Genomic DNA, 288,358 nt, shown 5'->3' on the forward strand with positions numbered 1-288,358 from the left:
CGCAATTTGTTGTTTAACTGGCTGCACTGCCCAACTCTTGTTTTGTTGTTGGTATAATTTTGCTCAATTGACCATTGTTTTCAGAGGTTCATGGTTTTACATTTTTCTTCAAAATTTTACAAGATTACATTTCAACAAGGCAGCCTAGGAAATTACCTCCCTTGCTAAACCCATTTCCGCGGGAACCAGCAATCTTCCTTGCTTATTGTCACCTGTAACAGCTGCCGGGACCTGCTCCCATTTAAATGAATGAGAAAAGTCATCATAAAAGATTTATTTCTCCATTTTTTCTTATTTACTCCTAACATTTGGCTCAGGATTTCACACATTTCAGAAAACAGCTAGTCTTCCTGGAGAACAAAGTGTGCTGTTTAGTTCTGACCTCCAAAGAAACAAATAGTTTAGTAGCTGAAATATCCATAACCATGAGGAGAATGGAAGAAATGTATCCTTGCTAAACAATTTCCAAGAGAAATCAGGACATCTCAAGGAACTCAACACAGGCTCCCTGGTTCCTCCTCCACCTGCTTTTGGAAAGACTAATTGTGATTTGAAAAGCAGTAGAACCTGTTCAGACAACTAAATCACCTTTGGATAAGCTCTCTCACCCTGGGGTGGTTTGGAGATTTTGTATCCAGGAATGTGGGAAATTGTCTCTTTTCTGCCCATGTTAATTTTGCATAGTTTAAACATCCATTTTCAGAATTCATCTTTGCTATTCTTTTTTTTTTTTTTTTTTTAAAAACCCTCTCAAAATACATATTTAAACATATTCAAATTTGTATTTTGTCTCTAAACATGTATTTAATTGTAGGCTTTACCTCAGAGTCATGTTTTAAACATTCACATTTTTGTAAGTTTAAACGGCCCAAAATTGAATTGAAATATTTGGATGAATGCAAATTCCGGTAACGGAACTCACACTGAACACCTCCCTCCTTCTCTTAGAATGGCAATGGCGCCGACCTGAGAGGTGTCAGAAATGAGTTCCAGTGAGTTCCAGCTGGGGAAAAAAGCCATGATTATGATTAATTTCATATATTCTCTCTCATTCTCTCTCTCTCTCTCTCTCTCTCTCTCTCTCTCTCTCTCTATATATATATATATATATATGATATGGGGGAGATTGCAAAGCGGTTTACAGCACATTAAAATATTAACTAAACCAAGCCAAAATAAGACATTACTGAAGAAAGTTCAATAAAAAAGTATACATTCAAAGCAGTATAATAAAAAGGCGTTCTGCACGGGGGTCTCCTGGGGTTGGGGGGACTCGCGTGTCCACGCAAAATACACATCTCAGGAGAGGAACATCTTCAGCATTCCCTGAAAATTGTATTTTGAAGTTGCCAGATGAACCTCTGTGGGGAGGGACTTCCACAAGACAATGTACTATGGGATTAAAATTGGCCACAACTTTATTATGTTTCAGAAGTAGGGAGACCTTGGCTTGGGCACTGGGCGTTTTTCCTTCCCAGTCCCCAGCCGTGGATGTGGAATGAACATCAGGGTTATCCAGGCTGGAACATATTTTCAAGCAGAGAGCTCTCCCCCCCCCTTTGCTGCCGTCGCAGAGGAGAGCAATGACAACATCTCATCGTATGGCCAATGCCTCCCCCCTCAAGACCCCTTTAACGGGGAACCCTGGGGTCACCACCGCAAGGGGGGCATGGGGCATCGCTTCAACCCCCCCCAAATTTAGGAAGATAGACTAAAGGATTCCGCCCAAGGCCTGAAACCGCCAAAGCTGTGACGTTTTGCTACAGGAAAGGAAAAACCTACCAATGCAGGAAAATTCCTTTCCGGCCCCTCAACAGCGACCCTGACATAGCAGCGCCCGCGTACCTGTGGAGAAGAGGTAAACCTGCAAAAGAAAACTTAACTGAGGGAGGGTAAGGTGGGAGAAGCTCTGGAGCCAACTGCCACTTTGCAGGTAAGATTCACCTTCTGTTGTGTGGGCAGGGCAGGCCTGTGACGAATATAGGACTCCTTTGAGTTATTTATGGCTCAATTAGGAGCCACTAAAAACCGCCCGGCACGCTTTCTCTAGCGTCTCTGCTCCGTAGACCCGGGCTGGCAGTGAAACATACAGCAGAGTCTTCTTCTTCTTCTCACACACAGCGGAAACTTGTATAGCCATTGGATAAAAAGCCTCTTAAGAACACACAGAGTCCAAGGTGTTCTAATAACTACTGAAGTTTATTTTACAGAGAAAACAACAAACAACCTGGTGAGAGCGCCGACATCTTGCGACCGTCTCTCAGGCAAAAACGAAACCAACTGATACACAAAGAAAACACTTCCAGTACATTCTGTAACATGATATCTTCCTCAGTGGTCAGGTGGACAGTACACAGTTAACCCTTTGGTTACTTGTTACTCCTCACAAGGCCCTCCCCTTACCTGGCTGATCCCCTGGCAAAGCCTCCCCAGGCGGGATTGGGCGATTGGCTGAGGTAGACAGAAACCTCCAGGTATCCAGCCTGGGGAGGATGAAGCCAGCCCTAACTACCAGGAGCCGCACTGGGATCCCGGGGGCTGCGCGCGACCATGCAAAAGGTGCCCCCCATTTGATGTGGGGAGCGATCATTTTAGGATCCACCCTGTTTCTGAATGCTCTGTTTTAAATTGCTGAAATTCCTGCTGGGACCTTGGAGTGAAGGGTGGGAAATAGGACAACAGTTCGGCTCTGGGGATGGAACAGCATCCACCATATTACACCTGAGAGCAATAGGTTAGCTCAGGGAGTGGATGGCAGGCTGTATTACACACACACCTCACTGCTGCCGCCTGCTCCTCATGATAATCTGTCTGAGGCTGATGCCTCACTCTGTCTAATAGTAGGACTGGCCTTGATTACCAGATGACAGCTATCGGCAATTTTACCTAGAGAATCTGCTGCTGAATACTCTAAATTTCTGAATTTTTTATGTTGTTATTGCCCCTGCACGTTATGTATAAAGGACCCCTCTGGCATGGAATCGCTTTCCTTTTCCTTCTCTCTGTTTCCCTTCACTGTGCATTTGGTTCATGGCAAATAGAAGTTAACATCATAATTATGTGTTTGCATTATTTTCTTCTTCCTTAAGAAATCCTATCAAGATATAATTATATTTTCTCATTATCTGATTTCCCTCAGTAATCGCATTTTTGCACCCATAGGATCTGCTGTGCTGTTGCCTTTCAGCCTCGGACGAAGTAATCTGGAGCCTATTGTTTCAACCATAGAAATCCCATCAAAAATTATTCACACTTTGCCATCAAATATGATATCATCGTGCTTTCCCACAAAATGCTTTGCTCCTGTTGCTTTTTTATAATATCTACAACTGGGTTAATTAAATTATGTCAGGAGGATATCCTCGTTGCTTGGCATTTGGTTATTGCAGCTGTTTCTTTTGGGCATGGCAGAATGGTGGAGCACATACTTTGCATTATTTTATTTAAATCACTGCTGAAAAAATACCTAAAGGTGATTTCACAATAAAGAAGACATTTGAAGGCAGCCCTGCTTAGGGAAGTTTTTAATGTTTGATGTTTTATTCTGTTTTAATATTCTGTTGGGAGCCGCCCAGAGTGGCTGGGGAAACCCAGCCAGACGGGTGGGGTATAAATAATTAATTATTATTATTATTATAAATTATTATATTATTATAAAACAAACTGCTCTCTGATGCGGACCCACCCAACTTTTGATTTCTTTGGGGTTTTTTATTGTACCTGCCTTTTGACAGTCTTTTCCGCACTTTTATTACAAAATAACAAATCTGCCAAAATGCAGTGTTGACAGGACAACTATGAAGCAGCAGAAAATGGTGGGGTCGGGGGTCGGGTGGGGACAAAGAAAGAAAGAAACATGCACGATTTGGTTCCTGCACTGTATTGCTGCCATAGGTGACAGAGGATCACAACGTTTCTTTTAATAGAAGTATATACTGTGCCTACATATATTGGGTCTGTTCTCCTGAAAAGGCTCTTTCTTTAAAATCCTTCCTGTCTCCTTGGGCAAAACGATCAAATCCATTTACTCTTTCATAATCAGTTGTAAAGAAGGTAGGCATGGAAAGATGTCAGCATTTCTGATAACAACCTACCGGTGTATTTCCAGGGATTTATAATACCCATGAAAGACATACGCTGGCATTTGGCCTTACAGCTTTCTATTCAACCATCGTAGGCTTTTCTATTGATTCGGAGAAGAATAAATGTTGGGGCATAATCCAGTTCTGTGAAATACAATATATTCTGAAGATTTCTCACTCTCCTCAATGCACAGAGAACACTTCCTTTTTTATATTTTAAAATGCTAGACCTTTTTCATCTTTCTTTATAAGAAGAATTCTTAAGAGGTACTCAAGAAGAGGAATAAATATAACTTAAGAGCTAGGTTAGATGGCCATTTTGAGGGAAAACCTTTGCTATGTTTCCAGGAAACAAAAGCTGGTTGCCATTGTGTTGAGGTGCTTGGCTGCTCTTTCCGCAGTCCTACTCTGATGAGCAGTTGATGCACCATTTGTGCTTCAGGTTTGTGTTCACTTCCAGCTTCCTGGCTGTGATTAATGGCATTCTCTGGATCTGGAAGAGCAAGGAAGCAGGTGGTTTGTTATATTGCGTTTGAGATTCTCTCCCTTACAGCATTCTCATTTCAACCTCATTTGCAGAACAACCTTACTCAGAAACACTATTGTGCTCAATGGAGCTGACTCACAGGTCAGATTTCAGCCTTCGTATTTTCTGACTGGAAATTTGAAACCCCAACAAAATCAGTTTGGTGGAAGAATGCCTAGCATTTTCCACCATTGGATCCTAAGAGAAATTAATTCAATGAAGCTTGTTGAAGTTTTTATTACTTTTTTTAGGATCCAAAGCATTGCTGGGCTTTCAGTCTAGCAGTACAATACAAAACACAGAAATTCAGGAATTTGACTTAAGCCACATTTTTACAAGCTAACTTTCATAGCTGCCAAGTTTTCCCTTTTCTCGCGAGGAAGCCTATTCAGCATAAGGGAAAATCCCTTTAAAAAGGGGATAACTTGGCAGCTATGCTAACTTTGGCTAGGTTGCGGAAAGGGATTTGAAATAGGTGCAAGTCTCTCCCAGCCCCTACTAAACCCCCATTATGCCCCTTTTTGGGGACTCATAGCTTATTTAACTTATATGCAGAATTCATCATGCGAAAGGCTGGACTAGATGAATCCCAAACCGGAATTAAGATTGCCGGAAGAAATATCAACAACCTCAGATATGCAAATGACACAACCTTGATGGCAGAAAGCGAGGAGGAATTAAAGAACCTTTTAATGAGGGTGAAAGAGGAGAGCGCAAAATATGGTCTGAAGCTCAACATCAAAAAAAACCAAGATCATGGCCACTGGTCCCATCACCTCCTGGCAAATAGAAGGGGAAGAAATGGAGGCAGTGAGAGATTTTACCTTCTTGGGCTCCTTGATCACTGCAGATGGTGACAGCAGTCATGAAATTAAAAGACGCCTGCTTCTTGGGAGAAAAGCAATGACAAACCTAGACAGCATCTTAAAAAGCAGAGACATCACCTTGCCGACAAAGGTCTGTATAGTTAAAGCTATGGTTTTCCCAGTAGTGATGTATGGAAGTGAGAGCTGGACCATAAAGAAGGCTGATTGCCAAAGAATTGATGCTTTTGAATTATGGTGCTGGAGGAGACTCTTGAGAATCCCATGGACTGCAAGAAGATCAAACCTATCCATTCTGAAGGAAATCAGCCCTGAGTGCTCACTGGAAGGACAGATCGTGAAGCTGAGGCTCCAATACTTTGGCCAACTCATGAGAAGAGAAGAATCCTTGGAAAAGACCTTGATGTTGGGAAAGATGGAGGGCACTAGGAGAAGGGGACGACAGAGGACGAGATGGTTGGACAGTGTTCTCGAAGCTACGAACATGAGTTTGACCAAACTGCGGGAGGCAGTGGAAGACAGGAGTGCCTGGCGTGCTATGGTCCATGGGGTCACGAAGAGTCGGACACGACTAAACGACTAAACAACAACAACAGCTGTGTAAATTACATTGGCTTAGCTTCCTCTAGCTGAGGTGATGCTCTTATGCCAGATTAGCCAGAGTGAGAGCCTTAAACTCAGCCTCGGAACAGCCAGGAATGCCCAAGATCCATTGCATCCAAATTATCCCATCCCAGTGGGTCTTGGATTTGAATTGCACTATTAGATTCCAGTTCTAAACACTGTTTGCAGGGAAGTGGGTCAAATTTCTGAACTTAAGCATGAAGAACCTGCTACACAAATATAAGATAAGGGACACCTGGCTTGGAAGTAATACATTTGAAAAGAATCTAAGGCCAAGCTTAACAGTGTGATGCAGCATCAAAAAAAGTAATGCTATTCTAGACTACATCAACAGAAGTAATAGTGCCCACATGAAGGGTAGTAATAATATCACTCTATTCTGCCTTGGTCAGACCACATCCGGAGTATTGTGTCCAATTCTGGGCACCACAATTTAAGAAGGTTGTTGACAAGCTGGAACATGTGCAGAGGAGGGCAACCAAGATGATCAGGGGTCTGGAAACCAAACCTCATGAGAAATGGTTGAAGGATCTGGGTATGTTTAGTCTGGGAAAGAGGGGACTGAGAGGAGATAGATAGCCACCTTCAAATATCTTAAGAGCTGTCTCATGGAAGATGGAGCCAACTTGTTTTCTCATGCTCTAGAGCAGGCATGTCAAACCTGCGGCCCTCCAGATGTTTTGGACTACAATTCCCATCTTCCCCAACCACTGGTCCTGCTAGCTAGGGATCATGGGAGTTGTAGGCCAAAACATCTGGAGGGCCGCAGGTTTGACATGCCTGCTCTAGAGGGTAGGACTCTAACCAATGGCTTCAAGTTACAAGAAAGGAGATTCTAACTTCTATATGACATCCTTTTATATAGCCATGTTCAAATATATAAAAGGATGTCATATAGAAGAGGGTGAAAGGTTGTTTTCTGCTGCTCCAGAGAAGTGGACATGGAGCAATGGATTCAAGCTACAAGAAAGATGATTCTAACTAAACATCAGGAGGAACTTTATGGCAGTAAGAGCTGTTCGACAGTGCAATGGTGGTCTTCAGGAGGTTGTGGACTCCCTTGGAGGTTTTTAAGCAGAGGTTGGATGGCCAACACTCAGGGATGCTTTAGTTGAGATTCCTGCATTGCAGGAGGTTGGACTAGATAACCCTTGGTGTCCCTTCCAACTCTACAATTCTATGATTCATTGATTGCAATAGAACTTATTTTCAGTTGAAAACTAATGCATAAGATTGTGCCTGGCTTGTATCTTCCATATTGATTTCTGCAGTTTGTGGATTAATGCATAGACCAAATAAGGCCATACTCCATGGTAAATAGATCATCAGTGGCACAAAAGGATTTGAGAAACTCAAATATGTCTTTGAAGAATGCAGCCTAATATTTCTGTGAGTCAATATTTTCGAAATACTCGTTGAAAGCTACAGGTAGGTAACCGTGTTGGTCTGAGTCGAAACAAAATAATAAAAAAAATTCCTTCAGTAGCACCTTAAAGACGAACTAAGTTTTTATTTTGGTATGAGCTTTTGTGTGCATGCACACTTCATCAGATACCGTTGAAAGCTGTTTTTTAAAGAAAATAAAATGCATACAAGAAAATCACTGGCTATCCATTTCAACTGGTGTGGGTGTTCTTTAAAAAGAGAAAGTTCTAATGTGTTCACCTCCTTGAACTTGTTTCTGTAAAGCTCCCATTCACAGTGGATGTGCCATTATCTCTCCATCTAAGTCCCAGTTCTGTCACTGAAAGCTTCTTGAGTCATGTAGGGGCACCGTTCTTTTTTTATTAGCTTTAACTTATAAGGGTTCATTTTCCCTTTGACAAAATACAGTCTTTGAGGATGTGAGCTCTCCATAATATCAAGAAGGATCTCCTTAAAATGAGAAGTTAAGTGCCAGTTGCTTTGATGGTAGGTATTTCAGGTTTGTGACATTCAGTTTATTTTTTATATATATATTTTTCCTCCTCTCACTTTGAATTTATTTCCTGGGGATTTATCTACAAGTGAATATCATTTCCCCACTATTTCTGCACAATAATAATTCTGAAAGCAAAGGACTGAGGACAGTGTGGAATAGAAGCTATCCACAACAACAGTTCAGCAGCTTTATCATATCCCATAGTTCAGTGATGGATCTTGAGTAGGTTTTGTAGTGGCTTCTTTGAATGGTCCTGTAAAATGTACACCACCTGCAATGGTTCTCTGCAGCACATGCTTCTATAGATTGTGTTATAGCTGGAGCCATTTCGATTTAACACTGGGGGTAGTAAGAGAGTGGATAAATGATGTTCCTCAAATCTTGCCCAAGATTGATCTTAGCCAATTGGTCTTGATGTTCCTCATTAGGAGTTGTGCGAGATGAATTCTGATGGTGTAGGAAAACCACAGCAAACCAGAAGCCCAAGTCAAATGAGATTCTTGTTTCCTGCACTCATTGTTAAATCCAAGAGAAGCCCCTGAAATCCATGGAAGGGAGCAGTAATGAAAGGGCTGCTATATCTATCTTTCCTCTTAAATTAAATGAAGGAAACTAAATCAAAAAGATTTAAAAAATGATAATAATGAACAACTGACTTTTAAAAATATACATGCAAGACCTGGAGCATCTCATTCATTATACAAATCACATGCATCTGCCCCATCCTTCACAGGAACTACTGAAACCATTTGACAGGAGTGGTTGACAAGAGACATATGTCCTAACATCATTTAGCAGGCACATGTTAATATTTAGTTGCTACTCCTCTTGTGCATCCAGCAAACAAGGATGCCTCATTTTCTGGGTGCTTTGCAGGTGAGGACCTTCTGCAGGTACCATGTTATCAGGATGCCCGTTTCACACAGTACAGGGATTGGGCCTTTAGTGCTTCAGCAGCTTCTCTTTCGAATTCTATCCCAATAAATATTTGACAGGTACTGTCAGGGGTGTTGCTGGCTACCCTCGAGCAACGACACTCCAAACCATCTAGTCTTTAAGACTTTTATTGTGGATATTATTTACAGTGCAAGAGCTTCATGAAAATATGTCTACTCAGTATCATCAGATTCTCGCAATGGCGCTTTTCGGCTCCTCCCCCAGCAGAGTAGTTTGGGGACTCCAAATCTCTGCCCCCTGCGTTTGCGAGCTGCTGATCGCCTCAGTTCCGGGGTGAATTTGAAAGGACGGGCTGTAGGTAGTGCTCCTGGGTGCTGCCTGAGCCCTGCAGTACTGTGCTCATTTCCTGCTTCCTGTCTCCTGCCCCTCTGCTGTTGTCAGAGCCGTTCAAAGAACTGGATTTGATGAGGGTTGGCTGTTCCCTATAAGCCCACCCCCTTACAGGTACCTTCCTTGTTGCTTTCTTGGTGCTTACTGAAGACCTTCCTCTTCCTTTATCTGTGAAAGTTTTTTTAAAACACCCCCCCCCCCAGTAATATCTGATCAATACTACTATTAAGCAATCTATAACAAAGTATCCCTGTCTATCTGGTGAAAAGCTAAGGATGGGTCTATGGGAGCAAGATAAAAATGTTGAGCCTTTCTTGATGCACATTTAGTATTCAAGAAAGGCCTGTACCTTGGGGCACCGATGCTCTGGATCCCATGGGGCTCAGCCTCTGATTATGTGAAGGGACCCTTTGTGAGGATGTTCCCAGATGCCCCCTGTGTTTTCTCACCATACTATCTCACTGACACAGCCTTGTCCTCTGTAACATTTGCTTTGGGGAGTATCAGGTGGTATTCTGAAGAGAATTCCTCCAGCAGGGACATGATACTGTAGTTACATCTTAATAGGTATCCAAAACAGTACAGTTCTGGAAATTTCAGTCCACCACCATGCTTCAAAATGGCACCCTGTTATAGACTGAGACCTACTCCTTGATCTCAGGAACCATCATGCCAAATTTGATGAAGATATCTTAAGAAGTGTCCAAATGCCTAAAGAACAGATGGACGTACAAACAGCTTTCTAAAATATACTGTAGATGCAGAAGAAAGAAGAATGTAAGTGGAAACTAGTGAGGGTCCTGGTTGTTTATTATTATTATTATTATTATTAGTCTCCTTAGTGAGGACCTTCCAAATTGAGCATTTTGATTCTTGGCCCACCTGCTTTTCCCAAACACACACACATACATTTTTCCATGTCGAAATCTGAATTACCCACTACATTGCTTTTATTTAGAACTACTTCTAGTGTGAGACTGTTTGCTTCCCATGGTGTGAGTTCGGAAGGGGGCCTACCATGCTTTAAAAAAGGAAAAGGGAAATAGAGTGGCCTCCAGTTAAACTCACTCAAGAGTTCAGAACCTTGTTCTGCAGGAAACTGATGATGAAAAGGGCAACATCCTGCCCTGATGGGACATCCTGCTGTTCAGTAACTGCTGGTTAATTTTTGCTAGCTTATTTCACATCTTTTAACTTGAATTATCCTTTTAAACTTGAATTGGAAGGCAGTAATTGCACAATCAGTCACCTGGTGGGAAGAATGTGTTCCCCCACCCACTCTTTCTGTTGTTAGAGGAAGCAGGCAGTGCTGAAGTACATACCATGTATATTTCCTTTGTGGGTGAAACATGCTCTCGTTTTCATTTCATTTCTTATATCTCTTAGGCGACTTTCCATTCAAACAAATCACAAAGCAGTTCATGAGCAATAAATAACAGTACATCACAATTACAACATAAACCATATAGAATAATTATTATATAATCATATAGAATCAGCAAAACAATTACAAATCATCAGTAAAACAACCACATTCTATGAAAAACTATTAACAAAGTGACTAAAATAATAAGCTAAACAGCGCAACCATGACAAAAGTCATTTTACAGTGGTACCTTGGTTCTCAAACTTCTCTGGAAGTCCGTTCTAAAACCAAAGTGTTCCAAAACCAAGGCTTGCTTTCCCATATAAAGAAATGCAAAAAGGATTAATCTGTTCCAGACTTTTAAAAACAACCCCTAAAACAGCAATCTAACGAGACCATTGATCCATAAAATGAAAGCAATAATCAATGTACTGTACTATAACATAAATAAGACAGTATTGTACATTATAAAAATTAAAATTATTATTTTTTCTTACTTGCACTGATGATAGTCATTGTTTGGATGGGGGGGGGGCTTTTATCCATTTTCCCAGTCACACAATCAATCAGTAGCTGAACTGGGTTCCACACAGTCACAAAAACAAACTAACCGAAAAAGCCTCAAAAACAAAAAACTCAAAATGAATAGCAAAACAAAAGCGCCAAATTTATTCCATTCCAGAAGTCCATTTGACTTCTGAAATGTTTGAAAACCAAGGCACAGCTTCTGATTGGTGCAGGCGCCCTGGAAACAATAGCTGAGAGCCACATCGGATGTTCGGCTTCCGAAAAACGTTTGAAAACTGGAACACTTACTTCCAGGTTTTCAGCGTTTGAGAACCAAGGCACCACTGTATAACATTCGTAACACTGCAGCACTCATAATCCACAAAACATTAACCACATGAACGAACTAGCATATGAACGAAAACAAACTAAGCACTGTTGAATTCACACACACACACTCTCCCCACTCCATGACTCATAAGCTTCCACTGAGTTCATCAAATGGCGAATACACATAATGTCGATGACAGCAACTCGGTTCTGCAGGCTCCTAGGGCTGGAGGGTGAGGCAAGGCAGGTGGGGAAAGCCTTTACCTGATGGTCAGCACATAGTCTTACTCCTCTTACGGTTCTTCCTCTGGAAACTTGAGCTGGAGTCTCTCTCCCCCTCGGATCATAATGCACTGAAACTGAGTAATACATATGTCACTGGGTAACGTCAGGTAAAGATGTATAAGGTGACCTAGGTTTCTGAAACACTCTTCTAGGACGTTGTTGTATTTTTAATTTCATTGCCTATTATGGTAATTTTGATGCTTATTTTCAAAATGGATAGATAGATAGATAGATAGATAGATAGATAGATAGATAGATAGAGGGTGGGGGTGTTAAATAGACATTTAATAAATTGGGTTGTGGATTTGCTTCTCTCTCAAACTATTTCATTATTTCAACCTTGTTTTATGTCCTTGTGTTCCCATTGCCGTTCCTTTGTACTCACTGACCCTGGCGTCATCTGTCTTCACTTTAATCGTATTAAATAAAGTGTCTCTCATTGTATTAATTGTCATTTAATTCTTTTGGCTATGACAACCCATATGACTTAAAACAAAGCAAAACTTTCAGACATGTTCCTGTTGGGGAATGCTGATGACAAAAGCAAGTCAACTTGAGTTTCGGATGACAGAAATGAATTCCTACAAAAAGAGGAAAATTTTAGACACTGACTTGGAGCTAGGCTAAGGTAGCTGTATTACCTTCCTATTGAAATCAATGAGACTTAAGCTAAGTCATGACCCTCTTAGCCTATTGATTCCCTAAGTTCAATCTGAGTGCAACAAACATAGTCTGGACTCAACCAATCATATTTTCTTTCAAAGTGGGCAAAGAAGACATTCCCATTTTCAAAGGGCAATTTATACTGCAGCGTTTTGCTTGGAAAGAAACATCACTTTTAATTTGTGTAAGCATGCATGACAGAAACAAGAGGAGATTTTTCTTTTTAAGATATGTCATATGGTTCAGTGGCATTCTAAATGCAAATGTGGACCCAAACGGAAGACGCTCACCAGTCCATAAATGAAACAGATGTTTCTGGGTTTCAGACCTTTATTCTCATTATTTTCTTAAAACAGTGTGAAGAATATAAACCATTGGTTACAAAATTCATGTTGTCAAAAAGTTTTGAGTAGTCAACAGACTGCTGCCTATTCCCTTCTTCAGTCTGATTTTTAAAAAAAACAACAACAACCTTGCAAACATTTGATACAGAGTTCTAAATTAGACTGCTGGTGTCACAATTAATATTTTAAGATAGGGCTGGGGATCAAATGCAGCCCTCCATGCTTCTCTATCTGGTTCTCAGGATATCTCCACATCATGCCACACTCCAAACTATCCCCCTTTCCACATAATCCCTGAATGCTTTTGTCTGATTAGATTGTGTCTTTGATCTGTAATGATGCCTCTTCCATGCATATATATATATATATATATATATATATATATATATATATATATGTAAAGGTAAAGGGACCCCTGACCATTAGGTCCAGTCGTGACCGACTCTGGGGTTGCGTGCTCATCTCGCATTATTGGCCGAGGGAGCCGGCGTATAGCTTCCAGGTCATGTGGCCAGCATGACAAAGCCGCTTCTGGCAAACCAGAGCAGCACATGGAAACGCCGTTTACCTTCCCGCTGTAGCGGTTCCTATTTATCTACTTGCACTTTGAGGTGCTTTCGAACTGCTAGGTTGGGAGGAGCTGGGACCAAGCAACGGGAGCTCACCCCGTCACAGGGATTCGAACCGCCGACCTTCTGATCAGCAAGCCCTAGGCTCAGTGGTTTAACCACAGCGCCACCTGGGTCCCATATATATATATATATATATATATATATATATATATATATATATATATATATATAGTCAAAATAAAAATAAAAAATCCTTCCAGTAGCACCTTAGAGACCAACTATGTTTGTCATATATATATATATATATATATATATATATATATATATATATGTGTGTGTGTGTGTGTGTGTGTGTGTGTGTGTGTGTGTGTGTGTGTATACACACACACACACACACACACACACACACACACACACACTGTATATAGGATAGAGAGCAGTATCTCTCCCTTTGTATTTTTAGAAACCTCTGGCTTTCCCCCCAGCCCTGTCAACCACAACCTGCACTAGCATGTGGGGCAGGCTATGAGACAAAACGGCCCCTTCCTAGAATCACAGAATTGTAGAGTTTGAAGGGACACTGAGGGTTATCTAGCCCAACACACATAACATACGTTTCCGAGCACAATTCAAAGTGTTGGTGCTGACCTTTAAAGCCCTAAACGGCCTTGATCCAGTATACCTGAAGGAGCGTCCCCTCCCCCATCGTTCTGCCCGGACACTGAGGTCCAGTGCCGAGGGCCTTCTGGCGGTTCCCTCGCTATGAGAAGCTAAGTTACAGGGAACCAGGCAGAGGGCCTTCTCGGTAGTGGCACCCACCCTGTGGAATGCCCTCCCACCAGAGGTCAAAGAGAACAACAATTACTAGACCTTTAGAAGACATCTTAAGGCAGCTCTGTTTAGGGAAGCTTTTAATGTATGATGGATTTCTGTGTTTTGATGTTTTGTTGGAAGCCGCCCAGAGTGGCTGGGGGAACCCGGCCAGATGGGCGGGGTATAAATAATAAATTATTATTATTATAATATTATAATGCAGGAATTTCAGCTAAAGCATCTGTGACAGATGGCCATCCAACCTCTGCTTTAAAAATCCCATGAAGAAGAGTCCACTGCCATCTGAGAGAGTCCATTCCGTTATTGAACAGCTCTTATCGTCAGAAAGTTCTTCCTGGTGTTTAGTGGGAATCTCCCAGAGTAGGAGAAAACAAGCCTGCTCCATATTCCATATGATATTTCAAGGTGGCTACCCTATTTCCTCTCAATCTCCTCTTTTCCAGGCTAAACATAGGTCATGGGTCGGGACAGGGTGGGGGGAATCACAGGGATGAACCGAGGGGGAGGGAGGAGGCAGAATAGGTCATTGGTCAGGACAGGATGGGGGAAATCATAGGGATGAGCTGGGGGGTGGGGGGAGATGGGATACGCCATGGATCGGGACAGGGTGGGGGGAAACACAGGGATGAGCCACAGCAACGCATGGTCGGGCCAGCCAGTAAGAAATAAATGTAATGGGTTGGAATCAGACTTCACTTTTACAGGTGAGTCAAATTCTGCCTAAGGGATTCTCTCACTGGTAGACGGAGGGGGGGTGATTTTCCCCAGCTCTCTACCCTTGCAGCCCCTGGGACTATTTCCATACTGTTCCATGGAGCCCTCCAGCAGGGGAACTGGAAATTACAGGTAAAAAGTCCGCCCTCCAATTTTGCCAGTGGGATCTCTCTACTGGATCAAAAGCCTTCTTTGAATTGAAGGCATTGGTGGGAGGTGATGGCTGCCTCTATCCCAGTGTATGCAATCATAGACAGACAGACAGATGGATGGATAATCTTTACTCTTATATTTCATTTCTATACCACTTCATATTTTAAAGAAAAACTATTCTAAAAGCAGTTTACAACCTACATTAAGACATTGGATAAAACAATCCAACAAATTAACAGGAATCTAAAAATGTTAAATTAAAGATTTCAAAATGAAACATTACAAAGGAGGTCAAGTAAAGAATGCACTTTTAATGCATCAAAGTTAACACAAAAATTACCTTAAGCATTTCAAAATAGAACATTAGTAAAAGAAGCCAAATGTAAAATGCACATTGGAAACAGTGTGCTTATCAAGAGAATAACATGTTAGCTTGAAAATAGAATATATCAGCTTCTGTTGCTGCCAGTCCTGCCGATAGTGGTACATGGCAGGTGGTGGCTGTGGAAGCTCAGGCTCAATGACCTGGGGTCTGCTCTAAGACAGCGTTTCTAAACCGCTGTTCCGTGGCACACTAGTGTGCCGCGAGACGCTGGCTGGTGTGCCGCGACGTGCGGCGACGAGAAGGGCGATTTGCATTGTCATGTGCCTGGCGGCCGCCAATAGTTACACTGACCAGGCAGAAAGCAATATTTCTTCTCCTCTTTCCCAAAGCTCAGTGCAAACGAGCCTGGCGGCCGCCAATACACATCACTGACCCGCCGGAAAGCAATATTTGGCAAGTGTTTCTTACAGTCATAATTATAATATAGGGTGGCACAGAGTTAAATTTTTTAACTTTTGTAATGGTGGTGTGCCTCGTGATTTTTTTCATGGAACAAGTGTGCCGTGGCCCAAAAAAGGTTGAGAAACACTGCTCTAAGAGACCGGATGAAAATGCAGAGGATTGCAGAGCCTCAGATTGATGCCAATCCCCTGGAGTGCAGCCGTTCCCTTCTTCCAGTCAACAAACACACAATCATCAACATACACCCAGCACATCTGTCTTTTAAAGCTGTTGATATCTTCAAGAGTTGTTTGCTTTCAAAGAGGTGCCACTCTGGTGCTGAAGATCAAAATAAATGCTTAATCAAAAGTAATACATAGGCTACTTTTCTCTCTCCAAATAATGCCTAGGCTGCATGGGGGGGCAGTATGTTATCTACTATGTAATATAATAATCATCTTTTCTTGATGTGTTGTCTTCCCAAGTTGTCATTAGCAGAAGAGAAAGTGTCATCTCCCCCCCCCCCCTTCCCCACTCTGCATCTTTATTTCCAGGACCAGATCTTTTGTCTTCCATCTCTTGTCAAAATGTCAGCCGCAGAGGGCATTCGTCTTTTTTCCTCCCTTTTGTGCTGGGAAATATTCTTGAAAGATGCTGTAAACTTCACTATCCTTGTGTTGCTTTAAAGTGGAAGCTTTGAAGCGATGTTGTTATATTTGAAAGTTGACTCTGGGGTAGCTGATATCCATCCCTGTTATCATTGCACTTTTGTTCCTTTAAACTAAAAAAAGAAATAATCTGGTTTGGACATAAAAAAAGTCATTGCTGTACTAGTACCTTCTAGCGTTCTCATTTGCCATTCCATTTTATTCATTGTTGTCACTCCATTTGAATCAAGCTTGCAAGAAAACATGTATACATTGTTTAGACAAGGACTAGCTTTAATTGTGTTGGAGGGCCAAATGCACTAACTTCTATTTGCAGTCAAACTGGTAAAAGCTTGAATATTCTTTGGTCCTGAGATCCTGAGATTGCAATATAGTTATTTGCCCTGAATTGGACAAATACAAATCAGAGCAAAGCAAAACCTACTCAGCCATGGAGGGTGAGCATGTCAGTTCAGGGAATAAGGGAATCTGCTTCTAAAAAAAAAAAAAAGAAATCCCATTATTATATAACACATTTTCTTTTTATCTCTGCAGAGGGATTCCTGCAAATTGCATCAGGGCCATCTCCTGTGCAATCAGTCTCAAGTGTTTAATTTTGCTCAACATTCCTGGTATTTAATGGCAGTAATTATTAATGTATGGTGAACACATTCGATTTAAATGTGCATTGTAATTCCTCGGTGGAAGGTTCTAAGTAAACAATGGAAGGTCCTTTTTGGAGTGTGTTTGTGTGGAGAGAGAGAATATTTTTCTTAAAGCAATACAATACAAATTCTGTTATGCTGGCACAGACTAAACAGCCTTTGTGTGTGGATACCTTTTAGCCAGCCCTAGGAGTAAATTCAGACAGGACTCAATTTTTTGGTTTGGTTTTTGGCAGGATTTAGGCCACAACTTTATTGATTACAAATCAAGTGAGTGGTTGCATAGGCTCTGGTTCGACTAGCTACCTGCAGCCCCGCAGGCAGCGCTGACTCTGGGCACCAACCACAAGTCTGCCTTGGGTAAACACCTGGGACAGAGACAAGCGAGGGGGGGGGTCCGCTAGGCCTCCACCCAGATGGGCCCTGGTCTCAGGCTCAGGGCACAATCCATGAGTCCATGGATTCCTTCTTAAAGGAATACCCAACGTATAGGGATGGCTAGGCACTCTGCCACTCCTATCCACCTGAACCAGAGCCTATCCGCAACCTTACAAGTTGTGATAGTTTGCTACATGGCAGGTGAAACCCAAATGGCACCAGCCAATCAGCCAAGTAGGGAAAATTCCTGCCGTGCCCCTGTCCCAATGACAGGTGACACACGACGGCATAGCAAGGTCAAGCGCAAGCCCTAAATATAGGGAGAGGTGGGCGGGTGTTTTGATGCACTGAGCCCAAAAGAAAGCTCAGGGCACATGCATCAGCTTAAGTAGTGGCCCTTCGATCGCTTTGACTGGCCTCCCTCTAGCCCAATTGCTCCCAAGCTTGAGGGACCACCAATAGGGTGTTGTGGCCGCTCCAGTGTTCCCACCCACAACACACGGACTGATTGCCAGGTCCCACCGCAACACATGCCCTCTTGTTAGGGAGGACCCGATTTACCAGAGGTGGAAAACCTCAAGTCCACCAGACCTCTCTACCCGACCTTTGGGACCCAGCTGCACCCCATTCCCAGTCACCGACTTTGCTGAATCTGCTCTATACTCTCCTAGAGTGATTTTGCCTGACTTGAATATGTCCTTGAACTCTAATAATATTGTTTGCTTGCTTGCTTGGGGGAGGAAGAGATTTTTGAATGGCTGGAATGTAGTCTTCCTACTGCACAGAGACAAGAGGGACATCCTTTGCTGAAGAAGGTTTCCCACCTGCCAGGGACCATGCTGAGGAGGGCTACATTGAGGAGGCATGGTGGGAGCTGCCTCCTCCCCCTGACCCTGAATCTCCCCAGGAGCAGGAGAACAGTATAGATTTAGAGCAGTGGTTTGCAGAGGGGCATAGTTCAGAAGGGAAAAGCTGGCAAATACTGGATGAAGAGCAGCTTGGAGAAGAAACACTGGTAGAGAGAGGGTTAACAGATTCACAGTCGTTGCTTAGCTTCTCCCTTCTTTCCCTCCCCACATTCTAGGAGAACTGAGAAAGTTGCCAAACAGAAAGTGCAGCAACTACAAGTTCAGATTACCAGGCGTAGGGGTGATGTGGATGGAGATGGCCAGGGGGTGGAGCCTTAATTGAAAGCACTACCATTATTAGAGGGAGACGTTCCATTATCCCTCAGTGCAATTATTAAAGGATTCTAAATGGTAAGAAGACTCCATTCACTTTGTTCTGCTTATCTACTGCCAAGGGGGGAGGAAGCCGATTCCTTGAAGCCTGGCAACACCCCTGCTCCAAATATATATTTATATAGTTATTTGAAAATTCTTGCTACCTGCATTCACAATGTCTTCTCAAAACACTTCCTTTTAGAACCCATTTAATCTCATGGGAATAGTTTAGTTTTCCAGGTCCTGGTCCAACACTCTATAACTATAACCATTACACCTCCACTGTCTAGCATATTTTATTTGAAATAATGTTTTGTTTTGTTTTTGTTAGTAATCAGAGGTCCAGCAATCATTAGCAAAACATGGTGCCTTGGATGGAGTAAAAAGGTAAAAGGTAAAGGTAAAGGACCCCTGGATGGTGAAGTCCAGTCAAAGGCAACTAGGGGGGGGGGGGCGGTGACACTCATCTCGCTTTTCAGGCCAAGGGAGCCGGCGTTTGTCCACAGACAGCTTTCTGGGTCATGTCGCCAGCATGACTAAACCTCTGGTACCTATTTAACTACTTGCATGGGTATGCTTTTGAACATTCTTCAGGTTGGCAGAAGCTGGAGCAGAGCAACAGGAGCTCACTGTCACATGGATTCGAACCACCAACCTTCTGATCAGCAACTTCAAGAGGCTCAGTGGTTTAGACCACAGGGCCACCTGCGTCACTCCTTGGCAATGCAAAGAAAGAGGAAGAGAAGAAGAATGTTTAAAGACATTGTGCACTTAAAACTACCCAATGAACTAAAAGTCCCAGGTAAAGTTACTGAATCTTGGAAATGATTTATCACAGAGCTTTGAGATATAGATGCAAGCAAAAGTCTATGCAAGAAAGGGAGATGAGCCTCAAACAGTCAGATTGCTTAACATAAATGGAAAGGAGGCTATGGATATACTGAATCGCATTCAGCTAAACCAGGGCAAGCAATAAAGTTAAGCGGAGTTTGCAGACCAATGCTCAACCAAAACAAGTGAGACATCTGAGAGAGATCTGGAAAAAAGAAGGCAGATCTTTTGAAGAATTCTTAACAGACCTTAACAGACCTTAACAGAAGTTAATGAGTATCAGAATCAGAAGAATGCTTTATTTGCATCAGTCACTAGCCATAGCAATAAAAGACAATGTACTGAATATAGAGGCAAAAACGTAACAATACAAGATACATTCTGGAGGTTTGCATCAATAATCAAATAATAGATCTTATTCTAATTGCCCATGCTTAAATTTTTGCAGTTTTTGCTGTCACCTTGTTATTTTGATTTGCTAGGAGAAAGGACACAGCAGCAACGGTTGAGACCTGAAGTTGATGAGTCAGTATTGTAGATGAGATATACAACAAAATAAATAAATAAATTAAATAAATAAAAGCAGGCAATGATAATATGGATTGGCAAAGTTATTTTCTTTTAATGCAACCTTTGGGAGGCATTGTTTTGGCAGGTTTTCCCCGTCATGGACTGCCTTGCTTTTGATGATGGGGCAGGGGCCTCTGCAGTGGATGTCAATGCACAGTGGGGTTTAGGTGAGGAGAGAGTACATTTTCTCTTCCAGACACAGTCCCGAAGTATAAAGTCTTCTGGTGTTATTGTTGATCCACTTCACTACCACCTTTGACTCAAAAAAAAAAAAAATCAAAAATCATTCTGCTAGGAATGAAAGGAAACAAATAGTTCTTGTGTTCTTAGTCTGTGGCTAACGGATATATATACTGGAGAAAGCGTAAGTCTCTTGTTTAAGTTTATTTCTCGTCCTGTAAATAACTATTCCTTCTCAGAACTATTTCTACAAAGCAAATGTCGGAAAGTAGTGAAGAGAAATTGCATCATACTGAAAAGGGGGAAGTATATCCAGCTTCTCCAGAGATTACTCCAGATAATTTTGATGAATGCTCCTCTCATCAAATTGCTTACAGGCTCTTTCGAACTGATTTCTTTCTGAAACGTGATTGTGCTGCTAGAGGTAATATGAGCGCAGTTTGTCTGGCTTCATGGTTGTTCAGCTTGGGAAAAAGCTACAGAGGCAGAGATATGAACACAGCAGCAAGGAAAGTTATACTTCTTTTGCCATGGTGGGAAATGAATATAAGAAAAGGAAAACCATGCATTCTCTCTTAGCATCTTAGGAGCAAGTTTGTAGTTGTTGCAGTAGAAGCAGGACAGGGTTCTGGAAGGAAGAGTCAGCTAGATGCAAGCAGAGCAGGGACGTTATTTGGGGCAGGGGAGGCGAGGGGAGCCCAAGCCTCAAATCTTTTATGGCTGCTCCTGATTTCCTGCTCCTGGGGTCTTAAAATTGAGACCCCTGAGGCATTTCCAGAGGCATCTATACATGATGTTTCAAATGACTGGAGTCTTTGAAATGCATTGCAAGATGCTCCTGGCTCCTGCAGCTTTCACAATAGCACAAAAAGGAGAACACTGGCCAGGAATGTGTTGTCACGCATGAATCAGAAAAGTTTCACCCACTGAAATTACCGTTGGGCATCCCCACTAAAGATACAAGTGCCCTGTCTTAGGAGGTGGTGTCATAGATTAGCATTGTCATGCAGATGACAAGAAACCCTCCCTACAGCTGGGGCCCGGTACTGTTGATCCCCACAATGTTCTGGTCCTGGTCCTCTTCTTCCTTACTGTTTTCCTGCCCCTGTCAAGACTCCACTTGCCGTACCCCCTTTCTGAACAGTGGTATGGATTTGGACTGGAGGAGGAACGCAGTGGAATGGGAAACTATGACATTGGCAAGGAGACCAATCCACTCAGGAGGGTGTCCCATAGACGGCACCTTTCCAAAGATGCCTATCCCAAAAAAATATGGAGCAACTACTGCCTGTTCTCCTATATATCAGATTACCTTTGCTCTAAGCAAACATTGAGCCACATGGAACACTTAAAACTAGCCAACGAACTGAAAGTCTCAGGTAAAGGAACTGAATCAAGGAAACGATTTATCACAGAGCTTTGAGATACAGATACAAGCAAAAGGCTATGCAAGAAAGGAAGATGAGTCTCAAACAGCTAGATTGATTAACATAAATGGAAATGAGGCTCTGGATATACTGAATAGCATTCAGCTAAACCAGGGTGCCCCTTCATGGATCAATGCCTTGTCGTGGCGAAGGGGCTTGAATAACTCAGAGAAGCTATGAGCTATGCCATGCAGGGCCACCCAAGATGGACAGGTCATAGTGGAGAGTTTTGACTGAATGTGATCCACCTGGAAAAGGAACTGGCAAGCCACTCCAGTATCCCTGCCAAGAAAACTCCATGGACAAAGACAACAGGCATATAAAAGTTATGACGCTGGAAGATGAGCCCCTCAGGTCGGAAGGCGTCCAACATGCTACTGAGGAAGAGCGGAGGACAAGTACAAGTAGATTCAGAGCTGATGAAGCGGCTGGGCCAAAGCCGAAAGGACGCTCAGTTGCGGATATGCCTGGAAGCGAAAGGAAAGTCCAATGCTGTAAAGAAAAATATTGCATAGGAACCTGGAATGTAAGAACCATGAGTGGAGGTAAGCTGGATGTGGTCAAAAATGAGATGACAAGAATAAATATCGACATCCTGGGCATCAGTGAACTAAAATGGAAGGGAATGGGCGAATTCAGTTCGGATGACTATCATATCTACTACTGTGGGCAAGAATCCTGTAGCAGAAATGGAGTGGCCCTCATAGTCAACAAAAGAGTGGCAAAAGCTGTAATGGGATGCAATCTCAAAAATGACAGAATGATCTCGATACAAATCCAAGGCAGACCTTTTAACATCACAGTAATCCAAGTTTATGCACCAACTACCGGTGCTGAAGAAAGTGAAATTGACCAATTCTATGAAGACCTACAACACCTTCTAGAAATGACACCAAAGAAGGATGTTCTTCTCATTACAGGGGACTGGAATGCTAAAGTAGGGAATCAAGAGATAAAAGGAACAACTGGCAAGTTTGGCCTTGGAGTTCAAAATGAAGCAGGGCAAAGGCTAATAGAGTTCTGTCAAGAGAACAAGCTGGTCATCACAAACACTCTATTCCAACAACACAAGAGACGACTCTACACATGGATATCACCAAATGGACAGCATCGAAATCAGATTGATTATATTCTCTGCAGCCAAAGATGGAGAAGCTCTATACAGTCAGCAAAAACAAGACCTGGAGCGGACTGTAACTCAGATCATCAGCTTCTTATAGCAAAATTCCAGCTTAAACTGAAGAAAGTAGGAAAAACCACTGGGCCAGTAAGATACAATCTGAATCAAATCCCTTATGAATACACAGTGGAAGTGAGGAACAGGTTTAAGGATTTAGATTTGGTGGACAGAGTGCCTGAAGAACTATGGATGGAGGCTCGTAACATTATACAGGAGGCAGCAATGAAAACCATCCCAAGGAAAAGGAAATGCAAGAAAGCAAAATGGCTGTCCAACGAGGCCTTACAAATAGCGGAGGAGAGGAGGCAAGCAAAATGCAAGGGAGATAGGGAAAGATACAGGAAACTGAAAGCAGATTTCCAAAAAACAGCAAGGAGAGACAAGAGGGTCTTCTTAAATGAGCAATGCAAAGAAATAGAGGAAAACAATAGAATGGGGAAAACCAGAGATCTGTTCAAGAAAATTGGAGATATGAAAGGAACATTTCGTACAAAGATTACCATAATCAAGGACAAAAGTGGTAAGGACCTAACAGAAGCAGAAGACATCAAGAAGAGGTGGCAAGAATACACAGAGGAATTATACCAGAAAGATATGGAGGTCTCGTACACCTCAGGTAGTGTGGTTGCTGACCTTGAGCCAGACATCTTGGAGAGTGAAGTCAAATGGGCCTTAGAAAGCATTGCTAATAACAAGGCCAGTGGAAGTGATGATATTCCAGCTGAACTGTTTAAAATTTTAAAAGATGATGCTGTTAAGGTGCTACACCCAATATGCCAGCAAGTTTGGAAAACTCAGCAATGGCCAGAGGATTGGAGAAGATCAGTCTACATCCCAATTCCAAAGAAGGGCAGTGCCAAAGAATGCTGCAACTACCGCACAATTGCGCTCATTTCACACGCTAGCAAGGTTATGCTTAAAATTCTACAAGGCAGGCTTAGGCAGTATGTGGACCGAGAACTCCCAGAAGTGCAAGCTGGATTTCGAAAGGGCAGAGGAACCAGAGACCAAATAGCAAACATGCGCTGGATTATGGAGAAAGCTAGAGAGTTCCAGAAAAACGTCTACTTCTGCTTCATTGACTATGCAAAAGCCTTTGACTGTGTCGACCACAGCAAACTATGGCAAGTTCTTAAAGAAATGGGAGTGCCTGATCACCTCATCTGTCTCCTGAGAAATCTCTATGTGGGACAAGAAGCTACAGTTAGAACTGGATATGGAACAACTGATTGGTTCAAAATTGGGAAAGGAGTATGACAAGGTTGTATATTGTCTCCCTGCTTATTTAACTTATATGCAGAATTCATCATGCGAAAGGCTGGACTAGATGAATCCCAAGCCGGAATTAAGATTGCTGGAAGAAATATCAACAACCTCAGATATGCAGATGACACAACCTTGATGGCAGAAAGCGAGGAGGAATTAAAGAACCTTTTAATGAGGGTGAAAGAGGAGAGCGCAAAATATGGTCTGAAGCTCAACATCAAAAAAACCAAGATCATGGCCACTGGTCCCATCACCTCCTGGCAAATAGAAGGGGAAGAAATGGAGGCAGTGAGAGATTTTACTTTCTTGGGCTCCTTGATCACTGCAGATGGTGACAGCAGTCACGAAATTAAAAGACGCCTGCTTCTTGGGAGAAAAGCAATGACAAACCTAGACAGCATCTTAAAAAGCAGAGACATCACCTTGCCGACAAAGGTCCGTATAGTTAAAGCTATGGTTTTCCCAGTAGTGATGTATGGAAGTGAGAGTTGGACCATAAAGAAGGCTGATCGCCGAAGAATTGATGCTTTTGAATTATGGTGCTGGAGGAGACTCTTGAGAGTCCCATGGACTGCAAGAAGATCAAACCTATCCATTCTTAAGGAAATCAGCCCTGAGTGCTCCCTGGAAGGACAGATCGTGAAGCTGAGGCTCCAATACTTTGGCCACCTCATGAGAAGAGAAGAATCCTTGGAAAAGACCCTGATGTTGGGAAAGATTGAGGGCACTAGGACAAGGGGACGACAGAGGACAAGATGGTTGGACAGTGTTCTCGAGGCTACGAACATGGGTTTGACCAAACTGCGGGAGGCAGTGCAGGACAGGAGTGCCTGGCGTGCTCTGGTCCATGGGGTCACGAAGAGTCGGACACGACTAAACGACTAAACAACAACAAACCCGGGTGAGCAATACAGTTAAGAGGAGTTTGCAGACCAATGCTCAACCAAAACAGGTGAGACATCTGAGAGAGAGAGATCTGAAAAGGAAGGCAGATCTTTTAAAGATTTCTTAACAGACCTGAAGTTGATGAGTATCAGAACCAGAAGGATCTTTATTTGTATCAGCAACTAGCTGTAGCAATGAAATAAAATACAGGTAAAAACTTAACAGTACAAAATACATTCTGGAGGTTTACATCAATAATCACATTGAAAACACATTGAAGATGGCTAAGGGTGAGCTGCAAGTTTTTTTTTCTGATAGAGAAGGAACCGAAACCCTTGTGCACTAACTTTCCTGAGCTCAAACAAGTGACTCCCATTTGCATTTTAAAGCAGATACTGCAAAGTACTCATCATAATGTGACACAGTTGGCACTGTGGTCTGAACCACTGAGCCTAGGGCTTGCCGATCAGAAGGTCAGCGGTTTGAATCCCAACTAAGGGGTGAGCTCCCATTGCTCGGTCCCAGCTCCTGCCAACCTAGCAGTTCGAAAGCATGTCTAAGGGCAAGTAGATAAATAAGTACCGCTCCAGCGGGAAGGTAAATGGTGTTTCCATGTGCTGCTCTGGTTCGCCAGAAGCAGCTTATTCATGTTGGCCGCATGACCTGGAAGCTGTCTGTGGACAAACGCCGGCTCCCTCATCCAGTAAAGTGAGATGAGTGCCGCAACCCCAGAGTCGTCCGCAACTGGACCTAACCATCAGGGGTCCCTTTACTCATCAAAATAAGAGCCATTAATGATGTAGCATGCAAAACATTTTTTTTAACTTTTGTATGCTTTAAAGTAGGGTTGTAATTTTTTCTTGATTTTACTGTTTAATCCTTTGTTAGTTACTTTGAGGGTTGTTGTTTTTTTGCAATCAAGCAGTATAGAAATTTTATGAAATGAATAGAATAAAGTTAATCGAATATGGAACTAGGACTGGGTTTAAACATGTCAGCTGGGGTATGAACTGGGTCCCTTGGTGTAATAGGTAGATAGGTACATACCCTCCAACATGTCACAGCCAAAAACCGGACTGTGCTTCCAGGTGAATCATGTGACCCCCATGAGGGCATGGAGCCCTAAAACGGGATGTCCCATTTTAATCAGGACAGTTGAGGGGTATGTAGCCATAGGTAGATAGTATGTAGGATAGAACCACAAATGCAATAGGCAAGTAAAACATAGGTAGGTGTTAGTTAGTAGTTAGTTAGTTAGTTAGTTAGTTAGTTAGTTAGTTAGTTAGTTAGATGACAGACAGACGGACAGACAGACAGACAGACAGACAGATGATAGGAACTCCAGTGTTCACAGGAAGATAAATAAATAAGCTGTTGAGTTTCCCGATCATCCAGGTCTCCAGGATTCCTGTTCTACAGTTTTGAAAGATAGTTCTCCCTGCATGCTTAGTTTCTGCAGTACCCTTGTGAAAGTCAATGTGATCTGTTAGAACCATCTGCGAGGCTGTAATAAGAGTTCATCCATGCAAGCAACGTCCACTGTGTTACAATTACCCGCTGAGTTGTCTGTGGCAAGCTACAGCTGCAGCACAGCGCTTGCCAGGTTTTGCTGCCACGTGCTTCAGACAAAAGCCGCCCGTACGGAAGGATGCTGCAGATTTGCTTATCAACATGCTCACCCTGTCGTGTTTCAAAGTGAGAAGAAATAGCATCAAATATCCTCCTTTGAATTGTTTTTTTTAAGGGGGGCTGTTTTGAAATGTAGGTTTTATTTTCTTTGAGAAGCACTAGGGATGTGATGCGTAGCTCCCAAAGAAGATGTACTTAAATTAGTAGAACTTGTCAGGGCTGATTTGGAGCAGGGAAGCAACCCCAGGACATTTTCTTTTTTTACCTAACAATGGAATGTTAGAGCAGAAAAATAGGTTTCCACCAAACCACACATACTCAGCAGCCTTCCCCAGACTTGGTGTTTCCTAGATATTTTGGAGCACAACTCCCACCACTCCTTCTGCCTGAGGGCTGATGGGAATTGTGGACCAGAACATCTAGAGTGTACTATATTGGTGAGGGCAGGTCTGTACCCATCTATTGCTGAGTTGGTAGAGCAAGGTATTCTTAATCTGAGGGATGTGGGTTTGAGCCCCACGTTGGGAGAAATATTCCTGCATTGCAGGGCTATAAGATCCTCATGATCCCTTCCAACCTCAAAATTCTATGATTCTATGGTTTAAGTGGACACTTAGTGCACATTTTATGTAGTGCTTTGTCAGATTTAAGTTGGGACTTAACTGAGGAATTGAAGATCTCCAGCTATTTCTGGAAAGTGGGGCAAGTCAAGTATTGGAAAATGAATATTACTTATATTTAGATACAGCGGAACCTCGGTTTTCGAACATAATCCATTCGACTTCCGAAATGTTAAAAAAATGAGGATCACTTCCGGGTTATCCTAAACATTTGGCAGCCAAGATGTTTGAAAACCCAGATGTGATTGTACAATACAGTGGTACCTCAGGTTACAGATGCTTCAGGTTACGCATTTTCAGGTTACGGACCGCGGGAAACGTACCGGAAAGGGTTACTTCTGGGTTTTGCCCCCCACGCATGCATAGAAGCATTAAATCGTGCTTTGCACATGCGCAGAAGCACCAAATTGCATCATGCATGTGCGCAGATGCAACGCTGCAGGTTACGAATGCTGCGGGTTGCGGACATGCCTCCATCACGGATTATGTCCGCAACCTGAGGTTCCACTGTACTGCCTTTATGCCAGAGCTGTCAAGGCAGATATCAGTTACACAGTATCATTCCAGGATACAGCTCTGGTCCCTGCAAGGGATAGCTCTGTTGTCAGGACAGAAGCTGTTTATACTGAGGAAACTGGTCCATCTAAGTCAGTAATGTTTACACAAGACTAGCAATGGCACTCCAGGGTTTCAGTGAGGGATCTTTATTCACCTTACCTGAAGATGCCTAGGGCTGTATTTGGGGCCTTCTGCATAAAAAGCATTTCTTCTTCTTCTGAGTTGTGGTCCCAGCCAGGTCCCTGGGTGGAGCCTCCTCATGTCACCGCTTGTTTGATGCAGCCAGGTTGAATGGAGGCAGAGGACCAGAGTGAAGCCTTGCTCCCTCTGGTCTGCCGCTGAAGCCCTGCCACCTTAGAAGACCATGACTGGACCTTGGTTAATCAAAAGTGATAATCAAATTGACATGAGGGCAGAAAATTAAGATTGCGGCCAGTTGGGGTTTTTTTTAATGTCCACTTTCTTTTATCTAACCACAATCACTCACGGCAAGTGTTTTAATCTCCCTCAGTTCTGTAGTCATCTTTCCCTTTGGTTTTACTAGCAGCCTTGGAGAAATCTCTTTATTCATCTCTTTCGATACAGTTGTCTGGCCAACCTTCTTTCTCACTTGCCCATATTTTGTAAGTTATATTGTCTTTTAAAATAATCTTCTCGACTCTGAAGTCTGACAGTGCAATTGTTTGGGCATTAATAATAATCTCTTTGAGAAATGCCTTTAATGATAACATAATATCTCCATAATTGCCCATTGCTCTTTGAAATTTATATCTCAAGTGAAATCTTGTGAAAGTATCTCTCTCAAAGCATTTTCTGTCTGAACTAGTTACTCTCTGTTTAGAATTTCTTTTGGGGGGGGGTGTTATGGCTGTTTTCTACACTAGTCTGCCACATTTTAGAGAGGCACACCTCTACCTTGAGATATGGTGGCTGATGGAAGGCAGAGATAAAGCAAGAATTTGCCTTGTGATCCATCCAAGGTGTGCATTAAAAAACTGAGGGGGGGGGAGTCGGGAGAACCCCACCGCTGTTGATCACATGCATTCTATGCTTTGCTATGCAGGAATAAGAGTGTTCTACTAAGGCTAATTGCACACCATAGATTTATAGTGCAGTGCACCCCTCCAAAAGATTAATGGGAGCTGTAGTTTGCTAAGGGTGTGGGAAATGTAGCTCTGTGAGGGGTAAATTACAGTGCCCAGGCTTCCTGGGTGGGTGGGTGCTTTAAATGCAGGGTGTGTATGCAGATTGGGGAGACCAAGGTTCAGATTCCCCATGCAGTCATAGAGGTCATTGGCTGCAGCCGGTGTCTTGAGGGACCACCCTGACATCCTTTGGTGCCCTTAGAAACAGGTCCACACTTTACATTGTCATGTCTTTTCCCTTTTGGCCCCAATGCTTTCCCTGGAAAAACCTGCTCTTTAATGCTGAATTGGAACAGATAGCAATTCAGCTTTTCTTCATACTGCCATTTGCTCCAATTAAGCAGTAACAAGTGTGTTTTCACGGGGGAAGCACCGGGGCAAAAGTGTGTGTGTGTGGGGGGGGGGTCATGCCTGGAGCTTTAAATCACAAAATGAAGTCTGAGGTGTGCTTTGAGCTCTAGAATCAGAAGTAAATATCAAACCACTTATTTTCCCCTTTTCATTTTTGGAGAGTGGGAGTGTCCTTTATTCCCTTCAGTTACCAAGACTTTGATCCCTTTAGCGATGCAAGTTTTTGCATTTATTTATTTTTAAATTGATGAAATCTACCCTGAGCCAACAGGAAATCAATTCAAACAAATCTATACACATTCTATTATTTTTTTAAGTGAGCACAAGACCCATTTCATTAGTAGTGATTCAATGTTAGGGGTGCAGCAGATGCTCTAAGAAGTTCGTAGAAAAATGGAACTCCAGAGTTGGAAGAAACCAAACGGTCATCTAGAGGCAATGCAGGAATTACATCTAAAGAACCTCTGGCAGATCCAAGCACAAAAGCAGCATTCCTCATTGAGAACCACACACTTGATCATGAACCATGCATGCAGGTCAGCCAAAAAAAGATCTCCATCCACATTGTGCAATGTTGATGAGGCTGTGTAATGAAACTACATTTCCCAAGAACTTCTGATGACCTGGTGCTGAACAGTGAGGCAAAGAAATACTTCCCTGCTATGTCTTGCCACTATTTCAACACAAGTGTAGGTGGGTGGGTTGGGAGAAGACCTGTCTCCTATTCTGCCCCCAATTGTCAGAGAACCACCATTGTACCAGTCCCATAAGTGAGGTGGGAGCATGTGGTTAGAAGTTGCTGGATAGGTGAGAAGAGATCTAAGGACTGGGAGGAAGGGCGAATAATCCATAGCTGTGATTAAAAACAGCTTCAGAAGTATCTTTGGCCATCACTCATAGCCGAGTAAGATTGTCTTCCATAAATACGGTTTTAACGATGAGTCCACAAGTGACTGTGGAGGCCAATTCTGGATCCACACGTCCTTCCACAGTGGGGACGTTGGTTTCCGGGCAGGAGTTGATCACGGTGTGGATTTGCCAAGCGTGCCTTCCTCTTAGCACGCTTCTCCCTTGCGTCCTGAGTTTGAGCGTCTTCAAAGCCCATGACACCTTTGGTAAAGGCTGTTCTCCAACTTCAAGCTTCAGAAGTATATGAAGCTTGAAAGTGAGGTGAGTATTATCCGCCGGAAATTCCAAGTCTTAGTGACACTACTAAAGTCTACATACACAAACACACACACACACACACACACACACACACACACAAACAAACAAACACACACAATCTACACGTGCAACTACGTACATTGTCAGTGGAGTTTTATTGTCACATTAGTATAATTTACATAATAATAATAATGCTCTGTTGCATTTTATCACACACTCTTGCAGAGATATTTATAAACATCATAATAAACTACAATTGTATAGTTCATCATGTTAGGCATCATACTGGCATTTTAATTCCTTTGCAAAACAGACCAAAAATGTGATTCCTGACATACAGATTGTACTGCTATAATTGATATATATATTAAATACATTCAACTGCCTATTTTACAAATTTATCCCCTACCACTGCATTTCAGTGGAATAAACATCCCTTCTCATTTTAAAGGCAGAAAGCAATATTCTAGAGTTGTCAGATACAACAAAAATGGTTTGTTTGCCTTTAAAAAATGAAAATGCCTTATTACATTTTAACTACAGTTCAGTCCCACCCGTTCCTTCATTTGTTTACTGCTAACATAACAAAACACATTTTTTAAAAAATACACATTCATTAGAGCCATGGCAAGGTTCTCATGGAGCATGTTTTCTGCAGACAGTTAAGTGCTTGTCACCCATCTGACCTGGGCTAATTTATGAATGAGGTAATCTTTGCTGGTGAGATCCACTTTTAGTATCTGTATAGGAGAGATTAAAAGGGGGGGTTAAATCTGTGCTATTTTGGGAAATTCTTACAACCACAGATGCCTGATTTGTGAAAGCAATACCTGTCTCTCAGACGGATTTTGAAACACATTTGCAAAATGACACTCACTCTGAGATGACTAACAGACTACAAATACATGCAGATATTATTATAAAATGCAACACACAATATTTCAGGCTTGTCGGAAAGCACATTCTTTCTACTTTGCACTAGATGTCCTTAAGATGGGGGATAATTTTGATATTGTTTGTATTTGAATGAGAAAACTACCTAATTCACACTTCACAATATGCAAATGAAAACACAGCCGCCTTCAAAATGTGCACTTCTCCAAAGTTTGCAATGCACATATCCAGAAAAAGTAGTGTGTACATAAATGAATCTACTAGCACAAAATGTATGAAAACAATATGCAAAGATTCATTCTATTCGTCAAAACTCTGTTCCAAAAACTGCATATTTGAAACCTCATACAAAATAATGTTTAAGAAATTAGCACTACAACCCTGGCAAATTTTTGTGAATGGGAGAAAGGGAACTTGGCTGCTTTCATTGTAAATTTGGGGGGGGGGGAACTGTTGTGTTCCCCATCTTTCATTCCCCCATCAGTGATCAGCCACATAGGGGAGGCTTTTAAAAATGATGATGACAAATCATAGCTGAATTGTGAGAAACATAGCTTGGGCTCAAAATATGTGCCCCCCCCCAAACAATTCCCCTGATAATCATCACCTAAAACTAATAGGTCTGTACAGCAGAGCACTGCTCTATGTTAGAAAAAATGATGCAAAGAAAAGCTAGGGGGGGGGGACATCCTGACTGATTTGGGAAGAATTCTATTCTATAAGGTAAATTTATGCAAGTGTGAAGGGAGAAATGGGACAAAGATAATAACGAATGAGTAGTCATCTAAAAGTTCAAAGGTAGGCAGATGATCAAAGGTTAAACGAAGGAGAAGAAATGGTTCTATTCAAGTTGAAAACAGGACATTGTAACCCAAATAAATGTTTAGCTTTAATTAAACCTCTTGGAAACAGACTTTTGAGTGCCAGAAAAGAAGTTCTCAGAGTCAGAACTTAGGATCTCTCCCCAATTCCAAATGTGAGATGTGAAAAGAGAGAGATTTAGCTATCACTATAGTATGGTGGATAATCTCAATTTCATTTAAAAACATCTCTTGTTGTAGAAAAAAGAAGAGGGCAGGGAAAGATAAGATACCTTTTAAATTACTGCATGGACATGTAGCCTGAAAATATTTTAGCCTTGTAAAGCTGGTGGGAAAGAGATGGAGGAAGCAGAAACTTGAAAGCATTTTCTCCAAACTGATAGCGGCAGAAGGTCAGCAGAAGGAAGGAAGGAGGCTGGCAGTGAAAATGAGAAAAGGAAGAGCAGGGAGAGATTAGCCCAATGTGAGATGCATTTTATTAGAGGCAGAAAATGAGAGCTGCAAGAAGAAGGAGCTGGCTTACAGAGATGACTAATGCACTTTTCCTGGGAAGTTCTGTTGCACTGAGCAGCAATTAGCTCAGTGATAATATTGGGATATGCAGGACATGAAAGGAAAGCAAACAAAAATGCAAAATGGAAGTAAAGCAGGAGGATATAAATGCAGGATTTTGACGAATTTTCTTGCTGGAGAACCGGCAATTAGGCCTATTGCTTGGAATGATGCCGACCATTTTTTACACTGGGACATCGGTGGAAGGCAGAACTAATGTGGCAGCAGGAGATGAAGAAGATTCACCTAACCAGCGGAAGCTCTGCACAAGGACTTCTGCGTACAGAGCAGGACTTTCCCCCTCTCCTCCCTCAAAACTGGCTTTGAGGGGGTCCCAACTGCGGAGGGAGGTAGCAAGGCAGATGGAACAACTGAAAGAGTGTGACATTGAATTCTATGTTTACCGGGCTGGATGGGAGGGGACAAAGCAAAGTTGCTGCAATGATGATTGAAGAAGGAAAGGATGGTTCTCAGTCCACAGCATCAGAGGGTATCTTTCCTATTTGTCCCCTGATTACGCTGTGGTACCAAAGCAAGGATCTATAGAATCTAATGACAGGAGAATCTGCACGTCGTAGATGCACAAGATGTGCTTGCCGGTGGTTTCGGACTGTTTTGCAAATCTACACTATTGTCAGAGATGTGGAAATGATACAATTTCTGCCATCTCCTTTGTGTTCCATATTGTATTCCACCTTTTCCCTCAAGGATCTCCCCCCCCCCTAAAAAAAAAAATTCTATCAAGTTTTATGCTACAGTGCCAACACCAGGAGAGCAGGTTATTCATAGACCCTGTATATAAGCCGCTTCATGAAAGGTGCCAAGTTGGATTAAGCACGCTAATATTCTGTATAGCAGCGGGAGGGAACCTCAAGTTTGGAGGCCAGGACCACATCTCCCCTCAGGAGTCTTCATAGACTTATGTCATCACACCAGGCCACACTCCTCCTCATCGCTCCCAAATCAAGGAATGTGGTCCTCAAGCTGGGGGGAAATACTCCCCACCCCTCCTGCATAGGTCGCCAGCATACCAGCGCATGCCTTCACCTTCAATAAGCATGTGCCCACTATGCACCGAAAGATATAGACAATTTCTTAGGCACAGTGGTGCCGTTTGTGTCAGGTATTAGCATCTCTTCTAGCTTGGATTTAGATTTGAAATCTTTATTATGAGGCCGTATGCATATTTTGCTCTCATACCGAGTGAAAAGAAAAACTTAGAAGAGAAAATGGAAAGGAATACTGTGTTGACTTTAGAGTACTGGAAATGTAAGCAACATGAATAGGGAAAAAATGTTTTCACTAATGAGCACTCACACTTTAATTGTGGGTGCCCTTTGCGAGATCACGCGTGGTGCTACAGTTCCCTGGGAGCTTACTGGCAAGCAGGGGCTGGCTTGCCTCTCGGTGTTCATTTTTGGAGGTTCACGCCCAGCCTCAGGAATCAAGTTTCTTGCTGGGAGGTGGGGCCAGCCCCATTTATAAATAGGGGGTGGAGCCGACAATAGCCAGGCAGTTGGCTCTGGAGATTCACCCTCCCTACCCTCCCTTTGTTTAATGTTTTCTGCTTTACAGGTTAACTTTTTCTTCCTGTTTAGCAGGCACTGCCACAGTCTTTGACTGGTTGCTGTTGAAGGACCAGGAAGAAATTTCCCTGCATTGGCAGGTTTTGTCTTCCCTGTAGCAATTCGTCACAACTTTTGCGGTTTATTGGCAATAAATTATTGCCTTGGTTGGAATCCTTTAGTCTTTTCTTCCCTATATGGGGGAGGGGGCATAAAGTGCTGACTCACCCCCCCTGCAGCAGCGATTCCAGGGTCCCCTGTTAAAGGGGTTATATATATGGGTGTCACTGGCCATACACCGAAAGGTCGTCAGTGAACTACCCTGTGTATGGGGATATGGGCTGGGGTGCCTGCTACACTTATGTCTTGCATAGCACCCCCATGTCCCATTTACCCTGATGAGCCCCAGTTTCCTCCACCTGGGGGGGGGGGCTGGGAGGGATACACACCCAAGGCCTAAGCCAAGGTCTTCCTACATTTGGAAATTTAATAAAGTTGTGGCCTAATTTTAATTCCATATAATGTTGTCAGAGTCTTCCTTCCTTCCTTACGATCCCTGGAGGTTGGGGCTGTAGCCGCCTGGCCACACAATAATTCCAATATTTTTGGACTTACCTGGTTTGCAGAATCATATTGTAGGGTAGCTGGTTCTGTTTTCCCATCATAAGTGACAGTAACACTTGTAACTGAGGATGTGACTCCCCAGACGTGCAGATAACCCATCCTTAAGACAAGGGCATCAGGTAGATTGTTGTGGACCACAGTGACATTCAATGTATTCTGAAAAATTGAGAAAAAAGAGGCTGTATTTTTAATAAATGGACCCTAAATGCTCCAGACAGATTCCATCAGCACTCTCCAACTTCTAACTCAACCACCTGCACATGTGCAAGTAGCCCGAAGTTCACACATTTATCTTCAGCTTGCAAAGGCTGCACATCGGGTGATGACATTTATGCATGAAACCTATCAAGCACTACAGACAAATCTTTCACATCATCTCTGAGTGATGGCTGAGGTCCAAAGAGCTGTTTTTGGCATGCTCAAATAAAATGTGTGACATGAGTCTCTGTTAAATCTCCTCCGCTTGTATAGAGTCAGCTTGGGAATCTCTGAATCCAAGCCAATATTCTACAATGGAGAGATGCATTGTAGAGATATATTTTATGTGCATGTTTGAATTACCGGTATATAGAAATTGTTTTATAAGGAAAGGAATGAAAAACTTGAGTGCAAAAATGTATTTGTTGTTACAAGGAATATGCATCTTTTCTTAAATTATTAGTATGGATAGGTTAATAAGCCTACCTGTGTTACTTGAAATGTTGAAAAGTAGTAGTTGGCAGTTTCATATGCATCTGCAAAATAAATATATGTGGATATATATTACTATAGTTTCTCAGAATAGTAACTAAGTTCGAGAGTTTGCACATTGATGGACAAAGCAGGCTGATGGGTGAACAACAGACAGAGTGGGAAGTAACATATTGGAACAGGTTCATAACCCAATTTGACACAAATCTCATTGGATAATTTGGGCTAGTCACTTTCTTTCACTAAATTTTTGTCCTGTGAGAATAAAATGAGATAGCAGCACCCAAAATCTAATGAGGAAGAGCGGTGTGAGGGATAAGAGCTACCGAGAGCCCCCTCCCATCTTGAATACCAGCTCCTCCCCCAGCGGGGAGGGGGAGACTTTGAGTGGTGATTCAGGAAATGGAAACAGGAGCTTGAGTACCCTAGCGGAGCCCAGGCACCGCCGGGGAAAGGAACAGGGAAGCAGGGAGGCGGTGGGAAAGAGGCCGATCCCAGCTACCCCGGAATTGCGTAAGAAGCGCCGGGGGAGGAGATTCAGTATGCCAAGATTACTTTGCTGGAGGAAAACGTGCGAACCGCCATTCGGAGGTTCTGTGCAAGACTGACAACATGTACTGACCATCTGTAAATAGCACTATTTTCAGCACTGTAAATACACAGCACCAATAAAGGGATAAAATGCAGAGCTGTGTGGAGTCGTTACTCTGAAGTAGCCCATCCAGGCCACTGTGACAGGCGGGGTACCAACTTCATACATAATAAATTACAGTGGTACCTCTGGTTGCAAACTTAATCCATTCCGGAGGTCCGTTCATAACCGGAAACCCCTCGTAACATGAGGCACGCTTTCACTAATGGCACCTCCCGCTGCTACCGCGCCGCTGGAGCGCGATTTCCGCTCGCATCCTGGGGCAAAGTTTCAACAAGGGGCATCTACTTCCGGGTTAGCGGAGCGCATAACCCGAAGAATCCATAGGGGTGACAGTTTGCAACACAAGGTACCACTGTATTCACCAAATTTGGGGCCTTTCCTGTCTAGCAAGGCACTTACCAATTGTAATTCCATCATCCCAGTAAAGTTCTCCTCGGGAATTGCCATTATCATCCAAAGCAACAGTGAGCCCCAGAGGGTTCTTCCGGCTAGAAAAAGCACAGGAAAAGAAGTTGAAAACATTCCTTAGGAAATGCCTATTGATTTGATTTGATCTGATTTGTAGCTGCAAAGGGCAAGGGCCACAGTTCAATGGTAGAACATCTGCCTTGCGTTCAAAAGGTCCCTGGTTCAATCCCCAGTCACTCCAGGTAGGAAAAGACTGCCTGAAGCCAGGGACAGCCACAGACAGTGTAGACAGCACTGGACTGGATGGACCAATGGTTTGACTTGATATAAGGCAGCTTCCTATGTTGTTCCTAGGCATTATGGAGCAGGGGTTTGGAAGGACCTCCAGGGTCCTTCTCAACTCAGTAATTCTATGAGAATTCTGAAGACTGTCCAAGAAACCTCTTTGGCGGGTGTTGGGCTCCTGTGTGCCCATGAACCTCCCCACCTAACTTAAGGAAATTCCCATTTACTGTGAAAGCAAGAAAGATCTGCAGGCACATGCTGAAGGTCCATTTCTGACAGGTAGACTTGCTTGACCAGTAGCTGAATGGCTGATCACCTGAGATCAACCATTCAGCTACTGCTAAAGCGGAGTCAAGTCTCCATAAAATTCAAGTTCATTCCATGAGAAAGTGTACTCACCTAGCATTGGTAGTAATATCAGGCTCTTGCCAGGGGATGATGTAGCCACCCCGAATATGAAGATTTATATGCTCCAAAGGTGCATCCAAGTCCTGGAATTGTCTTCGCACTCCGATATATTTCCCCTACAACCATAAAAGCAGAACTTTGAAACGGTGCTGTCGAACCTGCTAGAATTTCTCCTTCTCCACAAATTTTACAAACAGGGAAATGCTGTTCCCTATTTAAGCTGGAAAATATTCCCCACGGGCATCTGGTTGGCCACTGTGAGAACAGGATGCTGGATTAGATGAAGCACTCACTAGAACCAGCAGGCACTTCCTATGTCTTCCTGTCCTTCACCATGCTTCCAATCAAAACCAAATCCTCTATTCCCCACTTTGTAAAGGATGGGCACTAGTTGAGCATTAAAGCTATGGTTTGGAAGAGGAATGTGCAATTATATTCCTCAAGATATTGAACTTTGGCTGTGTGATCTATACAGGTTTTTTTTGGGGGGCGGGAAGCAGGGGGATGCAAACCCCTAAACATTTTGTCAATCTAATGGGAGAAGAAACTTTCCCCCCCAGTTAATTAGTTCCATTGCTACCCCCAATGGCGGCCTCATTTCCTTTTCCAGTGTTTCCTGGGACTCAGACGGAAGCGAGCGTTTAATGTGTGAAGCAGTGTGAAATGTGGATGTGTGGTGTTTTACTGATGAAAGTTTGGCTTCATTGTGGGACAGTATTTCAATATGAGCAGGAAGATGTTAGTGCCCACAACCTCATGCCCATGTGGAAGTGACTGTGGGCTGTCAGCTGTGTAACATGAGGTAATGTTCTTTGTACTTTTGTCCATTTACTGTATCTATTTTCCATGATTTGAACTATAAAATGGTGATTTTCTCGAGTCAAAATGAGAGTACCCCTAAACATTCTTTTTAAAAAACCACTGTACCTATGTATCCTTGAAATGATCTGTAGAAATTCAACATAGTACTAAGGAGATTGTTCCATCAGCACAACCATTTTTCTTTGCTGACAAAACAATCTTGCCTCTCCCTTCTGGCAGTTCTCCCAAGCACCCACCCTAACTCAGAGCTAACTTGGAGGAGGTGCAGGGGCTGCCTTGGGGAGGGGGGAGAGAGGGGGGAAATCCCTCTTGAGTAATTGCAAATATTGAGCGAACTTCTGCTAGTGGAACAGATTAGTTGATATCTGGCCCAGTGCCTGGAAGGAGCAAACCTAATTGGACATTTTAAACTTGCACCTAACTTGCAAGTATCACCTGATTTGAGGTTCCTCTTGACAAGAATAATTAAGCCGCTTACCGTGTGATAATCATACCACCGGGCATCTGGTATATAAGCATGTACTGTCACAGCACCCTAGAATTTAAAGAGATGAATGTAAAATGAAGACAAAACAGAAAATAGTATGCACACACATGTTCCATTTATAAGTGAGAGTGTTATTTAATGGCTTACTTGGTCAAGTACTGGGCTGATGAGAAATGCTGGGCCCCATAAAAATTGTTTGTAGATGTCCCATGTTGTTTTGTCACTCACAAACCTGAAGAAACACGGTAAACCATCTTTACTTCATCTTATCAGACTTGCAGTCTCAGGACATTATGAATCAATTCCAGTTCTAAAACATTGCCCAATTTTGTTGTTATTATTATTATTATTATTATTATTATTATTATTATTATTTAAAAAAATGGACTTCTCAATGTAACGAGACATCCAACTGGGATGCAGAGAAGCTATTTCAGCTGATTTTCAAAAATAAAGAGTCAAGTCTTGGTACCAGTCCTCAGTCAAGTTTAGTTCCCAAACCTATTCATTTCACTGAAGGCTGGCAAGCTCACTAGATGGATGCCACAAGTTATTGTACATGACTTCTAAAAATGCCAACAGCCTAATTCTAGGGCGGGGGGGGGGCAGGTCTGCTCAGGGATATGGGAGAGAAAGTGAGTTTCTTAATTTCACTTTTTAAAAAAGTAGTAATTTGCATCCATCTACAAGGGGAATGTTTTTTCATAAAAAAACAGCTCACTTTTCTTCCAAAGATAGGAAGAAGCCTTGCTGCGTTGCCAGATGTTACCATCAAGCTGTTTAGTTCCAGCACTGAAATACTTTATTAAGCACCTGAGTGAACTTCTTTTTGTTCAACCCAGCAATGCTTCTGCCAACAAAACATAGAACTCTTGTTGGTTGATTGAGTATTTGGTAGTGATGGTGAAATAGTTTGGGCTGGCCGTAGGTTGATGGGGGCAGCAAGGTAGTATCTTTATATCCCTTTTGCCTCCACAGATTTTGGAGGAACCTCTCAATACTGGAAGAGTCTCATAAAGTGCAAATTAGATGTGATCACTGTTAAATGTGAATTGAATCGTAATGCTTCAGGATGCTTCTGGGGATGTTTGGGGATATGGAAGAGGGCAATATGTAGGTTTAAAGCAGGGGTCAGCAAACATTTTCAGCAGGTCCGCTCTCCCTCAGACCTTGTAGGGGGCCAGACTATATTTTTTGGGGGGGGGGGGACATGTACGAATTCCTATGCCCCACAAATAACGCAGAGATGCATTTTAAATAAAAGGACACATTCTACTCATGTAAAAACACGCTGATTCCCAGACCGTCCGTGGGTCGGATTTAGAAGGCGATTGGGCCGAAACCAGCCCCCGGGCCTTAGTTTGCCTACCCATGGTTTAAAGGCTTGTAGCAATGAGTCCAAAGTGATAATTATGCTAAAACATAACCTGAGATATTTTCTGACTTGGTGGGGAAGACGTATTGGTTTGTTGGGCCCATGACAAATTTTCACAACAGTATCCCCCACAGTGTTTTGTCACTTAACACTTACTCATGCAGCAAAGGACGGGCAACAGTGTCTCCATTAACATGGGCGTTATGCATCAATGTGTAGAGATAGGGTAGCAATCTGTAGCGTATGCTGAGCACATCCCTTGATATATTTACAAATCTTTCATCAAAGGAGACAGGATCTTGCCTCTGTAAAAGAGATAAGAAATTCATTCAGGCTGCAGAATATCTTGCCCGGTTCTCCCCCCCCCCCCCCGGAAAAAAAATCCCGGTAAGCATCAATCAAAAGGCGTTCAGATTTCCATAGAAAACTCACATCACTACATATAAGAGAATACAGGGCAGGCAACATATGTTGAGGCAAAGAGAATAGCATAATAACCTGGCTGCATTTTGTAAATTTAGTCTGAGTCTGGCTGCAGCCTGGGGGGAGGGGGCGGTGGCAGGAAAGATATTCTGGATGCTAATCTCTACCTGGATGAAACCTCTAGTAAAGAAATCCTGCTACCAATTGCCTTAGGAACAAAATACAAGGTAAATGAAATATTAAATGGAACATCATTTGGGGATTAATTAATATAGATGGTGCTTCTATATTTCAGCCTTTGAAACAACTCCACTTTCTGAAACCTGTTCTGAGTAAGCCTTCAAAGTGATGCACCCATCACTGGCCCAGGGTCATTACTGACTCCAAATTACCCATAGGATGTGTTTGTGTAAACCACTAGGGAAACCTGTGCTTCTAGCATAGCTGCCAAGTTATCCCTTTTTTTGCAGGGATTTTCCCTTATGCTGAATAGGCTTCCTCGCGAGAAAAGGGAAAACTTGGCAGCTATGGCTTCTAGACACATGTGTGTGCTCCCCTGACTGCTGGCAGTGAGTGGGGACAGGTTTGTTGTGCCTCCTGTGGCATATCAGACATGTACAGATGCATGTTATATCAGTGCTGGGAGCAGGGGCAGAGCCAAGGAAGTTACGCAAGTCTACAACACTGTCACACCAAAACTTTTCACATTTTGCAATGGCCTACAACTCTCCCGCTTTGGGCATAACTCAGAGCAGGGCTTTTAGTGTGGCTGCCTCATTCTGTGGAACAGCATTCCTAATAAGACATGGCAGGCACCAGATAGCTGCAATTTTTTTGGAAACAGTTAGGGATACACACAGAACCACAGCCAATAAGTAATGTTGGAGAGTGAGTAGCAAGGAGGCAGGGAATCAGTCTGGTTTTTATTGCAAAGTTGAGCCTCTTTCTTCCCTACATGTGTCCACTCATCATTGCAGGGTTGAGAAATTTCAGGGCTGAGAATTCATGGCTATGCAGCATCCAGAACAGCTCACTGCTCTATTTTCATCAGGGAGAAATGAAAATTGGAGTAGGAAATCGGAAGAGGAGTGAGTGTCTAAACCAGCAACTAACCATACATTCTTAAATACTATCAGTATTGCAATCGCTTTACTGCTGCATGCAACACACTGCCAAAACAGGTAAACACACCCTATTTTGCATCTCATTATGATTTCTTGAGAAGGTGTAGAAGGCTCCAAGTTCCATCCATCGGGCACACATTTCATAGGTTGTGTCATTGAAGAAGCCACAGATGTCAGCACCAGTCTGGAAGCATGGAAAGGGGAATGAGGTTAGAATGATCTCCTCCACACTAGGTTACTCAAAAGTGTTTCAAAGACTTCGATACAGGAGCAGAACTTACATAGGAGATTCCAAAGAGGCTGAACTCCATGATACCTGTCAAAATGAAGCACAATAGGATTTTATTAAGCAACCTATGTCTTTAAAAGAAGTGACCAACGCTCTCAGGATCCTTTTTGAATGCTAATATAATGTCTCCAGTTTCTGCTGCAAGTACAATGGTTTGTGGTGCCAGATGGAAATCGTGGAAACTATGTTACATTGCTACACATGCTCCTGCCATAGTGAATAGTTCAAATCATCCCCATTGGCTCAGGAAACTGGAGGAAAGGGGTGGCATTGTAGATAGCTTGCACTGGACACACTGGCGGGACACCAAAACACATCCCGGTATGGTTGAGTCCGATAAAATGATACGGGGGGAGATGATGGGAGCCACCACTCCAATTAAGATGCCATCCCCTTACTAAAAAGAAAAGCAGAGCAGACACTTTTGTGGCTGTAAGGGTGAAACATTGGATAATGTCGAAGATTCCCCTTACCAATCACAGATTTTGTAAGCTGATCCCATCTTGCATAGTTATCACCAAGCCAATGTCCTGCCCATCGTCCACTGGAGGGATAGGTTGAACGGGTAATAATGATCCCACGCTCCTTCGTGGCGTTGCGCATACCACTAATATGAAGGTATAAAAAGACACGCGTGAATATAGCGTTGCATGCTGAATTATTATGCTACTTAAAGATTCCACTCGGTTTGGAATTCAAAGTGGCTGCTGCAACTTCCCCTGCTCCACCCCACAACAACCTGTAGCAATCGATAAGGTGAGTTGTGGCATCAATGCACAAACATCAATTTCACATGGACTACCATTTTGCCACTGCAAGAGTGCAAGGGATAATGTCGGTGAAAAAATCCCTAGTAAAAAATTGCAGAACGTGGGGTGTGGCACACCTTTACTGTTACAACATCATACTGTGCAAAGAAAGAAGCATTTCCAGAATGTGAAACAGGGAAAACATCTTACTAGTAAGTTGGTTCTGCTTGAGACCATCCGTACAGGTTATGCACATCATAGTGCCTCACAGGTGTTCCGTCGGACAGGTGTTGTTCAGTATCCATGCACAGCGTCACAAGATCCAGTCCTCGTTCTCTTAAAACCAAGGCTAACGAGGAGACAGTGTAAGATCACACAATGAGGTGGGCATTTTCAAAGGGAATGGAACATGTTAATTTTCTCTTAGAACTAAGGCTGCAGCAACAAAAATGTCTAGGGCAACGTTTCCACATATATTTACATTAGTTTTCTATATTGTATTGTATTACAGAAAACACACAGAGAGAATACCTATCACACTGACAGGGATTCCAGATAAGGACCACTGGCAAATTATAAATAATACCTACAGGGATCTCAACTGTATGTCAAGGCAACCAGTAAGGGAGTCTGCAGTTGTATGGAAGAATTATTATATACCATTTATTTAGATGTTTAATGGGGCGTATTGTAAAGGTTCAGAATAGATAACCTTACGAGGAGGAATTTATTTTTGAAATGAAATATTAGAACAAATGTAAAATTTCTGGTGCTGTTTGAAGGGAAGCACACAGAGGTGAAAAATCAACAAATATGTTAAGTGAAACTAGGTGTAAAGCAGCTGAGCATTTTTGGGTGCTTGAATAACACAAGTCTAAGTTAGCCAGATGTAGTCTCAAATCCTGTAAAGTGAGTAATAAATGAATAAATACATTTTATAATAATACCAAGGTTATTATTCCTAATTTAAGTCTCACTGATCCAAGGGAACCTGTGTGTCTTAGGAACTACTCTTACCTGGCATATAGGGAGGTTTGTTTAAGTCTTGATCCCTGCAGCCACCAACATCTCCGTCAATGAAGTTGGATGGTTCATTCATGTCCTAAAATATAGTTTGAAATTCCGAAATATAAAAAAATGAATGAGCATATTCTGATGTGCATACCCAAACTACAGCTCAAAGCAAAAATTCAGTAGTTCATAAACATTCACCTCAAACACCATTCTATAAATCATTTGGTAAATGCTGGTGAGCATCTCCAAGCTTCAGCTCAGAGCAGAAATTCACAAATGCTCACCTCAAACACCTTCCTCCCAGTTTGCATTCTCTAAACCATTCCTCCCCCAGTTAGCTTCAATTTTCCATCCAGTGGGAAGAATACTAGTTGCAGGTTGGTGGACAAACCAAACCAACTCTTTCCTTCTCCCTCTTCCTTGCTGTGCAATAGTGTGCTGAGTAACCTTGTGATGTTTTTTCTTCTTCCCAATGGCTACTCATACTACTCTGGGATGTGCCAGGTCAATTGAAAAGGAGAGTGGAAGAGCTACACCCTCCTCTCTGTCTTCATGATGCCACTACCTGGGTTGGAAGGAGGGTATATTTCTAATGGGCGTGGCAATCACTTTCCAAGCTTTGTGCATGCTAGGGGAAAAGACCTACATCTTCTGGCACCCTTAACAAACTACAGATCCTAGGATTCTCCACGAGTGATGAAGATCATATAAGAATGCTTTCAATTTATGGCATGGCTGTGCTACTTAGGAGCAATGCTAACCCCATCTGGGACTGGCAGGACCAAATGGAGCAACAGACTCAACCATTTCTGAATGGGGATATCGAGACCTTGGACTGAGAGGCAGCAGAGAAAACTCACAGCATGTGATACTTACAGTCCATAGCCCATCATATTTGAGTACATTGGCATGATAGTCCACTAGCTCTCTTTGCCACCACTGCGATGTAGAATTGCGCAAGAAATCTGGGAAAGCGACATAAGCCCGGTACAGCTGATAAAAAAAAAAACACAGAGCAAGGAAGAAAATTAAAATAATTCCATACCACCCCTTTCACAAAGGTTCCAAGGGGCTTTGCAAAACAAAATAGAATACACATATAAAAATAAAGCAATCGGCAGCATGTTCAAATATTGCGTGAGAAAGCTGGGAGAAAACAGCATTGAAAACTGGTGCCCAACAGGCAACTCTATGCAGTGAAATTCACAGAATGGACCCACACACCCCCTCTCAACACACACACCACAGCAAACACCTCACCGAAGATGACTGGGAGGAAGCCTGGAAAATTAAGTAACTCCAGTTAGTGCACTGCACTTCTCTGCTTTGACAAACTATATACTTTAAACACTAAAGAATAAATTCAACCAAAGAACTCTGTTGTGGACATACACCATTACTGCCATCGGCCATAGGAGTTTTTTTAAAAAAAGAAATGATCAGGACTGAGATTTTCCGTAACCACTGAGAGATAATTGAGGAAACTTGTTGTGCTTTTTTTTTAAAGTACCTGCAGTTGAACTTCCAAACTTGCATTTTCATCAATGGTTACATTGGGATAATCTGGCCACACCTTGTGGGAAAGGAAGAAGTGTAGAGTTAGATACACTGAATTCTTGTATGCATCTGGAAACAATCTATGCTTTTATTTAATGACGGGCTGGGTAGGAGGGTGCATAGGGGCAAACTATGCTTTTCATCAAACTGAATTTTGGTTGCAACAAGTAAGGCAATGACATTTTGCAACAATACCTTCGCCCATGCGATGTCTGAACTGTTGATCCACTTGATAAAAACATCCTCCTGAACGCCACTTGTGAAGGTGTTATATGGTTCAGTTTCATTGCCTGATATGGCTGGATCCTAAGGGAAAATTGAAAATACTTTTACTGTTAACATTAAATGAGCAGTGCTAATGCTTCCCACTCATTCATTCATTCATTCTGCTCTGTACATGACATCACTTCTTCCACCCACCCACCCCAACCTTCTTGGAGGATGCAGGTTTTCAGCCTCAGTTTCCGAAAGAATCCAGTGAGTGATGCTAATGAAGCTCTTTGTGGTAGAGAATCACAAAAAGAATAAGGACAGCAGCATGACCTCTGATGGAAGGGAAACCCAGAGCAAGTCCTCATCCAGTTATTTCAAGGGATTATATAGAAGGAGTTCCTTATTCAACTTTTGCATAGTTTATAAATTTCACTGTGATAGGTTTTGGGGGGAATTGCCTCTCTGTTTATCAGATCCTGGGGAACAATGAGTAGGTGAAAGTTGTTGCCTTGATGACTCCTGGAGGTATCTGACCGTCCATGGTTGGAAATGAGATACTGGTGCAAACGGAGCCTTGGTCTGATCCAGAACCATGGTTATTATATTGCCAGGACTGGTAATGCAAGCTATCCAAGAGTGCATAATGAAAACTACATATTATCCAAAGTGCATAATGATAGCTCAAGAAAGCTTGAAGAGCTAAGCATCGTGGCAATGATCCTTGAACATTCTGATTTTATTAGATAAAGCAGACAAAAGCTGGTTAGGACTGGGCAGAACACACTGGCACAGCACTGGATTGGCTCCACCTGTATACCATGTAGGCTCAATCCTCCTGCCCCCACAGCCCCCCACAACCACAAATGGGGGGGCATTCAACTCTACCAAACCCCATGGGCTGCTACTGATCAGCAGAGATTGTGCAGAAGTTGGATTGGTGTCTTGAGGCAATGATGGGCTTCATGAGAACCAATAAACTGAAACTGAATCATGTTGAGACAGAGGTCCTGTGAAGAGACAGTTCCCAGGGTCAAATAATTTAGCAGACTGCCTGTTGTAGATGGGGTTGCACTTCCCCTAAAGGAACAGGTACATTTGTGTGTGCATTGAGGTACTGGACCGATAATGCATGCTACCAGCAGTCCGCAATGGTATCTCAAGAATGATTAAAAATTACTAACCAAGATGATGATGAACCTTGAACCTTCCGATTGTATTCGTTCAACAAAAGCTGGAAGGTCAGAGAAGTTTTTGCCAAGTGTGAAGTCTAGCTTCCGGTCCATGTAATCGATGTCTGTATATTGGACATCCTGTGTTAAAAATAAAACAGCAAAGACGTGTGTGAAAAATAAACTGAAGACCTGGAAATGATTAATTTAAAATAAACTCAACATGTTCAAGATGCAAAATAAACTCAACATGTTCAAGATGCAAAATGCAGAAAGCATGGACATTCAATATCAAATATGCCTCAATACAGTTAAGACTGTTCAAGTTCAAATCCACATCTTGGGGTCTCCAGAAGCATACTTTATTCTGTGAACCGCCCTGAGACCTTTAGGTATAGGGCAATATTTAAATTTAATATATAAATACCCAAGATTCTTTCAGTGTGCATCTACAGCATGCATAGTGTGAATGGGGCAAACAGATGCATCACAGATCATATTTTAGATAAGATTATCATATATTCTAGGGTTGGCCCAACCAATTAAGCCCCCATTTTTGTTGTTGTTTTTATTAACTATTAAAATTCAAAACTATAAGGCAAAAAGCAAAGGCATCGGGTTCAATTTCAAGCATGTCTAAGTGGCATTAGGAAAGTTGAAGGGCCACTTCACAAACTAACCATAGCTAAGACACATACACCTAAATATGTAAACCTTCTTCTTAAATTTGCTGAGAATGTTTTGTTGCTTTTTTTTAGATTTTTAAAACAGTTTTCACTTTGAGATACCACTAGGATAGAGAAGGGCAAAGCTGTTTCTTTGCTGAACAGAAGAAGAAGAAGAAGAAGAAGAAGAAGAAGAAGAAGAAGAAGAAGAAGAAGAAGAAGAAGAAGAAGAAGAAGAAGAAGAAGAGTTTGGATTTGATATCCTGCTTTATCACTACCCGAAGGAGTCTCAAAGCGGCTAAACAATCTCTTTTCCCCTCCTCCCCCACAACAAACACTCTGTGAGGTGAGTGGAGCTGAGAGACTTCAGAGAAGTGTGACTAGCCCAAGGTCACCCAGCAGCTGCATGTGGAGGAGCGGAGACGCGAACCCGGTTCCCCAGATTATGAGTCTACCACTCTTAACCAATACACCACACTGGCTCTCATACAAATTAGGTCTGTGCCTCTTTCCTCCACTCTTTCTTCTTCCCTTGGTTTTGTCTGCATAGAACTTTGGGTAATGTTTTATGCAGAACTCGGTTGGGATTTATATATTCCTGATTTTCTAAGTCATTTTGAAATCTTCTTCCAACAAAATAATTATCGATTGGAATCTGAAGAGCACCGGATCACAGCTGCAAGACACTTACGTAGGGTATTCTAGCTGCCCTCATTGCATCGTACACTTCGGCAACCTCGGAGGTGTTTTTGTACCCGTAGCGGCAAAGCTGGAATCCCAAGGCCCAATAGGGTGGCATGACAGGCCGTCCAATTAGCTACAAATGAATAACAAATCATAGAATTGAAACAAAACGAAACATTGAAATGGGGAAAGGGGGTACAAAAGAAATGTAAAATGCTGTGGTCTCTAACCAGCTGTGGTAGCACACAAGCAGTCCCACAAAACAAATTAAGAACTGACACATCCGTTCTGTACAGATGGCCTTCATGATGCAAAGATCCATCCATAATGGATGGACATATAGAGAAACTGGTAAAAAATAAATCAATCTCCATTGATAGACTGGGATGTTATAACAGTAGATGTCTTACTGCAGTGTACTCCTGAACTACTTCTTCTGGCGTCGGCCCTAAAACCATGTAAAAGTCCAGAACTCCTCCAATCGTGCGATATGTCAGGGCAGGTGTTGGCTGGAAGGTGACATCTAAAAAATCCAGAAGGAATAGGAAATTAATAATCGATTGCTATAAATGTTATGAACAAAAAATGAAATTATGTTTAGATTTTTTTTTGTGGTTGTTCCTTTACCCATAGCATTGCTGTTCAGCAAAAGAACTCCATGAGCACTTCCATCATTTTCTAGTCCCATGTAGAAGGGGTGAAAGCCATAGGAGTTCAGCTTGTACTGTAAAAAGTAAAGGAAGGAGGATTTCATTTCTTCTGCATTTAAGTCCACATGTCTCTTCTGCAGATATACACATGTCTGGATGAAGCCCGGGGTGTGTGCCATCTCAAACTGAGTCCTGAACAATTCTTACTGCTCCACCACCCCAGTTCTTTGAGCAGAGGTACATTTGATGTCTCTGCTTTTTAAGATGTTGTCTAGGTTTGTCATTGCTTTTCTCCCAAGAAGCAGGCGTCTTTTAATTTCGTGACTGCTGTCACCATCTGCAGTGATCAAGGAGCCCAGGAAAGTAAAATCTCTCACTGCCTCCATTTCTTCCCCTTCTATTTGCCAGGAGGTGATGGGACAAGTGGCCATGATCTTGGTTTTTTTGATGTTGAGCTTCAGACCATATTTTGTGCTCTCCTCTTTCACCCTCATTAAAAGGTTCTTTAATTCCTCCTCACTTTCTGCCATCAAGGTTGTGTCATCTGCATATCTGAGGTTGTTGATATTTCTTCCGGCAATCTTAGCAACCTTGATACACACTCTCCATTGTACTTTTTTCCGACTACCACTCTAACTTCCACAGAAATACATTAACAGAGCATTAAAGGCTGTCAACAGGTTTATCTCAAGTCCAAGACTCTGGCCAACTGTTGGCCCAAAGAAACCCATATTGACCGCCTAATAACAGAAATCTGGTAGGAAACTCCTAACATTATCCCTTCCCCCAACCATTTTTATACTCCAAATTACCATATTATAAATTTACAGCACTCATTCTTTTCCTTTTAAAAGATGTTCATTGCTTTCTAAAAAATTCAAAATTATTTTTGCTGTTTAGGAAAGGAGGCAAGTCCAAAGTAGGAAAACTGAGACAGTGACACAAACTGAGAAAGAAGCAGAAGAGTGAGCAAGAACTCGGCTTACACCAGGTGGTTGATCTTTTGTGAACATTCCCCAGGTCTGCCAGTTCATATCCCTCCGGAACTGAGTGTGCTCAGTTTCTCCAAATCCGTACACATACTGTGACGGTAGGCGAGTAGTAATCTGAATGAACATGTCACTGAAGGTGAAGCCCGGCACCTGAGAATTCCAGCTGCAAAAGAAGGATGGTTAGTCTATATCAGGCATGTCCAACAGGTTGATCGTGATCTACTGGTCAATCGCGGGATGTCCCTGGTTTATCTTTGGACCCCCTGAGACATTTTCTAAAAATAATAAAATAAAAATTAAAAGCTCAACAACTTAGCCTTCCTTAAAAAAAATAAAAACCTCAATAACTCCAGTGACAATGGGTAGATCACTGCCAGTTCTTTTATACTGTGAGTAGACTGCAGTCTCTTTGGAGTTGGATGTGTGTGGTCTATGTCATATGGTACAACTCATGCAAACCAGAAAAGTGGTCATTTCTCATGGGAGATAGCCAAGAAACAATCAATGCTTCTGAAATCAAGAAAAAACACGTGGCCACATTTTCAAGATAAGAGCCAGGGTATTGGCTCCAGTTGAACTTAGGTGGCAACTTCACATTAAGTTATTTTCCAAATGTGTATTTCTGAAGTAGGCCTATCTACCATACATTCTCTCTCTCTCTCTCTCTCTCTCTCTCTCTCTCTCTCTCTCTCTCTCTCTCTCTCACACACACACACACACACACACACACACACACACACACGTGTGTACCTTTTGGCCGGACGACAGAGAAACCCAACTTACTCTAACCTTATATTTTCTCCCACCCCCAAAGAAGAGTAGGGGCATAATTGTTGGCTGTTTGCCACCCCACATGTCCTCATCCCTGCAGCCCCCCCCCCCTCCCCCATGTTGGAGGCAGAATGTCTGCAGTGGGGTATCTGCTCCATTCCAATAGACTCTCACACAGATCGTATAAACCTTCTCTTTCAGGGTGCTTAATTATACAGGGAGCCTACTAAAGTAGAGCAGCTTCCATGCTCTAGATAGCTAGCCCTCAAAACACAGAGGAGAAATGCAAGAATAGTGGTGGATTGACATGTGAATGAGTAAGGTGAGGGGCCACTGAGCTCATTCCCACCCATCTCCTTCCACAATCAGGGGTGGTGGTGAAAAATAAAAAGAATATAGTTTATTTTATTTGTTGAACTTATATACCACCCTATACCTGAAGGTCTCAGTTTCTGGGATGTGGGTACCACATACTACCGGTCACTGCTCTGTATTTCTCAACTTTTCTCTTAGTATGATATAGGCACATCTTTAACCTCTTTGGTGTTTAAGTGCATAGAAATGTTCTGAGTCATTGCTAATTTTATTACAGAATCAGTGAGATTCAAACCGAGGACACTTTTCTTCTGGAAAAGAATATGTAAGTAATTGGCCAGTTGTCATCAGAACAAAAATATTTGTCCTAAACCTACAGATTATTCCAAAAATCTCCACACCCACACCCCAGATTTTTAGAGTTATGACACACTTGTCCTAGCTTCCAAGCTTCCTAGCTTTGATATTTTCAAATTTTGTTCAGAACTTTAATTTCCCTCCAGTACATCTCTCTCTGCGTCACTACATTGATAATACAATGCCCTCTTGATGTGAACATACATGTTAGATTAAATTCATAATCTATTTGTTTTAGCAAAGTAAACGTGCACTTGCCTGCAGTGATTTTTTTTTTAACCCAGCAAATATTTGAGCATAGTTTACATGCTCCACACTTCAGTGAGTGGGTGAGATGTTCCAGGGGCAATGTTTACCAGGATATGTCTTCATTTGGGGGGGGGGAATTACTCACTGCATTTTTGTAGTATTTTTTATTAATTTCTAAAAAGAACAAGCAGCGTATAGGTGGAGGTAGACAGCACAAACCCTCTCCAGCAACCTCACATCAAATCCTCATAATGATCTCAGTTATTATAGATGTCATGATGGAATGACATCCATGAGAGACATATTTAGATCTGGCAGCCCTCTAGTGCTATGCTAAGCATTTACCCTTTTCAAAACAAATGAACAAGCATGCATTCCCCTTCAATTAATGAGGAAAAAACATACACATTAAAATTATCAACTGGGAGAGAAAAGTTCAAGAAAATTCACACACACACACACACACACACACCACATTAACAAAAGGGGTGTTAGACCACTGGTCAGGCAATAAGTATCGTGAAACAGTTTTTCCTGAGGCCTACATTTCAACATCCATTTAGAGCAGAAATAATCCCGGGTACTGTAGTTTAGCCCTCGCAGAGCTACGACTCCTAGCACCCTTCAGAAACTACAGTTCTCAGGATTCTCTGGGAGAAACCATGCACTTTAAGTGTGTTTTATCTGCATGGTGGTAACACCTTCTATGGGGCTTTTTGAGACCAAGAAGAGTGGTTGGCCAGGGAGACTCCAGGATGCTTGATAAATCTTTAGTGGAAATAACAAGACACACACACACACACACACACACACACACACACACACACACAGACAGACACCTTCCTTGTCTGAATGTGTGTGAATGATACCATAGCATCATAGGCAAATTAAGACCTTGGTTCAAGGGTGTTTTCCCGCTGATCCTTGTTGAAATAAATCTATCAATAAAATCCAAGGTTCCACTTACATAATAGTTCCTGTACTTTTGCGTCGGATCTGAAGGCCAAATGGATTGTTCACAATGTCCACTTGATACAGCCGACTAGCTTCTGTACTTTGAGAGCTGCTTGGCGTGAAGAGCGGGACTGGAACTTCGTATCTCTTGTGGTTGGGATCATAGATCTACGGAGAAGGGAGCATTCTTCAAGCATGCATAAGATATGCAATAAAACCAAACATCACAAGGACCTGTTTGTCTATAAGAGTCAATGTGAAAGGACAGTTCAACTACTGTTTATTACCCATTTTATTTACATGAGAATCTCTACCCCACCCTTCCAATGCCCATGCACAGCTCACGCCAATTTAAAATCACCGTTTAATACGTTGCACACTCAATGAGTAAAAGGTGCTTTAAAATATATATATTCAAAAGCATCCATGGTAGAAGTCACAATCAAAAATGACTTCAGCTGGCAAGAGCTTCATAGAATAAAATTGTGTTGGCCAGCTGGCAAAGGGCAGCCAGAGAGAGAAAAAGGGCCCTAATAGTGCCCCATTGTAAAAGTGCTCCACTGGTTGGCATTGACCTTTCAAAGCTTCCTTATCATGCACATTCTAATGGGTTGTCTGCAATGTTTGTTCCACTCCAAGGAGACCCTTTGAAATTAATGAGCATGACTAACCTTCATCTATTAATTTCAATGGGTCTTCTCTGGGTAGAATGCACTTGGATACATTTCAGGGCTTATCCACACTTCCTTTTCCTCCACTCTTTCCAGATATACGGTAGTCTGCTCTTAAATGCTTCGTGTCCAAGTGCTCCCCCCACTCTTTTTTTTTGCTCTGGAACTTTCCACTATTTATAACTCAATTGGAGCAAATGGCAATCTGCAGAAAACCTGAATTGCTGTTTGCTCCAATTAAGCACTAAAGAACAGGTTTTTGTGGAGAAAGCTCTGGGGAAAAAAACAAACAAACCAAACCCAAAAAACAACACTCAGACACAGAGCTCTTAAGTACGAACCTGTGCCTGGAAAGAACAGAACAAAATGTAAGTGTGGATAAGCCTTTGATGTCTGCATACTGAAAGTACTTTTCTCCAGGAACAGCTGCAATGATGAGATTATCATGTCATGGAACTGAGATGATGCACCAAAAGGGTTTATTAAGAGCGCCATCCTTGGGAAAGGTTTGATAGCTGTAGCATCTTAAGGGGGGGGGTCTACTCCAGGAGATTACAGTTTACCTTAAACTGCAGCATGTTGTTGTAATGGTAGGTCACTACCAAGCGAAGCTGGTCAACAGCTGGAGAACGAGACCCATATGGATTAGGATAGATTGCGTTCCTCTGCAGATTAGCTGTCACGCCCTCAGCACTGTGTTGAATGTTACTGGCAGTGTAGCCATAATTCTTGGGATAAAAGCAGTGTGGCACACCAGGAGTAGAGACAACCTGAAATAAAATACCATATTAAGTAAGTCAACACTATGAGAGAGGCTTCAGTGATAAACAGTAAATAGGATTGATAATGGGCAATGGTCGGACTAATGAGGGCTAAGGCATACAAAGAGCTTAAAGAAAAATTTAAGGGTATCTATCACAAGTAAAATAATGGTCAAAGCAACTTTAAAAACAAAACAAACTCAGCTAAAACTGCCCATAAGAAGCCAATATTGGCGTAGAACTGCAAATCTGAAAGAAAGAAAAAAAGAAAGAAAGAAAGAAAGAAAGAAAGAAAGAAAGAAAGAAAGAAAGAAAGTCTTTCATTCCCATAGTTTCAGATCAAAATTAAAATTCATCATCACAAAACGAAATGGTATCAGATGAGATTCAGAAACTGGGTAATTTTTTCAGAAAGGTGTGCCTGCGTATTAGCACATCAAATGGTTCCATTTCACCAATTCCCAGTTGCTTACCTCCCAGAAACAGCCACGTTCTTCACAAGTGCTTTGTGTTGGTTCTGGGTATGGATAACAATTAAATTTTTCTGTATCTTCAGTAGGCTGCCCCCATTTCAAGGTATACTTTTGCCCCAGTGCAAGCTGGAGACCTTCAATGCGCAAGAGCTTTGGAAATACAACAACAGCAACAGATGACAAAAATCATTTCACAGTTCTGTGTACATTAAACAGCAGCCTCGTTTTTGTTTTTTAAAAAATGAAATGTAGTTTTATTTAATTAGTTTATATGAAGTAGGGTTGGCTCTTTGCAGCATACAAACATATCTATAACTGTATATGACAGCAGGTGATAGCAAAAGGAAATGGAACATTGGGAAGAAGCCACTTTCTCAGTTCATCTATAATAACCCGAGATGCCATGGAGAAATTTCCCCAGGGACGGCAGCCAAGTGGAACTCAGAGGTTCCATGTCAAGACAGGCAATTTCAATAGGTCAAATAGTGGGAACTGGGTTTGAAGTCTAGGGGTAGAGATCATCAACAAGCAAAGGAGAAAACTGTCTAGGATGCGGAAGACAAGCAAGTTAGATTAAATATGGTAGCAAAGACCTGAATTATTAGCTACTGATGAAGGCAGAATATTGAGGATGCTGGATGATGCAGTTTGAAAGAGGTGACACTCTTGAGAGCTAATTGGGACCCGAGACATACTGTAACCACCAAATGAAGCTTACTGCAGGGCACAGAGCCTGAATGGTTTCATTTGCAGCTTCACAAGGGCTCATACCTGGCTGGAGACATTATTTTCCCAGCAAGTCATCACAAAGCAAACAATGCTTTGTGCACCCCTGCACCCTGTTACCTGCCTCCAAGACCCAAGCAGCGTGGAACTGAATACAACCACAATTTTTATTCCCCCTCCCCCTTCAATTAGAAAAAAAAATACGTGGGATTTAATGGTGCACAAGAAGAACTTTTTACTAAAGTAAGTATTCTGGTGTCTCTGTAAGCATGAGAATAGTACCAAAATGAATGTACACCTAATGCATAGATTTGGAGAAATTCTCTTAAGTAATGAAAGTGGTTCATAGTGTTAATATTTTTTCCTTACCTGAGTTGAAGGATCATAGGTCTCATTATGACTGGATGAGATTGGTGCACCATTTTGAAACACGATAACATTAACAGGTTTGCTTGACAGTCCTAAAATTTTAATTTCACTGAATTTTAAGTTGTTTGGGTCAAAATATCCCTCGTGGGCGAGGCTGATGTCCAAAGCATTCTGAAAGAAAGGGTGGGATTTTTTTCATACTGTTATTTATGATTTCACAATTGCTTGTCACAGCCTCTCTCTTGCTCCACAGTCCGATTTCACCATACAAACTTTTGCTTGAGAAATAGCATCAAGATGGCGGACATTGCACAAATGTATTAGCAAAGCATTTATGATACCAAATTCTACAAATCTATTTGCATGTACAACTGCTCAACACACTTGGATTGTTAGCCAGATTTTGACTTCTAAAACTGCCAGAGATGGCTATTAAACATCTATTTTGAACAATTTAATTAGAACATTACTAATTACTGTGGGACAACCCAACTAAAATAGAAACTAATTGCACACTCTAAGGTTTCTTGACCAAATTTGTGTGTTTGTGTGTGTGTGTGTGTTTATTTCTTTTTTCATTGTTTGTTTTTGTAGATCTACTGCAAATGTTCTGAAACCTGTTGCTACGTGCAGGACAATTATATGCAGGTGCAAATGTACCGATTCATCACATCAGGGGTTTGCTATTTTAATTCAATAGAAGAAACATATAAGGGCAGTGCCTGTCTGTCAGTCAATCAATTTGTAAATAGTTGCAGAGATCAATAGGCTCAAAAAGACCTAATTCTACAGCGAAACTAGGCATCATATAGGAGCAGAAGCAAATATGTAAGATTAGATATTATACACACCTGACTGACATTAAATGTGTGCAAGAGGTAAAGGCCATTCTCATATGCATCTGTAATAAGAAAGCAGCAACAGAATGATTAAAGGGGAAGACTGCTAAGAGGACAAAGAAGCAGTTTTTATTGGTGCATGGGAATGCAAGAAGCAATGACAGCAAGCTTTAGAAGCACCAGTTTAATGTTACGAAAAGCTTAACAGCAACAATAGGTACCCCATCCTACAGCTCTCCTAGCAATACAGTATCATGAATTTTTATTTCTGGAGACAGGTTCTACTTTGATTAGGGACATTATAGTTTGGGGGTTTCCTTCTTCAGACCTGGGCATGAGTCAGGCAAATATAAGCACTCTTAAGTGGGGTAAATAGATGAAATTAATGGAAGTGGACTTTAGTTCAAAACCACCGAAGGCCTATTTACATTATATACTTAGGTATATGCACCAATCTAATTTGGATGTTATCCAAGGGGCTGGAAGACACTGTAGTGCAGTTCCTATGAACACCACTGGGGCAACATCAGAACTCCAGGCCACGTGGAGAAGTGCAACACACCTTTCTTTTCCATGTTTGTGTTACCCCATTGGGAGGATGCAGCTGTTGGAGTGAGAATAATCAGGATAGGGGCTCCTTTTATATTGTCTTGAACTACTTACTGATAACACATCAGTGATGCGAGGAGGACCTGAAGTATAGCTGAACCCATGGTACTGGTAATTTTCGAAAGGAACGTAGGTTTATGTAGTTAATCATCATCATATTATATATATATATATATACACATACACATACACTGTATATTCCTGTGTATAAGACTACTTTTTAACCCAGGAAAATCTTCTCAAAAGTCGGGGGTCGTCTTATACACCAGGTCGTATTTCTTATACGGAAAGTATATCCCAAACTCTATATTTTAACGGGGAAAGTTGGGAGTCGTCTTATACGCCCCGTCGTCTTATACGCTGGAATATACGGTGTGTGTGTGTGTGTGTGTGTGTGTATGTATATATATATGGTTATTTGTATTCAGTACAACTTCTGCTATTAAAATACTTATTAGCGACTTTTCTATGTTCATGTGGCAGTGTTCTTCAAAATCTGATAAAACAATATTGTTCACATTCCAGCTGTTTCTCCTGTTTCAAGAGGATGATGCCGACACAGAGGAGGTTCTTACCAGGTGGTCCGGAACTTATTTAGCATCTAACTTGAATTTCACATATTCTTAATAAGCTGTACAACAGTCTTACAAAGAAGTGGAGGCCTGTAGCTCAGTGACAGAGCACATGCTCTGCATGAAGATGCCCTGGTTTCAGTCCCTGGCAGGTAGGGCTGGGAAGGACTCCTGCCTGAAACCCCAGGAAGCCCTTGCCATTCATTGCCAACAGTGCTGATCTAGATCGGACTAATTATCAGACTCTGTAGATGGCAGCTTTAAACTTACCAATACTTGTTCCATCGTCCCAATAAAGAAGCCCTTGAGCAGCACCATTATCATCCAGAGCAATTGTAAGACCCATTGGTTGTGCTCGACTAAAAACAAAAGGAAAAATTTAAGAGACAAATAATTTAGAGTCATCACTCTTATGAATTAAACTGGGAAACTCTTGTCCTCTGTCATCTGCTCATACTGAGACATATGAAATGCCATGCATTCCTGCCTATACTGTGCCCCAGTTTGTGCCCTGTATGGGTGCAGGGAGTAGGGAACAAGCCTGATTTGAAAGGGCGTGTGGCAGTGGTGGGTGCTCTGCCGCTCACCTAGACCATTCTCAGAGAAAGTACCACCTCTGGGAGTCCAGCAGCAGCTGGAGAGCTGACCTAAAAGAGAACTTGCTTCCTGTGCTCTGTCCCTGGGACTTAAATTGAGATCGGACCTCATGACACCCAAAGCGTTGTCCCTGTCTTCATGCTCCCCCTTGTTAGTGAGGGTGCTGGTTGCTATGGATGGAGTTTAGCTACCAGATGACTTGGCACTGTTGAGGTCTTTGCAATCCTCATAGCAACATTTGGGGTTTTGGAGGGCGTGGTTATTAGTATTAGTACACTAATACTTGTTGCAAATTTTCACAGTAGGGGTTGAAGTCATTGGGATCCATAGTCAGATGCAATGATCTCTGGCAGGTAAACAAGCCACCATAAGAAGTAATGACTCTCCGGCAGTTTTATGTATGTTTATTATAAAGAAACACATCCAGAGCATGGCTTCTCGCCTGCTCACATTGACGATAGTTGGTCAGCCTGAAACTTCACCCCTCCCACAGCAGGAAGAACACCAAACTCCCGCCTTGCCCCTCTTGCCCTTCTGTTGCCCTCTGATATTATCCAAACGCCTAGAGCGGGGACTGAGAGGCTCCCTCCTCCTCACTTTCACTCGGTCTTATACCTCTGCTTATCTGGTGATTGCCTAGCAATGCTCTGACTGCCTTCCAACTCTCCCTCTTCTAGAGAGCTAACAGAGTCTTCCCTGGGAGGCAGGTTCAAACAGCCCTCTCTTGACTCTTGACTCTGTCAGCCAGCTCTCATCTGCAGAATCGGTCCCTCGTTCATCGGTCCCTCAGTTTCTGAGTTTAACTCTTCCCCTCCACTCGGGGGGGGGGGCATGTTCCTGACACCAGGAGGTTGGCTCTTCCCTTCTCTCTTAAAATAGCCCCTCAGAGGTCTTAGGCTGTCACTTCAAGGCCTTAGTCCCACCTCTGGGGACCAGCATGGCCACTACACTTGCATGAGTGGTCTGCCAGTAGCACTTCAGGCTATGGAAGGGACCCAAGGATCTCCCTATAATGTTACCGCAACATCTGGGTGGGATGGAGTACTGGCTGCTGATCACTGGAGCCCCCACCCTATGCCACACCAAAGGTGTGCAGTAACTAATAAAAGTTGTGGTTATCTGACACCAACTTGACCATTTGCCAAGTTATTAACCTCCACACAACACAGCCTTGATAAGCCCTGTGGACAGAAACAGGCAATCGATTGTAGCTCCTGGTACTTCAGTTAATTGAATATCTCTGTATTGTTTGATTTGATCTACCTATATAAAGAATGTGTAAAAATAAAATAAAAAATCCCACATATCTGACTGTACCTGGCCTTGGTAGTCAGATCAGGTAGTTGCCATGGGATAATGTAGCCACCTCTGAGATGAAGGTTGATGTGTTCAAGATCAGCTTGTAAAACAGAAAAATTTCCTCGGACTCCAACGTCCTTGCTCTGTTCATGAAAAAGGGGAACTTTCATTCTTATTTCCAAATGCTAAAATCTGTGCACCCCACCCCCCACCCAAGCAGCCAATTGTTAATTACAAGCACAAGAAGTAAAATCTCTCCCCAAGTCTCACTGTTTTGGAGGTGGCAGAACAGTTCATTAAATCAAGACATTTTACAAATTTGTGTGCCAACATTACATTTCAGGTAATTTAAAATGGGGGATGCGGGTGGCGCTGTGGGTTAAACCACTGAGCCTAGGGCTTGCCGATCAGAAGGTCGGTGGTTCGAATCCCCACGACTGGGTGAGCTCCCGTTGCTGGGTCCCAGCTCCTGCCAACCTAGCAGTTTGAAAGCACGTCAAAATGCAAGTAGATAAATAGGTACTGCTCCAGCAGGAAGGTAAACGGTGTTTCCGTGTGCTGCTGCGGTTCACCAGAAGCGGCTTTGTCATGCTGGCCACATGACCTGGAAGCTGTACTTTGGCTCCCTCAGCCAATAACGCGAGATGAGCGCCGCAACCCCAGAGTCGGTCACAACTGGACCTAATGGTCAGGGGTCCCTTTACCTTTTAAATTTAAAATGGCAGCCAGCCACTGTGGATGGAGGTTGAGCTTGGCTCCCATTCAGCAGCAGCATTGTTGCCTGCTGTGGTGACACATTTAGTGAGCCTAGTGGGGTGGGTGATGAATGGTTGCACAACTGGGCAGGCTGGTGAGGGGTCCTTGGCCCATGACCTATCTTTCTGCTGGTGCCAGGCCTGTTCCTTAGGACTGGGGGACCCACTGGAACAGAATGGGCTATGGTACGGAGAGCTGAATAGATGGGGAGGGGATATTGCACAAGGCAAAAGTGCTTTACCAGGCAAAGCTACCAGTGGATACAGCTTGTAGAATCTTGCTTGCCTATCCTGAAAGACCTACATTGGCTCCCAGTACATTTCAGAGCACAACTCAAAGTGTTGGTGCTGACCTTTAAAGCCCTAAACAGCCTCGGCCCAGTATACCTGAAGGAGCATCTCCACCCCCATTGTTCTGCCCAGACACTGAGGTCCAGCTCTGAGGGCCTTCTGGCAGTTCCCTCACTGTGGGAAGCGAAGTTACAGGGAACCAGGCAGAGAGCCTTCTCGGTTGTGGCGCCCACTTTGTGGAACGCCCTCCCACCAGATGTCATGTCTAGTGCAGCAAACAAACTAATATGGAACTTAGTTGCTCTCCTCTGCCAATGGCAGCCATTTAAGTGTCAATGAAATAGTGAAACTGAAATTAAACCCAGGATAGGCTGCCATACAACATGAATATTGGCTATGTAACATGTGCATTAAAGGCATGACCCTCAGCAGTTGTGATTCCCTGGAATTTTGGAAAGCCCTTAACACAACATATTACATTTTTTTCTTAATTGAATCTGTTTTCACATTTGGAAGTTGGTTCAAAGGAATTTCACTTACTGTGTAATAATCATACCAGCGGGCATCAGGAAAGTAAGCATTCACTGTTGTTTGATTCTGCAATTTAAATACATACATTAATGTTGTGGGAAAATCTTTATTATTCTCATTCTTAAACTTTGCCTTTCCATATGCACTTACTTCATCCAGCACAGGGCTGATGAGCAATGCCGGTCCCCAGAGAAACTGTCTGTCTATGTCCCATGTTGTTCTATCATCTGTAAATCTGAAAGCAACACAATAAATTATTAAGTGTGATAATGCTACTGGGAAATAAAAACATTCTCACAATATATTAAAAATGGATATAGATTTGGATCTGGAATATCTTAGCACAGTGATCCAAATATTGAAGGATATTGAAGCAGTTTAATTTATATGTCTAATCAATAATGGGTGGGGGAATGACAAAAAAGGAGATAGTTTTTTTCCAGTATCGTTAAAAAAGAAAAGAAAAAAGCCCCTAAAATCTCTACATAGACTTTCCATTTCTGGCAATAAATTGGGCTCAGAGCACACATATTTATTTATTTATTTATTTATTTATTTATTTATTATATTTATCAGTTGCTTTGCCTAAAAAAATGCTGCTAAACTGATGTACTCACACAAATACAAAGCACAGTTAAGCTATCATCAGGTGTTTGCCAAAATACACAAGATTTAAAACATATAAATCCTGGCCCCAAGATCCCTGGACATATTTGTGCTGCTTGCTCACTTCATGACTTTCCGGTGTTTACAGGCACCTCATCAAGGAATTATCTACATGAGTGAGGAAGTCTTCAAAAGCAGTTAATAATAAGAATAAGAATAATGAATAATAAATTTTTATTTATACCCCGCCCTCCCCAGTAAGAGCCGGGCTCAGGGAGGCTGACATCAATAAAATTACAATAAAACATAAAAGAAAGAAAAACAATTGATTAAAATGCAGATTAAAATACAATTTAGATTTAAAATACAATTTAGATTTAAAATACAATTTAGATTTAAAAATTGTTTTAAAATGCAGCCCCACTCTAAAATGGCCCAAATCAAAACCCAAAGGCCAGGCGGAACAGCTCTGTCTTGCAGGCCCTGTGGAAAGATGTCAAATCCTGCAGGGCCCTGGTCTCCTGTGAGAGAGCGTTCCACCAAGACGGGGCCAATACTGAAAAGGCCCTGGCCCTAGTTGAGTTATGAGATCCTATCCTTAGTGACTTCATTTACATATTTCATTTTTTATTCTGTGCCTTCTCCAAGGAGCTGTGGGAAGCTGCGATACTCCCCCCCCCAACACACTACCTTCCTAACAATCCCTACCCACAAACTGACTATGGGGATGTTGGGAGGAGAACCCCAAAATGGTGCCCAACAGTGGGAGGAGAGGAGAGATTATTCTATCAGGCAAGTGATTCTCATAGAACTATGTTAAACTCACCTCCCAATGTCTTTAATAAACACACAGAACTGAAATATCAGTCAGTGCCGCAGGCCATGCTACAACTCACGCTACAAGTCTGTACATATATTTTAGTCTTTAAAATAAGAGCAAACCTTTTAGCATTGATGACCAGGACTGTTTTGTCCAACAAGCTTACATTTCAAATGAACTTGGTAGAACATTTAATACTTACTCGTGGAGTAAAGGGCGCACGACTGTGCTTCCATGATCATGAGCCTCATACAACAGTGTGTAGAGATAGGGGAGCAAAGTGTATCTGGTATTGAGCACATTCCTGGACATATCTTCGAAAGCCTGATCAAAGGATACAGGATCTTGCCTCTAAAAACACAAAGCAGCCTAGTCATTAGACCTACTGAAGCTCTCTCCAGTACAGTATTTATACATATCATACCTAGAGCCACATATATTGTGCATATGTTAGGGAGACTATTTATGTAATATACTGTTATCTTCCAGCTATCTGAGTTCTTTTTACTCTATTTTAGGTCAGCATAAGCTGGGCATGCTCTCAGCTTTATTTGCCCCCCACAGCTATGGTATCCAACGACTGCCACCAGAGGGCTGATTTACTCAATGTATGACTAGAATTTGATTATTCTTCAATTGATTATTTGTAGCTGAATCCGTGACTTGGCCTCGTTGAAAAACACTGCACTTCATGTAAGCATTATGTCAACAGTGTTAGATCTGTGATGGATCATTCGCAAAGGCAAGTCATGAAGTGAGAGCTTTCAGCATGTGTGAGAACCAGTGTGGTACAGTGGTTAGCATGTTGGACAAAGAGAGACAACGGTTCAAATTCCAACACGGCCATGAAGTTCACTCAGTGAATTTGGGCCAGTCACCACATCTCAGTCTAAACTATTTCACAGGGTTGCTGTGAGGATAGCATGGGGCTTCCCCCCCCCCCCAAGCCGGAGCTTAGCTCCAGCACCTCTCAGGTGGGTACCATTGCCATTCTAAGGGAACAATGGAGAAGAAGAACATGGTGAGATCCAGTAGCTCTTTTACTAGAGAAATAGCACTGGGGAGAACCTTGAACTCTGTGGGGAAAAGGTGGGTATAAACATAATAGCATTAAAATAAATTAATATGAAAATCAGAACAAGAATGCAAATGTGCTTTTCTTGTTAAATCGTGTTTAGAGTTTTGTTAGGAGGTGATACAGAAATGGAATTAAATACATTAATAAATAAGTGAACCAGACACTTCTGAAACAATAGGGAAAACCTTAGGTCAAACCTGCTCTCCTTTTTCATATAATGTCTTACAAAACCCTAATGGTCTGCTACAGGCATCCCCAAACTGCGGCCCTCCAGATGTTTTGGCCTACAACTCCCATGATAACAGGACCAGTGGTCGGGGAAGATGGGAACTATAGTCCAAAACATCTGGAGGGCCAAAGTTTGGGGATGCCTGGTCTGCTCCTTTGAACCAATTCTACTTTTTATTTGCCCCAGCTTCAACATTTATATCAGCCATGTTTAAGCTCTTTAAAGTAGTGCTGGGCCAGATACTTTGCACACTAATTCACAGGGTGGTTCATTCCCAACAACACAATTGTGGATGGGAGAATGCAAGCACCCCTCTTAAATGCCTTGGGAATTTCTGTCCCAAATTAGAAAGCGAAGCAGCTACACTGCTGAGAGTCCCTCTGCCATAGATTGAGGCAGCAACAAAGATTTCTGGGGTGGTGGGGTGGGGAATCTCTCTGCCACTTCATCTTGAATTCCCTTTCCCACATTCCTACAATTCACCAATCTTGCCACCCATCCCAAAGCAGAATACTTGGGGCCAGCATTATTTTAAACAACAAATGATAGAACTTGATCCAAAGTGATATTCTGCAGAATGGAAAAGGAGATAAGGAGGAATGAGTTGTGCCCCCGAATCACAGTAGCACCACTCACTTTTTAAAACGTTTCACAAATTTCAAGTGTGTGATGGAGAAGGGAAGAAAAATTCCCAGTCCGGTCTACAGAATCTGTGACACATTCTGCTACATTCACCTTCTTTCCTGCAGGGCACCACTCAGGGGGCGGGGGAGGAGTGCTAATGAGTGATGTCAAGCAGCCCTTTCAATCTTTATTAAACGAAAGGAACAATACCTTGGCAAATTGGGTTAGACTGGAGGCAACATGATAACCCTGAATCTACATTTTTAAAGGCTTTTTAAAAGACCTATTGAAAGGTGTGCTGCTGCAAGATAAAACACTGCCTTTTTAAAAAGGAAATGGCAATTCTTTAGAAATGTGCAATAAAAATAGATCTTGCTACTCCAGAATAGTCCTGTGGTTTTTTTGTATTTAACTTATCCCCACTTTTTAACCCATTTTCTACAATACCCATTTCCTAAGCATGATCTGTTTTTCTGTGCTTTTAGGTACCGTGTTTCCTTTAAAAGAAGGGACGCGGGTGGCGCTGTGGTCTAAACCACTGAGCCTAGGGCTTGCTGATCGGAAGGTCGGCAGATCGAATCCCTGCGACGCCAAAAAGTGCAAGTAGATGAATAGGGAAGGTAAATGGCGTTTCCGTGAGCTGCTCTGGTTTCACCAGAAGCGGCTTAGTCATGCTGGCCACAAGACCTGGAAAAACTGTCTGTGGACAAACGTCGGCTCCCTCGGCCAGTAAAGCAAGATGAGCACTGCAACCCCAGAGTCGTTCGAGACTGGACTAAACTATCAGGGGTCTTTTACCTTTAACACTGTGGTTGCTAAGATACTAAAGCACAGTAACCTTTGTCTGGAGTGCCTCAGGCGGCTGAAGTGCTTGAGGTAGGGCTCCACCTGCCCCACCACTGCTGAGAGGGAGGTGTTGCATTGTGCTGAGTTGCCACTCGCCTTCCCTACTCCTGAGCAGAGAAGCTGAGCAAGCAGCAACACTCTTTGAGTAGCCCTCCAACTCCTGCCAAGTTCAGTGAGAAATGGGGCACACAGGTCCATCTTAAGCGGGTCGGGCGCCCGGGCGCCGTGGTGCGCAGATCGCTCCGGCGCCCCCGCCCTGCCCTGTTTCTTCCCGCGGCTGGTGGGCAGGTGCAGCGGGCAGCATGGTATCCGCACGGCTTTGCCGTGCTGCGCCCCCTGCTGACTCGGCGCCCCACGCCACCCAGCCTACCCCTAGAGCCGGCCCTGGGGGCACAGCAGCAGGAGCAGCAGCAGTGGGGGGTGTCAGGAGACATGGGGTGCCCCAAGGTGGGCCAGGATGCGGCAATTCCCATTTCGCCTCAGGTGGAGAAACGGGATGGGCTGCCCCTGTGTGATGCAAAAGGGGATAGCAATCTTTTTTTTTACATTTTCCATGCTTTATTGTCCGTAATTACATCTGTACCACAGAAACGTATCTTCATTGTTATCTATAAACCAAATTCATAAGAAATCAAACAAAAGCATACAAATCTTCTAACAACAATTTTTTCTACATAAACTTTGACTTTCCGTCCTCTCCATATTCTTTTCATTTTAATAAACCTATTGCATAAATTTATTAATGTATTTAATAATAAAGTATTAATACTCATATAATTTTTCTTTCTTTTAACATAGATTATTCACAGTGATTACTCAAAGGGCTGCAACCGAGTTTGCAGTTAAATTTCTACAATTATTCTTTAAATATCTCTTAAGAAATTCCCGATTTGAAATGAACTCCTGCTTAGACTTATCTTTAATCTGTTCCCAGATATTATCTAGCTCAGCATCTTCTACCAGTTTCAATAACCATCCTGATCTAGTGGGGATAGCAATCTAGTGTCATTATCTGAGAAGAGACATCATGTGGACTGGATAGGGAATGCTTTGGCAGCAAAGATCTGCTCAGAGGTGGTGACCAGGTACTGTGGAATGCACTCCTTATTGACATACTGTATGAGATGTCCCCATCTATATTGACTTTCTGCAGGATTTTGAAGACACACCTGTTTACCATGGCATTCCCTTCTTCTCTGAACTGGAGACTCCTGTTTTCATTGCTGTCTTGTTTCAATTAGACTGTTTTGTTTTAAATCACGGTAGATTATATTTTAATGTTTTAATAGGATTGTTTTAGTGTACATTTTAATTATTGCACGTTCTATTATTAATTATCTGTGTTTTAACAATGTTGTCTAATTGGTGTTTTGCAAACTGCTTAGACGCCATCTTGGCATTAAGTAGTATATTAATTTCAATATAATAAAAATAATAATCATAATGGAAGATGATGCGGCAAGGGAATGCTCAGGAGGAGGAGACTGCAGTAATGAGGTAAGGATTTGACCATAGCAGTTTTAGATGAGGGCGCAATGGAAAAGTAGCAGATTTTCACAATGCAAGTAAAACAAGTAATTAAACAATGCATAGCAAAGCTTACCATATAGCCTATGCCATTGTGATTCCTGGCAAATGGATAAAAGGCTCCCAGCTGCATCCAACGGGCACACATTTCGTAGTTTGAATGTTCATTGAAACCACAGATATCTGCTCCAGTCTGAACATATTAAAATAACTGAATATTAATGCCACATATTATTTCAAATGTAGGATAATAGGTTAAATTGTTGGGTGATGACTCAGACTTACGTAGGATATTCCGAAAAGGCTGAACTCCATCATACCTGTAAGAGAAATAGTCCAAGTTTATCAAATGCATCTCCTTTCACTGTAATAGTCACTTATCTAACATTTTGTTTGGGTCTTATTCAGTCACATACCGTGTTTCCCCTTTTTTAAGACACCGTCTTATAACTTTTTTTCTGAAAAAAAAACACACGGTGTCTTATTTTCAGGGGATGTCTTATTTTTTTATTACCGATAGCCTACTGGAGGAAGGCAAACATTACAGTATATCCTGCTCTGCTCGCAAGAATTCCTAGAGGATCACACTTTCCTGTTATTTATATAGCACTTTTATTTACATATTTAAAATTTCCAAGCTTGCTTGTTTCAGTTCTATACCACCTTTGCAGGTGGTTAATCAAGCTATTAACATGACAAATTAAAGCGAAAGAATATTAAAATGGACTTATCAATCAGCACAAAAAAAGCAACCTAAAAGCCAGCATAAACACAAGCAGCATAAAGTACATGCAGGTCCTGCTGTCCACCTGCTCACTATCTACCTGTTCACTTATCCAAACAGAAATAATCATGAAAACCTGGCTACACACTCCACAGATTCAGATATCCAAAGAGCCGAAGATTGTCCACTTCTTTACTTGTTGTGCTTGGCTGGTCAGTGGCAGCCATTTTTGGACAGAAACCATGGCAGGAGGGGACAGAGATAACCGATTCCCAAAGGCATCAATGGAAATTGTGGGTTTGTTTGCAAACATTTGCCTAACGAATGATTTCCAGGAAATGTATTGTGGATGGCTAGCAGGATCTGCTGGTAACAAAGCATTGATGGTGACTGTTGAAGGGCCTTGAGTTTACGATGTTTATTCCCCAAGCCTTCTCATTTTGCAGTCTCCCATTGCCCTCACAACAGCCAACAATAACAGTATACAGTTACAGTATACTCTGCCCGGTGCTGCTGGGCGCTCCTGAGCGCTCGGCGCTGCAGCAGCTGGTTCCGGGCGGCGGGGCGGCATTCCAGGAAGAGGCGCTCCGCCCAGCGCTGCCGTGTGCTCTGCGCAGCAGCAGCCGGTTCTGGGTGGCGGGGCGGCAGGCCTCCTTCTCCTGGCTCAGGCACTCCGCTCCGTGCGGCGCTGCTAGGCGCTTTGCACGCTCACAGCTGCAGCAGCAGACCCCGAGCTGGCTCGGGCGTTCCACGCGGCGCTGCTGAGCACTCCTGGCCTGGGCGCTCTGTGGGAAGGTGCCGCCTGAGGGAAAAGAAGGCGAAGTTCGAGGGCGGCGGCGGCTCCTCAGGGGCTGCCAGATGGGGGGCAATTCTGGGCTCGCTCTTTCCTGGATACGGAGCCCAAACTCCGAGGATGCGGAGAAAGCGACCCACCCACCCCCAGCCGCCTGTTCCTCCGCCGCGGCTCCTTGCGCCTCCCCGGGGCCAAGGCACCCAGCGGTTCGCTAACAAAGTTGTCCTTTAAGGGAGGGAGAGAGGAGGCGGGGCGGCTGGGGGTGACTGAGGGGAGAGAGCCCAGGTTTGGGCAGGACGGTGGCTGGCGCGGGGCGCCTTTCCCTCGCGTGGTGGGCACTTGGAGAAAGGGGCTCTTTCTCTACCGTACCTGCCACGGAGGGCGGGGCGGCAGGCTGAAATCACATCAAATGGCATTTTTAAACGCCATTTTCCCTCCTCAGGGCTGACTTAGCTGCGTTCCTCCTAGGCGCGCGCTACAGCTGATCTGCAGCTCTGCTCTCTGCTTCCTTGCTTAGCCAGCGTCTGGGCACTCTGAGCGCTCGCCACTGCTGAGCGCTCCGCGCTGCAGCAGTCAGTTCCAGGCCCCAAGCTGGCAGGCATGGGGGTATGTCTTATTTTCGGGGTATGTCTTATATTTCTCAACTGCTTAAAATTGCTGCCCTGGCTTACTTTATGACTACGTATTAAAAAGGGGGAAACACGGTACATACAAGCCGTTAAGCTGAATGTTAGTTATCTGGCAGGCCCAAATGGAAGCATGGGACAGAGTATATGTCAAAAGGGCTTTGGTTTGACTTTAGGGGTCCTCCTCGTTTGCCTGTCATTGAGATCACAGGACACGGGGCTAGGGATGAAGATATAATCCAGTCGCATTTATACACAGAATTTGGCAGTTCTGACTCAAACAAGCTTGGCATGCATTGGACCTCCATGCTGCATTACATTTCTGCCACATAATTGTATACGTGAGATTGCTGCATGTGCATTTTGATATTGTTATGAGCATTTTTAATGTGCTGGAAGCCTGGAATGTGTGTGTGTGTGCATATAATGTACAAAACTTGTTTGTATTTTTAGCAGAATGGGGGAGAGAGCTTGCTTGTCACTGAGAATAATAAGGAGGTGAAAGTTAGACACAAATCAGAGGAGGTAAGTTCTGCATCGAGATTTTCAGATGATTCCGTCAGTAGACAAGGCCTTTTCAGTGGTGACCACTAGCCTTTGGAACTCTCGCCCAAGGACATGAAATCAGTCACATTAGTACCAGCTCTCAAAGAAACCTTGAAGACCCACTTAGGGTTTGCACATGCTTTGTAAATACTGCTGAATACAGTCATCACCTTATTAGGAGTGCAACATGAATCTTCCATTGTTGTCAGTAAAAATACTTATTGTGCAGAAACAACAATGCCTAAGTACAACATTAATATTGTTATATGTCTTTTCTTTCTGAACACTCTGCCATTCTGCCTGTTTGTGGGGGGGGGGGGACAGATGCCTTTTCTATGGCCATCAGTTTTTATTTATGCACTCTTGTTGCAAAAATGGGATACCAATTCTCATCAGGCAACAACTTTGTAATATCAATATTAAGAAAATCTTGCTCATTAAAAAACAAGTACAACTTCCACAAAATATACTACTCATCATAAAACGTATCAACAATGTATAATTTGACTCACCAATTATAGATTTCAAAAGCTGATCCCACCGCGAGAAGTTATCACCAAGCCAATGCCCTGCCCATTTGCCACTCGATGGATATGTTGAACGAGGAATGACAATGCCACGTTCTCCGGTGACACTTTGTAAAGCACTAGGATTGGAAATTAAAATAGAGACCAAATGAGTCAGAAATAAAATCCACGGAATATTTAGAACCAATATATATTGAATTAACAGGTTTGTAATTAATTTTTTAAAAGCATCTATTCAGATTCTACTACATGGAGGCTAGGTTGGAACATTTACTCCAAAGCAGTGCAATTGCAATCCTATAGGAAAATCTGCCAGGATAAGTAGATCTCCAGCTGTGTCAGGATATGACAGCTTAACTCCCATATCCTTGATTCATCCGGAGATATACCAGCATATTCCAGCTAAGCCAAGATCTACCCAGTTGACTCAAGCCAAGTTGATCTTAAATTGCCATAAAACGTGAAAAGGGGGCATAGCGGAAGCATGGTGTGGCAGGAACAGAGGGGGTGGTACTTAGGCTGTATCCTAAGCCCACTCAGCTCGGTCAAATGACCTGGCATCTCAGCATAAATTAAACCAGAAAAAAAGGTGGCGTAAGCAAAACTTTAAAATACCTACCTCTTGCCAGGCTTAAATCTGCACATTTAAAGTTAATGTTAATGCCTTTGCACTTACCAAATGTTTTGATGCAGTTCTTGGTTCAAAAGACATGACCAAATTTAATACTAAATGCAAGCGCATTTGGAATATATTATTTTGAGAGAGAAAATGTGCTAAAAGAGATTTCTTAAAACTGTTTTAAATGTGGCTTCATTTTCAGCTTTGTTTGTTTAAAAAGCGCTGTTGATTGTGGAGATGGGGCAGAGTTCTCACATGCAAAAGCGACAAGGACTGGATATAGACAAAGTCACACATCCCTCCGCAAAATATGGACTTTTAATTCTTTATTTAATATCTTATTTCTAGTTGGATGTGTTTTTCTTTCATAAAAAAATACATATTTCGATCCATATGTTCTGTCAAAATAACACTGAACTGTGAATTTTCAATCATAATATGCATCGTGATACGGTGTAGTTGCAAACAAAGTGCAGTCACATTCAGAGACGTGTGAGCATAAGAACCGCCGTATTAGATCACACCAAAGGACCGTTTAGGCTAGCATTATGTTCTCACAGTGACCAACCAGTTGCCTATGGAAGCTCGCAAGCAGAGCACAAGGGCAACAGCAGCACTCTGCCCAACTGCATCCCCCAGCAACTGGTGTTCAGAGTGTGACAGGCCTAAGGTCCCCCGGTGAGTTTTGTGGCTGAGTGGGCATCAGCTGACCCTCTGCTACATGGACTGGCAAGGATGGTTTCCAAAGATATTTGGTCAGTTGCAGGGAGGGGAGCTTTCAAGATCTTAGTCCAAGAGGCTTAGGAATGGGAAAGCTTCCTGGCTTCCACTGACTGTATTCTGAGGGCTAACTCAGAGGATGACACAGTTCCCAGGACCCTTACGCATCAGTTTTGAAAGTCTTTTAACACTGCCCTTGATTTGCTAATAGTGCATAGCTGCCAAGTTATCCCTTTTTTAAAGGGATTTTCCCTTATGCTGAATAGGCTTCCTCGCGAGAAAAGGGAAAACTTGGCAGCTATGATAGTGTGGAGCAGCTGGAGGAAAAACAGATTGATCCCCCCCCCCTGTTCACACTGAAAAAAGGGAGCGGCAATTTCATTATACGAATAATAAACCAGGTTGTCTTGGCAAAGCCACATTTAGTGGATAGAGGAGGAGGAGGAGGAGGAGGAGGAGGAGGAGGAGGAGGAGGAGGAGGAGGAGGAGGAGGAGGAGGAGGAGGAGGAGGAGGAGTTTGGATCTGATATCCTGTTTCATCACTACCCGAAGGAGTCTCAAAGCGGCTAGCATTCTCCTTTCCCTTCCTCCCCCACAACAAACACTCTGTGAGGTGAGTGAGGCTGAGAGACCTCAGAGAAGTGTGACTAGCCCAAGGTCACCCAGCAGCTGCATGTGGAGGAGCGGAGATGTGAACCCGGTTCACCAGATTACGAGTCTACCACTCCTAGCCACTATATCACACTGGCTATTAATAAGTTTGTATATTTTGAATGAAACCGGTAAACAGTTTCAAAGCAATGCTTGGCTTAGCAGGGCCTTCTCTATAGAAGAAAGCAATTTTTAATGCATTATTTACAATTTTAAAGATACCATAATCCAGAGTGCTGAATTATGGCCTGCTGATAATGTTTCAAATCATACTTTAGTCTACCTGAAACTAGAGAATGTGAATCCATTCGCCCATGTCCATTCAGCAGTTTTGCAAGTGAAATGACTGACAGCAAAATGCCAAGATCCTGCCACGTATAACCTGTACTCAGGGTTTTGTTTTTGTTTTTTCTAAAGGTGACCTCCTGGCCTCTACTCCCCCTACCCCACTGTCTCCATAGAAATATCAAACTTATCAAGGGCTCCAAGGTCATTACAGTCCACAGAGTGTTTAAGGGGAGGGGATGTTGTTCTTTGCTTGCTCATTGAATTGGAAAGGAAACAACCTAGAAATATTACCATTAGATCGGAGATTATCTAAAAGAGAATATAACTCAATAAGGAATTACCATGTAATAAAGTTGCCTTGGAGCTGGAGAAATAAATTGTTGAAGAGCAAATCTTGCCCATTTTCTTTACATAATATGCACCCTCTTGCCCCTCTTTAACATTTACTTTTTAAAAAGTGAATTGTTAAGGTTATTAATTTAAGAATGGGTATACAGAACACTTAATTTGAAATAATCATTCAGTGTAGCCTACGTGGAATCCTAGCCAAACAAATACAGGCTTTTTAATTAAAGTAGTCCATCACATACGAGGCTTGGAGCAAGGGGTTATTTTCAACTTTAATTTCTTATGCTAGTCTTAATGGCCTATCAGAAATGCTGAAAACGGCTTGGTGACATCAGTGAATGGCAGAGCAGTCTTTATTACAGCTGGCAGAACTTTCTGCATCTGCATCACATAGGAATATCTCTCATAAGAGGAATCCCATTTATATGTTCCCTATGTTGTATCTGAATGCACGGAAACAAGAGTGTCTAGCGGGATGTAATTAAACATCCATATTAAAACCACTAAGCTGGCCATTTGGTTTTACAAACCAGGTCAACAATTAAGTTTGCACAACATAATATGGTTATTAGAATATGTGTACAAATAATTTGCTCCCAGCTAAGTGAAAAATCAGGTCTCTTAATATCGTGCCCCACTGTACTTGCAGTCTTAGAAACTAGACAATGAAACTTGATGCTTAAAAGGCTACTCAAGCTGGAAAGCTAAATGTTCCCATGACACTCAGCATCTACAGATAATTAATAATAATAATAATAATAATAATAATAATAATAATAATACAAATAATAATAGTCTCCCCAGCCACTCTGGGCTGCTTCCAACAAAATATTAAAATACAATAGTCTGCCAAACATTAAAAGCTTCCCTAAACAGGGCTGCCTTCAGATGTCTTCTAAAAGTCTGGTAGTTGTTTTTCTCTTTGACATCTGGTGGGAGGGTGTTCCATAGGGTGGGTGCCACTACCAAGAAGGCCCTCTGCCTGGTTCCCTGTAACTTGGCTTCTTGCAGCGAGGGAACCGCCAGAAGGCCCTCGGCACTGGACCTCAGCCAGATGGGTGGGGTATAAATATATTATTATTATTATTATTATTATTATTATTATTATTATTATTATTTACAGTGGTGGTACCTTGGAAGTCGAACAGATTCCGTTCCGGAAGTCCGTTCGACTTCCAAAACGTTTGAGAACCAAGGCATGGATTCTGATTGGCTGCAGAAAGCTCCTGCAGCCAATTGGAAACCACGGAAGCCGTGTTGGATGTTCGGGTTCCAAAGAACATTAAAAAACCAGAACAATCACTTACCGTTTTTGATCATTTGGGAGCCAAAACGTTCAACACCCAAAGCGTTTGAAAACCAAGGTATGACTGTACCCTATAAACTACTTAAGAACCGAATTATTTTGCTGGGTTGTTTTCTTGTTCAAACAAGTACAAATAAAGGAAAGAGCAAGATTTAAATATGTTAGCATCTTTATATATATTTTAAAAGAGATAAAATAAGCCATGTATAACTTTGTAAACTATTTGTACAAATTGTTTCTAGTAAACAGAGAACTGAATTGCTTAAAAGGTGAGATGAGCTCCAGCGAAACAATGTACCAAAAAAAGGGGGGGGGGACATGTAACTTACTCATATGTAGGCTTTGTTTGTGACCAGCCATATAGATTGTGGACATCATAGTGTCGAACTGGGGTTCCATCCGCCAGAAATTGTTGACTCTGCATGCACAAGGTTTTACTACTCAGCCCAACATCTCTTCCTAATAAGTCTAATGAAGAACAAAACATTAAAAGAGGTTAAACAAAATCTTACCCATCTTCTGCTTTCAGCACATATATAAAAATCAAATTATAAAGTCATGTCGGAGTATCAAAATTAAAATTTCTGGTTTGGAGTAGAATCCAGAGGTATGATATTTGAAGGGCATATACAAAATATTAATTCAACTCTTCTGAATTTGAGTTGTGCCTACTGAAAAAAGAAGTCCATGACTATGTATGCATGTGGGGGTGGTGAAGGTATGATTGTGGCCCCTTCATGATTACATTGGCTTAAGAGTGAACTTTCCAGAATGCACATGCCTAAAATGGAAGTGGATAGAGGCACCATATTGGGGGTAACATAGTATTCCATATCCAAGATTTAACATCAGAAAACTGTGGGCAGTTGGTGATCTGATTGGCTTCAAAAACACCCTGTTTGAAAAACATTAATGTTGTTGTTGTTGTTGTTGTTGTTGTTGTTGTTGTTGTTGTTGTTGTTGTTGTTGTTGTTGTTTATTGAGTTTATATACCGCCCTGTACCCGGAGGTCTCAGGGCGGTTCACCGAAAAGATCACAACATATATAATCAGAATAAAAACAACAACCCAATAACACGAGAGAGAGAGAGAGGGAGAGAGGGAGAGAGGGAGAGAGAGAGGGGAGAGAGAGAGAGAGAGAGAGAGAGAGAGAGAGAGAGAGAGAGAGAGAGAGAGAGAGAGAGAGAAGAGCCACATTGGTAAAATTTGGTACTGGTGAATTTGGTGTTGGGAAAATTTGGTGAGTTTCCTAGACTTCTGCTTTTTTGAGAGAGACCCAGTTTATTTATATTCATATTCTCAGCTAGCTTGCTAAGAAGCCTCTTGATGAGAAAAAAAATCTGCAAATGACTAGGGGCACTGGCTTGTCCCCACATTGAGGGGGCCTGGATTCACGTGACATGCTCTGCTCCTGCCCAAGGGGCCAGTGCTCTCCCGGCGGTGGGGGGTGGGGAGGATGATTTTCACCCTCCACACATCCTGACTCCAACTGGTGCATGAGTGCTCACCCCGCAGCAGCAGGGGATGGCAGCCCCCTCAATATTGGGGGGGGGACTCAGTCCCCAGCCCACAAATATTGAGGGGGCTGAAGCCCCTTCCACCCCCTGCTGCTGGTGCCCCTGCAAATGACGTTTACACAAAAAGCAAACCATGTCTATGTTTTTCAGGTATTGGAAATAACAGTGCATAGTACCCAAGTTAGGAACCTGGAAGGAACAGCAGTAATTTCAATAATTAAAAGAGGGAAACATAATATAGGATTCCAGACTTAATGGGGTAGGGAGTCAATCTGCATTAAGTCTATACACTGCATTACAGGAAGTGTATGGGAACTTTCCTTAAGTGGGATTGGGGCTTCAAACCGAGTTTGATGCCACAACTGTTCCATATCCTTCTTCTAAACTTTATTTTGCTACTAACTGGCCCGGCCATGCATTGCTGTGACTCATCCCTGTAATTGGCTCCACCCTATCCCGACCCATGACCTTTCCCGCCCCCTCCTCCCCATCCCCCATCCAGGAGAGCCCCCACCTCTACTCGGCCTAGTCTGCAAAGTCGAGCTGAGATGTTGTGAAGAGAGAAACTTTCCTACCTGCAGTACCAGTGTAGCCACCGCTAGAGGCCGCTGTTGTGCAACCTCTCCTGTACTCCCAGCATCCCTGGCTGTCTGAGTTTTGTGTTTGGAAACAGTGGGTTTTAGCTGCTTTGCCTGTTGTAGGCGTGACATCTGTCTACACAGATGGTATGCAAACCCTCAGATATTTGCACGTGACATTGTGTCCAAATTTCAACGCAATCGGTCAAGCGGTTGCGGAGAAAGGTCATAAAACACCAACACGGACCTTTTACATTTATATATATATAGATTACCAGGGACACCAGCAGCCATGGAACTCATCTTGCTTCCCCTTCTCCAAATGTTAGAAAACATTGCTCCCAAACTCAGCACACACCTAGTATATAACAACATTACAAGTGATCTAAAAGTAGGCATAGTTCTTACACTTACTTGGTATATATACAGGAAAATTTAGTTCGGAGTTCCCACAGCCACCAACTGCACCATTGACAAAATTTGCTGGTTCATTCATATCCTTACATTGAAAACAAAACAAAACACATAAGCAATATGGATCATCCTTTGTGTTTCTAATAGCCTTTGATTATGCTATGAAAATATCTGAGGAGGCATCATGTCTCTCCATTCAAGGTGTCCAAGAATACTGGAGGTGTGCCAAGATGAAATGATGAATGAGCCAAGTATATGCTAGGTATGTGTGACTATTCTTTTTTTAAAAAAAAAACTATTTATTCTTTCTCTCTTTTTCCCTGTACCTGCCTGTTGTTATTAGAACTCCAGAAATATAGGGGGGGGGGTGTATCCCATCCTTCATCTAAATAAATACAGGCTACATTCATCCACCTCCCAAACATTTCTTGTACTGTGTTGAGGAGCAAATTCAGTGTCAATATATTTCCCCATAACAAAAACCTTGGGCATCTGTGCTCTGAGGAATGCTAATATACATTTATTTGCATCTTGCAGTGAAATGATGGGCAATACTCACAGGGTCAAAATAACAAAGCAGATGAAATGCAGATGAATGCAGAAATAGGATAGCAATGATTTATGGGTAGACACACATGTTTGATATGGTCCAGACAGCCCTTTAGTAACAAGGACTCACCTCTTTGCCATGACCTTTGACACCTGAAGTGTATATTTTTAGGAGGCAGAGTGAAATTGTTCTCAAAAATGTATAATTTTTTGTTAGAATGGTACACTAAGGACGAAATGACTAAAGAAGTGATGATAAAATGGGCAAAAGATTTTGGGCACAATATTGAGTATGACGCGTGGTTGAAATTATGGAATGAAACAATGAAATTTACCGCATGTAACCACATTGAAAGAAAATGTTATGAAAATGATGTATAGATGGTATTTAACACCAGTAAAATTATCTAAGATGTACAGGACAAGTAGTAGAGTATGCTGGAAATATAAAGAGAAAGATGGACAATTTTATCTTATGTGGTGGTCATGTGAGATAGTGAAAAGATTTTGGGAAAATTTATATAATGAGTTGGGGAAAAAAAGTTTAAATACACTTTCACCAAAAAACCCGAAGCATTTTTGTTGGGACTAATGGGAGATGAGTTTGCTAAGGGGGATCAGAGACTTTTAATGTATGCCACAACCGCGGCGAGAACGTTACTAGCCCAAAAATGGAAAATACAAGAGGTTCCAACTATCGAGGAGTGGCAGACAAAAATGATGGACTATGCTGAACTGGCAAAGTTGACCTGTGCGATCCGGAATCAGGGAGAGACAAAGTTCCAGAGAGAGTGGAGTAAATTTATTGACTATATGGATAAAAACTGTACAAGTATAAAGACACTTGCAGGACTAAAATAAATCCTACGAACTGAGATAGAATACGTAAAAGGAACTGCGAGATAGGATTAAAACAACAAAGCTGTGTGAAGGGAGGTAGGTAGGTCTCAGCTCGTGAGAACAAAAAGAGATGAGATGAAAAGGTTACGAGGAAAATAATTGGTTTAATTGTTGTGTGTGTTTGTGTTTGTGCATGGTGTTTTGTTTTGTTTTGTTTTTGTAATGTGTAATTGGAAAATGAATAAAAATTATTTTTTTAAAAAATAAAGTGTATATTTTTAGGATCCAACTTATTTCTATCATTGTAAATTGCTTTAAATATTGTATTGGAATGTTGTGTTTAAAGGTTTGCAACCCACCCTGGGACCTTAGGGTGAAGGGTGGTTAATAAATTAAATCATCATAATCATAACATACCCATTAATGTAGATGTATCCTATTACTAGCACATTTCAAGATAATTTGGATAGATGTCTCTGCATAAAAGCATTATAACTGTTAGTGTGAAAAAACTAAAATGAGATTAATCCAGTGAAAATATGGGTTGCTTTTTTCCAGTATCTGTTTTCTGCATCCATAGCTGTAGAAAACAACATAGACAATACTAAAATAGGTGCAGAACTTACAATCCATAGGCCATCAAATTTAATGCTGTTTGCTGGATTGGTAGGGTTGGTGTGGAACTCCTGAATTTCTCTTTTCCACCACTGCACTGTAGAGTTGCGGAAGAAGTCTGGGAATGCAACGTAAGCTCTGTATAACTGGAGTAATAGAGAATGTGAAGAAAACAATATATTACTTAGATACAATCAACGTAGGCAAGAAGTGTGCATGATCCATCGCTAGAAAAGGTTGACACCATTGTGAATCACAGAACTTTCAAAAGCGGAGATAGGCTGGCAAGTCTTGAGAGATCTGACTCCTCATGGTCTATGAATGCATTTTCAGAGTATTTTCAGGTTCTCTTAACAGTTTAGGCAGAACTAGTCCACATTAGGGAAAAAATTAATGACTGATGTTTTAATGTATTTTTAATCTTTGTTGGAAGCCACCCAGAGTGGCTGGGGAAACCCAGCCAGGTGGGTGGGGTATAAATAATATTTATCATCATTATTACCATTATTATTATTATTATTATTATTATTATTATTATTATTATATCATGGCTCTGCATACTTCCTTAAGAACAGAAGATCTTTTCAACAGGGATCTACCTGTAGAACATGGACGACCGGTTGGACATGTCTGCTATACACACTTAACTGGGAGCAATTCCTATTAAACTCAGTGGGATTTACTTCTGAGTAGAAAAGTACAGGATTGCATTGTTGGGACTTTGGCACAGGAATTGTTTTTCCCCCGAAAAATGAAGGAATTCATTTCTCAAACATGACTAACAGTTGCTTGCATCACTCTCTGTAGTGCCAAATACACTTTGCATTATAGCACAAATAGACTGCTTTTTTAGGGGAAGGGGCATCTCAACTACCTTGGGCGTACCAAATTCTTCCCCAGCTAGCCTTGCTGTCATTGGCACATATATGGTTAATTCATTATTATGTGGGGAGGAGGGTTACTGGTTTGTGGGTGTTTTTGTATTTTTACATTGTATTTTTAGGAACGCGGGTGGCGCTGTGGATTAAACCACAGAGCCTAGAGCTTGCTGATCAGAAGGTCGGCGGTTCAAATCCCCGCAGCAGGGTGAGCTCCTGTTGTTCGGTCCCAGCTCCTGCCAACCTAGCAGTTCGAAAGCATGTCAAAGTCCCAAGTAGATAAATAGGTACTGATACAGTGGGAAGGTAAACAGCGTTTCCGTGTGCTGCTCTGGTGCACCGGAAACGGCTTTGTCATGCTGGCCACATGACCTGGAAGCTGTACGCCGGCTCCCTTGGCCAATAACGCGAGATGAGCACTGCAACCCCAGAGTCGGTCACGACTGGACCTAATGGTCAGGGGTCCCTTTACCTTTACATTGTATTTTTATGTTGTGAACTGACCTGAGATCCATGGGTGAAGGGTAGTATACAAATTTAATAAATAATAATAATAATAATAAATATTATTACTATGATTATTACCACCACTGCATTGTTTTCACAATTACTGGGGCTTTTTAAAGGAGAGACACAAGTGCAAACTTACCTCTGTTTGCTCGTCCCAGGGTATTGATGTATTCACAACTACACCAGGGTAATCAGGCCATACCTATGATAGCAAAGTTATTTGAAAATGGTTAGCGTAATGAAATAATGAAATGACAGGGTTTGGGGAACTTTTCTTTACAAATGAGCCATTGCAATTCACTCAGAAAGGTGGAGTGGGAATCTATCAAGTGATAACAATCAAATAACCTTCTTTTTAAAACAATATACAGGGTTACATGATCCTGTTCGAAAACTGAGACGGTGGAGAGATAAATACAAGGATGTAACACTCCTCACTTTCATTATTCCTTTCTTAAAATGTCAACATATGGCTGCTTTGAGCATGCACTCCTCTTCACTAGACCATAATTATACTTATACTGCTAGCAGCAATTATTATCTGAAATTAGATGACTTCTAATAGTCTTTTCAAGAAGAAATTCTATTTTTTTTAATTTTATTTTTTTACATAAACTAAACAGTTTCTCAGCTGGTAGACTATGGTTGTCACAACCTGGCAACCATAGGGAAGACAAGCCACCTTTACTAAGAGGCCCAATTTTACCCAAAAAAGAACATTTAAGGCATTTTAAGGCACTTGTACATGGAATTAATGCCAATGATACTATGCAAAAAAATATTACCTTCCCCCACACAATATCGCTGCTATTGGGCCATTTAATGAAGACGTCATCCTCAACTCCTCTTGTGAATGGTGGATAAGGCTTGGTTTCGTTCCCAGAAATGGCTGGATCCTGAAATGAAGAACTTTGGCTTAAGAACTCAAGGCATAATAGTTATTAAAGGAGCAATCCTGTTCTCAAAATATGCCAGCTTTTAGGATATGGCAGAAACTTTGGTGCAGAAGTCTCTACCAGTGCAGCCATTCCACTAGGGAAAATGCAACATAGGCGCAGCAAAAAACAGGTCAGAGTTCAGGGTGGCACAGTGGAGAAGCCCACTTATGCCAACATTGAAGTCATTAGCTCAAACAGGTGCAGAATATATGTACTGACCAAAATGATGATAAATCGCATTCCATCCTGTTTCATTCTGTCAACCAGAGCTGGAAGGTTTGAAAATTCTGGACCGATAGTGAAGTCCAGCTGCCGTTCCATGTAATCAATATCTGCATATTGTACATCCTATGGAGAACAGTGCAGGTTGTGAATGGGGGTATGCATTATTATGAAGGATCAAACGAACTTAATCTACAGTTTTAAATGACTAATTTACAGACAAAGGTCAGGAGCCAAAGTGTCACATAGGCCAAAGCAAGGTGGCTCTGCAACATCCTGTGAAATTCTGACCTCTCTTCCTTCCTTTTTGTTGTTTAAACAGCAGCTCCAATACTACACCATACCACCAAAGCATGTTTAATTTCTCTTCATTTTAATACAGTTTTCAAGGTGACATGTTCGCCAATACTTTGAAAGTGTGCTTTTATATCTTTTTCAATTCCCTTTTAACTACTCCGCTCATTTTTGAGATCTTTCCTGTTTTGAAATCGGTTGTGACCATCTTGGTCCCTCTGGAAAACTTCTCACTTAAATATATACAAGCTGTGACTGGAAAGTTCAGTGAATGGTCACAAAAATCGGACAGCGAGAAATATTTGAACATACAATCAGCATCGGAAACAGGGCTGTCTCGAGCAGGTCGGGCACCCTGGCGCTGAGGTGCGGAGATCATTCCGGCGCCCCCGCCCTTGCAGCACGCAGCATGGCTTCTGCACTGCTTTGCCGCGCAGCGCCCCGCCTGCCGGCCCAGCGCCCTGGCGCCCTGCGCCACCGGGACTATACCTAGAGCTGGCCCTGATTGGAAACCCACAAAATGCTCCCAATTGTGTATGGAGATGAAGCCCTAACTCAAAAAACAGGGTATGAGTGGTTTAAATGTTTCCATGAAGGGCAGCAAACCATTGAAGATGACCTTCGGTCTGGCAGACTGTCGATGAGCAGAATGGCGGAAAATGTCAACAGAGTTTGTGAGTTATTCATGTGGGATTGGTGTTTGTCCATCCGAATGATGGCGGAAGAATTGCATATTCCGTGTGAAATCATTACTGAGGTTACTGAGCTGTCCCACCCTCCATTTTCTCTCGATCCAGGCCCACCAGATTTCTTTCTTTTTCCAAAACTGAAATCTGCACTGAAAGGGCACAGATTTTCCAACATTTCACATGTCCAAGCTGCTGTGACAAGGGAACTGAAAGCAGTATGAAAAGAGGACTTCTCCAGAAGTTTCCGACATTTCTACGAACGTTGTCAATGGTGCATTGTATCAGAGGGGGCCTACTTTGAAGGCCTGTATGTTTGAATATTTCTCACTGTCAAATTTCTGCAACCATTCGCTGAACTTTCCGGTCACACCTTGTAGAACTGGACAGCCATTGTTCTCAAGTAGTTCTTTGACACTTAATCTCACACCAGGCCCTGCCTTGACTCAGGAGTGAATCCAGGGTAGTCCTCAATTTTGTCAGCTTCATTGCTAACTATTCTAAGGCACCTTAATTTTTTTCATATATAGAAATGTTGACTCTTTCTTAAGAGTCACAACCTAAATGTACATTTTCCCAATTCCTGTGATTGTTCAAATAAATATTCTATGGACTATCACCACTGACACTCACCATGAAGATAAAATTATCACACTATGAGTCCCAGTTTACATACCAGCTCATCATGCAGTTTGCTGGATAGCTTTAACATAGCCATTATCTCTCAGCTTAACCCAATTCATATGGTTGCTGAGGGGACAACATGTACGGGAAGGAACCTATTGCCCTGAGCAAAAGGGCAGGATTAAAACAGAACGAATGAATGGTCATGTCTACACACAACTTACATAGGGGATCTTAGCTGCTCTCATTGCATCATAAAGATCGGAGATTTCTGTGTCATTCCCATATCCATAGCGGGACAATTGGAATCCCAGACTCCAATACGGTGGCATGACAGGACGTCCAATGAGCTAGAAATAAGAAAATTAAATACTTGATATTTGCGTTACCTTACGGTGGCAAAAAAAACAAAATAAAACAAAATGATAGTATTTTTAGTATGTGCTTTGTAAGATAGTTTCAGGTGTATTACTGAACCACTTACTGCAGTGTATTCCTGAACCACTTGTTCTGGAGTTGGTCCCAAAACTACATAGAAGTCCAAGATCCCTCCAATAGTACGGTAAGTCAAAGCAGGTGTTGGCTGGAGCTTTACCTCTGGAAATTCATAAACAATAAATGAAACGATCATATAGACCAGTAATTGCCAAAATAACCCTCTTCCCCACCTGCTCCTGCAGGCTGGCTAAAAATAACTCGGGCCCCAAGGGCATTCCCATTGATAAATGAGAACTCTTCCTAGAATTCTCAGGGAATGAGCCAACCTCTCATTTCTTAAGATAGGGGCACCTGCCCAGTAGTGTAGGAAGATGGGGCAGTGGGGGCACACCGCCCCAGGCAGCGCGATCCCAGGGGTGTCATCACGGCTGCCTGTCCCACCCCCCAAACACGTGCCACGCCCCTGCGTGTGGCGCGCCCCACCCCAAAATGTGCGCCCTGCCCCTGCGCACGGCACTCCCGCCCCCAAAATGTGTGTGGCGCCCCACCCCCAGAACGCACGCCACGTCCCTGGGGGCAGTGCGCCTGCTCTCCGCCATTGCACCTGCCAGGTAAGAATTAGCCTGGGACTTCCACAATTAACCTTTGTGTTCGCTAATCCTGTTTCCTGACCATGTCCCAGGAGACTGACTTAACTTGAAATAGGGATGTTGCACCAACCTTTGTGCTGTTGGTGCCCTTGTTTTCTGAAACAGAAAGGCTGAGCTCTCTATAACCAATATCAAGGAGTTCAGTGCAGCGTGGGCACAGTGGATGGTGTTTCAGATCGGCTCTGCCACTGTCTCCACCACCCCTGCTGCCAATATGTAAACAGGCAGGGCACTTGCCAAATAAGAAGCACCCATGGGGGAAAGGGACTGTAAAAGTCAAGCTGGGGACTGGCATGGCTCACAGGCCACACACCTGTCAACCTGAGAGAAACTGTAATTCAGAAATGAAAAGTTTTCAGAAAAAATGAAGGGTGACTTACCCATTCCATTGCTGTTTAGCAAGAGAACACCGTGAGCATTTCCATCATTTTCTAGGCCCATGTAAAAGGGGTGAACTCCATAAGTATTAAGCTTGTACTGTAATCATGGAGGAAAAACAAGGTGCTGTGAGCAAACGCCTTCTTTGGCCAATTGATTTTCTCCCCAGCATGCTTCTACACATGTCAGAAAGGGTTATACACTTCAAGATTACAACAAGGTAAATATAAATTTCCCAGTTTTATCTCGTATTCTGCCTTCAGATTGCCATGAGCTGAGACCATTCAAGCAGAAAACCATCAAAAAAAAACATATAAAATGAAAGTTTCTTAAAACATTTAATTTTTAGGGGCCAGGGGAGGGGGGATAAAGTGTGGGTGTACATCTGTGTGCACGATGTATACTAAGATTGAGCTGTAGTGATCTCTAACATTCATACAGCTCATGTATGCACACACCCAAGGTTCGGGGGGGGGGGGGCTCTCGGTGCATTCTAAGCACCTGGGACTGATGAAAACTTCTGTTGGTGCTAGATTTCTTGTGAATTACTGCCAGAGCCATGTGTCTCTCCAGATTAACCACTGGCAGCAGAAATTGTGAGGGGTGGACCTCACCATTAGCAGTGGCTGTAACATCTATATGGCACAGGCACCCCCAAACTGCAGCCCTCCAGATGTTTTGGCCTACAACTCCCATGATCCCTAGCTAACAGGACCAGTGGTCAGGGGTGATAGGAATTGTAGTCCAAAACATCTGGAGGGCCGAAGTTTGGGGATGCCTGATATGGCAGGTATACAATAATAATAATAATAATAATAATAATAATAATAATAATAATAATAACCATAATAATTTCCCTTTGGTATTATTTTTATAGAAAATAATGTTGCCTTTCTCTGGGAGTACACCAGCACAGTGATTGGGCCCAAACTGGACCGATGTCAGGTGGCACCAGTTTAAAGTGTGGCTTGGGATCCAGCCAATCCCAGGGCACCACCTCAACCCCACCTTCCTCCTCAGAATGCCCTGGTTTGAGACTCTGTGCATGTTTGACAACTGAGCTGGCAAAAGCAAGCGGAAGAATGCTTCCAATCCATCCACTGCCTTGCATCCCAGCGTGGTGTAAGGGGCTGGTGGACTGCAGCCTAATTATTTTGATGGGACACAAGTGCAACTAATTTAGTCCACATCGAAGAAGAAGAAGAGGAAGAGGAAGAGGAAGAGGAAGAAGAAGAAGAAGAAGAGGAGGAGGAGGAGGAGGAGGAGGAGGAGGAGGAGGAGGAGGAGGAGGAGAGTTTGGATTTGATATCCCGCTTTATCACTACCCGAAGGAGTCTCAAAGCGGCTAACATTCTCCTTTCCCTTCCTCCCCCACAACAAACACTCTGTGAGGTGAGTGGGGCTGAGAGACTTCAGAGAAGTGTGACTAGCCCAAGGTCACCCAGCAGCTGCATGTGAAGGAGCAGGGACACGAACCCGCTTCCCCATATTACGAGTCTACTGCTCTTAACCACTACACCACACTTAGCTGAACGTTGTAATGAAGATGGTTAAAGAATGAACTCACCCCAGGAGACTGATCCCTTGCAAACATCCCCCAAGTATGCCAGTTCATCTCATGTCGGAAGTGAGCATGCTCTGTTTCACCAAACCCATACACGTACTGTGAAGGGAGGCGAGTTGAAATCTGAATGAACATGTCGCTGAAGATGAAGCCAGGTACTTGAGAATCCCAACTGCAATCAAAATATTTAGCAGTTTTCATTAGAAAGAAGTAGACAGCAGGCGGGATTGTATTTTATATATGAGGATGACAAAGTTTCAAAACATTTGCAGGGAGAAGGGGTGTGTGCCATTGCTTATCATCTGATATTGCGGCACTCAATATTATAGCGATGGAAAAACCTTTGTGATTATATCATAATGGGCATTTATTAGCTATGATTGATCGGTTCATTCCACGAGGCCTCTATAACACACTATCAATGGTAAAGAGGGCCAAGCCTATCCTGTTATGCTTATATTTTTCCCTCCCTGCTAATTAATATTAGGTTCTAGATTTGCGTTGATACAACTTTCTCTGAGGGTTCCACTGTGCCTTCAGGATGAGGCAGAGTTTGCCTTCAGTCTTTCTCTCATGGCCATGTCACCCCACTTCTGTTTCACATAATGAGACTATATCAAATATTGTATAGTAGCTGACATGTGGTGCGTGTGGGTGTTGAGCTTCACACCTCTACTGCTTTAGGTAGTTGTGGTTTGAGAAGAACTTCAGTGAAGTCCTGGAGTATTATGATGATGTGTCATTTCCCAATGATTCATGGTGAGCAATGTGTGAAATTCAACCCTTGGCGGGGCTAGCCAACATGTTGCCCTCTAGATGCCCCTCCAGATTCCCATCAGTCCCTCCAAGCATGGTCAGTGGTCATATTACATCAACTTCTGGAGGACCCCATTTTAGCCATGTTCCTTTACAACAAACCTCTTTAAAATGCTATGCTTAGGCACATACCCTAGGGTCCTAGGTTCTCAGAACATAATTAGCATCAACCATGCTATTTCTGGTAAAAAGAAGAAGAAGAGGTACTGGTTCTCATATCTTGCTGAATTTGCTATGGGTGCCACCACAAAATGGCTACCATGGCTAGCAAAAATAATTTCCTCCCTCCCAGAGCACAGCCCTGCAACATATTGTATCCATATTGTATCCTGCATCATATTGTATCCAGGCCTGCACCTAGTTGAGCCTTGCCACACTGCAGACCAGGACATACTGAACGTCAAGAACCCAGGAAGATGTAGGTAGTGTTCCTAGGCTTAGTATTAAAAACATGGAAACTGGAGATACATCAATAGCCTTTAGGCCTGTGATGTCACACTCACTCACTGTCAGGGGACCTCCGTACCGGGAGCCTCCACCTCTCCTCCTGACCAGCACATCGCCCAGTGAGAGCAGCAGCAGCCGGTCAGGTGGGGGGGGGAGGAAGTTAGGAGGATGGAGGAAAAAGAGCTCAGCGATGCTACAGAGCCCTTGCAATGCCCCGGCCAACAGGCTGAGGGGGCGGGGCAGCCACTTCCGTCGCCCCAGTTAAGGCGCGGTATGAAGCGTAAGGAGGGGAGGTGGTGTTTTGGGGTGCCCAAGCTATTGTGCTCTTATGGCTAAATATTTTAGCCGTACTTCTAATTTTAGCAATTCTCAAAACAGTGGGTTGAGATGGGACTGGGGAAGGATATACATCAACATTCCTTCTTTTAAAATTTAAAATGATGAGCTGTTGTGGCAGAGATGGGAGGAACAATCAGAAATCATTTAGAACCTGTGAGGGAGATATTTTAAGCACCAATGGTGCTGAAAAGGGTTATGATGATCTATAACATATCTGGTTACAGGTAGGTAGCCGTGTTGGTCTGGATCGAAGTAAAATAAAAAAAAATTCCTTCAGTAGCACCTTAAAGACCAACTAAGTTTTTATTTTGGTATGAGCTTTCGTGTGCATGCACACTTCTTCAGATACAGTGAAATGGAAGTTTCCAGGCACTTATGTAGAGAAGGGGTGGGGAGGGGTGGGGATGGGGAGGGGGGACCACTCAGAAGGGTGGTGGAAATGGGTGATTGACTGACTGATAGCTGTTGATGACCGCAAACGACTGCAAATGGTTTTGCATGAAAAAGCAAGGGTTGAGATGGCTGAAGATCGCTTATCATGTATAATGAGATAAGAATCCGATATCTCTGTTCAAACCAGGTCCCTCCATGGTTTTGAGCTTGGTGATAAGTTGCAATTCAGCTTGGTGATAAGTTGCAATACACCATTACTGGCCCCAACAACATCCAACATACCATCTCAGGACTATTTAATTGCTCATCCTCTAACATTGTGTATGCCATCAAATGCCAACAGTGCCCTTCAGCTCTCTATATTGGACAAACAGGCCAAACCCTACGCCAAAGGATAAATGGACATAAATCTGACATCAGGAACCAGAAGACAGAAAAACCAGTAGGAGAACACTTCAATCTCCCAGGACATTCTATACAAGATCTCAAAGTAGCTGTCTTACTACAAAAGAATTTCAGAAATAGACTGGAAAGAGAAGTTGCTGAATTGCAACTTATCACCAAGCTCAAAACCATGGAGGGACCTGGTTTGAACAGAGATATCGGATTCTTATCTCATTATACATGATAAGCGATCTTCAGCCATCTCAACCCTTGCTTTTTCATGCAAAACCATTTGCAGTCGTTTGCGGTCATCAACAGCTATCAGTCAGTCAATCACCCATTTCCACCACCCTTCTGAGTGATCCCCCCTCCCCATCCCCACCCGTCCCCACCCCTTCTCTACATAAGTGCCTGGAAACTTCCATTTCACTGTATCTGAAGAAGTGTGCATGCACACGAAAGCTCATACCAAAATAAAAACTTAGTTGGTCTTTAAGGTGCTACTGAAGGAATTTTTTTAAAAAAAATTTTTATAACATATCTGTGATACTCCTGTCTGCTTAATGGTGTGCTTGTCTCTCTGTGCTATCTGATCATTTGAGATGACAGGTATGGAGAGGAAAAACTAAACTAAGCTTAGTCTGTTTCCTGCTGATCCTAAAAGAAACAGAGTGAATACTGCAGTTCAGAAAGTATTTACCCAAAGGCTTACAGAACACTTCTAGTGGTTTTAACCATGAAACAGTAATATTTTCTCACTTCACCCATTCTTTAAAAACTAGCATACGTATACTGAAATCTATTATGTGATCCATGCATACTTTTCCAACTTTATCTATACCCTCATCTCTATTCTCCACCAAACCCCATGGACCCCATGACCAATCACCATTTTAAATTTCCCAAATTTCCCCCATATTCTGCCTACAGCAGTGACATGGGCCTAAAGTTAGACTTTAAAATGGTGTGGCAAGCATTAAGTCACAGCCTAACAAATATGCATAGCGGTCTTCCTCTGGCCTGGGGATTGACAAATCTGTTAATTTTGCTCCTTTAAGGGAGCAAACCTGTACACAAGCAGCTCTGGTAAAGCAAGCTGGGGTAAGTTAAAGCGGAGTAAAGTTGCACCAGATACAAATTCAGGTGTGAAGTTAAAGCAGATCCAAATTACACCAGATTCAGTAGCAGGGCTCTGCTTTACCCTGGCGAAGAGAAAACACGCCTCTAGATCAGTGGTCTACATTGAGTTGCAAGGTCACCTGACAAGGCTCTTGAGGCTTAAGGTCCAGCCTAAATCTCCCTGCTATGTGTCTCAATAGAAAGGCACTTTCTGATAGTTTCACTAGAGGGAAAGTCTCTTCTCTAGTGGTGCCTATATGACAGAAATGCCTTCAATCTAAGCTAAGGGAAGCACTGACATTAATTACATTTAGGGATCTTTTAGGAGCACATTTGCCCTGTTAGGCCTTTGTCTGATGATATCTCAGTACATTATAATTTTAGCTCTCTTCTGGTTGCATTTTTGCTTACATTCTAAGGTTTTCATCTGTATTTTAATATTGTTTACTTCCTTGAGAACTGACATAGGAGGATCAATGACACAGGCAACAATCCACCTGATCCTCTCTCCTTCTAAATTCAGTTTTAAGAATGATATTCATAGTTCATGCTAAAGTACTTGCCATGATAATAAAGTTGTATAAAGTGGCTTGTTCATACTCTTTCAAAGGTTAGTCAGTGAAAAATAAGCATGTAAGATAAATTGGTGGACAACTGGATAGATGGGAGTCAAATACTCAGAGCTAGCTAAGAAGCAAATAAAAAAAGCAGTAGGGAAGTTTCTTAAATAAATATAGCTGGCGTGTGCTAATTTTTTGCAGAAAACAGCCCTTGAATCATGTGATTGCAGAAATACAATTAGTCCATCTAGGTAAGTGACATTTGAGAAAAGCAAAACAACAACAACAAGCACATCTCTGCCCCCCACTCTGTGAACTTTGGAGTAACTTGGGGAACAACTTGGTTTGGTTTCACACTTGTTCTATTCATTGCCCAGTTGTACAAACATCCACTTACATGACTGTTCCAGTGCTTCTGCGCCTAATTTGGATACCAAATGGATTGTTCTGAACTGCCACATCATAAAGGCGTTTCTCATAGGTGCTTGCAGGTGTACTGGGGATGTTCAGTGGCACTGGGACTTCATACCTTTTGTTACTGTAATCATAAATCTGCAAAGAGGAATGAGCATTGCTTCCTTAGAACAAAGATGTTACAGAACAGAGATGGTAAGGCTGGAATCTTCCTGTCCGTCCCCCCCCCCTGCCCCATTAATAATAGGAAATCTCTTTAAAAACAACAGAATCTTCCTTTTGCTTTTCCGGGGCAAAGGAGAAATGTTGTTAGGGCCAGATGAACAGCTGCACAAGCTTCAAAATCCTTGATGGGTAGCGCCATCAGCAACATTTTGATGGTACTATGGGAATATATTTTCTCTTTCATATTTTGGAACCAGCAAGGTTACAACTGCTTTGCCAGGCTATAACTAGTAAGATGAACCAAAAAGCTTTCGCGCTTGATGCAAAAGTCACAGGCGGTTTGTTTCAAGATAAACTAACTGCGGTATTTGCATCGAATTTACCTTAAATTGAAGCATGTCGTTCTCATGGTATTTCACCTCCAAGCGAAGCGTGTCAATGGGTGTGACAGAAATTCTTGGGCGTCTAACAGGCCCAGTGCCTCTGCCAAGGTTTACCGTTAAACCGGAAGGTGTGTACTGAATATCTTCAACAGTATAACCATCATTGGATGGGTAGTAGCAGAATGGGACAGGTTCAGAAGCGTCACTCTGAAAACAGTGTAGATAGATGGGTTCGTACTTAAAGCAGATGCAAGGAATTTATCATAACAAATTCATTCCCAATTCATATTAAAATTAACCCAGATTTTCCCTAACTTGCTCCAAGAATTATTTCATTTGTGGCAGGGTGGGGTGGTGGGGTGGGGGTTCACCTTAATCCCTCTCGTCCAAAATTGCCATTATGAACCAGACAGGACAGAACCTTCAGCAGAGAGGGCTGGTTGTTGAGAGAAAAGGCCTTCTTGTATATAAGGCTTAGATCATGGGTAGGCAAACTAAGGCCCGGGGGCCGGATCCGGCCCAATCGCCTTCTAAATCCAGCCTGCAGACAGTCCATGAATCAGTGTGTTTTTACATGAATAGAATGTGTGCTTTTATTTAAAATGCATCTCTGGGTTATTTGTGGGGCATAGGAATTCATTCCTCCCCCCCCCAAAAAAAATATAGTCCAGCCCCCCACAAGGTCTGAGGGACAGTGGACCGGCCCCCTGCTGAAAAAGTTTGCTGACCCCTGGCTTAGATGCTCAAGAGCAGGCTTTCCAATGGGGTGAATGGAAGATGATATTTTCATTAGCTCCAGACACAGTTTGTTGAACCAGGAAGTACTGGAAGCCATACTCCCCATGAATTCCAGCAGCAAATCCTATTTTCATTTGTTAAGAACCCTTTGTTGGTGTTAAATTGCTCACCAAGTCTATTTTGACCAGGTTTGCAGATTCTATGGCTCCCACCAGAGGAGTCTTACCATTTGCCTCCCTGAGTTTTATCTCTACTTCAACCAATAGCCACTATGCCACAGCATAGCCGCCAAGTCTCCCGTATTCCCCAGGAAATCCCCGTTTTTCCAGCTGTTCCTAGCTGAAAAAATGGATTTTTTTTGTTTTTCCCCAGTTTATTCTGGCGCGGAGGCAGTTTTGGAACTGGCCGGAGCATGCTCAGAAGCGACTTTTGATGCTGCTCTGCCCAGTTCCAAAATGGCTGCAGTGCGACTTCTGGCGTGGCGGCCATTTTGGAACTGGGCAAAGCAGCATCAAAAGTCACTTCTGAGCATGCTCCGCCCAGTTCCAAAATGGCAGCAGCGCTACTTCTGGTCTGCTGCTTCCGCCCGGTCCCTTATTTCTCCGACAGCAACTTGGCAGGTATGTGCCACAGTAGAGAAATTATATGGCAGATTCTAGGTCGTCTGCAGCAGAGGTGTGAACAGAAAGAAATCCATTGGATCCCTCTCAATAAGCATGCACTTAAGCGAAAAGGAATCCAGTAAGCAAAACTTTAGCTGGATCTCAGCCAAATATAGCTTGGCTGTAGCGGTTACAGTGCCGTGTGAACAGGGCCTGAGAATATTTGCAAGGGCAGGAAACATCAGCAGCAGCGCTTCCAATAGCAACAGGGTGGTGAGTGCTACCAGGGCTGTAGCCAAAACTGGGCGATCTGGAAACAAGAGGGAAACTAAACTGAAGAGGCAAGAAGCTACCAAACAACAATGACCTGATGGGGACTGAGTGTGCCTGCTAACCATGGAATGTTGAATAACACTTTGGGGGTTAGGGAAAGAAATAGAGCAGGGACAAAGACAATGCCCTGCTTGGAAGGAATGACGTCTTGGAACCCTGAACAGGAGTGTTCCTGTTAAAATGGAGGATACACTGAAACATTTTGTTGCCAAACCCACTTTCTACATTTATTTACCAAGCCTCCACCGTTGCACTGAAATGCTTATCTTTTTTAAAAACAGTACTAAATAAGGTTCAAGAAAAATGCAGCAAGGTACTGAGAAAGAACAAGAGGGAAATGCATACTTGATGTCTGAAGCGGCATTTTCTCTCAGATCCATGACTGTGAGTAAAAGGGAAAGGATTGAGACTAGTGTGCTGTGCTCATGGCCAGCACACCCCTAAGCATTGAAAGCATATATGGGTTTATATGTATGTTACTTACATTCCAGATACAGCCAAGAGCCTCACATTTCTCTTTTGATGCATTTAGCTCAAAATGACAATCAAATCTGTCACTGTCGCTGAGGACCTGTTCCCAGGAGACTTTGTGATCTTCTCCCAGTTTAAGCTGAAGGTTTGTTATGGTGGCAACCTACAAAAATGAAGAGTAAAATCCAGGTTGTAAATGCCACATGCATAAAAGTTTTCTAAATGTCAGGTAGTTGTTTATCTCTTTGACATCTGATGGGAGGGTGTTCCACAGGGCGGGTGCCACTACCGAGAAGGCCCTCTGCCTGGTTCCCTGTAACCTCACTTCTCACAGTGAGGGGACTGCCAGAAGGCCCTCGGCGCTGGACCTCAGGGTCCGGACAGAATGATTGGCGTGGAGACGCTCCTTCAGGTATACTGGACCGAGGCCGTCTAGGGCTTTAAAGGTCAGCGCCAACACATTGAATTGTGCTCGGAAATGTACTGGGAGCCAATGTAGGTCTTTCAGGACCGGTGTTATGTGGTCTCAGTCCACTCGGTCTAAGGAAGTGGGTCAGTGACTTTTTTATAATAAAAAAAATCCATGAGATCTGACATTAAATTTAGTTTGGCTGACAGTGTTCACAAAATGAATGAAGACAAATGAATGGGGCTTGCAAGGTGGCTGCAGGAGGGAGAGACTTGTCCCTCCGCTCGGCATCCCGTGAGCTCTGGAGTGCGCACCTCTCTCACTTCGCTCTGCTCAGGCCGCGCTTGTATCGTGGGGAGAGGGTGCAGCGTTCCCCCTTGAGAGCAAAGGAAAAGTGGGGTGCCATTTCCGGCGTCTGCATCTGCGCAGATGCGACTCCCTATGCAGACGCGATTTCCGGCACCACGGAAGCTAGTCCCCATGCCGCGCTGAACCAGTTTAGCACAGCACACGGAGACTCACCAAGTGGTTCAGGGGCGGCTTGAGGGCCGGTTAAATGACCCCCGTGGTCCGCTTGTGGCCCATGAATAATATGCCGCAGCCTACTTGAGGTTGGACATGCCTGACATATACCAATGGTTAGTGCTCCTTTTACTATTTGTCTGTAACCTGATCCTAAGCAGCATATAACACATAGCATAAGAGATTCACTTCCATGTGTTTATTAAAAAGACATTTACCTTATCTGCAGCACTGTAAGTGACTTGGAGATTCTTATTCTGAACCACACCATTTGAAGTAACGGTCACTCCTGTGGCGTTAAAGGGCAATCCAAGGATTCTGAGTTCATCAAATATTAAAGTATGTGAATCTGCATAGTTATCATGTGCCACTGTCATATATAAGACATTCTGGGGGGAAACAAAATATATACAGACAATATTGTTACAGAAATCTTGCAACATAGAGCAACTATAGTTATGAATCTCTGTAATTTTCTGCGAGTAATCTTAAGGCTAAAGTAAGTTCTGCAACGTAGAATCATAGAATCATAGAATCATAGAGTTGGAAGAGACCACAAGGGCCATCCAGTCCAACCCCCTGCCGAGCAGGAAACACTATCAAAGCATTATTGACATATGCCTGTAGAAACGAACACTGAGTCATCATTTTCATTTTGCTGGTTTTAGGTCCGATATGTTCGACAAATTTGGGGAGGGGGGGACTGCAGTTAAAACCTAGCTGTTATAAAATAAGTGGTTCACTAGAGCTTATAGAGGAAAATTGATGCAATTTACACTGCACGCCTCAGCGGTAAACCCTATTGAGTTGAATGGGACATACGGTCAGATAAGTCTTTATAGGATTGCTGCCTTATGAAAGGAGAACATATGTTTAGTACTCCTGGGTAAGTCACACTGATTTCATGTTAGGAAAAGAGAACAAAACTGATTTCTCTAGGACTTTCTCTACAGTAGCGTTTCCCAGCTGAAGCATTAAAAAAAATTGTAATAATGACGGCACATTTCACAGTGATTATCAAAAAAGTTTGAGCCTTGAAACACTGGCTTGGAAGGCAATTAATAAATCAATAGTAATAGTATTATAATAAATTCTCTGTCTATTTCCAAGCACAGTGCCAAGGCGAAAATGCACGTCCTGGCTTGTCATGAATCCCGAAGCAGTCTAACACTTCAGAGGGCTGCATCTTCCAATCAGCTCTTCTCCATTCTCCAGTCTATATTCTACATTCTACATTCAACCAAATTTATGTACTGATAAATTGCTACAGTAGGACTGTAGTAAAATAGATAAGTGAGTCAAGTTCAAGATTTCTGTGTTGATATACAAAGCCCTGAGCAACTTAGGTCCTTACATTCCAGCCAACCACTGGAATCATCCACATGAGTCCTGTTAGTTGCCCCTTGTGTTACAGAAGCCAGGAATTTACTGTTGTTGGTCTCATGCTGTGAAACACACTTCCATGCACCCCTATTTTATTCCAACAGGCCTATGCAGTTTACAATTTTCTTGAGAAGCCAGTCATTTTAATTATTGTTCTCTATTGCCTTCCAAGTTTTTCTTTTTTAAAAGACATAGTTGCTGTACACTGCTCATTTTCTCACACAATGTAGGATGACAACTCACTGACGCCATTGTCGCTATAATGCAGGCATAGGCAAAATCGGCCCTCCAGACGTTTTGGGACAACAACTCCCATGATCCCTAGCCAACAGGACCAGTGGTCAGGGATGATGGGAACTGTAGTCCCAAAACAGCTGGAGGGCCGAGTTTGCCTATGCCTGCTATAATGGCTTAAAAAAATTTTTTTTATTAAATTTCTACTACAATGAACATGCAAGGTAGGTCACAATATCTGTGAATTGTAAAATACATCTGAAGAAGTGTGCATGCACACGAAAGCTCATACCAGTGACAAACTTGGTCTCTAAGGTGCTACTGGAAGGAATTTTTTTTATTTTGTAAAATACAGTTTCACTGAGAAGAAGAAGAAGAAGAAGAAGAAGAAGAAGAAGAAGAAGAAGAAGAAGAAGAAGAAGAAGAAGAAGAAGAAGAAGACAAGGCAGCAGATAAAAGAATACACCAGAACCAATCATCACAAGTTAAAGAGAAAATTTAGAAAATTTCAGCAGTCATGAAGCAGAACTCACCCAGACTAAAAAGTTAAATTAACAAAAGCAGCCCACAAAACAACAGTGGTACAAGACCAAATGGAAAAGATCTGCAGTCCCACAGTTCTAAAGTTCAAGAATATAAACTTCGTCAGTGCTGATTGAAAGCATCATAGAGTTGGGCAGGACATCAAGGATCATCTAGTCCAACCCCTTACAATGCAGGAATATTTCACCCACAGTAGGCCTTGAACCCATGACCCTAAGAGTCTCATGCTCTACCAGCTGAGCTATGGTATGTGTTTATTCATTAACATAAGAGGGAACCGATTGTGTGGTGAAGCACAAGTGATAGATAAGAGCTTGATAGATAACTGCTGATTAAAGTGGATTAATAAATAAATAAACACAAGACTTTCATTCCCATGACTCAAATTTTAAACATGAGAGTTCAGATTCATAATGCGAGTGCTTTAGGAAGCAATCTTAAATATGGAAGCCGAAGTCAATTAGGCCAACTTAAGATAGTGGAAAGCACACCAGAGCCAACTCCATTCAGGACAACTTTGGAGGCAATATCATCACATCTCTAATGCTAATGAAGATATACTTACATTGGTGACATTAAATTGATATAAGAGATACTGCCCATTTTTCACTGTATCTAAAACACAGGGGAAAGAATGTACAATTTTTAACCAATGTGTCACAAAACAACAATTTATTAATTCATATGGACCACAACATGAAGTAAATTACTCTGCAGAATTGTTTGTAGGTGTGTGTGTGTGTGTGTGTGTGTTTGTATGAGGGGGAGAAAAAAATCAAATATCAGCATCTCAAAATGTGCCTTTCCTGCTGGAAGACATCTGGCATGCAAATCGTGTAATAACTAAATAAAAAGTGTTTTGGTTTGCATGTTGTTTCAAAGGTGTGAATCTGTTAGATTTTTTTTCTTTAAATGCAAAGTGATTTAAATTGCTAATTTCTTGAGGAAGCCCCCCCCCCTGCCAATATCAGTGATGCTTCTGGCTGCCTTGCCCTCTCTTCCCTCCAAAATCAACCAGGAGTGGAACAAAAGGCAATGTCCATGACATGAAACCAGTGCAGCTGCTGCCACTATACATCAAGAACCAAAGCATCATGAGCACTGGTACAGATCTGCAAATGATCTTTGTGAATCCTATGTTGAGGCTCACTAGAGTTGTCAGTTTTTGACCCGCAGCTGTGTTTTTATCATCATTTTGCTGTGCACCAAACTTTCAGATTTGCTCGGATCGAGGTGCTGTTAAAAGACACAAGATGAGGCCAAGGCCTTTTTAAAATAATAATAATACATCTGTCCAATTTGCAACTCCACCTCGGCACAGACGCAGCCACTGCTCCGAGGAGGAAAATAAGGGGGAAAGTGTGTGTTGAATAATTTACAATTTACTCTGGCATTCTAATATCCCGAGCTTTACGCATGGGATTCACTGCACTTGTGACATTTCACTCCCACTCTCATACTTTCAAAGTTCAAAATTGCAAAACAACATGGCATTATGGAGAAAGGGAGCTTAATAAATGGTATGCCCGTCAAACGCATACACAACGTTTGGAGTCGCACTACATTTCAGTCCCAGAGAATCAGTGTTACAAGGATTCTTTTCCTACACTAACATCTGTTAACAAGTGTGTGTAGTTCTGTGTGTGTTCAGGTGCAGCTGAAGAAATTGCAACCAACCAAATCTTAATCAACTTGGAGCAGGGATTGCCAACAATTTCACATGTAACTATAAAAGGGAGCATGTTTTCAAGTTATAAAAAACAAGGGTTGTAAACTGAGTGAGAGAGCATCTGCTTTGCACATAAGAAGGTTCCAGGTTCAATTCCCTAGCAAGTAGGGATAAGGCTGTCCCCTTGTCTGAAATCCTGGCAAGCTGCTGCCAGTCAGTGTGGACAGCACTAGGCAAGACAGATCAATAGTCTGACACTGTGTAAGGTAGGTTCTTTTGTTCCTCTGTCTGGAGAAGAAAGAGGCTGTTGAGAAGAGAGAAAGTAGAAGCCAACTCTTCCTATGCTATAAATATTGGCCATGGGCAGGATTCCCCTAATGAGCCCCATCAGTCGTTGCACAACGACTTCTGCTTCTGCAACGTGGCTTTCTCCCCCTCTTCCCCCTGTGTACCCCCCAAAATTGGGGGATCAGGGGAACCCGCATAACAGTACATGAGGGGAGGGCAGGAGGGATCATTCCATCTGACAAACTGCAATGCTTCCACAAAGGGAACTTTGAATCATAATGCAACATTGAACTCCACCCCATTTCTTTGAAATACAAAGCATGTTCCAGGAGTAGCCTTTTAAAATAATGTTCCCAGAACTTCTAAGTTTCTCTGCCCACAGATAAGATGGAGAATTTGAAGAGGCCATCTCCATACATCTGGCCTTTATACAATTATCACTTCCATTGCAGTGGTACCTCGGTTTAAGTACTTAATTGGTTCTGGGGTGCCATTTGCTCCCCCAAAAGTACTTAATCCGAGTGGCGATAGCACAGGTGCACGAAGCACCGATAGAGCGCTTCTGCACATGCATGAACCGCACAGATCGCTTCTGCACATGCATGCGCGGCGGAACCCGGGAGTAAACACTTCTGGGTCCGTCGAGTACTTAAATGGAAAGTACTCAAACCGAAGCATACCTAAACCGAGGTATGACTGTATTCTTACATTAGTGGGCTTACCTCTGGTTACTCCATCATCCCAGAATAATTCTCCAATTGCTTTCCCGGCATCATCCAAGGCAATTATAAGTCCCATAGGTTTTGAACGGCTATCAAAAACAACACATGGCCATGTTTTACAGGGTTCACAAGAGCTCAAGGATTACAGCTTAACAATTTGTCATTATTAGTTGTCATTATTAGAATGTGGACATCATCACTGATCTACTATCTACAATGTAATGGATGTGAATACAAACATTTCATTCATCATCACAGACATTGATAACATCCTGGGAAAGAAGAAAACTTAATCTAGATGCTAAACCAAATAAGCGCCCCCATTCATTATAGCATTGTAGAGCCATTCATTTGTTCCACTCACAGAGCAGCTGAGAACATATGGGATCATGACTAGGTTAGTTCATGTGAGAAGCTTTGGGTTGTAATGCTAAGTAAACTTATGCGGAGCAAGGGACACGTCTTGTACAATCATTTTGCAAAAACATGTATGTGTTTCCACATATGCCATTAAACGAGACAAATGCAGAGATGTCCATTTCACCAAAATTTACTGCCCTAAATCATGGATGGTTATTTCAGAGTACTGTACCGGTAAATAAGTAAGGCATTCCTCCTAGAATGAGACCTTATTTATTTTTATTTTATTTATTATTTATTTTATCTATTATTTATTTTATTTATTATTTGTTTTATTTTAAATAAAAGAAAAATGGAATAATATATAATAAAGGGTGCACAAAATAAAGGAAGTAAAATCAGTTTATAGGAAAGGCTGGAAGTCACAGGTGGTGGGGGGAAGAAGATAAAGATTTTATTAATATGTATGTTTAAAAGTGGTTTATTTTCGTTTATTTCGGTTTGTATGTACCTATGTTTTTGTTTGTGGTTATTTTAATGTCTGTAATTATGTTAAGATGTTGCTTTTTTGTTGGATTAAGTTATGTTATGTTACGATTTGAATGTGGTGGGTTATGATTTCGTTATGATTTTGTTCTTTTTTCTTTATGATTTCTTTTTATGATTTTGTTCTGTATTTTAAAGGAAAATAAATAAAGATTATATTTTTAAAAAAATAATAATAGAATGAGACCTTAGTCTGCTGGCCACTGTGGCTCATTTCACAGTCACAGAAGGAGAAATAGACCCCAATGAATTCTACTGTACTTGTCCCTCAATAAGATAAAAACAGTAGCTTTCAGAAAGCTCTACTCCATGGCCTACAATCATAGAAGTCATGGAAGATTAAATTAATGGCTCCCAACCTAGCCATCAGTACCTGTAAACAGTTGTGTTAGCTGGTTGCTGAGTTGGGAAGATGTAGCCTCCTCTGAGGTGAAGTCCTATTTTGTCTGCCGGAAGACTCAGCTGAACTGTTTGTTTCCTCAGAGGAAATACGACGCCCTAATATTTGAGAGAAATGGAGGACACAGTAGATATTTACAATATCCCTATGTTAGATACTTACAATATCCATAACCTCTATCCAAAGTCTTATATCAAAACTTGCAATCTCTTTGTAGAATCTCAATGAAGAATATAAGGGGGGGGGAGTTTATTTACTAAAAGATGATGGAAGCTGAATGCTGAAAACAACTTCTTAACACCATATTTCCCTACTGGCCATCCAATTATACAACTTTTAGAAGCCAAGGCACCAGAGCACCAAAACAGCACCACGGGGATTTCATTTCCTCTTTTCCCCAGTGCACCTCCAAAATCTTATCTAGAGGCATAGCTGCCAAGTCTCCTGTTTTCACCGGGAAACCCCCGTTTTTCCAGCTGTCCCCAGCCGAAAAAATGGTGTTTTTTTCTGGTTTATTCTGGCACGGCGGCCATTTTGGAACTGGGCGGAGCATGCTCAGAAGCGACTTTTGATGCTGCTCTGCCCAGTTTCAAAATGGCTGCAGCGTGACTTCTGGTGCGGCGGCCATTTTGGAACTGGGCAAAGCAGCATCAAAAGTCACTTCTGAGCATGCTCCGCCCAGTTCCAAAATGGCCGTCGCGCTACTTCCGGTATGCTACTTTCGGCCGGCCCCTTATTTTTCAGAGAGGAACTTGGCAGGTATGTCTAGAGGGCCCCTAACCTTCCGGAGCTGATTTTGAGGGCTCACAAAGAGCTGCAAAGAAGAGATGTTTAAGTCCACTTGTCTGTTGACCTAGCAGAACAGGAGTGTTGGGTGACACCATCAGGGTTTAGTTCAGGGGTCAGCAAACTTTTTCAGCAGGGAGCCGGTCTACTGTCCCTCAGACCTTGACCTTGCGGTGGGCTGGACTATATTTTTTTTGGGGGGGGGTGAACGAATTCCTATGCCCCAAATAACATTTTAAATAAAAGCACGCATTCTACTCATGTAAAAACATGCTGATTCCTGGACCGTCTACAGGCCGGATTTAGAAGGCGATTGGAAGTCGGATCCGGCCCCCAGGGCTTAGTTTGCCTACCCATGATTTAGTTTGAACCAGCACACATGGAGACTTATGCAGAACTTTTTCTTTTCCTTCTAAAAGAAAAAAAAAGTTATATACTTACTGTCTCATAATCGTACCACACAGCATCAGGCATGTATGCAGTCACTATATCTGTACCCTGAAATGTAAATAAGCAAGAATTTCACTTGTCAAGTGATGTCAAGGTGACAGGAAAACACAAAAGTCATAGGTAACAGTAATTCCATAATAATAAAATTACAGAATCAAATTTATTTTAATATGTGCCATAAGGGAATTGAAGTTCATCAGAAAAGTCTCCTGTACAATCCTCAGCAAAAATGCCTAGGGGCCGTTGCCCCATTCATTTCACTGTGACTTGGGTAGGTGAGTATCCTACTGGATTTCGTTCCGGCTACAGGACCTTTGAAACAGCTACATAATCAGTCAGAATTCTTTTCGTCCATATTAAAAATAAAATACCAGTCAGCAAATGTCAGCACAGTAATGCAGGAAAAACAAGAAGACCAAACAAGATCATTTAAGTGGATCAAAACCGATAACCAGCTAGCACCAAATGCCAATTAAAAGAATGTTTGAGAAAGTTCAAATTTTAAATGATAAATGCATTTTTGGTTCATTTTTTTGCAGGCGTGGGGAAGCTTTGGTGCTCCAGATGTAACTGAACCAAAACTCCCATCGTCCGTGCCCATTCGACATGCTTGCTGGGACTGATTCAGCAACATTCAGAGGTTCTGCAAAGCTTACGTAGTAAATCAGGAAGTTCTCATTTAAGAACCAATACATTTCTCCCTAATCCCTATGCCCAGATAAATGCATATAGGATTACATGGTAGGGCTATACTCAAGATTTGGCCAAAATGAAAACAGAATTGGGCTGATTCAGGCCCATTTGTGCCCTGTTCAAATTACAAATCACTACCATGTGGTCTGATTTGAGCAAATCTGTAGCACAAAACAGCGTCTCAGAAAACCAGAGAGTGTCCAAACTGTTGCAATTATTAATTACACCACCATAATTACAGCATTAGGGAGGGAAGAGTGGGGAGGGCAGCTTGAATGATCCTACCCCACACAACACTCTCCAATCACAGCACTTGGGGAGAAGGTAGCAAAGTCTTAAAACACAGAACTCTTCTTAAAAATAACATCTCTTGTGAAGTGTTGGGTGGCATTTGCTGAGCTTCAGTTTGTTTTCTATCCTTTCCCAATCCATCCCAGTCCAATCTTTATCGTTTTTAATAAAACGTTTGTTACCTTTGTTTTAGCATTCCCACCCCCTCCCATTTTGGCTCTGTTTCATGTAAGGTTTATTTATAGCTGTGTTCAGCTTTCTATTTCTGTCTTTATTAGTATTTTGTATGTCTTCTGAGAATATTGTAGACCGTCCAGTACATTATTACAATACAGTCATACCTCGGTTTAAGTACGCCTCATTTGAGTATTTTCAGTTTAAGTACTCCGCGGACCTGTCTGGAACGGATTAATCCACTTTCCATTACTTTCAATGGGAAAGTTCGCTTCAGGTTAAGTACGCTTCAGGTTAAGTACTCCACGAACCGTCTGGAATGGATTAATCCACTTTCCATTACTTTCAATGGGAAAGTTCGCTTCAGGTTAAGTATGCTTCAGGTTAAGTACAGACTTCCGGAACCAATTGTGTTTGTAAACCAAGGTACCACTGTATAGCTGTTTTCTGATTACAGTCATACCCCGGGTTACAGCTGCTTCAGGTATCGTTTTTTGGGGTACCGGAATGGGTTACTTCTGGGTTTTGGGACACGCGCATGTGCAGAATCGCTAAATCACGCTTTGCACATGCGCAGAAGCGCTAAATCACGATCCGCGCGGTCGGAGATGCGGGTTGTGAACGCTGCAGGTTGCGAACGTGCCCCCCGCACGGATCACGTTCGCAACCCGAGCATCCACTGTACTAATACTGTACTTCCAACTACTAAACAGCCACCAGATAGCAAGCAATACAACAGCCTAATTGTGTGGTGAACAATTTTATTCTCTTCTTATTGTTAATTATCATTAATATTATCATCATTATATCCAATTGCTAACCACAAACAATAAGCAGCCAGCTTGTGTGATGTACTCTAAGTGAGGTTACACAATTTCATTTTATCTGTTATTATTAGCAGGTCAGCCAGCCAAATATTGTGGGCATATCAGCCAGCCTTATTAATTATTACTATTATTATGACAATTATGGTTCTGATAATTACAGTGAACATTTTTTATTTCCCCCTCACTCACTGCAATCTACCCCATACGACAAGGTTTGCTCTGTGACTCCAGTGAATACAGTATGTTACTTTTATTCATTGCTGACAATCTGTCCCTCAAAAGACTTCTGTACCTTGATTATTCCCCTCATATATATCTTCGTGCTGCTGTGTGCTGGTGTCTGCCTGAAGCTGCCTGCCCATGCCTAGTATCTTAAGCATGTTGGGGTGGTGGTTGGTGGTTGAATGCTCACTTAATTTTATAGAACAATGCAGGCAAGAATGAGCCATCTCAAGAATAGTTTCTTCTCTAGAGCGATTTTGGCCTTAAATGGAAAGTCTAGACTTTGAAGTCATCTTATTTTTACTTGTTACATTGTATTGTATTGCATTGTTTTAATTAGTGTTTTGTAGTATTTTTGGATTATGTTGAATATCTGAGCTTTATCTGAGTGCAGGGGCGGAGCAAGCGGGGGGCGGTCCGCCCCGAGCGATGCCCTGGGGGGGGGAGTGACAGACACTCGGCCTCCCTGGCCCGCCCCTCATCTCTACCCGCAAATGTGCAGTCCAATCGGGGTGCCGCTGGTGTGCGGTGGCTCCACGGTGTTCCGCACATGCCTGGCGGCACCCCTTAACAGGTTGCTGTGTGCGAGCGCCGTTCCGTGGAGCCACCGCAGGCCAGCGGCACCCCAATCGGACTGCGCAAGTGCCGGATCCAGCGCGTGTACAGTCAGCACGGAGTCACGGTGACATCACCATGACCCCATGCTGACTGCGCACACGCTGGATCCAGCGCTACTTAACGACACATGCATCATTACGTAACACGCATGCGTCATTACATAGCAACGCCACGCCCCCGGGTGCATGGCAATTTGCCGCCCCGGGTGTCATGGCGTCTCCCTACGCCCCTGTCTGAGTGGATGTGGTAACCGAGTAATTTTGTTGTTCCCGCAAGGGGACAATGACAATAAAGGTTATCTTCTCTTATCTTCTTTTGACTTTCTTTAAAAAAGCAAATTTTAAAGGTGGCTAGCTTGCACGTTACTAAAATTAGACATACCGCATCCAGGACTGGAGTAATAAGAAGACCAGGCCCCCACAGGAACTGCCTGTCAATAGCCCAGGTGGCTGGATCTGCATAGAATCTAAGTGAAGAAGACAATTCTAATATTATATTTTTTGACAGAAAACCTATTGAAGTTTAGGATATATTGGCATATTTTTGAATTCCACCAATGACAAGAAACAAACTTCTGTACTTCTCATATTTTAATATGATACCCTTGTAATGGAATACAGTTTTATCAGATGAAGCCACCTCAGAATTTGGTAGTGCCACTTGCAATTATATACATGTAAAATGCATACCTTTAATTCCTCCCCTGTTGTCCAAATATTATGCCTACTGTTCACCCACAACGCTCAAGGGAAAATGCATGGGTTTCCTGGCCAATCACCTATTTATCTATTTATTTATTTATTTATTTATTTATTTATTTATGGAAGAAATAGATGAACTATTTTCCATTGTATGTCCCACTGCAACTTATGATAAAAAGTAAAAGATACCAATCCATATACTAATGGGTCACTCAGGTCACTCTTTGCATTAATACCTCTTCACTCAAACCCAGTGGTGGCATGCAGAGTCCCCAAAACAAGTCTCCAAAGTCTCTCTTATTCATTTGAGTGGACTTAACTGGACTATACATTGTTGTGTGGACACAGATAGGCTCCTTCCATTTGAAATAGAAATGTATCCAAAGCTTCATGGATGCAGAACCTAACCAGATTATTTTATTTCAACATAGAAGACTTGCTTGTTAGTGCTCCTCCCACTGTCCAGTTTGACTTCATATTGCTCAAATTCATTTATAAAAAATTATTGTAATCCCCAATTTATTTATTTATTAAAAATATAAATACGGTTTACAATAACTATACATATACACTAAACCTTCCTTGTGTGCCTCCTCTTCGAGAGGTCAGGAGGGTGGCAACACGAGAACAGGGGCTTCTCTGCAGTGGCTCCCCGTCTGTAGAATGCTCACCCCAGGAAAGTTTGTCTGGCGCCTTCACAGGCAAAACCGTTCCTTTTAAACCAGACCTTTGCCTGACTTGATCTACACCAGGCATCCCCAAACTTCGGCCCTCCAGATGTTTTGGACTACAATTCCCATCATCCCTGACCAATGGTCCTGTTAGCTAGGGATCATGGGAGTTGTAGGCCAAAACATCTGGAGGGCCGAAGTTTGGGGGTACCTGATCTACACCCTAAACCACTTTTTAAAATGCTGGCTCTTATGGGGGGTGTTATTGGGTTGTTGTTTTTTTATTTTATTTTATGTAATTGATATTTTATGTGAACTGCTCTGAAACCTTTGGGTATAGGGTGGTACAGAAATTAATTAAAACAACATCAAAAACAACAACAACAGTTCTATTTGCACCGAGACTTCTAAAGAATTTAACATTGTGAATAATCTTTAACATTAAAATTCTGGGAGTCTACCAAATGAAAATAAACAAAAATGACTAAGCTAGGTCCATTGATTTCAATAGGTCTACTTTAGTTGAATACCACCCCCTGGATTTAAAATAGAATAATGGAAATTCATCTCATTTTATTCTGGATCATTAAAAAAGAGGAACATCGAAGGTCACTCCCCTTCACAAATGATATTTTCTTCAGAGGGAAAACAACGGACTTACTCATGCTGAACGGGTCTTGCAACTGTATCTCCCCGGGAATGTGCTCTGTAAAAGAGGGTATAGAGATACGGTAGCAAGGTGTAGCGTATGTTCAGGTAGTGTTTGGCCGTGTTCACCAAAAGAGAGTTCTTCCCCCAAAACGCAGGGTCTTTATGCTGAAAGTGAATGTTACAATTGTTATTGACACAAGGAAGGCGAATTTAAGCCACTAAAAACTGGATCTGTGTTTTCTTTTTTTTAAAGGAGACCTACATTGCGTATTTCTTCATTGTGACTCCGAGAAAATGGGTAGAACGCTCCAAGTTGATACCAGCGCCGGCAGAGTTCTTCGTCAACCTCATAAGCGAACCCACAGATATCTGCTCCAATCTGAGAGTTATGCACACATAAGAAAAGCGCTGAAATGTGGTATGACTTCAGCATTAGATCTACATGCCTAGGTATATATTCGTAACTTTTGTACTAATGTAAGCAGGGATCTTGAAATCCTCAGTTTTGATTCAGTTCACTGTTTCATTCCATTTATTTAATACACTTATAAACCTGCAGAAGAAAGGATCAGCAGATGAGAACTATTTGGGTGTGTTCAGTCTTAAGACTATTATGATTTATTGAATTGTTTTTGCATATATTTTTGACCTGATTGGTAATACAATTCTATCCAAAACTACATTTCAGAAATGAATATATATTCTACCAAGCCATCCTATAACATTGCTACTGAATTATTTGAAAGATATCGTCCCTGAATCACAACTGGAAGCTGCAATGAATATGTTAATTGCAGTGAAAATAGTAAATAATGTTAAGAAGTGGGGCGGGGGACGAGAAGGAAGAGGAGGAGGAGGAGGAGGAGGAGGAGGAGGAGGAGGAGGAGGAGGAGGAGGAGGAGGAGGAGGAGGATCTTACATAAGGGTATCCAAAGAGACCAAATTCCAAAATTCCTTGTATGGACCATTTAATATCATTCCAGGTAGCAAAATTATCTCCCAGCCAATGTCCTGTAATTTTTCCAGATCCAGCAAAAGTAGATCGTGAAAGAAGGAAGCTTCTCTGTCCAGGGAAAACTTTCTGGAGAGCACTGAAAACAAAACAAATTTGTAACATTAGAGCAGGAGGTATCCATGCTAACTTGAAAGGACTGCATTCTGGGTCATGTCTCTCAGATCATTATTTATTATTATTATTATTATTATTATTATTATTATTATTATTATTATTATTATTACCCCGCCCATCTGGCTGGGTTTCCCCAGCCACTCTGGGCGGCTTCCAACAGAAAAAATAAAATAAAAATAATTGATTAAACATTAAAAGCATCCCTAAACAGGGCTGCCTTCAGATGTCTTCTAAAAATCTGGTAGCTCTTTTTCTCTTTGACATCTGGTGGGAGGGCGTTCCACAGGGCAGGCGCCACTACCGGACACTACTTCACCGATGCCATCCCAATCCGTTCTAGTACAAAACTGTGCAATCAGAGAATGTTATTGTGCCTCCCGTCACTTATCCATGAGACTCTTTTCAGTTACAGGGACGGGCTTGAAGATATAGTCCATAAGACCAGTGCAGCTTCTTATGGCAGTTCAGTCTGTATGTTTCTCCACTGGGACAGAGAACAAGCCGTGAGCCTTAAGTCGGCTACAACAGGCTAACCCTTTGTGGAGGTTCATCTTACAAGTTCCTTGTGAGGCAAAAATATAGGGACAGGGCACTGTAGCACGGACAGTTTACCAACGATGGACCAGTGGAAAAGGAAAATATGGGACATAATGCTAATGAAGAAAATTATGTGCTGCAGAAACCATTATGAGACAGAAGGATACGATCTAAAGAGGTGTTCAGACTAAAGTCCACACCGTTTATTGCATGCAGGAATCAATGTAAACCAAAGTGGTGTTTATGCATATATATATAGTATGGTACAGCTAGACGTATTTTTTCTTCTTTATTTTTTATTTTTTTAAGGATATTATCTGTGGCATTCTGAGGAATGTGCAAACGCAAATATGGTCAGGGTTGGTATGAATTATAGTCTAAAAACAGCTGGAGACCCAAGCTTGGGAAACCCTGTGTTAAAATATAGATCTTGGATTCACTTATTTAAACATCTGATCTGTAGCATTCCCTTTAAATGCCAGGTTCCCCCTGATTTGGTGTGGAGATGCACACTGCCAAGGGCAACAGCTAGAAGGCATAGTCTACTGCTACCCATTGTGTTTGGGCAACCCCTTAGAGTACTCTGAACATCACATCAGTCATTTGCATATTGAGGGTACCAGACATCCCCCCTAATAACTCACACAGCACTCAAAATTTTAGTTTGGGTTTTGGCATTAATTTGGCCACAACTTTATTTAAATACAAATTAAATGTGAGTGTTGGCTTAGGCATTGGTTACCATCTGTCCCCCTCCTGGGACAGATCAGCTCTGACTTCCCTATCCGTCTAGGGAAGTCAAGTAAACATCCCATGGGGAGAGGAGGTAACTGTCTCCAGGCACTCTCCCCTCGACCAGAAATGCTCCCCAAGGCCCGTGCTCTGTAATGGCCCCAGCCCCGCCCATTGCGGGGGTGTATGGACTAGAGCCCCGGAGCCCCAGGATTCCTTTAATGGAATACTTCTATGTGGAGTGACAATTTAATGAGGGGTAGGCACCTCCATGCCAAACCCCTCCACCAACCAATGCCTAACCGCCAACCTAACAAGTTGTGACGATTTGCTAAGCAGTAGGCAAAAACCAATGGCAACAGCCAATCAGCCAATTGGCAAAATTCCTACTGGGCCCTTGCAAAGCAAGCGACCCCATGACAGGCAAAGTAATGTCAGGCTGACCATTAAAGAAAAGGCGGTGGGGGTGGGAGGGAGATCCGAAGCTCTTTGCAAAAGTGAAACAAACTGGAGGACGCTGATGATTTAAGGGACAGTACCTGTCAATCAAACTTGCTACATGCTTTCCCCCCCCAGCAACCAAAAAGAATCCTATTACACTCACTCCTTCTCCACCAACACCACACCCAACCCTGGAGATGTCTTTAACCCCTTCCGCAACCCTCACTCTCCTTGATTGGAGAACGCACTATGTACAGGCTTAAGTCTCAATAAGGCCACTGGAATCAAGAGGGGCATCCCTTCAAGGAAGTAAGGCATAAGGGATTTATTTGTGTAAGCCTTCCTTCATATGCCAAGGGGCTCACCAACTTATCCCACGCCTCTCTTTTTCTTCTATCCTGTACCAAAGCTTCCAGCTATGATCTAACAATGTGGCAGCAAGCTATGGCTGTACCACCCTGTGACGGGTTTGACTGCTCCAGACTTTGCTGGGTGGAAGAGAAAGCCTGTGTACAGCCGATGGGCGATGCTGATCCAACTGAGCTTTGATTACCAATATGAATCAGAACATTTCATAAAAGCCCCACCCCAAGCTCTGAGCTATGGCTCTACTTTGCAATGTAGGATACGATACTTCCCCCCCCCGACTTACTCAACATTTCATCAATAATTCTGCATTCTTCCCAATCACATCCCATTACTTGCAAAATAAATAAATAAAAACCCCTTTTTGCAAACCATCACAAGCGAGCTAAAGAAGAAAATGGCGGGTTCCTTACTTATCAGTAGCTGTAGTCATGAAATATCCATAGAGGCTGTGAACATCATAGTGTTTGCCTGCAGCCTGCACGGCATCCATGCAAAGTGTCTTTGAATACATGACTTGATCGAGAATCTCTGTAGAACAAAGGCAGAGGAAGTTACATTGAAGTAAATCTCTGTCTCAAATATTTCAAGGCTTAGTTATATTTATGGAACTTGCTGCATTCAGAAAAGTCACGAGTGTGTGCACTTTGGATATGCCACACTAGATTCAATGAGGATGATGTATACCAGCTCTTTTATTGTTTTATGGAAAGGGTTTGCTTTGGATCCTAAAACCCACCATCAGTTTTGTCCCTCCCTAGATCTCCTGGACGGACAGATCGTGAAGCTGAGGCTCCAATACTTTGGCCACCTCATGAGAAGAGAAGACTCCCTGGAAAAGACCCTGATGTTGGGAAAGATTGAGGGCACTAGGAGAAGGGGACGACAGAGGACGAGATGGTTGGACAGTGTTCTCGAAGCTACAAACATGAGTTTGACCAAACTGCGGGAGGCAGTGCAAGACAGGAGTGCCTGGCGTGCTGTGGTCCATGGGGTCACGAGGAGTCGGACACAACTAAACGACTAAACAATAACAAGATCTCCTAGCAATCAACAAACCACAAAATAACCCACCTATTAGCTTCTAGCACTTAGATTAAAATACATGTGTCATAGCTGGGTTTTCCCTGACATTTTGCTGATTTGGCAAAATTCCCCCAACACCATTTTCATACCCCGAAGCCAGGACATGTCAGGAATTTTCCTGACATTTGGCAAGCCTACCAAGGACAGTCACCTGACTTCTCCTTTATTTGCTACATTTACTTTTTCTGTTTGTTTTATTTTACTTTCTTGTATAGCTTTTATTTTACTTCAGTGATATATTTAAGTCTCTAGTTCTCATTTGTTTGTTTTCTTCCTCAAACATTGAATCTCCAAATCAGCAAAAAGTCAACTGATCCCGGGACAAACTGGCTTTTGAATTAGGGTTTTCATGCAAGAACTTACTTGGAGTAAAAGGAGGGTAATTCAAGTTGTTCACTGGGCAGCCATTTTTTGATCCTTTGACAAAATTGGATATTTCATTCATGTCCTAGGAGGATATATTTGCAGAAATGCACAAGTGTCTGTTAAATCAGCATCTTAAGAAATCTTATAATTTAACAAAAAAACAGATTGAAATTTTGAATGACCTGACCTCAGATCGTAAGTTGGTTATAAAACCAGCAGATAAAGGGGGCGCTATTGTCGTCCTGAACAAAAGTGACTATATTAAGGAGGCAGAGGGACAATTGAGGAACACTGTTTTTTATGCACCTTTACCTGGAGATCCCACTACAACAATTAAAAGCAAATTAAAAAAATTTGTTGCATGAGGCAGTCTCTCTGGGATATATCAGAGACACAGTGGCGGAGTTTCTATGTCCAGAATACACTAGAACCCCTGTTTTTTATACACTTCCAAAAATACACAAAGGAAAAATACCACCACCCGGTAGACCCATTGTCTCCGCCTCTGGGTCACTTTTAGAAAACTGCGCTAAATATTTGGAGTCTTTTTTGCACCCCTTTACTATTGAGACACAGGCGTATATAAAAGATACTAAGCACTTAATATCTCTAATTGAAAATCTACCAGTCACAGAAGGATGCATTATTGCCACTTGGGATGTGTCTTCCCTATATACCAACATCCCATTAGAGGATGTACAATCCATTATCCGGGAACTTTTTGTTGAACATCAGCAGTCTACACCCCCGACACATTTCCTTATGGATTTATTAGATTTGATTCTGTCTAATAATTATTTTAGATTCGGGTCTCAGTTCTTTTTACAAAAAAAGGAGTTGCAATGGGCTCAAGGTGTGCCTCCAGTATTGCAAATACATACATGAGGGATTTTGACCTAGCTCACGCCATAAATAACAATCCTTTTAGTGAACACCTTTTATACTATGGTTGATATATTGACGACCTCTTGTTTATATTTTCCTTTGATGTGTTTAGTAGATTTGACAAAACATTAATGTCCAAATTATACTCATAGGACAGTACTTACAATCCACAGTCCATCATAGGGGAGCTGATTGTGAAAATCACTGCACTCTTTACTCCACCATTCATCAGCAGCAGGATTGGAATAATCAGGGAAAACTGTTAATCCTGGCCACACCTGCAGATAAGAAATGGCATACAACAGTAAACAGCTATATTTGAAATGGATTTGGAGCTTTGGGCAAATAATTCATAAGGAACATTTGTTGAATTTGTTGAAGACTTGTTGAACTTTGTGAAGCTTTAAAGATGTGGATGAATGAATGACTAAAGGGAAAACAAATACCTCACAAGGAAACCAGGGTGAATGTGTATGGTGATTTAATTGTCCCACAAACAAATGAGAACAAATGCTCTATACAAACTAGAGATAACCTAACACTGGATAAGCTTTGTGCAAGCAAATCAGGATGAACCCTCAAAAAATAGGTCTTCTGTAAAGGTAAAGGGACCCCTGACCATTAGGTCCAGTCACGGACGACTCTGGGGTTGCGGCGCTCATCTCGCTTTACTAGCCGAGGGAGCCGGCGTACAGCTTCCAGGTCATGTGGCCAGCATGACTAAACAGCTTCTGGCGAACCAGAGTAGTGCACGGAAATGCCGTTTACCTTCCCGCCAGAGCTGTACCTATTTATCTACTTGCACTGCGTGCTTTCGAACTGCTACGTGGGCAGGAGCTGGGACCCAGCAACGGGAGCTCACCCCGTCGTGGGGATTCGAACTGCTGACCTTCTGATCAGCAAGCCCTAGGCTCTGTGGTTTAACCACAGCGCCACCCGCGTCCTAGGTCTTCTGTAGCGGCCCATGTACTGGAACCAACATAAATGGGTGAAAATCTTAAGAGCAAAACAAGTGAAGTCTTTCGTCTTTCAGATGAGGAGTAACTGAATAAAAGGGAATCTTTTTCTGATGCTTAGATGTGACAACCATTGCTTATCAACCCATGGTGCAGGATGTTGCAAGGGACAGACCCCTTCTGCTTAAAAAAAAAAACCATAATGACTTCAAAATCATTAGTGTGTAGGAAAGGGGGTTGAAGGTGTGTGTTCTTTTACCAATTTTTATTCATTTTCCCCATTTCCTAAAAGACCGCTCCAAAAGGACCTTCACTCAAAGGTCACATGTGTCCCATACATTTAAGGAATACTTGGCTTCCCCCCAAAGAATCCTGGGAACTGTGGTTTGCTAAGGTTTCTGGGAATTGTTGCTTTGTGAGGGGTAAACTACTGGTCCCATGATTCTTTGGGAGAAGCCATGTCCTTTATATGTGCTTTAAAGCTATGGTGTGGATCTGACCATATATAGACTCCTTTTATTTGCTTATTTATAATATACTAGCAGCATCCTTGTACTCTGAATTCTAAGAAACAAAACAAAAAGAATCAATGTTGTTTTGAAAGGTTCTGTCCGCCATCTTGATTCAACATAGCATCTAATTGTATCTATACATAGAGGAAAACCTGTTCCTTGATGTGTGGAACCATTACTCAGAATTTGGTTACATTATCAGAAGCATAGTAAACAAATGCATAGTATCATTTATCCAAATGCATAGTAAACAAACAACAAATATATAGCAGATGTGTATCCTGCTTTAATCTGCAAAGAACAATATTCCCCATGAAGACTAAAAAATAATAAAGAATGCAGGCAGTGGAAATGTTGGTGACATTATAGAATGAAAGGGACTTCCATACATATGTAGTGTGACTATCTGAAAAATAAACCCTTTGGGGAAAAGATATTAAGAGTAGTCGGGGAAAGGACACATTATAGATTAAACTGACAGTCTAGATACTATTTCAGTGAGCAAAGCCATAGGTCTGCAAAGAAAGAATAGAAACATCTCAGACATTTACTTCGAGTTTAGCCCTACAAATGATCCCTGAAGTGTTTGAGTTATATCAAATTTGACGGTAACCAATGCACTTTTATTTAGGTACGTAAATTTAGATCTCGTAAACCACCTGAATCAGATTTGAAATTGGTTTTATATATGTTTTTTTAATGATGTTTTTATTGCTAATCGCTTCAGGGCATTTCACGGGAAGCAATGCATAAATGAAATAAAATACAGTGGAACCTTGGTTTTCAAACGTAATCCGTTCCGGAAGATCATTCAATTTCTGAAACGTTCGAAAACCAAGGCAAATTCAATTGAGAAAATGACTGTTCCCCACATAAAAGGGGAGGCGCATTTTGCGCGGTCGTGCACAGCCCCCTGGGATCCCTGAGGCAGCCCTGGAAGTTTGGAGGCCGGCACTGCCTTCCCGGGCTGGATACTGGTGGTCTCCGCCCACGCAGTTACCTGTCCAATCCAACTCGGGGAGGCATTGCCGGGGGGATTGGCCAGGTAGGAGGAGGTAACCTTACCTTGCACACGGCTGAAGCAGAGTCATTCCTTTTCCCACCCTCCACTCCCCCCAAAAAATTAATGATTGCATTATAGGTTATTTTCTTCCACAGGCGTACATGCACGCAGGCGCTGCTACGACAAGCCTGCTGTTGAATGGCCGGAAAGGAATTTCCCTGCATTGGCAGGTTTCGCCTTTCCCGTAGCAATTCGTCACAACTTTTGCAGATGCAGGCCTTGGGCAGAATCCTTTAGTCATCTACATAAATGGGAGGGCGTGTGGCAGTGACCCCCCCACCCCTATTGGGGCGGCGATAACAGGGTTCCTGTAAATGAGGCTAAGGGGGAGGCAAGGACCATACACAATAGGCTGTCATTGCCCTCCCCCTCCAGCAGCTGCGATCGAGGGGGCGGGCTATCTGCTTGAACATATGTTCTCCAGAGCTAGCCCAACCCCCACACATACTGGATAACCCTGAAATTACCCAGATCCCCGGCTGGGGGCTGGGAAGGATATACGCCCAATGCCTGAGCCAAGGTCTCCCTACATCTGAATTCTTAATAAAGTTGTGGCCAATTTCAACCCCATAGAACGTGGTCTTGTGTCATCATTCCGCTCGGGGGCTGCCTGGGGCTTTGGGGGACTCCGCCTGACCATGCAATTGAAAAACACGCAGCAGAAGCCATTCAACTTCCAAGATGCATTCAAAAATGGAAGCATTTACTTCGGCATTTGGGTTCCAAAATGTTCGTTAATGGAGACGTTTGAGAACCAAAGTTCCACTGTACAGCATAGTAAAGTACATTGCTACATCAGAATAATTCATGTCAGAGTTATTTACACCAGACTTTTCTTTCCTAAAATAATAACCTATGACAATGGGTTTCATCAGACCAGTGTAAGGGCGACCTTCACTTTTCATCTCCTTTCCTTGACAGAATAGTTGGTCTACATTTGTTGTGCTTTTGCAGGATGGGACCCAAGCTGTCCCAGAGGCTCATGGTTGAGGCCTCTCTCCTCCTTTTCCTCCTGCTTGCTGAGGTGTTAGCTAGCTGCTGATGGTCTCTGTTTTTAGGGTGGAGCAAGTCCTTTGGACACTTTATTGCTCTTTCTAAGTCCTCATTCATTTCAATATGGTCAACCGAATGCAGACAGTGGAAATGTTGGTAACGTTATAGAATGAAAGAGACTTGAACACATATTTAGTTTGACTATCTGAAAAAGAAACCCCCTGGGGAAAAGATATTAAGAGTAGTGAGGGAAAGGACACATTATAGATTAAACTGACAGTCTAGATACTATTTCAGTGAGCAGAGCCATAGGTCTGCAAAGAAAGAATAGAGACATCTCAGACGTTTACTTGAGCTTAGCCCTTTATTGCTCTTTCTAAATCCTCATTCATTTCAATAAGGTCAACTGTGTGGGAGGGATTATTATTATTATTAGCATATTTTTTGTTTCTATATTGTAAACCGCCCTGTGATCTTTGGATGAAGGGAGATATGTGAATTTAAATACTACTAGCAACAACAAAGAACCTCCAAGGAGATTAAGCTACAAGCTTGTAAAAGCAGCTACTTACCTCTCCAATAAGGGGAGTTACTCCATCTGATTCATTGACCCACACTTTCATTCGTTTACCATTTTCATAGGCCATATATGGAGTATTATTACGGAGACCATTAATAGAAATGGCAGGATCCTGAAAAATTAGGAAAAAGAAAATATTATCCTTTCCACAAACTGTCCAGAATCAATAGTTTCCAATAATATTTAACCCTACAAAAAGGCGGGGGGGGGGGGAATCCATGAAATAGTAAAATGTGCTGGAAATTACCAGTATTATAACATATTTCTGTCCATTGTTATGAAGGTCTTGAACCAGCTCAGGGAGGCCTGCAAACTTTATTTTATCATAAGTGAAGTCTTTTTTGTCTTCCATGTAATCAATATCAGTGTACTGGACATCCTAAAAGAAAATGGAAATCACTGTAATTAATATCAGTGTACGGAACATCCTAAAAGAAAATGGAAATCACTGCAAGTACAAAAACATATTGAAACGTTTCAATTGTTCCAGTCTTGTATTCCCCATTTACAATGGACACAGTGTATTATATTGGAAAGGATGCTGTACTGCCTAACAGTGACAAAAATACTATCACTCTTCTGTTCCTTATCAGAAATCTGAGCAAATAGGGCCAAAAGGTTCCCCAACGTTTTGCAGGACAGCTTAGCAAGTTTGTATATGTACACCAAAGTAAGTTACCATGTATAAAAAGCAGGAAATTATGCACTGTGTGGAGAAAATGGATAGAGAACAGTTTCTCTCCTCCTCTAACAGCACTAGAACTTATCATTCAATGAAGCTAGATGTTGGAGGATCCAGGGCAGGCAAGAGAAATAATTTCATCACACAGCTTGTAGTTAAATTATGGGATTTGCTTTCGCAAGATGCACGTAGTGATAGACACCAGGGCATAATTCCACAAGCCTGCCCCCTCACATATGCAGCATGGACAAGTAGACACAACAACCATGGCAGAAGACTGTGGGGAAGGATAATTAGGTCTGGAGCACAGGGCAATGCTGCCTGGTAACAGCAGAGAGACCTGCTTGGGATCCAGCCTCTCCCCACCCTCCGAAAACCCCGTTTTGGGGATTTACGCTGAACCTGCCAGTTGAGATATGGTCAGCAGGTAAGTGCACTGGCCAGCAGGAGGCCAGAGTTAAAGACCCACCCAGCCCAGCACAGCACAGCAAAAAGCTTGCTCTTCCAGTTGTATGTATGTATGTATGTATGTATGTATGTATGTATTATTATTATTATTATTATTATTATTATTATTATTATTATTTGTAATATACATATTACATACATACAAAAGAAATTACACTATGAAACAAAAATACCCAAATATCAAAAAATACAGAACTAGAAATAGAAAAAGTAAAGAAAAAGAATACATCAAAGAAATAAAAAAGAAATAAAAGAAAATAAAAAGATTGACTTCCTCCGACCACTATACAGTTCCTATAATCTCATAACTTAGTTGTCTGTAATCATTTTATACATTGCAGGGAGACGATTTGTTTACCTGTGGAGTTTTTAGTCTAGGCTACGCCATCACAATTTTGGGAACCTGCTTTCTTCATATAATTTGCAAAAAACCAAAACAAAAACCTATAGAATGTATATGTATTCACATTGGTCCAGAAATAATGTTTTATGGGTAAGAACTCATAAGTGAGCACATTCCCCTTTCCCACACAAGTAATATGCTTCTTTTTTATGTCATATTCAGGAAAAAAAATGTGAAATCTCGTTTGATGCTTATCTCAGCAGCTGGGGAAAAAAATGGATGAAAGACGAAAACATCTCAGTGATTGTAGGGGAAAGATCGGGACTATTATGGACTTTGAGTGACGATTTGGATTTTAGAATAAAGACGGCAGCAGACAGTTGCAAGGAATCCCCAATTTTTGAAGCATGGGAACTCAAAAAAAATTATATGATTTGGCATAACATTCAGTTTAATTGATATGTATTTGTATAATTCGAAATAATGGATGTGATATAATTGTGTTTTAATTGGAAAATTAATAAAAATAGATTATAAAAAACAGAATAGCACAGTGATTTGCATGTTGCATTAGGACCAGGTAAACTAGGATTCTAGTCCCCAATCAGCAAAGCAGCTCAGTGCTCTAGTCTCTAACTCTCAGACTCATCCACTTTATGGGGTTTCTGCAAAGGTAACATGGGTGATAACCACACAGGATGCCTTGAGCACCTTGAAGAAAGGCAGGACATAAATACATTTAGAAAACTGGTGTGATGTTCCTTCTGCCCTGGTATGACCTTTAATCAAGGTTTACAAAACTCCCTTCTCAACCTGGTTTCAAACTCTAGTTAAAAATCACTCTGTTTAGCAAGAGTGTCACTGTGGATATAACACAATATTATGATTAATGCTGAACAGAGTAAGGTAGAGGAATCTGCACTAAGAAAAAATGGGGGGAAATGTGTGCTTGAGACCATGGGCTGCTCCCTATTTTTAAGCAATCAGTGATGGACTCTTACAATCCTACCATGAGGCCAACATGTAATAAGATCATTTTCCTATAAAGTGGCTTGTTCATATTTGGTGTATAATTTTACGCAGGCTGCTTCCCAATCCCAATTTAGAAAGGCAAATTCAGAGACTGAAATGGTCTCCAACTGTGCAGTCCAAGCCCAAATAAGAACCATTTACTGTGTGTTATATAATTCATCCCCCCCCCAACTTCCATTACTATGGTAACTTACAGTGTGGCTATATTTTATGTGATTTACTCCCTAATATACATGAAAAGTAAAGTGGGTTGATGAAATGTGGACTTCAAGAAGTCGAAAAAGAAAGAATCATCACAGGCATCCCCGTCCATTAGCGTTACATAGAAACTAGGTTCCCCCCAAAATCCAAAATCTTTAATCATAGCAAGAAAATACATTTTCACAAACTAATTAAACAGACTTGTCGGCAAGGGCAGCTGTTCTTTGCAATAACTAAAGATTCTCAGGTGTAAGGGAAATTAGCACCTGTTCTCATTTTAGTTCTTCAGCCTCCAGGAAGACATACTTCCTACCAGGCTCCCAGTAGGGATAACTCTTTCAAAAATGACATCCTTGATTTTGCCATCTCCACATGCTTTTGATTTGCTTGCTCAACTTAGAAAACTTTATTGAAGACGTTTCAGACTCTAGGCTGAATTCAGATTCGGGCTTTTTTTCTGGTTGGTTCCTTTTGCACTGCAATACCTGTTGCATTACAGAACGGTGGCTTCTGGATTGATATGCCACACCACACTAAATTATAAGCATTTGGAAAGAACTGCATGCCAGGATACCACCTCGAATTTTGTCACATGAAAATAGCGCCCGAAATTCCCATGATTTTTTGAGCTGGCGGGGTTGCCAATGGATTTTTTTTCCTGGAAACAACTGACATGGAAAACCGTGCTAAAACTCTGTTTGATTCCACTAGGCTTCCAGAAGTAGCTTTTATGTTGTGTGAAAGATTACATAAAATGCAGAAATGAGCAAGTAAGGAATAAAGTGTAAATAAAGTAAGGAAAGTGTAAATAAAGTAAGCAATAAAGCAGGGCCGTCTTAAGCACCTCTGGTGCCCTGGCGCCGTGGTGCGACGGATCCCTCCGGTGCGCCCCCCCGCCCCGTTTCCCAGCGCGATGGGCGGTCGGGCAGGTGCAGCGCGACTGCCGTGGGCGCTGCTGCGCGACGGGTGGGCGGGCTCAGCACGCAGCGCTACTGCCGAGGGTGCTGCTGTGCGGAAGAGCGGCTGGCGGGCAGGCGCAGCTGTGATGCGCCCCCCTGGCGGGCCGGCGCCATGGTGCCCTGCGCTACCCAGCCTGGCCGTAGGGCCAGCCCTGGAATAAAGTGTAGTCTAGTTTCCAAACTAAGAGACAATACCAAACTAAGAGACTATGAACAGAGATGTATTGGAAGGGATTATAGAGAAATCCCTGGTTTTGGCTTAACCAGAAATAATCTGCTGAACAAAGGTAAATCAAATCCATTGTTCTGCCCACTTCCTCTACCTACTTGTGACATTCAGCCCCCAGAAAAAGGTTTTCCATGGGGAGATATGGCTCTCAGGCTAAAAGCGCTCTCCACCATGGGCCTGTTGTAATTCTAGCTAAAGATATCTCCAAGTTCACAGAATCAACATTCAGAGAACAAATTTCAAGTTACTCCAAACTTATGCCACTCCTGTCGGGCCATTTGTCAGTCGCTGTGAGTTATACCATCAGATATAATAAGTCTATTAATATTTACATAGTTATTCGACTCCATTCATATATTCTGCTAGTGGCATGGGACCTGCTTCCCCAAGCCAAGATCACATTACAATAATAGCATGTGTATGAATAAAGGGCAAATTTCCCAACTGGTCAGACCTATTATGCTTACATATGGTATGCCAACTTCCCGATTCCTTTCAATCGCAGCTTTCAGGTCAGCAATGTCAGTGTAACCCCAGCGACAGATCTGGAACCCAAGATTCCAGTAGGCAGGCATTCGTGGGAGTCCTATCAGCTGCAAGTTTAAGATATGAAAAGAAGATAAAAGGTAGTTTTTGCATCACTGTATTTCTAAATGAAAGCAACGGTTTAGTGGAAGATGGGCAAAAAAAACCCCAGTCTGCCCAAATTTGGTAATGGGGGCTTTCCCCTTCCAAATATACTGTTGTCTTCAGATAATCTGTCCACCATTGATTCTTATACTGTTGTTTCGACTACAGGGGGGTGGGGAGCTGGGGTTGGAATGGGACTATTAGCAGTTTCAGCCAGAAGCAGTCTCCCTTAATTTGAACTACTGTTATACTATGGAGAAGGACATTAGATTTGAAAACATAAACAAGATAAAAGGAGAAGAAATCAAGGGAAGAGAAAAGGAGTGTATTGTAAAATCCAAAGACCACAGGAGTAGTTAATTTGAAAATCATTTACTGCATCCTGGAGTCTTTGGTTCATTGCTTCCTTTTGTATTCAAGGGCATAATTAAAGGCATTTATCGCACATGGGCATGTTCAGTTTGGGCTCAAAGAAAGGCAATATGCATAAAAATAATGATTAACACATTGTTTGACTAAAAGTAGGGATGCGGGTGGCACTGTGGGTTAAACCACAGAGCCTAGGGCTTGCCGATCAGAAGGTCAGTGGTTCGAATCCCCGCAACAGGGTGAGCTCCCATTGCTCGGTCCCTGCTCCTGCCCACCTAGCAGTTCGAAAGCACATCAGAGTGCAAGTAGATAAATAGGGACCGCTACAGTGGGAAGGTAAACGGCGTTTCCGTGTGCTGCTCTGGTTCGCCAGAAGTGGCTTTGTCATGTTGGCCACATGACCTGGAAGCTGTACTCTGACTCCCTCGGCCAATAACGCGAGATGAGTGCCGCAACCCCCAGAGTTGGTCACGACTGGACCTAATGGTCAGGGGTCCCTTTACCTTCACAAAAAGTAGCACTGCCCCTGCAAACTGCTTTTCACAGATATACAAACAGTTTATCATTGCTCAAGGTAAAATCTTGCATAACACAGAAGCATACCGAGAGATATTCTTGAACAACTTGCTCTGGAGTATTCCCCAAAAAGACATAGAAATCTAGAATCCCACCAATTGTTCTGTATGTAACAGCTGGAGCAGGTTGGAGAGCAAAATCTGCCAGGGGAAGAAAAATCATATTAAGGTTAGCTTTGTATATGAGCTAAACACAATGGCCTTCTCCTTTGCCATACTGGCAGAATCCATTTGCAAAGTGAGGGAGATGAGTAATGTCTTATTTCTGAATTGTTGGGTCACATCATGCGTGGGAATCACTTCACTATCAATCTGTGCCCTGCAGTTCTTAGTATTTAGAGTTCATGATTAACAGAAAGTAATCCATGAGTATAATCCACAACTGCATTACATTTTCACTATGTAAACCTGCTGGCCTATGAATGTTGTTGAACTCCAACTCCCTTCAGCCCCAGCCAATAATGTAGTCCAATAATATATGAATGACACAACATTGTGGAAGGATAATGTAAATAACTGGAGAGAGTTCATAAATGCTTGTGCTGGTTCAATACGGTAAAGACAAAGCAGGTTTCCCAGAGAGGCTGCTGGGAAATTCACGAGGGCATGTTAAAATAATACTTTATATTTTGAGCTTTTCCAACACTTTTGAAAAACTTCAGTCTTCTCTTCCCCTGAGGTATATTCTGTGAAATGAACTCCCCAGCTTCACCATGCAGGAATTTTGGACACAACGGTGAATCCAGTTTCAATATTTTTGAAGCTTGCCTTCTGCTCCTTCCAGTCTTCCTCTCTTAAGCCATTGCTTCCTTCATCCACCACTATGAGTTAACAACATAATTTCATTTGGCACAAAGTAATCCGAGATTTCTCAGAAGAGAGCTTTCTGAGGAAGAGAATTTTGCCTTCCCCGCACACCATTTTACCACCCACGTATGAAGAATTTGGGGAGGCCATTTTGCTTGCTCCTCAAATTTGTAAAACTTGAGCATTCTGAAACTTTTCTGGATTCCTTATCTGCCCACAAAATACTTGGGAGGACATCCTTGTCAAATTTATATAATCAGATGTCAAAGAAATAAACAACTATCGGACTTTTAGATGACATCTGAAGGCAGTCCTATTTAGGGAAGCTTTTAATATTTGTTGAATCATTGTATTTTAATAGCTGGAAGCTGCCCAAAGTGACTAGGGAAACGCAGCCAGATGGTCAGGGCATACAGTAAATTATTATTATTATTATTATTATTATTATTATTATTATTATTATTATTATACAACCACTTTGCTTTTCTTCAACGTATTCTGTATTTGTAGCAAATACAATGATTTATTGTTTTAATAAATCACAGATTTGATTTAAATCCAATGGCTATTTTTATATCTGATATTTTCCAGGTGATAAAAATCCTGAAATTGCTGCAATTGCTTTACTAATGATAGTCAAGAGTGTAATTTAAGAATGATAATTTCTAAGGTGTGAGAGGCATCTTTCCATATGTAAAATAACGCAGGAGAACGGGAAGCACGATGAGAAGCATAATCACATTCATAATCCTTACCCATGGCATTGCTGTTCATAAAGAATACACCAAAGGAATGTCCACTGCCATCTTCCAGGCATAAGAAGAAAGTCTGCGCACCGTACAGGTTGTGCATCTCCTTTGGGAGGGGGAAATAGCAATTTAAAATGTGCAGAGCCCATATGCATGTCACGAATCTTCAAAACCTCTTTCGAAATGCAGTTTGAAAGGCTTTATAAAATCTGCCCATCAAAGAATCAAAATGAGATGACTGAACTAAATTTCAATCCCTAGGATTCCCATCCCTAATACTGATCAGTATCGTTTATCTTGGTAATCCAGCATAAAATCTTGTTTTACTGTTTTCAGCAGAGGGACAAGCAGTTAACTAGACACAGATGTATTGGAATTTAGTCCAGGGCCAAATAAATGAAATTAAATGAGCTCATTTTTTTTTAACAAGTTGGCTTAATTCAGCTGTATTAAAGGTCATGGTTAAGTTGACCAGTAAATTTCCATTCAGGTGAAGGTTCCTTTTTAATGCCCCTGTTTATTTACAACCAGCTTTTTAAGAGCACATATAGGGAAAGTTCTACAAGCTCAATTTCTGCCGTTAAAGGCATGAGTGTGGGGTCAGTTGAAAGCTGTCAATTATAGATTAAGTTATGATTCTTATGCTCTTTTCTGATGAGGGGAAATCAGTTAATGGTTTTTTGGAGCCCCCATCATCTTGAAATTGGTCTACATGCAGAAGAACATTGGGGTTGTATCTAACACCATATTCCATTCCCAGAAGACTCTTTGGCCTTGTGAAGGATTTCATGAATGGAAGATAATTTTGGCAAATTCCTATTTTTCTTACACCAGTGGTTTCTAAACTCCTCCTCTCCCAATGGACCACTTGGGAGACCACTTAATTGTTTTGTTCTGTGAGAACTTGCTGTAGTTGGCAAATCATTGCTAATTCTGATCAGACAACTAAAATTGTGTTGTGGTTTTTCCTCTTGCAATGGGCATAAACCTCAGCATTCCAGAAGTCAAGAATTTTCTTTGGATAATTGGTAGCAATGTCAGGTCTGGGTAATTTATGTGTCTTAGGCAGTTTCTTAGAGAGGCAGTTTCAGTGATAAACACATAACAGTATGTTTGAGCAGAAACTGGCAGTTTCTTCACAATACATAGACATATGGCTCAGACAGAATGCCATATGAGGCGTTCAATCCTATTAAAATCATGAGTAAGAATTCTAGTCAAAATATTTCAGACGCATTTCCTTTCATGGGTAATATTGAAAGCTTAGACTTCACCTCAAAATAAGCAAGAGATTTGGATGCATTGCTAATAGTGCCCTTTAACAACTGTAACTTCTTTCCAATTATAGGAAGAAATGTTTTCACATTTCAAACGCATTTGCCCAGTTTGCATGTCTAGTTCGTCTTTCACCTCATAATAAAACATTTTATTTGTCCCTTACTCCAATAGGTGCAGCATCCCGAGTGAAAATGGGCCACGTTTTCCAGTTAAAATCATGCCGATACTGCCTGTGGATCTGTTCTCCGATACCATAAACATTCCAGCTTGGCAGTCCGATGGAGAGCTGCAGGAATTGGTCAGAATACACAAGTGGTCCTATACTGGTGTTGAACCTGTTTGAAGAGCGACAAGAACATAAGTGGAGCCTGGGACCTCATGGTAAAGTGTGGGTAAGAAATCTACCCAATAAATGAAGTGCCTAAATATTTTCAAAAGTAGGTCTATGTACAGTGGTACCTCGACAACCGAATGACTCGACTTCCGAAGGTTTCGACTTCCGAAGTTGACAACTCCGGAAGTCTTTTCGCCACGCGCAGGGTCGGTGCCTGCGCAGAAGCGCGAAATTGCGCTTTGCGCCTGCGCAGAACGGGCGCTTTGACAACCGAAGACTTCAACTTACGAAGACGGCCACGGAATGGATCATCTTCATAAATCAAGGTACCACTGTATATCCTATTAAGGGACCCAACAACTCTTCCCCTCTGAAACAAAAAATAAAGAATGTACAAGATGCCAGTGAGGTTCTTTAACTTGGGACTCTAGCAGCTGATCTCTAGCAATGCCTTAACTCCTATACCATCAGCACTCTGGGTCTTCTGGAAGTCCCACATCCTAAACCTTAAAGAAAAAAGTGCCCTCTAGGATGCAGTTCCAGCTTGAAAAGTATCAGCTGAAATTCCAGCTTGATAGTTAGCTGATTCCCCAAGCCAACAGGAACCTACCAGGTTCTATAGAGGCCTTGCCTCCACATCAGCTCACCAGTCTAAGCAACTGGCCTTAAGTGTGAGGACTCTGCCTGCTTTCCTACTTTCTCTGTTGAACTGCTGCCTCAGAGCATGGTCCCTGCTATCATTTGACCTTGCATCTACTTCCGGTCCCTCCAACCTTCTATTGCTACCTCAGATATTGATTTTCTGCTTGTTTTTTCCTCCCCTTTCATTTCTTTTACTCCACTTCTGACTGCTTCTCTGTCCCTTTTCTGCCTGATCTGGTAGCTGACCTCCTACCTGCCTGTGGTTCCATTTGTTTTCCTTCTGTTCCTTGCCTGCCCATGCCTGACAAAGAACCACACTTGCATAGCTGCCAAGTTATCCCTTTTTTAAAGGGATTTTCCCTTATGCTGAATAGGCTTCCTCGCGAGAAAAGTGAAAACTTGGCAGCTATGCACTTGCATCCTGAACGGTAATGCAAACGCCATGCACTACCAGACTGGCTGTGCAATGCCCTTGAAGGGCTTCCTTCACATTTCTACAAGGAATGATAATAAGTTACTAGTGTCTTTTGGACCAGGAGGAGAAGAAGAGGATGGGAAAACTCCTTCCCATCTGGATGTTATCCAGATGCGAAGCCGCTCACTTCCTTATATTCACTATTATAAGTTCAATATATTCCATGTTCCTGTAGGAATTGACATCTGTCTTGGAATATATTAAACTTATACCGTGTTTCTCCTAAAATAAGACGGTCCTCAAAAATAAGCCATGTCAGGCTTTTCGTTAGTAGAATAAATATAAGACATCCCCCGAAAATAAGCCGGGGGTGGGAGCCACTTGGCTGCAGGTGAAGCCCGGGATCTGCGTGGGCGACTGGGGGCGAACACCCTGAGCACTGCGGCGGTGGCGAAGAGGCGCCCGATCAGCCCGCTTCTCAGCTGATCGGGCGCCTCTTTGCTACCGCCGCAGCGCTCAGGGCGCTCGTCCCCAGTCGCCCACGCAGATCCCGGGCTTCTCCTGCAGCCGCAGCTGCCTCTCACCAGGCTCTTCGCGCTGCCGCTTCGGGGAGCACAGTGCAGCGCGAATAGCCTGGTGAGAGGCAGCTGCGGCTGCAGAAGAAGCCCGGGATCTGCGTGGGCGACTGGGGACGAGCGCCCTGAGCGCTGCGGCGGTAGCGAAGAGGCGCCCGATCAGCTGAGAAGCGGGCTGATCGGGCGCCTCTTCGCCACCGCCGCAGCGTTCAGGGCGTTCACCCCCAGTCGCCCACGCAGATCCCGGGCTTCACCTGCAGCCGCAGCTGCCTCTCACCAGGCTCTTCACGCTGCGCTGTGCTCCCCGAAGCGGCTCCCGTGCAGCCGCCTCTTGCCGCGGGGACCGTGCAGCCGCTTGGACTTGGATCGGATTTCACAGCGTGAGTAGGCACCGGGCGGGGCGTGAGTGTAGCTTTCGCGCATTTTCCAGCCCAAGTGCCGGCGGAGAACATTAGCTGCAAATGGACAAACGCCTCCTGGCGCCCTATCAGTCAGCCCCGTGTGCTGTGCGCGAGAGCTGAGGGCTGTTGCCTGCCGGCGGCGCGAGACCTTAGGGGAAAAGAACAGACAGCTCGGCTCGCTGTGCGCAAAGCGAGGGCGGTGGGTGGGAAGGGGAGAGATGTGTGGGGAGAACCCTTTCGCTGTTTGGAGCAAGAGGGGATGTATGGAGGTGTACTGCGGAAGAGGCAGCTGCTGTCGCCGCCTTTCCATACTCCTTTCTGTGCAAAGGGAGAGCGGGTTTCTTACAGCCGCCGCGTTTCTTTGGGCATTGCTTACGAGCGCCGAGAAAGAGCCCTGTGTCATCCTCAGCAGAGCAGAACAGACAGTGCTGGCTAAGAGAAAAATGACTCGCGGTGCCCTTGTTGCGCCCAAAGTTATTGCTCTTGTGAGTCTCTCCCCCCTCCGCAAAGACAGCAAAAAATAAAATAAAATAAGACATCCCCTGAAAATAAGCCGTGCTGTGTTTTTTGGGAGGAAAAATAAATATAAGACGTGTCTTATTTTAGGAGAAACACGGTAATAGTGAATATAAGGAAGTGAGCGGCTTCGCATCTGGATAACATCCAGATGGGAAGGAGTTTTCCCATCCTCTTCTTCTCCTCCTCCTCCTCAGCACCAAACTGAATGTGTCTCGCTCACTTGCTTATGTCATCTGTGAGAACTGTATCATCTCAAATTGCATGCAGAGGTGGGTTGAATACATGTGTTCCTCATATGAAAAATGGTCCCAAATCAAAAAAATATGCCATAACAGAAAGAGCAAACTTTCTCTTTCTTTGTCTGATGCGGAGGTCATTTTTACACACCCTCTGACATTTTGTTGATTTCTAACATCCCATAATTTATAAACTTTGAAATGGGTTCACATGATTAAACAAAGTATCTTCCGTCCATTTGCAGTAAGGACAAAAGAGAATAGCATCAGATGCGCACATGTGGAGAAAAGACAATGTGAAATGTGATATAGATCTAGCTTTCTCGGTCTAAAAAGGAAAGCAGCAATTCCCATTTCAAACCATGTCCAAATCTTTGATAAAGCTGCATATCAAACAAAAAAAACATGCACTTTAAAAAGATAGTGTTAAAGAGGCTAAAATCTCACAAAAGGTACTAGCCAGAAGAAATCTCTCAAACACGGAACTACTGCTATTTAATTCCTCTTGTAAGAAAATAGCTATAAGCTATTGTTCTCATGAATTCTCAATTGGACTGTGTAATCTGCTTCTGGCTTTTGTTAGCTATACAAAGCAGGTGTCTTGCACCTGCCTCCCAAATACATAGGATGCTTCCAAACTTTAAATTCCACAGCTCTATAGTCTAGGATTGTTTTCACTGCAATAGGTTGTGCTGAAGCCAGCTCCAAAGCTAGGAGAGGTAACTAATTAATTGTCTTTTGTTTTTCACAGTAATGATGACCTCAAAAGGGCACAGTTGTCCTTCAGCCCTATTTTTAATTTTTGCTGCTACATGAGAGGTTATCAAGAATGGAATATATATTTTCTCTTTCCCTGTTACCTATCCCCATAACTCAGAGTTTCCAGACTATAATTTTCTTAGGTTATTCAAATCAAATCAAAGTTTATTGCATTAGCCATATAGCCATAGCACATATAAAAGATCAACAGGCAACTGTCACACGACAACATAGAATACAACAAATACAACTATAACATTAAATATAAAATCCAGCTGAGTGCAACTGGTAAGGTAAAAGACAAAGCAAGGCGTGTCAACTGTGAGTATAACAGGGGTTTACATATGACTAGGGCTGGGCAAGTTAGCCAAAAAGGTGGCCCTGAGTTTCAGGGCCTGTAAAATGTAAATGGCCACATTGCATGAAACCAAGGGGTTGGCGTCCACCAATAGGTACTTCATGTGGTCGATGTCCCGTGTGATGGTCATCGGGATTAAACAGAGAAGCCTGAATCTAACTGAGGCATATAAAGGACAGTAAAAGAAAAAGTGTATTTGGTCCTCAATCTTTCTCTCATTGCATGCGCAGAGTCGAAGGTTTAATGGTGTGTTGGAAAAAATGCCATGTAAGAATGCTGTGGGGATGACGTGGAATCGAGCTAGAGTGAAGCTCCTTCTTAACGTGGGATTTGTCAGATCGCTCAGATAGTGGGCCAGAGATCTAACTGCCTTCACATTTTAGGTTATTATTGCACAGCGTTTGTCCAGCTGTTACAGAGGTTCCAGGCACCCAAACTCTGATTAGAACATCAGTTGTGAGGAAAATAAATTATTCCAACATTTGATCTCCAATGCATGTGCATAGGTTCTGATGTTTTAAAAATGTGTTAACATTTTACTGCCTTCTCTTGAACTGTTGGTTCCAAATGACTGAGCTACTCTTAAAATGATTTAATATTCGATAGTTTATAAATAATCATATATATTTAGTGGGAATAATAAATAAACTTTCCTGAATGACAGCTTGCCCACTAATTCTGACTGTCACCCAATGGTGGACTGCTAAATTTGCCACAGGGTGAAGTCTCAGTTCATGCAGAGCAATGGCAAGGTCTGACAGGTCCGATTAAGCATTCTTTGTGGACAGGATGTGGGCCCCAGAATAATTGCTCAGTCTAGAACATTTCCCAGAATCCTTTTCAACAAGCTGACTTCCCCTAGCTAATGTGCAGAGTTCACACAAGAGTTTTATCAATATGGAAAAATGTGGGAAAGGTTTCATTTATCTAGAAATATTGAGAACCACTGCCTTATTACATTCTTTTATGTTATGGTACTAATTTTATGGGGTAGTGGGGGGAGGCAGGCATGGAAGTGCTCTGACAATTAATGAACAGTTGATTGCGATGTTACTTGTACTAAAAATAAAAAAGGTGACTTACAGGACGTTGTTAGTGCTCAACCTGATCACACGGATGCTAAAAGGATTCTCTGTTATTTCAACTCTGTAGTTCGCATTTGTTGCTTTAGGTCCTCGAAAGGGTGAAACATTCGGATGGGGGACTTCATATCTCTTATTATCAGGATCTGTAATCTATTTTTTAAAAATGAGACAATTAAAACAAAGTTCATGGGCAACCCAGAATTAACTTCTACTTATTGAATACCATCTTCCCCTCATCACAATGCATTCCAAATCAGTGGTATGCATGCTACATGTTTAATGGACATAATTAATTGTGTTAGACTGCTTGTACAGTTAAACACTGTATTCATTAGCCAGCTCTTTGCAGCTGTAGTTAATGAGTCCATGCAAATTTCCTGATACACTGCGTGTTCTTCAGACTCATTCATTAAAAGCACATTTTTATCAATTTCATCCCATTAGCATAAACTGAAAGGAAATAATTGTTTTTTTTCTGACCAACACGTTTACACTAACCAATTTTTTTAAAAGGTGTGTTTCAATCTGTCTGCGATAAAATCGAAAGAGGTAGGAGACTTTCATACTCCACTTCCGCTACCTCAAACCTTTACAATGATGACTCTCAATCAGCTTATAGAATGACAGAATTGTAGAGTTGGAAGGGACCCTAAGGGTCATTTGTCCAACCCCCTGAAATTTGGGTGACATGCATGACCAGACCTGTCAATATTTGGGGGGAGGGGGGAGTTGTACAAGGGGATACTGCTCCACTGGGATTGAAACAAGCAGGGTGCTGTTTTGTTTTTTACAAAGTATCAGTCTTGGCAAACCCTTGAAGAACAAGAGGCATGAAACCAAACAAGCAACAATCTAACCAACTTCTTTGTGAGAAAGGAACACACTCTCATTTTTCAGTATGGGGAAGTTTCACTAGTTAACATTTTGTCTGCCAGGCATTTTAATATTGAATGCCTATGTGTGGCCTAATTTCTAATCTTGGCCACACCTGCAGTATACATTTAAAGCAGAATCATACCACTTTAAGCAGTTGTGGCTTCCCTCAAAAAAATTCCTGGGAAGTGTAGTTTGTTAAGGGGGATGAGAGTTTTTAGGAGACCCCTATTCCCCTCCCAGAACTGCAATTCTCAGAGTGGTTTAACAAGCAATCCATCTGCCCAGGAAACTCTGGGAAATGTAGCTGCATTGGTGCAGATCTCCAGGGTTGCAGAAGAGGAACTGTCTCATCCTAAGTAGAGATGCTGGGGATTGAACCTGGGACCTTCTGGATACAAAACAAATGCTATACCACTGAGCTATGGGCCTTCTCCTATCTTGAACTCTCCTCCATTGAAGATACTTGGGCAGTCTAAGGATTAGCTACTCACTGCTGGAGATGCTCATCTAATCACTGCTTTTGTCGCCACCAGGAAATCTCAGCACTCTGCAACCTTGCTAAGATTTACCCCAATTTCCAAATATTTGTGTTTATATTGATATTCGTTTCCAAATACCACATGCCAGATTTGGAAACCTGACAATATGCGATTTTCAATGACAACTTTTGAAGTGAATATTTGGAAATTATCGGGAAATTTGACAGTGACAATGTGAACCAGCATGCCCACAGTTTTCTGATATAAATCTGACAGGTCCTGTTGAAGCATATATTCATGTAAAATGATCTTCAATATGTCTTAAGTTTTAAACAGCTTAGGAAGGTTACTTTCGGTCTGTTTAAGACATAATATTCTATGATGTGTGCTTCCTTTAGTAATAAAATCACAGTCTACTTTGAGGGATTCTCTAAACCAGGCATAGGCAACCTTGGCTCTCCAGATGTTTTGGAACTACAACTCCCATGATCTCTGACCACTGGCCCTGTTAGCTAGGGATCATGGGAGTTGTAGTTCCAAAACATCTGGAGAGCCAAGGTTGCCTATGCCTGCCCTAAACCCTCAAAAAGATTTATTTACAAAACGTGCAACCAACGTTCTCATTTACTTTACTTTTCTTTTAAGGTAAAGGTAAAGGACCCCTAGATGGTTAAGTCCAGTGAAAGGCAACATTGGGGTGCAGCACTCATCTCGCTTTTCAGGCCGAGGGAGCTGGTGTTTGTCCACAAACAGCTTTCCAGGTCATGTGGCCAGCATGAATAAATCGCTACTGTCACACGGAGGACTGTGACGAATGCCAGAGTGCACAGAAATGCCATTTACCTTCCCACTGCAGCAGTACCTATTTATCTACTTGCACTGGTATGCTTTCAAACTGCTAGGTTGGCAGGAGCAGGGACAGAGCAACGGGAGCTCACCCCGTCATGGGGATTCGAACCCCTGACCTTCTGATTGGCAAGCCCAGGAGGCTCAGTAGTTTAGACCACAGCGCCACCCACATCCTTTTATCACATATGTGTATGGTGGAGCTGTAGTGTGAAATGCCTTTGATCAATATGCAACCCAATTCTGAGTGTGACCCGTCAGTTGGACTATTGCTTTAAAAAGAATCTACCTTGAACCGGAAGCGGTTTGCGGTCTGATATTCTCCGGTCAGGACAAGCCTTTCAATATCGTTTCCGAACAAGGATGGTGCAGGCAATCTTGTCAGTGTAGCTTCAAATCCTTATCAAGAAAAAAAGAAGTGATAAACAGAGGAGTGTTGCTTCCAATATTGTCTAAACCTATGTAGCACAGGAGTCAACAACTAACAGCTTTTGAGCCAAATGCATCACCAGGATACCTACCCACAAGCAAAAGAGAAACATGGAAGTAGCAAGTGAGACAATGGATTTGTTGATAGACAATTTGGGTCAATCCCATTGTCTTCTGCAAGGGGCCATTTGGAGAGGAAAAAACCAAGTCATGGCTGTAGTGTATTTAAGTGCTTAACTTCACAGTTCTAGTATCCTTTTTTATTTTGTATTTTTGCTAACAACCATGTGTTGGAGAAGAAATTCTTTGGAAAGACTTTCAACCTCAGTCTGTACTTTGCATATCAAACAGGTGATCAGCCTAGTTGTGCTGGTCTCCATACTATTTAATGTAAGTGTTCTTCTTATTCCTGAAGTACAACCTTCTTCTGCCTACCTGTTTCTGTGTCTGTCTGGCCTCCTTCTACTTGGTATCCATGGCTGTTGGAAAAGTAGCACCAGGGTATGCTTGTTTCATTCTCAGGGCTCCAGCAGCAGCCGCGGAGCGTGCATATGTCCTACATTATAAAGAGAGGGAAATGGCATTACTTCAGAAGCAGCAATACTCTCTAAATTCGTTTTCTGGACAATGGCATAAGTCCGCAGGACTCATTTATGTCATTGCTCTGCAAATGCTGATGCCAGCAGATTAAATTGTCATCTTCTGCAATTTTGGCATGATCCATAAATGGAAAGAAAGCTTCCATTCTGTGACAGAGGCAGCAATCCTATGCATAGGAAGCTGGTGTAAAGCAATCTGGTGCAAGTTAAGCCAGCGTAAAGTTGCACCAGATCCAAACCACATTGAGTGGCAGTGATTAAGCTGGCAGAGACAGAAACCCTGGATCCCAAGGAGTCCTCTTATCACATCATTCAGGAACACAAGAGCTGTAGCATTCTTGAGATAGTCAGGAAACTCATTTCATTGCTCTGGATTAATTCTGAAGCAGACTTGGGCAGGTCCACTGATCATTAAGTGGAAGTGAAATGACTGAACACTTCAGAAAAGTTCAAATTTAAGCCCTATTATGCAGACTGAATAGTTATGCAAATACCTCTGCTCATCTTCCAGTTGCAAGAGCCAATTCTAAACTTTCTGACATTCACCTTTTATATAACCAAGGGGGAGAATTGTACATGTTCAAACACATCTTTTTCCATTCTGCAGACATTTATGTGCCAACAACAACAACAAAACACAATGGTCACAGGATGAAGTGCTCACTACTTCATTTCTATCACATTCATTCAGTAAGGACCTCTCTTCCCACACCAATTCGTAAAAGAGGACTTTAAAGCATTCAGACAATTGCCATATCAATCAAGAATCAACTGTGAAGCAACCTTTGGATGTTATCCCATAATCTCTGTGATTCATCTTACAGTACATTGTAAACTAATGAATTTATATAGAAGCTCTTAATCACCAACACACATTTGCCTTCACAGAAAGGCTAGTTTCTTATCACAAGGAAATTGCCCGTTAACAAGAGAAATATTTGGAAGCAGAAATGTTTGTGCCCACTTCTGAAGCTCTTAACCCAACCTCCACCCTGGTCTTCCAACAAGCAACTTAAATTGAATTGATGCTTTTGAATTATGCTGCTGGAGGAGACTCTATACACCAGCATATCTGCCTTCTGCTTGTAGAGTCCCTGCAGGGCACTGTCACATCCCTCTATCACAGTACTCGCCGGGCCCTGGTAGCCTGTTCTGCTGCAACGTTATCTGTGGCTGTCTTTTTCCCCACTTGTAAATATATACAGTGGATTGCACATTCACACTTTCCTAAGCCATACTAAGCTTTATTCACAAGGGTCCTCTGGAAATGACCTGCAGTCTAATCACAATGGATTGCATCCAGTTGCCAGCATGAGTGGAAGGAAGTATCCTCCTTCCCGCTGCAGCCTCCTGTTTACTGGGGAGGAAGCAGATAAAGGAGAGCTGCACATGATCACAGCCCTGTTCTAAAGCTTCAGGGCATGAGAACAAAGGTTGGACACAACTAAACGACTAAACAACAACAACAAATAGTGCAAGGATTTATGCTTGCACAATGGAACATTCCCTCTTCTCCTCCCTATTCCCACACCCACCCACCCCAGAAGAATGAGGGGCAACCCAGAATAGACGTAGGGGAAAGGAAAGGAGGGAAAGTTATATTGCACAAATGTGAATTCTCATGCTGACGGAAAGTGTTTAGATAGTATTATGCTGGAATCAAGCCTTAAGTATTAATAGTTTTACAATTATGCTACAGAAATATAGTAACACATGGGGCTTGACTTTTTCATGTTGTTGTTGTTGTTTAGTCGTGTCCTACTCTTCGTGACCCCATGGACCAGAGCACGCCAGGCACTCCTGTCTTCCACTGTCTCTCGCAGTTTGGTCAAACTCATGTTCGTAGCTTCAAGAACACTGTCCAACCATCTTGTCCTCTGTTGTCCCCTTCTCATTGTGCCCTCCATCTTTCCCAACATCAGGGTCTTTTCCAGGGCATCTTCTCTTCTCATGAGGTGGTCAAAGTATTGGAGCCTCAGCTTCATGATCTGTCCTTCCAGTGAGCACTCAGGACTGATTTCCCTAAGAATGGATAGGTTTGATCTTCTTGCAGTCCATGGGACTCTCAAGAGTCTCCTCCAGCACCATAATTCAAAAGCATAAATTCTTCGGCGACCAGCCTTCTTTAAGGTCCAGTTCTCACTTCCATACATCACTACTGGGAAAACTATAGCTTTAACTATACGGACCTTTTTCGGCAAGGTGATGTCTCTGCTTTTTAAGATGCTGTCTAGGTTTGTCATTGCTTTTCTCCCAGGAAGCAGGTGTCTTTTAATTTCGTAACTTTTTCATACATATTATTTATGTTATACATGGGTTTTTGCATAAGTGACTCAGATCTAAGCAAATGTTCGATGCAAGAGGCAATCCATCGTGGGCAAAGCTTGAGCAGAGCCGTCAAATTCCATTTTTAAATACATTTAAAATGGATCTCTCCTCTGTACCTAATGGGAACATTTCACAAATGGACAAAAGCCTCAGGGCCACTGGTAATCAGCCCACAGGGCCAGACACAGTCCGCAATATGGCACAACTTGCATAAATTAATTCAGAGACTGGACTTTTTGATTAACATTGCTTTGGAGATCAATCAGCCCATATCAAAAGTGAAGGGGCGGGGACAGAAAATAACCAGTTCCTCATCACTATTAGAAATAACTAGAGACACCACACTACGATAATGATTGAACAAGCTAAAAAAAAGATAAGCAAGTAAAAAGGTTAAAGCTTGCCTACCGTTAATTTCACCTATAACCACATAAATTGTTCATGAAAGCAAATACTACTGGAGAGAGGACTTTTGCCACTGAGAAGAACTCTTATCAGACCTTCAATAGCAGACCTCTCAGGAGTGTTCACTGGCATAAATAAATGATAGCAGAGAGCTAATTGCTTTTTGATTTCCCCAACTGAACAGAGGTCAATGCAGATTTTTCAAGTCCAGGAGCTTGTGACAGAGTTCCTGAACCGCAGAAGGCTGGCAAGCCGAAGTTTCTGGATTTCATCTGCCTGCATTTCCATTTGCACAACAATTAAGTACAGTAGAGACAGAGTGATATAAACCACTTGTAGATCTTTGGTAGGGGGGAAAGATGCCCTGATGTTATTAGCAGCAGCATCCAAAACTAAGCAGTAGCATAGGAGCAGCTATGCTTTCTCCCATTATTTCCTCCATGGGAGTAACAGAACATGATCCAGGCAGGGGGTTGGGCTAGATGACCCTTGGTGTCCCTTTCAGTTGTACATTTCAATGCTTCTGTTATTCTTATGCATAGCAGACCCCTTGAAGTAAGGGATCATCACAATGGCAGAGTGTGGCTAGGCTTCTCCTTCCTCTCTGAAATGATAATTCCATAGGGAGGAATAGCCATTTCCAATTCCTCAATCCTTCCATCCTTGCTAACTTTGTATCCTAATATGTTCTCATCCACAGACAGCTGATAACTGATTTCCTACTCTTATTTTATTTTTTATTTTTTGTACCTTTGTTGCCAATGTATCTGGGATGCAGTCTATTCTCTCCGACGGTTTCACAACTGGGCAAGTTGGAGAAAATTCTGCAAGAGATCAATCAATTCATCGCATTAGTCAGAGGCCAGAGCAAATATAACAAAATATAAGAATGTATTTTAAAAAATACACAAATGATGGGTGGCGAGAGCCACAGCTTTCACTTTTCTTTTTTATATCAGACGTCTGTAACAAAAAACTAATTACTGTACTTCTGCACCAGTAGGCTGAGACTGGGATAGTCTGGGCCCTTGTTTTTATTCAAACCAACAACTCTGAATCTAAGAACTAATGGTTGAGCTTTTTCCCCTCCTTCCTGCCATTTCCTTTTCTTTCTGTGTCATCTTCTACTATAAACCTGAGGACAGGGACTCATTGTTGAGCTTTGAAATCTTCTGTGGGAGCCCATTCAGCTATAGAGTAGAAATGCTTTACATATTTTTTTTACTGCATTAGAATACCACCCTTCCTCTAAACTGAGTTCAACTTGAATAAAATATTGTGGGGACCCAGGGAAGCTCCGCCCTGCATAATCAGTCACATGGCACAGTGCACACCCACCATTTGAATGGGAATGCCTATCATCTTTCTGGGGGCCCGCCCCCCTCAAATATTTGATTGTGGGGGCCGAAGCCCCGGCGACTCCTAGGAGTTGACTCCTGTGTTCAGGGTGGTGCACAACAAATATTTTACTTCACAACAAATATTAAAATGACAACATACAACCACCCCACAACAGCATGTCAATGGACACCTGTTTCCATTCAGAAAAAAGTAACAGAAATCTTTCATTTATTGCCTTTTAAGCTAACAGCTGAAAATGTGAAAACTTCGCAGAGCATGAAATACTTCTGTACTTTTTCCCTCAGAGTGTTTGGCTTAAGCTACCATGCTCCCATCTAAGGAATATTTTCCACACAAAAAGGCTTATTTCATAACAACTAATTTGTTCTCCCCCAGCCTTCTTCCTGCCCTCTCTCTTTTGCTATGAGACTAGAAGTCTGATTTACTTCTCAGTTCAGACAAATTACTTGTATTCAATCCAATTTGCTTAGAGTGACTATATATATTTTGAAAATGAATTGTTGCTTGTTTTGCTTTCGCCCTCCTGCCAACCTGTTCATCTGCTCAGATTGAATAACGTGTTTAAAGATGAAGATAAATGAAAAACTAAAAAGACCGGGCAGGATCCTGCTGCAGTTAAGCACTTTTAAAGCCTCATCGACTTCAGCGGAAGAGTTAAGCACATGCTATAACTCTCCCATCAAAATCCCTGGAGCAGATGCTAACTAAAGAATAATTGATTGTACCATATTATAACTACATTACTGTATAAAATATATAGTTTATTAAAATAAGCCCCTACTGGTTTGAGTAAATCCCAGCCTAAACAGAAAAGCATCAGCTTGTTTACCAGGTGAACAAACAAGAGAAAGGAAATCCCATATATGAAATGTCCCAGGTTTATGGATGCAAGGTTTTCAGCACATGATTTCCACAGACATGGGAGAAGCGTCTATCATATCTCAAAGCTCAGTGCTTTGAGTGCAAAAGGTCTCAGGTTAAATCTCCAGGTTGAACTCAAAAGATTGCAGTCTTAAACCTTAGAGAGTCATTGCCTGTTGGGTGTGAACCAGTACTATTTTTCTAGAAAAAGGGTGGCGGAACTAACCATGATAACAGCCTCCATGTAAACTGATTAATTGGCTTAACATTCATGTCATCCATTAAAGTTAGCTGTATATATTCACTAATTCGTTCCTTGCTGCTGCTAACCATGAGGCAATCTGCTTCCTACAAACATTTTGAAGATGACATATTTTCAAACCTTTTCATAAAAATAAACTTGGGTTTTTAAAGGTTGGAACCTGTTCCACCTGAGATGGGGGGGGGGGGAAATTGTCACCTATAGTTCTTGAGCAACTCCCCATATTTGTGAAGACTGCTGCGGTATCTTATCAACTGATCTATTGCCTAATTGTTAGACATGATGAACCAAATTCTTCACTTCTTAGTGAGACTAAAATCAACAAGCAAGCAAAGCACATTGCTAGCAGCAAGAGTATAATAACTGGGGGGGGGGATAGTTTTATTAATGTTTGTTTCAGAAAAACTGTGACAACCCGTGTGCTAGATTGCCATATGACTCACTGATTGCTGAAATTCGTGGATTTCTGAACCATTACCTTTTAATCCAGTATGGCCGGTTGCTAAAAGTCCAATCAAAACACTGGCAATAATTGCTGCCAAAAGGAAGAGGGTGATTAAGGAGACTTCCAATCCAGAAAATTCTTTCCTTCCCATCTAAGCAAGGGAGAATGAGAGAAACAAAAGCATTAAGCAAAACACAACATTAAGAAGGAACATTCAAGGAAGGCATAAATGTCTTAAAAGCATTTGCTTGGGAGGGGGAAAGTATCCTTTGATCCCTGTAGTTAAAATATAACTATGCCGTTTTCAAAAGCACTGAATTATATAGCTTAAACTCTTCTGCACCATGCTATTAAAAGAAACATCTCCTTAACGATTGATATGAATTTTCGTGGGGGGTCTTTTTGAGGAGGGGGAGGTCTTGTCTCATGGGCCAAGGTATGTTCCTCCTGGATAGAAAACATTGCACCAGTGAAAATGGAAACGCTTCCAAGAATATTTTCTCTGTTTTGAAGCCATGAAGTTCTTGAAAAATATGCAACCCTGGTTGATTATGTTTATTTGGAAAGGGAAGCCAACATGAGCATGGACTGAAATGCAATTTAAGTTTGATCTCTTAGCGTGATTTGCAAGGAATTTTATTTTTACCAGCTGCTCATCTTGGCTGAAATCCCTAGGGAGACAGAATGCTTAGTAAAGTTAGGAATGATGCCCATCTTTGACAAACAGGCACTGCTGAAGTGTTAGGGCTCCACAGCCAACTGCTCAACCTTGTGTGAAAAGCAACATGGAACTATTAATGTTTAACTGTATCTAGCAATAAAAATGCATTTAAACCAGTGTCTAGCATTCAGTAAATCAGTGGCTGGATTTGGGTTTGTCAATGGGATGAACACATTTTCCCTAAAATACAACAACTCCTAGCTTTTTTTTTTTTAACATCAACAACAAAAAATCCATAATGAGGACGAGTGAAATTGATTTCTAAAATGATTGAGAGTGTTCAAATATCTCTGCAATGAAGTAAATAAATTTAAATATATATAAGTTAAAACTGAACTACCAGTTGCATTATTTCAATTCGTTCTTAACCCCTTATCTCTGATTTTCTACATCTATGCGTTTTGAAGGCTATCAGCCACAATAAACAATAAACGAAACACAGTAGTGCTTGCGTTTTAACAGATTGGCTTGAAATGATTGTTAAATGACAGTAACTAAGTACAAGTAAAGAAAAATAAAATTGCAAATAAGAACAGAATTCAAGCAAAATTACAGTATATTTTACATTTCATTATAGACTTTCAGAGGGACAAAAAGACCCTCACATTTATGTCCAATTGTTTAGATCCTATCCTTCAGTTCAAGAAAGGGGGCACAATTTATGTCAGTTTTTCCTCAATCTACAGCCCCCTGTATCACATTCTAAGCCACTCTCCGCCCTGCAGGTTTCAGGAGCATATTATCAAGGGCTATAGAAGAAGGCAGAATTGTTGAGCTTTCTGGGCAAAACCTCCCCCAAAACAGTATTTTTAAGCTTTTGGAGCTGTTTCCACTGTTTTTTCCATCGTGTTGCCACACATCCAGGTTTTCCCTGATATTTTGCTGATTTAACATCATTTTTATATCCAGAAACCAGGATATGTCAGGAATTTTCCTGTAGTATGGCAAGCCTAATATTATCTTGTCGCATTCTCCACAATGTCATTACTACAATTATTCAGCAGATAAGACACTCTATAAGAGTCAGTGCAATAAATCCCCTCTTTCAATAAGGGGCCCAAAGAATTGTCACATATTTTTTGCATAAAATGGGCAATAAAATAAACCGTGTCCGGTGGATTCAACCTGTTTTGTGTCACAAGGGCAGAATCTTTCAGAGTATGGGATTTTTGAAAATCTTCCTTGCAAAGCTGCAGACGGCAATACATTAAATCTTGTGAGTTTAAGGGTTCTGCGTAGGTGGGGATTGTAAAGCTGGTGTAAATATGGAGTGTCCTGGCCAAGCGAGGGTGGAATTCCCATCCCGAGTGGGGAACAGGTTTTATTGGCTGCACTGAAAAGGGTTTGGAATTCAATCTCCAGGATTCTGCAATTGTCTGGAATGTTTCCAATTATGGGAGCGTAATTAGCAACTCAAGTGATAGGTTCTGATTTTGCTGCATTACAGTTATCACATATTTGTCACACAGGAAGCTACTGAAACTTTTTTTGGGTGTGTGTGTGTGATATATTAAAAAAAAAACTCAAGCAAACCTACCTCTATACTCCTGTCGCTTCCTCCATGTATTGTTGCCAAATAGTCCTGTGTCAGAAAAGATGCCTTGCCTTGCAGACTCTTAACTATATACTGAATCCCTATCAGTTCATTGTATTATATTTTAACTAGGCTATCAGTAGATTATACACAAAGCCACAGTTCTCTTTGCAGGCAAGGGAATGATTAGTTAATTAATAACCCCCCCCTTGCATATCAGTCATGCGACATTTGGCAGGTATAATCACACATGCAGTTAGGTATCGTTTCTGCATTCGCCACCTTCGCCCTGAGCCACCGTATGACTCCCAGTTTATTATTTTAATTGGACTTTTGCTTATCAGTCTTTCTCCTTTTCTCCTGCTTAACGTCAGCATAAATCAGTTGAAGTTTTGTGGAGGTTAAGAAGAGATGCCTAAAGTTCGGTCGCAACACAAAGGATGCAGTTTTGATCGCAAGGAGCGTAATCCTCACCAGTAATTGGGAGTATTCATATAACACAATTGTGAACCATAAGAGGAAGAAAATGTGGAAAGTAACAGAGGAGAATGATCTGAATGCCCCCCCCCCTGTGAATGGTCCCCCCCTTGGGAAAACACACCACTTTCCTTTAGCTACCCACCCATTTTTCAACAAACAAAACACTGCATGCACTGTTTGCACAATATCAGCTAATCATAAAAGCATTGCAAACTACAGTGGAACCTCGGTTTAGGAACACCTCGGTTTACGAATTTTCAGTTTACGAACACCGCGGACCCATCTGGAACGGATTAATTCACTTTCCATTGCTTTCAATGGGAAAGTTCACTTCCGTTTATGAACGCTTCAGTTTATGAACAGACTTCCGGAACCAATTACACCCATGCTTCAGGTTAAGTACGCTTCAGGTTGAGTACTCCACGGAACGGTCTGGAATGGATTAATCCACTTTCCATTACTTTCAATGGGAAAGTTCACTTCAGTTTATGAACGCTTCAGTTTAAGTACTCCGCGGACCATCTGGGACAGATTAACCCACTTTCCATTTCTTTCAATGGAAAAGTTCGCTTCAATTTATGAACGCTTCAGTTTATGAACAGAATTCCGGAACCAATTTGTGAGAGGCTCCGCAACCTTGCCTGAGCCTCGGACACCACTTCCTGATTCTCCAATCAGCCTCTCTGACACAATTGTGTTCATAAACCGAGGTACCACTGTACTGGTATATGTGATGTCAAATATAATGCTGTTGGACCACACTGGAACATTTCTTTATGTGCTGGGGGTGAGTATGGGCTTTTTAAATCTGTAGTATCTGTGCACACACCCCTCCAAAATAAATCACTCCAGATGCATTCACAATATTATTCATATATTTCTCTCTACAGAATCAGTTGTGATTTTCAGCAGCAAGGCTGCAGGGTGTGAATGGGTTAAAAAGTCCTTCCTCCTCCTCCTCCTCTGGATGAAAGAGAAATTTACTCATCTCACCTTTTAACCTCCTGAATTTTGACTTCAGTTCAAAATATGAACTGAAACTAAAATCCTTAGAAACCAACACTTTTATGAAATTTGCAATGCAGATCTCCACCCCCCCGGGGGGGGGGAAGTGTACAAAATGCATACATTAGGGTAAACAATTGCATAGAAAAATGAGTATATTACAAGAAAGGGGGGCATAAACGTGACAACATTTTTGCAAGGCTATTCTTCTCAAATGCAAGCCGAGGCAGAAACTGGCCAAGCTGAAGGCTGGAAATATGAGGAAGTGAGAGAAATTGAAATTGACATCCCCACCTTCTCCTCCCTAAGGAAGTTGGAGGCAGACTGTGGGCTGCATATTCTTTTGAGAGAGAGAACTTTTTAAAACACACACACTATGTGTGCCTCAACAGAAAATGTTGTTTTACCCTTAAATTCCGAGCTCTGTCCAAGCCTTCAGAAATGAAACTACCGTATTGGCCCGGATATAAGCTGCACCTAAAAAAATAAAAAAAATTAAAGTGTGGCTTATATTCACAACCTGTCAAAAATAGGCTTTTACGCACCAACCATCTCAGTTTTAATGACAGGGGGGGGGAGAGATGGGATCTCTTCTCAATCCTCCTTCCACGTCACCGCAGGTTCTTTTGGGACGTGAGTTCCCACAAACCCAGATCCCTTCCTCCCTCCATCTTCCTTATAGACGGAGCAGGAGTCTAAAAGCCGGGCCACGAATTCAAGAGGGAGGCTCCCAGTCTTGGGAAGCGGAATCACGGCTCTGCCCCTGCACTTTCCCCCATCTCTTTCCATGATGCTGTGCTGAGGCATGCCCTTCCTTCCAGCAGCAGAGCAATCTGATCGGGTGCCTGGGGCGGCATTTGTGCCCTGCTCCCAGGGCAGCGCAGGACACTCCACGGGCCTCCAAGGAGTCTGCCTGACTCCTCAAATCAGCCGCCCTACATTTGGGGGGAGGCAGCGGGCAGACCGTTTGGGGCAGCGCGGAGCCTGTGGGTACCCAAGCCACCGCATCACTCCCAGGAGCCACGCTGCAGCCCCCGCGGTGAGTGCCGCCCGGCATTTTGTCACCCCTGTCAGTGGTGATGGTGACACCCGGGAAGGTCCGCACCCACCGCACCTCTTCCTCCACCCCTGATTCTTTCCCCTCCTTGCCACCGATGACTCGTCTCCTTCATGAGGCGGGAGGAGCCTGGATCCCAGCCACTCTCCCCACCTACTCACAAGAGATTTGGGGGGCGAGGAGGACCAGCTCTCCTCAGCCTCCCCTCCTCCTGTTTGCTTTTGCCAGGCCATATATACACTGGAAGAGGCACACTCTCTCCCTTTTCCCTTAGCTCACATTTCTCTCTTTTTTTCTTCTCAATGGGGCTTGCTGACCACCCCATTGATTCTTGGTTGTTGAGTGTTTCGGAAGCCGAACTCATTTACCGCCCCGTTGATCCTTGTTTGTTGAACCTTTCAGAAGCCGAAATCATTTACTCATTCGGAAGCCTGCGGCATTTTAAGAGAGTGGCTTATATTTGGGTATTGCCTTTTCTTTCTTTCTCCCCCTTGAATTTTAAAGGTGCGGCTTATATTTGGGTATGGCTTACATTCAGACCCATGCAGTATTAAGAAGAGCACATTCATTTCGATTAAGAGCAATACAGACAAGCAGAGCTGATGTGATTGTACACTTTGGCTTTGTGTAGTGTTACACGAAAAATACTGCACAAAACGTAGCTTGGCGCAATCAGGCATAAGATCACATGGTGAGTTTTTAGGGGTGCTGTTGTGTCAGAGCACACATTAAGCTACAAATTAATCAGGGGTCATAAAACTGCATCAAACGTGCTTCAGTAACAGAAAGTGTATTAGAAACCTTCCTGATAGTATACTATACAAACTGAGAAAGATTTATATGTTGGTACAAAGCAAGTGTCGAGCAGATTTCTTCTTCTACAATTTTTTTTTTTAGTCTCCATAATTCAGACTTTCTGGATTGCAGTTCAAAGTTTAAAATGGGGACAAGACTGGTTACTTATTGCCACTAGATCTGAAGGTTTTCTTACTGGGTTTTATCTCAAGGACTTAAGTCTCAATGTTGAATCGAAAAATGGCTATTAATCTCCTTCATGCTGCTAGAACCACTCCCCTGTTATCAGATGGTTTAGTAAAACACAGAACGAACATAGTAACTATATCTAAATTAACATATTAGAGAAGAATGAATAAGGAATGAATAAGGAACAACAGCCAAATAAATTTATAGAAAGAGTTTATTTGTGATGCTGAGGAGTGATACATTTCAGGACAATATACAGCTGCATCTTTCTTTAGTTTCATTGCAATTGTTCATTCCTGTGATGTCAATATCTTAAATTATGTATTCTGAAATTGGAAAGTACATTTTTTTAAAAAAAAAAGAGAAAAGAAAAAGAAATTTTACTGAACCTTCTTCAGATGTTCATTTTCATAAGTTTGTATAATTCACCAAGATTCTTTTTTCCCCACTCTCTTCTCCTTCTTTCTCCCCTATTTTTTCCCTTAAGATATTCAGAAGTACGTAATAGAGATACAAGAAGACAAGGAGGCAAGGAAGAGAGACATTAAAAAAAACAAAAACAGAAGAGAAGAGAAGAAAAAATGGAGTTGGGATAAAGAAATGCAGGGAGGAAAGAAGGAAGGAAATTGATTATTCATCTGACTATTCCCAACATAACATGCAGCTTTGCTGCATCCTGTACCTTGCCCTCCCCGCTATTATTTTTGATAGGGCTTACCTGCAGGTAAGCGATGTGCATAAAATTGCAGCCTCATAACATATTCCTACTTGTGTCTATTCAGAAGTTAGTTCCACTGAGCTTTATAGGATACAGTTCAAGGTAAACAGTGTATAGGATTGCAACCTTAAAGTTGACTGACCTGCATTAAAATTCTTTTCTCTCACACAGGCAATTTTAGTCCCCTTGGCTACTACCGTGTTTTCCCCAAAATAAGACACTGTCTTATATTTATTTTTCCTCAAGACGACACACTATGGCTTATTTTCAGGGGGTGTCTTATATTTTAATTACGCGTCCAGCCTCACCTCTTCCTTGGCGCCCTCTAGAACTGCGCCTATCACTATGTCTTAATATGGGGGTATGGCTTATATTGCGCAAATGCTTAGAAATTCTGCTATGGCCTATTTTATGGGTATGTCTTATTTCGGGGAAACAGGGTACTAGTGGGCTTCCTAAAAACATGACTTTAAAGAAGGTGCATGAAATGGACCAAAGGGAGAATTTAGCCTTAGGAACTAGGCTGGAAACCTATGCCTTAAGCCTTATTCTTGGCCATGTCCCTAGAGCCTGGAAATATAATAATTTTCTAATCGGCCTTCCTCCTTCCACTGAACGACTCTGGTTGCTAGGAGGCTAAATCCACTTTGGTGGAAAGGTTAGTACTGCAGCTTGGCACTGTGAAATGGCAGGCTTCATAGCCAATGAGTAGTTGAGATAAGAGGCACAAATCATTTGAGGGAATTTGGTCTGACATTTGCAGATTTGGGCTGAATATTGACCTCCTTTGGTTTGCTCCTTTCATCTAGTCTGTCTTCTATTACCTTAGCATATATGTCTAGTTGCTGAAATCTTTTAGGACTTTCTGCTTCTGATTCTCCATAAGTCCTTTGGATATTTCTTGTTTTCTCCTCTTCTTTACTCTTTTCTGAAACTACAAGGGTTTAAGCTCAGATGTGCAAGAAACAGTGTGGGGCTGCATGAGAGGCAACTATTCACTGATCTATCCAGTTAAAAGTCTTTGTATGGAGGATTTTACACGGCTCCACCACAACTTGACACATTGATGCAAGAATCTGCCTGTGACACTTTGCATTCATGTCAAAATCACTAACAAACAGGATAAGACACAAGCAGCTTGCCACCTAGGCACTGTTTGCTGGTTATCTGAACTCTCGCCGGGTGGGAGCAGGATCATTTGAGTGACAGGCTGCCATATGCTCTAAACAGTGATCACACATTTTCTGCTGTAAACACGGAGAGCTCTCTCTGTGCATGCAATCAGGAATTCCACTTTTTTTGTGCGTGCAGGGACTATTACATATCATGGCTTGGATCTGAAGATAAATTAGCTTAAGAGGTGCATGGGGTGAAAATTGACTGACTTCTCCTCCTCTCTGGAAAGGATTCCCCCCCCCCCCAAAAAAAACTACCATCAGATAGCTGGGTGAATCCACCTGAACAATGTGGGTGGAGGTTGCCGAGGGCTGCTGGGAGGAGAAGGGGACATGGAATAATTCCTGTGAGCTCCCTTAAGTCAAGCTGACATGCTGCCGCTTCCAGGGGCTGAGGAAGGGGGTGCAGTAGGGGGTCCACCCCGGGTGTCACCACTGAGGGGGGGGGTTGACAAAATGCCAGGCGGCACTCACCACGGGGCATGCAGCGCACCCAAGCCACGCGCCTGCCCTGGGAGTGATGCGGTGGATTGAGAGAAGAAGAAAGAAGATTCCACCTCAACATTAGGAAGAACGTCCTGACAGTAAGAGCTATTCGACAGTGGAATTTGCTGCCAAGGAGTGTGGTGGAGTCTCCTTCTTTGGAGGTGTTTAAGCAGAGCTTGACATATGTCAAGAATGCTTTGATGGTGTTTCCTGCTCGGCAGGGGGTTGGACTGGATGGCCCTTGTGGTCTCTTCCAATTCTATGATTCTATGAGAGCCCGCAGGCTCCACGCTGCCCCAAACAGTCCACCTGTTGTCTCTCCTGTAGGGCAGCTGAGTGGGAGAAGGCAGGCAGACTCCTCAGAGGTTCTGCGGTGCACCTGAGTGGCTTCATCCCCCACTTCCCACTTCTCCCCACACACATTGGGATAACATGCTGTTAGAGTGATAATAAAGAATCTTCAGTGGCTGTATTCCAAAAGGCTGCCATGCCACTGTTTGCAGGAATGGATGAGACCTGAATTAACAACCCCTTGGATGGGCTACGAAGCTTTATAACATGTTTTCCATTTGGGGAAAAAAGGGCAACTTTATGGAGCTCTCATGAAATTCTCTTTCTAATCTGCCCAATTTGATACAAAACATTTCTAAGTTAACATGGTGCATATGATAAGCCTTATGGATCTTTATTTTATTTTATTTTTTTAAAAAATCAACATAAAATCTAAATTAAAGTATGACCTGACCTCCCAGTTCTTTGCAAACCAGCAGCAGTAGAGCCTTTCTGCATTCAAATGAGGACTGCGCTACATATGAAAATGAATTGGAACAGAGATTGTGTGGATGTACAAGACAATGTGAAAACACATTTTTTGCTTTCAGAATTTATTGTGCTTAAATCCTGTTTTTCATCCAAGGAGTTCATGGGAGAATAATCCCCCAAGTTTATTTTTATATATACACCACCCAACAAAACGATAGTGGAGTGTGTGTGTGTGTGTGTGTGAAATGGAATGAGTTCACCCCTTCTACTTCATCTCATCCTGATAGCAATTTGTTCTACCAGAAACCCCGAAATGTACTACATATTTATTCTAAGAGGGCAGGTGCCCATTTCAGTTGCATACATCATTGTTCAAAGCAGATATGTGTGGTCTTCAGAGACCTGGGAAGGTTAAAAGGAAGACTCTGAATTCAGACTACATTTAGCAGATGCATAGTTTTTATTTTACAGCTCCTTCCTTCCATATAGCTATCAAATTCTTCTTTTCAGAATTCTCCTTGCCCCCTGCCAGGCTAGTAGTATGCCCCAAGGCAAACTAATCTGTGTTTAGCCCAAAGCACTTTGAAATTTTGGTCTGGGCCGATGAATTGATCTGCCATAAACATTGCAGAATGGAGAACCATAGACACATAAGAAAAGTTAGCAATGGGGTGGATCCAATAGTGGGCGGAGCCAGAGCAGCAGTGGGTGGAGCCAAAGCCCCAAGTGTGTAAAGCTTTACGTTATAGAATCATAGGATTTTAGAGCTGGAAGGGACTACAGGGGTCATCTAGTCCAACCCCCTGCACCACAGTAATCTTTTTTGCCCAATGTGGGGCTCAAACCCACGGCCCTGAGATTATGAGTCTCATACTCTACCCAACTGAGCTATCCAGTTGCCCTGACATTAAAGAACAAAAGATCTGCAACAAGGCCTTTTCCCTCTTCCCACAAACCAATTTATTATTATTTATTTTATTGCACACAATTTATACACCGCTTGATTGCAAAACAAACAAACAAACAAACCTCATAGTGGTTTAAAAAGAGATCCGATCCAGCGTCAGTACAATGTACTCTTGATGCATGGCTTGGTTTGAGAGGAATGTTGTTTCTTTCTTTCTTTTATTATTGGATTCCTCTGCTATAATATTGGCAGACATCAAGATGTAATTAGGTGCCCTCTCGCTTTAGGGCGAGAGAACGGAGAAAAAAGTGTCACTAGAGAACTTAAAAACATGAGATCAGAAACACTCTCTCTGACTGTTCCTTATCATTTCGATTCTTCTCTAGGCTGGGAAGATTCCCCACCCCTTTTCTTTTCCTTTTTTTAAAAAAACCCAAAATAGAAGTATGTGTGGGTGAAGGAGGAAGATAAAAGAGCCTCTGCTGCGAAGCAGAGAACAGAGAGGAGAAAAGGCAGGTGAACTCTTAAGACAAACAGGAAGCCACTCACAGAGAGAGGCTGCTGGGGAAAGGAAAGCAAAAGGCACGGTGCTGAGAGCAGTAACCAACTCCAAATTCCTCCTGACACCTGGTTAAAAACCTGCTAACTACGGAAAAAAGTGGAAAGTTTAAAAGGCAAAGACTTCCACGCGGAACCAGGCAGAGGAATACTGTGAGCGATGAAAGCCGTTTCAGGGGAACAAATAATCTTCTACTGTGGTTCGAGGTGCAGGGAGAAAAACAAAGATCTCTAAAGCAAGGGTGGGTAATAATAATAATAATAATAATAATAATAATAATAATAATAATAAATTTATACCCCACCCATCTGGCTGGGTTTCCCCAGCCACTCTGGGCGGCTTCCAACAAAATATTAAAAATAGAACCAAACATTAAAAACTTCCTTAAACACGGCTGCCTTCAGATGTCTTCTAAAAGTTAGATAGTTGTTTATTTCTTTGACATCTGGTGGGAGGGCGTTCCACAGGGTGGGCGCCACTACCGAGAAGGCTCTCTGCTGGGTTCCCTGTAACCTCACTTCTCGCAGTGAGAGAACCGCCAGAAAGCCCTCAGAGCTGGACCTCAGCGTCCGGGCTGAACAATGGAGGTGGAGACGCTCCTTCAGGTATACTGACTAGCCCTTCAGATGTTGGTGGGCCACAGCTTCCATCACCCTTAGTTGTTAGCAGTCCTGGTTGGGGCTGAAGGGTTTTGGAGTCCTGGAGGGCTGCAGTTTGCCCACCTTGCTCTAATGTGAAAGACTGATTCCTTTCAGGGAATATTGATACCCTTGGGACATAGGAATTTGCCTTCAACCAAGTCTAACTGCTGGCCCATCTAGTTCAGCATTCTCTACACTGCATACTCTGCAACATTTCTCCGATGAAAATAAGGGTGCCTTATTATTATTATTAGGGGACCCAGGTGGCGCTGTGGGTTAATGCACAGAGTCTAGGGCTTGCTGATCAGAAGGTCGGCGGTTCGAATCCCTGCAACGGGGTGAGCTCCCGTTGCTCGGTCCCAGCTCCTGCCAACCTAGCAGTTCGAAAGCACATCAAAGTGCAAGTAGATAAAAAGGGACCGCTCCGGCGGGAAGGTAAACGGCGTTTCCGTGTGCTGCTCTGGTTCGCCAGAAGCGGCTTTGTCATGCTGGCCACATGACCCGGACGCTGTCTGCGGACAAACGCCGGCTCCCTCGGCCTATAGAGCGAGATGAGCGCCGCAACCCCACGGCCATCTGACTGGGCAGCTTCCAACACATATAAAAACATAATAAAACATGAAACATAAAAAAAAAACCTTCCCTATACCAGGCTGCCTTCAGATGTCTTATAAAGTTTGTATACTTATCTCCTTGGCTCGGGGGTTGCATAACTCCACACCCTCCAACATTTCTTAGGGACATTCTAAGGAAAAGCAGGACAATCTGGGATCAAATAAAAAAAAAACCAGGATGGCTTCTGTCAATCTGTGACTGCCCCTGCAAAATAGGGACACTTGAGGGTCTTTGAGTGCCAACAGGTCACCGTGGTTTGGGATATATTGCCAGTCCTACCTGCAGATGGCAGGGATTGAACCTGGAAACTTCTGCATACCAAGCAGCTGCTCTACCATCGAGTATGGATGGAACACCTGTGCCCTGTTTGTGTTCCTGCTAATTCATGCTTAAAAAAAAAAAAGACAGACTACTGTATTTTAATATTTTTTTGGAAGCCATCCAGAGTGGCTGGGGAGACCCAGCCAGATGGGCGGGGAATAAATTATTTATTATTTATTATTATTATTATTATTATTATTATTATCATCATCACACAGGCTAAGCAAGCAGCAGAGTATGAAGGGGCCCTAAATAAAATAAAAATACCCCACTAAGATTTCAATGGCTTCACTCTTCCCCTGCCCATTGTGTTTTAAATTTTATGTTATGTGCATGTTATTTTACCTCTCCCATCTAGTAAGTGCTAAACTATGTGTGTAACTTCACCTCTGTTGCTATACGGTGGTACTTCTGGTTGCTGACACCATCCGCTCTGGGGTGCTGTTTGCACCCCGAAAAGTCCGCAACCAGAGCAGCGCTTCTGCGCATGCGCAAAGTGCGATAGAGCCATGGGTGTACCCAGTATCAAAGCTAGGGGGGTACACCAGCCACACTAGCTAGCAATGACGTGGCCAGGATCCCCCCAGGAGGCATGGTCAACATCCACACACCCCAGAGGAAAGGGGGTCGTTTGCAAGGCAGCACACAGAGCCACCCATGCTTGCACTCCTGCCTCGCCCGCTCCTTTAATGGCAGCGGTGACTAAAACGAGGTAGCAGCAACGAAGCTGCCTCCGTTGAAGGAAACCTGGACCTGGACCTGGACCTGGGCTAACTTCAGCCCACACTCTTTCAAGTCACAGCGAGCACAGCACAGAAAGTGCTGCCCCACAATGCTCCACGGCACTTCATTTGAATGAGGTGCCGCGGAGCATTGTGGGGCAGCACTTTCTGTGCTGTGCTCGCTGTGACTTGAAGGAGTGTGGGCTGAAGTTAGCCCAGGTCCAGGTCCAGATTTTTTTCAACGGAGGCAGCTTCGCTGCCGCTGCTGCCATTTCGCTTCAGCCAAGCAGGCTGAGGCGGAGCACAGCAGGCAGCGTCTCTGCCTGTCCTCTCCAGCTGCCCCCCCTGCCCCATGCTGGGTACGCCCATGGATAGAGCACTTCTGTGCATGCGCGAAGCGCACAGAACGCTTCTGTGTGTGTGTGGCGAAACCCGGTAGTAAACACTTCTGGGTTTGCCACGTTCTTAACTTGAAAAGACACAACCTGAAGCGGATGCAACCAGAGGTACCACTGTACATCAAAAGTTTTCAAAAGAAGAAGAAAACCCACTGGGTTGGTCCTGTGGTTTACAGCAGCTTGCTTTGCAGAAATCAGCTTGAGGAACTGCATGACCTGCAGATAAGCATTATCACGGCTAATACATGCGCATCAAGCCACTGCTAAAGGCACAGTTACAGATACCAACTGAACAGGTTCCTTTGCTCTCACATGAACCGGCACACTGTAGGTGGCCCTGTGACCTACTTTGCAGTGAATTCTTTATTTAAAAGAGTTTTCCATTTAAAGGGTAGGCTTGTCGAAATCTGACCTAAAGGTAAGGAACCGTAAGGAGAGAGAGAGCTGGGACCTTGAAAGAGCCTATCAACAGTTAGTACCTGAAGAGCAGAGTAACCCAGCATGGAGGCCCCCTGTCCACAATGTTCTCCACTACAGTGAGCTATGTTAATTATTATTAAGTTCACATGCATATAAATAAATTAACACATGCAATCTATATATATATATAGATTATAGATTATAGAGTGTTACACACACACACAGAAGCGTTCTGTGCGCTTCGCGCATGCACAGAAGTGCTCTATCCATGGGCGTACCCAGCATGGGGCAGGGGGGGCAGCTGGAGAGGACAGGGTTTTTTGGGGTGATACACTTCCTCTGTATTGGTGATGTGTTAAGTAGCCACTCTATAATCTATTGACTGAGACGCATGTCTTGTCTAATCAGGTGGACAGTGACTAGGCTTTGGCTGTGGTGTTGTCCCTGTCCTTTGGTGAACAACACAGCATTTTTAAAGTTAGTTGCTGCTTCTCTTTAGCCTACCATTTTACTGTTATTTTATGAATTAGACCTTGGCACGATGCCCTGTATACTAGCAGCCTTGTATATGGCATTGCATGCAATTCTGGGGATTTTAAAGAAGCCACAACATCCAATAAATAATAATAATAATAATAATAATAATAATAATAATAATAATAATAAATAATAAGTAAGGTACTAAAAAGGGACATGGGTGGCGCTGTGGTCTAAACCACAGAGCCTAGGGCAGGCATCCCCAGAATTTGGCCCTCCAGATGTTTTGGACTACAATCCCCATCATCCCTGACCACTGGTCCTGTTAGCTAGGGATCATGGGAGTTGTAGGCCAAAACATCTGGAGGGCCGCAGTTTGGGGATGCCTGGCCTAAGGCTTGCTGATCGGAAGGTCGGCAGTTTGAATCCTCGCGACGGGGTGAGCTCCTGTTGTTCGGCCCCAGCTCCTGCCAACCTAGCAACCACATCGTGCAAGTAGATAAATAGGTACCGCTGTGGCCGGAAGGTAAACGGTGTTTCCGTGTGCTGCTCTGGTTCGCCAGAAGCGGCTATGTCATGCTGGCCACATGACTGGGGAAAACTGTCTGCGAAAAATGCCAGCTCCCTCAGCCAGGAAAGCAAGATGAGCGCTGCAACCCCAGAGTCATCCACGACTGGACCTAATGGTCAGGGGTACCTTTACCTCTACCTTTAAGGTACTAAAATGGCCTTAATGATGTGGGGAGTCTCTTCATGCACTGGCCACTGTTTGACTTGTCTTCAGGACTGAGGAGAAGGGGATGCAAGAGGGCAAAAGCCCCAGGCCCTGAACTTCTGGAGGACCCAGCCTACTGGGGGACCTGGCCAGTTTATTCAGCCTGGGATATCTTTCAAAATCATCATGTGGCATTGAGGGAGTTAGTGAAGGCTAGTCATGGGATTCTCAAGCACATGGCGGGATTCTCTAAGAGTAGTTGCAGCTGCTTTAGATAATATTGTCATTGCTATGAAATTTGCATAAGCTAAATTTGTCTGTACAGACATGTTCTGGGCAGAGGATTTTTGTTAGGAATATCTCGCAACATTCAATCACATAATCATGGCATCAGTCTGATAAAAGTTGCCGATATAAATTGACTACAGAAGTTAACTGCTACAAGCTGGAAAGGCTACCGTTGATGCTGAAGCCTAAAACATAGAAAGCATCTCAGCTGACTTCAGCATTATTTGAGGACATAGGAATGCCACACTCTCCGAAGCTAAAGTTGTTGTCAATGCAATGAATATCAGGGTAGAATTTACAGAGAAACGCACTAGGGAGAGGAAGTGTTTTCATGATGGATCCCTGGGTGAAGTAACAATTACAGTAGAAACCCAGAAGATCTATCCAAGTTAGCCGTTTTTTGAGGAATTGTTGACAAACTGAGTTCCAGCCCTAAAAATCATTATTAAGCTCTGAAGCTTTTAGATAAGAGACCTGGGTTTCTATGGAAAATACACGAGGATTACTGAAAAACAGACTGAACAAACATTAATTTCCATTCTGATGCCACTACGGACTTGAGTGAAGAAGAACAACAATGAATTGAAAGCAATTCATGTGGCTCACTGTGGAGACATTACTTTGGAAACACCGAACCTCTTAAATAAGAGCCATGAACTTACAATTTCACTTATTTTCAAATGTTTGTGTAGTGCTGTGTATCTTTTACACTCTTCTGGTGACCGTTGCTGAAGCTGAGAGGTCATCAGCACTCTGGCTTGTGTTAAAAACGGCTTTAGGTTAAAAAAGAAAAAGAAAAGGTAAAGGACCCCTGGAAGGTTAAGTCCAGTCAAAAGCGACTATGGGGTGTGACACTCATCTTGCTTGTGGCCAGCATGACTAAACTGCTTCTGGCACAATGGGACACCGTGACGGAAACCAGAGTGCATGGAAACACCATTTAACTTCCCGCTGCAGCAGTACCTATTTGTGTACTTCACCAGGGCCGGCCCTAAGGCAAGGCTGGGTGGTGCAATGTGCCAGGGCGCTGGGCCGCCAGGGGGGCGCCGCACTACACGCGGCACCCGCCAGACAGCCACGCTGAGAAAGGGGGCAGGGGGGTGCCGGAGGGATCTTCGCACCATGGCGCCATGGTGCCAGATATGCTTAAGACGGCCCTGTACTTCACTGGTGTGCTTTCAATCTGCTAGGTTGGCAGAAGCTGGGACAGAGCCATGGGAGCTCACCCCGTCGTGCGAATTCGAACTGCTGACCTTCTGATCGGCAAGCCCCAAAGTCTCAGTGGTTTAGACCACAGCACAACCCGTGTCCCACAATGTACCAAGAGCACCTCACAGATTTGGAAACCTTGGCCGATGAATCAAAACTTGCAAGAAAACTGAACTTTTGATGATACGAGTGAGACATTTCCTTACAGAAAAAGGCTGCAAAGCACTCTTAAATGTGCTGTAGACCAATAGATTGATGATCAGTCATAAACAGTATGCTTTCATTCAGATGCATTAACACTACTAATTAAGTAGTTTGGTAATATGGCAGTACAGTACTAAAAATGTTAAGTTTATTTATTCTCACTTGGGTTTGTGAGCAGTGGGTGGAATTCAACCCCCTGCTGCAATGAGCATTATGTCCGCACAATCATTTCGGCTTGCCAGATGGAATGATCGCCTCTCCTCTCCTTCTGTGTGCTGTTCTGGAGGTTTCTCTTGACCCCCGTCCCCATCCCTGAGCCAGTTGCAGGGTGCTTGGGGCTCATGGGGCTAAGAGATGGGGGAAGCCCCACTGTGCAGATGGAGGTCCTTGTACAGGGCTTCCACTGAAACAGCTCTTTGGGGGAATCCTGCCCACACGTATTTTTAATAAACATTATCTATCTTGTTTTGATATAAAATAAATTCATTTATTTCCCTTGGGAGGCCGTGGACTCTCCTTCCTTGGCAGTTTTTAAGCAGAGGCTGGATGGGCATCTGTCATGTATACTTCAGCTGAGATTCCTGCATTGCAAGGGGTTGGAGTAGATGACCCTCAGAACCCCTTCCAACTCTACAATTCTAGGATTATGTGACTCTAAAGTATTGTAAGTTAAAATGGTTCTGGGCAGGCAGCAGACCTTGGTTATACAGTGGAACCTCAGTTTATGAATTTTCGGTTTATGAACGCCGCGGACCCATCTGGAACGGATTAATTCATTTTCCATTACTTTCAATGGGAAAGTTCGCTTCAGTTTATGAACAGACTTCCGGAACCAATTGTGTTCATAAACCGAGGTACCACTGTACCCAACACTGTCCATTGCATGAGGAGAACAGGCTTCTGCTGGTGCAATGGAACTCTTAAGCTTATTTATTATTATTATTATTATTATTATTATTATTAGTGCTTTTTTCTGGGGCGACGCAGGGGTACGCATACCCCTAAACATTTTGTGAATCTTTGTACTTTTGTCCATTTGCTGTATTTATCTTTCCCGATTTGAACTATAAAATGGTGATTTTCTTGAGTCAAAATGAGAGTACCCTTAAACAGCACTGATTATTATTATTATTATTATTATTATTATTATTATTAAAATTGATATACCATCCTATGCCCGCTAGTCTCAGGATGATGGTTCACAACATAAAATCACTATATAAAAACACAAAAATACTTAACAAAACAAAACCCAATAATCCTCCTATCCCCAACACATTTTCAAAGGGCATCAGATGTCAAGCATCCAAAGGCCTGGTTAAAGAGGAACATTTTTGCTTTAGCCTTCCACACACCCTCAAAATCTGCTTCCAGATGACTGGAGGATCATCCAAAGCAGATTTTGGAGGTTTGCAGGAGACAAAGAGGAAAATGAAATCCCGGTGCTTGTGCAACCTTAGATTCCAGCCTTGAAGACGGAACAAAGGAAGCTGCCTCACCCTGCGTCAGATCATTGGCCCTTGCTCAGTACTATCCACACAGACTGACGGCAGCTTTCTGGCTTTCAGACCTTCTGTCTGGACATGTCAAGGACTGAACCCAGGACCTGCTACTACATGCAAGGCACGTGCCCTTCCACGTGATCTATGGACTTTCCCCACATTCAGGCGGAGAATCTTTCTAAGGAATTTCCTGCTCTTTCGTGTTCCAATAGGTTTGTCCGCTTTCCTTCCTTTCTCTGGCTTTCTTCATCATTGCTGAAGACTGCTCCTCCCTCGCCAGCTCCTGTGCTTCCCGCAGAGTCTCAGCAAGGAAACAGAGTGAAGCCAAAGCTCTTTATTAACAAATTCTTGTCTATGTATTGCTCTTTCTTTCTGTGCTTTTTCTTGTTTAAAATTATAAAACAAAATATAAGAGGTATGAAGTCAGAGTGGGATGGTTTTCGTAAACAGCAATGAAAAAAGAAGATTTGAGACCAGTACCAAGAAGCAAGGGGATGCGGGTGGCGCGGTGGGTTAAACCACTGAGCCTAGGGCTTGCTGATCAGAAGGTCGGCGGTTCGAATCCCCGCGACTGGGTGAGCTCCCGTTGCTCAGTCCCAGCTCCTGCCAACCCAGCTCCTGGATAAATAGGGGCCGCTACAGCGGGAAGGTAAACTGCGTTTCTGTGTGCTGCTCTGGTTCACCAGAAGCGGCATTGTCATGCTGACCACATGACGTGGAAGCTGTACGCCGGCTCCCTCGGCCAATAACACGAGATGAGTGCCGCAACCCCAGAGTCGGTCACAACCAGTGGCGAAGAGTGCCTCTTGGCTGCCCGGGGCGGCACATACGCAGTCTGTCCTGGCACGTGCATCGTGACGTCATGATGCGCCAGGACGGACTGTGCATGTCTGCACATGCGGAGTCCGTCCACGGCGGCGTGCGAGGGTGAGGGCGCGCTCGGCCGGCAACGTTGCGCTCGGCCGGAGGCCAGGGGCTGGCCAGGGGCCGGCGGTGCTGCCTCCCCCACGCTGCCTCCACCAGACTGGAGCTAGGGGTGGCCTGCCTGCCCCCACCCCTCCCTTGCTACTCACCTGGCCACACCTGGACCTAACGGTCAGGGGTCCCTTTACCTTTACCTTACCAAGAAGCAAGCCTCTTCTCTTCCCTAAAGGAGAAAGACTCAAGCCCTTACACTTGCTTGCCTCCACATATAGATGAACAGAGCAATTCCAAGAAAGGTTAGGAAAGTGTAGAGCAGGGGCCCTCTGTCATTTCCATAGCACTGCCAGCTTCTGCCAACCAGGGGGAAGCAGGAGGGCAGCAGGTGTAAGATGACTGGGCCTGATTCAGGAATGGCTCCTACTCTGGAAAAGGGAACAGCCTAGAACCCAGGAGATCCATGATTGGCTCTGCTGTGCTCCCATAATGCCCCATTTGGGAGTCCTATATGAGCTACCATGTTTCCTTCACTGCAGCTACAGTGGGGTTCTCTGTGAGCTACCAAGTCCCCTACTATTAAATCATAAACTGATAAAAAAAACCTCTTTACACCGACCTTTGGATCGTGAGGTGTGTGTTTCCAGGACCCACCCCATCTCTGCAACTGAAATTTGCTTAAACCATATTAAACACTTACCTGTTTGCTTGTTGGTTTATCACATTTATATCCTGCCTTTCCTCAAAGGAACTCACAGGGGCATACATCCTCTCCATTTTATGCTCACAACAACCCTGTGAGGTAGGTTCGGCTGAGAGATGGCAAGTGACCATGGCTGAGTGGGGATTTGAACCCTGGTCTCCCAGGGAGCCCTGCACATCTACAGATATCTGTTTAGGGGTGTGTGTACCCCTGCATCCCCCCCCTGAAAAAAGCACTGCCTAAAGGTGAACGTAAGCACAGCTTTTGAAAAACAGTCCGAAGTTTTTCATTGGCTAATCTAGATAACAAGAATGTATTACATTTGTGTTTAGAGCTTTGCATTCGTTTCTAAGTGCAAAGGAAAGTACAGGTTTAGATCTTAAAAGCCCTAAACAGTATAAGCTCGCAATAAGATGAGGATACAGATGGGGGGAGCAAATCAATCCCTTACTAATGGGAGAGAAAAGACTATTGCCTTTATGTAGCAAACATATTTAATTAAGCACCTACTAGAACAGATTTCTGCAAAGCCCTAGCTAATGGTTGTGGAAACCAGCATTATGGAGATCACTATGGAGAGAATGTGATATTATAATAGTTCATTTAGTGCTAATACAGAAGCTATCATGCTGGGAAAGAAGGATAAAAATATCACGTGAAATGTACATTTTCACAAAAATGAGTACTAAACACTGAAGTTCGCTTCCAATTTTGCTTTTTTTCCCCTGAGTGCATAATGATGTCGGGCATTTCAGGGAGACAAATTATACAACCTCGGTAGTGTATATTCTGAACATTTTGGTATTGTGCCTGGGTATAAAAATGCATCTCTCTCTACGACCTCTCAATATGAAAACTTGAAATATGAAAATGTGAACTCTCAACTGCAAGAAAGTGTCTGCACAAAAGGTTAGCATTTCAAATTTCCTTGCGCAGCCAATGTAAGTATACTTGCGCATTGAGCAAGCATGAGCTCATGTGACTGGAGCAGCCATGGCTGAGACCAAGGCTTCTTCTGCCAGTCATTTCACAACTGGGCTTGCTAGTCAGGAGTAGACAGTGGGATAGGACAGCAATGCTCACCCGACCTCTCAACAACTGAATTGCTGCTGCTTAACAGGGAGGAGACAGTGGGAAGGCCAGTGTGGTGCAAATGAATTGTTGCATCCAGTTGGACATACAGTCTGTGGATTTGCAGTGTGCCCACCTATCTGCCCATACCCCTTTCCTTCCAGGTTAGTAATTGTAACACAACTGTTGGGAAGTCAGATAAGCCTTGCCCCCAGCCTGTCCCATCAATTTCTGTTGAGAGTATGTATATCTTCATGGTCTGTGAAGATATCTGAAGAAGTGTGCATGCACACGAAAGCTCATACCAAAATATAAACTTAGTTGGTCTTTAAGGTGCTACTGAAGGAATTTTTTTATTTTGTTTCGACTCAGACCAACACGGCTACCTACCTGTAACTAGAACTATGGAAGGCACCACATTGAGCCGCATGAAATGGAAGTCCATCAACCTCACCAAGAAACTGGTACAGGTACAAACTGACATAATATTTCTGACCAGATGCAAGAACCTGGATATTGTTCCTAAGGGTCTTAGAATTAAGAACCCCCTTCAATCAACGTATCCCACAGAATATGCCAGGAAACTTTGCCACACTTTATCCAAGAAGCTACTGTGTATCTGAAGAAGTGTGCATGCACACGAAAGCTCATACCAAAATATAAACTTAGTTGGTCTTTAAGGTGCTACTGAAGGAATTTTTTTATTTTGCTTCGACTCAGACCAACACGGCTACCTACCTGTAACTAGATTCATGGTCTGTCTAAGCCATGGTCTGGATTGCCATGTTGTGTCATGGTCTTCGCCTTTTGCTTTCCTATCCTTTCCTGTCATCCTTTCATTGATGTAAAAGAGTTGTTTCTGTCAAAGGGGAACATTTCAAAAGACCAACCAGGATACTCCTGTGTTCAATTCACGAGAGGCTTACACCATGTCTGGCACTCCACTTCCTGGAAAAATTGAGGCCAACAAAAGCTCTGCTCCTCTGCTTTCAACCCTCTGCCCTGCAAATCCCCTTCTACTGAAAATATTGGTTTGTGGTTTTGTGTGCCTTTGTTAAAACAAAGCACAAAAATCAAATAATATATGCTGGCGTTTTTTGTTTTGTTTTGTTTACCTCACATGCTAGTTCAGAAACCGGAAAGAAATGCAATCAATTATTGCTCCTTTGTGTTGGAAGGTGAGAAGAATAATGAGTCTCCAAGGAGGAAGTAGGGAATAATAGCATAAAAATTTGGAAGAAACCAAAACAGTTTCATCATGCTCAGGGGCAGGCCTATGATTCATAAACTGCCTAAGTTGAATAAAGTGGCTTAACAGTAGCTGGAGTATCCTTTATGACTGCAATTCCCATCTTCCCCGACCACTGGTCCTGTTAGCTAGGGATCGTGGAAGTTGTAGGCCAAAACATCTGGAGGGCCACAGTTTGGGGATGCCTGACCTAGATTTTATATACTACGACTGAATGCCAGCCTCTGCGTCTTTTTTTTAAAAAAAACATGCACTTTCTCTCCCCAGTTTAAGTCCTCAGATATTTGCAGTGCCCAATCCCCCCCCCCTCAATTTACAATCCCCTACCTTCCCCTTCCCACTTCCTGGGATTTTTATGGAACTGAACAACTCGGGTGCTTTAGAACACGCCTTCTGTTGCCGGGCCCTTGCAGGGCCAGACAGAGGCCCGGGCCAGGTAGATAATGTGGCCCTGTTTTTAAACCTTTTGGTCCTTTTTTCATTTTACTGATTGTGAATATGCTGACCTTTGGATTCGGAGGCCCGCGCCAAGTGGCCCATATGACCCCCCCTCCTTCTGTCTGGGCCTGTCTGTTGCTACGGGGCTTCACTATTAGACCCCCCCCCAGTCGGGATTTTTAAAGTAGTTCTCTGCGTCCCAGGGCTCATTATCACCCCAATCCTTAATCTAAATATATAGAAATGTTCACGATGCATGCACAGGGGCCAATGTATGGAGATACAGGGGGGGGGGACACTCAGACAAAAGTAAATACTGGGAAATGGAACCCAGAAACTGACAGTTCCCTCTCCAAGGGTGGGGGCCAATGTAGGAAGATACCAGGGGTAGGGGCCAACACTCCCCAGGGACAACAGAGGGCTCAGACAAAAGTGCATGCTGGGAAATAGAACCTAGAAGCAGACAGTTCCTTTTCGAAGGGTGGGAGCCAAGGTATGGAGATACAGGGGGAGGGGCCAACACTCCCCACGGACAACAGAGGGAAGGGTATCCTACCGAAACACAGGGATGAGCCGGGGTGGAGGGAGGAGGGGCAGGATACGTCATGGATCGGGACGGGGGGGAACACAGGAACGCGTGGCCGGGTCAGCTAGTAGTAGATAGAATTTGATTGAATACAACCCTGAGTAAGAGATGTCAAGGTCCACCCTACCAGCTGGTGGAGGAATACAGTATTTAATAACGCACCCCCAAAAAAACTCTCAGAAAATGTAGTGGCAAGGGGTCCAAGCTAAGGTCCTCCCCCCTCTAAATCCCTTACTTGACACACATATTCTACAGGGGAAACAAACCAAAAACAGCTGGCACAGCACAAGCCTTTTAGATGCAGGTAGACCAATGCAACTTGAGACAGACAACAAGAAAATAAGAAGATGGTTTAGGGATCAGATGTTGAAGTTGAACCAAGAAATAATGCAAAACATTTAGTGCTAGTTCCTAGGAGTTTTTATTTGTTTGTTTAAATGTGGCTGTAACCTATTGAGGGTTCAGTCATTTAATAATAATAATAGTATTTTTTTATTTATACCCCGCTCTCCCCAGTCAAAACCAGGCTCAGGGCGGCTGACACCAATAAAATTACAATAAGACATAAAAGAAAAGAAAAGAATTAATTAAAATACAGATTAAAATACAATATTAAAATTTAAAATGCAGCCTCATTTTAAGTAGTCCATAAATCCAAACCATGAGGGAGGAAAACACAGGGGTCAGACTGAATCCAACCCAAAGGCCAGGCAGAACAGCTCTGTCTTGCAGGCCCTGCAGAAAGATGACAAATCCCGCAGGGCCCTAGTCTCTTGTGAAAGAGTGTTCCACCAAGTTGGGGCCAATACTTAAAAGGATATGCCTCTAGTTGAGGCCAATCTAGCCACCTTATGGCTCAGGATCTCCAGAATATGGTTGTTTGGGGACCTTAAGGTCCTCCGCGGGGCATACCAGTAGAGGCGGTCCCGTAGGTACGAGGGTCCCAAGCCGTATTTCAGCCATATCATCTGCAAAGTCCACCACATTGATCTACACTACGATATGCCAAAGTTTTTCTGACCCTGTAGTCTCTGTTATGTAATCAGTCACTGGCAGAAGGAGTCACCAGCAGAAGACAACACTGGGACCTTGGGATATGGAAAACAGCTCAAATACATTTTGGTATGCATAAACTTGACGGCTGTTTTTTTGTGGAGAACAGTGATGGTTTCTTCATCCAAATAAATTTAAGAGCTTACTGGGGACTTCAAAAACTTCCAACCAAGTTCAAGTACACAGGGCAAAGAAATGCATGACTGGTAATTTATTATTATTATTATTTTGCTTAAAACAACAAACATTTTGAAACATTGTCCAGACTAACCATAAGTTTAACGGTAATCCGCATTGTTGATCAAAATGACTCTGTAAAATCTTATTATCTTAATTTTCTTTTCTATTTTTGCAACATCAAAAATAGGAACAAACCTGTGCTTTAAAGCATTCTGTTACCTGAAGAAAAAGAAATCCACCTTTTACCACTCATTGAAGGAAATTTCTGCTGCAGCAATTCATCTGATTTTTCTCTAAGTGCTTTTGTGGTCTTAAACACATCACTCAATGCAGACAACTCGTTTACTCTTTTTTACCCAAGCACTTTAACAATGTCAAGAAATACTGTTACAATTTCTTTCACTTCGCTTTTCTCTTCCCATAACAACTCCTGCCTACACACACACACACACACACACACACATACTTTGGGGGTTGTCAGTGACTGTTAAACCAAACGATAGGATTTTCTGAAAATGCCAAAGAGGTAATCCACACAACCCCCCCCCCATTCCCATCTTGCTCCTTTTTCTTGATGAGAAGTGAGTTGTTGCTTCCCCCCACCCCAGTTCCACATATAAAATCCATTCCTTAGGCTTGTGTATTATTTTGCATACAATCAGCCGGGCCTTTTTAAAATAAGGGTAATGCCCAAGGTGGTGGTCAAATTTCAAGTTTAATACCTCCACCATTCCTAATTAGGCCTATGTTATGATATGGAGGGGTTGCTTTTATGGTTTTATTACCTTGCATTCTGCTTTGCTTTAGATTATTTTATTTTTTGTATTTATTATTACTATTATTATTATTATTATTGTTACCATTTTTTGTTATACTTGTGTTATTATCATTTGTTATATTTGCAACTTACATTAAAACTGATGTAAACAAACACAACCAATAAAGCCAAAATAAATGATGGGTCCTACAGCTCTCACCCCACAGATGAATGAAACCCTTAAAACTAAGGACCGAAAGCCTGGTTAAAGTGAGACGCCTTTTCTTGGCACTTAAAGAGAGATAAAGGAATGGGGAGAGCATTCTACAAGTTTCATGAAAAGGCCTGTTTTCATGTTGCCACCCCCTGAAAATCTCATGGAGAGGATAAGAAAAGAGGCAACACATGTTGACTCTAGGGTCTAGGTCAGTCCATGTTTTTTTGTGATTTTTTAAAATATATATATAGTTTTTGTAACTTGCCTTGAGAGGACTCTTGGGGTATAATTCTTCCATCTGCTGCATTTGCTCCTTTTTCATAAGCACACTTGTAGCAGGATGCTGGAGCAACAGTCTGCTACTCAATCCTTTACCCACTTTCTGCCAAATCGTGGAGGTACCAGGATCCAGCCCCTGCTGAATCTCATTGCTGAGCAACCACATGCAGAGCTCAGTGGAGTGGGAAGCCAGCCAACTAGAAGAAGCTCTGAGGTGTACTTGCCTGGAGACAGAGTCGGCATCCAAAGTCAACTCGAGTCCTAGGGTCAGGCAAACAGCAATCCATGTGGTCAGATGGTCCAGAGATCAGGGAATTGGGTGATTGTGGGGTCATGGGTCAAGATGAGCAGGAAGCAGCAACGTAGCATCAGGAACTACAAGCCTTGTTTCCAGCATCTGACTGCTGCTGGAAGCTCTGGTTAAGAAGGCTGAAGCCAGCTGGTTCTCACCAGCACCTTCTCCTTTGAGTCCTTGAAGGCTGATCAGCTGCAGGTGGAGTCACTCTACCTTCTCCCCCTTCAGGCTGCTGTTCAGCAGGCAAAGCTGACCTCTGGCCCATGAAAAGTCTTCCCACAAGATGCATTTCACAGTAGATTGCTTCTATAAATCCACTGTCTTCCTTTCATCTAATGGAGGAGAATGATTCATATCCTTTGTTGTTGCAGAGTGGGGGCTGATACATCCACAAAAATGTCCAGTTTACCATGAAAATCTTGGGTTGGGTTGTGTGTGTGTTTTTAGAGAACTGTTGCAGATCATTACTGTGCATTGCATTATTGTGAGATCAAATCAGGAACCGGACAGCTTCTCTAAATCTAGGACTGTCCCTGGAAAAGAGGGACACTTGGAGGGTCTGTTAGTAATGTGTTCCCAATTTTATAGAATTCTCTTCAAGTGGAGGTCAGACAGTCCCCTTCCCTACTGACCCTCTGTCACCTGTTGAATACTTCTGTCATTCCAGCTGGCATGTCAGCTGAAGTTAGATTTTATTGTTTTAACTGATTTTTACCTTTTTCTGTATTGCATCATTATAAACTGCTTAGAGATGATTGTTGTTAAGCAGGATAGAAATTGTTGCAACATATGAACAAATACTAATAAAATAACTTACTGTAAAAAGATAGCATGTATGTTCATTGTATTCTGAAGTCCCTTGAGTTGAAAAAACAAACAAACTTCCCCACCCTGTACCCCATACTGTAACCATGGCAATACACATATGTGAAAGTACATTTTCCACCCTTCAGCTAATAGGTAAAATTCAGCTCCCAATATTCTGCCACACTCTAGAGAGATTTTTTTAAAAAAACAGAACCTAAGATGAAGGTTAAAGAGGAGGGCTCTGTCAATAGAACACACCTTGATTTTTAATGACTTGAATCAATCACGACGAATAATAAGTTTTATCAAGACGCACCTTGACCCATTATTAGTAAAATTGCTTGCTTCTACACTTTCCATCATCGCAGAAGCAATTTGAATCAATTGAATCAAGACTCTTGATTCAAGAGCTTCCATTGATAGGGATGTTCTGCTTTTCCTTAGGACACCCCTAAGGAAACATTCAGAGAAATGTTGGAGGGTATGGTGTAATAATAATAATAATAATAATAATAATAATAATAATAATAATAAAATGGGGGATTATGGGTTTGTTTTGTTCTGGTTCTTACTATGCATTTTGTATTTTTAGCTTGTATTTATATGCTGTGAACTGCCCTGAGATATGCGGATGAAGGGTAGTGTACAAATTTAATTAATAAAACATAAAATTAAGGATACATTCCAGCCAAACACTCAAGTATGTGGCTTGGGAGGGTTGTGGCATAGGGAGAGGTCCTGATAAGTTTAGAGAGCTGTACAGTGGTACCTCGGTTTACAAACATAATTGGTTCTGGAAGTCTGTACTTAAACTGAAGCGTACCTAACCTGAAGCAAACTTTCCCACTGAAAGTAATGGAAAGTGGATTAATCCGTTCCAGACGCGTCCGTGGAGTACTTAAACTGAAAGTACTTAAACCGAGGTATGACTGTATTCAGTTTCCAGACTGGAGGTTCCCAACTCCGGCTCTTTCTGCTTTATCATTCCAGTTTCACCCTTCTTTTCTTTTCTCTCATATTTGCACAGTAAAAAGGGGTTATAAATAAAACCTGCATTATCACAGCTTCTGTGAATATAGTAAGAAAGCCTTGGGATTCATGTCTCTCATTATTTTGCATCTGCCCATATATAATTCACAATTTCACTCTGAATGTGCTTGCCTCTAATTGTGGAGTCCGGTTGCTTTGCAAAACAGCAGCACGGCTCTTGTTTATTTTCACATGATATGACAACCTGTCAGACGCTGCTCACCTTCTTGCTTGAAAGGTTAGGCATGCTTCTGTAATCTACTTTCTGTCAGACATTTCTAAGAGCATTTGCTCCAAAGACTTAGATCTCACAAATATTCCTCCATCTCTTTTTATGACCTCCATACCAACAGGCACAGGTGCTGAGTTACGCCCAACATTGGGGGATGACATCACGTGTGTGTGTGTGTGTGTGTGTGTGTGTGTGTGTGTGTGTGATGTCACATGCATTGTGCATAGAATGTGTGTTGACCATTGCATCGGGAGAGGCAGACCAGGCCTCTTCGCGATGTGACAACCACACACCAGGCCATACTGGTCCATGTGACGTCTCCCAACACTGTGACCCGGGGCGACAGCCTGCCAGGCCTCCTCTGTCCCCTCAAGATAGGGGGGGCACTGAGCCCCATCCCAGTGGACATGGGGGCGCTGTAGAGGCCTTATTCCCATACGAGTTGGCACTCCTGCCAACAGGATTAACTGCTAGTCCCTGCTTAGTTAGCAGGAATAATAATTCAAAATCAAGGGTTAGCAATCTCAGTTCTCAAACACTTGGTGGTATGTGGCTTATAGTCTTCACTGGGTTTAGTGGCTCACACATTTTGCAGGTCTGAGGAAAAACAGTGAGGTTAGATCATAGCTCAGAAGTATGCTTATTCGCCTAAGTAGAGAAACCCAAGAAATCGACCAATTTTATTTTATTTTATTTCCACCAGGGCAAATGAATGCACAAAGTATTGTGTATGGTGGTTATGTTTGTGCGTGTCTTTAGGTACACCAGTTTAGAGATTTGTGTACAACGGCTGCAAAGCAAAGGAGTGGAAAAATGAAAATTGCACAGAGCTAGATTATATGTACAAGCAGTTTTAAATGAGCAATTTGGATAGGGAATAATGTTTCTATGTGCACCACAAAATACTTTATGATTTGCAAGGGGTGCTCCAGCATTCTCCATGACACTGACAAGCATCATGCAGTGGGTCTCCGATTGTATTGCACGTAGCTGAGGCAGCAAAATGTGCCCTGGATAAGTGCTCTTTCACCAGCTTCATTTTGTGATTTATTTGTTTTTTAAAAAAATCTATGCCTGATTATTGGCTTACTTTTACTTAGATCCAACCTTTAAATGCCTTGTTCATTCAGTGCCTGCAGTTCAGTCAGTAAATGCCAAATATTCACTGAACACTAATCTGGAGCAGCATTCATAGCTTCATCTCCTATGTTCCCTGTAGTGTGCAGTTAAACTGCCTGCTTATGTGGACATTGTGGCTTCAAGTTCCTTGATCATCTCTGCCGGCCCTCATTTATCGTCCTTTTTTTCTCTCCCTCCACACTTCAGATGGAGGGGCACAATTGTGCATACAGCATAATAGCCTTGATTAAGCGGGTCTCTGTGAGGCAGGTATCAGCCAGCTAATTAAAGCTGGATGTCCCACCCAGTGGTGTAGTGTGGGGTTGCTGCTCTGGGCGCAAAAAATGTCATTGTCTACAAGCATCATCTCAGTTTTCTTGTGGAAGGTGTAGGGGTTCATAGGAATAATAATACAGTGGTGCCTCGCAAGACGAAATTAATTTGTTCCGCGAGTCGTTTTGTATTGCGAAAATTTTGTCTTGCAGTTTTCCAATGTAAGCAAAGCAAAGCAAAAAAAAAAAAAAAGTCTTGCGAAGCACGGCCATAGAAAACTTTGTCTTGCGAGTCAACAAAAAGATTGCAAAATGCTTTCGTCTTGCGAGTTTTCCGTTGCGCAAGGCATTCGTCTTGCGAGGTATCACTGTAATTATTATTATTATTATTATTATTATTATTATTATTATTATTATTTATTTCTATCCTGCCCATCTGGCTGTGTTTTCCCAGTCACCCTGGGCAGCTTTCAACAGAACATTAAAAACAATAAAACTTCAAACATTACAAACTTTCCTAAACAGGGCTGCCTTCAGATGTCTTCTAAAAGTCGGGTAGTTGTTTATTTCCTTGACATCTGACGGGAGGGTGTTCCACAGGGCAGGCGCCACTACCAAGAAGGCCCTCTGCCTGGTTCTCTGTAACTTCACTTCTCACAGTGAGGGAACTGACAGAAGGCCCTTGGCGCTGGACCTCAGTGTCCGGGCTGAATGATGGGGGTGGAGACGCTCCTTCGGGTATATGTCAGGTATATGCATGAAGATGTCTGCTTCATGCCCCCCTCCCTTTGACCAGTGCAAGCTGCCAGTTTGAAATCTCAGTTCAGAGGAGACAGGTGGAAGGTGGAGATGATGGTACCAAGTCAAAGCACTGCCCATGACAACAATCATTAGCTCTAGACGGTGTGTCGTGACAATACCCAGGTTCTCCAAAGCTCATACAGACACGTACCTGCTCTTCTAATCTCTTATGCACCGGCAAGAATAGTACTCTGGAGTATTCATTAAATAAGCTAATAAAGATTAAGAAGTGGTGAAAGGGTTATCTCTATGTGCATGCCCAAGCTGCCAAGTTTTCCCTTTTCTCGCGAGGAAGCCTAGTCAGCATAAGGGAATTTCCCTTTAAAAAAGGGAGAACTTGGCAGCTATGAACATAAGCGGCATAACTAAAGCCACAAAACTTCTCAGTACTTTTCAACTTCTCAAGATGGGCACAGCTTGGCATTAGTGTAGAAAGGAAAAGCCTGCACTCACTCACTCTCTAATAAATGAACATGGACCAAAGGTGCAGACAATCAGCTACAAATTCACTTCTAAAAATGGCAGATCAAACAGCCACTCTACCACCATAAATGGTATTTACTGAAAGGCCTTTGGTCAACCATTTTTTTTTGTTCCTTCCTTTTTCTGCTTTCCTGAACCTTGTAAGTCTATTGCTTGGCAAACAGCCTTCTTGGTGAGCTATTCTCATGACTAAATTAATCATTACCTATCTTTTGTAGTAGTAGTAGTAGTAATTAGTAACAGATTTCTTACTTGCCTTTCACCAGGAGGTCCCATTGCAAGTTGCAGCAATTTTAAAATACAGTATTAAAATTAGTTAGAACAAGTCACAGTCCCACCCCCCCACCCCCCAAAATATAATATTTGAGGGGACCAGGACCCGCCCAAAGTTGATGGGCATTGTCATTCAAATGGTGTGTCTGTGTGCCGTGTCTTGTGAGTGATCATGAGGTGCAGAGCTTACTCCCCCCCCCCCCAATATTCAACACTGGCTTTCGGTAGTAGAATATATTAAGTATGAAAATATTAAATAGATAGAAAGATTCAGTCCTATTTCAGTCCCATGATTTTAATTTATTCTTTTGGTCTCTGCCCTTTTCACCTTGTTTCTGCCAAGTCAGTGTTTAAAAGTCAGACCTTGGCCTCCCCCCCCCCCTTACACTTACAGCACATTCCTAAACTCGGTGGGATGGCAGCAGACAGTTCAGATAAAGAACTCAACAGAAGATGCTTGAAATGCAAGGTCACAGAAAGGGCACTTCTTATCCATGATCTAAAAGTCAATAGCTTTGGTTTGTTTTTGTTTTAATTGATTTATTTAACAAATGTATATACCACTTGATGATTAAAAAAAAACCTCCAAGCGGTTTACACAGATATAGGGCAAAACATTAAAAATTATCGCCGAGGAGCAGTGAAAAACATTCCAAAAGCCACTAGCTAAAAAAGAGAGAGATAAAACACACATAATTTTTACATTCCCATGTAGGTTTGCCTGAATAAAAAGGTTTTAAGCAGGTGCCAAGAAAGAGTACAGTGAAGATGCTTGCCTGGTGTCCCTAGGCAGGGAGTTTCAAAACGTATGTGCTGCCACACCAAAGGATTGATTTCTCACAAGTATGGATTGAGTTTTATAGATCCTCCAAGTGCCCCTATTTTCCAGGGGCAGACGCGGATTCACAGAAGCCATCCCGGTTTCTGATGTGATCCCAGAATGTCCTGCTTTTCTTTGGGACATCCCTATTTTCATCAGAGAAATATTGCAGGGAATGGAGTCATCCGACCCCTGAGCACTATGCCACATGCCTGCATATCATAGAATTGTAGAGTTGGAAGCGACCCCGAGGGTCATCTAGTCCAACCCTCTGCAATGCAGGAATCTCAGCTAAAGCATCCCTGACAGGCGGCCATCCAACCTCTGCTTACAAACGTCCAATGTGGTATGTTGATCACATGCACACTACAACGTGTTTCACATGGACAGTCCGCTCTGTGGCTGTGCAATTCTGTTATCTACTGATTATTTTATGGATGCGAAACCAATCGAGAAGGAGTAATGTAAAGCAAAATATAACCACATATAGCTTTATAACTTGTTATCAAAAAGGAAATTGATTCAATGGCGTTAATGGTTAACAGTTCATGCTTTCTCCTTATGCATATGGCTTTTTTTTTCAAAGCCAAAATAGCAGAGATTTCCTTTCAGGCTACCGTATTTTGATAGCATTCCAAAGGGTACTAAAAAAATTAATAAATCATGATTGTGTGGAGTATTTATTTGACTCATCTTGTGATCACCTTGCTTAATCAGGGTTCAAAACCCAGATTGAACATGCATGAAGAAGTGGGTGAAGTAGTAGAGGCTCTTCTTAAGGGGTGATATGATAGCTATGTTCAAATATATGAAAGGATGTCATATGGAGGAGGGAGAAAGATTGTTTTCTGCTGCTCTAGAGAAGCGGACACGGAGCTATGGATTCAAACTTCAAGAAAGAAGATTCCACCTAAACATTAGGAAGAACTTCCTGACAGTAAGAGCTGTTCGGCAGTGGAATTTGCTCCCAAGGAGTGTGGAGGAGTCTCCTTCTTTGGAGGTCTTTAAGCAGAGGCTTGACAGGCATATGTCAAGAATGCTTTGATGGTGTTTCCTGCTTGGCAGGACTGGATGGCCCTTGTGGTCTCTTCCAACTCTATGATTCTTTTGTTCTTGACCAGTCATGATGGAGGAAAGAGAAGGAGAGGCTTCCATTCCTCTCCCCTCCCCTACACACACTGCTTGCAATTGCCTGTTTAAACAGGGTTTAAAGCCCTGATTAAACATGTGACCCATATTGGTAAGAAGAACCTGTGCAGAAGGAGACTGTAACGAAGTGTCACCCTTCGTGCTCACGGTCTACCACCCGATAGTTCCAGATTGCTCCAGGACTGTCTGGAGAACATGGCTCAGTTCTCCAGAACTGCTTGAATCTCCCCAGTTTGGCTTCAGCCTTGTCAGAAGCTGGTGTACAACCCACATTTTAATATCATGAACTGCTTTTAGGTGTTTGAATGGCAAGTGACATTGAATATTTAAAACAAATAAATAAAAGGTCCTGGAGATAACTGTGTGTTGCCTTGAGTACCTTGGACAAAGGGCAAGATTTATATGTAATAAACGAGCACACAAATAAATCCAAAAGCATATTAATTTACATAATATATATGCAATTTATATTTCCTAAGAACCCTGGGAAGACATCATTCAAAGGCAGTCCTCAGATTCCAAACTGGACACCAGATCTAATCTGCTTCCTGGTCCAGGTGGTGCAGATCTGGTGAACTTTGGACCACAATTTCATTGGATGCAATCTCCATCTTAATAAAATAAATGTAGGTCAATAAGCATGAATCTGAAGGTGGCTGAAAAAATGTATCATGTAGATATTGAAGAAGAAGGCACAGGCAGGAGCAGGTGAAAGGCTTCTGGGACTGATATTTCTCCATTTTCTACATGTGCAAGCTGCTTCTTTCAGATAAACACAAAGTCAGAAGCTAATCTAACTGAACTGTAGGCTAATTTGAAATTCCTTGACACTTATATGTCAAATGATGAATGGAGTATGTCTTCTATTCCTCTCCACCCCCGTCAGAAATGCCTGACTTGTTTAGATTATGACCTTGAACTATTCCACAGACTTTTTCAGAGTGCAAAAGACACCTGGTCAAGTGAAGCTTCAAAAATGTACCGGTCCATATTTGGATTATTTTGACAATATATGTATTTATTTATTTTCACATTTTCTGAACTGCATTCTCATCCAAACACAGATTCCACATTGCTGCACATATAACACTCCAATATCAGTAGAATATTGAAACAAACATTATAATATTTTTTTTAAAAAATATATATGAAATGATGCAAAAGATTTAAGGATCCTGGGAAAATTAAAATGCCTTAACTTTCATAATTGTAAGAGTACAGTGTCATTTCCAGGCTTCCTTTGGAAGGGTATTCTAAAGGCAGGGTAAAAATATTGCATTCTTTGAACTCATGGGGCATATGTGGTGTCTGTCACCTACCTAATGTTAAACCTGACAACCCTTTGTGGTAAAATAGATTGAGAGGGAGTGTGTGATTCTCAGTCACCCAACAAAGTTAACAAATGGGTGAGGAAAGAGACAAGACCAAGGAGAGAGAGCCCTTGTTGTTTGGCTCCAAGTCAGGGGTGTACCTAAGGGTTGGCTTGCCCCCCCCCCAACCAAGTGTGCAGGCTGGGAAGGTGGGGCACAAAATTTGTGCCTCTCCATGTTGTTACATCTCCTTGCCAGTCCTATAATCAATTGCCTGGGAGTACAGCCCATTGAACTTAGTGGGGGCTTACTTCTCAGTAGACCTGCTTAGACCTTCACTGGGGTTAAATATTCACTATATATTCATTTAATCTCAACCCTTGCTTTTTCATGCAAAACCATTTGCAGTCGTTTTCGGTCATCAACAGCTATCAGTCAGTCAATCACCCACTTCCACCACCCTTCTGAGTGATCTCCCCTCCGCATCCCCACCCCTCCCCACCCCTTCTCTACATAAGTGCCTGGGGACTTCTATTTCACTGTATCTGAAGAAGTGTGCATGCACACGAAAGCTCATACCAAAATAAAAACTTAGTTGGTCTTTAAGGTGCTACTGAAGGAATTCATTTAATAGGAGTTAGGACTAGAACTGCAAATATTTGACATTAATCCTTCTATATAAGAAGTATCTGAGCCAGTTCATAAAACAATTTGGAGTTGCTGAAACAATGCTTGCTCCCAGGGGAAAAAAGTTAGAGACTTTAAAATACTAATACAGTCATACCTCAGTGTATCTGAAGAAGTGTGCATGCACACGAAAGCTCATACCAAAATATAAACTTAGTTGGTCTTTAAGGTGCTACTGAAGGAATTTTTTTATTTTGCTTCGACTCAGACCAACACGACTACCTACCTGTAACTAGTCATACCTCGGTTTAAGTACACCTCGGTTTGAGTATTTTCAGTTTAAGTACTCCTCAGACCTGTCTGGAACGGATTAATCCACTTTCCATTACTGTCAATGGGAAAGTTCGCTTCAGGTTAAGTACACTTCAGTTTAAGTACTCCATGGACCATCTGGAACAGATTAATCCACTTTCCATTGCTTTCAATGGGAAAGTTCGCTTCAGGTTAAGTATGTTTCAGTTTAAGTACAGACTTCTGGAACCAATTGTGTTTGTAAACCGAGGTACCACTGTAAGCCTAAATCAGAATGGAACCCATATTTTAAATAGTTCAGCTGTTTCCCCCATTCTTTTATCTTAAGCAGAGTGTTTTCTCTTAGTTTCCATTTAAACACAGAAGCAAAGCAATTTTCTATCGTTATCTATGCTTGGAACAGCGTTTGAAGTTAGTAAATGAGTATCAGGAAGATTGTGTTGCACCAAACCCCATTATCAAAAAGAAAGGTGATACATCTCAAACCCCATTGCGTCCCTTGTTAGATAATTCCTCAGTCTAAATTGCAGGCATTTTCAAAGGTAAGTGAGATCTACATCAGTATTTGATAAATGGTAAAGCTACCAGGCTTGTTCATCCTCTTGGTGGATCAGGCCCACAGCTTTCCAGAATGTACCAATGAGCAAGGCCATGCACCTAAGCAGGTTCTGTTAAGGACATTGCACAAACAAATGGTATGTGGCTGACTGCCCTCCTGACTGACTCAAAAGGTATGGCAGCATTGATATGCTCCTTTCTGAGTGTCCTCTAAGTGTGTATCCTATTCTGAAAACAAAACAAAACATTCCAGTCTCGGAGATCTCTTTCGGGCTTGTAGCAGCTGGAGAGTGGGCCTTCTCAGTCATGGTACCACACACGTGGAATATCATAATAAATAAATTTTGTCTCTTCTGAGAACAGGGGTGATGGTTATTTGTGAATCAATTAGAAAGCTTTGTCCCATAGTTTATGTACAGATAGGACTAGTGGCATATTTCATTTCATCAACTTGTGTAAGAATATAAGAAGAGCTTGCTGGATCAGGCCAATGGCCCATTTATCCAAGCATCCTGTTCTCACATTGGCCAACAAGTTGACTATGGGAAACCCTTAAGCAGGACCAGAGTAGCAGAACACCTGCCTCTCCTGCAATTTCCACCAACTGGTGTGTAATGTTCAGTTGCACAGAACTGCTCATCAACGTTTGTGCCATACCATGAAAAATGTTTTCTATCTCAAAAATATTCATTGTTCTGCTCCTTCAAAGGAAACCCACAACCCATTGATCTACAAGGTATTTTGAAATCTTTGCACTGCCTTTCTCCTCATTACCAACAATCAGAAGTACATTGGAATGATTTGATATGGGGTATCGTTTCACAGAGGGCTGCCTAGAGAAGAAGGAGTACTGTAAAATGAAATACTACCATATTTTTCCATCTGTAAGATGGGGGGGAGATGGCCCAGAGTTGTTGAGTTTTTTTTTTTTTTTTTTAGGGAGGGTTGCCCAAACTTGTTGAGCTTTCTATGAGGGGGGTTTGTCGAAAATTGCTCACCCGTCTTACCGATCGACACCAGCAACCACCATTTGACTGACTGTTCACTACCATGAACCACCATTCGGTTGCCCGCTCACCACCAGCAAGGACATCCGATTCCCCGCTCACTGCAGCACCAGCCTATCAACAGCAGCCCTTGTCTCATACACCAGTCAACAACCCTATCACCAATGACAAAATCCTGCTCGCGGCAACAACCAATCGCCAGTCCACCCTCAGCACTATCCGCCTATAAGAAGCCCCCTAATTTTTGACATTATTTTTTAAGGGGGGGGAACCTAGTCTTATACATGGAAAAATACGGTTCAATTTTCCCCAAACACACACAAAAACTTGCCTTGTTACAAAGTAACCAAGGACTTTGGCATAACTCACTCAGCAGGTAGTTTCACTTTCCAATCTTCAATTCCTGCGATTTCGCTACTGCGCCATTTTCCACGCCGCTGCTGGGACGGACTCCCTTTTTGTGCCCTCAGCCATCCAAATTCGCTTAATCTTCAAGCCAATTCTTTAATCCGCTTTGTTTATCAGACGAATTTCTTTTGTTTTGGAAGCCTACCACTTTACATCAGAAGCCAGAGACTGCGCTTAATGGGGCTAGTGGTCTTCTCCCCTTCGCGCCCGAAGCTCAATCCCGTCCCCGGCTCTTTAATAAAAAAACGAGGAGTAGGAGAGCACGCAGGGCACCGCTGGGTGCCATGACCCTCAGGGCAACCCCCCCTGAGTTTTTGGAGGTCCGCGGAGCCTTCGCGTGACCTCTGTGCACCCCAAAAAGCTCGGGATTCCTCGAGAGGCTATCCCGCACTTCCTCAGATGTCCACGGCAAACCGGAAAATTCCTTCCAGCAGCACCTTAAAGACCCACTAAGCTTTTTATTTTGGTATGAGCTTTCGTGTGCATGCACACTTCTTCAGATCCTACATCTTACATCTGAAGAAGTGTGCATGCACACGAAAGCTCATACCAAAAAAAAAAACTTAGTTGGTCTTTAAGGTGCTGCTGGAAGAAATAATATCCAACTGGTTTACAAAATATCTGTCAAAAGTCATTATTGTGGTCCTCTGACTCACTGGCCCCCACACCTGGCCCAGTACTGTGTAGCCCAAGTGACTTTGGGTCAACTCAAATTCTCATGCATCAGAGTGTGTCTGCTTTCAGCCATGAAATGCTGGAGAATATGGATCATATGCCAATGTCCTTCCTCAATGATCGTAGTAAAACTACCTTAAAGTGTATTGAAGTTGTCCCCAATTCATATGTTTCAAGCTCTTTTCCCCCAGCTGTTCTCATCAGAGCAACTTCAATTCATTTTTGTGTACACAGCAGAGAGTGCAGAAGAGGGTTGAAAATGGTTAGGATCCTGAGAGCTTTTAGGATACCCCTATTACACCCTCACAGAGGAGTACAATTCCCAGACATAGCTGCCAAGTTATCCCTTTTTTTAAGGGATTTTCCCTTATGCTGAATAGGCTTCCTCGCGAGAAAAGGGAAAACTTGGCAGCTATGTTCCCAGAGTGCTTTAATAATGAATCCCACTTCCGAGAAAATTCTGGGAATTGTAGCTCTCTGTGGGTAGAGGTCTCCTAACAACTCTCAGCACCCTAAACCAACTACAGTTCCCAGGGTTCTTTGGGGGAAGCCATTAGTGTTTAAAGTGGTATTGTACTGCTTTAAATGGAAAGTGTAGATGGGCGTTAGAGTAACCCACAACCTTTTTTTTTAATCTACAGCTGTTTCAGCTGAAGTTTAAGAAGTGCAAATCTTTCATTATATCCCACTAAGCCCTTTTACATCAATATCACAGTAGCTGAATGTTTTCTAGTCCAGCTTAAATGACCTTGATAGAATCAGATGAGGTTTTTTTTATTGGGGGGAAAAAATCTCTGGAAGATCTCCAGTCTTGATCCGCAGTGACGCTGTGTTTTGCCAGGGTTTTCCCCACCCTCTGTATCTCCTCCAAACTCAAACCAATCATTTCTGGATACAGCTAGTGTGACACTGACCGATTGCCTCTCTTTCCAAATCACATACAATAAATCCTGACATAGGGCTCAGAAGGACAAATATTTTGTTGACTTCTGCAGCAGGTTCCGTTTTATGCACCAGGTTTGTTTGCTTTTTGTTTTTTAGGTTAAAAAACAGCTGTTCGGTGGTTTATGTGCAGATGGTCCTGAATCTTACACCGTCACAATTGCATACAGGTGAAACTCGGAAAATTAGAATATCGTCGGAAAGTGCATTTATTTCAGTAACACAACTTAAAATGCGAAACCAATATATGAGATAGATGCATGACATGCAAAGCAAGATATGCCAAGCCTTTATTTGTTGTAATTGTAATTATTTGTCGTTAGGCGGGTCAATTATAAATGGAATGTAATTAATGAAATGTAATAGTGATGTTTATTTTTGTATTATTGTAACTATTTGTTTTATTACTGTGGAATTTCCAAAAGAAAGCATTTGTAAAAATTAAAAGAAAAATAAAAAATAATAAGTTGCATTACTGAAATAAATGCACTTTTCGACGATATACTAATTTTCCAAGTTTCACCTGTAGTCTCTCAAACAATATTCAGAAATTGCTGCAATATCTATAGAGCTTCTACTTTCATTTCAGCAAATAGCTAGTCCTTATGATGACTTGAGTAAAATTGGAGTGGGAAAGTGTGTAAATCTTCCACTGAAGGCTTGGGGTGTGTGTGCAAAAGTGCCAAACTTAATCTATTCCAGAAGTCCATTTGACTTCCGAAATGTTCGGAAACCAAGGTGCAGCTTCTGATTGGTGCAGGTGCCCCTGAAACAATAGCCAACAACCTCATTGGACCTTTGGCTTCCAAAAAACGTTTAAAAAAGTGGAACACTTACTTCCGGGTTGTCGGCCTTTGGGAACGAAGGTGTTTGGGAACCATGGTACTACTGTATTGTGAACATCCAGACAACATTAATCTCAGCTTTCTCCTGTTCCCATAAAGCCCAGAATCTATGTGTCTATATCCTTAAATTGATACCCTCTGGAGGGTGTGTGTGTGCATGTGCTTGGTATTTTTTCTTGATAATTTTCAAACTATTCATCCTTTCTTTTGAAATTTATTCTAGAGTCTGCCTTTCCATTGCAAAATGCCATTCATGTGTAAATCTAATCTCATGGTGAATATGTCCATTGAGACTCACTTACAGAGACAGACTGGCAATGATGGCGACCAAAGTGTCATTTGATAGAGGTCCAGCAAAGATGTGCTCAGGAAGTTTTTTTTTTTAAAAAAAAAAACAACACAATTGGAAGCAGCAAATGAAACCAGCAATCGCGCATCAGACAAGGATCATGAGCCAGTTCAAGAGAAGGAAACAAATTTAGGTACAAGGAAGTTATACTCAACAGGCCCAAACAGGGCAAAGGCATTGCTAGAACAAGGTGAGGCTGAGACAATTTCAGAAAAAGCAAGTTGATGGCAAGCCAGACTGGAAGATCAGTTCTAAACCAAATAGCAGAGAGAACCAAGAGGTCACACTAAGTAGAGGTCACACTGCACATCTATGTTTTCGAATAAATAAACATAAATCAACAAGTGTGCAGGTTCATTACAACCTCTGAATGAGTCTTGTGACATTCTTGCAAAGCCCAGAACTGTGTGGCTACACAATAATGGAGCATTAATTAAAAAGAATAGATGCATGGACAAATGTCAAATGTAGAGGTTGACGAATGTAGAGGTTGAAAGAAAAAGGACCGTGACGTGAAGCTGTTACTGCATCCACTTCTTCTTTCACCTTCAGTTCTTAAGGCCGTTTGGTAAACACTTCTAGTGCTCAGAGGCTTGCTGCTCTTATAAGCCAGTTTGCTGATATTATAAGCCAGAGATGAGGGCAGTGGCAGAGTTCATGCTCTGGCACCGGGGGGAAGAGAGCAGGTGGGGCCGGGGCTGGCGCGAGTCCTGGGGGTCATGGGGCGTGGCCCACAGGGGCATGGCAGGCATCCTGTGGGCATGGCGCCCAACACAGGTGAGGGGCAGCCCCAATGTCACCCCACTGGGATTGCGCTGCTGGGGGCGGTGTGTGCTCCTCTTCACCCGCCACTGGATGAGGGACCTGGTGCTTTGCAGATGTGGTTGGGCCATAACTCACTACCCTTGATAATTGACCATCCTGCCTGGCACCAATGAGAGTTGAAGTCCAATGAGGTCTGGAGGACCAATCATTCCCCATTCCTGTCATAAGCCATTTCCACAAAGCTCCATTGTCAGCCACTATTCTTCATTCTCTCTCCCCACCATGCATTATTTGACTTGGAATGGGCCTGTGTAGATAATAGGCTTAGCTTGTAGTTTATCTTGAGAATAATCCGATACAGTAAAGGGCAAAGTCAATTGAGGTGCTGTCGACATTATTCCAGTTGGGTTGTTCATTCAGAAACCATCTGTTGATTATCATCAAACCTGTTGTCAACAAGAGTGCAAATCATACCCCCCCACACACCTCACTTCTCTTGATTTTGTTCTGCAACAATGCAAGGGAGAAAGGGGCAGATTTAGGGTGCTGTGACACAGCCAGGAACAATACAAATTGACACAGATCATGTCACTTTGTGAGATTAGAATGCCGTAATTGCATGTTGTTCATTCTCAAGTTGCTTTTTTACAGAGTTCACAGCACTAACTCGGAGCTGACTTACATTTGGAAAACAGAAACACAGTAATGAGTGAACAGCACTTCCACTAGATCCAATATTGGGGTAAGTAATCTCAGATTTGGATGATGAGTATGGCCCTTTCTCTGCCTGGTCCTTGAAACTCTCCCTGGGCCACATTCATCATTGGCTCAGCATCCTACTGGATTGCTTTTGGTTATCTGGAATGTGCCCTTGAAGCATGATAAAGCCTCTTGTTTGCAAGGACGGAGAAAGGAGTGGTGTGATGTGATGGTCGAAACCTCTTATTTTTCTCTGCTGGAATGTATCCAGCAAAAGTAAGAATCATATCTATTGCTTCAACCAATTTTTACTTGTAGTCTATGAGGGAATGTGGCTCTCCGGCTGGAAAAAGTCTCCCATTCATCTCCTATAATAATATCCGACCTGGAGTGGCGTGGAATCGGTATATAAACCCAAAATGTGACATTTGAAACTTGGAGACCACTTTGAGAGGCAGCATGTGGTTACATTCCACTAAAATCTCTCCTAAGTTTGATGCTTTTTAAGAAAGTAACAAAAGCCTGACAAAGCCAAATAATAATAATAATATAAAAGTTTCATACCTGGAATAGCACTCAGTCACCCTTCAGTTTTCTAGGTTGTGTTGGTTGCTACACCTTCTGTTTTTCAGAGAGCACAACGGGACTTGAATCTCCTTCCACGGAATGCATTTAAGATCTAATGCTTCAGTCTTAAAAGTTCTGCTCCTGAACATACTTGAAAAACCACTGAAACGGAGTCTTAATCCAACCCATTTTTGCCATTGTTGTTGCTGGTTTGCATAGCAATGCCAAAATATTTTGATGTTGTCTCCTTGTCATGCTCTTTGGAGCTATACAATTAATAATTGTTTTTCCCCAAGGTTTGCTTTGGACTCACCTTGCAGATGCATGAGTCATGTGAGAGCTAAGCCCAGCAACTTTTAAAGCTGCACAGAGAGCCTCTTTTAGTGAATTCTCCCTCCATAGCCTTTGGCACACTATTTGGATGAACTGCTCATTTTGTTGGTTTGGATGGTCTAAGGTTGGACGAATCTGTCCATTTTGGTGCATCTCAGTTTCTCATCCTCCCCCCCCCCCCAATCTCAAATTCAGTTTCCAATTTCCTGGATCATCGTTTAAAAATCTTCATGGAAACCCATCAGCAGTCCACTGTGCATTTCTTATAACACACACATTTTTGCCTAATGGACACATTATTTGCCAACATTTCCCCCTGATATAATGCAGGTTTGTATTTTATTTTCCCTGATGCATGCATGCATTTTTAGGTACACCTTCCTCTAATGTAGACTTTTTTAAAAAAAAAAAATAATAATCATTTTGCTGTTGCTGGAAAACTGCATTGCAAAATTTGGAGAAGTGCAAATTTTGTGTATTGTTTTCAGAAACCGTAAACAAAGGCACAACCCACCAGTGGGGCTTTGTGGACTGGTGGTGTTACCATGACACCTGTAGCCCTCCTGATATTGGCAGCCACAGTAGAAGGTGTGGGATTAGGCAAATTGGATTGAGAATGAGCCTGGTGCTGTTGCTTGATGACTGTGAAACCTGATAGCATGTCCCCTGGCTAGGCATTTATTGAGCGTAAGTGGGAGTTTGGTGCCAACAGAGTGAAGTGGGTGGCTGTCTGAGCCAGGAAAGCTGGGTGGGGTGACATCTTGGCCTAATTTATCTGCTCAGCCTGATTGTACTGGGCAGTATAATCTGCCCAGGGGATTATACTGAACTCCATCTATCATCATCTATCTATCACACACCCTCTCTCTCTCTCTCTCTCTCACACACACACACACACACACACTATTGGACAGGAAACAGACAAGTTAAGCAAAATAGACAAATAAGGGAGCAATCTGGGAGGAGGGTTGAAGGACCATTGGGTGGGATCAGCCTTCCTCTCCACCTACACAGAGAGAAGTCTGTGAACAGAGAAAGTGATGGGAGATGAAAAGATGTGTGTTTTGTGTGAGAGAGGGACAGACTGGGGGAGACCTTGGATCTGCAGAGTCGAAAGTTGTCAAGTTCTGCTGACAAATACCTAAGAAGGAAGGAAAACTGCCCCAGCTGTGGATCTAGCTTAGTTGTTCCCCCTTTCATTGAGACACGCGGAAGGAACATTTCCAGAAAGCAAGAGAGAAGAGGGCGGATGGACTCAGTCCCTCACACACAAATACAATCTGTCCTGGCCAGTGCAAGCCTTGGAAGGCTTAAACGGTCATGGTTCTTCTGCCACAGACTCTCCACCCCCACCCCATAGGATTTCTGTACTGTACATTGGAAGAATGGACTATCAAAGGCTATGAGATGCAATCTAACATTAAGGACTACAGAAGTTGGGATGGACAAATGTTTCAATGTTAGTTTTTGTGCCCCCCCCCCAATCTTATAGTCAGTTCTCCACATTTCTGTAGTAGTTTGCCACCTTTTTAGTGCAGATTTCCCCTTATAAACACTTTTTTTCCTATGCCATTTTGAGAAGTGAAGATTTCAAAGGACAATTGTGCTTCAGTTCATGTATTGGTTTGAGAACTATAAATTAGTTGGTTTCTCACTAAAATGCAAACAAAATCCAATTTCATCCCTGTTCTGTTGTTGCCTTCGTGCTCTTGGGTTGTGGATTTTCTTTCATGAGATTGTTAAGTGGTGGCTCTGCTTTAACATTTGTGTTAAGTTAATATAGTTGATTTTTTTAAAAAAAACCCACACATATTAATTTTTTCTTTTTTTCTTTTTCATACATCTTCAGTCTGCTATACCCACCTGTTCTGAATGCATGTGCATACATATATAATCCTAAATATCATACATTTGAGATAATGCAACATTTTCCTAGTAAGTCTTTTTATTCTTCTTTTTTAAAAAACAACAACACTGCAATAGTTTTTTCTTGGTATGGCATATGGTATTTAGTTTCAGCACATTCTTTGAGTAGAAGTCTGACATTTGTAGAAAAATGGCCTATATTTTCTTGAGCACGTCTGCTAAATATCACATTTATGACTGATGGGAAGTGGAGATAGGCAAGCAAAAAAAATCAGCTGTTCATGGAAAAGACCATGGAAGAGTCTTCGGAAGCCTACAGCACTTTCCTGCTCATTCAGCCATCCTCTCCCTTCGCAGTTTGATATCAGCTTTTTGTTTGTCCACTGCAATCCACCAAGAAGGGAATTCAGTTTGTCTAAACAAACCTGAAGCCTAAGGGCCAAACTAGACCTGACCCAAGAAACACATCAGGTATCCACGAGGAGTGAGGCATTCAGCATTGGGTGCCTGGTTCTGTGGCATTCCCTACCAGCTGAAATCAGCCAGGCTTCCTCCACGGGGAAATTGACGACCTCTTCATGTGCAAGGAATGGGCAAATTTCACCGAGATATGCTCTTAGGTTCAAAGATGATGTGAGATGACAGACACAGAAAGAGTGCCCTCCAAGTAGGTTTATTCATTCACCCATTCGTTATAATGGAGTTGTGGGTGGGTACAACAAACAGTTTACTTGCAGACCACCCTGGGTGAAGGGCAGGGTATAAATGTCTATAAATAAAGAAACAAATTATAATTGTGGGGAAATAACCCCAAATGGCAATTAAACACCTGCACAATTTTACTGCACTGATAAAATCCATGCACATGCAGGTGAAATTTCACAGCCTGGCTTTGCCAATTTATCACACATGAAAAGATTGTCAATTTCCCCTTCTGGTGCAGCACCTTGAAGCAACCTTGGGGCAGGCATGCAGACTTGTGCAGTTCATGGGAAGGCTGAAAACTTTCAAGCATGTATTCCCACTGGCCTGGGTATATTATACATAGCACTGAAATAAACAGATGTCATTCTGTGGAATGTGGCACCTACTTAGGCAGTCAGCAGCTCCAAGGATCATAGTTTTTCTGGCTCCCTCTTGTGTTTGCTTCAGCGTTGGTTTTCTTCCAGTCCTGCTTGCCGTCAGCTAGTTTTGTCCCAGTCCCACCTTGTTCCAGCTGTACCTTGGCCCCATTTTGGCCAGCTAAGCACAAAATATGTGTTCTCAAATTGACTCCATTCCTCTGGAAGTCGCTCAGTCAGATTGTCTGATCTGCGATGGCTGATTTGGCTCTGGTTTTGTATCTTGCTTCCAAACCTGGTATCATTTCTTACCACATCTTTGCATGACCTCCATTGATAGCTTTTACGACTGTCATCGCCAGCTTGTTCTGTGACCACATATTTCATGGAATCATAGAATCATAGAGTTGGAAGAGACCACAAGGGCCATCCAGTCCAACCCCCTGCCAAGCAGGAAACACCATCAAAGCATTCTTGACATATGGCTGTCAAGCCTCTGCTTAAAGACCTCCAAAGAAGGAGACTCCACCACACTCCTTGGTAGCAAATTCCACTGCCGAACAGCTCTTACTGTCAGGAAGTTCTTCCTAATGTTTAGGTGGAATCTTCTTTCTTGTAGTTTGAATCCATTGCTCCGTGTCCGCTTCTCTGGAGCAGCAGAAAACAACCTTTCTCCCTCCTCTATATGACATCCTTTTATATATTTGAACATGGCTATCATATCACCCCTTAACCTTAACCTTAACCTTAACCTTAACCTAACCTTAACCTTAACCTATCATATCACCCCTTAATTTGGTACACACCTGAGCAATCTGGATCTACCTGAGACTCAGCTGACAGTTAAAGAGCTGGGAGCTATTGCATGGCAGATGGTTTCTGTGCTGGGAAGACATTAAAAAAAGGATAGCAGATTTAGGAAGTGGGTGTGTTTTGATTGAAAAAGGAATCCTAACTTGGATATCCTAAACTCCTCTAAGAATTCAAATTTCTTCCGTATTGGGCTTGGTCGACAAGACTCAGCACCACAATCAAACTTCCCCTTTCCTAAAGTTTTACATACCTGTGCAGTAAGAAGAGCCCTCCTAGATCAAGCCAGTGGTCCATCTAGTCCACTATCCTGTTGTCACATTGACCAACCAGAAGCCCATGGGAAACCTGCCAGCTGAGCCTGTGCACAGCAACCCTTTCCTCAGATGTGATTTCCAGCAAGTGGCATTGCAATGGGGGAACATGGTGAGTGTTCACCCTTTGCTTGTCTGCAGCAGTAGATGGCTCTAAACACACTCTACTAATGCTTAGGAACTCCAGGAACTGCAATGTTTAATACCTCCTGGATGTATGGACCTAGCCAGAAATAATGAAGCAAGCAAGCAAGCAAGAAGCATCCTATAGATTTCAGAGTTCCCAAGAGCAATGAGCACATCTGAGCCGCTACAGGATCTGCACATGTGTCTCTCAACCTATATCTGACACGTTCATTCATTGTAAACACTAACTTGGGGATTAACAATACTACTGGAGTGGAGATGATTATGTACCACAGACTTCATTGCAATCAACCCAATTACCACACTAAATGACTTTCGGGGGTGGTGGTGATTACTTGCGGAAAGTGTCTCCCCACAATGGTTGCTTTGATTCTAGAAGAGTAACCACGGGGAATGAATGGGCAGGGACTGGCAAAGTAGAAAATGTAGGAAAAAAATCACTTTGGACTGTATACCAAGATCCTTCTAACCCCTGGATCCCCAGCAAGTGTTAAAATATCAGCCAGTCTGCTTTCCAGGTGAGGTGATGGCCTGGATAATGGCACATAAATGGAAGTGGATCTGTGCTGGGTGGCAAACAGAAAATGTGTGGATGGATGCTCCCTCAACTTGCAGGGAGTTAGAAGGACATAGGTGAGGGTTGAGAGTTGAGTGATGTGAGCTAGAAGCTAGAAGAAAAGCTGCCAACTGGGAAGCCAGAGAGAGTCAGAGTGATGCTTGATATCTGCTTGAATCCAAGGCTGCGGCTATGGGGGGGTGGCAAGGCCCTCTTGGAGTGTTAATGCTGTGAACTCCTCTATTGTATGCTCAAGTTGTATATACGTGTAAATAAATCATATATCATAAAGATACCACAGCTTCTACTGTACCTCATTCCAAAGGCAAGACGAACCCTGGGTAAGTGCTTGGAATTTCGCACCGCTCAAAGGTTGGGGTGGCGTGCAACAATACATTTTCCTATGCACTTTTCTCTAATGCACATATTTTTGCAAAGCAATTTCCCCTAATGTAATGCACTTGTGCATGTTGTTTCCACTAACATAATAATAATAATAATTTATTATTTATACCCCACCCATCTGGCCGGGTTCCCCCAGCCACTCTGAGCAGCTTCCAACAAAATATTAAAATACAGAAATCCATCAAACATTAAAAGCTTCCCTAAGCAGGGCTGCCTTAAGATGCCTTCTAAAGGTCTGGTAATTGTTGTTCTTTTTGACCTCTGGTGGGAGGGCATTCCACAGGGTGGGTGCCACTACCGAGAAGGCCCACTGCCGGGTTCCCTGTAACTTGGCTTCTCATAGTGAGGGAACCGCCAGAAGCCCCTCGGAGCTGGACCTCAGTGTCCGGGCAGAACGATGGGGGTGGAGACGCTCCTTCAGGTATACAGGACCAAGGCCGTTTAGGGCTTTAAAGGTCAGCACCAACACTTTGAACTGTGCTCGGAAACGTACTGGGAGCCAATGTAGGTCTTTCAGGACCGGTGTTATGTGGTCTCGGCCGCCGCTCCCAGTCACCAGTCTAGCTGCCGCATACACCTTTATGCACATTTGCTTATTTCTACCTATTACTTGACTGGATAACTGCATTGCAAAATTCAGTACAATGCAGATTTCAAAGGGTGGCTACATTTCAGTTCATGTTTAAGTGCAATTTGGGCACTTTCCAAATTGCTTCAAAATCCTAACCAACCTAATTTCCTCCCGCATCTCCAAATGGATTAAATGGACTCCACCTCTGAAATTATATGATTCTAGGTCCTAGAGTGGCCATTGCATGCTATGCCTAAAGAAACATTCAAAGTGAATTTCAGGTTTCTCCTCAGTTGAAGCGTTCAAATCTTTTTTGAAAACATGAAAAAATGTTTCGATAAGATGTTGCAGCTGTTTTTGTTTGTTTGTTTGTTTTTTAAAAAGTTTTATCAAATAGGGCAGTTTCTTTTCTCCAATAGAGTGCATCGTAGTACCAGAAAAATCTAAATAATTTACTCAGTTGTGATATTTATTTATTTTGTGACATTGCCTCAATAGTGCAATGCAGACGGGGTGGAGGATATCCTTGCTGCACCAACAAACATTCTACAACAGAAAAGCATGAGTATCAGTGCTGCCGACTCATTTTGATAACAAGCTTCTAAAGTTACTAGTGGTTATATTTTGCTTGGCACAGCCATTTCTGAATTGGCTTTGCATTCGTAAAATAATCGCAAGATAACAGGGTCACAGAGCCACAGAGCGCTTAGCCACGTGATTATACAATACCGACTCTAATGGATATAATATGATTGACACCCAGGCTGGGCTTGAGTCATAGTTTGCTTCTGGGAATCTGCTTTCAGGTTCAGGCAGGCGGACCTTGCCTGCGCACGTGCTTTAAGACTGGATAAGCTACAACCTCAAACCCACCAGTGATTGTTTATTATCTACTGCTCCGTATGAAGGAGGCGGAGCAGGAAAAAGATAGATACACACATGCATTTATGTGTACTTCCACAGAGAAACTAATCATTCTCAAGGCTTGTTTTCTCTTGCTTTGAAGGGTAGGATCTGAGCCAATGGCTTCAAGTTACAAGAAAGGAGATTCCAACTAAACATCAGGAGGAACTTACTAAACAGTAAGGGCTGTTTGACACTAGAATGGACACCCTCAGGAGGAGGTGGACTCTCCTTCCTTGGACGTTTTTAAGCAGAGATTGGTTGGTCACCTGTCATGGATGCTTAACTTGAGATTCCTGCATTGTAGGGGGTTGGACTAGATGATCCTCAGGGTTACTTCCAACTCTACAATTCTATTCCACATGTGAGAGGAAAGGCTGTAGCTCAGTGGTTGATTACAGGACCAAGGTTTGATCCCTGACATCTCCAAGTCAGGCTGAGAGAGAGAAAACTCCTTCCTGACACCACTGCCAGTCAGGATAGACCATAGATAGGGTATGTGTGGTTGTCCAGATGTTTTCAAACTCCAGCTCCCATCAGTTCCAGCCAGCACAGCCAGGGATTTTGGGAGCTGTAGTTTAACAGTATCCGGAGGGCCACCTGCTTCCCTACTTGCTGTAGACCAGCGTTTCTCAACCGCTGTTCCGCGGCACACTAGTGTGCCGCGAGACGCTGGCTGGTGTGCCGCGGCGTGCGGCGACGAGAAGGGCGATTTGCATTGTCACGTGCCTGGCGGCCGCCAATACACTGCACTGACCCGCCGGAAAGGAAGCCGGCCAGGTCACGACGCGGGGCGAGCGCAGCTCTTAAAAGCCACCACCACGGCCTCGGACATGAGAGGCGGCCGGCGGGTGCTGCTGCTGCTGTTTGAGAAACACTGACTTAAAGAAGCTGGCTGGATGAGCTCAACCTGAAACTTGCTGAGCAAAGGATTGTGCTGGCAGAGAAATCAGCGACTTGTGAAGCCTTATTACAGGAGATTGCAACCAACACAGCAATTGGCAAGTGTTTCTTACAGTCATAATTATATAGTCAATATAGGGCGGCACAGAGTTAAATTTTTTAACTTTTTTAATGGTGGTGTGCCTCGTGATTTTTTTCATGGAACAAGTGTGCCTTGGCCCAAAAAAGGTTGAGAAACACTGCTGTAGACAATACTGAGCTAAATAGACTAACCGTCTAACTTGGTATAATTCAGATATCTGTTCTGGGTTTAGAATACATCAATGGCTTTTTAAGAAGAGGGAAAAAAACCCAAACAAGCATATGGGGTAGGTGGGATTTTCCATACTTTTCCATACTCTTCCTTTCTCTCTCCTGCCAGATCCATTTAACCTGTCTGTTTTAACAGTCAACCTTTTAAGGTAGATGGGCCCATATGCACAGTTCAACAGTTGATGGCTACCCTGAGCAGGCAGAGACATTAAATGTTTGGCCTGGAGCGTAGAAATAAATAATGCAGAGAATCCCTTTTATTGTGTGCCGAATGCTTTCGCTTGCTGTTCTCATAACCACTTTGGCGCCTGGTGGCCACAGGACAATTGGCGGATTGGCACACAGCCCATGGCAAGTGAAAACGGAAAGGGAGAGAAGAGAGGGAAATGCTTTCAGCCATTGAGTTCAGACAGATACTCCGTCTTTGTCCTGAGAGGGAAATTTCAAACCATGAGGATCACAGAGACCGGTAGTAGTGTATTCGAGACCTCAGAAAACAAGAAAGAGGCAGCCACAAAAGATGTTCCAGGAGATTAGTGTCAGGGGGTATTTGGTATTTATTGACTAAACTGTAGACACTGAGTGAACAGGATGCTTAAAGATCGGATTTATATACCTTGCAGGAAGTAGTAAAGGGAAGCCAATTTACAGGCATAGGTAAAAACAAAATCAGGCGGATGTTCATTAAACTAAACCCCCTTCAAGCATCCAGCTCACACATTCTGTGCACACACGTAATGGGAAAGAAGCAGGTTCTTCCCTGACATCTATTCCAGGGCTGACACAAGATATTTTGCTTCCGCCAGGGGGTGCAATGCATGCTTGGGTCATCTGAGTGGTGTATGGCAGGATCCTTTGTGTAACCATTTGGCACCCTGTTTCATGATGGGCCCATATACATAATACACTTAGATTGCTTTTACAGTTGGGCTAGCCTTGGGGAAGTTAAGCAGGCCAACTCATCTCCTCTCCTCTCTTCCCACTTCTCTCTCTTTCTTTTGATGTTCCTGACAGGGGTGCCACCTCACCCTCAGGATTGTGGGTGCCCACTGCCACAATGTGGACGTACAGGCATGTGTGTGTGATGTTGCTAGTCTGTGTTGCGGTGGCGGCTCCTCTTCCTCCTCTTCTCTGAGCCCCCCACTCACTGGAAAGGGTGCCCTGCTGGCTGGCTGCAGAGGGCAGTACTGAACTGCTTGTCTCTCGCAAGCAGCTCTGCTGCCGCCTGCCAGCTTTTCTCATTTACTCTGTTGGGTGCCCAACCACAATTATATTATTGTGGGTGTCCAAGCACCCATGACCTCCTGGAGTTGGTGCCTATGGTTCCTGGCAATTGGATGTTGAAATTGTGGCTGGTGGGTTAACTTGAAACTCCTTGTACATTTAATAAACAAGTGAGAAGCATAGCCTCTACCTTTTGCTAATGTGTATAAGGTCCCTTCACATGACCCCAAAACACGCAGCTGGTGGGGTTGGCTGGCATGCGTATTGGTGATACAGCGTGACAGGGCCTGGGCAGCGCTCAGATTCGGGAAGAGGTAGACTCCACCGTGGGAGCAGGGCCGGGGCGGGGGAGTGCTAGAGTCCTGTCTAGTCAAGTTTTGTGGGATCAATTTCAATCTGTTACCTCCGAGGATGTGGACAGGCTGCTTAGACGAATGAAACCAACCACCTGTCTCCTTGATCCTTGCCCATCCTGGCTTATAAAAGCTAGCCAGGAAGGGCTGGGCGATGGGCTTCGCGGGTTGGTAAATGCTTCTCTCCATGAGGGAGCCTTCCCAGACCCGCTGAAAGAGGCGGTTATTAAACCGCTTCTTAAAAAACCATCTTTAGATCCGGCCAATATGGCCAACTATCGCCCAGTCTCAAATCTTCCATTCTTGGGCAAGGTGATTGAGCGAGTGGTTGCGGAACAACTCCAGGCACGCCTGGAAGAAGCGGACCATTTGGATCCCTTCCAGTCAGGATTCAGGCCTCATCATGGGACTGAAACTGCCTTGGTCGCACTGGTCGATGATCTCCGGCGGGCTAGGGACAAAGGTAAGAGCTGTTTCCTTGTTCTGCTGGATCTCTCAGCGGCTTTTGACACCATCGACCATAACATCCTTCTGGACCGTCTAGAGGGCTTGGGAGCTGGGGGCACTGTCATGCAGTGGTTCCGCTCCTTCCTCCTGGGCCGTGTTCAGAAAGTGGTGGTGGGGGATGAGTGTTCAGACCCCTGGGCGCTCACTTGTGGGGTGCCTCAGGGTTCTGTCCTCTCCCCCATGCTTTTTAACATCTATATGCAGCCGCTGGGAGAGATCATCAGGGGGTTTGGGCTGGGTGTCCATCAGTATGCTGATGATACCCAGCTCTACCTCTCTTTTAAATCAGAACCAGTGAAGGCGGTGAAGGTCCTGTGTGAGTGCTTGGAGGCGGTTGGAGGATGGATGGCGGCTAACAGATTGAGATTGAATCCTGACAAGACAGAAGTACTGTTTGTGGGGGACAGGAGGCGGGCGGGTGTGGAGGACTCCCTGGTCCTGAATGGGGTAACTGTGCCCCTGAAAGACCAGGTGCGCAGCCTGGGAGTCATTTTAGACTCACAGCTGTCCATGGAGGCACAGGTCAACTCCGTGTCCAGGGCAGCTGTTTATCAGCTCCATCTGGTACGCAGGCTGAGTCCCTACCTGCCCAGTGACTGTCTCTCCAGAGTGGTGCATGCTCTAGTTATCTCTCGCTTGGACTACTGCAATGCGCTCTACGTGGGGCTACCTTTGAAGGTGACCCGGAAACTACAACTAATCCAGAATGCGGCAGCTAGACTGGTGACTGGGAGCGGCCGCCGAGATCACATAACACCGGTCCTAAAAGACCTACATTGGCTCCCAGTACGTTTCCGAGCACAATTCAAAGTGTTGGTGTTGACCTTTAAAGCCCTAAATGGCCTCGGTCCGGTATACCTGAAGGAGCGTCTCCACCCCCATCGTTCTGCCCGTACACTGAGGTCCAGCTCCGAGGGCCTTCTGGCGGTTCCCTCATTACGAGAAGCCAAGTTACAGGGAACCAGGCAGAGGGCCTTCTCGGTAGTGGCACCCACCCTGTGGAATGCCCTCCCACTAGAGGTCAAAGAGAACAATTACCAGACCTTTAGAAGGCATCTCAAGGCAGCCCTGTTTAGGGAAGCTTTTAATGTTTGATGGATTTCTGTATTTTAGAATTTCTGTTTTTTTGGAAGCCGCCCAGAGTGGCTGGGGGAACCCGGCCAGATGGGCGGGGTATAAATAATAAATTATTATTATTATTATTATTATTATTATTATTATTATTATTATTATTATATCTCCAGACTTACCTCCTCAAATGTCTTTTCAATGCATCTCTTATAACCATGGAACTCTGAGCACTCCAAGCACCTGCAGTTTAAGATGAATTTGCTTTTAGAAATAAGATGATTTGAATTAGCTCAGATTCCCATGCAGGTAACTATCGTTCAAGGGGGAGAAAATGAACGAGAAGGGATATCGTGATTCCCCAAAATGCTTGTGCCTGGCCCTTGCCCCCAGTGTACACACAGACTCTGTGCCTACAAATATGCTTTCATCAATTTCATCTTAATGAGCATCTCCATGATCCGCAGCAATATCATTGTCTTAATCACTAGAACTCCAGGTGCATGATTATGCTTATTACCTGACTCTAATTAAATTTCAACACTAATAATGTACATCCCTGTATTGCTGCTGCCTCTGCATCCCTGGCAACGCAGTGTCGATACCGAGCCTGTCCTCTTGTGTTGCCGATCCACATCTGAATGCAGGAGGTTAATGTGTTATCTCCTTTAACACAGACACAGACATCTCTCAGCATCTAAGAACAGCATCATTTTGTACTAGCCCCTTCATCACTGTGTTGTCAGCAAGGCTCAGAACTCTAAAGTCCTCCAAGCAGAATGATCTTATGGATACAGTCACATGGGTGGAGTTATGCCAGATGTGGTGAAACCACCATGATTATCTCTGCTTCACCAGCAGAAGTTGGTGGATGGCAAATGTGCTGATGGACTTAATGAGGGTGTCAGAGGCAGATTATCCACCAGCTCATCCTATGGGAGTTAGATACCTCTGTACTTGAACTGGGAGTTGCTTGAGATGAAGTTTGGTCTCTCTCTCTTTTTTTTTTTAAAAAAAATCCCTTAATATTCCATTCCTCAAGGAATGACTTCCAAAGGGCAAGTGAAAGGGAGGACCAGGCGAGGGCCCAACAGCCGGTTGGTACCCTACTTCCCTATATGCTGTGGGGACTCTGATTAGCTGCGCGTTACAAGGGTGATCTCTTGATCGACCTTAAGTTCCCTCCTTTTTCACCCTCTTCATACTAGTGGGAAGAATTAGATTGGCATTTTGGAAGAGTGTGGTTTGGTAGATCTTTAGCATTGAGTCCAGGTAAGTGAGGAAGTTGGAGAGAGAAACATCAGACACACAAGGCATTATTGGATTAAGGGCACCCTAGGGATCTACCAGTGCATTATACCTAGTGGGAAATGGAGTGGGCATGCCATTCAGGCCTGGCATATGGACCTTTGGTGAATGCATGTGTTGGGTTCATACCCAAGGTACACCAGAACAGGCTGTCTTCCACCTCCTGGATTCAGGAACTTGGATCACATAACAGCTCTGTCTTTTCACAATTCCGCTTCAGGGAATATTAGTCACTAGGTGGTAGTTTAGCACTTCTGAGTCCAAAGAGGACTTCTTCATTCATTCCTGTGAAGCATCAAGCACTTCCACCTTTTCCCCCCTCTCAAGGAGGCATTCTGGATGCTCTGGCATTTAGCAAACCACTAAATAACAAGGTCACTCTTCTCCTTGAATGTTGGCTTGCTGTTCGGCAGGAATTAGTTGCCACCAGGCACTAGCGAGGCTTGGGACAGCAGTGGTTGTTCTGGCTGACTGGAGTTGTTAGGAGATCTGGTTAGCATCTGTGCTTCATTGCTATTTATTAAAGAACATGTTTGACTCTGTGATATGCAACACACACCACCACCCCAAAAAAACCCGACAGGTACATAATAAATAAAAGTCAAGAATTATGTGGTGAGAATACAATGTCTTAGCAACACTCTTTGTTAACTAATAGCTGACTTGCCATCACCTGAAGATTACAACGTATAAGTGGAAACTAACATTCTGCGTGGGAAATAGTGCCCTTATATAAAGGGTTGCTGTGTGTGTGGCAGGGGAGAACACATGCAGTATCCAGGTTTCTAAGAATGGTGCTTTAGTGCTAACTTAGGAAAGGATCTTATGCAGAAGACAGTGTCATAAAGCATGCCAGTTTAATTTGTAAGCTGGTGTGAAGTTACACCAGCAGTGAGGCTGCTGTTTCTCTGCCTAAGTCTGGCAGAGGGAAAACAAGCCTTGCTGAAGTTGCATGGGTTTAGGATCCAGCCTAAGTGCCTCCTCTCTGTGTTCAGTTACCACCTAAGTAGGATCCTTAATCTGACCAAGTAAATTGGTCTGTGCCAGAGGTGCTTTTTTAACTGCCCCCTAAATTGTTGCCCCTTAGGGATTTTACTTCTCCCAAACTGCTGAAACCTGTGCCTTTTTCATACCACACCTCCAAATATTTCAGGTGCCTAGAGATCAATATAGACTCACATTGATGAGGAAAGGGTAGCATCAACTGAACATTACACTAAATGCATGATTTCTAGAAGGAACACGCCCAGTTCACTCTCTGTAACTTCTAATAGAGCAGTACATACTCATTTGCTGATATCAGAGTGCTCTAAATGTACTCTGATCACTGCTCTGATGACAACAGAAACATTTTGGACTTGGAACACACCATCAAAGATACTTCACGATGCCTACCAGCATGAACGTTGCTTTTGACCATGCTTTGATCACTGAATGAGCACTCTGTGACGACACTGTGAGCACTCTGTGATACAGGATGCTGTATCATGTCTGGAATTGTTTTATTACTGGATACAAGAAGAAAGGGTTCAGTTGTACACAAATAGCTCTTGTTATCATTTGTAATTATTATGAAAATGCACCCTGACCCACTATTAGCAAGTAAATATATTTCTATGCTGCCATTACTGGCCCCAATGGGGTTAATGTGCAAAGGTTTAGAGGGCATCAAATATTTGGAAGAAAGAAAGAAAGAAAGAAAGAAAGAAAGAAAGAAAGAAAGAAAGAAAGAAAGAAAATTGTTGTCTCTACATTTCCTTTGGGAGAAAGTTGGCTGATTGTAAAGGGAACAGAGGGAAATAGCACTTGCGAATATAATATGTATAACCTGAAGCTCAAATGTGGTTTTTAATTGTGTCATATAAAAACAGTCATGCAGCTCAGTTCTATTAATGTTTACTCAGAAGTAAATCTGATTAGATTTCATGGGACTTACTCCCAAACCACTACCCACTGGGTGATATACAGCCACGGCATGCCCTTTCCTTCTATAATGCCTTGCAAACGAGTTCACAGATACACTTTAGGGAAATGCAGGAAGAGGATAACTAGAAACGTAACTAGAAACAAAAAGCCATGATGAATGTCATTTGGCTGTAGGCACTGAAGATATTTAGAAGTGAGAAGTAAAACAAAAAGGGGGGGCACTGGGTCCAAAGATGTCCATTACTCGAACAGAGGGCATATGTGAAAAGGACCTAGGAGTCTTGGTAGACCACAGACTTGACATGAGTCAGCAGTGTGATGCAACAGCTAAAAAAGCCAATGCAATTCTGGGCTGCATCAATAGGAGTATAGCATCTAGATCTAGGGAAGTAATAGTACCACTGTATTCTGCTCTGGTCAGACCTCACCTGGAGTACTGTGTCCAGTTCTGGGCACCACAGTTCAAGAAGGATACTGACAAGCTGGAACGTGTCCAGAAGAGGGCAACCAAAATGGTCAAAGGCCTGGAAATGATGCCTTATGAGGAACGGCTTAGGGAGCTGGGTATGTTTAGCCTGGAGAAGAGAAGGTTAAGGGGTGATATGATAGCCATGTTCAAATATATGAAAGGATTTCATATGGAGGAGGGAGAAAGATTGTTTTCTGCTGCTCCAGAGAAGCGGACACGGAGCAATGGATTCAAACTTCAAGAAAGAAGATTCCACCTAAACATTAGGAAGAACTTCCTGACAGTAAGAGCTGTTTGGCAGTGGAATTTGCTACCAAGGAGTGTGGTGGAGTCTCCTTCTTTGGAGGTCTTTAAGCAGAGGCTTGACAGGCATATGCCAAGAATGCTTTGATGGTGTTTCCTGCTTGGCAGGGGGTTGGACTGGATGGCCCTTGTGGTCTCTTCCAATTCTATGATTCTATGATTCATTGGCATCCACCATTTTGTTTGACCCTGCCTTTTACCTGTAGAGTACCCCATGCTGCACCCTGAGGGTTTCCAAACCTTCCGTAGTCATTTTGAAGAAGGACACATTGAGTAACAAAGAGAAAAAGGAAGCAGGGAAGCTCTTTTCCCGAAACAGAACTTCACCACAGAGTGCCAATATTTATCAGAAAATGATTTTCCTGGTGCATCCCCCCGCTGCCGCAGACATGTCCCTTTTGAGCTCCCGCTGTGCTGTTGGATAATGTCAGTAATGTTCCCCAGAAAATATTTGCCAACATTACAAAATGATGTATAATTTCGACTTCAACAGAGGATCCTGGGAACCTTGGAAGCTGCCCTACACCAAGTTGGATCACCTACCTGGATCAGCAGTATTACCTACACTGACTGGCAGCAGCTTTCCAAATCAGTATATTGTAATATTGCTGAAGGAAGAAATGGACCTCGTGTTCGTCCATACTGAACCTTCGCTCTGAAATCATGGCTTCTTTGTAGTTCTATGTGATACTAATTGAGAATTTCTTTTTTTACATGTATCTTTCTGAGAGAATTCTGACCCCAACCCTCCCATGCGAATATTCAGCATTGATGGCAGTCATAGAATCGTTGAGTTGTTGAGTTGGAAGGGACCATGAGGGTCGTCTAGTCCAACCCCCTGCAATGCACTAATCTTTTTTCCTAATGTGTTGCTGCGGAATCATAATATGTGTCCATAATAATGTGAACCCTCTCCCACCCCACAAAAAAAATCTAGACTCTTAGATTCTTTATTTCCCAGGAACACTATGGGAAAAAAAGATGTATCCACTGTGTGCGAGAGAGGGAGAGGGAGAGGGAGGGGGGGAGAGAGAGAGAGAGAGAGAGATACTGAATACCATTTCTTTTTTCGGGAATTATCTTGACTGTCCTTATCATAATTCCATGTTCTTGTCTTCACAGCTGCTTCCTAGGAGACGGTTATGATGTTTCCAGCCAAGGAAAGTGATTACAAATGAGAATTAAGCAACAGGAACAGATGAACTACTAAACAACAGAGGCCCTAATTTTATATGAATATATGACAAGAAACCTTGGAAATTCATAGGTAAGGGAATATTCACAGACAGCATTAGCTTTTTAACACCTTCAGGTTGTAATGAACATTGATTCTTAAGTACTGCTTGGTCAATTTTCCAATAGATATACAAAATATCCAGAGACCCTAACATGTCATGTGCAACAGCATATTGTGGGTATGCTGGTGCTACACTACTATAAGGTCCAATCATTCAAAATGTCACCTCTCCAACTCGCTTTGAATTCCAAAAGTTATTCTGCACCAGTCTTCTTTACTGTGGTTCCCACAGAAGTTTTGGAGTAAAATTCCCATCATTCCTGATTATTGCTCATGCTCTCCAAGGCTGGTGGGATCTGTAGTTCAAAACCTTTGGAGGGCACCAGGTTGGTAAGGGCTGTTCTAAACTCTAATATATCATGGGTGGGAAACAAATGGATACCTCAGCCCGCCCAATCAGATGCAAAACATCTTCTACCCAAATGACAAATGTAATCCTCATTGCCGGTTTATCGATCTGAATGCTAGAGATTAGATTTAATGTTTTTTATTGCTAGTTACAGTTAAACATTAACGGTACCATGTTGTTCTTCACACAAGATTGAGCAGTTGGCTGTGGAGCCCTAACACTTCAACACTCCCTGTTTGTCAAAGGCAGGCATCATTCCTAACTTCACTAAGCATTCTGTCTCCCTAGGGATTTCAGCCAAGATGAGCAGTTGGTGTGGTTTTTTCCCCTTGCATGTTGGTTGTTTCCATGTTGGTTGTTTTCATGAGGGAAAAAAAATCTGTTTGCAACCCCATTTACTTGGAAAATCACAGGGGTTTCCTGATGTAATTTCACATGGTGAAATTTGGGGACAGTTGAGATGGGGAGCAAAATTCCGTTTCAGCCCTGTCAGCCAGTCACACCCCAAGGCCCTAGTGGCACAATAACACCAAGGGGTGGGAAGTTTGTGAGGCAAAATGGCCCTGACTGTCATGCAGTTGAGACTTCTATGTTCTTGGCTGCTCAAGCCTTTGGAAGACCTCATGAGGGCACCATGAGAAGTGTGAAGATTGATGCTCACTCCTCAACAAACTACCACCACACTGGACAAACGCGCCCTGTGAGCAAGGGCATGCAGACTGGCAAGTTATGTGAACGGTTCTACTGTACTATACTATACTGTACTATACTTTTTACTGTAGAAAAAAAGACAAAGGGGTACATGATAGTGATGTGTATACTATTGTGTGTGGTGTGTAGAATGTGGATAAAAATGCATACCCCCTACTACAACTCAGGGGAAGCTGAGTGTTGGAACATCCAGAGCAGAAAAAAAGAGAATACTTTGCACACCATGTAGTTAGACGATGGAATTTACTCCCACCAGAGGGAGTGGTGGTCAACAACTTGGATGGATTGAAATAATATTTTTTTAATTGTTTTATTATTTATACCCCACCCATCTGGCCGGGTTTTCCCAGCCACTCTGGGCAGCTTACAGCATATATAAAACATAGTAAAATATCAAACATTAAAGACTTCCCGATAGAGGGCTGCCTTAAAAGAGGATTGGGGGGAAATCATCGAAGAGATCAGTAGCTACTAGCCACAATGGCTATTCTCGGCTGAAGGTATTGTGATTGATGCCTCTGAATACCAGGTTCTTGAAACTGCAGTGCTGTTGTGCTCAGGTCCTGCTTATAGGCTTTGCTTCCCATAGTTGTGTGGCTGGCAACTGTGAAAACAGGATCTGGTCTAGGTGGGGGTAACTCAGTGTTCTTAACTCAGCAGAGTCCTCTTTCAAAACCCTCTTGTTGAAGGAGTGATCACTGAATGCATGGAAAGGGAATGTTACTCTCTCTGTCTGATAATCAGAGCAAAAGGTCAGGAATGAGGCAGCATTTTGTGTCCGAAAACACTAAAGTTGTATCCTTGAACAAGCACAGCTAATTTGTATAAATGCTTTTGTTAAAAATCCCACCCCACACAATTACATAGAAGGTTGCTGCCGGAAGGTTTAGGACTGGATCACATGACTGGAAGTTCAGCAGGGGTTCTTACATAAATATGCATTATTTGGCTTAAATCCTAACCTCGCCCAAGTGATTCATCATTTTGCTTCCAGTTAGGGAATGAATGTACCCACCCAATTTTACTTAAGAATTAATGCAGGGCAATCTGAATGCAACAAGGGTGCTGGGAACCACAGAAAATATGGAGCCCTTGGTCACTTGCACCCCTGGATTCTGTGATTAGCAGATGGTGCAGAGTCTCGAGGCTCAGTCCTGGATTGAAAAGGGAGGGGGAAACAAGCATGAATCAGTTGCCCCTACCTCCAGTAATGGATCTGTAAAATGTTGACAGCATCCAGGCCACAGCTCCTCCTGCAAAGTTTTGTAATCCAAGAATGGGGAATCTGTGGATCTTCCAAATGTTGCTAGAGTTCCCCCGCCCACATTTGCCACAGCCAGCATGGCCAATGATCAAGGGTGATCAGCATTTGAGTCCAGCAACATCTGTTGCTAATGAACCACATGAGCTAGGAAGCTTCCAAACTGAATTGTTTGTGTTAGAGAAAGATTCCCCGGCTAACTTGGATTGTCAAAGAGAGACTCCAGCCAAGATTATAGGAGCAAAACAGCAGCCAGTAGGCCTGATCTTTATTGTTGCAACAAGACTTCAAACTACCACATGGAAAAAGCAGAAAGAAGCCCCGAACAAAGGATGGCTCCTCTTTTTATAAGTTTCCCAAATTACTCGTAACACCCTTAGTAAAAACATCATATATTTGTCATAACTATGTCACAAATTGGGAGGGGTATTCTGGCAAAAACATGAGTACCCCGCCCTCACCTGACCTCTACCTCTCACCTTTCAGGGGACCTTTTAGGTGAAACAACGATTATCACCCAGGCAGTGGGGCTGCTGAGTATGTGTTCTCACACTTCAGGGATTATGGCTGCCCCAACCAATGTTCCAAGCTCCTCCCCTGCTAGCCATTTTCTTTTTGAGCAGAACAATGTTGGAATGGTGTAAATTTTCCCATTGAGCCAGTATAGTGGAACCTTGGTTTTCGAGCGTCTCGGAAGCCAAACATTTCGGTTTTCGGACACCTAAAACATGGAAGTAATTGCTTTCATTTCTGAACGCACCTCAGAAGTCAAATGGCTTCCGAGGAATATTTCTCCATTTTCTCAATGGAATTTGCTGACCATCCATTGAGCCTTGGTTGTCAAACGTTTCAGAAGTCAAGCGGTCTTTTGGAATGGATTACGTTCAACAACTGAGGTTCCACTGTACATAGATACATTTATCATTGGATTGCTACATTTGGTAATGTGCAGTGGAGGCTCTTTGTCTTTGCCTTGGAGTGTGGAGAGGCAAGGCTCATGGGGCGGGGAAGGGTCTCTCACTCCCCTTCCAATTTTCAGTAACAGTTATATCAGGTAAGAAATTCATACAGGGACTGTATTAAGAACTAGTATTAAAGGGGAAAGTGGTGTACCATACAGCTGAAAAACAGGCAGGGGTGGAGCATGGTGGGGGTGCACTGCCCCGGGTGCCTTCTCTGAGGGGGGGTGACATTTGGCGCATCGCCCGCCCACTGCTTTGCCAGCAGTCGTCCCCCCTTCCCCCTTGGTTTTGACAGCCCTGTGCTCCCGGGCTGCTGGAGGAGGCAGGCAGGCAGGCAGGCAGGCAGGCAGGCAGGCAGGCAGGCAGGCAGGCAGAGGACTGGAAGGAGACACATGAGCAAACAAGCGGAGGGTGGAGGGAAGGAGAGAAGCATAATCTCCCTCAACTCAGGACTCAAACCCTTTAACCCCCAAAAAGCTCAACAACCTTGGCCAATCGTCCCCTCAATAAAGCTCAACAACTTTGGTCAATCCTTCTCTTAAAAAACTGAACAATTCCTGGCAATGACAATGGGTGGATCACAGCCAGTATTCTTATACTGCGAGTAGATCACAGTCTCTTGGGAGTCCAACTAGATTTCAATAGGTTGGGAGGGGCGGCAATAAATTTTCCACACCGGGTACTACCTGACCTTGCTACGCCACTGAAAACAGGGAAATTGTTTCTCAAAAGCAAAATAAATAATTATTTATCTAGGTGCCTTTCTTGACTGATTCATTAAGTAAGGATTGTCTGGCACAGATCCGGGTCTAATATTAGCATGCCATGTTACAGTGTAAGTAGACCTGTCACTGACAGGTCTTGAGATGGATATAAACGGCAGCTGTCTTCAGGTCACTGGAAAGGCTGCTGCTTGATAAGAATCTAGAAATTTGTTTGGAGTCACTGCATCTCCATGAACTTTTGTCAAGTTCCTCCAGGGAAACAGATGTAGTTACACATTTTATTACCCATGGATCAAAAGACAGTTGTTACACATTTCAGGTCCTATGAAGCAGACCGAAAAGCAACTGGTGTAATTTTGTGATATCATTGTAGAAGCCGGCAAGAAATAGCCAATATTTTCCCTTCACTTTCATAGTTATTCTTTGAGATGAATCCAGGAGAAAAGGTCACACCCAGATTTACATATAATGTCTGAATGAACACAAACACACACAGAGAGAAGATCCCGGGGCCCAAATTGACTCTAATCTGGGGGACATGCCACCTGACCTCAATCAAGTCCTTACTCAATTGAGAAGGAAAGGTAATATCTAGTTAAAGAAAGAGTGAGGAGGGAGCCACAGATGAAATAGAAAAGCTGCCTCTCCCTCGTTCACAGCTGCACAGCACAAAAGGACAACTGGCTTGTGACATGTATATATTAGGCAAGATAGAATACAAAATGAATTTAATGAGTGCACACAAAATGGTGCAAAATAATTTTTTGCCATTTTTTTTTAAAAAAAATGCAAACTGATGTAGAAATGAGGCAAACTGAATACTTGAAATATGAGGAACTAAGAGAAACCAAAATTGGCAATTCATCCATCTTTACACAACGCTACCTACATTTCAAGCTTTGGAGCGAAATAACTTCAAAATGGCAGTGACTGCATTAAGCACCCCAGGATCACGTTGGGAGGTGGTGGAGGTGAAACGAAAAAGCCTGGTGTTGGTTTCTGAAAAGAGGACAGAAACCCAGGCGATAAAGCAAGCAACGAGGATGGGGTTGTGAAATTTGTTTTGTGCAAGTCTCTAGTTGCACCTGTGATCTACGTAGCTGAATTCATATACTACAGAGAAGTTTAAGGCATGCATTCACCATGAGGTTCTTCAGTGCCATAGAGTTCCATGGTGGGTTACATCTATAATAAATGGAAAATGAAATTCAGCAAATATCTACTGTTATTGAACAGGCGATATCTAGTGTTGGTCATTCTCAGAGCAGACTCCTTGAAATAATGGGCTTAAGTCTATTAGTTTCAATTGGTCTACTCTATGCATGACTGACATTTGATATCACTGTGTCTGTATCTTTTAGGTGGGGGTGGAGGGGTTAAAGAGAAGAAATAATCTCATATCTTTTCCAATTTTCCCCAAAGGAAGATTAAGACACACCATAGAAATACCTGTTAGTGAAGCTGTGTTGGTCAGGGTGGAAACCCCAAAATTCAATTTCCCTTTCAATTTACCATAATGGGATTAAATTGATAAAATAAATGCTTTTAATGAATGAGACTGAAGAACACTCAGCAATCAGAAAATTTGCATGGATTCATTAACTACAGCTGCAGAGGCTTGGTTAATTAATAGTGTTTAACTCTACAGTAGTCTAACACAATTAATTATATTCATTAAACATGTAGCATGTATACCATTTATTCAGAAAGGCATCCTGATGAGGAAAGGCACACGATTAGACAAGTTTGTTAATTCTGGCATCCCTGTTAACCTTGTTTTAATTGTTTCATTTTTGTAGAAAAGCAGTTGTGTGAACTAAAAGTTATGAAGTCCCGCGTGAGAAGGCTAAACCCTTTGAAAACATGAAAGGAACCAATTGAAAGCTCAAAGCTCAGCTCATTTGGAATCTGCTGAGATAGGCTTCATAGCATGTCCACCATAAAGTACCAACTAACTTTATTTGGAGAGCAAAGGATACAGTGGTACCTTGGGTTACAAACTTAATTCATTCCGGAAGTCCTTTCTTAACCCAAAGCGTTCTTAACCTGAGGTGCCCATTCCCTACATAGGCTTCCCTGTGGCCCCGGAAGTGTATCCCGGGGCAAAGTTCACAACCCGGAGCACCTACTTCCGGGTTTGCGGAGTTCGTAAGCGTTCGTAAGTAGGATGGTTCGTAACCTGAGGTACATTATAAGAAGAACAAACAGTAAATGGCTACGCATCTCACCCTCACAGGCCTAAGAGACCCTTAAATATATTGTAACACTACAGTATTCTTTAGGATTGCTCCTTAAAACAGCACATCATCCATTGACACCAGAGATCAGGATGTCAACATTCCATAAGCTATTCTATTTTTTTATTATGCATAATGGTAAATTGGCATAAATTGTTGAAGCATTCCCCTTAAAATTCATATACAGTGGTACCTTTACTTATGAATTTAATGCGTTCCGAACGCACATTTGTAAGTCGAAAAAAATGTAAGTCGAATCCCATAGGAATGCATTGGGAGAAAATTTCGTAAGTCGAAACAACCCTATCTAAAAATTCGTAAGTCGAAAAAATCCTATCTAAACCACATCCAAGATGGCGGACGGAGCTCCGTTCGTAAGTAGAAACATTTGTAAGTAGAGTTATTCGTAAGGAGAGGTACCACTGTATTGCCATATAAGCACAAGATTTTGCCTGCGCTCTACAAAGTGCCTAGCTTTGGAGATATTTCTGCATGGTTTTGTCTGTTGTGGGGTCCGGGCACAATGGCGATGCAACTTCTGCTTCTCGCAGAGTATTCTGGGAAGTGGGTTCACCTGCTGTCCACACCAGAATAGCACTGCTACGGTATAGTTTAGGGCTGTGACATGCAACTCTAGTCTATATCTCCCCCACCCTACCCAAAGCGAAATGAACAAAACCACACTTCATAGGCATAATCCACACTCCCTCAACCACAGTCCCACGTTTTGCAATACGGGTTTAATAATGATGGACTTCATATGCAATGGCTGGGTAATTCTGGATGGAATAAGATTTGAGTTTAAAAGATCATGAACTCACGTCTTTGCTACTACCTTTTGTTTCAAGTTGGTGCACTATTGCCCATTCAGTTACTAAATCAACTAAATCATCTATGCCAGAATGGTTTACCACGGGGTACCAATCATTTTTTCACAAGGAAGGACCAAAAGGCTTAAAAATAGAGCCAATAAGTTTCTAATCTAGAGTCTAGACAATGTGTGTATCATGATAAACATTTACTTGTCTAATTGGCTAGGTCTGCTTTCCTTATTGTCAGTACCGTGTTTCTCACATTTTAAGACACCGTCTTATATTTATTTTACTCAAGAAAATAAGCCTATGGCTTATTTTCAGGGGTATCTTATTTTTTAAAAATTACCTCCTCTTCCTGCTGCGGCTTGGCGCCCGGAACTGGCTGCTGCTGCGCTGCTGGGCGCTTTGTTGGCGCTTCAGCAGGGCACGCTGCTGGGTCCCACCGGGTTGGGGCTCCAAGCGGTGCATACTGCGGCTCTTGCCGGGTCCCGCCGCCGGGTCGGGGCTCAGCGTGGCGCATGCTGCAGCTCTTGCCGCGTCCTGCCAGGTTGGAGTTCGGCAAAGCACATGCTGCTACCTTTGCCGGTTTCCGCTCAGTCGGGGCTCGGCAAAGCGTGTGCTGCTGCCTTTGTCGGCTCTCGCTGGGTTGGAGCTCTGCGCGGCATGCGCTGCTGCCCTTGCTGGGTCCCGCTGGGTTGGGACTTGGCGTGGCGCGAGCTGTGGGTCATGCAGGGTCGTGCTGGGTCGGGGCTCGGCGCAGGGCATGCTGCACCTTCTGCCGGCTCCCGCTCCGTCTGAGCTCCACGCTTCCGGCAAGGACAGGCATCTTCCTTTTCCTGTTCCTTACGGAAGCGCCATCCGGACTTAGAGTACCCCAGCATGTCTTATTTTGGGGGGATGCCTTATATTTTATTGCCTTGAGAAAATCGTGCCATGGCTTATTTTATAGGCACGTCTTAAAATGTGAGAAACACGGTAATTGCTATGACTTCATTCATTGGCTAAAAACACTGAGAGGTTGGAGCAGGGTCAGGCTCAAACCTCCCATTTTAAACTTATTTATTCAGGACCTTCATATCCCACCTTTCTTCCATCATGGGATTTGATGCATAGTCCATGGGATTCTCGGGTGGTTTACAATCCAGGCACTGATGAAACTGCAGAATTTCACCAAGGTCAGACTTTGCCTTAAACATCCCACTGTAGACAAATCCAGACCTCAGACTTTGCCCTTAAGCTTCCATTATTGGCAAAACCAGGAAGCGAAGAAATCAGAAAGACTGCACTGCCTGTAAATATCATTTTTCATTATTTATTGATATTGGCAAATTTGATTTGCAAGGCAATGTTTTCTAATTCTCTCTCCCCCCCCCCAAAGGAAATCTTTGAATTTTTTCTTGGCTGCGTTCCGAATGTACACAGAAGAGGCAAACCATATTATAATTTCAGGGTTTTTTTTATCACAACGACCTGTTAAATGAGAGTCTACAGAGAATTGATGGTGTAAATTCAGGTATGCTGAACATAAGCTGCTGATTAAAAATAATACAACATTCATTTGCTGCTTGTCGTTGCTGCTGACCTTTCCCCCCCTTTCATGCTTGACCCTTGCTACTCTGTTGGGGATGCAGATGATCGTATTGTCATGCTATGTTTATGCAGAAGCAGTTTACTAAGGCATGTAAACATCTTCATAACCAAGGATTGCAAGCGGGAAGATAAGGAAGGGGCAGGTGTCTCTCTGGCTCAAGCTGCGAACATTTTCAATGTGGAAAACTGACCACGTGTCGATTTTTGCTCCTGATCATTCCCCCCCCCCTTAGGGACAACTAAAAGCAGCCCAAAAGCATGTAGCGTTTTCAGAATCAATTATGTCATTTTAGAAGGAGTTATCCCCACTGGGATGCCTTCCCTGGAGACTGAAAATGAGAGCAGATGCTAAATTTCTCCACAACTGAGAAAACTTAGTTACGGCGAGAAACAACTGCCCATGCTAAAAAGGAGAGTCAGTTTCATCAGATAGCAAAAGGGCATTTCCTCGCTACGATTGAATGTGTTGGATTTGAGGGAAACCAATTTTGTGTGTAACATTAATGTGCGCCCATGCCTGCAATTCTATTCTATTTTATTTTTGCTTCTTGAAAAGTCCGCTTTTCATCAACCAATTCTAATATATATATATATATATATATATATATATATATATATATATGGGTGGAAATTACATAAGATATAGCCACACGGCAGGTTACCATGGTAATGGAAGAGGAGAAATGAATTATACAATGTGTAGTAAATGTTTCTTATTCAGCCGCCACATGCATGAAACGGCACAGTTTAACATTCTGCATTTACCAGGACAAACAAGGGGAACTGATGGAGTGAGTGTTGATGGATCTTAACCATAACTCTTGCTACCAGCTGCCAAGTCAGTGAATTCCAGGACGACAACCGGGAACAGAACTTGCGGACTAGCAACTTGATTTGTGTTTAGTTTTATTATATAAAGCAGAATAAAGCGCAGCTTTGTACAAGTTACCATATACACTGACAAGATTCAAACTCCTATTGCAAACTGCGGTGTCTTACTGCTTATAAGGGAGAACTTAGCCAATCACCACCTGTTGCTATGCTTCCCTGTCTCCAAGCAGACTTTCTCACATACTCTGTTTAACTTGGCTTGTTGCCAACTCACTCATTGTCTACTCCAAAAGCTGCACATACTCACGTGTCTCAAAAGTGAGACTAGGCATTAAATAGAATCATAAAACCATAGAATTGTAGAGTTTGAAGGGACCCCAAGACTCATGTAGTCCAACCCTTTCCAATGCAGGAATCACAGCTAAAGACTTATTGACAGATGACCATCTAACCTTTCTTTAAAAGCCTCCAATGAGGGACAGCCCCACTACCTTCTGAGGGAGTCTGTTCCACTGTCAAACAGCCCTTACCATCAGAAAGTTCTTCTTGATGCTTAGACGGAATCTTCTTTCCTGTAATTTGAATCCATTACAGTGGTGCCTCGCTTAACGAATGCCCTGCTTAACTAAATTTCCGCTTAACGAAAGGATTTTTCGAGCGGAGGTTGCCTCACTAGACAAATGTGTTTTATGAAAAATTCATCTAGCGAATCGCGGTTTCCCATAGGAATGCATTGAAATTCAATTAATGTGTTCCTATGGGCAAAACAATAGTAAAAAAAAATTCAGTGCATTCCTATGGGATTCCCTAGACGAATTTTTCGCTATAAGAAAAGACCAGTGGGACAAATTAATTTCGTCTAGTGAGGCACCACTGTAGTTTGGTCTTACTCTTTGGAGCACCAGAAAACAAGCTGGGAAGAGGAACAAAGCACAAATAATGGAGGGACCTTATTTTGTTTACCAATTCTCCAGAAAAACCAGACGAATTTCAAAAGTTGATCCTAACTTGTGGCTCACTTAATAGGAACCAATCTTACAGGTGCATAAAGTTGTAAATTTTGGTGGATGCAACAGGAATGCAGGTTTTCATAATGTGTTTTGGGACTCTCCAGGGATATTTAAATAACAATAAAATCATTAAAAACAAGCTTGCTCCATTTTCCATGTGAGAGTCCTTCAGTTATGTGAAGATGGCTATTCTACCACTTCTCAGTCTTCTTTTCTCCAGGCTAAACATACCCACCCCCTTCAACCGTTCCTCGTGAGACTTGGTTTCCAGACTTTTGATCTCTTTGGCCGCCCTCTTCTGCATACATTCCACTTTGTCAATATCATTTTTAAACTCTGGTGCCCAGAACTCCAAATGGGGTCACCAAAGGCTGAAATGCATCCATCCTGAAAGCTGGAATATACTGAGGCATAAGCAAAGGGCACATTTAAAAATACCATAAAATATCCTGGAAAAGCTACCTTCCTTTCTATAGCCAAAACACCAGACAAAAAAAAACAACAAGACCCAAAACACGAACCCGTCTTCCTAACACAATGAAGTTTTACTCACCAACTCTTGGAAACTAATTAACTACAGAAACTTCCGCACACAGACAGGAACCCTTGGTGGTTTCCAGTGCATTTTAAGTTTTAATCTGATGCCTCTCGTTCTGAGAATTATTTTCCTTTCCTCTTGGCACTTTGCTATCTTGTTACTTCTGCATTTGATGAGGGGAACGCAGCATGGCACTGCTAATGTTGCTGACAAAGGAGAAGAAAAGAATGGGGCTCCTTTCTTATCTGAATGTTTCTGTTCTATAAACAGCTGCATTTTTTTTGTACGAAGATCTCCCTTCCCTCTATAAGGACATAAAAGGCACCTAAACCTCTTTCAGCGCTATAGCACTTTAACTGCAAAAACTTTGATTTCGTTTTCTTTCTTTCTTTCTTTCTTTCTTTCTTTCTTTCTTTCTTTCTTTCTTTCTTTCTTTCTTTCTTTCTTTCATACACATTCTTCTTAGGCCTTTTATGTGACACATGTGCTCCGTAGCACTTTTACTTGCAGAAGTGCAACTTGTGTGCCTCTGTGCACCAGTTGTTACGAATGCACAATAGAAAGGATGTCTGTGGGGACTAGCACTCATCAGCCAATAAATCTGGGTTACTAGACAGCAGTCTACTTCAATAAGGAATGTTCAGTCAGCAGCACAGGCATCTCAGCCTTGATTTGTGGCAGAATATTCATAGAATGGGGACCACAAAATGGGGATTTTTCTGCTATCCCCCTGTACTGTGGAATACCGTTCCCTCCTCTGTACCTGAAACAGTGACCACCAGTTGCTTCAGACATCTTGTGAAAACTTGATCTATTTGCCTTGGTTTTCCCTGACCCATAAATTGGAGTGGACCCTGTTTCCACAGAAACTTGTGATTTTCCGTTTTATTTGTTTTTATACTGTTTTGTTTTTATATGCCTTTATAATTCTATCATGCTGTATTGATGTCATATTTTATTTAAATTACATTTTTTTAATTGTAGACCACTTAAGAGATTTTTTAAAATATCAAGCTATTTATAAATGAATAAAGTTAAATAAATAAATCTAAAACTATAACTCCACAAGAAGGCCACCATTTTACATTCCCATGATACCCGGGATCCAGTGTTGTTCTGGAATTTGGTTGAAGAGGGGATGGGGCATGGAATGGTGGTGTATATTCAGAGGATTGTACCCTTAAGAAGTAAAATACATAAATGAGGGCTTTGTGGCTTAAATACACTTGCCAGTGTATTTAAGTGCCAGGGCCTCTGATAGGGAACAGACTCTTACAGCAAAATGTGACATCATTTCCCATAGCATGTTGTTGTTTAGTCATGTCCGACTCTTCGTGACCCCATGGACCAGAGCATGCCAGGCACTCCTGTCTTCCACTGCCTCCTGCAGTTTGGTCAGACTCATGTTCGTAGCTTCGAGAACACTGTCCAACCATCTCGTCCTCTGCCGTCCCCTTCTCCTTGTGCCTTCAATCTTTCCCAACACCAGGGTCTTTTCCAGGGAGTCTTCTCTTCTCATGAGGTGGCCAAAGTATTGGAGCCTCAGCTTCAGGATCTGTCCTTCCAGTGAGCACTCAGGGTTGATTTCCTTCAGAATGGATAGGTTTGATCTTCTTGCAGTCACATAGCATAAGCTACCTTTTCTCAACCTGATGTTGCAGTGCTTTAATTAAATTCTAGCAATCATATTGATTTTCTTTTATCATTAAACAGATACTGCTTGTAAGCAGAACTAAGATGGAATCTGAATGCCTTATTAAGTAATAATTCGCAGCAATACTGTCTTACAATATTGCCAACAGTTCATTAATTCAAAGCAATTCTTCTTGTTGGTAATTTGTATTTATATGGTGAGAACTGCAGCAAGGCTATGAGAACTAAATGAAGGGGAGAGGTAAAACTGACATTTGGCAACAGGGCAATCCTAATTCTGTCCTGGAATCTTGACTTCTAATGTAAAAGCTGAACTCTACCACTGGTCTAAATCATATGAATTCAAGCAAATTCCTCCCTCATTTCAGGATTCACATTTGATTTTATTTGGCCATTGGCCATGACCCCATTACTTATTATTTTGCATAATTGATTATGCAATTTTTACTGTTTTAAATAGGCACTTTGGCTCCTCTAGCAAGGAGCCATGCATAATTACTATCCCAGCCAAAGCAAAATCTTATTATCATACCACTTTCACTTCTGAGATTTGAGCAAGCATTGCTCCAACAAATGCTCCATGCTTAGGCCATGATAATAGAATCATAGCATTATAGCACAGTTGGAAGAGATCTGGTTCACCTGGTCCCAACCCCCTGCAATGCAGGAATATGCAGCTGTCCCATACGGGGAACGAACCTGCAAGCTTGGCATTCTTAGCACCAGGCTCTAACCAACCAAGCTATCAGGTTATCCTAACCCCATAAAGTTTCTACAAAAACAAAGCTACTGCAGATCTCTGAAAGGGTCGAGTAGGATTTTCTCCCTTGGTGGTTGCACTGCTAACAGGAAGGGAATTGCTCTCTGTTAAAATTTGTCTGTGTGTGCTAGAAAAAGGGGTTCTGTGGCAATCAGGTCTGTGGAAAAGCAGAGTTTAACCTCACCGAGTAGATCCTAGTTTATTTTGCATGTTGAGCAAGAGCAGCTAGTTCATACCTTATCATGTTTCCTCACTCTGATATGAAAATAGCAGCATTCAGTTTATCTAAGTGTTACAAGTTAATGGGTGAATTCTTTTTCAGTTCACTTATTGAATACTCGGAAAGTCTTGGGAGGGACAATGCTAATGGGGGCCTTTGAGTTCCAAAGCCAACCATTGCAGCAAAGCAATCAATACAGCACCAGCCAACTATCTTCCTTTTTTTTTTTGCTTGCGTGTGTTTAGTGGTATGGCAAAAGTACAGCATAGATAGCTTTATTGCAAAGTCCTATTACTGACTACAATCTGTTGAAACAAGCAGATAAATCAACCATTGACATGGTTATCAGGGCGAAACTGCACTATAGTAGCAGACCCTTGTCTTTCAACTTGAAACAAGCCAGTATGGTGGAGAGCCAGAATGGTGCAGGAATGGTGGCGGTGGCAGGCGAGAGCTTCAGCTGTGGCAGACTTTGGGCTCTCAAATTTCATTGGTGCCCTGTGTGATGCTAAAATTTGGCGCCCCTCGCCCCTCACCTCTCCATTCTACAGCATTGTTGTGGTCCCCCCTGCAGCCGAACCACTCATGCTACCCTATAACCACTCCTGGCTTCAGAAATTTCCCACCCTCTTTGGAAATGAAAGTCCATCCTCAGATTGCAGGAGACCCATGTTTTGAGACCCATTTCTGCCACAATTATCTACAACTGGCCCTTTCTCTTGCGTCAGTAAGCACAAACACCATGCTTTAATAATAGAAGTGTAGAGCTGGAAGGGACCCTAAGGGTCATCCAGTCCAACCCCCCTGCAATGTAGGGGCTGGGGACAATGTCCAGCTCAAGGGCCACAGTCCCTTCTGGGGGCTGCATGCAAGCTGTGGGCCGTGCCAGAGGCAAAAGTGGGTGCAGCAGCTGATGTAAATGTTCCCCTTTTATGGTAGGCTAATTTCTCAGTACATTGCTCTCTGACTTCTATCCTGGCAAGCAAGAGACATTGTAAGAGTTCAAGGACAAATAGCAGCCAGGCAAAGACACCCAAGGAAGGTGGGGTGCAGGGCCAGAGAGGGTTGTGGTTGGGGAGGGCATGTGGGGTGCTGTGGAAGGAATCCCAGGTATGTACCAGATAGAGAGACTTGGAGGGTCTCTTTTGACCCCTAGGCCTGAGATTCCCCACAGCTGATCCCACAGTAAAAATCTGCCATAGAAATACTAGTGGAACTGTGAGATAACATTTTATTTTGACACTTCTGTGTTAGAACGTTCCCTTCAGTAGTGAAGGAAATGGGAACGGAAAGTCTCAAATTGCTCTGCAGGTACTGTGGCAAAAATAACATTGTGTGCAGCTGGCTCTTAAAACCAACTCAAAAACATCAGAGTGGCAGACTCTCAGGAAGCTAGTCCCTGTGGTTTTTAGAGGCATTGTTTTATTACTGGCATCTGAACTGGCTCAACTTCCGTTCTCCTCTGTGCTGAAAAACACACACACACCGGAAAATGAACAGCAAACCTGGAACAATCAAATGCTGCAGAATACCCTGAAGTTAGGAATATTATACTGGAGAAAAGTTTTAAGCATGATAAGAGAATCAAACTGGGTCAGAGTGTACTTCTGTGAGACTTACACAGTTATAGAGGGGCAAAGTAATGTATCACCAGTTATTCTGAGCACAACAGAATCAGAAATATATCCATTCTATTAATGGGTTGGGGGGCTTCTTTTATGATGAACCACCCAACCAGCTCACTTAAAAGCAGTGACTTGACATATTAAGGAAACCCACTCATTTGTTTGTATTTATATAACACCATTCATAGGAGGCAGCCATTGGCTCATCTCGCTCAGTATTTCCTACACTGATTACCAGTGAATTTCCAGTAGGGTTGCCAAACACCCAGGAAATCCCAGACATGTTCCGCTCTGCTGCTGATCCCGCATTTTTCTGCAGGAGACTTAGCATCTATGCCCTGCCAGCACTCCCTCCACTAGTGATCTACGGCCATTCTCCAACATGGCCTACCAAATGTTTGAAATCCAATTCCCCTCAACCTTGATGATTCAGAACAACTTGAGGTTACCAGTTTGGGGAAGGCTGGTACAAATATTACAGGCAAATGAGGGGAGGATCCCCGTGGGACAGCTGAAATGTAAGCAGTTATTTAAGAAAAACATTGGTGGATCCTTCTGTCATTCATCTCTGTCTCACCCATGAAGATATGGGTGATATTCAATATTAGTTATTAGTTACTAGTGTCATTGAGCCCGTTAAATAAACAGGCACTTGAACATATGTGAGAGGAGCGGCGGGGCTGCGGCCTTCCCTCCCTCTCTGCACTCGGCCGCGGGACGCGCCAGGAACGCAAGTAAACAAACTCGCTCTCCCATCGTGCCCCGCGGCCGAGCGCAGAGAGGGAGGGAAGACCGCGGCCCCGCTGCTCCTCTCACGGGCCAGGGAGGGTTGTGAGGAGGAGGAGGGGGAGGAGGCGGCAGACCAAGATGGATCTCCCACTATGAAAAAGCCAGGATTTCGAGGGGTCTGTCGCTGGGAGGAGGAAGAAGAAGAGGGTGGGGGAAGTATGGAGGATGGGGGAAGAGAGGGAGGACTCCAGTCCCCGAGGCTCCATTCACAACCACGCCCCTTTGTAGGAAGTGGACGTCCCCCTCCACACGCTTCCGTGGCTGTCAGCACTCTCTCTGCCCTCTCAGGAAAGGTAGCCCTGAGGGCTGGGAAGGGATGGAGAAGCTCAAGCAGATCCGGCCGCCGCCAGCTGACACTTCATTCGGCCGCCGCCGCCATCTTGTCTGTCTGTCTCTTGTTCTCATGCGCTCCAAGTGTCTCTGCGTTCCAAGTCCCAACGGCTGCCCGTGGGGCACATGCGCAGTAGCGCAAACCCAGGGACACAGGGACTGGACGCAGAGACACTTGGACTTTATTATATAGGATGATCAGGGTAGACTCTCTGAAATCAACAGACTTACTACTCTTGCAACTGAGAGAGGAAAACTTTTAGCAATTTGAAATATTCATAATTATCCAGTGAAATCTACACTCTCTGAACGTTTATTTCAGGCTGGCATCCTTTCGTAGTTTGTTCAAAGATTTAAATTTTGTTAAAGGAGGGGGAGAAATGACAACAAATGGATTTAAGGTATTTTGTGTGGTAAATTTTATGGTATGTTTCAACAGCTTTAGGACCTTCTATAAAGAAATTTAAGAGGTTTTGTTTGTAATGTCTATCCATTAAAGCTAATGTATTCTAAGAAGAATGGGTCTTCAGGGTAATCTGACCTTGCATTTACTATGTAGTTCTATAAGGTCATTTCAGAGAGAGAGAGAGAGAGAGAGAGAGAGAGAGAGAGAGAGAGAGAGAGAGAGAGAGAGAGAGAGAGAGAGACTAATCTAACAGAATTGAGCACAGCTTCAAAATTGTAGAAGTTAGAGCTCTTGGTGCTTCTTAGGGACTCCAGAAAAGTCTTCATTTTTAAACCCTCTGACTATTTGCATCCTTGGGATATAGAACATCGGAGCAGAATTTTAAAGGAATTCACTGCATCAAGCCCTGGAGTAGTTTGGGTCACAGACAGAAAACTACACTCCCCCCCCATTTTTTACTCAGCATTAATGAATATGAAACAACAATCACATCACTACTTTAACATTTCTTACGTCTAATGATTAAGAACGGGGACTTAAAATGGGGGGGGGGATAAACCACTGGCGCTTGAGATATTGTCCCGCCAGCCCCTGTCAGCATGGCCAATGGTCAGGGATGAGGGGAGTCCAGGAATATCGGGAGGGCCATCCCCGATTTTATCTTTACTTTACTCCTGCCTCAAAAGAATGGGGGAAAGGCCTGTTAAGTTGTAAGTACTCTGGGCTATTAGTGCCATTTATTTATTTATTTATTGCTTATTTGCTTGTCTGAAAGCATTTCTACACTACTTACCATTTAAAATCTCTAAGTGATGTACAACAATATCAAGAATAAACTTTATCATAAAAGCGGAGATAAAAAAAAACACCCCAAAGTCTAGTCGTTAGGAAAAGCCTGAGCAAAGCAGAATGTATGACATCTGATGCGTCTGACGGATGATGGTTCACGTATGGCAGAGAGAAGGGAATTCTACAGTGCTGGGTACAATAGAAAAGTTCAGCAGGTATCTTGGCCCCTGTCAATTAATCTGGAGATGGTGTCACTGTGTCTACAGTTGCTTTACACAAACCTGGCACCTGCCATTTCTCCTCCTCTCATTTGGCCATTTATTGAAGGAAGTCAAGTACCCAGAGCCGGCCCGGCATTAGGCAAGGTGCTGCTTCTGCCTCAGTCAGGAAGAGCCCCCCCCCCCCCGAGACAAGCCCATGGGTGCCCCACCTGCCCTGCTGCCACTGCCAGCGACAGAGAAATGCCGCTGCCATCTCGCCCAAAATCAACACCAAGATCTGCCAGAATCTGTAGGGATGTGAGCAGATGCTCAGAGAGAATATATTTATCTTTCCTTGCTCATGTTTGTGAGTTCAGCAGAGTGTCATCCCTTTGTAGCTTAAAAGGGAAGCTTAGGCTAGTTTTAGCCTTTTAGGTTAAGCAATCTAGGAGGCTTTAAGGCAAACTGGATTCTCCAGGCATTTCCCTCTTTTCTCTCCCTTAAAACAATAATCACGCAAACAGTCGTGTAAAAGGTAAAATTAACATATACTCATTCAGAATACTTGTTGAAGAGTAACAGATACAGCAGCTTTGTTCAGGCAGGCTTAAAATGATAATTCACTTACAAGGACATAGAATCATAGAATCATAGAGTTGGAAGAGACCACAAGGGCCATCCAGTCAAACCCCCTGCCAAGCAGGAAACACCATCAAAGCATTCTTGACATATGCCTGTCAAGCCTCTGCTTAAAGACCTCCAAAGAAGGAGACTCCACCACACTCCTTGGTAGCAAATTCCACTGCCGAACAGCTCTTACTCTCAGGAAGTTCTTCCTAATGTTTAGGTGGAATCTTCTTTCTTGTAGTTTGAATCCATTGCTCCGTGTCCGCTTCTCTGGAGCAGCAGAAAACAATCTTTCTCCCTCCTCTATATGACATCCTTTTATATATTTGAACATGGCTATCATATCACCCCTTAACCTTCTCTTCTCCAGGCTATACATACCCAGCTCCCTATGCCGTTCCTCATAAGGCATCGTTTCCAGGCCTTTAACCATTTTGGTTGCCCTCTTCTGGACACGTTCCAGCTCGTCAGTATCCTTCTTGAACTGCGGTGCCCAGAACTGGACACAGTACTCCAGGTGAGGTCTGACCAGAGCAGAATACAGTGGTACTATTACTTCCCTTGATCTAGATGCTATACTCCTATTGATGCAGCCCAGAATTGCATTGGCTTTTTGAGCTGCTGCATCACACTGCTGACTCATGTCAAGTTTGTGGTCTACCAAGACTCCTAGATCCTTTTCACATGTACTGCTCTCAAGCCAGGTGTCACCCATCCTGTATTTGTGCCTTTCATTTTTTTTATTTTTTTTGCCCAAGTGTAGTACATACTTTGGTCTAGTTTAAAATGGTGTCTGGGCATTGGAGCTGAGACACAGCAGATGTTCTTCACATCTCTGGCTTGGTGGTGAGATGAAGAGAAGAAAGAGGATGTGCCCAGGCAGGTAGGAGAATATATATATGGCTATGCCCTCCCCCTATCAGGGCACAGTGGGAGTGTCTCTGACATAGTTCTCTCCTGCAAACTTACAGGAAAACTCTGTGAGCTTCAGCTCATATCAGGTGCCTATCTAGGAAACCTGGAGTTGCTGCTTTGACTGCATTGTAAATATCCCACACAATCGATGGTGATGCTGCTTCTCTGCCAGCGACAGATGGGGCAGGGTATGCAGGGGCACTGGGGCAGCGGAACAGGTAGATGATGGCAGCCGTGGTGGAAGTGGTGCAGCAAAACAGCACTTCCTCTTCTGCCTCAAGCAGCAAAATGGGATGCACCACCCAGAGGCGGAGCAAGGCGGGTGCGGTGGGTCCGCCCTTGTTGCCATCCCTGAGTGTGGGGTGTGACATCACCACGGGCGCCCCCCCCCATGCGTCCCAAAGCCGGCCGACGCACGCACACCCGAGACATGTGTCAGTGCCGCTAGCTGCGCCTCTGCCCATCCCTATGGGCGCTGTGTGCCACGCCCTGCCCCTAGTCCCTATGGGCGCAGCACAATGTGCTCCATCCCTATGGGCGGTTCGCCCGCCCCTGGGCACATCGCCCCAGGTGCCTGAGAGGCTTCCTCCACCACTGGCATCGCCCCTGCATCTACCCAGCTGCAAATTGACATTCATGGGAGATTGTTTTGCCCAGTAAAAATCAGGGGTGGTGTGATTGCTGCTTAGAAGACTTATATTGAGAAGGTGGAGGTGGAAGCATGAAGCCGAGCATGGATTAATAATTTCTGATGGTAGCCATAGGATGCTGTCTTATACTCAGTCACATATTTGATCCATCCAGCTCAGTATTGTTTACACTGGCTGGGAGCAGTTCTCCAGCCGTTACCTGGAGATGACCTGGACTGAACCTCATACATTCCCCAGGCCAAGCAGTTGCTCTATCATTTAGCCACAACTTTTCCAAATTGTTTGGCCCTTAGGTGCATTGTAGATGTGCCCACATTGTGCGTCTGCTGCTCCTTAGTTACCAAATTCCTTTCTTTTTCATTTATTGCTCAGCAAAGACTACCAATCAACTTACTTAAAATGACTCCAACTCTCACATTTCTTTCCAGAAGTGGACCCCAACCAGGCCATGGAAATTCTTTCTGAAGGATATACTTATCGAAGTCTGAATGACACTACCACAATCTCTTTTTTGCCAGCTTTTTGGTAATAGTTTTTAAAGCTTTGCACAATAACAGCTACTCATCTTGCCTCTGAAATGCAATTCCTCTTTTTCCATCAAAAAAGACCAGCACTGTGTCGTACATAACATTTTAGACCATCTATAGTCATTTAAATCCCATAAAAACCTAGACTTTCTTGGGGGGGGGGGGAGAGAGCAAAAGAGCAATGATTTGGCTGATAATTGCGGCAATAAATATTGGAGGCCTTGAGCAGTGGCTGCTCATGCCACAATGTGAACAGGCTTGATCCTTTTTCAAGAACTAAAATAGCCAGTGTTTTATTGTGCTAATTTTGAAGGGGGGAAAAACCCATAAAATGGTATTGTTTTCTAAAAATATTCTCTTAAAATGTTCACGGTCTGAAGTGTTTGTAGCTTAGGACTAGTAAATTTTCTTCCTATTTATCATTATTTTCTTTTGCAATTGTAAATGTAGGAAGCTTAAGTTACCCTGGTTTAACTTAAGCTGGTGCAAAAAAACACCAGATCCAAACTCTGTTCAGGAGCAGGACTCCAGAGAAGCAAACACAGAACAATGGATTCAAACTACAAGAAAGAAGATTCCACCTAAACATTAGGAAGAACTTCCTGAGAGTAAGAGCTGTTCGGCAGTGGAATTTGCTACCAAGGAGTGTGGCGGAGTCTCTTTCTTTGGAGGTCTTTAAGCAGAGGCTTGACAGGCACATGTCAAGAATGCTTTGATGGTGTTTCCTGCTTGGCAGGGGGTTGGACTGGATGGCCCTTGTGGTCTCTTCCAACTCTATGATTCTATGATTCCTCCCAAGTGAGCTGGCCTAAGCCTGGCAGAGGGAAAACAAGCCTTTAAAAGAGTGTTTGAGTTAGACCACCCTCCTTTGCTTGCACTAATTTCCTCCAAGTTGCCAAATGAAGTGACTGAGCTGAAGAAATGTAGGATCTAACGTAGGCTGAGCCCCATCACTATCCTGGAACACTTTTCCCCCCCTGGGCTTATGCCAGCTCCTCCAGGCTTGGCTCAGCCCCAGTTGAGCCAGGATGGGGGGAGCTACACTGGTGCTATCTCCAGTTGAGCTGGAGTTAGGGACATATGATAGTGCCAAACAGTTGAGTTAAAAATCATTCAGTGGAGCCACAGATCCACCCCATCCTAAGTTGCTCATCCAATTGGATCTAGGGTTAGGATTGTGCCCATGCCCATGGCCAATCTTCAGCATTTACCTTTAAACTCAGAATTTTGAAGGATTCTTATTGCCTGCTATATGTAAGGAAGCAACATTCAATCTGTTTAAGGAAGTTTTTAATGTTTGATGTTTTGTCACTTTATTATTATTACTAGTGTCATTCAGCCCGTTAAGTAAACGGGCGCTAGCCGGGCGGGAACGGAGGGGAAGCCCTGGGAAACAAAGATCGGCGGGCGCTGCTTGCTGGGGCTTGTCAACCCCGGCAATCAGCGCCTGTCGGTCTTCGGCTCTGTCCCCCGATGCGCTACGGCTCGGGGAAGCAGGCAGGGAGACAGCAACAGCCTGCAGCTTCCCGGGCTTTTGCTGTCTCCCTGCCTGCTTCCCCATCCCAAGGGGACGGAGCTGAATTGTGGCGGGGGCTTTTCGCCGTTTGCCTTCCCCAAGCCAAGGGGGAGGCAAATGGCAAAAGCCCCCGCCAAGCCACAATTTGGCTCGGGGACTGGCTTGGCAGCGACGGGAAGAAGGGGAGGAAATCCCCCTTGGCTCCAGGAAGGCAAACGGCGAAAAGCCCCCGCCGCGCCACACTTCGGCTCGGGGACTGGCTTGGCGGCGGCGGGAAGAAGGGGAGGAATTTGTTAGGGCCTGATAAAATTGCTTCAGGAACCAGATTTGACTCTACCAGGGCTACATGCATTGCATTCCTTGCCATGTGTTCCGGTCATATGCCAAGCTGACAGGATTCTTTGTTGGTGTAATATACAGAGAGAGAGAGAGAGAGAGAGAGAGAGAGAGAGAGAGAGAGAGAGAGAGAGAGAGAGAGAGAGAGAGAGAGAGAAAGAAAGAAAGAAAGAAAGAAAGAAAGAAAGAAAGAAAGAAAGAAAGAAAGAAAGAAAGGAGAATTCCTGGATGTCAAGATTCAATTAGGGACAAATACTATTTGGTGAAATAACCCAGACAGAGATTTAAAATCACCAAACCTGCAGCAAAGGAAAGCATGGAAATATACCTTGTAAACCCTTTAAAATGTCCCCCTCCAAATGAGTTCCAAATTTTTTCCTTTAAAAAGTTCCTTTCTAAAGTTTCCTTCTTCTGCCAGCATAGGGAAAAGACCACATGTTTGGTAAGTTTAAAAATTATTTACTTAAAACTCTCCAAATGTCAGATTCATGTGTTTTTCCATACATCAGTCACAAAAGTTGCACAGGCAGTAAAACTTAGTTTTGTTACAAAGTGGCAAAAGTTCCTTGATTATTGATAATGAAACTTAATGGTGGCTGGTGAGAGTCGTGTGACTGAGCTGGAACAACCAGCTGAAACCTCTTCACACGCTGAGCTTCTCAGGTAGTTGCAGGGGAGGGGGACAATAGAGCTGTGGACATTACCAGGATTTCAAATTTCTGAAGGTTTCCAACAACTTTCGGGGGGGGGGGTTCTAGTTTTTCTCTTTGAAATATGGCAACCCAATCAAGGTAAGGGAGACATAGCTAAGTCTGGCAGGACAGCTTACTCTATGGTATTAACCCCTTCATGCATCAATTAGAATTAAACATGTTGGTTCTATGAGGATAGTTATACCACACTTTTATCATATCAGATATACTCAAGAACTGATTACTTTATAATCCCCCCCCCAAAAAAAAACCCACTCAGGTTGTTGCTGGAACCATCACTACATCTAGTGCCCTTAATAAAACATCTCTTATACTAGAACTGTTTGTTTCATTACATCTATATATCAGTTGACATTATGATGAATGGGAGTGGTACCTTGACCAAGGGTCAAGAATCCTGTTACAAAAGGGACAGCCGGGAAGTCTCCAGGGGAGATGATTCCTGTTTATCTTGCAAGTATTAATTTGGGCCAGTCATTTTTCTGTACTGTATCCACATCTAAGAATGCATTAAAGGTAAAGGGACCCCTGACCATTAGGTCCAGTCGCGGACGACTCTGGGGTTGCGACACTCATATCGCATTATTGGCCGAGGGAGCCAGCATACAGCTTCCGGGTCATGACTAAGCTGCTTCTGGCAAACCAGAGCAGCACATGGAAATGCCGTTTACCTTCCTGCCGGAGCAGTACCTATTTATCTACTTGCAATTTGACGTGCTTTCGAACTGCTAAGTTGGCAGGAGCAGGGACCAAGCAAAGGGAGCTCACTCCGTCGCAGGGATTCAAACTGATCGGCAAGCCCTAGGCTCTGTGGTTTAACCCACAGCGCCACCTGCATGGGTTAGCCCTTCCACAATGACTCTTCAGGCATGTATGAATTCACAGAAGGAAGTGCAGAGCACTGTCCATTGACCCTACCTGCTGTATTGCCACCCAATTGGATCTACTGTCCATGCATTTGGTGGAAGAGACAGCTGGTGCACTTTAAGCTGAATGCCTGTAGGTTCCTCCAAGCAAACATGCCTATATGCCTTTGACAGGCATACAATTTATTAAGCTTCCCTTCTCGATAACACCGTGTTGTTTTGAAATTTTGAAGTCTGAAAGTATGAGAGTGGTTGCAAAATGTCACAAGTGCAGCGACTTCCTCATGGAAGTTCAGGATATTAATATGTCAGAGTAAATTGCAAATTATTCAGCCTACGCTTTACATTTATTTTCCTCTTTCTCACAGCGCTGCTGTGCTCAGTGCATGCAGAGCCTGGACAGCTAATTGACTGAGGAGGGCAACCTCAACTTTGTGTCCATGGTTTCAATCCCTCTTTTTCTACGGTTCATTTATATAAGCAGAGGGAAACCTGCCATGGCCCTCCAGATGTTGCTGGACTCCCATTCCCATCAGCCACAACCAGCTGATTGTAAAGGTAAAGGATAATAGGAATTGTAGGCCAATCTCCGAAGGCTTGTAAGGGTTGCAAATATAAATGCCCAATTTATATTCTTCTGGATGTTTTAACTAGTTCACCCCCTACACACTGTTGCTTTGCTTTCAGTTGGTCTTCAGATACCAAGTAATATTTGCTTCTGGAAACTTTGTACCTGATGTTACAGGAGTAACACTCGCCATGCTTCCCACATATGAAGGGAGAACTTTGTTTCAACCCCTTTTAGACTCTCCCCCCCTTGGGGAATCTGAGGCTGTCCTGATGTTGCTGAACTGTACCTCCTATGAGTTCCAGCCGGCATGGCCAATGATCAAGGATGATGGGAGCAGGGCCGGCTCTAGGGGTAGGCGCCTCGCGGTGAAGCCGCGCGGAAGCCATGTTGCGCCCGCCCACCAGGGCGGGGGCGCAGGAGCGATCTCCGCACCACGGCGCCCGGGCGCCAGACCTGCTTGAGACGGCCCTGGATGGGAGTTGTGGTCCAACAGTGTTTGGAGGGCAACAGATTCCCTGCTATTGCCTTACAAAGACTGAGGCCTGAGATGCAAATGGAGAAGACCAGCTACCAAGGTTAATGTTGTAATTATTTTCATTTTTGATCACATTTTGCCTATGTTGGCACTTAAAGTTGTGCATTTCTATCCTAATATTGCATTAACATGCTTTAATGATCACTTTGCATTTAATGCCTTCACTGACCATCTTGGCCATAGAAGATCTCAAAGGTGTGTTAGAAATACAGCTTTGAAAAGCTTCAACAGACACTCAGCTCCAAATTGCCTTCACACAAACCAGGAAAAATGTCCCGTGTTGGGAAGCTTGTTTATCTGTGGTCTATCCAGTTCCTCCATTCTTGTGAATCCCGGAGCCCTGCTTCTTAGGGGACATCATCTTCCTAGCTCCTGCGGGTTGCAACTATGGCTATCAAACCCGATTTGTTTTAATTATTACTCAGAAGCGCATTTTGCTTGAATGTGCAAATAATCCTCCCATTGCAAACAGCAAGAGTGGAGGCAATTTTGATTGGAATCATGGAACTATGTTTCAGGTTTCCTTTTGGCCCTCCATGATGCAGGTTAGCTACCCCCCCACTTTACTGGTTAAAGAAATGTCAACTATGCAAGAGCAACCTTCGTGACAGATGTCATGTCTAGTTTGGTCCTGCAAGGAAACTTGCAAAGCCTTCCCAGCTCCTAGAGATGAACTAGGCAGCTCCTATCTACCACACCACTGAAATTCAAGCATTTTCAAACTGTTGATAGGCTCCCAAACAAATCATCAGACAACAGCCATTATCAGAGCAAATGTGATAAAGAACAATCATTGTCCTTTGTAAGCATTATAAGTAGCCATATCAAGAGAAGGCTGCCTTGTGGAAGACTATGTTTATTCAAGTTGTTATTTAGTCCCTGGAAAATCAGATCTCATTTCCGTATCACAAGGACTGAATACTCTCCATTGGTCAAGGCATACAATGTTGTCTGGAGCTCAGATAACAAGCTGATAAGGAGAAACAGTCTGTAGAGCTTTTATCATCAATATGCAATTGCAAGGGAAATATATTGCCTCCGTCTTGGAGATGGATGAGTTCAGAAATCCATCTAGGATATAAGGATTTAAGGCAGGCATCCCCAAACTGCGGCCCTCCAGATGTTTTGGCCTACAACTCCCATGATCCCTAGCTAACAGGACCAGTGGTCGGGGAAGATGGGAATTGTAGTCCAAAACATCTGGAGGGCCGAACTTTGGGGATGCCTGGTTTAAGGTATCCTATTCCCAAGTAGTTCAGGGCTTTGTATATCAACAGAAGAACCTTGAACCTGATCCAGTAACCTATTGGCAGCCAGTGCAGATTTTTTTAGTCAAGGTGTCACATGCTGTCAGCCATTTGCCCCCATTAGTTCACCTTCTTGCATCCGATTGCAGCAAGGAAAACCTCGCTTACCAGTCACCTGCCGTCAAAAGCAGACAGAACCTGTGGGTAGGAACACATTTGGTTCAGTTCTTATTTTAATGGGAACCTACCTAATTTGCACTTCATAGTACAATACATGAACCAAAACGCAGCTTTGGATACTCCTTCCAGCCCCCCCCCAATCCATGTACAGAAGCTAAATGTACTGGCCTTTGGACTTTACTTCAACACTGACAGAGCTCCCCACTGCGCTCAAGAAAAGCAGGTTAGTTTATGAGGTTCAGGCCATACCATGTGGATGGGCAGCCCAAGGCATTTTGCTGCCTGATGGGAAAGGGCAAGATTGCGTCCACACCCACTGTATTCTATATGCAGAAGATGATTGGACTGTGGACTCTTTGTTTGACACCAGCAATATGATGGTTTCCTCCAATGCAGCTGAGCTACTTCTGGGTGGAGAGCATGGCTCACGTAACTCTGCTATTCAAGGGTGGCTAAGGAGAAAAGGCAGAGGAGGCTAGGGCTGCCTGCCACTGCTGCCTCCCAGAATTTGCTACCTAAGGCAGTTGCCTCATTCAGGATCATGGTAGTGCTGTGTAGCATGCAGTACTCTGCCTTCTAACAGAATGGAGAGTTTGGTAGGTTCAGGAGGAAAGGCTGGGAACCATCCCAGCTCTTTTCTTCCTTCCTTTGTTTGTTTATCACCAAAATACAGACTCCTCGGTGCTTGTACAGTCAAATTTGGAATGCAGGCCTTTCTGTTATGCTTCGCTAAATGAATACACAGTGCAAGCTGACATAGATATGGACCAGCTTCTTCTTGTTGTTGTCATGTGTTGAAGCAGCATCCTCTATTATCAAAAAGTGAGTCTTTTAAGAAATTCGCTGACTGTCACAGAGGCCTGATATTCCAGGGAGGCCATTTGAATCCCCTGTGGGGAATCTCCTCATGCGCCTCTGTAGGAACTCGTTTGCACTTTGAATTTGATCGATTCCTAGCAATACATCGAGTTCATTCTTGAAATTTAATTGAGAATCGGGGAGTGGGGGTGGAATCAGGCTCCCCTCATGAGGGATTATTGCCTGTATCACCTAGTTTCTGAGTGTGGGTTGTTTAAATTCACTTGGATTATCCCTGGTGGTGGAATTTAAATTGCTATTATACTCTCAGAGAAGGAGTCATTTCAACGGGGGCACTGATGGTGGGAATGAAATACTGTGTGTCTGGATATATACCGTATATATATATTGAGGAAGGCTGATGCTCAGACTGTGTGTACAGATTTGGGGAAACAGAGTGCAGAGAATCCTTGTGGGAGGTAGACTGCAACACTTGGGTACAATTTTCAAGTGAAAAATCTCTTATGGGTATTGCTTCCTTGACTTACCTTCCAAGTTCTGGACTGCAGAATCTGGGACCGGCAGCCGTGTGACACCGGAAGTTGCCACTGCCGGCTTCAAAAGTTGCATCTACACATGACCGGAAGTGCATTGATGCAACTTCCGGTGTCGGGCCGCCCATCTAGGGGCAGCAAGATGGCCGTCGCCGACACTGGAAGTCGCATCTACACTAAGACACCCTCTTCTGTCACAGGGGCTCCCATTCAATGGCCCATATGTCTTTACCCAACCATGACACTTCAAGCTTAGTTTAGTGTCACAGCTGCTTTGACCTTAAAACTGCTTCAAGTGGCTACACTATGGATAAACTCCAAGATCACTCCCTTTCAATCCAAGGTTATGGATCCATTCCAGAAGCTAAATAGCTGCAGGATCAAAAGGTGGAAAAAATAGAATGTGTTGTGGCATCCTGTTTTTCCAAGCAATTAAGGATCTGATGACACAGTTCCCAGGGGAGGAAGGGAACCCAGTAAATATGAGCCAAATATAACGACATAGGTCCTATAGCAGTATAGCTCGCTTGTGTTGACTGATCATATGGTATCCTCAGCAAAGGCAAGGACCACAAGGCATCTTAGCAGCTATAGCATTTGATGATCACTGTATTATGCAAGAGGCCCAAGCTCCTTTCCTTTTAGAATTAGCCTTAACCGATCTTTTTACCTTCTGTTTTGTCTCCACTGAATCAAATCTTTTTTGGTTACCATACCTGGTGAGTATTAACAAGCTAGCAAGTACCTGAGAGACAGGATATAACTAAGAGCAAACAGGACAGGCTTTGGTGAGTCGAGATTTGTAGAGGTCAGCATTCCACAGGAAGGACCTCACTCATGCTGTGTTATGAAATGCAGGACCACCGCTTTTGAACAGCAATTCCAAATGTGAAGCAAATGTTCAAAATTTGTCAATGTGTTCATTCTGTGATACCAACTGGTAATATCTGAGGGATGGCTGGCATATTGGTAGGAAGGAAATGAATTTGGACTCTCCTTCCTTCCAGATTTTAAGCAGAGTTTGGATGGCCACCTGTCATGGATGATCTATTTGAGATTTGTGCAATGCAGGGGGTTGGACGAGACAACTAGGAGGTCCCTTCCAAATCTACAATTCTATGATTCTAAGTTCATAATGCTTTGCTACCTAATTTGGTAATCCATCTTGGGTCCAGGGTTTTAAAGAAAATTGAGATATAAATATGGTGCAATGACAGAGAGAAGGAGAAGAAATATAAGTTATTGTAGCTTAGTGGATGGATTATAGCAAAATGGAACATTCAAATCTGTACTGAACCATGATGCTTGCTGGGTGTCCCTATTCCAAGCTGCTGTTCCACCTGCATCTCTCCCCCCAAGTGTGGGAAAGCAGTTTTGGACAATTGTGAACAAATAGAAGGAAGAGAAGCAATTAAACAACTCATTCACAGCCACTCATTGTTCAGCGCCTGGTAACAGCCTCTGAGTTTCCTTTCCAGTTAAGAAAAACATAAGCAGGTAAAATAAACATGCAGCCTTTTACGGTATATTGTAACACATGGGTAGGCAAACTAAGGCCCGGGGGCTGGATCCGGACCAATCACTTTCTAAATCCTGCCCACGGACAGTCTGGGAATCAGCATGTGTGCTTTTATTTAAAATGCATCTCTGGGTTAATTGTGGGGCATAGGAATTTGTTCATTCCCCCTCCCCCCCAAAAAATAGTCTGGCCCCCCACAAGGTCTGAGGGACAGTAGACCAGCCCCCTGCTGAAAAAGTTTGCTGACCCCTGTTGCAACATATAAGGGACCCCTGACCATTAGGTCCAGTCATGATCGACTCTGGGGTTGCGCGCTCATCTCGCTTTATTGGCCGAGGGAGCCAGCGTACAGCTTCCAGGTCATGTGGCCAGCATGACAAAGCCGCTTCTGGCGAACCAGAGCAGCGCACGGAAACGCCGTTTACCTTCCCTCTGTACCAGTACCTATTTATCTACTTGCTGGGACTGAGCAACGGGAGCTCACCCCGTCGCGGGGATTCAAACCGCCAACCTTATGATCGGCAAGCCCTAGGCTCTGTGGTTTAACCCACAGTGCCACCTACATCCCTTCATTGTAACATATGGTTCAGGCATCCCCAGACTTCGACCCTCCAGATGTTTTGGACTACAATTCCCATCTTCCCCGACCACTGGTCCTGTTAGCTAGGGATCATGGGAGTTGTAGGCCAAAACATCTGGAGGGCCGCAGTTTGGGGATGCCTGATATAGTTGAACGTAATTCCTCATCTGCCTAGGAGCACTTTTTTGTGTGTGTGTGTACATATGTTGCAATGACCTCATCTGTTTAATTTTATATTGCGTCAGAGTTAATTGCTGCATAAAAATAGTGGTGAGTGGATATATATTACAAACACACTTTGGTTATCTAATTTTGATCTGCATATACACGTGTGACTATAAGACTTGCTGATGAAGAATCTCCGAAACAGGGCCCTTTCCTGGTATATACACTTCTTCTGACGTATAAATGTCTATAATTAAATCCAACCACAGAAGAGACTATTTGAAACTATTGTATCATTTGAACCATCAACGGGGGTACATTACTATGGTGTCCTGAGTTCTATCCTCACCACTATTTGTTTGTGACCTTCAGTCAAGAACTCCAACTTCTTTACTTATTCATTAGAGTTAATTGCTGGGCAGGTTGGTGGTTTTAATATATTTTAATATGGTTGTTTAATTATATTCAGCTAAATGCTGTCTTGCACTCATGTTGAGACTCCTTTGATGAGACGTCCCCAAAAGCCAACTTAGGTGAGTTCTCTCAGTTGCCAAACATTCCACCGTTCATTGGAGAATGCTCTGCCATACATTGATGATCGGCAACAGTTTTCAGCATTTTGATAGGCTATCGAGACTGTAATGACCTCAAGGAAAGTAAAGGAGAACATTACCCTTTGCTCCAAGTTTGGTTTATGATGGACTACTTTAATTTAAAAAAGCATGCATTGTTTGGGCAGGATTCCACACAGGATATGCAGAATGATTGTTTCAAATTAAGTGTTCTGTATACTTGTTCTTAAATTAATAAGCTTAGCCCTTCATTTCAAAAAAGGTAAATGTTAAAGAGGAACAAGAGGGTGCATGTTACATAAAGAAAATGGACAAGACTTCTCCTTTAACCATTTCCCCCCAGCTCCAAGCCAACTTGAATACATGCTAATTCGTTATTGAATTATAACCTCTTTTTAGATAACATCTGATCTAAAGATCCTGTAGATAGGCTTTTCCCTTTCCAATGCAATGAACAAGTAAAGAGTAGCTATTTCCCCCCCCCCATGAGTTGTAGTGACCTTACCAAGCAGAGAGAAATATATCAAGACCACTTGTTTTGTTTTATTTATCACTGAAAATCAGGCATAGACAAACTCTGGCCCTCCAGATGTTTGGGGCTACAATTCCCATCATCCCTAGCTAACAGGACCAGTGGTCAGGGATGATGGGAATTGTAGTCCCAAACATCTGGAGGGCCGGAGTTTGCCTATGCCTGCTGTGAATGTTACATCTGGCAGTGAGCCAGCTTTACGCTGTCACTCAAGACACTCTCAAATCTGCTGACGGGACAAGAAAGAATTTCACATTCTCCTCCTGACAACCAAATCAAAGTATGATCTGGGTATTGTCAGCATACAATAATTTTGTGCTGCGGATAATGTTCTCTTTGATGCCGAGAAAGAACGGTAAAACAAAAACGACTGAAATACTTCTCTTGTTTTCAAAAGAGAGACTTCTTCTGTAGTCAGGAAATTGCTAAGATCGTTATTACCGTTTTGAACATGTGTTTTTTTGACATTTGAGAAGGTGTGGAAGATCTATTGAAAACATAATAATTTAATGAAAAAATAATACAGGCCCAGATTTAAGGTTGTGCAATTCTGCGCAACAGTATTGGAGAACTGGGGGAATACGGCACGAGGGTGCTACAGAATGCCTTGCAATTCTTATGTTTACCTATAGAAATATAATTAGAAATTCCTTCCAGTAGCACCTTAGAGACCGACTGAGTTTGTCATTGGTATGAGCTTTCGTGTGCATGCACACTTCTTCAGAAATATAGCAATTAGTGCCAGCTGGACAACTGTAACAACCCTGTCATTGTGACCAGCTATGTCAATGACTCATTGTCCAGCTGGCACTAATTGCTATATCTCTCTGGCCTTGCTTGAACCTATTTGGACCAGGTGTTTGGGTAGATATCCCTGGCCTCTTCTGGGTAATATATATCAACACTCATTTTGTAGTGTATGGACACTTGCATGCATGTACCAAGGTGCAAACAAACTGGATGGTATTCAACTAAACCGAGATGTTCATTAATTTCAATTGATCTACTCTCAGTAAAACTGAATACCACCCACTGTGTACCGTGATTGTTCTGCTCTGAATCTGAAACCCCGATGCAACAAAGCAAAGCTTTTGTTTCGGCAAAGAATAAGGGATCCTGAAACACTTATTGTTTATCTTGCAAGAAACTAATTGCAGTGCCTTAGCCTGCTTTAATTGCTATGGTAATTTAAATGACTTGTGCATTTTGCTGTAATTATAGTGTCATTCAGGCCACAAACCTTGCGGAAGCAAAAAATAAATATTGCTTCATTGGAAAAGTTGTTCAGGCTATTATGCCAGCGATAGCGCTAAGAGACCAACAGGGGTTCATCAATTTAGTCCCCATTTAAGCAAATTATTTAGGATTATTTTTGTTCTATTTATGTTGAATAATTCACAGGAAATAATCAAAGTAGTGCTTTCTGAAGTCAGCTTTACATATTCTTCTTCTCTCCACCCCCTAAGCATCTAAAGACAAGTGTCAATACAGTCAAGCGGCATAGCAGCACCCCTCAGAAGGATTAGACCAATTTCTACTTCGTAGTGCGCATTCTAGTAGTTTATTGCAGTTTATCGGCAATTGCAAGTGACACTATGATGAGCAGTTGCTTGGCACTGTGTGGATTAGTAAATTGGTCAGCAGTAGTAAGGAGAATTGTGATGTGCATTACTTAAAATGGATTTATGCAAATGTTCCATTGGATCTGTGGCTTTAAATGGATTCTATGGTAAGTACTAAATGGGGTGTTTGCACAGAGCTAGCAGATTAATAATTTAGAAAATCTTAACCTTACGACATGCGCATGTCCATGATCCTGAATATGTGGCATCACTTTCCGGTGAGGCATACATTTTTTTAGGTAACAATGGAAGAATGGGATCTAATAGAATTAGGGGACTTTCCTAAGGCAAGATCTGCTGGGATCTTAGCTCAGGATGCGGCTCAGCTGACTGATTCATAGCTCAGCTATGCTTAGCCAGCAATAACTTTGTTGGGTACAACCAAGTGGCTGCGGTTTCAAAGTTTATCCAATGCTTATAAAGGTAAAGGGACCCCTGACTGTTAAGTCCAGTTGCGGACGACTCTGGGGTTGCGGTTCACATCTCACCATACTGGCCAAGGGAGCCAGCATTTGTCCGCAGACAGCTTCTGGGTCATGTGGCCAGCATGACTAAGCCGCTTCTGGAGAACCAGAGCAGCACACGGAAACGCCGTTTACCTTCCCTCTGTAGCAGTACTTATTTATCTACTTGCTGGGACCGAGCAACGGGAGCTCACCCCACCGCGGGGATTTACCTTCCCACCAGAATGGTACCTATTTATCTACTTGCACTTTGACATGCTTTCAAACTGCTAGGTTGGCAGGAGCAGGCAGGGACTGAGCAATGGGAGTTCACCCCGTTGCGGGGAACCGCCGACCTTCTGATCAGCAAACCCTAGGCTCTGCGGTTTAGACAAAAGCACCACCTGTGTCCTGTCCAATGCTTATACATGCTCACAAAATAATAATGATAATAATAATTTTATTGTTTATACCCTGCCCATCTGGCTAGGTCTCCTCAGCAACTTTGGGCAGCTTCCAGCACATATAAAAACATAATAAACTGCCATACATTAAAACTGCCTCCAGGTGTCTTCTAAAAATTGTGTAGTTTTTTATCTCCTTGACACCTGATGGGAGGGTGGGCACCACTGCCAAGAAGGCCCTGCTCCTGGTTCCCTGTAACTTCACTTCTTGCAGTGAGAGAACCACCAGAAGACCCTCAAAGGTGGATCTCAGTGTCCGGGCTGAATGACGGGGGTGGAGACTCTCCTTTAGGTATCCTGGGCTGAGGCTGTTTAGGGCTTTAAATGTCACCACCAACACTTTGAACTGTGCTCAGAAAAGAACTTGAAAATACGGTGAAATTAAAACTAGGTTGCACTGAAACCCCTTTTGTGCTTGAAAACATTGAAGTGATTCCATCCACTCATGCACAGACCTAGAATTCTTCAACTCAGGTAAGAAACCATCTGTTAGGAAGTTTGTTTTCCTTAATCTCTGCATAGGGTGCCATTTCAGTTCTGACACCATTCTCAATTTTAATCAGTTGCCGTACTGTATTTGTCTCTTTTGCTCAACCGAGTTGTCTTATGGCTATTGGATTAAGGTTAGAAGAATGCAGAGAGTAAAGGAAGCCGTGGTGACTAATAAGGAAAACACCAAAATCCATATTATTGTAAGACCTTTATTAGGTCAACCAAAAATGTGTGCAAACCTTTGAGTTCTGCAGAACTCTTCATCAGGCTACATGATAAATGGGGCAAGGCTGGAGATGGAGAGGGGGGGCACAAAAAAAAGTTAAACAGTGAAATGTGCATCTGGTCACACCTTTAAGATGGAATGAGAGGGGAGGTAGCAGACATGGAAATGGGGTTCTTTAGGTGCTCTGCAGGTTTTGGGTTGCACCCAGAGCTGCTAGGAAGACAAAACTGCTTCTGAGATCCATAGCTCCATGGTAGAGCATCTGCTTTCTTGCAGAAGGTCCCAGGTTCAATCCCCAGGAGCTCTGGGGAAGTCCTGAAGAGCTACTGCCCAACAGAGTAGGACATACTGAGTTAGTTGGGCCAATGGGTCTGACTCAGGAGAGGGCAGCTTCCCATGAAAATACAGTGGTTTAGGCCCCATATATGAAAATACAAAATCCAGCTGTTACTCAGGAGAATGCAACAGCAATCTTAAAAAAAAATCACCTGGAAATTAAAAGTGCTATGTTGATAATGGTCCTGGTAGTAGCTGCAACCTGGAAACAAAACTCAAGATCTTCATAAGACAAATCCCCTGTGCTTTAGAAGCTGAAATAAAATAATAATAATAATAATAATAATAATAATAATAATAATAATAATAATAATAATAGGCACAGTCTACAGGGAGCATAACCTGAGCAAACCATGAGTTTCTGCAGCTGCCATTCATTGCCATGGAACTTCTGCAACTGTTCTGTTGGATTGCTTCCCTGTTGGGTTGATTCACCATCGGGAATCATTGTAGAGCCAGAATTCTTCTTGGTATTGTTGCTCCACTGATGGGAGCGGGTATTTCACTGCAGGATAGTGCATCCACCTCTGAAACAAAGATTCCCATCTTCATGATGAAATGGTAGGTCCCAGAATTATCTCCTTGATTCATTCCTTATCTTCTGCCTTGCCTTGATTGATCTGTAAACTGCTTTGGACAGCTTTTTCTGGCTGAAGAGAGAGGGGAAATATTTAAATGAATAATAATAAATAACCAAACTTTTTTCTTTTCTTTTAAGGATGAAATTACAGTTCTAGAAGTCAGCACCCCTCCCAGGTCTTAGTGCTTCCAAATGATGCAGTGATTGCATCCACTCATACTGAGACCTTGAATACGTCCACTAAATTAAGAAAATAACCTTGAATCAAGCTATCTTCAGTTCTCAAGGAATCTGTCTTCCCTAGGGCCTCTCCACACTTTGGGTTAATACGGATGGTGAATCCTTGTGCCTTTTTGTCTGCATGGGTTTCTTCAACTACTGCTACCCCACACTGTCTCCTCCTAAATTAAGGGATTCCCTGTGCTATTGATACAGCTCTCCCGTTTGTATTTTCAAAGCATGCCAATCTCTGGATTTAAGGAGGAGAAATTGTGGAACAGCAATACTGCAACTGGAAGAGAAGAACACATGGATGAGGGGAATTTAAGGAGACCGAAGGGGTTCACAACCCATATTAAGCTAAGGTTACCAGACGTCCCCGTTTCCTGGGGACGGTCCCCGGATTTATAAATCAGTCGCCATACAAAATCCATTGAAGTTGGAAAATGTCCCCGGATTAATTGAAAATAATCTGGTAACTTTATATTAAGCTGGGGTATGGATAGGCGCTTAATCTCCACATAGGGTCAGTTAGGATGCCATTTCTTTTCACCATCTGAGTACCATCCTTCAGACTTTCCCCACTTCTGACCCTGTTCTGAGTTGTTTCAATTCATGGCAATGAAATGCAACATTAATTCTGTGGTCTGCAAGATTCATTTTGGTGCCCTTCCTTAAACAATTGACTCCATTGCTGGGATGTTGGTCTATGTTAACATTGTCATCATTTTTAACTGAAAGTTGCTTTTGATTACATTTTGTAGAAAAGCCACACACATACTACATGTGAATGAGTACATATTAATTCTTGAACTGACAGGCAGTCTGGTCCAGTGCATAGAAAGCTTGCGTCAGATTCAAATCCGTCTTCAGCCAAAAGGTCATGGGGTATCCTTGGACAAGTTGCTGTCTCTCAACCTCAGGGGCATTATCTGTAAAAACAGGAATTGTTATTGCTTTACAGCAGTGATAGGCAACATTTACCCTGTGGGTGCATCCCGCTCCCAAAGTTCATCGCAACTACGCAACTGCTGGGGCTGGAATCAGGAATTCATGGCTATGCCTCAGGTGCTAAGCCAAGAAGGCAAAATGTTGGAGCAGATCCCTAGACCAGGGGTCGCTGGCATGGGACCCACCTGCCAGTGACTCCTAAGGTGTTTGCAAAAGGTCTCAGTAAATATCCCCTCAAAATTAAACAATATATGAGGAACTGTTTACTCTTCTAGTTTGTACCAGCTCAGCATCTCTTACATTGAACACATATCACAGGTGCGTGCTGATCAATAATCACATAGTCCAAAGTTGGAGTTAGTTGACTCTATTAGCAAAAACACAATCTGCACAGACTTGGTTGAGCGCCAGGCCTAATGAGCAGAGCAGCTCACTCCTGGTGGTCTTACTCCAGGCATCCCCAAACTTCGGCCCTCCAGATGTTTTGGCCTACAACTCCCATGATCCCTAGCTAACAGGACCAGTGGTCAGGGATGATGGGAATTGTAGTCCACAACATCTGGAGGGCCGAAGTTTGGGGATGCCTGTCTTACTCCATGAAAATCAGTTTCTGAGACTGAAAGTCTCCACTTCCTCACAGCTATCTAAGTTCCCTCCCCAGGGCTTTTTCTAAGCAGTCAGAGACTGTGCTTGCATGTAGCCAACCTCTCCTCCACCCTCTTCATGCCTCTTCTGGTTCTGGGAGACAAAGGTGGAGGGGAGCTTGTCGCAGCAGAAGAGTGGAAACACCTGTGACTCTTCACCAGCTTGACTCATCTCTGCCTCTTGGGATCCCTCATCCCACTCTCCTGCTTCAGCTTCTGCCTCTGATTCTAGACTTCTCTCTGCCACCGGCTCTCCCAGCTCACTAAGCCCTGTTACGTCTTCAGCTTCTGACACCTCCTCTTCCTGGTCTCCTCTTCTCCCTCTGACCAGTCATCATTTGTCCCACCACCACTCCCCAGGCTCTGAGGATTCTTCCCTTGGTGGTTCTCCAGCTGGTTCCTCCCACCGTTCCTCTGCATCCAGCCATTCCATGACAACATGGCACCGTAAACATGCCCACATGTCAGTGGATTCCCATCTGTTCTGAACAGAAGAGAGATACCAAGAGGGTCTCTCTGTAAGTGAGTGCAAGGATGGTTGATGTAGGTCCGTTCCCCCCTATATTTATGGGAAGGCTTATGGGGAGAGGGCATTCCCAAACCATTTTGTGCTATTATATCTATTTCTTCTCTTTTATTTGCGTCAGCCATTATGCCACACACATTATGTCACAGAAGCCATTTTCTGACACGCCAACCGTCCTTGGTACCCCCATTTGGTGTTGTGCCATGGCCCCACAGCAGGTGCTGTGGCTGGCAATCATGGTATTCTGAGAAAGTCCCACATGTGCCCACTGGCTCAGAAAAGCTTGCTGACCCCTGCTCTTGGCAGTAAAAGTTGTTTAGATACTGGGGTGAATTGTCCCTCCCGGGCTGGCCAGCGACTGACACAGTTCTCTAACCCAGAAGTGTGCACAAAAACCCATATATTAGTGAAAATAGCATATAAAACATTATATCAGAGAAAATTGCTTGCAAAAAATGCCCTCCCAGCAGATGTCAAGGCAATAAGCAGCTATTTTACTTTTAAAAGACAACTGAAGGCGGCCCTGTTTAGGGAAGTTTTTAATGTTTGATGCTGTATTGTTTTTAATATTTGGTTGGAAGCCGCCCAGAGAAACCCAGCCAGATGGGCGGGGTATAAATAAATTATTATTATTATTATTATTATTATTATTATTATTATTATTATTATTATGTAAAGGTAAAGAGACCCCTGACCATTAGGTCCAGTCATGACCGACTCTGGGGTTGCGCACTCATCTCGCATTATTGGCCGAGGGAGCCGGCGTATAGCTTCCAGGTCATGTGGCCAGCATGACAAAGCCACTTCTGGCAAACCAGAGCAGCACATGGAAATGCCGTTTACCTTCCCGCTGTAGCGGTTCCTATTTATCTACTTGCATTTTGACGTGCTTTCGAACTGCTAGGTTGGCAGGAGCTGGGACCAAGCAATGGGAGCTCACCCCGTCACAGGGATTCGAACCACCGACCTTCTGATCAGCAAGCTCTAGGCTCAGTGGTTTAACCACAGCGCCACCTGGGTCCCTATTATTATTATTATTATTATTATTATTATTATTATTATTATTATTATTACATTAGGCCAAGTTGCAAACAAAATTGCATATGTTAGGAAAAATGTGTGCAATATTTCATGCTGCTTTTAAAGAAAAAATGCAAATTGATGTGGAAATGCGACAAAGCGAGCTTAAGATTGAGAAACTGATAGAACTTAAAATTGACAATTCTATGCTTACTTAACATGCTTCTGAGTAGATTGTAGTGTGGGATTTTGGTGTAAAGTTATTTCCACACAACAGAGACAAAAAAATGCACATCATGAAACACACACACACACACACTGCCTTTTTGCTTCTTGTCCTTTTGATGGCTCTAATGCAGGTGTGCAGAAATGGCCTCTCAAAATTCTCCACCCTGTTTGTGGGCAAAGAAATTGGAAATAACTTTTCCACTGAGTTTCTCCAGTGTAGAGGACAGGAGAAAAATTCTCCAGCAGTTTCTCAGGGGTAGATCTCATCATTAGCAGAGGCATGCCTGGTCTTATCACTAACTTCTTTCTTTCCTTCTTTCTCTGATACCCCAGGCCATGCCCAAGACCTACACCAATTCTCAGCCATTTTGTGAATGGTGGGGCAGGGAGCAGTGTCAGCCCCCACAAACAATGGTGGAGAATATTCAGTGAATAGTCAATGCCTCAAGGACTGCCTTACCCCACATAAAACAACCTTCTCCATGTGTCTCCTCAGGGGGTGGGTGGAGGGGGGCGGCATGAGAACAAGTGTTTCATGGAATGTTGTCCCCAGGGAGGCATGCCTGGCCCTATCACTATTTGTTTTTAGGCAACAATCAAAATCATTTTTCTTCAGCAGGCCTTTGGACTTTAATTTTCTGGTTATTTTAGTGGGCTGTGAATCTGCCTTTTATATATATTTTCAGTGAGTGGTTTCAGTTGTTCTTGACTCTTGTTTTTACACTTGCTTTTAATATTTGGTTTTTGTAAGTGTGTGGGGAGATAGAGCTTTTAAAGAAATGTCTTCAGAAAGTTATCATCTGAGAAATTGCAGCCCACAGAACAGAAATGTGTTGATTGTGAGATTGATGGCAGTGCTTCCAAACAACCAGCAGTTGTACACTGTAGAGGTGGTTTCCACATTACAGTGGTACCTCAGTTTACAGACACAATGAACCTGAAGCGTACTTAACCTGAAGCGAACTTTCCCATTGAAAGTAATGGAAAGGGGATTAATCCGTTCCAGACGGGTCCGCGGAGTACTTAAACTGGAAATACTCAAACCGAGGCGTACTTAAACCGAGGTATGACTGTACAGTGGAACGTCTAGCGTCCATTCCGATGAACGTCTGCAGCAAACCAGGAAGTACCGGAACGGGTTACTTCCGGGTTTGCCGCTCATGAATGCGCAGAAGCGCAAACCGCTCTGCGCGCATGCGCAGATGCAGCACTTTGCCCTGCGTCCTTTTGGGCTAGCGGGCGGAGCTCCAGAACGCATCCCAGCTGCAAAACAAGATACGACTGTACAGGGTGCGCTGTTCATCAGCTGTATTCATACTGGTTGGCCTTCAGTCTGCTTATCTCCCATGATTCACTTTTCAAAATGCAGGTCAGCCAGCTCAGAGTTAGTGCTGTGACATCTTAAAATAGAGACCTGTGCATCAACATGCAGTTACAGAGTTCTCGTATCATAGGATAACATGGGCCATGTCAATATGGATTGTTCCTGGCTGTGTGACAGCACCCTTAAAAAACCCAAGAAAACGCTGTTCTTCCTTTCTTGCTTCTCTGGCAAGATTCCCCGCCCAAAAGTGAGGAAGGTGAAGAATACGATTTGCTCCCTTGTTGCCAACAGGTTTAAGAATAATCAGCAGATGGTTTCTGAGTGAATAATCCAACTGGAATAATGTCAGCACCACTATTGAATTTGCTCCTCTATTGGATTATTCTCAAGATAAACTACAACTTGAGCTCATTAGGTACATGAATTCCAATCCCCCTGCAAGTCGAGTGATGCATCGAGGAGAGAACAAATTAAAAGAAATGTGGCCAGCAGTGGAAAAGGCTTTGTAGAAATGGCTTCTAAGAAGCTGTTAAATATTAAATGTTATGTTTAAATGTTACCAGCATGCATATAAAGCAATAGGTCTATTGGCACTGGGAATGTTTGTGGAGTGGTCTTAATAATTCAAGCAAAAGATGTGCTCCTTTTTTCTTAGTCCAGGTGCAGGCAATGCCTCCCCTCGCCCTGTTAAGGCCTCCATTCCCTTGGAAGTAATCTGTCAGGGGCCACATGTTAGCAGTAGGTGGGGCCAGCGGCAAAAGTGGGTGGGGCTACCACATTTATCTCCTTCTTTCTAAGACCTCTCTTACTGCTCTTTCTCCTCTCCCACTGGGCTGCTAGGGGAGGAACAAATCGCTCTTGCCAGAGCTCAGAACTGGCTTTTCAAATTGGGCCAAGGACCGCATGACATTAGCCCAGCAAATTGCCCATTTCTGTCTACTACAGATATCCATTCTTTTTTCATAAATGTTCTGCTATGTGTGTAGGCAGACAGTTCTACATGCAAAACAAGGGAAGTGTCCACTTTGTAATGTTATAGTCTTGCAGAGGCATGCAATATTTTTGTAGGGTTATAAAAAAACACCACACTGGTTTAATGAGTCAGTGAGTAGGGTTTCCAGACTCAATAGAGGACAGGACTTCTGTGCCTTTAATTGCCCTGCTCTCTTTTGAGTCTGGAAACCTTAAAGAGAAACCAGCAGACCCTTTGTTTAATTTCCAAGCAAAGGGCTTGCTGGTTTCTCTTTAAGGTTTCCAGACTCAAAAGAGAGCAGGGCAATTAAAGGCACAGAAGTCTTGTCCTCTATTGAGTCTGGCAACCCTATCAGTGAGGCTGGAGGGTTATTGATCTGCACACAGGGGTAAATTCTCCAAAGGGAAAGGTGGGGCCATTGTTCATCTGGTCACAGGGACCCAATGAGGTAGAGGCAATTTATCTGCAACACAATGGAAGCTGGCATGATAGATCATGTGGTTGTGCTGGATGTGGACATCCAAAACTTTTGCAACATGTTGTTTGATCCTGTTCAAGACATTGCCCAGCTGTGGATGAACAAATGTATTGTTTACAGAATGGCTACAATTTCCTTTTTCCAATGAGCGTGTAAATAAAACAACCCATTCAGTTGTGTGTATTCAGTAGGCAAGCCCTCTTTAGCAGTTGGTTTCTTAATAGCTGAGAAGGTAGCAGGGTCCCAATACCTCTTAATGGATATATTCAAGATTAACATTCATTCCTATGGATATCGTCTCAGAAGGAAGTCCTATTGAATTCAATGGGACATCATAACTTTAAATCATCCCCAAAGAATTGTGGGAACTGCAGTTTACCTCTTTAATAGCTACAGCACCCTGAAGAAACTCCATTTCCCAGGAGCCTCTGTGTGTGTGTGTGTGTGTGCACGCACGCACGCACACACACACGCTTTAAATGTGATTTAAAGGCATGGTGTGTATGTAGCCTTATTCCCAGGTATGCATATACTATAGGATTGCAGCCTAAACTGACATCCACAAAAGCATTGCATTTCAAGAGCATAAGTTCCATTCAATTTTAAATTTATTATCTATAAAAATTGGGCATATAAATGTGTTCACACGCAGTATGAAAAACAGAGTTGGTTGGGTGAATAACCTGCTAGAATCTGGCCTCTAATTGTAACAGTTGTCAAGCTGGCAGTTAATTTCTTTCCTTTTCTGACAATATAAAATCCTTCTTTTCACAAGGGAATATTAATGTACAGAATTCGCTAGTGATGGCCATTAGCCTAAATGGCTTCTTTAAAAAGGAATGGACAAATTAATTGCAGACAGGTCTATTTCTGGCCACGATAAATGAACTGAGCACTGATAGTTCTGAGGCAGTATATTTTTGAATAGCATATTCTGGAGAAAACAAAACTGGATGACAGTTAGCTTCATAACCTCCTCCCCACCCCACCGCCTTTTGGGGAAGGGCTATGGCTCAGTAGCTATGAACCCAAGAGATCCCGGGTTCAGTCCATAGTATCTCCAGGGGGAGGGGGAGGCCCTTCTCTGAAATTCCAGAAAGGCACTGCTATTGAATGTAGACAGGGTACTAGACTACAGTTCCCATCACCACTGATAATTGACTATGCTAGCTAGGACTGGTGGGGGTTGGAGACCTGAAATATCCACCTCTGGTATCAACAGTATTCAACGAGATGGACCAATGGTTTTACTCCATAAAAAGCAGCTTCCCGTGTTCCTGCTGGAACATGGATTCAGTCTGAAGAGGTAAGTGTAGGCTTTGCTTTAACCCAATGGCATAGCGTGGGTTACCAGTGCCCAGGGCAACGTAAGTATTGCACTCATTAAGGCAAGTGTTGCACTCCCTAACCGGCACCTCCATGTGGCGTTGCTGCTGCTGCTGCCAGACGGAGCTGCAGGACATACATGTGTGATTCCTCAGGTTAGAGCACCACTACCGCCATCTCCCCTGCCATCGGAGGATGCTGCGCTGCTGGGGGATACAGGACCCCATCCTCTCCCTACTCCTGTTTGGCATGTTGCTCAGGTGCGGGATGGAGAGCACCTCTGATTGGGGTGGCAGCTGCAGAGGTGTGCCCCTCAAAAATTTTGTGCTCAGGGAAATCGCCCTGGAAGGTCCACCTCTGCTTTAACCTATTTTAAAAAGAAAGTTATGATGGCATTTTAATTCGGCTGTTTCCATTTTCATTTTATTTTATTTTTAATAAAAAACACACGTTGAAAATGTTTTCCGTCGCTCACTGAGCTTTATCTACTCACCTTACATAATCATGATGTACCTGATAATAAAATGCCTTAATAATGTACTGGAAATATGAGATACTGGATAAATGCAACATTTCCCAGATTAATTGTGTTTGTGTGCATGTGTGTATGTGTGGGCGTGTTATAAAAAATAAACCCAAAACTCAGTAAAAGGTTTGCTTGGCACTATGTATGCTATCTGCTTTCAGCATATTCTCCACATAAGAAGCCTGACATTTATAGGGAAATGGCCTATATTTTTCTTGAAAATACCACATGTGCTAAATATCACATTTAAGCACAAAGCAAAAGGCAGCTGTTTGCGAACAGAGAAATCGGAAGAGACCTTAGGTGCTTCTGTTAACACCGAAGTCTCTTTTGCTCATTCAACCCTCAACCCCTTTCACAGTTTGATACTTGCTTTACACTTGCCATTTATAATTTACAAGGAGGGGGGGGGGGAGATATTCAATTTATCCAAGTGAATCCGAAGCCTAAGATACTGCCCCAGAGAAAATGTCACAGAATGGGATTTGTTGCTCATCTCTTGTTCAACAAATCACAGGTCCTGCTTCATTTTGTGGGATACATCCCCTTTCTCGTGGTTTTATTTTGGACTTGGACTAGACACCTCTTAGCCTTCAAATAGAGGGCTGTCTTTCCTAAAGTAGGACACACGGCCACTCTAAACCAATGCCATCTCTACATCCCTTGGGCCTTCAAGCATGGCTCATACAGGTAACAAATGTTGACTTGGCTCAAGCATTTTGGCCCATCAGCTCCAGTTAATTAGGTCTAAACACGAGATGCTGCTGCATCAGGATAAGAAAGCAGATCCACACACCAAAGCTCTATGGTTCTACACACAGCATTCACTCTCTTTAACAGACTCATAAGCGCAATGGGAGCCTGGCCATCTATTGCTGTGGTTAGGACAGGGACAATTTGGCAGCGTGAGGCAGCACCTCAAGGCATCCGATGCTGAGTGGCCAATAGTGAGCATAAAAACAAAACTGTGTCGTGATAACTCCCTGAAACTAGATCTAGGTGATAAAAACTCAACTAATAATTCCTCAAAGAAAAATAATAGATTTAAATGTTCCAAAAGAAACTTTGATATAGAAAAGAAATAAATATCCCAAAATAACCTCTAAATAAAGTAAACCTTGACGAGGCGCCGGCTAAGTGACTCGTTTCACTGGAAAATATTTGTTTCCTCAGAAGGAAAATGTTAAGGGGCTGAGAAATATCATTGCTCTTCGAAAAGTTTAAATAAGGGGCTGCAAAAGCTCTCCTAGTGCCTTTCTGGAATTTCAGAGAAGGGCCTCCCCCTCCCCCTGGAGATACTATGAACAATGGAGACATACCATCACAACTAGGAGAGCTTTTGCAGCCCCTTATTTAAACTTTTTGAAGAACAATGATATTTCTCAGCCCCTTAACATTTTCCTTCTGAGGAAACAGATATTTTTGGTTGGAAACAGATTAGCCTATTGCGCTATCCTGTGTGTGGACTGCTTTTGAAAATTGTTCTAACATTGCTACTTGTTGGGTAACCATCTTTGACCCCGTTCAAAACTCTTGTGAAAGATGATACCTCATCATGTTTCATGGGGACATTCTCAGTCCCATTTCAGAGCTCCCCTAAGTAGTGAAATCTTGTTTAAAAAGTGTAAATTCCCATGCAGCCCTTTGGACCACCACAGAGAAGAAACCACCAAGAAGGTAGATCTCGGGCAGCACACATTATTTCAGGTGCTGCAGAACAAGCACACAGGTGCTGCAGAATGTGGGCCCCACCCCTATCCCAGATCTTCCTTTGGGTGCCCTCAGCAGATGAAATGAAGAAGGTGGAAACAGCAGAAAAGGTCTTCTCAGTTTTGACACTATGCCTACAGAATGCTCTCCCTAGGGAGACTTGTCTATGTCTACTTGAATATTTTCTGCAAACAGGCCTTTTTAAAAAAAAAATCTCCCAGCATTTTAATGTTTAGTGCATTATTTCATGCTGCTTTGGAGTTTTATTATTGATGTGTGTTGTGTTTTTATTTACAAGCCAATGCTTGTATAGAAATATGCATGCTGAAAAAAAGATGGACAGAGCCCTTTTCTGTTTCAGTCATAAGTCTGCTCCATTTCATTTTGGGTGGATTCCCCCCCCCCCAAAAAAAAGAACAGATGGGAAACCTGCCTTTAAACCATATGCATTTTGCATGCTCTTCTTTATGAAAAATAGGCACTTTCTGATGCTTTTCAGTTCATTACATCCATAAAACATGCATTTTGTATGCATCTCTTACATCAAATGGGTATTTTGCATGTACCAAAAACAGCATTTAAAAATCTTCAGAAGCGCTCAATCCAACTTGGAGCTGTTCTGACCTGCCAGCAAGTTCAGGAGTGTTGGATCAGCTTGGCCTGCTGTGAAAAGTGGACATTATATATATATATATATATATATATATATATATATATATATATATATATATATATACACCCTGTTTCTCATATTTTAAGACATACCCATAAAATAAGCCATAGCAGGATTTTAAGCATTCAAGGAATATAAGCCATACCCCAAAAATAAGACATAGTGATAGGCGCAGCAGCAATGTGGGCCGCGGCAGGAGGAGGAGGAAAAAAATAAGACACCCCTTGAAAATAAGCCATAGTGTGTTTTTTGAGGGAAAAAATAAATATAAGACATGTCTTATAATATGAGAAACACGGTATATATATATATATATATATCCTCCCATATCTCTAGCTGAAGCAGCAGAGTGGGGAAAGACAGGAGAGTTCTGCAACTGAAGATGTAGTGGTTAGGAGGGGTGGACTTGTAATTTGGTGAACCAGCTTCAATTTCCCGCTCCTCCACATGCAGCTGCTGGGTGACCTTGGGCTAGTCACACTACTTTGAAGTCTCTCAGCCCCACTCACATCACAGAGTGTTTGCTGTGGGGGAGGAAGGGAAAGGAGATTCTTAGCCGCTTTGAGACTCTTTAGGGTAGTGATAAAGCGGGATATCAAATCCAAACTCTTCATCGTTGACTATTGGCTATGCTGCCTGGAGCTGATCAGTAAGAGCTGTTCGGCAGTGGAATTTGCTACCAAGGAGTGTGGAGGAGATTCCTTCTTTGGAGGTCTTTAAGCAGAGGCTTGACAGGCATATGTCAAGAATGCTTTGATGGTGTTTCCTGCTTGGCGGGGGGTTGGACTGGATGGCCCTTGTGGTCTCTTCCAACTCTATGATTCTATGATCAGCATAGACTCTCTTGGGCTGTCTTGATACAGAACAGTATCCTCGGTTTTACATGAGAGGCTCCATTTCCATTTTTAACCAAATGTACTCTTTACATGTGTCTTTTTGTGGCATTCAAAAATGACCTTTTAGGGATATATGAAGCTACCTTATACTGAATTGATCCAGCTAGCTCAGTCTTGTCTACACTGACCAGCAGTGACTCTCCAAGATTTCAAACTGGGAACATTCCCAGCCTTACCTGGAGATGCCCGGAGTTGAAACAGAGGCCTTCTGTATGCAAAGCATGTGCTGTACTACCAGGCTGCAGCCCATGGGATAGTCATCTGTCATGGATGCTTTAGTTGAGATTCCTGCATTGCAGGGGGTTGGACTAGATGACCCTTGGATACCTTCCAACTTTACATTTCTGTGATTCTATGAAGTTGCCCATCAGTGATTTGCACCTGGACAGCAGACTGAGCAGGTAAACAGACTGAGCTGGTAACTCTATTTCCCACTATGGTGATATGTATTGCAGTCCTATTTAAATCACAGCCAGCTTTGTACCCAGCATTGCCAAGAAACCAAAAAACAACAACAACACGCCAGTAAAGTTTTGAGATACTAGTGGTTGAAAGCATCACAGTTTTGAAAGGTTCTTGATACAAAAGGGCATCCATTAGTATCCAAACATACTCCTTGGTCTCAGGAAAATATCTTAAGTCTGAGATGTAAAAATGCAGAGTGATCAAGCAACTTTCCAAAATATAAAAGGTATCCAATACTAGCCATATTCAGAATAGACCCAATGAAGTGATGTGATTAACTTAGGCCCAGCAATTCAATGGGTCTACTCTGAGTAGGACTTAGTTTGATACAACCACCAGTAGATAGTGAGCAGTTTTGTAAACCGCTTTGAGAATGCCTTTTTAAACAATCAAGTGGTGTGTACATTTTTCAAAATAAATAAATGTAGTCACTATTTAAAATTTGCGCATCTACATAGAAATACAAATCTTAAGCAAACAATGCCCCCCCTTTTCTCTTGGTGCTGCATTACTTCTTTTGGGGGGGGGGCGAGGAGTTTAACTGCCAATTGATCGAATGGTCCAAATCCCAGAAAGAAGTGCCATGTCCTTAAACTCTTAATACAAATGATATTTTGGCAAACGCAATGCAAAAACGAAGGGCTCAGTCTCATTAGGCTCAGAAATAAATTGTGATGTGCTTCTTATAAGGCAAGGTAGCAGTGAAGAATCAAGAAAGAAAGTGATAGTTTAATAACCTTTTTTAAAAAATCCTGTGTAAATATTTCTCATCTCACTGATTCATTCCAATTGATTATTTGTTTTTCATCTGGAAGCCTGTAAAAGTTTGGGGGAGAATATAATCCTCTTCTCCCTCTGTGATTTCCCTCCCTGTCTCTCCTTAATAACATTAGAGTTTGCAAATGATGATAGATTGGCTCCAGCATGACAGTTTCATGATGCTCTGGCAACCATGAAATGAAGGCCTGCTTTACTTTATTTATTTTTTTAAAGGATCGTGGACGAGCTTATTTTGTCCTGGTGGCACCTGCCTAGAGAAAACGTTTTCATGCTATGGCATGTGGTCAGATTATGACACTGATTCTCAGTTCAGGGGGAGACGAGCTTAGGCACCTGATCCACATTGCAATGACCTACTTTTAATCTGACACAAAGCATGTGGAAATTTAGCGATCAGGAATAATTTCAAGTATGCAGTTTAGGGGGCTGCTTACAGAAGATACAAGTCTGCAGCCGTTTCCTTTGAACCAATGCTTATTCTAAAATCCCGATTCCTTCCTCTGAGCTGTCCCACAGGGCTCATTGGATCCATAGTATTTTGTGGTATATATGAGGGTGAAAGAGGAGAGCGCAAAATATGGTCTGAAGCTCAACATCAAAAAAAACCAAGATCATGGTCACTGGTCCCACCACCTCCTGGCAAATAGAAGGGGAAGAAATGGAGGCAGTGAGAGATTTTACTTTCTTGGGCTCCTTGATCACTGCAGATGGTGACAGCAGTCACGAAATTAAAAGACGCTTGCTTCTTGGGAGAAAAGCAATGACAAACCTAGACAACATCTTAAAAAACAGAGACATCACCTTGCTGACAAAGGTCCCTATAGTTAAAGCTATGGTTTTCCCAGTAGTGATGTATGGAAGTGAGAGCTGGACCATAAAGAAGGCTGATCGCCGAATAATTGATGCTTTTGAATTATGGTGCTGGAGGAGACTCCTGAGAGTCCCATGGACTGCAAGAAGATCAAACCTATCCATTCTGAAGGAAATCAGCCCTGAGTGCTCACTGGAAGGACAGATCGTGTAGCTGAGGCTCCAATACTTTGGCCACCTCATGAGAAGAGAAGACTCCCTGGAAAAGACCCTGATGTTGGGAAAGATGGAGGGCACTAGGAGAAGGGGACGACAGAGAACGAGATGGCTGGACAGTGTTCTTGAAGCTACCAACATGAGTCTGACCAAACTGCGGTAGGCAGTGGAAGACAGGAGTGCCTGGAGTGCTCTGGTCCATGGGGTCACGAAGAGTCGGACACGACTAAACGACTAAACAACAGTATATATATATATATATATATATATATATATATATATATATATATCAGTGACATACATTTGCTTTAAACACCTTCAGTCATTCCAGGGGTGGCTAACTTGTGACCCTCCAGATCAGAGCCAATTTTATGCCTGCCAGATGTTTTTGGACCACAACTCCTGCCATCACTGAGTTGTAGTAAAGCAGCAAATGGGGGAGGCACCATGTTGGCTAGCTCTATCCCAGATGTTGTCGGTCTACAACTTCTATCAGCCCTGACCATTAGCCTTTAGATATGATGGATGTTGTAGCCCAAAAACATCTGAAGAGGCACAGCTGCCCCAGATTCATTGCATGATTAAAATATGACAGTGTTTAGGAGCCGATTCACCACAACCCGTACATAGTAGGCATTTACGTCAACTATTGCCTGCCATTTAAGTCAAAAGCAAAATACTAGATTTCTCACTGGAATTTCCAAATTACCTGGTCATGGGATTATAGGAAACTGCCTTAAAGGTGTTGAAACTATTTGTCCATCTATCCCAGTATTATTTATTGTAGTCTCCTCCGACCTGGTGCCTACCAGGTGTTTGGAATCCAATGCCCATCAAACACAGCCATCATGGACAATGGTAAAGTTGCAGTCCAATAACATCTGGAGGGCACCGGGTTGGAGATAGCTGCTCTACTTTGACTGGCTTTGGCCAAGAATCTTTTGCAGCCCAGTGTGATAATTCCAGAAATGGAACCTGGGACCATTTACCGTCCAAGCAAACACGGGCTCCATCTGCACTAGGCTTTTGAAGTTGCATCATACTCTGCCACGGGGCCTTGTATCTTTCTATGATGCAAGATGTCTCATCATTTCCACTCATCCTCTCTCCCTGGAGAAATGAAGTGAACCAACCCCTCCAATTTCTCTGCCAACAAACAGGGTGGAGAATTTTGAGAGGCTGTTTACGCACAGCTCTGGTGCGAGCAACATCCAGATTACATCAAGGCTCCCTGCATTTGACATTTGGAAAGCATTACAGAATGCTGGTTTTCTGACAAAATACCCTCCCCGCCTCCTGCTCCTGAACTAAGGTGAACTTGCCCTAGTTTCAGCTGGTTGCAAATAGAATTTTGGGGTTGGCCAGGATGTATGCATGGCCCTCAATACCTCCATCCTGATTGCTGTTAACACAAATGTGGGGCAATGTATCTTCCTGTGATGATGATTCCCCCTCCCCTTTTTGCTGTTTGCTACAAATCATAAGAAGTCCTTAAATGTGCTAGCATGCTTGCTATGTTGAATGAGGCAGGTCGGCTTAAATGAGAGCTGCTGCCTTACATAGGAATTAGAGATGCTGGTAAAGTCATCAAAGTCCAGAGCTGGAATCTGGCTATTGGAAATGTGATCTTTCAAAATTACAAACTACTTGCTCCACTTGAATCAGAATGTGAATGGGGAAAGAATTCTTGATCTACCAGCCTCTGTCTGTCCTCGCTGACATCTCCATTCCTTCCTGAGCACTAGGACTGGCTCCGGAATTTTCCTCCTAGTTTTCCTCCCTGAAAACCATTGAGCCACTCTGAGAACACTCCTGGAGGGCTTGCCTATGTCCAGTATGAGTTTGCAGTTGAGTATCCCATTAACAGCTGTTAATTTTGACTGGCAGTACTTTTCCAAGGTCTGAAGCCAGAGATGGGGAACCTCAGACCCTAATCATAATTGTGGCCCTCCAGACTTCTCTGCCTGGCACTTAGGGCACACCACCTCGCCATCACACACCCATCCCCTTTCTATCTTTGCTTTGCCTCATCCCTCCTCTTCTTACTTGGCCTTGAAGTATGATCATGCTTCCTGCTTGCCTAGACTAAGGTGTGCAAGTGTGTGTAGAAACTACTAGCCTAAAGTGCAAAGGTAACATTCGCATTCATTGCCCTGCCCACTTTTGCCTCTGACTAGGCTCATGTTTGCCTCTGGTTCTGTCCACCACTGGTATATGGACCCTGGAAGTCTGCCCAGGAGGAAGATGGCCTCCAGGATGAAAAAGATTCCCCACCTATGACTTGGGCAGAGGTCCTTCCAGGCTGCTACCAGTGATCAGAATTGGAGGTGGTGAGGATGAAAAATATTACTTGACCTAGATAGGCATTTCTTTTTGATGAGAAGAATTGGTAAGTTATGGAGTTTTGTTATGCAACCCACTTCCAATCCATAGGCATGCAAATCAACACCAGCCAGTTATATTACTTGTGTTGTATACCTTTATAAACATGACAAACTGAGCTAAGCTAAAATGATTCATGATTTCTGGTGAACATTTTTGATAGTGCTGTAAAATGTCTCGATTTTTCAGTGATTTCCCCCCAACTCTAGTTGACTTTTTCATTTACACTGACCTCCAGGTGCTACTGGGTGATCACCCTGATCATGCCTAACTGTTGGCCTTGCTGGCTGGGCCTGGTAGGAACTGGTGTCAGACAACATCTGGAGGTCCACAGGTAGCCACCCCTGATTTACATCGTGTCCTCATTAGCCCTCAGTGACACCATCACATATCCGAGACTTATTGGCTACATATCATTGTGACATTATACTGTTTACAGGATGGTCAAAGCGAATTTAGATTACCAAACATTCAAAAAGGAGAGATGTAGCAGTCGTGGGAGACTTCAAGTTCCCCAACATCTGTTGGAACTCAAACTCTGCCAAGAATATAAGGTCCAACCAATTCCCCGCTTGCCTCACTGACAATTTCATTTCCCAGAAGGTGGAATAAGCAACAATGGGATCATCTATCTTGGCCATGGTCCTCACCAAGAGGAAGGAACTGATCAGCAAAGTGGAAGTACTGGGAACCTAGTATCCTTTGTATTCTATAACGAAAACATGAATGACATTAACGTAAGTCAGCATAAAAAGTCAATTCTGCTGAAGACGCTGTCATTGTTTATAAGATGTCTCTACTTTCAACCGTATATGCTGTTATCTCTTGCTTAGCTCTCTTTATGCCTGTGAGGGAGCTCATCCTCTCATGGTGGTCCCTCCTGGATCTGTTATTGGCCCTCTTCTCTGTATATACACTGTCCTTAAGTGACCTTATCAAACCCCATGGCTTCAGTACCACTTATACACAGATGACACACCTCTTCCTCTCTACCCTTGAACTGTCTCCTCCCTCCAATACCAAGGAATATAGTTCCCAAAGAACTGTTTGCATTTTGGTCATCAGACTCAGTATGCTCAAGACTTTTCATCTTTCCTTATACTGTACATGTTCCTTGTCCATTTACACATTATGCTCAACAACTTTATAATCTGTGTGCCTAATAGCTAGCACATGCAATATTCAGCAAGTATGGACTCCACCTATGTGTGTACACCACATTATGTATGTAATAGTTGAGCAAAACACTTGTGTGTGCATAAAGACAGCTTGCACCTGCGTTCAGCATAACATGTGAACATGCTTAGTGTTACTTTCCAACCTGGGAAAGTTAGGACCCATTTGTTTGTACAGCATTTTTTGTACACTAATAGCACAATCATCATCATTGTCATCACATCCTAGAATCATAGGAACAATTCACAGAATTGCCATATACGAAGTCAGACTATTGTTCCACCTAGCTTGATATTGTTTGCGCTGATGGGCAACAGCTCTCCAGACTTTCAGACTTTTCACTAATAATCTCCACAGCTACATAATCATGTCCTCACTTCAAACTAAAATGCTTATATACCCTTCCTTACCTCAATAAGCCCTAAAAGCTCCTTATACACAGTCCAAAGGATCTCATCCTGCACCCTGTCCTCATGTTGCCAAATCAGATAGGACGAACATCACTCTTCTCACTTAATTCCCCAGAACTGCCATTTAGCTATGCACCCCTTTATCAGATGAGGGAGAAATATATAAAATCTACAACTGGGAGTAGATTATCAGAACACTGCAGCTGTCTTTTAAGCACAAATGTTTGGGGGAATCCAAGAATTATGAAAATGAATGAACATTTGGTTGCTTTTAAACTGCATTCTCCATCTTTGTACAGTCCACACACCAAAGGTTTTGGCCTTGAAACATTCAAGATTATTTGGGACAAATTATGAACTGGGGGAGGGGAAGGGGAGGCAGTTTATTGATTGAGCCAGGATTTTTATCAGACCCTTCACCCAAAGATCTCAAGGTGACCTATGTAGTTGGCCATGTGCATTCTAAACTCACAGCAACCCTAAGAAAGGAGGCCTGGCTACAGTTTGCACAGCAAGACACATGGCAGGAGTAAATGTGGTCAAAAGTGGGCATGGCCACCCCACACCCTTGCACACATTCTCTCTCATGCACACGCACACAAGAGATATCCGTGCAGATAAGCATGCCACCCATCAAATTATCTGATAACTGGGGAGGGGGTAATTTGCACCCAAGGCAAATCTATTAGCTTTGGTTTCTCTTCGTTCATCATTTTTTCCAGTATATTTGGCCTAATGGACACATTTTTTGCAAAGCAATTTCCCCTAATATAATGCATTTCTTGTTGTTATTTCCCCAGCTTATGCACTTTTGTAAACATTAAGGGAAACATGAGTTTTGAGGGATGGCTGCGTTTCGGTTTGCATATTGAATGGTAAAGTCTGCATTATGTAGGCTCACCTGAAAAGATGAACTGAAATTATTTCCCCTATTCCTGTTTGCATCCCCATCAGGGCACTGAGCTTGGTGGTGCTGTATCAACTTAATTCTGCTGTCGTTGCTGCTGCCCATGTGGGGGGATTGCTCTGGCAGACTTGGCTGCAGGGCAAGACGTTAGCCACCCCTGATCTGGGCAACACAGCACAGTGACAGAATCAGCCAAACTGAAAAGTGCTATTTTTCTAGAAAAAAGAGGTATTCTCTTAGAATGGCAATGGCACCCACCTGCGAGATGCCAGAGCTGAGTTCCTGCTCAAAAAAAAAAAAAAAAAAAGGAAAGCTCTGCTATGAAGAGATTTGGGCCATTGGCAAAACAGTGCACAAGCATAAGATCTGCAGGCAACACCAAGCCTTTGAGGTGTAGATGAGTATTCCTAGCCTTTTATTTGTGGCTTCTTAGTCATAGTGAGCTTCACGTAGACAATGAAGATTTTCTTGGCATTGGTAGTGAAGCTGCAATTGCTATGGAAACTACCATCTGGCATTATATTATTTCAACAGGAAAAGTAGAGGAGGCTAATGTGATGCATTGAGGAGATACGTGGCTTCCAGAGGGTACCACTGGATAGAGCAGGTGTGGGGGGAACCTTTGTCCCTTCAGATGTTGCTGAACTACAGTTCCAATCAGCTCCAGAAAGCATTGCCAGTGGCCAGGCAAGATGAGAATTGTAGGTCAGCAGCATCTGGGAGGTCAAAGGTTGCCCACAACTAGGACAAAGGAAGTACACGGAGTAGAGTCACGTTGGAGAAAGATTGTAGCTGAGCAGAAGAACATCTGCTTTGCATGCAGAAGGTCCCTGGTTCCATCCCTAACATCTCCAGGTAGGGCTGGGAAAGACCCTTGCCTGAAACCCTGCCAGTGTGGCGTGATGGTTAGAGTGCTGGACTGGGAGCTGGGAGAGCAGGGTTTGAATCCCCACTCAGCCATGAAGCTTGCTGGGTGTCCTTGGGCCAGTCTCGGTCACTCTCAGCCTAATAGACCTTCACAAGGTTGTTTGGGGGATGAACCATGGACACCACCTTGAGATCCTTGTAAGATAAAGGTGGCATATAAATGTAGTAAAATAAATGAATGAATCTAGCCAATACTGACCCATATTGACCAATAAGGCTGCATATAAGGCACATTTCTGCTTACCATGGGGTTAAACCTTGTATTGTGGTGTCTTCAGCCATAGCTTCAGTGGTGCAGTTAAGCCATAATTTTAAAATAATCTCACTAACACCACAATGCCCTAAGCCAGCTGGACTCCACCCGCCCAATCTGCTGAGCGGGGCCTTGAGTTTCTGCTGTACTGCCCAGCTCCCAACCATTCATCCAGGAGTCCTTCCTTCCTCCTGCATACAAAGGTGCTGTTTTCTCTCTATAGCCTGAAAGTGAGAAGTTGCTACAGCCAAGTTCTATGATCATATACAACTATCTTTTCTCACACTGGACAGCTAATGAACAACGAAAGGTGAACTGGGAGCTACTATGCCGGTTGGATATTGGTTGCCTCCTGAACGTAATACATAAACGTGTCTGAGGAAGCATATGGACCACATAAAATTAAATTCCAAGTGAATGTTTTGCCGTGAAGAGCATGCCACAGAAAGACAATTTTGCTCCTTTAAAATAACATATACATTCGGCATCTACAATGCCAATCACACTTTGCATCTGTCCATAAAATAGTATTGAAAATAAGAAACAAATACCATAGAACCTTGTATGGATTCAAACAGCATATTTGAACTTCATGGTGCAAACACATTGCCAAGGCCTAGGGACGAGTGAACCACTTTCACTTTCTCCTTTTTTTTTTAAGCTTTCGGTTCATTTCACCACCTTTCCTCATCAGTTTGCAATTTTTAAAAGAAGTCCTCGTGAAAATTCATGGGTCTTTCGTTTGCATTTCTCTCAAAACACAATTTTTGGCGTCGCTTGGTAGACACATGTTGCAAGCAGTTTTCCCTAATATAATGCACTTGGTGTCTAACTTCTATGAAAATATGCATTTTATGCAACAAAAAAAAATACCCCTAAGATACACATTTCTGTATCATCCCCCCCCCCAACTGAAGAAAAGCATCACAATATTTGGAGAAGTGTGAATTTTTGAGGATAGTTGTGTTTTGATTTAGCATTATTTCAGGAAGTTCCCATTACATAGGCCCACATTAAAAGGCCTGCCAAACCAAGTCATTGTCGTCGCCCCCCCCCATTGTGTCCCTCCATTGGCAATTGTATGATGTATCCATAAACCAACATTAATATATTTTGATTCCATGGTAGGAGCCTCTAAAGAGAGATTCTTCTACTCATCCCCAAAGAGAATCAGTTTCTGCTCATTTCTTCACAGGCCGCAAACACACACACAAATACAAAAATCCCATTGGTTTCATTCAGGCGCATAGGAACATTTGATGTGTGACCTTACACTGAGTTTCTGTATCATAGCTGTATATTGCTGAGAGCCAAACCACACGTATTGAGAAATATCATTCTGTTCACAACCTTTTTGGAACTCTACCACTTCAGACCGCAGTTGGAGCTTATGTTCAGATTGCCAACCACGCCCCAGTAAAAAGGAAATAAAAGAGAGAAAATTAATCCCTATATACAAAAAATTAGCAACTTAGTAAGAAATAAGACACATCTTAACCTCACTCAAGTTATTAGGGAGTTTTTGAGAAGGGGGTAAGCAAGACCTGTGTTTTGAATTGATATAGCCTAAAATGCAGGAATCTCAGCACATGGTCTCCCATCCAATTTGAAACCATACTTGATCCTGCTTAGCTTTAGCAAATATGCTAGGGCTGTCATTGGCTTTCTAAGATCTCTGACAAAATATTTTCCAGAATGAGCATCTTTGACAAGAGATAGTTGGAATTAAACCTAGAGTCATATGCAGCATGCAATGGACTCTCATTTCAATGTGTTCTGTTGTGATTCAGCTGAGTACTCAATCTATATATCTACTGTAATGACCTGTTAGGCAAAAATTCACATAATCACCTAGGCTAGAGCCAATTCACAGATTTGCACAGTGATTTTTCCTGCTTCTTTGCCATTTTTTTAATGCCAACTGACAATGCCAGATCTCTGCAAGGCTTTCTAGGTGAGCAATTATTGATGAAATTTGAGAAAAACAAAAATTATTTGGATCATTAACAGTGCAATGCTGTGCATGTCTACTCTAAAGTAAGCTCCAATAAATTAAACTGGGCATAATCCCAGATGGTTGTGCATAGGACTGCATTATTTTTATTTTTTTTGAAACTAGAAATATTTTCCATTCAAGTTCAGATTTTCTTGAAAAGAGCTGATGGCCCTAGTGCTATCTTAATATAAAGAACTGTTTTCAGACATAAATAAAAGGGGGGATAAAATGAATGTTAGATCAAGTAAATTCCATACTTAAAGGAATGAACAAAATGCCATTTTCTTCTAAAAAGATAGTGGTGGACCCATTAAAATAAATAAAAATTAGTCACATTTGTTTATGACTAACTAAGCCCAGATACTTCCCATAAAAACTTGAACACAGGAGAAATGGGCAAAATAATGTTTTGACATAATTACCCCCAACAAAAACCTTGCTTTCCCTACATAACAAGAGAAAGTTGACAATTAACAGAACTCTTCTGGTGCAAACAGTAATTAGTATCATCCAAGGTTTCACAAGTTTGCCAAGTGGTTGAACTTTGACCTTGAAACTGATAATCACAGTAACTACTTCAGATTCCCAGCACACTTTGTACACCTGAGATTTTTGCTGGCCGTCTCATTTATGGTGATCAATTGGTTTTACATCAAACATATTGATTCATAAAATCCCTGAGTCATATAATACAGTCATAACCTGCATCCTCCAGAAAGTCATACATTTTCAGGCAACATGCTGAGTTATTTCAGGAGATTATATTTCGTGGGGTGGGAATGGGAATGGGGAATTTGAATGATCTTAGGTCCTATTTGTACTATGCATCATATCATATCACTTTAAGCAGTCATGCCCCCCTTCCAAAAAGAAAAGAAAAGAAAGACTCCTGAGAACAGTAATTTTTTAAGGACGCTAAGAATAGATCCCCTCACAGAACTACAGTTCCTAGAATTCCCTGGGAAGAGGGATTATTAAACCAGTTCTGTAAGGGGAATGGGGAGGGAGGTCTCCTAACAACTAACAGAATCATAGAATTGTAAAGTTTGAAGGGACTGCAACACTAGACGCGCTTAACAAACTACGGTTCTCAGGATTATTTGGAGGAAGCCAAAATAGTATAAAGGTAAAGGTTAAGGACTCCATTAGGTCCAGTCATGGACGACTCTAGGGTTGCGGCACTCTTCTCACTTTACTGGACGAGGGAGCCAGCATTTGTCCGCAGGCAGCTTCCGGGTCATGTGGCCAGCATGACTAAGCCGCTTCTGGTGAACCAGAGTAGCACACGGAAATGCCATTTACCTTCCGGCTGGGAAGCACTTTGTGCTTTCAAACTCCTAGGTGGGGAGGAGCTGGGACCGAACAACGGGAGCTTACCCCGTCGTGGGGATTCGAACCGCCGACCTTCTGATAGTTTACTACTGCCTTAAATAGATAGCACACATTGGGTCTTAGATGAGCTAACTCCTGGCTTAGCTCTTGGGAGATTTCAGGCAATTTGTGACAACATTCGCTCAGCTTTGAGATCTCACTTTCAATGCTATCGGAAATATTTTTGCACCTGTCCTTTTTTTTAGCATGCTTTAGTATGCTTTGAAGATTCTGGCTAATATAGGATTACTTTAATTGGCTGGGCAAAGACTTAGGAAGCCCAATTGCCCAGCTGCTTAATCTAGACACTCTGCTAGTATGCCCTGCCTTGCTCAACGCCATGCTTTGCTGCTTTGTGTTAGTTGGGGGAAGTACTCCTGTCCCAGCAAGCTTTGTGCTTCAGGTTTGAAATAGCGAATTCTTTTTTAATCCACTGAGCTCAGTTTTACATTGCTTAGGTTTTTTTTAAAATCATTACGGAGGGTGGTATTTCAACTGCTGCGGGCTCTGAGTAACACAGACATGTTGCAGGTATGGGGCATCAACAGCAGTGGGCAGTGTGGTGGCATGGAGAGGATGAAGGGTGGGGCAGCAACAGGGACAGTGGGGTGTAAATGTGCCAACAGGCTCTGCAAGCGCATTTGCACCACGACAACCTTGCTCACGCCTTGTCCCTCATCGTCTCCACCCTGGCATGCAGCAGTGACTCAGTTGGAGGCAGGTCAGGTGACCATCTGTGACAGAGCAGACATTTCAAAATAAATAAATAATCCAACTAGCAACTCCAGAGAGAGGAGGGACAGCAAGGGCCCCTCATTCAGCTGGGCTCTGACCAATTGCTGTTTCTTTCTTTTCCCTCCTGTAATTTTCTTGTGCAATTGTCACAATACCTTTGTTTGCTTTTTTCTTTCTTTCTTTTGGTCTCTCCCCCACCCCACCCTCTTTTCCTTTTGTTTTGAGCCCATTGCATTTTAAGCTACTGCTTTAAACTGAACTGCTTGAATCACAGGAATGTGGTATATAAATCTTATTTTAAAACATCTCAATAAACACACACACAAACTTGGTGGCCTCTTATCAACTGCTTTGCACAACACCACACACACACACACACCCGTCCCAGGCTGGAGAATCTGGCATACTCTCACCCTCCCTCATGCCCAACGACTAGCTTTTCCCATTCAATCCAAATAGCTCTTGTATGTATTCAGCATAATACATAAAACTGAACTTCTGTCAATACTCAGTAGGTAACCATTTAGCATTTCACTTTCCATATTGCATCAACAGCAATCTGAATCTCCACAAAAGACACAATTCTATCACTGGTTGTGAAAACCCTTCATCCTGCTAACACCATTGCAGTTTTCACGAATAATACTTTAGAACATATGTGCAGCAGAAGTAATATTATTCTTATATGTCTTTGACACCTTGGAAACTATAAAACATTTTGTTCCATTCGTTTAGTAGAAGGTTAATTAGTAAATTATACCAATCATTAAACTGTTTTGCTATGATTGTTTAACCCTTTTGTGTTTAACCATGAAAACAGGAGACTGAGAGGAGATATGATTGCCACCTTCAAGTATCTCAACAGCTCTGACCATCTGAGTTATTCCTGATGTTTAATCAATATCTCCTTTCTTGTAACTTGAATCCATTGGTTCGAGGAGAAAACAAGCTTGCTCTGCCTTCTGCGTGACAGCCCTTTAGAGATTTGAAGATGGCAATCATATCTCCTCCCAGTCTCTTCTTTTTCAGGCTAATAGTCCTAAGCAAGATGGGATTTACTTAGGTCCTCTGCTTTCCATCCCTGTGATGTCTGTGCTCATCTCTTCTGCGCCTATGCTGAAGGGATGCAGGAGTTCCAGGGTTGCTAGGCAACCGACATTTATCCACCGCCCCCATCTGTTCACCAGACTACACCTCATCCTCCTCACTTGTTTAGGATGATCACACATCCCAGAGAGGGTCAGGATTCAAAATATTGTTTGGAGAAACTGAGCTCTTCAATGTGGTTTAGCACAAGCACTGACCAACCATCACATCCATTTGTTTCAGAAGCACTCTAAAAAAAATTATACTAAATAAAAGTGTTTCCTTACATTGAAGCATTTTCTCAGGGGGAAAGGAAGAAAGCATCTCTCCTGTAGATGTAGATAATCTCATTTTATCCCATTCCTTCCAATATTCTAATAATGATGCTGATAGTGATAAATCATCTACACTAATTACCCATCACTCAGATTAATGAATGAAAATAGCCACTGATACAATGACCCACTTCTGAGAAACCCGAAACAACAGATTTGTTCATTAGCAACTCAATCCCAAAAGCATTATGAACCAATAAAATCCAACTATTATATGGAGAAATGCCATAAGTATATATTCACTCCCCTTATGCACAGTGGGTATTAGTGTAATTTTTAACACACGGGAGAAATTGGCTGCCACAAGGGAACAAAAAAATATAACTCGATTTTAGCCAAAAAAAAGTATCTCTTTTAATACAAAATTTCATTCTCATAAATTTATTTCCACTGAATAAATAAGATCGCTTCACCATTTTCAGGTGAAAATTGCACCCTATATTGGAGTTGAAATGCGAATATAAATAAAATATAAACATTATTTATAACCATTTATTCCCGCTATACTTTGATGTGTGCAATACTGTATTTAAAATGTGTTCAGCACCTTGTTATGGTAAGATCTGCAGTTTAACCTGCTCTGTACAATACTGAATGGTGTTCATGCGTGTGTTGTTATCAATGGCTCCATAAAGACTGCCTTTCAGAGTATCTGGATCTGCTTTTCCTGGTTTATAATTTTGCTTAACGCATGCATGCTTATCTGTACCAACAACTTTTTTGAGAGAGAGAGGGGGGGGAAGTGCTTAATGAGATAGCAAGAAATTCTATATTTAAGTACAGCTGTGTGTTATAACTCAATAAGGTGGGAAAGACTGAAAGATGGGTAGGATCCAACATCCATCAACAAATGGGATTCCCATTCTACCCTTTCTTCTGCAGCCCCCGTCTATCTCAGGGGATCCCCCAACCTTCCCCAGTAGATTTTGGGGGGTGCATAAGGGCTCCAGAGGGAGAGGAACGGGAAGTCTATTGAGCAAAAGAGACGCCACAATTGGATATCATACAATTTTTTGAAAAGCTTCCAATATCAAAGATTCAGGCTCCAATCCTAACCCCACTTACCTGGGAGTAAGCCCCATTGAATTAATTGGCATTAGTGTCTGGGTAGACCTGGTTAGTATTGAAGCCTTAAGGACCTAGAATAACTTCAGGAACCCCGATAGGTTCATTCCCCATGGGTCACACACCCAATGAGCCTATAGGAGGGCTCTTTGTATCTCCTTGACCTATGAATTCAAGACACAGAGAGAACCTCTGCTTCTAGGTGGCCATCCAAGCTGTGCCCCAATAGAAATGTCAACCAGGACATATTCTGAGTCTCCTGCTAGCCAGCCTCCCTAGAGTCAGCTCTCTTCCTCCATGTGGGGCTTTGGGATGCTGATTCCCCTGCTATGGGGGAAAAGGATCACAGCCATATTTTCAGATACAGGACACAGAAATTTAACGTGATCAATCTAACCCCGTTGGCAACATAGGTATGCCTTCTGCCAGTGTACAGGTTATCACATTCACCCCACAGCTGGAAGGTCCCTAAGTTCAAATCCAGGTTTGCTTTTCAATCCTTTTAGGGAAGGGGTCATAAATATCAGAGCCCATCCTTTGCACACAGAAAGCTCCAAGGCTCAACCCCCTTGCGTGTCTCCCTTTCATGGATTTCAGGCAGCCTGCGGAATTGCTGTGGGCCAGAAGATAAAATACGCAGCGAGATGTGACCCGACAGCTTCCTCTTCCCATCCCCTGCACCGAGGAATTCTCAGAAGCTACGCATTCAGAATGGCAGCCTCCCTATCTTGTAGCAGACTCAATCTAAGGGTTAATCCAGCCCTGGTCACAGCCATAATCCACCAAGCACACTGTCAGGTTTTTGTTTTTTGTTTTCCCCCAGAGAAGGTGTCAGCCTTGTGCACAAGCTTATCTTGGGGCAGCGAGATTATATGCAGCAGGCACAAAACCCTCCAACCGCACATTTGCTACCTGTAGGCCAATTAATCAATACATCATATAAACAAAGCCCAAAGGCAAGAGAGCCTAAACTGTGCACATGGGCCTGTCTCAATCCAAAGTCTGGCATACTGAAGCCTAAATTCTGCCACAATCCCCCAACGAGTGATGCTGGGTTCTTTGGCTATAGACTAAAAAAACAAAAAGGCCCGTAACTTCATCAGGGTTCGACCATAATCCATTCTAAAGCTCTCATTTTTAAAAAAACAACAACACTGATTTGTACATGGTTGTTCGTTGGGTGGCTCTACCGCATGTACATAATATTATATATACCAGTTTTCTTTTTTTAAAATAGTAGTTTCAAAACAGCATACTTTTCTTTAAAATAAAATGAGCACGTATATGACATTGTAGCATGAGCAAAAAAAAGTCTGACCCTGGCCTAAATTGCTATGATTCCTTAACAAGATTTGTAAGAAACACCAATGAGCAGTGGAAGCAGCTTTTAAGTGTTTTTCTCTTCTGCAGCAGAAACATTTCACTTTCCCTGGATAACATTGCTTTTTTTGTGTAAGACAAATAAAATATATATTTTGCAATATTTCATTTCTAAATACTGTACATTTCCCTCTTTTTCTGCATCGGTGTGCAGTGTGTGTATATATAAAATCTTCAAAATAGAGGATTTCCCCGTTCCACATCCATACACACGAAAGGAGCTAATATCCACCCTTTCCCTTTAATTATATCTCTATCTCGATGTAATAAGGCATTAGTGACGTCTGCTGAATTACATTCAATGCGATGATTTTTCTATTAAGGGCAGATTCAGGAGTCCAAGTGGAAAGCACCTTTGATGGACTGTGCACAATTCAAAAGTAACCTTGGGTCTCTGTGCAGCAATTGCTGGAGCTCTGTCGCCATCTACTGGCCATACTGGAAGGTGTGAGGGTTTTTTTTGTTTTGTTTTTCCGCCACCAAACAAAGCTTTTTTTCCCTTCAGCTTTATTCATGTGTCAACCCAGTTCTACAAGACACAAGATACCAGCTAGATACCTTGGAAAGAAACGAAATAAACAAAGCATCTTTTTCCACTTTCTCCCCTCCGCCTCCCCCCCACCTCTCTCTCGTCCCCTCTTTGGTTTTATTCTAACCTAAAGGGTTTAAGAATAACATGCTCCGGAAAAAAAAACAATTTGACAATGTCATAGCGACTGAAAAGTTAAAAGAAGAAATATCTTAAATAAGAAAATTCCACACACAGCACTTCGTTGTCTCACATCTCCAGCTACGGTTTCAGAGAAAACAAGTGCGAGAGATCAGAGAGGCAGAGACTTGAACTCATGCTATTAGGCCTAATTTCCTCGATTGTTTTTGTTTTTATCAAAAAAGAAAAAAAACGGGGGAGAAATGCAAACATGCCCAGCAACTGCTGTTGCCCAAAATGCAGCTATGTATGCTTGCCATCCTGCACACACACACACACACACACACACACACACACACACACACACCCCTCTATAAATTCATTTCCTTCCATGTACTTTTAAATATTTTATCCAATCTCAACTGGGAAAAAAAGTATCTCATATTATTATTTCTTTTCCTCATATCCTTGCAGCGGAACATAATAATCCTAGCAATTAAAAGGAATTGAAATTAATCTATTGCATATTTTCATCTAGGAGGGGTGGGGGGAAAGTCACCAAGAGAGATGCATAACAAATTGAAATGGAGGGAGGGGAAAGAGAGAAAGAGAGAGAGAGAGAGGAAGAGACTGGAAATATGAATTCTAAAAGAGTCCAGAACCATCATATATTCATATATATATATATATATATATATATATATATATATATATATATATACTGCACCAAGAGTTATTTGTTGTTCTATACCTTGCTAACATCACACAGTGGATTGTGGTTAATAAAATAACATGTGGCCTTAAAAGGGGGGGCGGGGGAGGGAAGCATTGATGTGAAAAGGGTATAGTTGAAGTTTTAAGATTCAAGCTTTTTCTTTTAACTTCTAATATATACCTATATACCTATATCTATATATATTTTTCCAAAACGTTTTATTAGGAAAGCTATACCAGACGCATCACTGTACAATGATGAAACATTACCTTTACAATTTATATTCACTTGAAAGTACAGAATAAATATATGCACAATTGTGTTTGTGTGTTGTCTGCGTTTGTGAGCGGGGGTGGGGTGGGGAGAACATTAGCAGTGCAGCCAGTCCTTTGCACCTCTACTCATGAGGAAGCCCCACTCATATCCATGGGGGTTACTCCCAGGTGAGGGGGCACAGGACTGCAACCTAAAAGGGCTTCCTTCCTTCACAGAGACATGGGGGGGGGCAGCTAACCAAGCAAACGTCCCCTTTCCAAGGCATTTGTTACACCCGGCTCTCTTTTTAATTAGAGGTGCAGCTGTCCTCCAGGAAGGAACTCAATCAAACGGCAATGACCTTCCCTTCCCTGTAGGGCAGCCACAGAAGGGAACAAATAGACGGCTCCTTCGCTGGAGAAGCAAGCCTGTGACCTCCCCTCTGGAAACGACTGTGGTACCCCATCCCTGTGGTGGGGGGGAGATGCAGAAATAGAACAGGGTGCAAGCAAATTGGGGTGGCTAGGAGGCTGGTTGGAGGGGGTTTAGGATCCAGAGTGGAGCATAATAAGCGTTTGGACCTGTGTTTGTATGTGAGAGAGAGAAAGAGGAGAGAGAGAGAGAGAGAGAGAGAGAGAGAGAGAGAGAGAGAGAGAGAGAAGGAGGAGGAGGAGGAGGAGGAGGAGGAGGAGGAGGAGGAGGAGGAGGAGGAGGAGGAGGAGGAGGAGAAGCCAAGAGAGTGAGAACATTTGGGGAAGAAAAGGCCCCTCCCCCCTGCAGTTCCCAGACATGCAGAAAACTGCAATTTTTTGTTGCTGTTCTTGTGGTTCTCTTCCCCACCCCAGACAGCTGCCAACCCTTTAAAGTAATGTACAGGTTCTGTGCCATGATGAGGGAAAGAATAACCGAAGCCACAACCGATGTTGTCTTTAAAAAATAAAATAGAATCCGCCTCCCTCCCCATAGCATTAAAAAAGAAAAGAAAAAAGAACGGAAAGGTTTCTGTTTTGTTTTGTTTGTTTGTTTGTTTTAAAAAACTACAACAGAAAAAACAAAAGCCTGCAAGAGAGAGAGAAAGAGGAGAGAGAGAAAGTAGCGTAACACACATTGAATTTACTGTCATCAGGACCGAGGCAAATAACCCCCCCCCATGATACTAATTATAATAATATTCGTATACCTTAGACAACATGGCACAGTCAAAGTCTCCATTTTTTTTTCCAGTATAAAAAAATAATGATTGATTAACATCTGCTGGCAAAAGTCTGCAAAAGGCACTTTATCGATTCATGATCATCTGAGAAGGGCCTTTCCTCCAAACCATCACCTGGCAGGGGAAAAGCACAGAGCAGTATCCTCTAGTATCAGCATGCGGTGGTTTGGGGGGCAGGAAGGGCGGGGAGCCGAGGAGTGGGGACTCGGGGGGGGCCGTGGGGCTGTGGGGCGGGTCTGGGATTTGGCTGTAAAAGCTAGACTTTTTTGTTTTGTTTTGTTTCAAAACCTATAAGTGGTCTTCTCCAGGACTTCGAGGTAATCCGGCTTGGTTTGGAGTTTGGCCCTTAACTCGAGGTATTCGCTTTGGGGGGTTTGGTGGTGGTCTGGGAAGCCCTTACCAGCCGAGAAGAGGAGGGTCTCTTTCAGCCTGGCGTCCTGCTGCAGGTCTGGATATTGCATGCCAGGGGGGTGCACGTGCAGTTCCTTTAATTTGGGCACCGTGCCGTAGAGGCAGTCCACAAAACCCACCGCGCACGGGGGCGCCAAGGGCGGCCTGTCCCTGCTGTCTAGAAGGGCACCACTAGGGGGGAAGAGCACCACCCCACCGTTCTTTTCGTGGTGGAAGACAGGCGGCACCAGCGCTAGCTCCCCCAGGAGAGGCAGCCCCCCTCCAATCCCCCCACCGGGCGGGTGCGGGTGGGGGTGATGGTTGGCGGTCACTATGGTGTTGAGCTGCGAACTGGACACAGCCAAGCTCCACTCCTTCTCCTTCTCCAGCAAGGTCCTGTAGCAGCTGCTGCTCCCACCGTCCTTTGTGGGGTCGGCAAACTGTTCCCCTGCACAGCCAACTCCTCCTCCACCACCACCACTACCACCACCACCTCCTCCTCCCAAAAGCATGTCCCCAGGTTGCCCGGGCTCCCCCGCCACCACTTCGTCCTCCTCGCGGGGCTTGTAGATGGGGTTGTTGCACATCTGGGTCACTGGGTGCGGGATGTAGTCGTAGACGTGCCCCACCGGGGGTGCCTTTTCCGGGGAGGCGCTGATTCCCCCGCTGCCGCCGCCGCCGCCTCCCTCCTCGAAGAGGTGGTGGCACTGCATCTGGATGCCCGTCAAGTCGAGGGTCTCCTGCCGCTGCTTGTTCCGGAAGGGTAGCTTCTTGTGGCGCCTGCGCAGGACAAAGGCGAAAAGGCCCGCAGCAATGAAGACCGCCGAGAAGAACAGTACAAGGAGGCTGAGGATGAGCACGGAGAGGGGCACCGGGCCTCCCCCAGCCGGGGGGAGCTCATAGGGCGACGGGCTGGTGGGGATGGGGTGGCCCCACGCTGGAGGGGCCGGCGAGGCAGCAGCAGCATGCAACATCTCGGGGCAGAGCACCTCCAGCTCCACAGAGCGGATGTCTCTGTGGGTAAGGTTGTCTGGGCTGGCGCAAAGGACATCCCCCACCATGATGACGGAGCTGATGGCCTCGATCCACTGCTTGAGAGGCACCAGGTCACACGTGCAATCCCACGGGTTGAGCTTCAGGTCAATCTGCACAATGGCGTTGAGGTGCTCCAGCACGCCGGCCACCGGCAAGTACAGGAATTTGTTGTTCCTCAGGTTGAGCCTGGTCAGAGAGGTGCCTGCAAAGGCATCTGTAGGCAGGTTCCTCAGGAGGTTGTCGTTGAGGAAGAGCAGCTTCAGGTTGGGCATGAGACTGAAGGCAGCGGGCTGGATCTCCCTGATCTGGTTGTACTCAAAATACAGATAGTGCAGACTCTGCAGACCCCTGAACATGCCTGGGGTCAGCTTCTCAATGTCATTGCCATTCAGGTACAGGCTCTTCAGGTTGGGCAGGTTGACGAAGGCCCCGTCCTGAACGTAGGAGATCCGGTTGTTCCCCAAATGCAGGAGATCCAGGGAAGAAAAATTCCAGAAATCGGAACGGTAAATTTTCTGTATCAAATTGCCACTCAGGACCAGCTTCTTGGCGTTGACGGGCCTGGGCAGGAGCTCGGAAATATTGTGGAACCCTCTTTCCTTGCAGTTGACCGTCAGGCCCAAGTCATTGATGTGCAAACTGCATGAGCAGCCAGTAGGGCAGATGATGGGGATGGGTGGCCTCGTCTGGTAACCAGCTATTGGGGGCTGGTTGGGCGCAGGGTATAGGCCTCGAGGCGTAGGGGGTGGCTTGTGTGCCCTGGGCTGTTTGGTGGGCCTGGGCTGCTTAATGGAAGTTTTGTATTCGACAGAGGAAGCAGTGAAATGGAAAGAGGACAGCATGGAAGAAGGCTTCGTAGGCCACGCGTTCTCCTTGCTCGAGGGCAACTGAGGGGCACCGATGCTGACCAGCTCCGAGTCAGACAGCATCGGGCAGAGTTTGTTTCTCTTAATTTCCCTCAGGTCCTTCCCGTGGAAGTGGAAAGGGGTCTCACAGGTTATGTCTCCCACAAGGGCAGTGTAAGGGATGCGCTCCAGCCAGCTCTTCAGCTGGACAATATCACAGGTACAGTTCCAAGGGTTCTCCTCCAGCTGGATCTCCATCAGGCTCCTGCCAATGTGATCCAGCATCCCTCGGTAGGAGAGCACTTTCAACCTGTTTCCACGCAAGTCCAAGTGAGTTAAGGACACCGACTTAAACAAATTGGTGGGGAGGATGGGGATAAGGTTGTCGTTCAAGATCAGGACCCGGAGCTTGCTCAGGTTTCGAAATGCCCCGCTCTCGATCCGCTTAATGACATTGTAATCTGCCTGCAGATATTCCAGACTCTCCAAGCCCAGGAAAGTGTCGTTTCTGAAGATGTCCAATTTGTTCTCATGCAAGTACAACCTCTTCAGGATTCTGAGGCCGTTAAAGGCTCCCGTCTGAATGTCTTGGAGTGCGTTGTTCCCCAGGTTGATTGAAACAGCGTTGTTCAGGTGGAGAAAACTGTTAGTATATAATCTCCTCATGGAATTCCTCTGCAGGTAAAGTTTGAAAGGTCTCGACCAGGACTCCATTATCTGGCTAATATTTATAAATCCCTTGTTGTCGCAGTGTATGTGAAAAAGGCTTTCTTTGACTTCACAGTAACAAGGATCGAAGCAAGACTCCTCAATCTCCTCCGAGTCCTCTATCAAGGGGATGGGGGTAGTCCATGCTACAGCAATTGTGCTTAGAAGAATAATCCACAACATCCTTCTCTTACGGGGAGGGTCGGCTGTCGGAGACTTCATGGTTGCGACGGATTACAAAACTGAAACAGAAATGAGAACACAAATGGATTACGGCCGATCAGCATTTTATCTGGCTATTTTTATATTGAACCATGCGTCTAGAGCATCTAACGGCGCTTCGTGAGGTTACTTGGGAGTTCATTACAAAAAAGAAAAGAAAAGCAAACTCTAGCATTGCTCTTTAGAACCTCCCCTGGTTTTGACTTAAGTGATACTGAAACATCTCATCATGCAACGGCCTTTTTGTTTCCCCATCCTGCCCACCCCTCTTCCAGGCTACTTGGTGAATGACACCCTCATGAAAAACAGCAAATGAACCTATAGGGCCTATGTTGTGAAACATCTCTCTCCCCGCCAACACAAAGACAAGGAGTGTTTAGGAGGAAGCATATGGGAGATCATCTCAGGCTTACCTCGACACCTGCATCAATCACAAGAGTAAGGAGAGATGAGGTGCAGGGAGAGATTTTTATCTGGTACACACACACACCATGCAGTCTATACATTCCATCGTCATGAACACACATAGGCTTAACTTGGAAGTTTATTATTATTATTTCAGTGGGAGAATGCCCAGCTAATGCTATGATACAGCCGTTATTTAAGGAAATGGGGACAAACAAGTTCCCAGAGCCCCGATCCCTATGGGAATATCCGTAACTGGGATTTTATCAGTATACAAGGGTTAGTAGCAATGCTTGTTTCAAGACGGGGGGGGGGGTGGAGAGAGAGAGAGAGAGAGAGAGAGAGAGAGAGAGAGAGAGAGAGAGAGAGAGAGAGAGAGAGAGAGAGAGAGACCCTTCTCTCCTGAGCACACAAAATGGATTAACGCAACTGGTATAGTATCAGATAAATGCACACTCCATATTAGTCATTTCAGCTGATTAAATCATTTAGAGATGATTAATCTTCGGAAGGCACATGCCTTTGCCATCCACATACCCAAGGGGGAAAACGGCAGTTGCAGGGCTACAGACCGAAAGAGATGGTGGAATGAAAGGAGGCAATAGGGATGGGGGGCTCCCTCTGGATGTGAGTGTTTCGTGCCTGTAGAACCATCCAGGGATGATCCAACAGGACAAAAGAGGAGAAGGGAGAGGGGGGAAGGAAAAGTAAGAGGGGGGGAATACCTTTACACTAAGCACAGGAGAAATAACCCTTGCTTTACAGCAAAAGCTCACAAAAGATTCCTCTTGAAGGGGACAACTGGACCCCCGTGACCTACAGCCTCCTCTGCTTGGGGCAGCAGAGGGAGGGCATCTCTTTTTCTCCTTGACTCCTTTTGCCCAGATCATTCCAACACAGAAGAATAAATCACTGTTAAAGACTCTGACTCCTGACAAGGATGGCTTCACAGCCCCTACTTGCTGCTGCTGCTACTGCTGCTGCTGCCCATTTCAAACGGGATTGCCAGAATCCTGGTATTTATTTCTGTTCTCTTCACAGCAAAGGAGCTTTACAGATATGGATTATCGTGCACTCTCCACTCCACCCCCCACCCCAACACACCCATGCAGGCGAAGGGAATTCCTCCCTCCCCGTTATGAAAAAGAAAGCCCTTAATAGCAAAAAGGACCTAGTTAGGGAAAGAAATGGGAGGCGCAGGGGGGGGGGTGGAATAAGAGCATTTCATTACAGAAAAATGAAATAAATCGAGGCAGAGAATCTATTTGCAAATGAAGGGAACTGGGGGACCCGTTGGAAGGAAAATTACCAGGCACGATCTGAATGAGGAAAGAGGAAGGGGAGAGATCTTATTTTTGCTCTTTGTCTGGCTGTTTCAAAGAGATAGATAAATCAGTAGAAAGATGGATAAATAAATAAATAAATAGAGATGGACGGACAGAGAGATAAGCTACTTAAGTTCTTTTCCTCTTCTGCGTTAAAAAAGGGGGTAGAAAGAGATGCTCTATCCCAGCAGAAAAGGGGGGAGGGAGAGAGAAAGAGAGATCGAGAGATCCAGAAAGAGCTTGTACTTACCGGTCCGGAGGAGATAAATTTTTTTAGCACATTTGGAGAGAGCCGGGAAAGGAGAGAGAGGGGGAAAAAATAGCCAAACCCACTTGGAAAAATAGATATCTACGTACGGAATTTTCAAAAAAATAAAATAAAATAAGGATTGCTGGTTTCTCTCTTTCTCTCTGTTCTGGTTCTATACTCCTGCTGAGGGCTGAAGCAAAAGGAAAGGGGGGGGGGAGCAAGCAAAGATGAGACGTGCTAGGAATGCAATGAGGTTCCTTAGGATGCAGAGATGCTGCTTGGCACAGTCAATGGAGGAGGGAGGCAAAGGGGGCTGCTGCAGCCTCCTAGATCTGCCGCTCCCGCTGCCGACGCCGCCGCTGCCTTCTCTGGGTACCACCAGCTCATCTTTGAGAGAGGAGGGAGGGAAGATCTATGGCAGGAGGTTCAAGCTGGGGCTTCTCATCCTTTCGCTCCTTCTTCCACTCCTTCTTCCCTTTTGTGTGTGTGTGTGTGTGTGTGTGTGTGTGAGAGAGAGAGAGAGAGAGAGAGAGAGAGAGAGAGAGAGAGAGAGAGAGAGAGAGAGAGAGAGAGAGCGCACATTGTTGCCCCTGGATCAGGCTTCCCCCACTACCACGTCATGAATCTGAGCTTGAAGAAAAGGGGAACAAATGTAGGAGGACGCACTTGGCACCAGGTGGGGGGGGGCACGTCTGGGAAGCCCTGACTGTACTGGGCTTGCTTTCCACCCCCACCCACCCCCATTCCCCGCCAGGAGGAGGAGGAGGAAGAGTTATTTGGGGGATCAGGAGCGGGGGAACCCGAGATGATGGAGAAAGAAGCAGCAGCCAGGAGGAGAGGAACAATCCCGGTGGTGGCTGGGTGGTGGTCTCCTACGTCTGCCCCCCCTCTGGAAGGGGGGGGGAAGCCTGGGATGAAAAAAAAGGATCATAATAGGGGAATGTCCCCTGGGCCACCAAGTGTGCATATTCCAGCAAATCCTTGAGAGCTGCAGCCATTAAGGGGAGAGGAGATACCCGCCCCTCTCCACATAGCCAAGAACTCTCCTCTCTCCGCTTGCTTCCAAAGTAGTAGGCTCAGTTGAGCTCGCTCGCGCTCTCTCTCGCTCTCTCTCCCGCCCTCGCCTGCAGTTCTCCATCAAAACCTAAACCTCTCCCAGCAGAGGTAAAGGAAAGGGCAGCGCCGAGGGAACTTGGAGGAGAGACCTTCCCCTCTCTTCCTTCTTGCTTTCCTCGTCCTCCCCGCTTTTCTCTCTACTCCACCCCCCCCCCCGCAGCTGAAAAGGCTTCAGTCCACCCCACAACATCCAACAGACTCTTATTTCTTCCCAGATATTTCTCCCCCTCCTTCCTCCTTTTCCAAAGCTCCTAGCCAAGTGTTGAAGCCACTTGGGTGACAATGGACCATTTTGCATCTTTGCCTTCCAAAGGGAAGGGGCGGCGGCGGCGGCGGCGGAGGATTTAACCGCTCCCTTGCTGCCTCCCTCTCCTTATTTTACCTGCCTCGCCTCCTTTCATCCTTTTCATTCCCCCCCCCCCCAATTGTGTTGGCTTGGACTTGCTGTCTGACCCCAGAAAAGGAGAACCTATGCCTCGATTTCTGCCTAGATCCAAGGGAGGGGAGGCCGCCGCCGCCAATATCCAAAGGTAAATTGAACAGCTCTCTCTTTTTGGAGAAAGCAAGAAGGCAACCAAAAGGAGCATATCTGGAGCTGGAGGGAACATAGAGAACAAAGAGTGCAGGAAAGATTCCCTAATACAATAAGCTCCCCTGCTTAGTCAGTTTCCCCTAGATTAAGTTGGCACCCATTTGCCCAACTTCCCTTGAAGGTGGTGCGTTGGTTGGGCCCATCATCCTATTGCTTTTTCATTCTCTCCCACACGCTCCTCGCTTGTCAGAAGCCAGGTACTTGCGAACGGAATACCTCCAGATTTATTTTTTAATAATCCCTTTTGCGAATCTACTTCGCTTAGGGCAGGGAGAGGCAGGGCAGGATTCCCCCCCCCCCAAGAGTTGGGTTTGGGTGGCCGCCTCCTGATCTCCCCCTTGAGGAAAGGAGGGGAGGTGGGGCTGGCAGGTGGCAGCTAGAGACAACCCTCGGAGACAGAAGAGGCTCCGCTTGCGCCTGGGAGGAATTCTGATGCCTCTGTCCCCGCCACCTTTGCAGACCACTCTTCGCAGACTCTGCTACAAAGAGTGGAGAGCTGACAAGCTGGAAATCCGATGGGACAGCAAGCGCGCACACACCCCTTTCCGTGCCTCTTTGCCCCAACGCAGGTTCTCTTAGGACCCAACAAGGGAGCAGCCAAATCTCTGCTCCCCACCGCCACCTTCAAATCGCTCTCCTCGCCAGCGCTGCTCCTTTTCAGAACCAAGTCCCGTTGCAACGTAGAAGTGGCGACCGCTGTCGATTACAAAGCTGCATAGCTGCTATTATCATTACAAAGCACGAGAATCCTGCGTTTTAAAACGCATGTGTGTATGGGGGAGGGGGTTAAGGATCCGTGAAATGTTTATGGAGTTTTGGGGGGTGGGAGCGGAGATGAAAGGAAGACACTAAAATAATAACGGAAAAGAGGCTGATGATGACAATGTATACATCGGAAGAACATTGGCTTGATTATTATTTTAAGGGTCTTCCTTCCAGATCCTTTTTTTTTGGGGGGGGGGTGCAAATGCATTTGCAAATGCAAGCGAGCAACAATGGCAACAAAAACGTCGCATCTCTCTCTCTCCCCCCCCCCTCTCTCTCTCACACACACAGTGGCCAAACCCCGCAATCGCGCCTCATCCCTCCGCCAGATCAAGAGGCGAAGGCGCAAAAACCCAGGAAGGACAGCGAATACCTAAGGAGATCCGGGCGCCGGGCTGGCTGTGAGGCGGAGCTCCCCAGGTCTCCCCGGGCGGCGTGGCTTTGCGGGCCGACGGAGGAGGAACTCTTGCCGGGCTTCTTCCTCTCCTTTCCGGAGCGGCTGCGGCTCGCTGACCCCCATCTCGGGCCGCGGAGCGTGCCCCGGGTCCATGTCAGCCTCGCCGACCCGCCGCCTGCATTTCAGCGGCGAGGCGCGCACCTAGGCGCGCGCGCGCCCTCGAGCGCGCACGGAGACACCCTCACGCGCCCCTCCCCAGCCCAACGCGGCTGTCTGCTTCGCCGGTGTAATCCTTTTTCTTCGAGGCGGTTTTCTCTCCCCCACCCAAGTTTTGCCCAGGAGGAGAGAAGCGTCGGGGATCGACGGCGAGCACGAAGAGAGCCAGGAAAAGCGAAGGCGCATCAGCGGAAAGAGCGCCGGGTGCGCGGCGCCCAAGCCGGGCATGGCGCCTCCGAGGCGAAAGCGCACCGCCTCTCTCCAGCAGGGCGCTGCTGCTGCTGCTGCTGCCGCCGCCGCCACCTTAAGATTCCCAGAGCAATCGCGTGGCTCCCTCCGAGATGCGGGAAAGGAGGGTTGGGCGAGCCGGATCCCGGGTACAGGATCTCTGGATCACGCATCTGGGCGCCTGGCTTCCTCCACCTCTCTCATCTGTCGGCGAGGAGGGGAAACTCTGCCCGGAGTCCTCTGGAGGTGGGACATTAGCCTTCAGCTCCTTGCTTTGCTCGCCTGTATCCTTCTCTTCTTGTCTGATGTAGAGAGAGAGGGAGCGAGAGAGAGGGAGAGAGAGATGGTACTAGTGGGTGGATCTCTTGTGCGAGTCGCACAGGATAGAGCAGGTCAGCTCCTCATCCCAGCCTCAGGCAGAAAACAACATGGCTTGAAGAAGGAAGGGGAGAGGGAGAGAGCGCATCTCTTTAAAAAAGCTGGTTTTGGAGAGGGGACCGGGGCGGGGTGGGGAACCCAAAGGATGTCCGCAGTTTTTGGAGATCTGCTGCAGTTCAGTTGTATGGAGAAGTCAGAGTTCCTCAGGAATCAGAGTTGGGGAGATGGGCTGTTTTTCAGGTAAAACAGCTTCAGGGCTATGGTGGTCTGGGAATGGGAGGACGGAGAGGGCTTCCAGGAATGGGAGGGTGAAGCTCAGGCGTCCAAAAGCACACCACAAGTGCCACTTGAGGATGATCAGGAATGAAAAATGCACACCCTGGTGACGACGAGAAAATGGGAACCTTCATTTATCTGTGTTGCATAGGGTGTGCCTTGCACCAACTTACTCTGCTCTTGCTCTCTGATGTCTACGTTGACCACCAGCAGCTCTCCACTTTTCAAGCAAAGCTTTCCTCTCCTCCACCCTGCTGAGATAAACCAGAGATTGAACCTGGGATCTCCTGTAGGGCCCAATTTGGGGGGAAACCCAGTGAGGTAGCTTAAGGCAGAGAGATGTGACTTCTTCCTCCAGGATGTTTAGCAACTTGGATTTCCTTGCCACCCACCCCAACTTGAGGGAAACTGGAGGTCCTCTGGATGTTGACGGACTCCAGCGCCAATCATCCCTGAGGGTGGCCCAGGGCTAGTGAGAGTTGGGAGTCCAACAAAATTTTGAAAGTCCTAGGTTCCTCACCTATGAACTAGAGATCCCCTATTGCACAGGCTTTCATAGCCCCTGGAATGTCTCTACTTGAAATATTTCTTCTTTTTCTCCTGATGTTGGAGGACATCCTTAGCGAACATCAGGAGATGCCTCATCAGTCCATCTAAATTACAGTGTGCAGCTCCTCAGGGTTTGATACAGGGCCCTTTCCCAGCCAGACTTGAAGATGCCAGGGATTGAACCTGGGACCTTCTGCATGCAAGACATGTGCTCTCCATCTGAGGTGCAGCCCATCCTTGTTGCCAGAATGAACCTGGATCTGATTCCTCTGTTCAAAAGCATAGAATGAATTCTTGGCTTCCCCCATTATTTTAGAGCCCACCCCATTCTCTCGACTGCAATTTAACTATTTTTACTTTAGAATTGTTGCAACCTATCTTGGGAATTCATGATGAAGCTTGAGTGATGAATCGAAATCAATGGTGGGGTGGTGATAATAGTAACAATAACATAATGCTCAACAGAATCTTTCACCTTGATCCAAGTTCAAGTTCATGTGCATTCAGTTCTTGGCTGAACAGTATCCACATTTTTGGGCTGTACTCTACCTTGGGCAGTGTCCAGATATCAGCTTGCTGAGATAGTACTGAGGTGAAGCTGGAAATGATTGTTGTGTGTGTGTGTGTGTGTGTGCGCGCGCGCGCGTGGTCCTCTTTTGCAACTATGCCACCAGTTCTGATCCCTGTTCTGCTGAACCAGCACACCTGATACCTAATACCTGAAACAAACAAACAAACAAACAAACAAACAAACAAAAACACAAACAGGTTTATCTCTGGAAGCACCAGAACAGTGTGTTTCCCCCCACCCTTTAAATCATATTCCTTTGGAGGCAATGGAATTTCCATTTGTTATGCATTGCAATCACGAAATGCCACAGTGTGAAGCTACCGTAACACAGAGGTTGTTATTCCAGAATGCTTAGCGCAGGGTAGATATTTGGTCCTGGATAGTAACATGATTGTTGTTTTGTTTTGAACAGGGGCCATCTTTTTAATTGAGCTAGGTCTGAAGTTATTGTTCATATTCACTAGCTTAGAACAGCATGGACTGTTTGTAGTGCAGTGGTCATTGTTGTGGGCTAGGATTGTGGAGATTTGGGTTCAAATCCCTACTCAGCCCTGAAGCTCAATGGATTGACCTTCAACAAGTTGCTGTTGCTCAGCTTGGCCTCCCTTGCAACTTTATTGAGAGATTAGATAGATAGATAGATAGATAGATAGATAGATAGATAGATAGATAGAATTGTAGAGTTAGGAGGGATCCTAAGGATCATCTAATCCAACCCCCTGCAATGCAGGAATATGCAGTTGTCCCATACAGGGATTGAACCTGCGACCCTGGCATTATCAGCACCACGCTCTAACCAACTGAGCTGTCCAGGATAAGGTGGGTGATGATGAAAGAATCATGTATGCTATATTGAGCTCCTTGGAGGAATGTGGAAATAAATAAGCAAGCAAACTCTCTTGTGTAAGAGAAGAGTTTCTATACACATTGCATTTTAAATCTCTCTCTCTCTCTCTCTCTCTCTCTCTCTCTCATATATATATATATATATATATATATATATATATATATATCAATTTATTATGACATTTATATCCTACCTTACCTGTAAGGAGCTCCAGGTAGTAAACACTGCCCTCCCTGTTTTATCCTCACAACATCCCTGCGAGGCTGAGAGAGCGATTGGCCCAAGGTCACTTAGTGAGCTTCACGGTCAATTGGGAACTGGACCCCTGATCTGACACTCTAACCCAGGCATCCCCAAACTTTGGCCCTCCAGATGTTTTGGACTACAATTCCCATCTTCCCCGACCACTGGTCCTGTTAGCTAGGGGTCATGGGAGTTGTAGGACAAAACATCTGGAGGGCCGCAGTTTGGGGATGCCTGCTCTAACCACTGTTGCACACTGAGCTGCTGATTGCCATTTGCCTTCATTATCACCTGAGGTCGTGAGGGGAGATCTCTGAGCGAATGTCTTGTGGCTCATCCTGAGGGATGGTGTAGAGAAGGACATGTGTGGTTTGGAAGAAACCAGCTCAGATGCACAGCAAGGGTGGAGGTGTTTGCATTGAGGGACTATGCTCAGAGCCCAGCAAGAAGTTTGGGAGCCAGGTAGATTCTGAGACCATCAGCTGACTGTCCCAAACATATAGGGCTGCTGTCTATTCCTTGAACCTACATGCCACACTCGCAACAAGGAAATCCCTGGCAGAGGTAAACACAGAACTGAATCTTCCCCTGGTGTACTGCATTACTAACCCTCACCCCATCCCTCTGAGAGTATCTTGTTCCTTATATAATCACATCAAAAATATTCATGATGAAACAATTGAGCCTTAACTACATGAAATAAAATGGTGTGGGTTTTTTTTTTTTTTTGCTTTTTGAGATATTAGGAAACAAAACACACACTCTAGCATGTATGCCCTTTAGGGTCCTACTGACCTTGAAATATATATTTATTATTATTGATGATGGTGCTGCTAACATAGACTCATGACTGCCACTGCTTCTTTTTAAAACTAATCTATGCTGTGCTGCCTTTCCAGCCTCCTCATCCATCTATCTGTTGCTGATGTTTAAAAACTATTGATTGCTTTATGACCACTATTTTTATATTGCTATCGGTTGCCACGAGCCTCAGCAGAGAGAGGGCAGGTTATGAATCTGAATAAATGCCTTGGCTTTCCAGGAAATAAGAGAATACTGACATGGTAAAAATTAGATTAGCAGGGAGCCATAATTATCAGCAGATCTCCCTGAGTTGCAGCTGGAAATAGTAACCACCTTTTGGCAACCTCCCCTCTTAATTATGGTGTTCAGGTGACCCTGCCCAGCCTTCTAAAAGGAGCACCTTTGGGCACCCTTTTGCATGAACCAGATAAGGGATCTGGCCTGGGGAATGCCCCTTTTCTGAGAGCATTATTAGAGCATTGCATTTCCACCGGAGGCCACCATTAGCCTCACTGCAGTCCTCCTTAATGCAGTCGTTTAATGCTCCATTCAATCTGCTCTGTAAAAGCAACTCCTTGCCTTTCCTAACAGGTACTCCCCTGACACTTCTTTGGGGAAGATCGCTGGGCGAGAGGAGTGGGGAGCTCACCACCAAACAGTGGAGAAGATAAAGCAGCTGAAGGGAGGAAAGAACTATGCCAGGGATGGATCTAGTGAGTGACAAGATCGGGGCATTTGCAAGCACCCAAAGATCTGCCGGCAGAACACCGCCTCACCGGTGCTGTCGCTATTAAGGCAGGTAGGCCTCCCAGTGGCAATACGATGTAGTTTGCAAGGTGCATTCCCCACTTCTTAAAGTTTCTTATTTATTTGCATTTATGCCCCACCTTTTTCTCCAAGGTTCTCAAGGTCCATGGTTCTCATTTAACCCCCTACTTGTGAGGTGCATGAGGCTTAGAGGCAGTAACTGACCAAGGTCACCTGGTGAGTTTCATGACTGGGTATAGATTGTACCTGTGATCTTTAGGTCCTAGTCCAGCACTCTAGCCATGCTGCTGGATCAGATCAGATCAAAGGTTTATTGAGTTTAGCATCCTTCTTCCCACCAGCCAACCTGAGGTCTCCAGGAAGCCCATGCATGGAGCATGGAAGCAATAGGCTTCTCCTACTGTTAATCCCCTACAACTGGTGCTGAGTGGTATATTGCCAATGAACTTGGTTGTTAATGACTGATAGCCATTGATAGATCCTTCTTCCATGAAGTTGTCTAAACCTCCTTTTAAAGGTATTTAATTATAATGGCTTTCTCTACCAGCCTCATCCTTGGGTCCACCTGTCTCTCCCAAACCAGCATTCTCATGGCTTCTACAGGGCCAATGTTTAGATGAATCAGTGCTGGTTTATGTCATTCAACCATGAATCACGAAGACTTAAGAAGAGTCAACTACACTAGTGGCCAAAATTGTGGAAACTTTTTGGGGAAAATGTATTTCTGAGGTTTGATGGCTCACAACACCAATTTTTGTTTTAGTGATACCATAAAAATTATATATCAATGGAAAGATAATTTAATGAAGAATGTAATGCAACAAAGTTTGTTCAATTATCTGTATTCTATAAAAAGCCAAATAACTAGAAAAGGGAAGCACAACTTGCTTAGGTTGAAATGCAGTAGCTTTCCTTCATTTGAATGTAGCTAATGAGCATGAGTGTTTAGAGAGTGCATCAGGTGTTATGAGCCATCAAACCTCGGAAATACACTTTCCCCAAAAGGTTTCCACAATTTTGGCCACTAGTGTATTCTAGCACCCCATATATCACAACAGCCAACCAGGAGTCAACTGTGACTGTGAATTCAGACAAACCCGTGTTTCTCAAAAATATTTATCGAAGATCCCCATAGCTTGTCTAGAAGGAAAATTAAAGAATATAAGAAAAATTCTGTTGAACTAAGTGAAAGGCCAGTCTAGTCCAGCAATTTGTCTCCCATGGTGGCCTGGCAGATGCCTATGAAAAGACTACAAGCAGACCATGAATACAATAGTACTTTCCTTCTTCCCTTCTTGTGCCTACTTCCCTTCTTGTGCTTTCCAGCAATTCAAAGGTATACTACCTCTCATGCTGAGTTTTCATGCATCCAGTTTGTCTAGTAGAAATTAACAGCCCTATTCTCCTCCATGATATTTCTCTGTCTTGATTTTTTCCTTCTTTAAGACTTCTTTAACCTTGGGCCTCCTAGATATTGTTGATTTAGAATCCCCTCATCACCAGCCAGCTTAGCCAGTAGCAAGGAATGGTGGGAGTTGTATTCCACCAATGTCTGGGGACCCCAGGCTGAAGAAAAATGCTCTACACCATTGGGAAATGGTGGACTATCATGATGGCATTACATGAGGCAAGTTATTCTAGCTGTTTAAGAGATAGGAGTGCAAAACTTGATACAGCCACAGAGGCCACCACCCATTCACCAACTCAACTAATTTGGTCCTGACTCTCTAATTTGCAAAAACACAGTAGGCCTCTAACCTAGATGCCCTGTTCTCTGACACCAGATATATAGAGGCAGCTTGTAGTTCTTTATTAGAGAGGAACTGGTACTCTGCACGTGGCCAGACACTCCGTAGTCATCGTCGTATTACTGCAGATGTTAGAGAAGAGATCTTTGCATTCAAAAATGATTCCAGGGCAGACCCTCTTACCCATTCTAGCACCATATCTCATCAAAAGCGAAGAGAAAACATAGTGAGGTACAACTGTGTTGTCAGATCATTTCATTGTGTCGAAAGGTGAGCTCAGAAAGAGCCAGAAGAGTCTCTGTTTGGGAAGAGGCAAGCTCCATACACCCAGTGCAGCATTTCAAGGTCTATTTGCATTTCTAATAATATCCACAGCACAAGCATGAGTGTGTAGCTTCGCAGGCACGTTCTGTGTGGAGAGAACAGAGTGGGTTCCGTTCAGTGGCGAGATGAGATTCATCCGAGCAGGGGAGCATGTGGCAGTTCCAAGTGGGAGGGTGAAAGATGAGAGAATCGTGAAGCTGATTCATTTGGCGAAGTACAAAGAATTTGGGGGAGCTGCCAGAGGCAACTTGCTCCCTGGGGCCTTGAGCGCTCTGTTGACCCAACAGGTATGGAGCTCACACAAATTACCTTACGCAGTGTGGAAAGCATCATTTCCAAGGTGGTTAGCAGATTTTGGGCTTATTCCAGATTTTCATTCAGCTGTTTGAAAAAGTGACTGCATCCTCAATCTGAGGCTTTGTTCCTCTGAAAGCAATCCCTACAACCCATTGTTCAAATGAAAATCTTGTCACAAGTTGGCTTTTGGGGGAATTTTGGGGTGCTGAGCCATCCTGTATCTCTGTGTAACCGCTATTCAGGTTCTGACCCAACAGGGCACTTCTTAGCTTCTAATCTAACAGTAATGATAATGATGGTGGTGGTGGTGATGATAACAATAATTTTATTATTTATACCCCACCCATTTGTCTGGGTTGTTTACAGCATATATCCAGCATACGGGATTACCAATGCAAACGTTGAGAGAACATTGACATCCCAACTTTCGAATAATGCATGTGGCAGCAAAACAATCAGAATAGCAGAGTTCTCAAGCGTTGTATTTCAGAAATGTGTAGTTTGAATAATCAAAAGAATAAGATAAGGTTTTGCCAAATGAATGAGTGAGGCCCACTTCTGAGGTTCGCAGGCAGTTGAATATATGCTTAGAGAGCATGGCGGAAGAAAGTTCACTGTGCAGAGGGAAGCAGATTGTCAGTTAAAGGCATAACTTAGAGGTAGTACCACATGATGGCAAAGCTCTATGGAAGTTAAATGGGGACAGAAGATGAAAACCTCCAGTGGTTTTCATAGGGCATTAATCATGTGATAATGCCTTGGAGTCAGTAGTGACCTGAGCTAGCTTCAAACTACTGGGTAAGAGGTGAAAGGCTTCAAATCTAATTACCAGTTCACTGAGCCATTCATATTTTCTATAGAATATACCACTCATCATCACCATCTTCATTATTGCTACTTTATTTGATAAATATATTTAAAACCGGGAAGTGTGTCTTTCAATCTATTTCTCATTCTTACTTTAGGGAAGCAATGGTTTCAAAGACGGTATTAGCCATGGTTTGTGAGGATCACAAGGATTGGCAAGGGACCTCAAAGTCCATCCGTCCCCATACTACCAGCTCTTTGGTTCACAAAGCACAGAAAGGAACCACAGCATAAATAGAATCTGGGTAAACGTCCAATCAGATCTGGAAGGTAATTCTGTCCCTATCCCGACAATGGAAGTCAGTCACCTTCTGTCCCCATAGCTCAGTTGTAGAACATAGCTGGTGCTACTAGGGTTGCCATATTTCAAGAGGTCAAAATCTGGACACAATTTAGGGCAATTGCCTAATAGCTCGCTGCCCACACCACAGGCAGAGTCCGGATCGCCCGCGCCCATGCCTGAACCAGAGCCCGGTTCACCCATGCTAGAGTCTGGGCTGCCGTTACCATCGCCAGAGCCCAGGTTGCCCACACCAGAGCCAGAGTCCGAACCAGAGCTACCCGCACACCAAAATCCAGGACATTTGCTTTAAACCCCCCCCCCAAGATGGGCATGTAGGATGCCAAAAGAGAATGTGTCTGGGAATTCCCGGATGTATGGCAACCCTATGCAGCTAGAACCAAGGTTCCAGGATGAATCTCAAGGGAAAGGACTTTAGGCAACAAAGACAGGAAAGAGCCCTGCCTATGGACAGCCACTACAGATCTCTTTGGTTACATGGACTCTGCAGATCACATTGCCCCAGTGCAGACTGAACTGGGTGAATCAGGAGAAAAATGGGATGTGCTCACTGGCTCAATGCCTTTCTGCATTGCAGGGTCTACATGCAAACATGCAGACAGAGCCTTGGTGCCCATGTTGAGCTGGATGGGCAAAACGATGGCAGAGCCAGTGGGTGCAATACTTCTGCCCCATCCTTTATCCTCTAGTAACACCCAAACAGCTCTAGCATAAGCCAGCTTCAAGTCTTTGTGTGAAAAACTGTTTGCAGGAGGGGAGGGGAGGGGAACCTCCGTCCTTCAAGTTATAGTTGGACTCCAACTCCCATCTGCCCCAGGCAACATGGCCAATGGTAACTGCAGTCCAACCAGTAGCAGATGGTGCAGTGGTGGGGGTGGCACTCTCCTCCCAACAACTGAGTCACTACTGCCTACTGGGACGAAGAAGGGGAAGGGTGAGGTGGTGGGGAGGCTGGCACAGTGCAAATGGACTGGCAGAGCCAATCTGATGCCCCTGCTGGAGTGTTTGCACCACACCAACCTGCCTGCTGCCCTCTCTCTCCCCCCTTCCAAATAAGCAGCAGTAGCTCAGCTGTTAGAAGGTCAGGTGAGCATCAGTGCTCCACCAAAACATCTACTCCTGAGTGCAACAAGATCTGGCAAGCTGCAGGTCTCCAATCAATTGCCTACAGGGACTTCCCAAGGTAAAACATATTGGTCCAAGTTCATACCGGTATAACACAGCTTCTTGTCACTTGAGTTTAATGCATATGTTGCTACTGAAGAGAGAGCAGGAATGACACATTCCATTGCACAGGAGTAATGCATACAAGGGTCAGAGTGTGAGCTTATAGTAGATCATTAATCCAGCACCCAGAAATATCAGGCTGGGATCCACCCTACCACCAGCAATCAACTCTGGAAAAGGATGGAGCTACAGGATAACCAGCCAGAGCAGCATAGAAGTGTCTTGAACTTGAATAAGAAAATGCACAGTGCACGCCTATAAAATTCCAGGTCACGCTCCCTCTCTTCCTATGTTTTCCTGCCTTGGAAGATGTAGGTCAACATCATCTGGGGAGGTCATCAAGGTTGAAGAATACTGATCCAGGGTACCTCCCGGCCAAACGGAAGCAGCTTTTCAATAGCAGCTCTGGTCCAGCAGTAAGGTGTGAACTGGCCTAGTTCCTTATGTACCCACAGGGAATGGAGTTGGCAAATTTACACATTGCTTGAAAATTGTGCTCTTAGCATCACATGTGAAACCATTGCTTTGAACGTCGCCGTCCTGAAGAGGGGCTGTTTCTGCCAGCTTTATCCTCATTTTCCTCTATGTTTTCATCAAGCTTCACCTCACTGAGGCCTTGCGCTGGACTTCCCTGCAGTGTGCTTTATTGTGCCACCATGCATAACTCAAAGCTCTTTTTCTGCTCCGCATAGTCTTAACGCCGCAGGAATTCATTAAAATTCTCTTCCACACTCTTCACCCGATCTGGGTCAATCCCTTTGCCTGACAGGTGATCATCTCTTAATGCTCCACAAATGCTCACCTAGACATTATCCTGGAGGCATTTCTTTTTTTTGTCCAGGTCATTCTCTCATGGCCTGATCCTTCAAGCTGCAGTGCTGGCACATCAGGATGAATCTGCACGGCTGGGTCTCCTGCTTCCGGTTTGAGAGAAGGAGCCTTAAGCAAGAGACAGCACATTGCCTAGAACAATCCTAGATTAACACAGCATCTTGGACTGCAGATATAGGATAACCAATATTGTGTCCATCAGTGATGTCCATTGTGAGTTGTCACATATGCAAAGATCAGAGGTTCTGTAAATGTCAATCTGATTCTCAATAGAAAGCCCAATGTCGGTGAGGCCTAGAGCATTTTGGCTGGCCACAGTGCAATGTCACTGTCTGTGATGGTTGCCTTGACACTGTGGGTCAGCCAAGAAGCAATGTATCTTGTTTCCTGATCCAAACCACTGAGATATGCCATTTTTACTCAAAGTAAAATAAAAAATAAAAAAAGGAGAGGGGGGTGTATTATAGCAATCTAATGGTACAAGCTCAGTGGCAAGCAAAGAGCAAAATCTAGTCCTGAAGGTCTTACAAAACAAAGAAGTCTGGCCCAGGACTAAGGACCAATGTTCAAGGGTGTGAGATTGGTAGAGTTCCAAGACTGCTCAGGAGCTGTGATGTTGTCCCAACAATTTTCCATGCTTACCCACCCAACTTTTAAGCAGAGGCGGAGAATTTCCAGTTATTTGCAAGAACCTCTGTCGCAGTGGGAATTCCTGGCCTGCAGGTGGGTGCTCTGTCTAGCGGATTGAATCTTTTGATTCCAGATCCCTGGGAGACAGCACTGGATCCTCCTTCCTCTCTGGATCCTCAGGGTCTCCTGCTTGGGAAACTGAAGGGATGGGGCTTCACCAAAAGGGCTTGGGCTCCGTAATATCCTTCCTTCCTTCCTTCCTTCCTTCCTTCCTTCCTTCCTTCCTTCCTTCCTTCCTTCCTTCCTTCCTTCCTTCCTTCCTCTTTCCTCCTCCTCCAGTTCCTTCCACTCCTGGTCAGAATCAAGAGTGCTCAGAGGAAACAGTGATGCAACATGGCACGATGTAGCACAGAACTGAGCATGTGATGAGTCACTATCCCTTCACCAGGTCTTTTGCATTCTGTCTTGTGTTCTCATGATGCATTCAGACAACCAGGCTTCCCCCACTCCATACTGCATATAGGGCATGTTGAATGCTGAAACTTTCAAATTCCAAAAATGAGGGGTGCAAAAAAAAAGTTTTAACGTGACTTGGGAATTCAAAATATATATTGGTTAAATTAATAAAATTTAGTTTTGCTTGGTAAGTAAAAAAATGTAAAATTGCATAGAAATCATGTTAAAAGGATTGTCAAGTACTTTAAGAATGATCTGACATATTCAGAAGGTAAATTAAAATTCTTTGGTTTTCTAAGAGCACTTTATGTGCTTTTTAATCAAACGTAGACTTACCAACCTAATTGTTGTTCAGTCACTAAAATAATAATAGCAGATTTGAATTCCTTATACCCCAAAATGTCTTTTTAAGACCCTTCCCTCCCTGAATAAATTTGCAAAAAATTATGTTCATCCTTTAAAATTACTAAATCACCGCAGTCACGCTACATCTTACTGGGAATGCATGAAAGTCTGGCATCGCAGAGAAAAGCTCATAGCTGCTTTGCTTCTCCATAGTCTTTTTTTACTCCCATACTGTGCTAAGGTAAACCAAACTTTGGTTTTGCTGGTTTTGTTATGTAAATGGTGCCATGGACCCACTGGGTGGGTTACACAGACTCCCTGGGGTCTGTGGACCACCAATTGGGAACCAGTGTTCTAAACAATTGCTTATACAGATACTGATTTGCCTGTTTGGGAAATATATAAAGGAAAACAGTCAAAGAGAGGGGGTCTCGGGTATGGGGCCCAAATGTAGCCCCCGTGTCCCTCTATCTGGCCCCTTGGACTGTACTCAGGTCCCAGGCGTTCCTTAGCCACACCTCTCATGCCACACGCTTCACCAGCCCAGTTTTGCACACTGCTTTTCCCCAGACTGAAATGTGTTCTTGAACTCTGGTAATACCTCTTGGTTGCTTGGACAGAGGATAGAGAGGTGTGTGTGAGTGTGTGTGGAAACTAGTTTTCTTTACAAAATTGACATTCATTGCTTTGCCCACTTTTTGCCTCTGGCTCTGCCCAAATGTGGCCGCCAGAAGTTGTCCAGATGGGAACTCTAGTTGAGTTTTCCTCAATGCGAGAACCACACACACACACACACACACACAGAGAGAGAGAGAGAGAGAGAGAGAGAGAGAGAGAGAGAGAGAGAGAGAGAGAGAGAGAAGGATCTAGGAGTCTTGGTAGACCACAAACTTGACATGAGTCACCAGTGTGATGCAGCAGCTAAAAAAGCCAATGCAATTCTGGGCTGCATCAATAGGAGTATAGCATCTAGATCTAGGGAAGTAATAGTACCTCTGTATTCTGCTCTGGTCAGACCTCACCTGGAGTACTGTTTCCAGTTCTGGGCACCGCAGTTCAAGAAGGATACTGACAAGCTGGAACGTGCCCAGAAGAGTGCAACCAAAATGGTCAAAGGCCTGGAAACGATGCCTTATGAGGAACGGCTTAGGGAGCTGGGTATGTTTAGCCTGGAGAAGAGAAGGTTAAGGGGTGATATGATAGCCATGTTCAAATATATAAAAGGATGTCATATGGAGGAGGGAGAAAGATTGTTTTCTGCTGCTCCAGAGAAGCGGACACGGAGCAATGGATTCAAACTTCAAGAAAGAAGATTCCACCTAAACATTAGGAAGAGCTTCCTGACAGTAAGAGCTGTTCGGCAGTGGAATTTGCTACCAAGGAGTGTGGTGGAGTCTCCTTCTTTGGAGGTCTTTAAGCAGAGGCTTGACAGACATATGTCAAGAATGCTTTGATGTTGTTGGACTGGATGGCCCTTGTGGTCTCTTCCAATTCTATGATTCTATGATAGGGCTTTAGAAAGCATTTTGAGGGTGTGTTATTTGGGTCAGTCAGTAAATGCAGACAAAGAATGCAACTCTCAAAGGAGCTAATTCTTCTGTGAGAAGGGTGTGTTAGGAACTCAGTGTTGATTTTCATGGAAGAAGCTGCTGTTCCGTTCCGATAATGCCTTCTCTGTCATGACACTGCTCATGCAATGAGTCTACTCACATGAATCAGTTATTTCTGAACAGCTGACTCAAGGAATGTTTGAACTGGCTTCTCAGATGGCAACAGTATTGACATTTGCCTGCTTCAAAAAACGATTTCTGACTTGCCAGCGGCAAACACAGTGACCAGTATCTTATGTCTGGTCTTATGTTATACTTGCCATAAGGATTAATTTGACCCTGAGTCCCTCGTCTGTCATGGTGTGTTTATGGATTGAAATTTTCACTGCAATACCTGCCCTATCATTACTTATTTGGATACATCTGTGCCCGTTTGCTTCAAGGAGACCCACTTCCATTGTTCTACATATGGTCTCTCATTCCTGAGGAAAAATATCTGTTACAAACATAAATCTGTTGGTTGGGTGTGTGTCCCCCCCCCTCTCTTTCTTCCATTAGCTCATTTATCACATGGAGCAGGTTTTAAATTTATCCAAAATGCTCCCACGAGTAACATTCTCTCAGAATCTGACTCACTGTGTTCCAGCTGAAACAGACCCTGTTCAGAAAGCAGCAAAGATGGTTTCATTGCCACCAGTTCAACACACGCAAAATTAAGTGGACAACATTTGGACCTATGGAGAAAAAGTGGGGGCATTCAAGCAAAGCAAGGAACAGCTACCTGGCCCCTGTGGGGCTACCAGGAGGAAGGGCCCTACCATTAGGCAGAGGGGGGGAGCTTATTTTGGGTGACCTGATAGGGTAGCAAATTGTTGTTGCTTAATTCATTATTACCATACTAGTATTATTTTTTTTTAAAAAAATAATTTTTATTAGTTTTACAAACAAAACTAAACAAACTACACAAACATACAAACATACAATATAGCACTGTCCCTTCGTTTTCCCTCCACCCACTGGTTCACCTCTGCCACCAGTGAAACCCGTGTGCTTTGAGAACCAAAGGGGGTCCATTGTAAGTTGGGTTTAGCCTCCCCCCTCCCTCCTCCACCCTCCTCCCCCCCTGCCACTGAAAGGACAAGAGTGGAAGAGCTCTGAGGGTTGGCTTCCCCCAGCTCTTTCATAAGTATACATTGACGAAAACAGACATGGTAGGGGAGAATCTTAACTCCCCAATTCTTATTACCTTAACCTAATACTTGTGACTTCCTCGATAGTCTTCCTCCTGGTTTTCCTTAAACAAAATCTAAAATTTATGGCGGGTTTTCTATTTCAGTTTAAAATCCTTTTCTTATAATATTGACTCAACTCTCCTCCTTTTCCATGCTGCCCTCCCACAGACCCCCTCCTGCCACAAGAGGGACCCGTGGGGTACAGCATTTCCAAGGTTCCATTATATCCCCTCCTCACCCCTCTGAGCACCCCCTGCCACTGAGTATCCCAGAGTAAGGAAAGGAGAGTAGGCAGCTTTCTACCTAAACCTAACTTAACTTACAAAAATTTACATTAACTTAGATTCTTTCCTAAGCCGTTCTTATAATTCCCTCCAGAAAGCACAACTTTTTCCATTCATATTTACACTCCATCTCTTCTCCCTAAGTCTTTCCCCCCATTTGGATCAGCATTTCCGTTAACAGGCCAAAATTTCAGAAACCGTCTCTCAGAAACTAAAAACATAATCTTTTAACTAGATTATTCACCCCACACCCATTCTTTCCCATATCCATCTCCAGGCCCTTATCTCCCCCTGCCCCGTCTTTCCCATTCCTCCCTAACATCACCCCACATTTCAACCCCTCCAGGATCTTTAAGTCCATCAATCCTCAAATTCCTTTGCTTCTCATTTTCTTGCTCTGTTTGATTTTCTTCCTTTTGAGGTCCATGCTTTGCTTCATCCCAAACATATTTTTTTAAGTCCAAGTCCTCTTTAAGATTTTCATCTAATTGTTTCTCTTGACATCCAGATTCAGTCTCCACAGTCTCGAAAATCAAATTTTTCTCTAAATCCTGGACTTGGACTTCATCCTCATCTGCTGGTAAATTGTGATGCTGCCGTTCCTTGTAGATATCCTCCCATATTTGTAGATAGTTTAGCACAGCCTCCTGGAAGGCTCGAGAGTACTTTGTTTTCATATTTCTCCTGACCGCAGACAAACAGGAGGTGGAGGACAAAGAGGTGCTGGAAAATTCCTTTCTCAGACGGTCGACTCCATTTTGGCTGTTCTTTTCCTTTGTCTTTTAGCTCAATCACAACTCCATTCTTGATTCCAATATTAAATAGTTCTACCACATTTTCAGTCAATTTTTACTGATTTTAACAGTGCAATAAGTCCACCCGATCTTTTGACAGCTTGACAGCTTTTGACAGCTGTCAAAGCGCTCTCCCCCTTAATAATGCTGTACCTCAAGGGGTGCCGGACTCGGGAGTTGAGAGGATTCAAAAAAGTCTTTCTTTCTCTCGGGTCCACAATTCCAGATGCCTTTTGTCATTCAGCTTAAGATTATTTAAAGCGCCTCCCAATTTTCCATTAGGAAGAGACCGACTTCCGTTTCTTTAGAGTCTCTCCTATTTTTCCAATTAACGAATTTGAAGTCCGTAATCGCAGTTCCACTTACTTTTTGGACGTTTAAATTTGTTCGGAAGAATCTGCCGCTTGCCGGGTCAGGACTCGGAGCTTCACTTCTCGGAGGTAAGATATAGCCCAAAATGGCTCCCGCGGTTCCACCCCGCCGGCTCTCGATCGCTCTATTGAGCTCTCGGGCAGCGGGGGATCCGCAAAAAACGGAGCAACCGCTGGGCTCGTGAGTCACCGGGACTCTCTACCCGGTGTTTTTACGGGGAATCCGCTCGCTCTGCGGACCTCCCCCCCCCTCCGCGAAGCCAGGGACATCGGCGCGCGAGGTCCCTGCGTCCTTCTCTCCGCCGTGACAGACCGGAAGCCCTACCATACTAGTATTATTTACTTCCAGAGGGAGGCACTTGTGCGATTTTCTTTCTTAGATGCCAAAACAACTCAGACATCTTTGTGTATGAAGATAGCTATGCAAACACGGGCTATCCCATTTTGGGGGGTAGTCTAGCATCATTGCACAATGGAAGTATCAAATTCTATCTGTCTGACGTTAACTCGGAAGTAGGGTAACTGCAAGGATGGCTGAGTTTCTCAATAGTATCTCTTAGAGTGGTGAATGGCACTATTCAGAGGGAAGAAACTCCAATGAAAATCCTCATTATTACATATTTTACATGGCTGTTTTTGTATATATTTTAAAGATTTATATATGGATGTTTTATGATGGCCTATATTCGTAATGCCTAATAAAGCTTTGGCAAAGTAAGTATCTTTGTGTACAAAACACCTTGTTTTGGGGGAGAGGGACCTCCATTTGCTATTCTGTCTCAGGCAGCAAAGCTTCTTGGGCATAAAAAACAACAGCTTATGCAAATGAGTGGATACAACAAGTTTTGGAGGGTGGGGTGGAGGGAACAAGACTTAGTCAACCTTGAAGTACTGATATAGGAGATTTCCAAAACTGTAACACAGTGTATTTTAGGTTTTTTTTTTTTTTTACTGTGGTTACTCTACAGTGGTACCTCGGTTTATGAACACAATTGGTTCCGGAAGTCTGTTCATAAACTGAAGCGTTCATAAACTGAAGCAAACTTTCCCATTGAAAGTAATGGAAAGTGAATTAATCCGTTCCAGATGGGTCCGCGGCGTTCATAAACCGAAAATTCGTAAACCGAGGTGTTCATAAACCGAGGTTCCACTGTATTTTAAAATGCCACAATTTCAATAGAAATGTTACCACCATATGATCTCTTCCCTTTTTTTATTGCCCCTGTGATTTTTGGAAGAAAAGGAAACTGTGTCATGGGCATGCATGCTAAGTTCATAGGCCCATATAAGTGTTTAAAATACAGAGAAAGTAGCTTTTTCACTGGCCTGCTTGTTGCCATCCTTGGCCCTCACCAACCCTCTGATAGTCTCTGCCCTTATCCTGGCAGGCTCCTAGCTTAAGTACCATCCTGAAGCCATCAGGCTCCCACCTCCAAAATTATTGGAACAATCACGTTGAAGCTAAGCAGGTCTAGGTCTGGTCACTGCCTGGAAATCCCATGATTTCCATGGTGAAAGGAAGTTAGGATAAGGAAGAGGAAGACATAAGTAAAGAAAGTCAAGCCAGCCTTGGGTACTGAATGTGGTTCGATGCAGAGCTGCTCTGTCCTCTTGCTACAGGCAACCAGCCTACATTTTCATTCTTTTCTATTGGGGCAACTTAAGTACCAGATTATAACACTTCTGTCCACCCTAGGCAATCACAGTTCTTTATTCATACGGTTCAAGTATATCCTAAATTTGGTTCTTGTGTGAACATTTCATTGACCTTTAGTAGGGTGATACATTGCCATGGCTACAGAGGCACAACACTTTTTGATGGGAAAATGAGTTTTGTGTGTGGATCAAAGGCAGAAATAATTTCCTCAGGGAATGATCTTCCCATCAGACCTGCAGAAATTATCAACTTCCTCTGTTACAGGGCACAAATTTAGTCTCCCATTGCTGTTATCCTTCACAGACATTCCTGAAGCTGGCCTGCAGTGTTCAGCATTGGCC

The 288,358-nt window shown here is 43.3% G+C and overlaps 2 protein-coding genes and 1 long non-coding RNA gene across 8 annotated transcripts; 1 reads left to right on the top strand and 2 right to left on the bottom strand.

Annotated features, from left to right (window-relative positions):
• Nucleotides 1-30,656: 30,656 nt before the first annotated feature.
• On the bottom strand, nucleotides 30,657-179,786 carry SI (sucrase-isomaltase). 3 transcript variants are annotated; one of them, XM_088669160.1, is made up of 72 exons: nucleotides 179,548-179,786; nucleotides 142,003-142,072; nucleotides 137,889-138,006; nucleotides 135,676-135,749; nucleotides 132,029-132,149; nucleotides 131,454-131,563; nucleotides 128,962-129,113; nucleotides 123,803-123,974; nucleotides 122,368-122,467; nucleotides 120,834-120,946; nucleotides 119,699-119,824; nucleotides 115,565-115,696; nucleotides 115,310-115,429; nucleotides 111,378-111,491; nucleotides 110,326-110,410; nucleotides 109,290-109,407; nucleotides 106,591-106,762; nucleotides 105,934-106,050; nucleotides 105,682-105,836; nucleotides 104,030-104,114; nucleotides 100,815-100,871; nucleotides 99,561-99,685; nucleotides 98,282-98,370; nucleotides 96,168-96,217; nucleotides 93,661-93,831; nucleotides 92,525-92,674; nucleotides 90,368-90,574; nucleotides 89,803-89,957; nucleotides 85,351-85,519; nucleotides 83,786-83,882; nucleotides 82,802-82,914; nucleotides 82,542-82,667; nucleotides 80,711-80,839; nucleotides 80,339-80,449; nucleotides 79,693-79,755; nucleotides 78,177-78,311; nucleotides 76,162-76,246; nucleotides 73,982-74,120; nucleotides 69,706-69,839; nucleotides 66,790-66,824; nucleotides 66,581-66,697; nucleotides 62,403-62,551; nucleotides 60,925-61,009; nucleotides 60,784-60,840; nucleotides 59,216-59,340; nucleotides 57,572-57,660; nucleotides 56,133-56,182; nucleotides 55,282-55,452; nucleotides 54,187-54,336; nucleotides 53,516-53,722; nucleotides 52,295-52,449; nucleotides 49,630-49,798; nucleotides 48,621-48,717; nucleotides 48,404-48,516; nucleotides 48,001-48,126; nucleotides 46,657-46,785; nucleotides 45,458-45,568; nucleotides 45,216-45,278; nucleotides 44,582-44,698; nucleotides 43,709-43,793; nucleotides 42,902-43,040; nucleotides 42,416-42,549; nucleotides 41,935-41,969; nucleotides 41,721-41,837; nucleotides 40,263-40,411; nucleotides 38,879-38,963; nucleotides 38,723-38,779; nucleotides 37,414-37,538; nucleotides 36,721-36,809; nucleotides 35,661-35,710; nucleotides 34,968-35,132; nucleotides 30,657-31,260 (listed from the first exon to the last, which is right to left on the bottom strand). In XM_088669160.1, exons 3-72 carry the CDS (start codon nucleotides 138,004-138,006, stop codon nucleotides 31,183-31,185), a joined length of 8,112 nt encoding a protein of 2,703 aa, XP_088525286.1. In that variant the 5' UTR covers nucleotides 142,003-142,072; nucleotides 179,548-179,786; the 3' UTR covers nucleotides 30,657-31,182. The 3 variants fall into 3 exon arrangements, with proteins under 3 accessions (XP_088525286.1, XP_060130394.2, XP_034988351.3); XM_060274411.2 differs by lacking the exon at nucleotides 142,003-142,072; XM_035132460.3 differs by lacking the exons at nucleotides 142,003-142,072; nucleotides 179,548-179,786 and adding an exon at nucleotides 140,114-140,269.
• LOC148685750 (uncharacterized) lies at nucleotides 178,925-207,215 on the top strand. Of its 4 annotated transcripts, none has more exons than XR_015949892.1 (4): nucleotides 178,925-179,026; nucleotides 196,012-196,156; nucleotides 201,994-204,759; nucleotides 205,605-207,215. It is a non-coding gene; the product is annotated as an uncharacterized LOC148685750 (long non-coding RNA). The 4 variants fall into 4 exon arrangements; XR_015949893.1 differs by lacking the exon at nucleotides 205,605-207,215 and adding an exon at nucleotides 186,620-186,695 and having other exon boundaries at nucleotides 178,968-179,026; nucleotides 201,994-204,803; XR_015949890.1 differs by lacking the exon at nucleotides 205,605-207,215 and having other exon boundaries at nucleotides 201,994-204,803.
• Nucleotides 207,216-230,600: 23,385 nt separating this feature from the next.
• On the bottom strand, nucleotides 230,601-272,586 carry SLITRK3 (SLIT and NTRK like family member 3). The gene is made up of 4 exons (XM_088669161.1): nucleotides 270,200-272,586; nucleotides 262,574-265,393; nucleotides 232,591-232,704; nucleotides 230,601-231,623 (listed from the first exon to the last, which is right to left on the bottom strand). The coding sequence occupies exons 2-4, from the start codon at nucleotides 265,371-265,373 to the stop codon at nucleotides 231,568-231,570; spliced, it is 2,970 nt and encodes a 989-aa protein (XP_088525287.1). The 5' UTR covers nucleotides 265,374-265,393; nucleotides 270,200-272,586; the 3' UTR covers nucleotides 230,601-231,567.
• Nucleotides 272,587-288,358: the final 15,772 nt, after the last annotated feature.

This window comes from Zootoca vivipara, chromosome 5 (genome assembly GCF_965207765.1).
Source record: "Zootoca vivipara chromosome 5, rZooViv2.hap1.1, whole genome shotgun sequence".
Lineage (NCBI taxonomy): Eukaryota > Metazoa > Chordata > Lepidosauria > Squamata > Lacertidae > Zootoca > Zootoca vivipara.

What these genes read in the sequence shown, in the direction of transcription:
- SI (XM_060274411.2), bottom strand. Translation starts at nt 138,006, where the DNA reads ATGGGAAGGAAAGAATTTTCTGGATTGGAAGTCTCCTTAATCACCCTC. An exon ending in AGAAGCACTGGAACAGTCAT is followed by an intron (nt 85,520 to 89,802) that starts GTAAGTGGATGT and finishes TTTTGATTGCAG; the next exon opens with TTGGGATTCTCAAGTACCTG. An exon ending in GTGCGCCCTTTACTCCACGA is followed by an intron (nt 61,010 to 62,402) that starts GTAAGTATTAAA and finishes TGTTGCTTTCAG; the next exon opens with ATTTACAGATGATAGAACAA.
- SLITRK3 (XM_088669161.1), bottom strand. Translation starts at nt 265,373, where the DNA reads ATGAAGTCTCCGACAGCCGACCCTCCCCGTAAGAGAAGGATGTTGTGG. An exon ending in GACCCTCCTCTTCTCGGCTG is followed by an intron (nt 232,705 to 262,573) that starts GTAAGGGCTTCC and finishes CTGTTTTTACAG; the next exon opens with ATAATGCCCCTGAGGTTGAG. An exon ending in TGCACTGGACCAGACTGCCT is followed by an intron (nt 231,624 to 232,590) that starts GTCAGTTCAAGA and finishes CTCTCTCTTCAG; the next exon opens with CCAGAAAAAGCTGTCCAAAG.